Source organism: Indicator indicator, chromosome 4 (assembly GCF_027791375.1).
Source record: "Indicator indicator isolate 239-I01 chromosome 4, UM_Iind_1.1, whole genome shotgun sequence".
NCBI lineage: Eukaryota > Metazoa > Chordata > Aves > Piciformes > Indicatoridae > Indicator > Indicator indicator.
In genome coordinates, this window is record NC_072013.1 from 68,094 (window position 1) to 356,451 (window position 288,358).

The 288,358-nt window shown below is 38.0% G+C and overlaps 5 protein-coding genes across 11 annotated transcripts; 2 read left to right on the forward strand and 3 right to left on the reverse strand.

The window, feature by feature from the left end:
- Positions 1-16,754: 16,754 nt before the first annotated feature.
- Positions 16,755-54,475, reverse strand: TTC8 (tetratricopeptide repeat domain 8). Of its 5 annotated transcripts, XM_054400153.1 has the most exons (15): positions 54,368-54,475; positions 48,013-48,042; positions 43,953-44,073; positions 41,749-41,812; positions 41,435-41,594; positions 40,664-40,753; positions 37,353-37,397; positions 31,049-31,134; positions 28,742-28,829; positions 24,162-24,272; positions 22,144-22,283; positions 20,742-20,916; positions 19,322-19,444; positions 18,542-18,625; positions 16,755-16,951 (listed from the first exon to the last, which is right to left on the reverse strand). In XM_054400153.1, the coding sequence occupies exons 1-15, from the start codon at positions 54,473-54,475 to the stop codon at positions 16,835-16,837; spliced, it is 1,542 nt and encodes a 513-aa protein (XP_054256128.1). In that variant the 3' UTR covers positions 16,755-16,834. The 5 variants fall into 5 exon arrangements, with proteins under 5 accessions (XP_054256128.1, XP_054256130.1, XP_054256131.1 ...); XM_054400155.1 differs by lacking the exon at positions 48,013-48,042; XM_054400156.1 differs by lacking the exons at positions 40,664-40,753; positions 48,013-48,042.
- A 9,682-nt stretch (positions 54,476-64,157) lies between these two features.
- Positions 64,158-158,941, forward strand: EML5 (EMAP like 5). 3 transcript variants are annotated; one of them, XM_054400010.1, is made up of 44 exons: positions 64,158-64,354; positions 83,327-83,486; positions 86,072-86,170; positions 86,740-86,808; positions 89,303-89,488; positions 97,210-97,345; positions 97,719-97,920; positions 98,978-99,115; positions 99,636-99,892; positions 102,429-102,641; positions 104,155-104,322; positions 105,497-105,603; positions 105,959-106,077; positions 112,773-112,959; positions 114,597-114,702; positions 115,369-115,462; positions 116,449-116,549; positions 118,946-119,148; positions 120,215-120,326; positions 121,378-121,505; positions 121,938-122,079; positions 123,920-124,072; positions 125,883-126,014; positions 126,460-126,548; positions 127,357-127,533; positions 128,470-128,671; positions 129,641-129,767; positions 131,143-131,157; positions 132,861-132,869; positions 138,961-139,039; positions 140,139-140,268; positions 140,662-140,760; positions 142,809-142,829; positions 145,637-145,810; positions 147,196-147,404; positions 149,496-149,653; positions 151,447-151,561; positions 152,029-152,217; positions 153,115-153,287; positions 154,506-154,668; positions 155,880-155,983; positions 157,540-157,693; positions 158,500-158,600; positions 158,905-158,941. In XM_054400010.1, exons 1-44 carry the CDS (start codon positions 64,158-64,160, stop codon positions 158,939-158,941), a joined length of 5,934 nt encoding a protein of 1,977 aa, XP_054255985.1. The 3 variants fall into 3 exon arrangements, with proteins under 3 accessions (XP_054255985.1, XP_054255984.1, XP_054255983.1); XM_054400009.1 differs by lacking the exon at positions 132,861-132,869; XM_054400008.1 differs by lacking the exons at positions 131,143-131,157; positions 132,861-132,869.
- A 10,640-nt stretch (positions 158,942-169,581) lies between these two features.
- On the reverse strand, positions 169,582-192,672 carry ZC3H14 (zinc finger CCCH-type containing 14). The gene is made up of 17 exons (XM_054380688.1): positions 192,637-192,672; positions 191,738-191,780; positions 188,831-188,945; positions 185,780-185,820; positions 185,235-185,424; positions 184,462-184,882; positions 182,521-182,687; positions 181,367-181,467; positions 178,828-178,983; positions 177,496-177,570; positions 176,281-176,437; positions 174,513-174,736; positions 173,097-173,217; positions 172,095-172,231; positions 171,190-171,284; positions 170,276-170,382; positions 169,582-169,657 (listed from the first exon to the last, which is right to left on the reverse strand). Exons 1-17 carry the CDS (start codon positions 192,670-192,672, stop codon positions 169,651-169,653), a joined length of 2,193 nt encoding a protein of 730 aa, XP_054236663.1. The 3' UTR covers positions 169,582-169,650.
- An 8,071-nt stretch (positions 192,673-200,743) lies between these two features.
- Positions 200,744-235,465, forward strand: PTPN21 (protein tyrosine phosphatase non-receptor type 21). The gene is made up of 18 exons (XM_054400292.1): positions 200,744-200,923; positions 209,696-209,865; positions 212,153-212,250; positions 214,761-214,828; positions 215,265-215,335; positions 216,751-216,838; positions 217,036-217,124; positions 218,688-218,775; positions 219,349-219,428; positions 221,296-221,356; positions 222,970-223,054; positions 225,803-227,268; positions 229,504-229,641; positions 232,145-232,366; positions 232,919-233,047; positions 233,365-233,599; positions 234,626-234,786; positions 235,337-235,465. Exons 1-18 carry the CDS (start codon positions 200,744-200,746, stop codon positions 235,463-235,465), a joined length of 3,558 nt encoding a protein of 1,185 aa, XP_054256267.1.
- A 16,288-nt stretch (positions 235,466-251,753) lies between these two features.
- Positions 251,754-285,773, reverse strand: SPATA7 (spermatogenesis associated 7). Its single transcript, XM_054400753.1, has 12 exons — positions 285,734-285,773; positions 279,518-279,598; positions 278,870-278,962; positions 277,327-277,374; positions 266,062-266,195; positions 258,907-259,379; positions 257,768-257,834; positions 255,450-255,520; positions 254,536-254,589; positions 253,093-253,170; positions 252,581-252,638; positions 251,754-252,248 (listed from the first exon to the last, which is right to left on the reverse strand). Exons 1-12 carry the CDS (start codon positions 285,771-285,773, stop codon positions 251,754-251,756), a joined length of 1,692 nt encoding a protein of 563 aa, XP_054256728.1.
- Positions 285,774-288,358: the final 2,585 nt, after the last annotated feature.

Consider the following 288,358-nt stretch of genomic DNA (forward strand, 5'->3'; position numbering starts at 1 on the left):
ACTTCCATGTATCTGGTGGAGATGCAGCATTTAAGCATTAATTTGTTCTGCTTGAATTTGCACAGGAGGCAAACACAGAGGTCAACAGATTCTGCCACATTGAATCATGGGGGCCTCTTAGTTCTGCCTGCCTGCCTGCCCTCTGGTCAAGTTTAATAAGAGCTGGCAAGCTCCAGAGGCCCAGTTACACTGGTTGCTTTAAAATCTTCTAAAGGCCACATTGACTATCATGAGTAGAATCAACTGTGCTGGTCTCACTGGAGTTACATTTGCTTGCTCCAGCTGTCAGTTTATCTGTTAAATACATGAACCTGCTGCTGAAATAAACCATCTTTCTTTAAGCTGAAACTGCATTGAAATGGTGATTGGAAGCATTTGAATAAACGGACCAATAGGACATCTGCTTATGTTGCTATTTCTGTGATGCACCTTCAACATCTGCAGTGGAAAGAAAGTTTTACAATGGGATGAAATCTCATTCTGGTGTGGCTGACACCAGACACCCATCACATGAGGACCGAAGAGATTAGGCTTCCATTCTCACTAGGGTTGTTGCAAGAACATTTATCATTAAACAGAATTCTTCCTCCATCAAGAGCGCACTCAATTTGGCTCAGAGAGGCAGCCCTGCACTTCACACCCCAGCTGAACATCTCGACTCTGCATTATGGAACTACAGCCTGAGGACCATATTCTCACAAGAACGAAGGCAGCTTTCAAGAACACGGCTCCACAAAGATTGCCTATGCCCTACATACTCAAAAGCCACAATTCCCTAAGCTCTTGCTTCTAAATTTCTGCTACTGGATGTTTATCTAGCAACTGCACTTTGATTGGAAATCACATTCAGTGGATGGGGAAGACAGTAGCAAAAAAACCCATGGGAATGCTCAACAGAGTGCCTAAGGCCCAGCTGTCCCCATCCTCATACCAAGGCAGGGCAGGAGGATAAAATCCTGTGGTCTGCATGAGGCTACAAGGTGCATTTTCACCAGCTGGGCAGAAGTAGCAGCACCCAGTGATGCCAGAGCAGCAATACTCTGGAGGAGACGGTCATGCCTCAGGGTTAGCTGCTCATCATTAATCTGGCCTCTCAGACTGGACGCTAGACTGCCTTTTAGCTATCAGATACTGATCTAAAATAAGACAGGTGTAACCCAAACTATTTCATAGCCAAGCATTCACAGATGCTGCCATAAGAGCAGAGGCTCTGTGGTGATGTTACGCTAACAAGAATCCCTGTGGGAAGGACCAGGGTAGCACTCTGCACTCAGTGCTAATGGCTTTGCTTAAACATAATCCAGCTGAAGGTCTTTTCAGTACAGCAGAGTTCAGTGGAGGACTAGTTGAGTGTGCTGGTTCAGAGGGCACTAATGCAATTGTGTGATTAATTTACGTCTGTGCTTTTGTTTGCTTTGAAGGCTGCATGCGGTGGAGATCAGCAGTGTGATATGGTCAATCACTCCTCCAGTGCTCTCTGTCCCCTGACAAAGATGACTGCTGGCCTCTGAGAGCTGTCTCCTTCAGAGAACAGATGAGTCACTGCCCTTGGGTAAATAGTGAAAGCTATGATGACATGATTGAAAGACAGTGAGGTGGAACAAACAAGGTAATTTCTTAATAAATATTTATTTCAAGGAAATGTATTAGGCTTAATCCTTTTTCCACTGATGTTAATGGAAGTTACGCATTGACAAAAGGCACCACAACATTTGTGATGTATTTTGACATCCGTGGATGAAAGGTTCTAAATAATATCTGAAGATTATGTATTTAACAGTGGGAATATGAGCTAGCCACTGGATAAATTAATAAACACATTGTTATGATACTATTGTAAAATGCTTCTGATGCTTCATGCTTAAACTTCACATGTTGACAAAAGGAAGCTCAGGATTTGGTTTATTTTATTTATTATTTTGGTATTTGGAGACTTTAATGTTGTGGGATCTGTGAACTAAAAAGTGTACCCCTGGTCATTACAAAGATACAGGAAGAGATTTTTAATCATTCTCTTAATGCAAAAATCTCAACATGCTTTCACGAAAAGAAAGGCACCTTCCTGGTGTAAAATCATCAGAAAGCAGACATTCTTTAATATCTTAAATTTTTCCTTTCATTCATTGTGATTTATATTCTACTCTAAGTCATGAACACCACAAGCATGGAGGACCCCAGACGGCTTGTCTCTGAGGGTTTCACCACTGATTTCTCAAAGCTTTTTAAAAGTTTTCTTCATCTCTCCATGCAGCTGAATTTGCCACTGGAAGCACTGCACAGCATTGCTGGTGGGTGCTAAAGCTTGTCCTTGCACTCCAGCCACAATACTGCAGGTCTTCCAAATGGCACTGTAATTAAGCCAAAGGCCTTGCTTTCTTTCTTGTTTCATTGAGATCACTGAACTGATTTTAAGTTCAGTTATCCTCACTGTGCAACTGGAGCATCATTTAAATACCAAACTTGATCTCAAAGCTGAGGTCTAGCATGTAGAAGTGACATTCAGCAATGACACAAACTTAAAATCTCTTTTCAAGCCTTAGTCTTGTGATGTTTCCTGCCATTCTGTTTTCTGTTCTACTTGAAATCTGGTACAGTTTTCCTGTGGCAATAAGGTTTGGCAAGAATGTGCTGTCTTGCTGTATGTCTCTCGATATGCCTTCCAGTTTCAGTGACATTTGGCAGAGAGGTAATGGGCTGAAGGAGATGATGTTTTCACATAAACACAGGTGGTTCTGTGCAGAAGGCCAACTCTAAGTGCATTGACTGGGAAGGAGACAGAGTGGAAATCTCATGCACCATTAGGTGCACTTGCATTAGATGCAAGTGATAAAGTCTTTTTATGCCAGTCATAGATAAAATTCCAGAATTTATATCTGCTATATAAAAACAGTTGCGTCAGAAAAAATGTCCTTGGGAAACCAGCTCTACCTAGTCCTGGTGCTCATGGATCTGCTTGTTCCCTGCCTTCTGGAAATGTTTTATCCACTTAGATGACTCATGGGGACAAGGACTGGCTCTTAACAGATGTCCATACCTAGCACACTGAGTACCAGTCTCAGCTGAGTCAAGGGATCTTCAATGGCGAAGGTAATTATCCACTGATGGAGCCTGCTTGCTGTGAAACAATAATACTCAGATCAGACAGGTTGATCACTAATCTTCCTTTTCTGCTCTTAGATACAGATAATGGAGATTTTGCCTTCCATTACTCCTCTGATATTAGTAAGAAGCACTGTTTATTATTGCAGGAAATTACAAAGCCAAAGACTAGACTGAGATTCATTCCATCATAGTAGAGACTTTGATTCTTCTGTAAGTCTCTAATATCAGAGACTTCAATGCACAAAGGAAGGGTGAAGTCAGTGTGATGGGCTGGCAGTTTTACTTGGAGGTAAGTGATTGTAAAGACATAGGTGGAAGAAAATCAGGCATTTCTCTCTGTTTTATTTACATAACTGGGGCATGCATTCCCAAATCCATCTTGTCTTCATCCCACCATCACAGTCATTGGTGTCAAAAGATTTTGTTGTCAAGTTTTTACATGCAAAGAGAATGCCTGGCTGCTGGAGAGGCATCGGCAGCCCCTGTTGCAGGCAGCACAACTGGGGATGCCCCCTGGAGGTCACAGCCTGTGGGTTGCTGCAGACAGGCTAAACCCAGCTGCTGGGTGTTTTCTTAGCTATTAAAGAGATAGTCTGGTTGATGTGGAATGCTTCTCTCTGGAGACGTATACAGCAGAGAGCAGAGCTTCCCTCCTCCAGGCACAGCAGCTAGCATACAGCTTGCTTTGCTTCATTACATCTCATTCGTCCTTTCCAAAATAATTGCAGACAGAAAATGATTGCTTAATCAATATCGTTGGTAGGATGACCTTTTCCCAGTCCCAGGAGACCAAACAGACCTTTTGTCTCCTGTTCAACCCTGCCAAACACATCTGCCTTTGTGAGTACAGCCTTTTGTCCCTCCAGCCTGTGATGCCCCTCTGTCAGTATTGCTTCCCTTTCCACTTCCACCTCCACATCTACGCCTCTCTCACCAGCTCCCTTCCCCACACAGGTCCTGGCCAGTGTCTCCACATGCCAAGCTCCAGCTCTTCCCTTCTCAGAGCAGCTCCCACTTAGGCTCTCTTTCATCCAGGCTGTTCCCAGCCTGCCAGCTGTGGTGACCTTTCAAGCGCATGCAGTGCCATGCTTGCCATTGAAAGCATGCTCCTCTCCACGTGTCAGCACAACCATAGCCTCTCATAAACTTTTGACCCTTGCTTAGTCTGCTACCATTTCCTAGCAGAAACAATGGCAGGGTTACACGCCTGAGTTCAGTTACGGAGGGCTGGAGACTGCCAGGCAACACAGTGTTGCAGCTCTGATTACAATTACAGGAGAGAAAAGAGCTCTTAAGGCAGCAGCTGCAATTTTTCTTTGTGTTTGCACTTGTTTTCTAGGTTGTTTCTCCTCTTCTTCGATGTGTGTTTTCTTTTTTCTTTCCTATTGTTTGTCTTTAGGTTGCTGGTCAGGAGCCAGCTGTGAAAGGCTACATGCCTTGTAGTAATAGAGCATAATGCCCCCCAAGCTGCATGAGAAGTCCCTGCTATGGGTGGAGGCAAGGAAGAGCATAGAAACAGAGAGGAGTGGCTGTACCTCTCCCTTTTGAGTGAGCAGGCATGTGGCAGAACCAGCCTGGGCACTTAATGAAAGAAACAGTGCATTCCCTAATTCCAGGCAGCAGAAGGAAAATCCCTTCCCAGTGGAAAGCAGCACAGGATGCAGTCCATTACTTTTTTTCTACTACTAAATGAATAAATAAATGAGTAGCTTTCCAGTGAGCTCTAGTACAACCTTCAGTGCTCTAATCAGTGCTTTGTATTTCCTATTCTCACCACATCATTTTCCGACCGAAGTTGTGCTCTAAACAATTTATAAACTTCAAAACCTTGCTTAGAAGACATTTTCAAAAGCATTGTCCTTTCACATAATCCATTCATAATACAACAATTTTCTTTCCAGTTCCTGCCATCTTGTTTTATAAGCCCCAACTTTCCTTCTTGATTCCAGTTTTTAACTGTATGGTCTTCCACTTTTTTACTGTATGGTCTTCCACTTTTTTACAAGGTCTATGTTATTTAAGTGAAAAATAGTTAAGGAATGGATGGTGTGCTCTAAAAGATATTGCACTGAGCATAGCCATACTGCAGAAAGGTTGGTTAAATAGCAAAAAGGCAATAGCATTGGGTTGGAAGGGACTTCTACAGATCATCTAGTCCAACCCTGCTGCAGTAAGCACGGACATCCCCAACTGGATCAGATTTCTTAGAGCCCACTCTCTAACAGAAAGTATTCTGCTGGTTACTTGTACCATACTGCTCAACGACATGGTCCCCGTTAACAAGACTGGGGACATATCCTAGGAGTCATGGGAACCTGGAAAGAGTATACAGTTCATATGTGCGTGTATGCACGTTGTGTATGCAGTATGTGTGTGTAGTCATGGAGAGACAAATAGCTCCCTTGCATATTGCCTCCTTCTTGTTACCCTTGCAGTGTTACCCACTACCTGCCACCCCTGGGGCTGCACCAGGTGGCAGCCAGGGCCAGATGCCCCCCCGCTTCAGGTCATGTCAAGAGTGGATGCCTCAATAGCCCTTTTTTCTTTTTTTTTTTTTTTAATCTATACCTATAGCATTCATGAGGAAGAAGAATTGGCCCCATGGCTCCATGGAAATCAAAGTGAACAGACTCCTTGACTCCTGAGGTTGTCTAAGTTGCCTCAGTCTGAGTGGTCTGGATGGAGAAAGTAATATGAACAAGCATTCTGCAACATTTGTTCCAGGAATGCCCATAGTGAGTGCAACTCTGTGAGGAAATCTAAAACCAAGGAAGGACACACATGCTTTTCCTTGCCTGGGTCTAAAGCCCAGGTGGCCTTCAGTGTCTCCCATTCTTGTGCCAGGCACAGCAAGCCATAAGTGCCCACAGGACCAGTGGCATTCCCTTGGGGCTGTTGTTTGCCCTCAATGAGAGACGCAGCTCAGATTTCCTTTAAAATCAAATCCACAGAATGTTTCTTGCTGTTACAGAAGACAGAAAGCTTCAGAATATCTAGAATAACATAGATCCAAACTGCTTTATATTTACAGTTGCTTGATTTTGGAGGTGAGACTGACTCAGGATATTCTGTGCTTCATTTGGCAAAGTTCAACAGCTTTTACCAGATGGGTTGTGCTTCATGCCTCAGCCTCTGAATAGTAGTCTGCTTCACTGCAGATATGAATCCCTGCAATGGAGAGTGTCAAAAGGACACTTTATTTATTTCTTTTCTACATGGAAAAATATCTTTCAATGTCACCTAAACAAACAGTAACTGTCTTTTTGTGTCATTCTGAAACACAAGTTGATTCTGCAGACCATGCAGCATTCAATGTTTAAACTGCCTGTCTAGCTCCATCCAGACACTATGGCCTTGAAATGAACATGTTACACCACAGCATAAAATCACTGAGGAGAAATAACATTAATTCTAGTTACTGGATTTAACAGATTATGTTCACAAAGTAGCTGTTTGACTCTTTTCATTTCTTGTCACATCCTATTCCATTTAAACTTGATATCCTATTTTTTAACAAAACAGGTGCCGCAACTTTAATGACTTAAGACACAGTATCTTGTTATGCAAAATAACAACCAACCAACAAACTACTCAACAAAAAAACATTGCAGCTTATTGTCAATTTCCATGAGAAAACTTGCTAACTGAGCTGGAAAATGCAGACAGGTTCAGGAACCCAATGAAGAATAAGGAGAAATGTTAAATAAATTATTGCTTATGCATTATTAAAAATAACAGTCACACTTCCATAGCTCCTCTCAGATAATGAACTCAAAGCCATTTATAATTACACAACTCCATGTAGGTGAAAGAACTGTGCCACGTTGTTTTTATGAGCAAAGAGCTGAGACATTGAGAAGTGTTTAGAGTCATGCAGTCTCCACCTTGAACACCAGCAGGGAGTTTTTCCCAGAGGGCACTCCACCCAGTAAGAAAGGTAGGCATCCCAGTTGATTTTCTAGGTTTTAAGCCCCTGGAGCTGGGAGCATCTCTCTGTCCTAGATTTGGTTGGAGTCTGCCCAATGGGGTCTTCAGATTTGCCCACTGAGGCACTAACCCAGAATTTATAACTCAGTGGGATACAGGTTCTTCAACTCATCATCCTGAAACCTGGACTTGCCAAAAAAGACATTCTGCAGAGCAATGCTGTGACAGGGTGCTGAGGGCTCCTGTCACTGTTGTTGAAGCCTCAAAAAGTGTAGTGTTGCACAGAAGAGAAAAAAGTCCCAACGTGCACAAAAGGCAAAATTGCTGATTTCACTCACGTACGGGGGAGTGGCAACTGTCAAGACTGGAAGCTGTTTTGCCTCATGCTGACAGGGGCCAGCAGGGCAGTACTTGTCCGATCTGCTGGCTCGCACCAAGGCAAACATTCATCTGCTGCTGAGTCCAATGAGCAAACTAGAATCTTACCCCAAATGATTTTCTAACATGGTATATTCAAAAAAAACCCTACTGACCTTTACTGGCATACTGACAATAACATGAACATCACACATAACACAACCAAATATTTTATCAGAGCTGAAGTCGTGTGCAGCCCAGATTACTTCCACCCTTGCAGACTGCATTGCAGAGAGTGCTGTAGTATGTGAAGCAGTATTTCATGAAAAGGCATGGCTAGAGAATCTAAGCCCCATGAACCCAGGAGAACATGACTTGCCCTCCTTTCCCTTGTGCTGCTTGGATTTGCAAATGGCAGATCTTTCTTTTCCCCAGCTTTCAGCCTTATTTTGTTTCTTATTGGCAACTGAGTCAAATTGCACTGCATTTGTGGTACCCTCTGACTATTCCTATGACTGCTCAACAGAGCAATGGCAATCCTGCTGTGAAACAACACATCTACCTATTTCTTTACATTATTGTCCTTGCTGTAGTCAGCACCTTCTGCTCCTGCTCAATGTGTCGTGCACAGAGCAGCAGTAAGGTCCTGAAGGCAGAAAATCCTCAGTTTGTTTCATACTTCAAATGTATATCTTTTTTTCCTTCCTTTAAAACTCTTCATTATATAGTCATTTCAGAGAGGCACTGAATTTCTGCATTTAAAACACTTCCCAGAGAGTGGTGGGCTTTCTTCATAAAAAGGCAGGCAGGAAGGACCCATTTAATTTAAAATCTCTTAAAATAAAGATCCTGGAAAATTATTATTGCTTCCTTCTCATTTTGCTTTTAATTAAGATATTCCAGAATCTTGTTGTGACTGTATCAGGCAAGAGATGCATGGGACTTGTCTTCAGTGTTGGGCAGTGAATGGTCCAGGGAGTATCAGGGAAGCAGATCATCATGATCTCCCAACTTTGTCCTGGGCTTCCTCCAGGAGGTGAGATCCAGCCAGTGAAAACAGGTGATTTGCTATTTAGATAGTGGTAGAAAGGCTGTCAGGACTCCAGGTGATGATGGATGAACTCTGTTTCTCATGACAGATTGTGTATTTCATGGCCATGGGTTTTAGCTGTGCTACATATATGATTTCCTTCTACAATGCACCATCCTTTTCATAGGATATATTTTGTTAGCTCTTGTCCTGCAGCCTTGTACTGACTTAGGGGTTAAATATGCTACAAAAACTGCCCAGAAAGTGGACTAGGTGAAGATTTAATGAATATCATGATGTTCCCAATAATCCAGTGAACAGCTAACTCTTATCTGTGTGTACATGGAAGAGTATGAAGTCAAAATCTGTGACGAGTAATGGACACATGAATAATTTATTTGACACAAAACTATTTTGTATCTTGACAAAAACCTTGTATTCTTATGAAAGCAGAAGTTCCTGAGGCAGTGCAGTTTGCCTCTAGGGCCAGATGCTTTTTTTCTTATCTTCTTTCCTCATTTTCTAGCAACAATTTTATTTACTCTATCAGACTTCATTATTAATAATCACTTGTCAGGAGTTTTCTGACTCTACCAGCAGTTATTTTGCCATTCTGCATTGCATATTTCTAGAGTGAACAATAGACTATATATTCCATATCTCATAATAAGATATGGCAATGGAATATTTATGTTGTGTGAATAAATAGAATAGATGGGAGATTTGAACAATAGAACGATGTACAGGTTTAGGGTTTGATTGTATTTTTACTAAGGGAAAAATGGCATTAGGATTGGAAGGGAAATATCTGCTGGAAATAAGAAAGGTTACCTCAACTTTTTTTGTAGTTACAAGATGGTATTCAAAAGAGGTATTTTTGTACCCATCAGGGAGCCATCCAGGGTTTATGCAGATTTGACATTTTCCTTCCCTATTTGTATCTGGAGCCCAGGGTGAACAGCCTCCTTTTTTATTTGCTCTCTTTCTCTAAATATCTTTGTCTGGGCAGCTGTTGATTCAGGCCCTGTGAATAAATAAAATGAAGAGGTTCTCCTTCGTGATTTAAAAAGAAATGCTCTTGTCTGGATCCTGACTTGCCATTTGTGATGTTAGCATTATCTTACTTAAACAAATGGCCTCGTCTCCCTCCTCATGAACATATTAGCTTTTCATTTGTAAAAGCTGCAGCAAGTGAACTTTCCTGACATTAATGGGAGGTGACGGCTGGTGAGGGAAGATGTTGCTTTTGTCCAAGAGGAGGGGAAATGCTGTGAGCCCAGCAGACCTGAAGTGCTCTGGCTTCCTGCAGTTTTTATTCTCCCAGTACTTGTGAGTGTTACTGAGAGAAATCAAGTTTAAAGTTCATTTGTGACACCCACTGCACACTGACTCTCCTCATCAGTTAAGGCGGACTATTAACAGAAAACCCTCAGTGCTCACCAGGTGCAAGCATTGGAAAAGGGAATCAGCTCATAGAAAATGCATTAATCTGTAATAATAATGACAGCAGCATCAATCCCATCAGCCTTATGCTACACATACGGAAATGGAGGCATTGGAAAAGCACAGAGTGCTGAAGGTAGAAGCACCAGCTAGGGCTGGTACCTGGGTGCTCCCCTTTCCAGGTCTCTCCTCTAATCACTAGGAGATATTGTGTCACCACAACATGCTATTACTACCTGGTATTCTTTATTAAGTGTGGCTAGAACTTATCAGGAGAGCTTCACACAGCCTTTTGAGGTTCAGCTGAGCTCACTGACCCTCAGTCATATTTGCACTGCCTCTTGAAGAGCACTGGGTATTTTTGGCGAACATTCCTCAGCTGGCAGCTCCATGGCTGTTTGTATGATCTGGCTCACTTGAGCCTCTCTTTACACTCCATTAAGACGTTTGAAGGCTACCATGCCAACTGCACCCTGTACCCATGTTTTGGTTCCCATTCTTTTCAGACAGTCCAAGCATAAGAAGGACGGAGGGGAAGAGGCCAATATGCCATGCCACTGTGCAGTAAAAGGAAATGTTTGGTACAGAAAGCTGCTAATCATTTTAAGGTTAAAAAGGGCTAGGGGTACCAGAGAAAGTGCTGAGCAGCTTCAGCATCTACTGCTCTCAGAGACATTTAGTTTCTCTCAGCAGAATCTAAGCACTCACCAGGATCACCTTGATAATGAGCTCAGACAAATCCATCTTCTTGGTTGGCAGAACGTAAGGAGACATGAAAGCTTCTTCAGGGCTTCCTATTTCCCTTTGCTTCTTGCCAGCTAAGAGAGATGTGCAGGTGATGGGAAGGTGAGGGTGCTGATTTTTAGGTAGATCTGGAAGGACTCTTATGCTCACTGTCCTCATTATTGACCATAAGGGGCACACTGCTCGCAGATCAAATTACTTAAGCAAGTACCACTTCAGGGCTGTTTAGGACATATTCTTCAATACATGAAATTAGAAAGAAAATTCTAGGTCCGATCTCTGATCAAGGAGACGTTTTGTGGAGTAATGCTGTTATCAGCTGACTTCTGTTCAGATCTACCTGCTATTTTACCTTCCTCTAGCATTATCCAGGAGTTTGGTCACCACAATTTCTTCTCACCTGCCCTGCGCTGACCCTATGCTGAGAACAGGGCCCATGTGTTCAAAGCATACCCCATCCCTTTCACCCTCCATCCCTTTCAAGTTCCATCCCATTCTCTGCAGACCATGTGGCAAAGCTTGTGCAGATGGAGCTGTAGTTTGTCTTTGGATATAGCCAGGCTTACACAGTCAGCAGCTGGAGAAGGAAAGGAATACTTTTGGGGTCATATAAACCAAACTGCCTGGAAACAGAACACGAAGTCACGGAGAATGCAAGTGCAGCATGGCAGGATGAACACATGCTGAGAGAAAAGATGAAACTAGGTCATAAAGCTGCGAAAAGAAGAGAAACCACACTTATTATTTGTTAGTGATTGCTAGCCTGCCTGGTAGCCAAGATGAAGTGTCTGATCAAGAGACGGATTTCACAGTGATCAGAATGATTGCTGCTTTCAGCTTTTAGGAAAAAAATAAATAAATTTTCAAGTCTTATGCTAGAGACTAAATAGCTCTGACATGCTAGCCTACTGCAGCCACACAGCTGGGCTGTAACTCCCTCCCAGGGAAGGTTTGTATCTCCCTTACCTCGCTAGTAGCATCATGCCAGCAAAGAGCAGTTGTGACTGGCCTCTGGGGCATCTAGGAGATACACAAAGCCCTTGGGCACCCATGTCTTCCCAACACATTCCTTTAAAGGTAAGACAAACCTTAAAACAAAGTCATGGACTGTCTGCTGAGGTTTTTATCAAGTGCATCTTTAGCTGCTTAAAGCTTAATTGAAATGTTAGTGGAGATGCTATATCATAGTGAAGCTTATCCATGTAAAAGAGCGGCTCTGACTGGCTGGGAGCACCACAGGATAGTTGGTTTCTTCTTGCCAGGTGAGGTGTACTCAGCCTGAGAGTGCCCTCATTTCTCAGCAGCCATGAAGGGCTGTCATATCTACTGTTTCTCTGCTGTAAGCAGTTACATCACCTAAGTAGAAATGAAAACATTGGTACAAAATCCTGAAATCAGGATTGATGAAAAAAAAATTGCTTCTACTACAGGTATAATAAAATCTCAAAGAGACCTAGAGGTACCTCTTAGTATGAGAATATAGTTGCAATCCAAAAAAACACTTTGCAGGTTTTCTATTCCTCTTCTCCATTCGAGATTTATGCCTGAATCACCTTATATGCCCAGAAATCACAGGGATTTAGCTAGAAAGGAACTTTCTTAAAATGTACATTACATTGTGTCATTGGCTTATGTTACAGCACAGTAGGGTCCACTCCTACATATGCATCGTAGAATTACAGAATGGTAGGGATTGGAAGGGACCTCTGGAGATCATCTAGTCCAGCCCCCTAATAACACAGGAACACCTAGATCAGGTTGCACAGAAATGCATTCAGGGGGATTTTGAAAGTCTCCAGAGAAGGAGACTCCACAACCCCTCTGGGCAGCCTGTGCCAGTGCTCCAGCACTCCCAAACTAAAGTTTCTCCTTAATCACAGAAGGAGTTCAAGAGAAACCCCGTGTTCTAGTTTGCACCCAGTGCCCCTTGTCCTATCACTGGCTACCACTGAGAAAAGCCCAGCCCCCTCCTCATGACCTCCACCTTTAGGTATTTATATGCATTTGTAAGATCCCTTCTTGGTCTTGTCTTTTCCGGGCTAAAGAGCCTCAGGTCCTTCAGCCTTTCCTTGTAAGCACAATGGTCCAGTCCCTAATCATCCTTGTGGCCTTCCATTGGACTATCTGATGAAAGCTCACCCTTTCCTTGAGTCTGATCCCATAGTGCCTTTGTGTCCCACCTTTCATATTGCTGCTTGCAATGTGAAATGTTTATCTGGACACATGATAATGTGGCAACTCTGAGACGACTTCTGGAGTAGGTGAGGAACAGGATGGGATCTCAAGCTTATTTTTACTCAGCTTATTTAGTTTCCTGGTAGGCAGCTGTCTTTCCTCTGCATTTATCTTGAACTGATTTTTTGACTTGCATTTCAGACTGCCCAGTTCTGTCCTTGCTGAAGTGGCGTAGCTGATACCTGCCAGTAACTTGCCACAGCAACTGCTTCTTGCTGTTTGGAGTAAAATGGAATGTCCCAGTTTAGACAAGTGGGTTGGTGCAAAGGCTTTTTCTAAGCTATTTTATACTCTCTATGGTAGGGAAGCAGTGTATTTGGTCAAAAATAACCACCACGTTAGTGACAGCTTTTATGACAGAGGCAATATAGGTGTTGCCTAAAGGAGACAAAATGACCATGGTCCTACTCAGCAGACCCTAAGGCAAGGGGAGGGGGGCAGAGAGAGAGCAGGTGAATGAGAGGGGGCATGAATCAGCTTGAAATCATCATAAAGAAGACACAGATAGGAGTCACCAAATACAGAATCTTTCAAGGATGATGCTTTAGCTTTTTTGTATCAAAATTCTCTGCTGCTCTGGCAGGTAATAGCTAGTTGAGTACAAACTGGGTTCATTCAGAGGAGCTCCTGGCTTAAAATGTTTGGCCTGTATCATAACAGAGATCAGACAGAATGACCTCAAAATCTCTTCCCCTAGCGTACAAGGACAGGAAACAATGAAAGAAAAGCCAAAACTGCCATCACCAGCAACAACAGTCTAACAGCAACTGAACTGGCACTTAACTGCAAACTGTTCCTGTCCTGCTCAATAACCTCTGTAAACGCTTTTTGTGCTTAACTGTGAAAACTTTCAGCCAGTTTTGTGACTGGTGCTGTGGCTATAACATTTGGTAAAACAATGAAAATCTGCTAATGACTTAACTCTTCATTATCAGCTTTAAAATGGATTAATCCATCGGAAACATCCCAGCAAGAGAGCTAGTCAAAAGATTGACTGGAAGTAGTGGTAGCAGCTGTAAACCATACAGACCCTTCCTGCAGGGGCACAGAAACTTCAAGACCTCCCAGCAATCTGCTTTCAACTTCCTTCCAGGCACCACTGTTGTGAACACCATCTCCCCTATAGATTAAAAAGAATTGCTTATGGGGTTTCTTTCATTGTATTTTATTTTCTGCTTCCAAGGGACCTTCCAAATGTTGGCTGAACATAGCTAGAGCTGTGCTACAGGTTGAAGGAAAAATAATTTGTTACAGAAATGTTGCTTGCAGTATTAAGGTCACACACTCCTACATGATCCTGCCGCAGAGATGAACACAGATTCTGATGCATCATGTTGTGTTGTGCTCTGTCATCCTCAATTAACTGAAGGCAGTTTGTCCCAGGGCCTGCCAATTCATCTGTTCGTTGGAGCTCACACCCAATTAACATACAACAAAATCAAAAGATTCTTCCACCACAAACAGCCTGCTCATTCCATGTTGTTCCATTGTGGTGCTGTTTTCATTACATTTGATTTAATTTGCGCTAGTTCCGCACAAAAAAATGTTACTGTACCCTTGCTTTGGGGCATAAAAGAACAACAAAAAAAAGTTGCTTTCTTTTTGGGCAATCGAAATACACAATATGAGGTAAATTTGGAATGGCTTGCAGATGCTGCACATAAAAGTTTTAATCCTTATCTACAATTTCGTGTTTGTGTGCAGTGGATTTTTTTTTTTTTATAATTAACTTGAACAGGCACCTTCAGTAAAGGATTCCTTACCATACAGGAGGTTTCTTCCTTTCAGTCTCTACACATTCCCAATATTAAAATAATCATCGTGTCTAATCTATTTTCTAAGGAGTACTGTTAGCTAAAAAGAACAGTTATTCAGATTCCTAACTTCAGCAGTGATCACAGTAAATGAATTCTTGTAAACACCTATGAGGAACTATTGAGCTGTCACACTGGTTTAAGAACTGAAGGTGCATTAATAGTTCATCTGAGAAAAAAAAAATTCTATTTACTATGCAATTTTATAAATATTTAATAGTACGCCATTAAAAATTCTCAAGTGCTGTGAGTGTTTAAACTGCTAAGAGAAATCTTTTTTATTTGCTTCCTAAGTTCAGTACTATCAACTGGAAAGACACAAGTAGAACAGATTGAAGGACAGAACTCCCCTAATAAATTACTCTTTTTCAGCAGAAAGTAAAATAATAAGATAATGAAAATTACTGATAACTAAGGTTCTCTTTTAATCAGTTTGCGACAATATAAAGATTAAAGTGGAAAAAAAAATCCCTTAAAAATGTTGCATCTATTCAGCCAATAATGCATTTCACAATATGATATGACACCAGTTAATGACAGTGTTTCTCTCACCTACAGACTGCCTGTGGAGACACCTCTCTAAGCTCTCAAGCAACTGCCTTCACCAGATACAAGTCATAAAGATGAGGATGCGGAAGTAACAAATAGTAAAAAGGAAGACATAATATTCATAAAGCATGTTTAGGTGAAGGAATTGATTTAGGGATGAGCTCCCCAGATCCGGACACCAGAGATATAGTATCTCTCTTGAGCAGTAAACCCTGGGAGCAAAGTGCAGCTGTGTGAAAGAAAACACAGACAAATTGGCTCCCTAGAAGACCACTGTGACCTGTAGGGTTACATGGTGACCTGATAACAAGAACAAAGCAAAGCTCGGGACAGAATTATGGAGTCCCCTTATCTCTTGCTTGACGGTTGCCTTAAGCCTTGGAAAAAAATATATGCATTTGTGTGATACTTTCTCTCTGTAGCCAATCATGAATGTACAACTGTAGTATGGACATACCAACGACCAATTACAAGCTGCCTTCTGATGTTATGTTAACCTATATAAAGAAAAAGCTTTGTACAATAAATCGACACTTGACTTGCATCAGGCCTCATCCCGTCTCTCACATCGCAGCATTTAGGGTTGCTCCCTAAAATAAGATAATCCCTTAATGTATTAGAGAACGTGAAAAGATTTTAAAGGCTGTTTCAGGATGTGCCATTCCAGAGTGCCTTAACGGCCCACATCTCTTAACGGTATTTTAAAAAGGTCAGGTGGGAACATCATACATATTTATCCCTTTTGGTTAGAACACAAAGATACATGACAAAGTCTTTGTTCACTGCTATTAATAGCATTCTTGTAGTTAGGATGAGCCAAATATTTATTTGGCAAGAGTAGCACAGGTAACCATCCAATCAATGCCTTGTTCTCAATTATTAGTACTTAACTCTGCAAGTTTCTAAATTGCCTTTTCCCTTACTGAGACCAGGAATAAACTCCTGGAAGTAAAGGAACACATAGAGTTACGCTATTTTGACCAGTTCTGTGGAGTCCTTCAAAATACATTAAGTTCACTGATTCTAATTTTCATGGTAATAAGGATTCAATCTTTACTTACATAAACAGACAAGAGAAAATATACAAACTGGAATTTATTTAATTCACAGAGTACAACAAGGAATACAAGAACTTCTGCTTTACATATGTATTTTAAATTCTTTTTAGGTATTTTATTTATAAAACTTAACATTCAGTAAGAAAGTATACTACAAAAAGCCAAATTTCAAGACCAGTTAGGAAGTATGATTATTCTGTGTTACTTGACAGATTACACTTCTTTTTCCCCAGCAGAAAAGTCAGGAAAAATGTTTTAAACTGTTCATTAATATTAAATGAAGACTTACTTCCATATATAACAGACAACTATTTCACAGCTGTCATACTGGCAGTATCCTGCCATTTCTCTCACCTCTCGTGTACATAGCTACAACATCTGCTTGTTGTATATTAGTAAGTGATATGTTTTAAGATGACAGAAACTAATTAGGACCTCTAAACCTAACCCGCTACTCAAAGTACCACAGGCTTTGCCATAGGAATGCATTAAGTATGCTTGGAGCTAGTACTTTCAAAAAGATGTATGGGACATTTGCTTTGGCTACTGTTTTTACATCATAAATAATATGCTCATCAGAGCATAGCAAAATGCTGTTTTAGCTGTTTGATGAGCTGTTGTGTATCAACATGGCCTGGAAATGCTTCTTCTGACTTCCGAGCAGCACTGTAACTCCTCTGAAGATCTCCAACCTGTTAGGAACATACAAATTCGTTTTGTAAATCCAAGCACAGCAGCATTTGTATCATGTGTTCTGTGCAGTACATTTCTGATGCTCACAAATGTTTAAACACAGCTGGTCCTGAGAGTAAACAAATAAATCAGATCAGTAATGGGGTTTCTGAACTCAAGATTATGTCCCTCTTACATCAAGACATGAGAAGACAGAAATGTAATTTTAATAGGAGAGACACTAGAAGACAGTAACCTTACATCCCATTCCACTTGATTTCTTGAAGAACAGATAACAAGGTACAATATGCTCAGTGCTTGAAGAGAGGAGAAATAAAAAAGAAGATTTGTTTTCAAACTCCATTGAAGTGTTGTTGTATACACAGGCCAAATACAATCAAGTCAGGCCTCTGTAAAAGCTGCAACTCTGTGTGATTACCTGCTTCCTTCTGAGAGAGACACAACAGTGTTGGAGAGCTGATATTGCTCCTCTACTATTAGAGGTATGTTTCTACACCTTTTTCTATGTACCAAACTTCACTTTTTCCCAAATAGCCATATTTTTTAGGAGGAGGAAGTGTAATTAAGAAAAGCATCTCAGAAAAAAAAGAACACAAATGTTTGGGAACAACACATCTACTAAAAGTGATAAATCCCAGGTTGAAAGTGTAATCAGGAGGCCTCTGTTGCCTATGTGTCAGTAAACAAAGAGCTTTGTGCCAGAAGAATTCTCTGAAGAGGAAGAAACTTATGTTTTGTAAATGCTGGCCTTACACCAAATCCAAGGATTGCATCACCACACTGCATCAACAGCTACCTGATCTGGTCACCTGTTTTCTCCAAGAACCCAAGCACAGTCTTTGGGCAAAAGCTACGTAACAAGACACTTGCAGACTAGGATTTACTCCTTAACAGGTAAGTATAAAATGCAATTATTCAAAACCATTTTATGTTTCACAATGGATAGGATATGCTTGCAAATTAATGGGTTGTTCTTTCCTTGACACATGTACTTTGGTATCTGTAGGAGCTTGGCTGCCCACACAACACAGGTGGAGGCACAAGAAAAGGAGCATTTTTTTCTGGTGAAAAACGTAAGGACTTGTACAAGTTTCTCCTTGTTAAGAGCAAAGCCGGACACTTTTAATTCGGTGTCTGAGATGCTCTTTATGAAAGAAATTATAAAACTCAGAGGTTGTAAAGCTGAAGAACGGACTTTTCACTGGAGATCATGGGACAAATGAGTGATATTATTTCTGTAATTACTGATAAATCACATGATACTATTTCACTTCACATTCTGAAAAAGCCAAGGTGTGTAAAGACTCTGCATGGAATTGTTAAGATAGTTCATCTTCTGGACATTTGAAAACTTACAAGGTTACGCTGTAGCTAATGACCTCGTTTATTCTGAAAGCAAACATCTGAATGACTACTTCCACACCCAAAGCCTCTGGGTACTAAAATCAGTACGTAACTTCAGTTTTCTTGAGTTTACGCACTCTCTCTTCTTTTCTCTTACCTATTTGAAATTCTCAGTAATAATAAATCCCCAACTTCCCCACCAAGGCTTACTTTTCAGGTTAGAATAGGATAGTGAATTGCATTACCTTCTCTGAGAGTATCGCAAAATTGAAATGGGGTTCATACATATGAGGTGCTAAAGATGAAGCAGTCTGCAGCAAAGCTCTTGCCTACACAGAGAAAAAAAAAAAACAACAACCAAACAAAATCTGTGAGGGAACAAAAGTTACAAGAATCTACATGCAGTTTTCACCATTCTTAAAAGTAATCATCCTGTGTTTACTTTACTAGGCCTTTACTAATAAGCCATCTTCAACTATGTGAGTTACACCAGTAGAACATTTAGGAACAATACAATTTAATAGCATTGGAATGAGTAAGACTCTTGGTTGAGTCAGAAAAATCATGTTGGGACTTATTCAATTAAGCAATTAAATTCTAAAGACTGAACAGGATATACTAATTAAAAGAAAAAAAAAATTAAAGTCCCACCCCATTGTATTTATCTGTTATCACAGACAGCACTGTCTTCAGCATCCCTGAAGACATAAAAATGCAAGCTTTGATGCTCAAAAAATTTAATGAAATTAGCTTTTTTTCTGACTTGCAAAACAGTAGCATAAAAAACCCTAATAATTAATTATCAGAGTACGCATTTTCATACTGTAAATCCAATACAAAATTAATGTCAACTTGTGAATACTTGTATTAAAAATAGAGAACTTTGCAGGAAAAAAACCCACATCTTTTAAAAACAAAAAAGTACCCATGTTCATATGCTACCTCCACCTCTGGCAAATGACATGGTTTGTAAGCACAAAGGGGCAAAAGAAAGCATTCTGCTTAGGCTGAGGTTGAACACCTACCTGTTCAATGCGACCTTTTTGCATTTCCAGCACAGCCAAGTTGTTGTAAGCTTCTGCGTAGTCATTATTGTTGACTAATGTTAGCTTAAAACACTGGTAAGCCAGATTCAGGTCTCCTATTCCCTAGAAGCATGATGATATTTTAATTTGTGACACAATTTGAAACAACATGCATCTGTTTTGTTGTCCAGAATATCTTTTCATCCATATGTACTAGCATGAAATAGAAATTAGAATAAAAACACACTGGTAAGAACCATATGTGTCTTCTTTCCAGACCCTTTTATTTGCTTCCAACTCTCCCTTCAAACAGAATCATTTTTGTCTAGCACAAACTTCCATGCTCCAAGAGATTCACTTCATCTAATTTAGCATTTAGATGACTATTATAATCTAAAGACTACAGTATCCGCTACTGTCTATAGTAAGGCAAAGAAAAAAGCTGTCTCCAGAAAGTCATACTGTCACTCTCTCTCTACACCAATTATAAAAAAATACACATGTAAGTCTCTCTCTACACCAATTATAAAAAAATCCACACATAGTTTTTAGAAGATAAAAAAATAAGGGGTATTAATTTCTTTGTATGGAGCACCTGACAACTCTAGTGTTATGACCAGCACCAACACAGCAGCAGTTTAAACATTAAAATTGAAAATGATGAAAAATACAGGCATATCAGTTCAAAAGTATTTTATGCAGTATAAATTAATATGTTTATCCTAGCTGCAGTGAAATCAAGATGGACAGTTCAGTTTCTCTTTGATTTAAGTTACATCATAGTTAGCATTTGAAGATAATTCATGTTAGAAAGCTGCCAAAAACTTCATTCAGTAACCTTCTTCTGGCCACACAGCCAAACAAAAATCTAACATAACCTCTAGAAAAACATCTGCAAAAATGTGTAATGAATGAAAGTTAGTGTAGAAATTGAACAAACTTTATCACACAATTATACAGTATTTCCGTATCTGCCTGTCAGACAGAGGAACTTGCCTTCTCAACTATGACATACATGTGCTATAGTGTCTGCTGCATGCTGCTGAATGTATATTTTTATGACCACAGAGAGTCTACTGCTGTATGTAACACAAATAACAATCAGAGAAAAACATCTTGAATTTGTTCAGATTACCCTGCATTGCAGCAAAGGGCTTCAAGGGCTGGTACATATTGCAACATTTTAGAAAGAAGGGAAGGTTAAAGATGGTGGGAAGGGAGTATCTTTTAGCAGTTAAGTCATACTCTGTGAATATGTACAGAACTTTATTCTTTTACCTCTTCCTTTCTAGTGAAGTGCAAATAAGTCTTTAACCTACAGTGTACTTTATCCTATACGCTATTTCAAAGTAGGGCAATGACTTCTGCCTATCCTTTTTTAATTGTACTTATTTGGAAAAGTTGTTAATATTTTTCATACCACAGCCACATGTCCCAAGTTATACCACACATCTGCTGTTTCCTCTTCATTTTCAGCCAAAAACAGTGCACGTTCAAATGAAGATAGTGTCATATCATATTGCTGGGCATAGAAGCAACAGAGACCCAGATTGTTAAAAAGTTGGCAGTTATGAACACCCATCTGCAGGAGCCGTCTAGATTAAAACAAAATAAGTAATTAATTTTTTAAATATTATTTTAAAATCAGAATTTTATTTTAAAATTAATTTTAAATGACAAAGTTTTCTCCTTTCTCCCTATTCTGAAAGCGTGCAATAGGTTTCATGAAGGGTGGTGCAGAGCACTTTTGACAGTAGAATCCAAGCTATGCAAAACAGTCTTTGTGTAAATTAGGTAACTTTTGTCTTCTTGACTGTGTCACATAAGACAGAGCTGTATGTAGACGTTTTCCATTTACTTCTTCCACTCCTTCAACCTCAATCAAGCTGTAATTTGCTGCGGTTACTTTTTGCGACTCTTCAGGCCTTTTTTTTTGCCTGCTTCCTTTCCTTCAGCACTGCTGTGATCAGCACTGTTACATATAGCATGTGAATATACATTAATCTTACAGCTGAAGCTTAACTCAGATTTTGATTCAAACTGATACTGTTTAATGTGTCTTTTAGAATGCAGATGTCTTATAAAAATCCTGTCTGTTAATATTTATAGGAAAAAACAGATATGCCACAAGAGAGCTAGGGGAAAAGAGAGCTGCTGTCTGTGGCATGACTGTGAGCTTCTGAACTAAATGTACAAAACATAAAAGTACTCAGGTCCAACAGAAATGAGATAGTAAGGTAGTGCTTATACTGACTTAATCTGCTCTTAAACTTAAGAACCGGAGTCAGATCCTCTGCACTCCAGCTCCATTGAAATAAAAAACAAGGATTGTTGTTTAACACTATCTTTTTACTAGTTCGAGTAAAATCTGTGGGAACCCACATTTAAACAAGGGATTTTGTGGTCACAAGTGCTCACATCTTCAGGTGAAGTCTTTTTCAAAGGGCTAAATAGGAAGTCCATGTGCCTTCTGAATACAACTGAAGTTGAGAGTATGGTTCAGTGTTCTTAAACTGCCTCATGTTGTGAAAGATAATTGTTTATTAATCAAATAATAACTACTTTACTAATCTTTGTTGATACTTCTACATACTCCACTTGTAATGATGACAAGTTGTTGAGAGAGAGATGTAGTTATTACTGGCTGAGAAGATACATAAGTTGGTATGCTGATTTTATGGTGGTATTTGTCCAAATGCTTAATCATTCTCTCATGCCAATTTCCTAATGCCCTTTTTCTGCTACGAGCATCACAGAATTCAGCCCTTCATATTACTCTCCCACATCTTCAGTTCCCTCTCCTGTCCCACAAGTGTAGATACCTATAAAACCGCAGAGCTATCTCAGGTTGGTCTGAATAAAAATGGTTACTGCCAATGCAAGCAATGGCTTCCACGTGAGTATTGTCTTGTTTTAAGACCTCTTTATAGTACTCTGCAGCCGAGGAGATATTGTTCATTTCCTAAACAACAAGATTAAAAAACAAAACAAAACAAAACAGATTAATTCTACTTTTTATCACTGATTTTTATCATAAAACTTATTAAAATATCAATCTGCTGGGTGCTTTATCCATGCTCTATACACAACTGAGATTAACTGCATATGCTCTTACAGTTGTCTGATAGTACAATGCAACATCACTGACTGGCATCTTCACAAGCAACACACAAATTCATGCATAATTACCAGTGCTAGTTGTACTTGTCACTAAGTCTATGCCAGAGCTACCAAAAAAAAATTATTTTTATTTCTTAGAAAAAGAGATTACTCAGAAGCTTGCATGTGCAATGGTTATTTGCTACTTTTAGCACAATGCCTTTTGATACACAGTGCTGTGCAGTCGGTTTCCCAGTATGGAAGTTATCTCATGAATTGCTCTCAACACAAATGTGAATATAATTGTATATGAAGAATTACTATGTGCCTTTGAAATCTGCATTTATTACCTAAGCTTGTGCTAGCTAGAATATGCCACTTAAGAGAACGATATTGTATAAAAATATAGGCTTGGATGTAAGCTACTTGGAAGATGGATTAAGGTGAATTCATTACTGTAAACAATGTCACACTGTATCTGAGGCCTGAAAGTCATGAGAAGACTCTAACCCGTATCAGAAGAAAATAAATTAAAAGACCAAAGTACACTTCTGTTTTAAGAGAAGAATAAATTCTGCAGTGTGCTTTTATTTAACCTCAGCAGCATGTTTAGCTATGGAAAAATTTATTTCCTGTGATTAAAGGAAATAGCGTTTTTTTTTTTTTAAACCCAAAAAAAGGTCTACAACTCTTCCTACAAGTCAAAAGGTAGTGGCAGAGAAGAAAAGCTCTGACTAAGCTGCTTGATGCATATACTCCACTGTGTAATGAGAACAGCCCTGTGCTGCAATACAAATCTTTGCTAATGAAGATATAATCCTGCACTCAGGTGTCAGTGCAAAACTAGATCTTGTGAACTATATGCTGGTCTTTAATAATTCCTTAAAGGATTATGCAATGTTATGTATGATTCTGCAAAATAATATCCATATTAAAAACTGTTTAACAATTCAGAAAGAAAAGCCTCCAAAAATTATGCAGCTCTTTTATTCTTGCTGAAGGACAAAAAGGATTTAATATGAAAATGGATTAATGCTTAGGGGTTAGATGGGAATGATGAGAACAGGAAAGAATGCCAAGTATGAATGCAGACAAAATAAATAAAAAATTCATGACTTTAAAACATTTGTTCTGGAATAGCATCATTACCAACTGTCAGTGAAAAACAGTATTAAGTTCACTGTTTCACTTGAAGATACATACTGTTAAAATACAAAACACACAATTACCAAGCTAAATTGAAACTAAAATTAAACCTACTTGAAATAACATCTACTTCCTAAACTAAGAAATATTCACATTCCAGTGTTCTCAAGAACTGTTCTCTGGTTTAAAAAAAACTAACACTAACACATAGTGCTAATAAAGACAGCATCATCAAGTAGACTGTTTTGCTTTTAATCCTGATGGCAGGGTGACTTAAGCAGTCTTAATATAATGAAACATATAAACTAGACCTAGCTACATGGACAACATCTGGACCTCTTGACTTAAAATGGACTTGCTTCCGAGTGTCACCAGGGTGGGTAGGATTTCACAGGGTGATAAACCATTGAAGTAAGTAAGACTGCAAGACACCCCAACATCCCTTTGCTGTCTTTGTGTACTGTTACTTTTTTGCATTAGCAATACCAAAAATCAGCATAGCTGACTTTATGACCTCACATTCAGCTATTAGCTCTTTTTCCTTGCTCAGGCAGCTAACCTTGATCACAATAGGGACTGCATAGTGGGTGCATACCTCATGGATTCTGGCAATTCCACAAATAAGAGTTACTTCTCCAGGAAATCGATCTAACCCTTGCTTGAAAAGGTTCATAGCTGTTACAGGCTGATCCAAGCGCAAATACACCTACACAAATGGAGAGCAAATATAAATGTCAAACATCTGACTTTTATACTTGTACTGCTGTTCAACAAGGGATGACACCTCCCTTTATGCAGTAAACCATTTGCCGAGATGGTGAATAATACTGGGGAAATAAAGGACTAAATACTGAGTAAACCTCTGTAATGAAGATAACTGAAATTACATGCATATCATCTAGACATTATTAATTCATCTGGATGTTACTTATAAATCAAAAAAGGAAATTGCTATTTATCATCACATCAACATAATATACTGTGACACTGGCATCACTGGTACCTTGAATATTTCCCTGTCTTATTATATTATTAAAAATTTATGTTTAGGCTTGAAAGAACTGTACCTTCAGGTTTACAGTGCTAGAATACCAAAGTACTTTACTTAGTCAAATAAGACTGAACTGCACTGACACTTTCAAATTTCCTTACTGCTCTGCCAACCTCCTCTGTCACAAACAATAAAATCCTGCAACAGAACGAGGGCATTTTGGTCTCTGTGATTTGGCTTCTGCGTTGATTGTGACAATGAGTGCTGTCGATACTCTTGTGTGAGAATTGGATAGAGGACATCAACATGCTCACAGAGACCACATCTGCAGCCGTCAGAGCAGACTTGTAAAGCCCTCCTCTCGTGGGGTATGGTAAATACAGCTACAGCATAAGAAAAAGGCCTTCACACTACTTTTGGGAAACTAGATGGCTAAAGTGATAAATCTGTCTCCCACTGGGTAGAAAAACGGGAGTGTTCTGAGTGCTCCTGTTGGAGAAATATTACATTAAATAGTGCTAATACTTGATATGACTAAGAGTGCCAATAGTCAAAACAGTAATTAAAGCCATAAAGTATTCATTTTCATCCCTATAGATATATAATACTGTAGACATTTGCAAAGAATTATTTCCTATGATCATTCAAGTGACATTCTTAATTGTCAAAGAGTTGTGGACTGTGAGCGTCTTTCTAATAAAGGGACCACCATTTTGAGTTGATTGCTGGCAAACAGAAAAGCAAACAAAGAAACAAAACCACAGGCACTTTTATCCAGTCATTTTGCTAATGCCAGCTGTATTTCTTGTATCAAGATAGAAAACAAATGCCTTCTTGGGAGAAGCAATAAAAGAGTGAGGGGTTGGGTTTTTTTTCAGGGACGTGGTTCTTGGTAGACTAGGACTGCACTAATAATACCATCAATGAACATGCTTTAGATTAATTTATTCCTAATGTACTCTATCTGGGCTTGCTGCTCTGTCTTAAAACAGACTTCAAGTAATTTGCTGTAGTTTTTAATTTATTTTCTGATTAATTTTATGTCTGCATTAAATTTTAAACAAAATTCAGAGAATCATAGAATCATCAGATAGTTTTGGTTGGAAAAGACCTTTAAGATCATTGAGTCCAACCATTATCTAACTCAACCATCTCTGGTGCTAAACTATGTCCCTTAGCACCACATCTAATTATCTCAGTTGTGACTGTCAAGGTTCTTATGTTTTCTAGCAAGTTTTCTACAAATAAATTATATATAGAGATATATATATATAGAGAGAAAGCGAGCGAGTTTCAGTGGAAAGTACACAGATGAAAGAAAACATAACAGCTGGTTATAGTTTAATTAAGAAGAACTTTGACTTTTGTTTCACTCCTAAGTATCAATTTATGCTAAATATGTGTAGTAAGACAGTGCACACTGCCATACCTACAAATAATCTTGTATTTTCTTTAAACTGAGAGAAAATTTTAATTAGCTGGGTTTGGTTTACTTGCATGCTTGTTTTTTGACTGATCTAGCTAAGAAGCACAGCTATCTTCACATTCTTAAGGTAACAAATACATCAAATGGAGGATAGGAAGCTCTGCTACATCTGCTCTTTTGAAAAGTTTTTTGTGCTTGTTTATGAAGTATATTTTCTGAATATTATGAATCAGGTCTACTCTATTGCTTCATCTGGATGTTCACGCCAAAGATGCACTCATTACAGATACTCTGTGCAAATAGTACACTAAGGCAACAGAGCCAAGACCATTCTGCTATCCAATTTCTGTATCAAGTGGTATATCACACTGGCCAGAATCTCTACAGATTGTAGAGCTACTGTCCAGATGAGTATCAAAAGATCTTAAAAGACATGTGGGGCAACTTCTACCTTACTCACACCTGCTTTGGGTGAGATCTGCTCTTTAAGGATACTAAAGCTGTGGTCATTAAGTTTTAGATGCTAGACACAGAATAGCTCCATTTTCATAGCTCCATTTTCATTTTGTATGTCTCTTCTCTCTGGTAAAATCCCATTTCCAGCTCTTCTTCTGGGTCACAAAGTACTTTATAACTTCTCAGCCACCTTGAATTCTTTAGAGACTTTTTTTTTTTTTAATCTATTTATAAATAAACACTTCAAGAGAGAGTTAGTTTTCTGGAAAATATTTTTTAAAAACTAGATATCTGTTTAAAAAATGAATATAAACGAATTCTAATTAGTATTGTAGTATTGGTCTGTTTGTACAGAACTTGGCACAGTTCTTTTTCTCAATGGTTGTTTAACTCAAGTCTTTTCACTACTGTCAGATTGAGCTTTATCTCAGTGCCCTACTCTATTGCCTGTCTACCGACAGTCACTAAATCATGTTGTGAGATGCTTTACAATTGAGTGAGCTGGTCTGTGGAGTAGGAGGTAGAAGTTCAAAGGCAGCTCCTACTTGAGTTAATAATGTACATCTCCCATAAAGAAACATTGTTTATTAATCCAATTACTCTGCCAATTTAATCAGTCTGTACAGCTCATGTGTCTCGCAGAATGACATCAGCTAGTGACAGAAATCTAAAATTATTAAGCTCAGTTGAGTAAACTAACTCCAACTGTTGTATTGAAGATGAGTCTCCAGACACCTATGGTAATAGTTTAAATACAAAGTGTAAGTTGATCAAGAAATGTAAAAGTAAAGCAAGTATCATGAGTATCTCCATCTGTCTACTAGTAGTGATGACTTTTGGATAGGCCTGTGACAGCTATTAATGAGCAACTGATTTAATCTTTCTAGCACAAGAAGAAGAAACATAGTTCTAATTTCTCACAAGCCACCTTGTTAGGAATATCTTCGAAAAAATATTTAGAAACTGATGTGTACTCTGGTAAACAAGTCAACCTGAGGCTTAGCTGTGCTGCTTGGTTTTTTTAAAGCTTTTAATGCCGTTATTTTGACAGAACATTCTCTGTTTCAAGGTCTCTGCTTCCTTTAAGCTCACTTTGTTTTGATTTTGCTTGTGCAACTAGGAATTTGAGCTTCACTTTTCACTGATTTATTACATAGTTTTCCTAGGAGACCATATATAGCTACACTGTTCTTCATAGTGCAACTCCAGTAACTCTTTAGCCATCCAGTCCTCATTGGAGTTTGGAGCACAGAATATAGTAACAGAGGGAGAGATTTTTTTGGTGAAGCACGGAACTTTTTTTTGTAAACTATAGACTTCAACTTCAACTGTTAGCATTCATTGGCTCAGGTCTATATGGAAATCACACACTATTAAACTTAATGGTGTACCTGTTATGGTAGTACAAATCCAGATAGGCCTTAAGATGTCTAGACAGGGTCCCTTTCTCTCCCCTCCTTTGGGCAGAAAAACAGGGCAATGCAGGAAAAGGAACAAAGGGGACAGGACTCCTGCATGTCTGGTAAACAAGATGTTGGATCTGTCTCGTAGAAGCTGCCTCGAGTGTCTGGTCCAGAGCCTGGGATAAAGCCATGAGCCATACACATGCAAGTCGAAGAAGCCACAAGCCTAGAAGCCAAATCAAAGTCACCTAGCCTGCTTCCCCTTGCCACCAGAACCATGCCATGCCTCAGATTACCCAGGAACCAAGCAAGCGCCTGTCGTGAAGAGTGTCGTTAACTGCCTGCCGTCTGCTGAAGCCAGATCAGCCTGGCACCATGTGGTAAACCTTTCCTGGCAGCAATCCGCCATGCCGCTCCTTACGAGAGCGCCCCAAAGCTAACACAGCAGCAGCAGCATCCCCCCATGTGGGTGAAACTAGCTGTGAGTAACTAATTCACTGCCCTTTGGGTTTAATGGTTCTTATCGAGCCTCCCCCCCGCTGTAATCGAGCGCCATCTGCTCTCGGAGACTTTCTCTTTCCAGGATGTTGCCTCCTAATTTGCATAGAATAGTTTATATTTGCCCTAAGACTGCATAATTCCATTGTAAACATATCTTCCAACCGTACAACGATCCTTTTAATGAGTTTTGTCATATTTCATTAATAAAGGGTTACTATTTTTATTAATACCCGTTTGCCATATCATTTATTAATTATTATTGTGAGGGTAATTAACAAATATTCCTCCCCTCTACCACAACAGTACCAAGCTTGATACTCAGCTGTTCTGGTGTATGAGCTTCTCAGGGATAGTACGGAATTCCATTTCATTCTTAAACAAGCAAATCTATGACTTACTTTTGCCAAATACAAGATTGTATCAACCATGTCTTGTTGCTTGAGAGCTGACTTAAATTGTTTTTCGGCTTCACGAAATAATCCTAACCTAAAGGGACAATAGACAAGTATAGAAGGTATTCATTTCTTGGTTTGTTTTTAGAAAAGCTTATTAAATAATGAAGCAGTGCACAGTAAATCGAACATGAACTAACCAAAAGCATACTTCAAAGTCAGATACTTGTGAGCATGTTAACAAAACCCATACTGCTAAATATATTGAAGTCAACCATTCAGAACTATGAAAAAGGCATATTAATGACATCTGAGGCTACTGGGTGGCTTCTGTAAGAAGCTTTTAGAAGTTTCCCCTGTGTCAAATAGAGACAATGCCATATAACATGGACAGGCTGCTGCAAAGGCCAAGTCCATCAAGTGATGGTGATAGTGCCTCTGTGATTGCATATTTAAGAAGGGGGGGAACTTCATCTGGAGAGAGGAGTGAGAACATGTGAGAGAAACAACTATGAAGACAAAGACAGTGAACAAAAAGTGAACAAGTGAAGGAGCAGAGATTCCCCGGCAGCCTGTGATGATGACGATGGTGCGGCAGGCTGCGCACCCCTGTAGCACATTGGTCCATAGTGGAGCAGATATCCACTTGCAGCCTGTGGATAACCCCACAACGGAGCAGGTGGGTGCACCTGAAGAAGGCTGTGACTTTGTGGGAAGCCCACACTGGAGCAGGCTTCTGGCAGGACCTGTGGACCCTTGGAGAGAGAAGCCCACACTGGAGTAGTTTTGCTGACTTGTGACTCTGCAGGAGACTCATGCTGGAGCAGTCTGTTCCTGAAGCTCTACACCCTATGGAAAGGGCCCATGCTGGAGCAGTTCATGAAGAACGGTAGCACATAAGAATGACTCACATTGGAGAGGTTTATGGAGAATTGTCTCCCATGAGAGGGACCCCATATTGGAACAGGGGCAGAACGTGAGAAGTCCTTCCACTAAGAAGGAAGGAGTGGCAGAAATAACGTGGAACAAACTAACAAGTTCCATTTGCCATCCATGTATGCCATTGTAGGGAGAGAAGGCAGTGAATTCAGGAGTGAAGGTGAGCCCACGAAGAAGGGAAAGCTGGAGGGAAGGTGCTAATTTCTCATTACCCTACTCTGTTTTGATTGGCAATAAATTAAGTTAATTTTTCCCCAAGTTGAGTCTGTTCTGCCATTGATGGTAATTGGCAAGCAATCTCTATGTCCTTATCTTGACCCAAGAGCCTTTCATTATATTTTTTCTCCCTTGTCCAGCTGAGGAGATGAGTGATAGAGTGGCTTTGGTGGGTACCTGGCATCCAAACAGGGTCAATACAATACAGCTTAAATTAAAATAAAATAAAATCCAATTTAATCTTTTAATAAATGCCAAATAAAGGTTAAGGAGAATGAAGAATTTCATTCGTTTGGGCATCTAAAAAGAAGAAATGGTTTCAAGCCAGGATGCAACATGGAATTTTAAAGAGCTAACTGCTCTTCATCATTGGCCTTTTCATTAAAAAAATTGCTTATAGAATTGTAAAGACTGCAGATTTTGCTTCATTTTTTAAGAACCAACATGACATCTGTATGTTTTACATTCATGGCACAAACACATTGAATCAATGAGAGGGGAGCTGCCTCAGTACATGTTTGAATTATGTGAAGCTGAGTTGCATGAGGAGGAGTTTCACCTGATTTGATAGGACTGGCTGTTAGAATCATAGGTAAATCCTCAGCAACCACTCTGAACTGCTTGCAATACGCTCTCATTCCCACTTTTCCCTCAGACAGGCAAATTGCTCCACAGTGTCAGGATACTCCTCTACGTCATTTGTATCAAATGCCCAGATTACAAGGTGCCAGCCCTGAGGTTTTCTCATATTTGGAACTGACACTTCTTGGGAACATAATTCTGTCAGAAAGTATCTAATGTGAATATCTAACTTTTCATTACTTCATCAATCTGAAGACCTTATTGATTATTGACTTAATTTCTCAAGCTAATACAGCAATATTAATTTTTATGCGGTCGCGTTTAATAACAGTTTTAAAACAATTACTTTGAAACATTAACAAAAGTGAATACGCAACTTTCAGTTACTTCAAGGTAGTCAGTGTTGATGCCTTTACCTCAAACAGTTTAACATCATCTCTGTATATTTAAGGAGAATTAACTGCAAGCACAGTGCTCTCCACTAAATACTGAATCATATCTGCATTGCACAGCAGAGCCAGCAGTTCAGGTGCCACTCTCACACTCTGATTACAAAAGAAATGAACAATGGCTTACCTATAGTAGCACTTCCCAATTTGGACTTTCCACCACCAGTCCTTGAATTGTGCGTGTTCAGTGGCAAGGGCTGCCAAATCCAGAGCCTTCAAAAACAAACCCATGATGTCAGCATTAATACTGTCAATATTTACAAGAAAGAACATGAAGTGAACAACGTGAAGGTTTTTGTAAAGGGAAAATGTTGAACAAAATGTCCTGGTAAACTTGAGGTGTGGGGACTGCTTTTATATTTACTATTTTTACACCTTAATGCATAAAGTAGCTGAAAGGATAATTTGTCCCTGTAAGAACATGTAATCCAAACAACTTGTACCAATTTCAAGAAAAAATATAAAGTTAATTTGGTCAGACTCCTGAAGTGCTGCTTCAGAATATACAGAATATTTGTGTAAGCCAAGACATTTTCTCCAAGCTTCCTATCCTTTTGCACTAAAAGTTGTTAAAAACAAGTAAAAATATACTAAAATAATCAGTTTGCTCAGTTTGAAATACTGTAGAAACTGTCACCTCATTGTTAGTAAGACTTCCTCCACTTATGAGAACTCTCAGATGTGTACAGTAAGAAATACTTCTTCCTTTGAAAAGTCTATTTTTTTGATACATTTTATGATACATAGGAAAGACAGACATTTTAAGAAATAGAAAGCTATTGAAGAAGGTGGAGGTCTAAAATCTCTTTTAGCTGGTATATTGATAAAGTAGGTATGCTAATCAATGTGCTACCATCAGCCACCATAGACAGAATCTGTGGCTTTTCATGTTTTAGCCATAATTTCAACATTTCTGTTAAAACAAATTGATGTGTTTTCCATACCAACACCTATCAAAGAAGCAACTGTTAGTGTCCCTTATTTTTAATTCCATTTTGTCCCAGGCATGTCCAAGCCATACCACGTTTGTTTCCCATATTTTAATGATATCATCAGAAACAGTCTAAAAAGTTTTCAAGCACTATTTTTATAACAAAGAACTGACTTGTTTTGTTTGTTTTCATAAACATTTTGCAGGCCACAGAAATCAGAAACCAGCTATCTATTATGAACAGTTCTGTGCACTAGCCACTAAGCAGCTGAGAAACCAATAATTTCAGGAAAAAAACCCCAACAAACTAGAAAATGCTAGAAATGCTAGAAAAAGCCCAATTTCATGACACCTGCCTCTGGGTTTAATTCCTATTGTTCTTGTTAGTAAAATAGGGCTGCAAGTAATCAATGGGTGGAGATTTGACCTAGCACAGCAAAACCAGAGCGCTATGACAACTTACACAGACACAAGTTTCTCTTTTGGCTCTGAGAAAGAATTATTTCTTTTCTGTAGCAATTCAGGAGTTGTATTGATACTGTTCTCAAAGAGAAAAAGACAATTGTCACCTCCCGCCTCTGTGACAGGAGAGAGAAAACTGAGGACAGCTTACAACTTTGAAGTCACTATTTCTTCCAGTTAGGTGGAATCCTTGAGGGCCTCATATGGCAGCTCTTAGTTGCCCTTTGTTTCTTAGCAGCTTTGTAAATTGCACAATAGGTCCCCTGGAGCTAGATACAATGAGGCAGATGTTTGCTTAGAGACAGAAATTATTGGTTTCTCTTCCAGACAAATAATTTCTTTTGTTTTTAAGGTATACAAGCAATTTTATCCCAGTACTGTGAAAATAGTAAATAGTTAAAAAGTAGTAGAAAGTAGTTAATGTTAAAACACTGATTACTTTTGTTGCATTTACAAATACATAAATTATTTGTGTCTGTCAAGTACCGCACCTCATTCTAATGCTGCATGAGCTAACACTTATGAGCACGGATCATGCTGCAAATAACATACTTCAAACAGCTTTCCTTAGAATGCTCTGATGACAAGTATTAAAGGAGAACGATTGTTTTCTGTAATTCAATCTCTTCTATAGCTACACATTCAGCTTTTTTTCCCTGGTACGCTAATTACTTCTCATAGCTGTTTTATGCAAGGCGAAGAATTCTGGCTGCTATTGTAAAGTGGCTTAGTAGACACTAACATGAGCATTTTATCTGTCAGTGAAGATTCTAAACTCTCACTGGGATGTTATTGCTAACATCTGGAAAAAAGGGAAAAAAAAAATCATGATTTCATGTTGAAGTCAGTTTCTGAAATTAGGTCCTATTTTTATATTTTCCTATTAAGAAAGTAGGAAAGGACTAGAAAAAGCCTGTTTTGGATACTACACAAGTGATCACAAACTTGAATCCCAAAATACTACCAGCTTTTTCTATGCTAGTAGTAAGACTTTCTGCTAGTATTACAACAAATCTTCTGAAAATGTGGCTTTGAAATGTTAGCAAATTGATGAAATTAGACTTTTAAAAAGTCAAAGCCTTCATCTTGCCACATCCATACCAATTACTAGCATACTTCAATTTACATTTGCTGCAAACTAATTGCACAAATCAATGTTAATCTGAAGAGCATGTTAATATAAACCAGTCTATAAGAGCAGTAGCAAGTATTATGCCTGTCCTGCGTTTCTGTGCATTGCTGAATGTTGGGGCAGTTTTACCAATAATGACAAGAGAAAAACAGCACAGACTGTGGATTGGCAGGTAAATGTAATTTTGTTCAAACGTAACAATTTCATATATAGTACTGCATGCACCAAGAAATTAGATAGATGGAAATGATAGCAAGTGTCTGCTCCTGCTTTCATATGCTGTTGAATGGCAGTTATTGACTAAAATCTTATTCAGAGATAAATCAGCACAGGACAGTCTATAATGTAACTGAGGAAATTAAATTAGCTATAGTCAATTTGGTGAATGTCTTACATATTTCTATAGTTTGCAAATCTAACAATTCCATTATAAATAAATTTCTATCAGAGTATTTACTTAAGGGTATCAGAAAGAACTAAGGAAATATCAGAGGTCATGACTTCTGGCCTCAAGGATATATAGTACACTCACTGTTCTTCCTCATGACAAAGTGTCTTGTCATCATTACCCACCTGTGAACAATGGCAGAACACAATGTCACAGTCAATTGCTGAAAAAAAGTAGACTGGGCAAGTCTTTTAAACTGCTCTTGTCTTACACCATTTAGCACATGAAACAACATTTAGAAATAGCTCAAAGGGTACAGAAAGCCACTTACTAATTATGAATGTTTTCAAAGGGAAACAAATCGAGAACAATACTGGATAGGGTAATAGTGTTTTTTTCAGATAAGAGTTTTATTTTAATTAAATAAGATGAAAGAATTATGAAAGCATTTTAAAGTGCTGAAAAAAAAAGTTCTGGGGTCCTCAATTTAGGAAGGATATTGAGACACTTGAACATGTCCAGAGAAGGGCAACGAGGCTGCTGAGAGGTCTCGAGCACAAGCCCTATGAAGAGAGGCTGAGGGAGCTGGGGTTGTTTAGTATGGAGAAGACGAGGCTCAGGGGTGACCTTATTGCTGTCTACAACTACCTGAAAGGAGGTTGTAGACAAGTGGGGGTTGGTCTCTTCTCCCAGGCAACCAGCACCAGAACACGAGGACAGTTTCAAGCTGCGCCAGGCAAAGTTTAGGCTTGAGGCGAGGAGAAAGTTCTTCACAGAAAGAATGATCTGCCATTGGAATGTGCTGCCCAGAGAGGTGGTGCAGTCACCATCCCTGGAGGTGTTCAAACAAGGATTTGAAGTGGCACTTGAAGCCATGGTTTAGTTAGTCATGAGTTGCAGGGTGATAGGTTGGACTTGATGCTCTCTGAAGTCTTTTCCAACCTCGTTGATTCCATGATTCTATGAAAAGCTCAATGTTTCTCTCTTCTTGCATTCCCACATTTCTGATAATTGATAGATTAACAGAGGTTTTTTTTCTTTTAATCTGAACAGAGTTCCTAGCATTATCTGGCCAGCTGAATGATACACACTGAGTAGTATTTCTCAGCTGAAACTTCTGAGGCTTTACACACACACACATATATAGATATACATGCTGAATACTAAACAGAACATAGATGATAAAACTGCCTTTGTTTCAGACTGTTCCAGCTCAGCACAATGACAAAGGAAGAATACCATCACTACTACTTTTGTGTTTATTTACAAAACTGCAGGAACCAGCCTTCCAATCCCACCCATGCAGGAAGTCAACAGGTAGAGGCTTTTCAGTCGATATAGTCACAAACTTAAGCCAACTTCCCAGGCTTCCAAGCCTTCCAAGCCCTTTCATGTCATTTAATCTCATGCAGAAAAATGTTGGTTTTGTTTTTAAGAACATTGAACATCACACAGTAGCACATAATGCAAGATGCAAGAGATGTCAGTGAATGTCCTAATGGGTCACCCAGGCAAGATCCAAATCAACTTTCAAACAGTTAACATACGTGCTGTTTCTCTATTGAATACTAAGCAACCAAATTCTCCTCAGGAAGAAACAAGATAATAGATTGGTGAAATGCTATTTGTAAGAGAGGTGAAGAATAATAAATGCAGACAAATTTAAGCAGATGTTAAAGTATTTTTTTTTTAAAAGAAGAATTAATGTACATGAGATTCAAAAAGCAAGGTAGGACAGTTTGGAGAATAGAATTATATTGAAAATGGTGCAGAAAGTGCAGAAAATGAATGGAAGTAAACAAGAGAAAGCAAATTGAACAGTTAAAAAAAATTCTTCTGAGATATACATTACATTTAAAAGGCACCTTGTACTGTTAAATGTGACACTATTTTTTCTCCTGCAAGATGTTATCATTAGCCAAATATGTTGATCTTCTCGTCACTACACAATAAACAGTGGTGACTAAGCTGACACTTCTTTGTTTACAGATATTTATTCAAGTGGCTAGGGTACCTAAAACCAAAACCAAACCAAACCAACAACAAAACCCAAACAAAAAAAACCCAGAAAACCAAAACCTGTGATGTGGGATTTTCTGCAAGGATTGCAACATATATGCAATATAGTGTAAATACATCTCCTCACAGGGTTTTTTTTTCTGGAGTGTTTGGAAAATTCCTTGCATTTTTTGAAATTATCTGTCTAGTCTAGAGATTTTGCATATCTTCAAAGTGTAGATGACAGGCATGTGTGGTATCTTATCAAGTAATCCTTTCATTCTCAGCGAACCGAGTTCTTAGTAACAAAGAGCATAAATTTTAATTAGTGGCATAAAACCCAGGCACTTTTTTCATCCTCAATAACAGAATAAATGTTAACTGTAATTTCTCTCTGACATTTCTGACACTTGTACTTAAGAGTTCTAACCATATTTTGGATTAATAGCTCATTGCAATTCAATCCTCGTAAAAGAATTCCACTCAATAAATTGACAGTGTACAACTATAATCATTTGATACTAGATTAAAAAGCTGCATATTTGGAAATAGTTCTGATCTATGCCAATAACAACAAATTTTTTTGGTTATTAACTGGAGAGTTTAACTTCAGACCTAATCACACACCAATCAGTAGTACTGCAGAAAATTCAGTTACTGTTTAGTCACATATGTATTATTAACACAAATAGCTCTTTCAAACAAACGAGCAGAAAGTTTTATTCCATTTGTACTAGGTAAATATATATAACAGTAGTTAAATATTTGACACTTTATTCATAGAATAATTATTTCCCTCAGAAAACTGCCAAAAAGGTTGCAAAACCATTATCTATTTCTGAAAATGTAAACAATAATCAGCCCCAAGTGGATCTTACCCATTCAGTACAGTAACACAAGAAGAAGTAAAGAAGTAGTATTGTGGACAGACTAGGAGAGAAACTGAATAATTAGAAAACTTTTGGAGAATAGATGTTATAAAAAAAAAAATCATATAGATGACATAACTTTTCTTTTGAGACCACAAAACACCCCAGCATATGGGATTAAATTTCTTGAAAATGTGTCAAATTACATTCAATTCAATAACTAACTATTTTTTAAGATATTTTCACCTTCTGTTAATGGACAGTCTTCTGTAACTCACTGCTTTCTCTCAAGCCTCAGGAACTTTATAGATAGTTCAGCTACCTGATATGGTTGAAGCTAATGCTCAAGGTCCAGTAAATTCTGTTAACATGGAATCATTATATACAGGGATCTTTTCACATTCATAGATGAGTGACCTAGTTTTAAGCATTACAATGTTTTGCTTCTCAAAATATAGAGAAGTGCACGTCTTGGTATTTGTAGATTATAATCCCCAGTTACCATTCTTATAAGAAAGGATTTCTCTCAAACAGCTTCTAATGCTTCACTTTTGTACTCAGATATGATGTACTAGCTGGATCTTTAGTTTAGAGGAATACTGACAGAAATAACGATAGTTAATAAAAACTGAAAGTGTATGAATTACTCACATTTTTTACGTCATTTTCATGGTAAAAAATATATTCAAACAATGCCTGTTGGAAGAATATTTAAAACATTGTCATATTTTACGATAAAAATTGATAATATTATTGATTACCTTAGGCAGAAATTAATTCTTTATGAAAACAATCACACCACAATTGCTGACATGAACTTTAAATTAAGACTTGAATAGACAAAAAATACTGACATGCTATATTGCCATTACAGGACAGCATTTTAATTCTTAATTTGTTGCAAGAGATTAGTGGAATTGGGGGGTTTTTTTTTTGGCCCTTGAAGTCACTTCAAAAAAACCCACCCCAAACAATGGCAGCTACAGTTAGAAAGTTAATATAGATTAGAAAATCTGGTACCATTTTAATGACTTTAACTGTAAAAATCAGGAAATGATCTAACACAGGCTTTTTGCAATGCACAGTTAGATGTTTATGTAGTGCAAGATCTACTCAAATTAACACAAGATTCAGTTGAACAGAATCTTGATCTTTTTCTGCATCCAAATTCCAGGCCTCAATTACTTCAAAAGACGACAATATTTTCTAAATTTTTATTATTCACTATAAAAACCTAAAAGAAAGTATTGCCCTCTGAGGAAAGAAATAAGAACAAGACAGCTGTTTTCTAAGGATTTCCATGACTCTTCTGCCAGCTTTTCTTAGACAAAATTCTTGAAAGAGTTATGTTAATGGAACTGAAGAATTACTAAAGAATTGTCATGCCTGGTGAGGAAAGTGAACCCCAACCTACTTTTCTTCTACTTTTGCTCAGAAAAGAATCTGAACAGGTGATTAAAAGACACTAAATAATTATATAAATATTATGTATGTGGATAACAAGAACAAAAAAAGTAGTAGTGATCACTTCTTCCTCTAGTTCAGTAACAGAGAAGCATCCAGTAAAAATGAGCAAAGGTAAAGCACTAAAAAATACTTTTTTTTTTTTTTTTTGCATGGCTGAGATGAGTTCACTGTTATCTATATGCCCTGACTTTCAAAAAGATTTAAATAACTGAACATTCACTTGGATAAAAATATCTAGAGTTATTAAGATAACTATATTAAAAATCCAAAAGCTAAAAAGAATAAAAATTACTGTTTCATGCCATAACCCAGCTGCTAACAGATTTACCAGAGACCCTCTCTGGTGACAGGTGTATGATACCTCACATATCTACTACAGGGTTTCCTGCAACAGTCTTTAATGTAGTTGATGGTAGTCAGAAAGAAAATGAAGACCTAGTCACACAATGGAAAGATGGATAATCTAATTAAAAAAAAAGGGATCAGATTACTTCACAAACACATAAAGAAGAAGTATGCAAAAGTTTATACCAACATGAATACACAGGCTAGTTATGTTAATTCAACAGTTGCCAGATTTATCATCTTTTTGCACCTGGGAGAGGTGACAGCTCAGAGTTTTAAAACTTCAAGCAATGATTCTTAACAGAGTGCAGTCTTGAATCTCATCTCCTGCTTTGACTTTAGCCTTAATTCTGTCTTGTTTAAAAAAAAAAAAAAAGTTATAAATGCATGTAGTTCCAAGTTTAAATTTAGATCTTACATTCTGTGTGAAATGTTACTGTCATAATGTATTAGCTTCATAATACTGACAAGTACACTTGCTGCCTATGGATGTTTCTATGACTTGCTTTACAATTTTTGCTTAAGCCTCTTTTCATACGAAACTGGAAGAAGTCAGTGATACACCATTGTCCCAGAAAATTGTAATTAAATCCCAAAATGTTTAAAATTATATAAGTTTAACATTCCTGAGAGCTACTGTTGCAACTAAGTATTTCATCTGATAGCTAACCTACCTTCTTAAATAGCATATAGTTACCAAAAACAATCAAAAGCTATCTGTCTTCAAGCAGAAGAACTAAGCCTAGATTGTTATGGACATGTCATGTGTTTCTCAATCCTTCCTAGGCTTCTTACATTCTCCTTGCTTTATAGATGGATTTAAAATAACATGCGTGCTGGGTGATTCTTGTGAAAAAAGGCCTGCAGTACTATCAGAACTGATAAAGAATTGAGTCCTAACTGCCCTCAGATGGTATTTTGGAATACCATCTTTTATTATCTTGCTAGACTGGGACTTCCTATACTTGATATCTATTCTTTAGCCTAGTTTTGGTTAAAAGGCCAGGGGACCTTGGCTCCTTGTGAGAAGCAGGTGAAGAACACCATACAATCACACAAAATTTGTTTCCCTTGCAAACCACACTGAAAAGCAATGCCCCTACATCACCCTAGATCATGTTTTTAAAAGCAAAGGAATTTGCTAACCATTTTTGAAAAATTATTAACTGAAGTCTTAGGCTGGAGGAGCTAATTTCCATTAGCAGATTATTAGGTACTACTGCTTTTTAAAAGTGTTCACTACTGTTTCCCAAAGTAGTCTAAATATATGGGTTCTTGCAACTCTAGGTTGCTAGCCAAATACTCCTGAGAGTACACCTGATGGTTGTTTGACACCTTGTACAATGTGAGTTGTTGGTCTCAGCACAAGAGTTGGTTTGTTTTGTGAACAAAGTATGTACAGAAAATATCCTCATTTATACAATTAACTGGTTGTGTTGGGGAAAGACACAACCAAGAGGCCACAGAGTGATAATTCATTACACAGCTTTTAGTTCTTTTCCCCAATGATCTGAAACTTGTCAGTTGGGCAGATAACCTGCATAAACCTACTGTATGGGCAGATAGTCTGTTTCACTAGCTGTCAATCATAAGACGAACATGAAGAATTATGAACAAAAAAAAAAGAAATCTTTTTACATAAAAGTGTTACCACACCATCAAAATCAAAGGGAAAAATACAAACCCTTTGAACATATTTAGGCCAGGATTGCCATCTATTTGTATACAGAGCCACATTTTCAGACGCTAAAGAGGGTTCTGCTGATTTTTTTTTCTTCCTCTTGGCTTTTATTGGGTTTAGTTGCCCTTTGCCACTCCTATATGCACAGCTCAAAGTTATTTACCAATGGAATATTTTACACTATACAGATGCTTTACCTAGGTTATACTTTCAACATAGCCTTTTTAGACATATTTTCAAGTCCGGTAATCACTATCAAAGGAGAAGTAACTATTCTTTGAGATAGATATAGATAGATAGATAGATAGAGATATATATTTATACACACACACACACACACACTATTTTTTGAGCTTTGTATTTACAACACAGTTCACCATTGTATCCCCAATCCCACATACAGTTGCAATAGAATGATGCTAGAAAACAAGGTACAGATATCACAACACTAACCAAAATACTTGCATACCTTTGCCAGTTTTGGTTTTTGAGCATATTTTGCTAAATTCAGTCGAGACAGATTTATGAAGGGGCCATCTGGGTTTGTTATCATTGAAGCCTGGAGGGAAGAAAGAAGTTTTTTAATAGAAAAACACTCTATTCTTCTCCTGAAAACTTTGAAAATATTAGTAGCATACAAAAAAAGAACACCCCAATATTCAAAGCTTTGCTAGATGCATTGCTCTGCAGTACAGCCTCTTCTTAATGAATTTTATCTTTTCTGAAAGCTATGAATTTGTCTTACTTTCATACAGACCCTGAAAGAGGCTGCATGAATTACCTTCTGGAACTATTTTCTTCTCTGTCTCCACTATTACCATAATGAGCCTAAGCATGTAGTTTGGACTAACTTGTTAGGTGCACTGAAGGCAGTTGGAATACATAACAAAAACTTATGCAAGAGCAATTTAGGAAGATCAGTTCATGCATGTGATAGTGAGAAGATAACACACCTTGCTAGTAATGTGACATTAATCTGTATTACATATTTGTGCCAGTTAAAGCTTATTAATTTTGACAACAGACAAGTGAATTTATGTACATTTTTAGCATAAATAGACTAGCAAATGAACAAGAAGTAATATTTTCAAACTCTACTTTGAAAACAATTTAAACAAAAAATTAAAAGTGTTTACCTTCTTTAAATCCGAGTTTAGACGCAGCTTTTAAGTCAACTACAATGTCGCTGGACCATATGCCATGACTAAGAAAACCATCATTCATAAGAAAAATACTGTACCGTTCCTAGCCTGCCGTATCTCCCAGAAGCACTAGTAATTGGATGAGCTGTGAGAGCTGTTCGAGGCGTTCTTATAGCCTGTTCCATAGTGCTTGGACGTCCGCTTTGCGTGCTGGGTCTCACAAATCCTGTAATAGGTCTTCCTGATTGAGTTACCGGCCTGAAGGTGTTAAGCATGTTATCCTTAAGTTGAGTGGTATTAATTGACAGAGAATTTAAACATCTTTAAGTGAAGCATTTCATTTTCAGAAGTTAAATTTAGGATTTGCTCATCTGTAACTAGTCACATTTCTAAAAAGTAAACAATCACATACCTAACAGCTGGGCTGGGGCCTCCACCTTGGCTAGTTACCGGGAGCTTCAAAGATGTTCCTGGTCCTACAAAATATAAGCATTTCTCACTTCATATCGAGTTACTACACCCTGGTCCAAGGGACTTAAAATGTTCTCTTACAAGAAACTTGGCATTTCTTTGTTCAAACTGAGACGACATAGCACTATAAAAAGAAGATAAAAAATAAATACCGCATTGTAATACTTATAAATTGTCAGACTATTGCAAGGAACCTGCCACAAGGAGCATGGTTTTCTCACTCTTACCCTTCCCATTCTCTCCCCTGTTCCACTTCGGGAGAGTAAACAAGTAGCTGTGTGGGGCTTAGCTCTCTACTGAGGTTAAACCACAACAATTTTCAAGAATGTCTTGGGAGCAGCAGATAGCACTGGAGTAGAAAAGGCTACTGGAAGAATGAGATCATGCTAATTTGAAATGGTGTGTTTTCTGTCTGGGACTAACACAGCAACTAAACATTAATAAGTAAATCGAAACTTTCAGTTGTAGGTCAGATGGAGAATGATACCTCATGTTGTTAGATCTATGTGGGACACCCTTCACAATTTAGGGCCCTGTAAAGTTCAGATTCACCCATATCCAAAGGTCATCAATAAAAACACTGAACTGCCTTGAGCCCATGAAGGGTGCCTGTTTTCATGTATTTATCTTTTGACAGTGGATCACTAAGAATGGAAGTTCCTGCATGTAGATTTTCCATCATCCTCTCTGGTATTTGATCATAGTCAGTTTTTCTCACCTCCTAAGTGAATGTCTAAGAGATGTTTATAAAACCATCTAAAAATGGTTAAAATCAAGATATGACATTTAAACCTTCTGGTCTGTCCACTACTAATTACCATTTACAGGAAAAAATGAGATTGCAGTTGACCTAGCCAGTTTTTGACAAATCACTGTTACTCATCAACTTACTTTCTAGATACTTAGGAACTGCTTTCATTCCTATTTTTTTCCAAGAACTGAAGTTAAATTGGTAGGTAGATCATTTCTTTCCTTCTTTTTTTTCCCCCCCGAGACAAAGCCCAAGTTTGCCTGTTTTCAATCTTCTCTCTTGCCCTCAAGATGTAAATACATCTGAGATACTACTGGTCTACAGTTTAAGAAGGTTAATAGACTTGTTCAAATCAGTAACTTCCAACACCTACCTTCTAGCTTTTTAAATCCATGCTGATACCAAGCACCTCTGACTCTAATATTATAGTGGCAACAACTGTATTTAAAGTTAAATAATAATTTTTAAAAGTATTAACCATGATCCCCTGGGTAAAGTCAAATAAATATGTAAATAATATTAATACAAGGACCAAAGCTCAGGATTATCCTTATTCTGGCTGGTTTTGTTTCTTACTTGCTCTTTATAGTCCTGTGAATCTTGAATTTTTTACTTCACAACAGAGTGAACAGTTCACTCAGCAGAGTTTCTAATAAGATAACTAGGGCACTCTTCTGAGAAAGAGACAAAGCAGCTTTCAACCTTTCATGCTATCATCTAAAGACCTGATCTTTCACTGTCTGAGCCTTTACAGTAATATAAAAAAGAGGACTAAAGTCCCTTGTCCAGACATGTTTTGATAACTATGATTGTTTTGTGCTTTTGGTGTATGGGGAGAATGCCTACAGGATTTAGTTCCATTGACCTCACCACAGGCAACTTAGTCTTTACATTGTTTAAGCTGAAAGGGGTGCATATAAGAATCAGTGATAGGCATGAAGAACTGCTCTGCAAAGGGAGAGAAAAAACTAGAGAAAAGCGGAAGAGAGAAAATCAGTTCAGAAAATGTTTGCAGGAAATAACACAAAGAGGTGATGTCAGATTTGGCCAGACTATTGCCTACAGCACAGGCATATGGATGAGCATCACAATACACTGAAGACATAGGTATCTCTCTAGTTTCCCACACTTCCTAGAGAAGCCAGAAATGAGTGTGTTGGAAGAGAGCTAGTGAGTACAGATACATATGGAAAACTGAGAAAACACTGCCTGACCTCCTGTCTGACATGACCAAGCACTACATCAAGATCATGTGGTGTATCTTCACATTGCCATACAACCATAAAAACTATTAGGTCACCTCAGCATGCTAGGTGACAATTTTATGCTAGATGACAATCCTGACCAAAAGAGCTCTTGTTGCTTCAATGCATTTCAGTGGAAGTTGTTCTTACGTGCGACCTGAGCAATGGAATTTTCATCTAGCATCATCTCTGCGATTCCTTCTTGATCCATCTCAATTTCATCCACGTACACCATTTCTGTCAAAGCTCGTGTTTTCAGGCTCCAGGCAGCCTGAACAGGATAAAATAAAAAAGTAAAACATCTTCAGGACATCAAGTAAATAACCTAATCAGCAATTCTGCCAATTTTTATCAGTATTCCTTTCACAGTTCTAATAGGCCTGAATAAAGTATTGATTTAAACATGTAGGCATATCCATCCATTGCCTGACGGAAGTGGAAAGGGGGACTAAGACAACTCTTTTGGAGTGGAACAGCTACAGTCAGTTTGGAGGACAGAATTTCATGCCTCATGAAAAATTATGACTAATTTAGTTCACAGGCAACTCTCTTGAGATGATGTGCTTTTGAAGAAATCCCCAACTACCAGTGCCCTTCAAAACCCTCTGCTGGCAGATATCTTATTTAAATTGAGATGGTAAGGGAAGGTAAGTAAACCACTATAATGCAAAGTAATGTCCTTGCCAAACATCTGTAGAGAAAGAAGGAAAATCTTTTAAATGGCAATTAAAGATACACTACAGTACTACCCACAAGTGACAGTCTATAGAAATATAATCTAAAACTCTTTTGTTCACAGCATCAGATGTAAAAAAAATGTAAAAATGCATAGATTGAGCATCTCTCAATTGTGAGATTATTGGAGTATTTGTTAGTGAATCGAACTGACTATACTGAATGTCTTGGAGGATTATGTGAGCAGCATGGAAAGGCAAGCATAATTCTAGCCTACGTGACAGGCTTTGTGTAGACTGTAGAGACAGTAAATCAATGGGAAAAAGAAAACCCAGTGGCAACCATAGAGAAGTAGCAACAAAATGCAGATCCAACCACTTTAGTAACTTAATATGCCTGTAATGTCCTTATGGAGCTGGTATAATAAAGGGAGCCACAAGTCCAATCCCTGGTCTTCCTTCAGATGTTTGAACAGATCATCATAAATTTTCCAGAGTAAAAATCACTGTCAATGCAATCAGATTTATTTCTTTCTGACACAAGATACAGCAGTCTGGTGGAAAACCATGTTTAATATTTGCTAAGGAGACATTTCGAAATAGAAACAGACTGATGCTATCTTAATAGAACTAAAGGTCAAACACGTGGAAGCATTTGTTCCTACCTCTTTAAGTAAGAGGTAGCAAAAGATCCGGACCTCGGAATTATTTAAAAATTTAAGTAATCATTTAATGGGACAATTCTCATTCATCATGTCTCAGATAATCCCTTCCTCTACAATTTCCTTGTATTTCTATGTAACTGCTTATCAAAAAGAAAGTTATCTAAAAATGCTGGAAGATTTAACTCTCCTTTTTTAAAACTGCTTTCTTGCAAGTGATTTAACCAGCCAGTTTAACCACAAATAGAAACCATTTTCCAAGTATTAAGAGAAAGGAACAGGTCAGGACGATTTGAATCTAGGACAGACAGATATAATCCACATCTGCCTTATTATCTTTTAGTTTCTTCTTATGTAGTAGGTACCCTTTAATTAGCATTGAGATTTGCAGCTGGGTATTAAATGCCCTTAGCTTGTTTTCATTATTTTACAGAAATATTTAGTTAGTGGCATTTTTAAGATCTTGATGGTAACTCTTTTTTTTTTTTCCAAAGATATCTGCCTGAAGTTAACATAACAATGTCTATATTGGGAACATAATGAAATTAGAGCTCTCAGTATAGCCATACACAGGCTAATTTCCTAGTAGAGATAAGAAAAGCTGAACATAGCAATGATCTTTCCATGGGAATTGAAAGCAGCAACTTCTCTACACTACTTGCTAAAACTGGGGCCAGCTCTTAACATTGTGATTTTTCCAGTAACATGAAATAATATGTTTTTTAAAGCAACATGTCCCTGTCACTATTGCAAAAATGTTTGTCATAAAAATAGATTCCCAAGACTGCTCCTTCAGTCTCAAGCCCCTAGTCTGAGACTTCACAGCCAACGAAAAACTCAAGTATCGGATATTATTCCTGAATTAGACATCAGTCTGTACATTAGAGTATTGCCTGCAGCAATATTTCTTACAGAACTTCTGATCAAAACAGCAAGATAAAGAAAAGTGTTACATTCATGACTTAAACTATAGAAAGTTTACTGTGGGAGACAAGAAGTTAATTCAAAATTCCTATTAATTACAAGACAAATACGAAACAGAAATATTTCTATGCTGCACACAGTTATGCTGAACATCTGAAAAATCAAGACATGGGAAATGGAATTATAAATGTACACTGATACACAAATACAAAGGGAGATGTAAATCTTCTTTTCCTAAATAATTAAATGGAATTTCTCACCCCCTCTTAATTCATAAAAAAGTCACATAGGACTTTATTAAAACTATGGTACATGGCTATTGTCTTGCTTTTAAAAAGAAAATCTGAGAAAGCAGATTTTGAAACAGATCATCCCAAACAAATATATACTTGCTTTTTGGTTCATAAAGATGTCTTTTCTCAAATGATGTTTAAAGATTTTCATAACAGCTCAGTAATTTCAGCTTTTGCTGACTTTATATACAGAATTTCTACCAGTAGTCCTGGCATTTCCTATAGGTACTTTATCCTTGCATGAAGCCTACTTTCTGTGTTGCAGTTTTTAAGTTATCCAGAAAAATTTTCCTAATTCTGTTGAAGGTAACCACAGCACAATACACAGTGAAAACCAGTTAGGGTTTAACCTGAAACTAGTACAGAAGAACTTAAATTTGAAAAATTACAGTTAAAATTAATAAGAGCAGCACAAAACCAGAAGAACCACACAGCAATAGGGAGACTCACTTCTCATCACCAAAAGCCATAAAAATAAATGCACGCATTTCTGAGTAACCACATGACAATATTATTTACACCTTGACTTAGTACAAGTTTGTCCACTCAGATTGTTACCTCAGAATCCATTTATATTAGCTGCTCTCTTTTTCCATGATCAATAACTTTTATTCGTGACAAGCAACATGTCTGGCATTTATGAAGAAGTTTTGCCTTTTTATGAAGTAGGCTCTTAAATGGTAAGAGCAAGAATGGGTTGGTTCATTTCAGAAAACCCCCATATGCACAGCATAGTAACAGATTTAGCTTACTTAAATCAATCAGTAATTAAAGAAAGAAGCAATATATTAAGTACTATAAGTACAGAAATGTGGTAAGAGTATTTCTGAAGCAGTATAAACTCAAACCTTGAATTCTAAATCTATTTTCTGGATCTGGTAGTTCTGAATCTACACATTTCTGAGAAATTTCATTCTCCAATAATATTTTCCATTACCATAAATTTTTTTCCACACACAATGAAAATCCCAGAAGACAAGTACCTTGTGAAGTCTAATCTTTGAAGTCAACAAGATATCCAGCCATGTTTCACTGAAACCATTTTGTATGCAAACATCTTTCATAACTTCATTGGAATGTAATTGGAGACTTGTAAAATATGTTCTTGATCTGTATTTAAAAATGCCATTTCACGTTGCATTTAATCTCTTCTGACTGTGGGCTGCAGCCAAAAGATGCCGCCACCTGCACATTACTATTCTCCCCATTACAGTAACCTAGTGCTAATATAGACAGAGCAAAAACTGAGCAATTATTTGGTCTTCCATGAATTATGCAAAACATCATCATTTAGTTTCAAGACTACCAGACTCTGCAGAAGGTAGGCAGAGAGAATGAGCTGTAGGAGCCAGAAGGGCATGGGCAACAGCCCCCCATTATGCCGCATTTAATGAAACATGAAAGTGATTCCTAAGAGCATAAATACTGTTCTGTCTGTGAAATAAATACACATCAACTTTTTCCTAATCTCGTCAACAGATGAAGGTCATTCAGTTCAAGACAGATTCAATTTCGCTTTTAGAAGGCACTGTGCTACTGAACTGCTTATACATAGGAAATACATAAAAGCTAAACAACTAAATAAATATTATTCAGTGTATCAGCAATTCTTCCTAAGGACTGTATCTAATAATTGTATTTATGAAAAGCATTTTACCTGAAACACTGTGTATTCAGCATCAGGCTCCTGCAAAAAGAGGATAGACAAATTGAGGAATGGAAATGCCAAAGAATAAAAATTAACAACAAAAAAGGAGGAATTGCACTCTGTGAACACCTTGTATATATGCACACATTATGAAGATAATCAGCATTTTACACAAAGAAAGCAGATTTACAGTAAATACATTTTTAAGATACTTTTTGATTTCTTGCTTCTGCTGAATCTTGTTGGCCAAATCTTACATTAACATTACAGAATTATTAAACTGAAAGATGGTACATTAAAAAAAAAAAAAAAAAAAAAAAAATAAACCCTGCAAGCTGTAAGCAAATCTCTCAAAACTTAACCAGTTTGTCAGGCCATGGCTTTAGAATGCCTATGCACTAAAAGACATCTTTGTGCATTTTTGTTAGCTGCTGACGGTGATCACACAAAGAAAACTTATGCACATACTTAATTTTTCTTGGGTACTTTTGTGATGGAAATTGTGTGTTTATTGTATTCTGGTCAGTAATGCTGTAAGTAGAATAAACATCAAACTCATGGCTTACTGCACCATACAATAAATAAAAGGAAAACTACCAGGTAATGTTTACTGCAACCTGAAAAAGCAGGTACTTGCATCTGCCTGAGAAGCTGAGGTAAAAGCAAGTAAATACTAACAACAGAAAATGCAGGCTTAACATAATTTACTGTATAATTATCATGTTCATATAATAAACTATACATCAGGGCTTTTGCTGCTCACTTCCAGGGACTGGAGAGGAATTTTTCCTCTTTAACTTATTACTTCACTTTAGGAGAAAAGATGAGGAAGGTGGTAGATAGATGTTACTTTCTCTAAATAACTGTTAGTCTTTTGTAGAGCCAGATCATTTCTGCTCCTAGAGGTAGTGGAAAATTTCTTACATATCTGGCCTTGTGTAAATCTATCAACAGTTAAGCCACCTGTATTAGAGCAAATATAGAACCTTAGAGTAATTCAGACTAGAAAGGGACTTCAGGAGGTCTCTAGTCCAAAGCCCTGCTCAAAGCAAGGTCAGCTCTGAGGTCAACTGCGGTTGCTCAGACCTTTGACTAGCTGGCTCTTGAAAAATTCCAAGGATGAAGACTGAACAGCAAACCTGGGCAACCTGTTTCACAGCCTGACTGTCCTTATGGAGAAATGTTTTCCTTATTGTCAAGCCATAGTTTCCTTCATTTCAATTTATGTCTGCTGTCTCTCACTCCAGGCACCACTATGAGAAGCCTAGCTTCATCTTCTTGGCAATCTCCTTGTATGTATTAGAAAGCTGCTATTAGATCACACCAACGTCACCTCCAAGCCAAAGTGCTGCCCAGCATCCTGTCAGCTCCCTTTGCAGCCAGGGCACACTGCTGGCTCATGCTTCACCAAGAGAATGGCAAGGTCTAGCTTGCTCTGTTTCTTTGCAGTGTAAGATATGGTCTACTTCTTCCAATTTGAATATCACCCATGACAGCAGGGACCTGGAAGATTGATGATGCTTTCTCATCCTCCTGTACTGGAATTTCTGTGGCCTTTTAAGGATCCTACTTGGAATCACAGCCTTGTTAACCAGTGTTAGAATGAATAACATGGCTTATAAAGTGAGTGTTCTATGGAGCTATACATTCATTGAGCAATTAATTGCAGTTGTCTGTGATGTACCTGGGCTTGACTGGACTGGAACTGTCTTCATATTTTAGATATATGACTAAAAGAACTTCAAAGTCTTTTAGTATGTTGCTTTATTCATAATATTTGTCTTCTAAAAAATAAAACTGTTCTAGCTTTCTAAATAATAAATAAAAGGACATTGACATATTTCAATTTATATTTTATTCATCCCATTGTGTCTCAGCATTACAGCACATTTTAACATGGTCGGATCCAGCAGTTGCTACTCATGCAAGTAATCCACTGGAACCAGATTCCAAATAAAGATTTCTTTGAGAGGATTAACAAATAGTGTTGCCCTGTAAGCTTGTATCTCAAAACAAAAAGTAAAATTTATTCTTCATTTACACATATAAAGCTCCTTTAAAATTCATAAGATTGTAAAGCAATGAAGGAAGGATTTAACCCACATCTCTAAATCAACTGAGGACATTTTAAAATTAATGTGCAAAGTCAGTTTGAAGACCAAAAATGCTTAGAAAAAAATAAAGTTTTCTTATGCTTATAGCCTAGAAGAGGGAATGAAACAAAATGACACATCTGATTCTATTAAAGCTTTGTTCTACAATTAATTTCAGATGAGTAGGATTTAACACATGTAGTACATTAAAACTAGTATATTCTGAAAATGATTTGCAAATTAAGAGCAGGAACACAGAAAAAATTTCCCAGGAACAGTTACTTGACTGTATGTATCACTAATTTTTATGCATAAACTGAATAATTAATCTTTTCAACCAATAACTGATTCCACTTGAATATACTTCTTCAAGATCCACATACAGAAACACATCTGGGATAACCATTATGACCTTACAAAACCAGTACACAAGTAACAGTAGCTGAAAGTTCACCACTGGAGAAGAAAAGGCAAATGAACAAAAGCAAATCTTCATAGTAGACCACTAATGAAGTTAAAGGTAGGACATCTACTGTATGCCTACTAACTTCAATACGCACTTTGTTGTGCTTATTGTTTAACTACAGGAGATCTCAAACATTGGTGCTGGTTATTGCCTTGAATCTGACATATGGAACACAAAGAAGAGTAATCAGATTAGGTAACTAATCAGGATGATCAAAAGAGACAGCTTTGGATTGTAGTTCCTCTAGGTCATACTGTTTCTAGAAACATAGAAGACAACACCTGTTTGCTTACAACAGGGAATAATTAAACTGAACATCATATGTGTTTGCACATTCAAATGCTAGTCATAGCAAATGTAGTTTTTATCTATCCTAAGATTGCCAGCATAGAAGGAAATTCCATCATGAAAATTTCTATTCCTAATTATTCAATGAAGAAATGCACAGGACATTTTCTAGGAAAAATTATTCAGCCTTCCATAAAATTGAGTTCAGTATCAGCTAATTAATCTTCTACTAAAACACTAATTAAAAGATATACCAAGATGCACTGGTCAAGAAAATGTCTTACTAAATGTGTAAGTGTGACTGGCAATAATGTCTTCTAAAGATTATTGGAGAAAGCTGATTTCAGCTGCCCTTAGTTTTGCAAATGTTGCAGATGCAATTGAGCAGAAGTGGTGCTATCATTTAACAGACCAGTTGACAGCTGGGAAAAACCAGAAAGGATTTCACACAACAAGGTTGTCTCTTCAGGAATGAAAACACTCTCAGATTATGCATTGTTATTCTCTTCGTTGACTTTTTGTTACATTATGTATCTTAAAAGGCTAGTTGCCTGAGCATGAAAAAGTTCTACCATTTAACACTCACAGATTAACTCAACCATTCCTGAGCATCTCTTTAAAGGACACCACCACCTGTGGCTTGGTTTATATCACACCCTTTGAATGCATGCTGTTCAAAGAAGTGAATCCCAAACAGTGGTCAAGGCTACTGTTACAAGATCCTTCTTTTCCTGGTTGCAGAGGTTGGGAGGCACACCTTTAACAGAATGTGGGACCAGAGCATGGGAACACATGGCACAATGATTACAGCAGTTAGGTATTCCCTTATGCTGAACAGCAGCTTATCTAAACTTTCTGTAAGCATTGTCATTTGTCTGTTTGCTCTCCTGGTGCCCATTATGACATATCTGGGGCTCGATTTGCAGAAGTGCTCCAATGAAGGGTTTGAGCAGTAAATGTTTTAGAATTCCAATGTGTTTTTAAAGCATAATAAACCACACATATTTGGTTAATACCAAGTTCTCCAGGTTATGCTAAAATACTATTAATGTAATTAACACAGATGGAAGACAACACCATTTTCTGGTAGGTGGCTGAAGAACACAGAAATAAAGTTCTATCAAAATATTTAGGAATTACTGATTTCATTAACATGCCACCTTCAAACGTAACAGTCTTTGGGAGTCAACAGTCTGCCTGATAATGGTCTTGGATTCTTAATTTAAAAAAAAAACCAAACTGTAATCTTAGATCATGTTTCTAGTATTGACAACTGAAGCAACTAAACTGATGATATACTACCTTTAGAGTAAATACAGTATAATATAAATAGTGTAAGACAAGGCAAGCCAGAAGAACTAAATTTTTTGGAATCTTAATTATCTGTGCACAGCCTTGGAGTTTAGTATCTTTGAAAGGCTTTATAAAGATAACAGTATAAATGCTGCAATACATAAACATTATTTGCTTTTTCATTCTGTTGCATTAAGTAGGTTCAAAATAGTTTGTAAGATTTCATCTACATATAAAACACATTCTTAAGGCACATCACTGTTTCCTTTATCTATGCCTGAAGTCTAGTAGGGCTAACCTTACAAACAGGTACCTGAAAGCAGAAGTGTTAATGAGCTGAAAGTGCAACAAAATAGCTAGGGAAAAGACCTGCAAGGCTTTAGAAATTAAAAGAACAATAAAATACAGTTTTATTGCACAGATAATATTAAGACTGTGCTGATTATAATAAAAAGTGTAAAATCTAAAATATCATTAGCACAATTGACTGGAAAAGATCAATACTATTCCATGTTAAGTCTGCCATGAATATTAAAGCTGTATTTTTATGTTTTGCTTTACAGGATTTCAAGTATTGTTTGTTGAGTTGGCTTGAGTTTGGTTCAAGTTACACTCTTGAAAGTTATTTAACTGATAATTTGTTTTCTCCAGCCTGCTGTACCAAAATAAAAAGGAAGTATAAATAATGGCACATCTTCTACCATCAGGAGCTGTTCTCTTTCTGGACTAGCAGAGATGAATGATGGAAGAAAGCTGTGTAGTCATTACATTATACACCACGAAGTACAGTATACTCCATGATCCTTCTGAAGAAACATGCTAAATTGGCATTTAATAACCACTTCTCCATTTATTTTATGTTTTAAAAAGCCTCTCAATTGTTACTCCACTTAAAGTACTTATATAGAGTAAAATACACTTGCTGGTGTTTCTGAGCTTGAGATGTGCTTTATTCAAACACTGCTCCATGAAATCTTTTTCCAAACACAAACATTTTAAAAGTGCATGGAATGATATTTCAAAGAGGAAGATTGATATTTTCCAAGCTAAAGTAAATACATTTTTTAGAAGTCATTAATTCTGGCTTAAAAATAGCCCTTAAAAAGGATCCCATATTTCAAGGTTGCCTCTACAAAAAGCAAAGACATTTCCTCTCCATCTAAATTTTCAGGAAGGTTTGAAATACACTGCTGCTGAAGAGTAACTTTTTCACTGAACAGTGATACAGTTCTGAAATAAACATACTGCAGCTATAAAGCCCAGTCTTTTGCACATAACCATGACCTAGAAGTCACACTGATGAAAACTAGATCTTAAAATTCAGAGACTTCACACAGGGCCTCTTCTAAGAGCTTGTGATCTGATGTAGTATAGGCATCATTCATATCCCCATTTTACACCATTTCTCAAAGAATAATTATCTTGAATGTTTTTGCTGTTTCATCCTTACAGAAGATTAAACTTACAGGCTGATGTGATCATTTCAAAGGTTTAATTAAACGATCAACTGTTTGTCCCAGTTTTATATAGTATTTGTAAAAGCTCTCATACTGCTGCTGTGTAAGATCCTGGGTCTTTAAGGAGAACGTACAGCTTTACTAAGAAAACTATTTAGGTTTACTTAAAAGTTTGCAGCATGTGTGATCAAAACCCAAACGGGATCTACACTGTCTCACTAATGCTTTGTTGTTTTCCTCTTAAACGTTTTTCTCAGCCTCGTACACTCGCTATTCCTTACCTAACTTCTGTCAGTTGCGGATGTCCTCAACAAGTTCCCCAGTGCTACTAGGAACAGCCCAGCAAAAATCTGGTTACCAAGTGCAACAAAACAATTTTATACTCGAGTTTCAGCACACAGCAGAAATTCAATTGCCTTTGTATTTCCACGTTGAGGCCATAGATAGGAGCAGGAGGGGTACTACCGGGACCAGTGTAAAGAGCTAGCAGCCCACACGCACCGCCTCCGTTATCACAAGAGCTGGAGGGGGCATTGTGAGAAGGCACTGCCTGGCCTGGCCCGACCCCACCCACCTCCTCTTCGTGGAGCACGATGCGGCCTAGCCCTCCCCGGCCCGCTAACAGGGGCTGCAACAGGTAGAAAAAGTCCTACTGTGCCTACGCCGGCGGGCGGCGTAGGGAGCGGGGACACGGCCCGTTACCAACCGACACCACCTCCCGCCCCAGCCCGCCAGCCGGCCTCTCGGACCGCCCCGCCTCCCGGTACCTGCTCGCCGGGTGGCCTCTCCAGCAGCTCCGAGCAAAGCTCCGAACACTGCCGGAACTTCCTCCGCCTGAAGTAGCTCCAGGCCTGGAACAGTGGGTCCAGCCCCATCCTACCCGCACGACAGCTACAGCGGCTACACCTCCAGCTCCTCCCGGCTCGCTGCGTGCCGAGCTGGGCCCGGGGCGGAGCACGAGAGGCCGATATGCTGCCGCGGAAACAAGAGGCCCCGCCTCGGTCTGGCGGGGCCTGCGCGCCGAGCCGTGAGGCCCGGGGGCAGCGGGTGGCACGCATCTGTGGGTGGCATCTGCTGGCTCGCGGACAGACACAGCAAACTGCGGTGCGCCACAAGGCCAAGCTTTTCCCTGCAAGAGCCTTTCGTAGGCTGTTACATTAGACTGATATTGATGACTAAAAGAAGTTTGATCTGTAATACTGAGAACGGCAGATTTCGAATCACTGTTTGTAGCTGTGTCCTATTATTTGCTATTGTGTACTATTATCAAGAGCCATTTCGAATTGGAACACGTGCCTAAACAAAAATAACACAGTACTTAGATCCTTATTTGGGTAAGATGTCTGTTAGAACCGTGGGAGGCCAGGTTGAGTACAGTACATTGCTGTGAAAAGCATTGCTTTCAGTTTTGCAGACTACATTAGTTCGTTTAGTTCATTAGTTCTTGCAGTGAAAAGATTGAGATATTTAGAGATGAAAAAGACTGGAATACAATTACTTTCTATAGATTGTTAGATGCTGATAGCAACCATGTAACCAAGTAAAAATGGGAAAAAATGTCTCTAGGGCTGCTTGGGGAAGTGAGTTTGTGATGTGAAAATCTCTTGATGGTTGAACACAAAATAGTGATAGCTAAAATCAAGTCTTTGGTATTTTAACAAATTATTCTGGTTTTATTGCTTCTGTCTGACCAAAACAGTTTGTCCAAGATCCATGAAATGGATGTCCAAGTTAGCAAGATTAATATGAGGTTGAAAGATGCTGAAACAGAAGCGGAAGTGCAGTCTCAGACTATGGCTTATTCTAATATGGGAGTAAGTGGTTTGAACTGAAGTAACAACTGTAGACAGCTGGGGTTTGGCTGTCCTGTGGAGAGTGCACAGGGAAACAATGATCTGAGTGAAATGTTTTCTGGGACCCATGGCCACCCCTACTTGAGAGTGGAAAGGAAATTGTGCTATAGTTTCTGTTCCTTTTCTGTTTTTAAATCATTGTGGAAGTTAGTGTATACTGCATACTCACAAAACACATAGGAGACTTGCACAAGGAGACTCACTGTATACCTCAGGTTTTTCAGACCATCTACTTTGGTACTGCTATGCAGTTGTATTAATGTGCCTGCTCTGGGTAACTATGGAGCTATAAGATGTTATCTTATTTTGTTTACGAATTCTTTTAAATGGCAAATCCTTCAACATGTTTTATAGTTAGGCTTAGCAAGATGAACAGGATATGCTGTTCAGAGAGATTGTGAACATCAGTTATTATCAGCTATTACCATGCTAAGTAATTCAGCATGACTAGGCTGCTGGGTTTTTTTATAGAACACAATGTGAATGACACTTTCATTTTGTAGAGACACATTTTGAGGTCAGTACTTTAGTTCCAAAGTTGTTAGCTGAAGCTAAGTGAAATAAAATTGGGAGAAGTTTCATACCTGCTCCATCAAACGACTGACTCCTATCCATTTCCCTGTAATACATGCCAAATAAAATCTAGGTCTGAATACTTACTTCTCGCATATGTAGAGGCACTCTTGCACACTTCTGTGACTCTCAAACATAGCATAGAAGCCAGATGGGTAGTCCAGCAAGTATTTGTAATGCTTGTTACCCACTTTATGGGACAGTGAAAACAGAATTTTGGAAGCCAGTATGTGGCGAGTAGTACATCAAATAAGACTACATGGGGAAAACTTTACCTGCAGGAATGCAGAAGTCCTTGAAGGCGTGTGTAAACTCTCTGGCTGACTTAGGATATAAACAAATCTTTATCATGGTTTAGGACTAACTGTAGTGCTGCTTGGTAGTACTGGATGGAGGAGGTAAAACAGAAGGTGATGATTAAGTACTCTACAGCCCTGGCTGTTCTTTCCTGGACTGAGTTGCAGTCCTCTCAGACTAATATTGAGATGAGTAGTAGGAAGAGACTATAGAGGAATTTTCATATCCTTTTATCCTATGTTCATCACACTAGCAGGAATCACCGCAGCTATGTAAAAAAAAGAGTGGCCTATGAAAAAGGCTTGTATGTTATTTCCATTTGAAGATAGGTTGCAAAATATTGCAAAGCATTCACTGAAGACTGGATGCTCAGCTTAAAAATATGAGGCTTGACTGTTTTTCTTTCTCCTCAAGTTTAGAATGCCTAGACTAGTATGCTTATTTGCATGGATTCTGAGTATCAAAGGAGGAAGCCTGGTAATAATAATATGTTAACAGTCATATCTGAACAGCTTGATGTAAATGGGTTTGCTTGTATATACATATATATGTGAGCACTAAAGAGAAAACACAGATCTCCTGGTACTTAGTCTACTGTATTAATTACAAAGTCATCCCAGTATCATCATTTGTTATATACGTTAGCTCCCACCAAAAAAACCAAACCAAACCAAACCAAAAAAACCAAACCAAAACATGCTCTGCAAAATCACTCTCTTCCTTTTAGGAGTGGTAGCCTGTTTTGTTATTAATTCATAATTTTTAGAGTGAAAATGTGGGGAGAAAATCTATTTTTGTTACTGTGAGGAGTGGCCACTTTATGGAAGCTTATGCACAGTAAGGTATGCTAAAAAGTTATGTCGTGAAGCAGTCTCTTACCTTTTTTTGGTTGTTGTTTGCTTGTTTGTGGGTTTTGTTGTTGTGTTTTGTTGTTTTTTTTTACATTTGGAATCACAATGAAGTACTTGCTAGCCTGGAAGTTAGCTCACTATGCTTCAATCAGTAGACTGACTGAAGTGCAGTATGACTGTAGAAAAACAGCATACATAACTGAGTAACTGAATCGGAAAATTATTTCAGCTGAAAAGGATCTTTGGAGGGTGTCTAATTCAACCTCCCACTTAAAACAGGGTTACCTTCAAAGTTGGATGAGGTTGCTCAGGGCCTTGTCCAGCTGAGATTAGAGAATCTCTGAGGACAGGAAATCCACAGCCTCTTTGGGTCACCTATTCCAGCCCTTAACCAATCCATTCCAGTGCTTGGTCACCAGATCAGGTTGCTCAGAGCCTCATCCAGCCTGGCCTTACAAACTTCCAGGCATGGGGCTTCCACCACCTCCCTGATCAACCTGTTCCAGTGTCTCACCACCCTCATGGTGAAGAACTTCTTCTTGACATCCAATCTGAATCTACCCACTTCTAGTTTTGCTCCATTCCCCCTAGTCCTATCACTACCCAACATCCTAAAAAGCCCCTCAACGGTTTTCATATAGGCTCCCTTAAGATACTTGTGGCCCCCTTAAGAAGGCCACAATAAGGACTCCTTGGAGCCTTCTCTTCTCCAGACTGCATAGCCCCACCTCTCTCAATCTGTCTCCAATAGCAAATTGCATTTGCTATTTAGTTTAGTTAGCTGTTGGAATAAATTTGAGAGTTCAGAATCAGATTTTCATCAAAAGTGTATTGATAGAAAATGTATTGGGATTTAATTAGTCTCTCTTTATGAGCCTCACTTAAGCCTCTGTAGGTGTATGTTATATCAAGTGCTGGTGCTTAATACAAATTCTTCAAACCACCTAGGTGAGTGACTCTAGTATGTGTATAATTGTGCATGAAATGCAAGCTGAAAAAAAGCTCTTTAGATCCAAGTGTGTGTAAGGTGACTGCGTTCATGTCATGTAAACACAGAGCTGAAGGAAATGAAACACTCCAGTGAGTGGCTTCAAAATGCATTCTGGTGTCAGACTTTTAGTAGAAACCCTTCTCTCAGTTTCAGTAGAGAGAGGATTTGAATTTTGGATTACAGGACAGACTCTAAAACAACATCTTTAGGTAAAAGTGTCACAACTAAGGAAGGCAGTATACGTTTTTCAGTAATTGAGTGCCCTTTGCAATTTCAGCTGGTATTGTTCACTGATGTACTTGCATAATTTCCTGTCCTAAACAGATTTATTTCTGCTTTAGAATGTCCAGAAGTTGTTGCTTTCTGTACTAATGATGAATTAATTTAATTTCAGTGTTTGTATCTTGCCCATCCCTTTACCAGCTGTATGTTAGGAAACCATTATGTGAGGAGATTTCTAAATCAAATTTATGTGAATAAATGTATGGCAGCCCTGTTTGCTGTCTGTATTGTGAAAATTACATGTTCATTGTCTTTTTTATATGGTGCCTATTTCTTCTTGTGCCCAGAATGAATGTTTACCAAATGAATTCAATTCCTATAGTTATCAAAGTGTAATTTATCTTGCAGAAGCAGGACAAAATAGTGTCCTTAATATTTAATTATTTTATTTATCAGTCAGTAGTAAAAGAAACTGTATAGATTTGTCATTGTTAAATTTAGAGTATTGGACGATGCTTCAACATAGGACATGATTTTAAAGAGCAATTGCCTTTTTATCTTCAGAGCATGTCAGCTACAACATTTTGAATCTGTTACTATTTTTGGACATACAGTATAATGTACTTGTGGCTTGTTAGTCTTTAGCTCATGATTTTCCAGCACCTTGTTGTGAAGATATCTCCATTCGTGACCATACCCTTGATGTTCTCCCGTCCTGTATTTCCCAGACTCTTCTGTGTTGCAGAGAGATGTGAGGAAATCACTAAATATTTTTCTGTGACATTTTCTTAACCATAATTGATTCTTTTTCTTCTGGATGATGCAGCAGTATCACATCCTGCTTGACCTGAAGGGGAGGGAGTGACTCAGATTCACTGATTCCCTTGAGTGCAATAAAGTGCACACAATACCAAAGGTCCTCTAGTCTACACTCATTTTATTTTTCCACAAAAGCTTCTCAGTACCGAATAAAAGAATATACTTACAGTTCATAAGAAGCTGTGGTTTGCCTTTCCTCTTACCAGAGAGTGCAAGAAAAATGGAGATAGAGAGGCATCACTAGTCCAGGTTCCAGTGTTGATTCTGCCAACAGGGATCTTCAGTCTATGGGAGTGTTTGTCTTGAAGTCCTCTAGTGCTCTTTGCCATTCCTTTTTATCCTCATCCCTCAATACAGACTGCCCCCTTTGAAAGTTTCATTTCTGGGCAGATCTTAGAATTTTTTTTTTCTGGGGATTTGGCATCTGTTGTGAGTGTTTGAGGCATTCCTCAGAGACGCTTAGGGGAATCTTCACACCACACAGACTTCTACCAAGTTTCTTCTTTGTTGTTCCACATTTTCTGATGAGCAAACAATCCTTTGCTCAGAGAGATTTATGGGTTGGGAAAAGATACCAGGACCGTTGTTTGGGTTTGTTTAGCTTTCCACTTGGTCTCCTACAAGTAGACCTACTGATTATTTTCAAGGCTTTCTACTTCTAATGTCATTTTTTAAAAACCCAAGCATCTTTATTTTTAATATCTTAGTCCTTTTTAAAATAACTTGAATCTTATATGTTGTCTGATATGCTGTAAAATCTCTCATTAAATTTTCCTTTTTCTAAAGGAGAATTAACTCCAAAATAGTAGTTGAGTTTGCACCACTGCCTCTTTTCCATGACTTCTTATATGTTTATCCAGTAGTAAACAGGCCTTTGTGATCCTTAGTGTTTGCTTCTGTGCTATTAAATGGTAGCAAGTAATTCTTAATACTTTCTCTCTTAAATAGGTTCCTTAGTTTTCCAAGCTATTATTTTCAGACATTGTGTTCCCATAATAGACTGAGACCTTTTTATCCCCAAGGATGTTGAGATTAATGTTGCACTGTTGCTCATCTCTTTCATAATTACTACTTGAACCACCTACTCTGTATTACTTAGGACTTAACAGAGAATAATCTCTCATCTTGTGTGCTCTGGAATTAGCTGTACAAGAGCATTTGTTTAAGAAATTACTTCTTTAAGCCATGTTCTATTTAGCAGAACATGAGATACATTGTAAATATATTTACAATATGAAAGGAAGTATGTCTTCTTATGAGAATGTATTGTGAGACATTAAAATGCCATTTGATTTCATTTAGAGAACTGATGTACCTGTGTCACTGTGTGTTAACGGAACATCATTTGCAGTGATGTATCTGGCATCTTCGGACAGATATAAACCCCATCATTGTGAGCTGAGGCAAAACAGCTAAACACCATATTTCCCTTGCGAATCACCTTACTGGAAGAACATAAAATGTCATACTTGGCTAAAAACTCGTTTCTTTACCTCTACAGCTCTAGTAAGACCTTTTCGTGCCCCTGCGAGAGCCGCCTCGCCGCAGGGCTGTCCCTGCCTGCCCAGATCAGCACTGCGGACAGCGCCAGCGCCGCCTCCGCTCTGGGGCCTTGGGGACGGGACACGAGAAAGGGGACGGAGATGGGCTGTCATCAGAATCCCCGGGTACATCAGTGTGGTCCAACGCTGACGGAGGATGTTATAGGTCCTGAAGCCATGACCACCCGGTACCAGTGATACTGGCTGGAGACGTCCAGTCTGGTAGAGGCCAGAATTATGTGTGCCAGAGCTGAGTGGAAATGCTAGACAGCACAAGGGTAAAGGAAGAGGTTGTGATACCAAACTGTGTCCTATTCCTGGCAAAAATAGATGCTGAGTCTATAAAATTTCACTTGCACCCCTTATGTATAGGCATAATTTCAGCCAACTACAACAATGAATAGTTCTTCTATTGGAACTTTATCTCAGGCATTCCCTCATCTTAGAGATGGCAATCAATTCTGGAACAATCAGAAGGAAATACTGGCTGATGGTGTGGTGTGTGACACGCAGCTGTTCCCATCCTCCCTGCATTGCATATACGTAGCTTTTCTGAGTAGTTTTCTTTTCTCCTGATCATTATAGGAAATACAATCTGCAGCTTCCAGTTAGAGCCAATAGCATTACATGTCAAAATTTCTTCTCGATTGCTGTTTTCTCTTTTCAATTTTAGTAATGGTGGGTTTGGAACGTGTAGCTGAAAACAGCCTATCCACTTTTATTAACCAAATACTCTTCTGTTCTAATTTCTGAGTTGTGAAAAAAACGCACAAGATTAAAATTTTACCTCTGTTGAAGTTAATATCACACATTAGTATTCACCTCAAGAGGTCCAGAATTTCACTTTGAGTAATAACAAAATGAAAGTATATAGAGAGTAGAAGAAATTAGACACTATAATTATGTGTTTTTGTACATTTGTGTTTAAATATGAAATAAAGGTGCATTAAAGAGAAAATATTTTAATTTATACCACAAAAATACTCTCACTTTCAAACAAACTTTTACAACTAAATTCAAATATGTATCAAATGCCTGAGTCTGCTTATAATGCAACTAACATTTTAAAGTTTGAAACAAGTTATTTCAGTCATCACATACATTCAGTATTTTTTGAACCTCCTTTTCATAAGCTTCAGTTTATGAACAGTCTTGCAGTTGTAATCCTATTTTTAGCATCAATATATTTGTAATTTATAGAACTGCACAAACTCTTACTAGCAGTTGAATTAAATGTATACCAACATTCAAAACATTCTGTGGAATTCAAGGGGAAGCGATGCAGAAATGCAAATTCTGGGGAGTTTTATTCTTCTAAAAGCAGCTAGTGTTAGTTCTTTTCCATATATTTCCAGAATTAGACTAAGCATCATTGTTACAGACTTTTCCTATAGCCAGAAAAGAGGTTACATGAAAAGAGCTGAGATAACAACATAGAACAGCCATGCAGAGTTAACATCAGAAAGAATAACACATTTCGTACCTCTAAGCTGAGCTAGTTGGGAATTTTCCAGCTTGTTTCTCTGGCTTGTCTTCCATCTTAGGGACTCCTGAGAAACTGCAGCTAACCAAGTTCCAAGGTACTCTGGCTGTTTAGGAAGCAAACAGAAGGAGAAAAGACTGCTTACAGTTTTTGGTGGAAATAACATTTACTTTGTTTACTGGCAAATATATACAACTTCTTGTCCTGGTTAGGATTAAAGTCCTTTTCTTTAATCAAAAAAAGAAAAATATTTTTTTGCAGAAGGGGAAGTTTCCTTGGCTGTATATTTGCATCATGTTTCAGGCTGCATGAATCTCTCCACAGAGGTCTGTTATATGCCTTGTGTTATTTTTAATGTGTGGGACTGAAAGCTGCATCTGATCCTGGTGTCATGAGTTTATTGTCAGAGCTTGAGAAGAATACTATGTCTGTGTTCTAAACTGTGAAAATACGCTAATATGAAGCTAACTGACTAGAATACTTAAATGCATGCTTTTACAAAAGATTTATTTTTCCAAAACAATGAAAGAAATAACATCAAGTTTACTCAAGAAGATTTAAGGGGAAAAATCTCCCACTAATTAAAACCTAAGTAGAGTAGCATGAAAATATGTCTCCAACATAAAGTGACTTGTTAGTTCTTTGGAAAAATGTCAGTATGACTAATAAAATAGTAGAAGAGAAATAGAAACAAAAGAAATGGAGATTTAAAAATACGTTCTGATAAAATTCATAAGTTTGTAAAGACAAATTTGTGCAAGAAGTAATAGGAAAATTATTTGGTTTATTTTGAATTGTAAACCCAGCCTAGATATCCATGGGCTTTTAGAACAAGTATTAAAGCTTATAGTGTGAAACTGGTCACATGATCATGTAATGTACATTTATTTAGTCAGCTAGGTACCTCATAGTGTGACAAAGCTGGGAAGGACTACGTTCCCCCGAGCAAAATTTTTGATGTGGAGGCAGGCTTCCCTTGCACTACTGGCTCAAGCACTACAGAGATGTCACTTTCCCATCTGTGGGATTAGAAAATGGTGATTTTCCCGTGTAAAAACCACTTTGAGAGCTAAGGATGAAAAGTTGTGTCATGGAGAAAATACAGCACAGATGTGGAAGTGACTTTTGTATGGCATATGAGGCAGGCGGTAGGGTTAAAGGATTAAATATTAGTGATTAAAAAACTACAGTTGACATCTGGAATGAAATGGCGCTGCCCACAAAGAGAGCAGCGTTGGGAGCAGTTTAAACACATGGCTGAGGGCCTCATTCAGCCCCAGCGGTTGCTGGGGCAGTGGGTCGACAGAAAGGCAAGCAACTGGTATACACATCAAAGGGAGAGTAAAAACCTACAACTAAATTTGGGGAATGGGGAAAAGTCACAGCCTCGCTTAAAAAACGGGAGAGAAAAAAAAAAGGAAAAAATGTAAATAAAAAAACCTCCCAAAGCCCAGGAAGATGCGACAGTGAAGCTCATCACCTGCTGACCGCGACTTCTCGACGGTCAGTCCGCCTTTTTCCCACACCGCCATCTCTGCATGCCGACGCCTCGGCCCGCGGCTCCCGCCGCGGAGCGTCCTCACAGTCCCGCCCAGCCGCCTGACGGTGCTGCCCTCAGCGCAGGCGCAGGCTGGGGTGCTGGCGGGAGGAGGGGGGGGTTGGAGCGGCGCCGCGCCCTCGCTCCTCGTCCCGGGCGGTGTCTCTGTGCAGCCATGTCTGGCGGCGCGAGGCGGCGGGGCGGGTATGGTCGGCGGCGCCCTCTGTGAGGCGGCGGCGGACGCGCGGCGGCGGACGGCATTCATGTCGGCGGGCAGGGATTAGCGCGGCGGACACCCAGCCGAGCAAAGGGGGCGGCCGACCCGTCGCCCCATTCCCGCGGGGTCTCTGGCGGGAGAGAGCCGTACCCGGCTGGCGGGGGCGGAGGGACATGGCTGACCGAAGCGCGCCGAGCTGCCACCTGCGGCTAGAGTGGGTCTACGGTTACCGGGGTCACCAGTGCCGCAACAACCTCTACTACACGGCGGCCAAGGAGATCGTCTACTTCGTGGCGGGGGTCGGCGTTGTCTACAGCCCCCGTGAGCACCGGCAGAAATTCTACCTGGGGCACCAGGACGACATCATCAGGTACCACCGCCGCCGCGGGCACTCGGGCCGCATACCGCCGCGGGCCCTGGGCCCCTCTGGGAGCCCTTGCCCCGCATCCCGGCTCGCCCCCAGCCCTATCCTTCCCACCCACCTGGAGCGATGCGCGAGTATCTCCCCGCCGCTGCTTGTCCCAGGTGCCGTCCCGGGCTGCTCCGGCAATCCAGCTCCCGCGTCCAGTCAGTGCTGTGGGGATCCGTGGCGCGGATCGAGATACATCAAGGGCAGTCAGCGCTTTCTCATCCTCTCTGCGTCGCCGCCCGGGCTTTACCGTGGGAGAATCAGGCTTGAAACGGCTTTCGGTTGTCAGGTTTAACGGGCCATGACTTGTCCTCCGGCCACCGGTGAGCGGTGCCGAAACTTGCACGGGCGGCTAGTGCGCCGGGGGTACCCTGCCTTGCCCGGCAGCTTAAGGGTCGCTGCTTGGTCCCCGGCCGCCCCGGAATGTCAGAGGGCCGGCGGGAGGAGAAGGAGTAATCTCTTGTGTGCCCTGAAGTATTTGGGCTGCGGAGGAGGTTAATCTGCAGCAGGTAGACCTTTGGCTCACATTTAAAAGGCGACGATTACATGGGGAATTACTGGCCTGCCTGTAACTCATACAACTTTTAGGGTAATCTTAAAAGACCAGCCTTTCTTGCAAAATTGAGTTTTCTCCTGTAGCTCAATAGTTTATTTTGCAGTGAATGTTACCAGGTGCTGAAGTTCATGAAAAAATAATTAGAAACTCGTGGTACAGAAGACGAGTGCTGGTGTTACTTCTAAGTATTCTTCACTCCAAGGATATTTTTATAAGCCTAATGGTGTGAGACCAGGGAAAGAATTTGAGGAGTGTGAAGGGCAGATGTGAGCCTGACTCATCAATCCTTTCCCTTCCAGTAGGTGTCATTGCGGATGAATTTTAAAATCTGATTTCCTTTGCTCTTCCTGTTGGGGCAAGAGCTTACAGGAGACAATTTTATAGGTAACGTCCAGCACAAAATTTGTTTTTTATGATGCTTAGTGCTCCACACCTTCTGTATGCGTTACTCTCATACTCTCATACTTCTCATGTATTGCCTTTGGAGAGCAGAACCAATGCCTTTCATTTAGGCTCTGAAACACACTAGAAAACTTGGTCATAATGGCCACTTTTTTTTCTTTGTTTAAATCTTCTTATATGGCTGTGAATGTCCCTTAGGATGTCATGTCTGTAGTATATCTCTTGTTGGTACTAAAAATGTGAAGGAAAAAATAGGCAGATAATGCACTGTTGTAGACTGTTGTACTATAGATGTTGAATCAGAAGTTTGAATCACTGTTATTTGCATCATTTAGTGCTTTAACATTCTCATTGTAATCCAGGAAAGTGTTTCTTAAGAACAGCTATCTGCCTCTGTTGTTAGGTGTTGCAGGAAATCCAGATCCGCAACTTCCCATTGTATTTTGAAGTGTTGGCTTATAACTTGTTCTGATCTGAGGTCCAAGGTTGCCGTGTAATTTTACACGTTTAAACCATGTGTTTACAAGTTCTTCCAAATGACACTGTTTGTTTCAGTAGGACTTCTATAGTAGGAGTGTACTGTAAGAATTGCATGTTGTGAGATACAACTGGAGAAGTTGTTTGTGTTTTCCTGTGGTGGCAGTTTTTTGCTCACTCTCTCTCAGTTTTGATACAATGTGCTACATTTGGCCAAAATGTGACAGAACTCATTATTCAGAATGTACTCAAACAAACAAACAATTTGTCAAAAGTTGGCAAACCAGAGAGAAAGAGTATGGCTTTATCTGGTTTGTATAGACATGTATTTCAGTTTGCATGGTACTTTAACCTGGTGTACTGGAGTTTCTCCTGCTTTGAGTTGTACTGATGTTGAAAGAATATAATTCAAAGTATGTTAAAGCATTGCAATTCTATGCAGTTAGAATTTTGCATGCTTCTTAAATGTAAAACCTATCAAAAATATTAGTATGCTTATAGAAGAATGCTCCATATAAAAGCAGCATGGCTATGTCTAATAATAAGATTAGAGTTGCAGTGATCAGTGTTCACTTGCTGCTTTTTTCCAAAAGCAGTGTGGTACCATTTAAATGTCATCAACCTGTACTTTTCCTCATTAAATTTGAGTAGCTAGATGTATCAGTTCTTGATACTTAAAGCAGTCATAGTAAGAAGGTTAAGCAGCAAAACCCCTGGATTTTTAAAATACAAGAAACAGTGCAAAAATGGAATTATGTAATACAGAATCAATGTTACTGAATTTTTTCTGAAGATAGCAAACTCAACTGTTGTATTGCAGAACCCCCAGCATTTGTGTTTTAGTAGGCTCAGCAAGTACTGTCCAAATGCTGAGGCATTTGTGTATCTTTTTACTAGTATGGGATCTTACTTGTGGCAGCAGATCTGGTGCTTCAAAGTCTTACATATTTAAAGAATCAAGCTTCCATGAGCACAGCTCCATAGCTACAAAGACTAAGCAGGATATGTTGCATGCTACATGGTGATATTATTAGTACTCTTCATTGTGAGAACTTTTATATCATTATCATACTTTGGATGATATTCTATTTTAAGCATCAGTCAGGAAGAGAGAAATTTAAATTCTTAAGTCACAGATCAATTCTCAGAATCGCAGAATGTTCGGGGTTGGAAGGGACCTCCAGAGATTGAGTCCAACCCCCCTGCGAAAATAGGATCACCTATGGCAGGCTGCACAGGAACACATTCATGTAGATTTTGAAAGTCTCCAGAGGAGGAGACTCCACAACCTCTCTGGGCAGCCTGTTCCAGTGCCCCATCACCCTCACTGTAAAGAAGTGTCTCTTTGTGTAAAGGTGGAACCTCCTATGTTCTAGCTTGTACCCATTGTTCGTTGTCCTGTTACTGGGCACCACCAAAAAGATACTGGCACCTTCATCTTGATACCCACCCCTCAGATATTTATTAACATTGACAAGATGCACTCTCAGCCTTGGTTAAGAATTAGTGTGCCTTTTGCTGTGAAGTTTTATCTCCTTTTATTAAACAAAAATGTATAAAACCTACAGTAAGATTTTTTTTTTTATATGATTAGGTGTGTTAGCATAGCTTATTTCTAATAAAAATGTCTCATCTCAATTTTAATTAGCGGCCACACTTTCTGGATTCTGAAAATATGAGAACTTTCTCTCAGTGTGTTGTCCCTCAGTTCCACTCATAACTCTTTTGGAATAGACAAGGGGATAGTAAGATCACTTGGGCCCTCTTTTATTAGTCTGATTTTTTAATTGAACAATCTAAGTCTTGTATCTTCAATTTGTCTCTAAAAAAGACTTCTCTTGCTTTCTGATGAGCTTTTAGTTTTTATCTTTTGTTTTTTATCTCTTCTGAGAATTTCTACCCAGAAATCAACCCACCTGCCTGGAGGATAGAGGATATCATCTTTTCCATCTTGTTTATCTCCCATTTCTGTGGCATCTGTACATTTTTATTGTTGCAGTCCTGGGTGTGTGTGGACACCTGTGGAACATGTCACTTAGATGCAGAAGTGCTTTGAAAATCTGCATCTTTTGGTAGTGCTGATAACTGATTTTCTTTTTCCCTTGGATTTTTAGGAGTAAAGAGGGAGGAAAATACTGTACCTGAAACCTGAGGTGACTTGCTTTGGTAGTGCTATCCATTGCCAGCAGCATAACTTGGACATTTGCTGTGCTTGCAGAAGTTAAGATCCCCTGTCCAGCTTAGGCTGTGTGTATGTAGGAGATTCTCATGGTTCATTCAAAATCAGTATTATTCCTGCAAAGTTACTGATTTAAACTGGATATTCTGTAGGATTTCATAAATCACCAGAATAAGTTGTGAGGTATAGATTGGTTTCCTTTATGGTAAAGGAGAAGGAAACAGTGTCTTAGCAGGTTACAGGTTTTCTCTGTTCTTTCTTCATAATTTCAGTGGTTTATAGGGCATGGGTTATTTAATGTAGGCCGTCCTTCTCTGAGAGACCTTAGGGGGATCATAATTAATCCTGATCTGTATAAAGATTCAGAAGATGCCCCCTCAGAGTTTTAATTTGTCATAATGGAAACTGATGCTCATGTTGAGGCTTCTTATTTTTCTGGACTTCCTAAAGTATCTTTATGTATTTTATCTGATGGAAGGTGGGAAAGTTGGAAACCCTGAACTCATCAGCCTTTTAAAATGTCTGTCTGGTGGCAAAAGCCTTTGATGTTGCCAGGACTATTCTCTTTGCTGACATGCTCCAAGGAGACTTTTAGAGTAATTGTTCCTTTTAATGTTAGAATCATAGAATCAACCAGGTTGGAAGAGACCTCCAAGATCATCTAGTCCAACCTATCACCCAGCCCTAAGCAATCAACTAGACCATGGCACTAAGTGCCTCATCCAGTCTCCTCTTGAACGTCTCCAGCGATGGGACTCCACCACCTCCCTGGGCAGCCCATTCCAATGGGCAATCACCCTCTCTGTGAAGTACTTCCTCCTAATATCCAGCCTATACCTCCCCTGGCACAACTTGAGACTGTCCCCTCTTGTTCTGCTGCTGGTTGCCTGGGAGAAGAGACCAACCCCCACCTGGCTACAACCTCCCTTCAGGTAGTTGTAGACAGCAATGAGGTCACCCCTGAGCCTCCTCTTCACCAGGCTAAACAACCCTAGCTCCCCCAGCCTCTCCTCATAGGGTTTGTGTTCCAGACCCCTCACCAGCTTCATTGCCCTTCTCTGGACACGTTCCAGTACCTCAACATCTCTCTTAAATTGAGGAGCCCGGAACTGGACACAGTACTCAAGGTGTGGCCTGACCAGGGCTGAGTACAGGGGAAGAATAACCTCCCTTGTCCTGCTGGCTACACTATTCCTGATACAGGCCAGGATGCTATTGGCCCTTGTTAGCCCTGTGTCTTTTTTTTTGTGAGCTTCAGAGTACTGGGATTTTACTGGTACTTAACTTTTGACTTGGTGTTGATGATGCTGTTGAAAACCAAAAGCAAAACCTCATATCAAACCAGTGCATCTTTTTGAGTTCTTTAGTAGACTTGGCAAAAATGCATATTTTGCCTTCCATGGCTTCTGTTCTTCAGTTCAGCTGCAGCACTCATTCATAAGTCTGTCCTTGTGCACCATTATCTTCATGGTAGTGCAAAGCTACCGTATAATGATATGGGTCAGAGAAAGAACATCTACGTTTCTCTGTCAAAAGGAGACAAATTCAAAAGAGTTGTTGCTGCTTTCCTACGTTTTAAATCTCCATCATGTAAATTAGCTGGAAAATAATAGCCCTGTCGAATATACTTCCTACAACTGTATCACGAGTAAACTGTGACTATTTGAGTAAGATGCCTGTGGTACATTTGGGTTTTGTTGCTAAAGGTAGTAGCTGGCACATCTTGTTCTAGAAAACACACTTGAATTTCTGCTGGTAATATCATCTCTAGCTTTGATGTACGGCAACCATAGGTTGTGTCTAATAAGCTCATTTCCCTCTTGTCAAAAATTTGAGTATTTTTCCTTGGCTTGGTCTGAGTTAGGGGAAAGAAATTATGCATTATTTGCCCTAGGACTCATGCAGAGTTCTGTTTTTAGGACAGGAATGACTTAAATGATTATTTGGAAAACATTTAAATTCTCTATTATTAAGAATTTTAATACCAGAAACTAGCAGATCCCCTGCTACAAAGATAGAGAAAGAAATTATTACTGTCTTCAGTTTGGTTAAAAACATCTGGTTCTTTCCCCCTTTCTGCCCCTCTATATCCAAGATTGTAGAGAGGAAAATAGCCTTCTTATGGAAAGCAGAGGTATATGTGAGAGTGGTAGAAAGAAGGACAAAACATTTCTCTGTATTCTGAAAGAGGTAAAGTTTGACTGTTTTCAGCAAAATAGTTTACTTGTCTAAATGACAGCTTTTGTTAAGTCAGTTTATTTTACATGTTGCTGCAAACTCTGTAGGAATCACCTTGGACTTTTTTTTTTCCTCAAGGAACAAAAAGAAGTCTAATCTGTGGTCTTACTGGGCACTTTGAGACTGTCGTCTTTCTCTATTTAAGAATTTTGCTCAATCTACAAGAGATTGTCCTGCCTGAGATTCTGTGATCTTGCTTCTTTATTCCAAGGTGAAATAAACCATTTCTTTCTAGGGCCAACATTTCTGAGATTCTAGTGAGAATTTAAATCGCTAAAATCATGTCTGCTCCTTGGTGTTAGTGCTGTTTGAAGGAGATTTTCTGCCTGTTTATGCACCCTCATCATGACTCTGTCAGCATCTAAAAAATTGTTGGATTCCTATCAGTTGCTTTCTAAGACTGCTACTAGATAATGTTCTCCAGGAGGCAGGTTCAGGCTTCCTCCATGTGTCTGTTAGCTGTGGTTTGTAAACAGAAATTCTAGCAGTGCAGTGATTAGTCAAATCCCTGTTTTGAATGACTACTCTGTTCTTTTCCTCATCCTCTCTTCTGTTAACTATGCTTGTTATGACTTCGAGTGACTAGCTATTGGCATCTATAAGATGCCATGTATTTCTGCCACCCCACTGGATTGCCTCTCTTTGTTGCCCCTTTTCATTAGGTCCATGGAATGAAAACCTTACGAAAGAGGTTTTCCTCTTATGAAAGAGAATGTATTTCCTCAGAAAAAGATATAAAGGGTTTCAAAATAATGTAGAGGGAAGCTGTTTTATTTCCATCTTTTCTATTCCTCCAGTGCACTAACACCCGAAGATTCATCCTAGTTCTCAAAAACTTCAACAAATAAGTAATTGAAAGTTAAGATATCTGCTGTCAGGTTTGTTGTCTCGTTTTTGTCTGGAACAAGTGGTGTATTTCTCTGGCCTAACTTCTGATGACAGTCAAGCATGAGTGTTAAACAATAGATATTATGTATAGCTACAAAAATGTATCAAATGGAATTCTGTCGCTTGGTTTGTCAGCAGATCTATGAATTTTCACCAGGAATTTCATGATTACTTGTGTATTTCAAATTCCAGGGAATGTAACTGAACTGACACTACTGACACTATAGTTGCCACATGAGGAAAATTTTCTTAATTATCCATTTTCCATCTCTTGAGTTACTAATTTGATAGTGGGGAAAAGAATCTCCAGCATACTCTGGTGAGGAATTCTTTGCATGCCCTTGAATTCTGTGCAGTCCAGATCTTTCTTTCTAGAAGAGAACTCTTGTTGTTTGTTTGTTTGCACAAATATAATCTCCCAAATTATTTCAACAATCATAGCCTTTGAGTAAAGACAGTTATCCTCCCTTGAATTCTCTTAATAAATTTACTAGAGGAAAACAGGAGTATAATATGTCTTACAGTTGTCTGAAATGTGAAATGGGTCATAGAAACACCTCAAAATGTTGCTTGTGTAATATTTAGGAAATGTACAAGGGCCATACATTATGGGTTATTGAGGACAGTCCTGGGAAACCAGTCGTTGTTCTTAAGTCCCAGAGAAAGCCTTTGGTAGGAATCCTTCCCCTCTACTCAGTGCTGGTGAGGCCACACCTTGAGTACTCTGTCCAGTTTTGGGCTTCCCAGTAAAAGAGTGATATGGTGCTGCTAGAGGGAGTTCAGTGATGGGCCACAAAGAAGACGAAGGAACTGGATAGCTGAGAAAGCTGGAGCCATTTAGCCTAGAAAAGAGGAGGCTCAACAGGGATATTGTCAATGTATATAAATACCTGAAAAGAAAGCATAAAAATGATGGAGCCAGGATGTCCAGTGACAGGTCAAGTGGCTTTCTAACCAAAAATCAAAATTGGAGCCCCAGTCTGATCAATGGGGGCTTTCAGAATTGGAAGTTCAGTTCCAGAGCTTCAAGATTTTGATGACAAACATCCACTTTTGATCTTCTTCCCACATGCAAAGTCAAATAATTTCATGTCTAAGGATATTATTTTTGACATTATTTTGTCTTCAAGAAAATTAGACATTGAGAATAGATAGTGTGGTTTTTTTTTTTTTTTTATATGCAGCAGAATGTTTGCTGTGAAACCTAACAGCTTTAATAGTCTTACTTTCTGCAAAGAGCAGTAGGTTTTGGAGTATTTGCGGGTGCACTCCTGTTCAAATGTGACAACTGTGGTTTGTTCTCTCTGCACGTTTGATGGGAGTACCACGCTCTTGCTTCCAAGAATGAGAGCAATGTAAGGCTGAAATCGTGTAATGTGTACCATTCCAAGAGCTATGTTACAGCAACTCAAATCACTTGAATAGAATTACATTAGCTTGGTGAATTAATCTTTGTGGATAAGGCATTTTCCTGTTCTGGATACAGTATTTTGAGGGATTTATTGTGTTTTCCCCTGAAAGTTGGGATTAGCAACTTAAAAATGAAGTCTTCTCCTTAGCTTATTCTTAGAATTATGTGGTGTCATGTTTGTTGTGTTCATAGTAAATATAAATCCATCTACTCTCAGTTATCTCCAGATGATATTTAAGGGCATAATCAGTTTATTTCCCTCCACTAAAGAACTCACAATTTAGGTCTCATTAAGTCATGTCATAACTAAAGTAATCAGTCCTCCTATGAGCCTTAAGCAAATATCTTTTCACTATCAGTCAAAATGGCATTTCTTACAGCAGAAGTAATTGCTAGGACAAGAAGTGAGATAATTACTCTGCTGACAGCTTCATTTTATGCCATGGTTCACAAGGACAAATCCCAGTTAAGCTCTGTCCAGCTTTTCATGTTAAGCAATCTCAAATTGTCAAATGTGTGAAAGTCTGGAGAGATTTATTTTCATTCCTCAAACAGATCATAAGGAGAGAGAATGATCTGTTTTTTTTTTCTTGAGGAAAATCAAGTTTTCTGGGTAGTTCTTGAGCTGCCCTGAAACACATATTCTATCAGACTGGAAGGTGTACTTTGAGAGATTTATTGTCAAATACTCATTACAAGTTTTAATTTTTTTTAACAGAAAAATTTATGTTTGTATTTATTAATATATATTTAAATAGATAATATTTAATATATATATTTAATATATAATATATAAAATATATATATTTAATGTATAATAATTTAAATATATATTAAATATATTTAAAGTATACTTGGATTTGGTTTGATAAAACAAAACTATTTTAGGAATACAGAATAAAATGTATCCTGGATTCAGTTTTGTAATGGGACTAGAGTGTCCCTGTTGTTTAATATACCTGCATACCATTGAAAACTTTATTTTCCCTAATTAAAACCACATGACTAGAAGTACAAAAAATAACCAACCAGATCTGAACATGTAAAGCATACTTGAAAGTTGATTAAAGTAGATTGACACAGCAAGGAGCTACAGGCTTAAGAGGTTGCCATCATGCATTATGCTTTGCATAGCCAGCAGTCACATCAACCTTCTGATCTGATTCTGTCAGCACTCAGAGGCATGGTTGGGTCAGGTCATTACTCAAATGAGGAAACATCTTGGTGCTGTAGAAAATGTTTTTCTTGATATGATAGTTGGCTCTTTTTCTCAGAACTAATGCAACAACATGACTCTAGGACAATGTCAGAGAAGAACAGGAAATACAATCCAGGGCTTAATAATGCTTGAGCATTAAAAATTTTAAAGGTTTTTCTGCAGAAATTTTGAGGTCTACCCTAATCTTTTAGCTTTTTTAAATCACAGCCAAATAAATAATGTTTTTGCTGTTTTTGCTTACTTATGTTTTGTTAGTCATCCTCTTGATGTAGGTAGGAAAATAGATGATGTTCCTGAATGATTTTTTTTTTTAAGTATTATAAAGTTAACTTACTGTTTGTGTTTACAATGTTGTGATAGTGATAGGCAGTATCAACTTAGCATGTTTCAATAAAAGAAAGTCATAGTATTCCTTGAACTTATGTGGCAGAATGTGAAAGTTCCCTATATCACCTTAATAATTGAGTAAAATGTTTAAGCTAGAGGCAAATGAATGTTCTCTACAAAGTACATCTAGTCAGGATTTGGAATGCTGTTGTAAATTCCATCTGGTGTAGTATGAATTCCCTTACTTTTAACTCCCATCCTAACAGTGATGTCCAACTTCTTATTATTTAAATATTCATGGGTTTATCATTGACAAACATACTTAGGGGCCTCACTTTTTTTGAGGTATCTTGGTATTGTTTGTCTGTGGATTAGCATTGCTCTGCATCAGAATGATGTTCCTGTGCTGAAAAGTATTGGATTCAGAAAAACTCCTCTTAAGCCACTAACTGAAGGGCTGCTTTTCCTTTTTCTTCAGAAAAATTCCACTTTATTCACAGGGATTTGTTTACTTTAGACTATACAAACCAATAGGTATGTGGAAATAAAAGAATCTTAAACATATGCTTTAGATTAATTCTAAGAGATTTCTCTGTGGTCAGTTCACCTAACAAACTGCTGGGATGCAGATCCAGTGCCAGAAGCAGGACCCCATCTCCAGAAAATCCTCACCTGTGCATCTTTTAAAAAACCTGTGCATAATCAGTGGATAGTGGATAGGTTTTGTGGTGGCACAGGGGAACACCTGAGTAGACTCAGGCATCCTGTTGATATCTGAATGTTCCTTTTCATGAGGAGTGCTCTGATGGAGTGAATGTTGCTTGGGTTTGAATTCAAGAGTCAAGAGATATATGTCCAAAGAGTTAGTGGCATAACCTTGGAGAGGGTAATGTTATTTTTTGAGCAAAATGGTCAGGTTTATAGGTACCACAAGTGGCACTTCCACTGATGGTTTAACTGGATCTGTGACAGATGCTTCTTACTTGTTTTGACAATAGGATGTGTTACTTTTCAAACTTCAGCTTCATACAATGTATATTGATTGGGTATTTGACATAAAATTATATGTATATAAAATAAAATGCTCAGTTCAGTTAAGAACTCAACTGAAGAGAAACATAACTTGAGGCAAAGCACCAGACCTGATTGTAAAGCAAATGTGTCCAAGTGGAAAAATAATTTTTGTGAGGTGTCATTGTCTCACCTCCAGCTCAGACTTCTCACTGTTACTTATCTATTGTGCTTTTTTCTTTACAAGAATTGGAGAATGGAATTTGTAGTTATGGGTTTATAACAATGTTCTGAAAGACTAGATGGAAAATAAATGTTTTACTGCTTTGCATCTTTACGTGGTGCTTTTCTTGTGACTAAATCTAGTTGGATGTAAGGTTAAAATTTTGAATTTTCTGAATTATAGGGTAATTTATTTTTATAATACAGCTCCTGAAAGTACCAGACTATAATATCATACATATACACAATTGGGGGAAAAACCCGCCAAAACATACATAAAGGTAGAAGTCACTTAAAAACATTTATGCATTGTAGTCATTTGAGCTGAGTAGTTGTCTCCATTTTGTCAAGACAGCATGTCCTCGGAATGAGTGGAATAGTTCTATGTTTTGGTTAGCTGACAACTGTATAAACCTTCTCCTGACTTTTAGAACTGTGTTAATCCTTGTTTCCTGTTTATAATCCCTCTACAAGAGCAAGCAAGGTGAGTGATGCTTTATCTTAGATCAAGACAAGGCAGTTGAAAATTGCCTGAAGATTCATTGTGGTGAGTGTGACATTTCAAACCAAACAGTCTTCCTGAAAGCTTAGGGAAATAACAGGGAAATTTGAAGAACTGGTAAATGTTTGGTTTGGTGTTTTTTAAATTGAAGTTGCACTTTAGATGATGTTTACATTTTTAGTTACAGGTTCCTTCACTTCCTGCTTTATCAATTGCTGTTTCTTCCATCATAGAAATTAATACCATGAAAGTGAATAACCTGTGGAACATTACACAAAAATAAATGAATTTATAAGTAATGATGATTTTATCTTTTGCAAGTTACAGCATGTGCTTGTGCACATTAAGGTGTTCTGTGGTCTCATCTCATCACATTTTTGTAGTTGTTCTAAACAATGATTATGTTTTTGTAAGCAATGTTTAGATGTTATCCCAGCTTCAAGTGGTATCCTATCTCATTTTGGCCTTTCTGGGCATGAAGCTAGATGCGGGGATCGTAAATTTGAGATTATTTGAGATAATACAGATGTATTTGGCTTTCCTTTTCTGTAGGAAAACTTTTGACTTAACACATGGAGAACACCTATAGGCCTGATGTTCTCAAGAAGAAATCTGGTGTATCTGTAGTCTTCAGGCTTGGCAAGTTAAAGATTGTCTTAGTGCTCTCCTCTGCTCTACACCTTCTTTGATTGGTAATGAAATCCAGTTCATTGAAGCACAAAATGTTGTGCTTATCTTGCCTTATTTTACTAGCAGCTCTGCCACTGCCTCCTTCCCACCATTCCTTATTTTAAACCAACTGCTAATTTTATCAAGGTGACCTTTTTGTATAAAAGAAAACCCTTTCAAAAGTTGTCATTAACTATTCTGACTCCGCTCTTGAATGTTCAGATGATAACTTCTCACATATTCAGATAAGTTTTTCATAATCTATTCCATAGATGAGAAGACTGAATTTCTGGTTAATATCCTTCTTCAGAAATATGAAAGAAAATGGTACAATCTGTGATTCTTGTTTTTCTATGTCATACTAAATGTAGAAGATCTAGTATAAATTTCAAAATTAATAGAAGGAAGATTAATCTAGTAGTTAAAAACTACCGGTTTAAAATCTTTTATGGAGAAAGCAGCGAACAGGAATGACTGATTTTTATAGCCATACTTGTCTCAGTGTCCACATAATTAAGTGGCTACAGCACAATAATGCTTACTTAATTTGATGAAGTAGTTTCTTAGCTTGTAAACTGGTTAGAATGGAGCATCAGTAGTTCCACTTTAATTTTAGGCTCGCTCAGTTTTTCAATCTGTGATAATTTTGTAGGTGTGTGTACTTTTTCACTGCTTGCACTCCGGCATGAAGAACTGGTTTTTTACTTTTTTGACTGACATGTCCTAACCCAGTCATTTCTTAGTGCTTGTGATTTAAGGGATCTCTTTAAGGGATCTCAAATGGAGCGACCCAAGGGAGCTGAATAGCTGGACTGCCTCCCTCTTGACTTGTTGGTTGACAGATGACTCTAGTACCTCTTTCTGGGGATCCTGCTCTTCTATGATATTATTTTCCCCACTGTTTTTGTCTCCTTTCTTTTCTGTTGCTGGTACTGGAGAGGTTGTGTTTGACAGAATTTAGAGTGTAGGCTTAAAGAATGGGACTTACATTGTCTCATGAGAAAAGAAGGAAGTTGAATGTTTTAGTATGTGGAATTCCGTTCCTTGCTTTAGCATGTTATTGTACCATCAGTTATTATAATCAGAATTGCTTCTTTTATATGAATAGTTAGTAAAAAGTAATATAACACTGTTTTAGGAAATTTATCTCCAAATAATTTTGGAGTATATATTTCTGACTGTGAGAAGAGATTGTTGACTTGGACAATGCAAATAATTTTGCTGCTTTCTTTTTCAAGGGACATGTTAGAAAAGAAACATTCCTTGGATACTTAAAACCTGATTATGAAAGTGAGGATCATGTAGAGTTTGGAAAAAAGGCAGCACTCTCTACTCGAAACATGAGTTCTCCTATTGGCACTGGCAAAATCATTTATATTTGAAGAGAGGGAGAATGTATTTCTTTTAAATCTGTTTTCTAGAGATGGTAGCTCTTTTACTAGGAAGTTTATGCCAATCCCTTCCTCATCAGTAGAGGATATAACTATGCATCAGTGTTACTGTGCTCACTCTCTGTTTCCTTCTCTTTGAAGATCATCTGGTATTTCGTTTTTTAATTATTCCCCTCCAGCTCCCTCCTGTTTGCTGAATTTTGGAACTAACAGGAGCCCAAGGCAATTGTTAGGATTCTCTAGGTTGCTTGTAAACATTTCTTATTAATCTAAAAGTATTTGAATGTGAGACGGGAGAATATGGAATGGTAATGAGATAAGCTGCAGCTGGGAATAATCAGCATACAGTTTTAGTCCACTCTCCCTGTCTCCAGTTCAGACTCTCTTACTTTGAAATTGGATTCTTATACAGTGTAAGAATCTTGAGAAAGATATATTACTGAGCGTTACTGGTGCTATGACAATAGCTATATGGGGGACCCAGCAGTGGTGCTTTGTGATGCTTCATTTTGTCTATGGGAAGTAAGTGTGCTCTGACTCAATCTGTTTAAACTCCGTTGAGAGATGTTTGCTGATTACAGCTCTTTCTGCTTTTAACGCTTCAATGGGATGCCAGAAATGGTTTTTAGTTTCTCCTGTCATTCTTTCTGGGGAAAAATGGATAAGTGGCAACAAATAAAATTTCTACAACTATAAGCAAAATGTATGTAAACATACAATGAAAATGTTTTCCTGTGTTTACTCATAGCAAGAAATTCACATTTGGAATTAACTGTTAGTTAATAAAATCTGAGATGCTGTTATTTTACTGCAGTATTCTTTTGTGCATTTTTACTGGTGCCCTAGATTTATGAAGCTCAGGAATAGTCACATGATGAATATATTCTTGGATTTTTATCCAATAGTGTTGCTAAGGAAACATCATCTTTAATACTGTATCTTTGTATGCAGCTTCTCTGTATTAATCAATGCCACGTAAAGATGAAAAAAAAATTCTTGCATGATGAAGTAGTTTATTATAGGCTACTCTCCTTCAAGATCCCCTGCCACTACAAAGCTCACACAAATTGGAAGTTCATGTCCATGTCTCTGGTCTCATCCCAAACACATGTGGTATGGACACTTTTAATGTTTTTTTTTCCATAGGTTGCCATTAATATTTAATATCATTAATCTAACATAGGTATTGTACAGTGTGTGGATCTAGTCAACATGGTGGGAATGCTTACATGCTGCTCTAAAAGGGAGAATGAACCTTTTCTGTATTAATTATAAAAGAGGATCTTGAATGTAGTAAATTAAGAATACTCCTTTGCAGTATACTGTTCAAATTGTAATACTGCTAATATTGTATTTCAGCCTGCTTTGAACATTTCTCTAGGAAAAGACCCATCAATCAGAGATATGAGTGTATATCTCAGTTTTCTCTACAGGTCCAGTTATTTGATTTTGTTGCAGCAGTGACAGGCAGAATTTTTGGATTTTCTACTTCTGAACTCTTCTGAGAAGTATCAAATTTTATAGCCAGTTTCAAAATTAATTTTACTTAGCAGTTTGTTAGCCTAGATCTTACTGTGTTTGACGGTCATATTTGCCTTTTGGACATTTTCCTTTGTATCTGTCTCTGCAGAGACACTGTGTTAGATATAACATCTGTTCTGAAAAGCCTGGGTCAGAAAGGCCGGAGGAAAGCATAAAGGGCCTGAAAAACTACTCTTGTTAGGACTTTTTTGTTTCCTTTTATGAACAAGCAGTGATATTTCATCAGCTTGGTCATCCTTAAAGGATGACTGAAGGGAAATCAAGTGCAAGTTTACAGCCTAGATGTGTGGGCTAGGTGCAAGTACGCTTTCAGCATTTGAACCTGGACAGGTCATTCTGGCCTTTGTTACCAGGGCCATAGAAGGAACAAAAGTTCTCTCCTGAGTGCAGAGCTTCTCATTCCAGTAAGCAATCTTCTTCTTCCTCTGTGAGGGGGAAAGTGTACTTGAGTCCACAGAGCCCACCCCAACAGATTTGGAAGCTATCTTAAGAGCTGAGCCACACTCATGCTTTTCTGCCTGTCCTCAGAGAGTGACTGGATGGATAGTAAACAACTACTTCAAATACCATCTCAATAGTTCTATATTATTAATGCCTCTGTCAAGATGTCTTGGACATCTTACCCAGGTTATCCAGAGACAATTTGCACTCAGTGTTTGATCCTGTTAACTGCATTATGCTATGAGTCAATATAGTCCCTACAGAGCAAACATTTATGGTTATTTTTTCTGGGCATCTAGTGTAGTGGTTTTGTTTGTTTGATTTTTGTTTTTCTTTCTACACTGAGAAAGGTGCATTGCTCAGGACTGTTAGGTTAATGGAAGTTCTTGAATATGTGAGTTATATCAATGCTTTTACTCTACAGGTTAGATCAAGATACTATATTTTTTGATTAATTGCTATGCCTGTAAGTCCAATGAAGGAACTGAAAAGGGTCTCCATATTGCATAACACTGGAGTCTAATCTTTGGAGTTTCATCAGCAACTCAAATTTTCAGATCTGAAATTCTGTGTGATGTCTCATGGGTATAATAATAGCCAAGACTTGAGTATTGAGGAAAAGCATCTTGTCATTCACATTTCATGTGAAAATCATGTAAATAAATGTGACAATTCCTTTCCTTAGTGTTGGTTTTAGAAACAGCAGTCTCCTGACTCTTTCTGTGCTTTCCTTTTCCATCTATCCTGATAATGTGTCACATAAAATAATTGTAAATAGTACTTTAACCTATCCTTCTCAATTTGGTCTGGAGGAAATGGTGAGGGAAGGTGTTTTCAGGTATTTTCAGACACCGCCAGCAGCTTTGTTGTTGTTTCCATGAAATTACTGCCTGTTGGTATTAAAAAAAAAAGGCTTTTTGTTTTAAAATATTTATCATATGTTTATTTTTCTTCTGCTTTCAATGACTGTTTAGAAAGTTTGTTAGCAATGTACTAAAGAGACTAAAGTGATGGGGAAGGACGTTGGCAATTTTACAGTGTTTTGTGATTAAAATACAGGCTTTGGATCTTAATTTCTGCTACATTATCCTGTATCAAGACAGATTTTTTTCTCAGTATATTTAAGCTATATTATGATGTAGAAACAATTAATACAATTATATTGCTATGACTTACTATCTGGCATTTATTCATTAGAAAGAGGAAACATTCTCTGTTTTCACCTGATATGCTTTGAGTGGAATTAGTTGGGAGACTTGGGCTGGGGAAGTGGCACCTTGATAGTGCCTTTACTGTTGTCCCTTCCATCTCTGGTGTGTTAGATTTGTCACTTTGGTCTTTACTTAAAAACATGCTAAGCTCATTCTTGCTTGCTGGAAGGCATTTTGTAACAGTGCTTTGGCATGTTTGTGTCCAGGGTGATACCTGGGCATTTTTCAAAGTTGCAGTTGTGGGGTCGTTTTCACTTGCCTGAAATCGCACAATGCACTACCAGCAGAGCTAAGTACAGGACTGAAGAGATCAGAAGTTGTGGGACAGCTGGTTTTTAACTTTTTTCTCTTAGTTTCACTCTCTGTCCTTTTTTTTTTTTAATTATTATTTTTCTCTTTTTTCCATTGTATATTCTTTTCACTTCCTTCTTTTCTTGCATTTCTTTATTGTCCGTATGGTCTTATCTTTCCCTCTCTGTGGTATCATTGTAAAAATGAGATCATTTCAAATGCATCATTTTCTCCACCTCCAGATGCTTTTCCTTTTTCTCCATGCGTATACCATCTGTCTGCATGTGCTCTGGGAGATGTGCAGGTGTTGGTCAGGATTAGGTGGCAGAACTGAAGTGAAATGTGATAGGTTTTGAATGCCAGCTCCTTTCTGCATCTTTTTTTAATTATTAAATTTCTCTGTCAAATAAAGAAGGGAAAACAAGAGAAATAAATCTGGAATTAAAGAGAAGTGAAATGGGGAAATGTTGATTGCTTGATGCTGGTGCTGACAATAGTGCATAGTAGCAAAAGGAATTCCCATTGAAATGTTAAAAGGTCCAGAGGCTTTTTACCTTTTGTACAAACTTTGAAGTTAAATGTTCCTCTCAGTTGTGCATGTGGAATTTGCCAAGTAATATCAAACAACTGAAATGCTGTTTGGAAATAGGGGGGAAGAGTGTATTGCATAGTGTTAGTATGACTCGATGAAAATAGTAAGCAACTTCTAACATATTTTCTCTTGCTCTTTCTGTATATAGAAAATGTTGTACGTATTTTGAGGTAGATCTTTTCTTGATTAGCTTTATCCTGGCTGTTTCTTCTATGTTTGTAGACCTCCCCCTCGTCTCCACTCTTCAAACTTAATTTATCAAAATCTGTGTTCAGGTGTAAGATCATTTTACCATTGCAGTTTTCAATCTCCCTCCTTTCCACATGATGCTGAGAAGATAAATATGTGTAGTATATGTTGTTAGTGGTTCTCTCTACCAGTCTCCCAAAGATCATTACTCTGTGATTAGTCAGAGGAGATATTTTTAGCCAAATAGCCAACTTTTGAAGTTTTACCTTCCTGACTTATGTGTCATATTTCTCACATAATTTTTGGCTGCTGTTCTTAGTTTGTGTAGAATGTCAGCAAGTAGCTTATTTGGGTTTCTATTAGAAGGTATTCTCACTGATGTTTGTGTATTGTGAAATGTGAATCTTCAGACCTTTATGTGCTTCCTTGCCGCTTTCTTGAAAAACAAAAAACTATCTTACTGCCTAGCATGCTTTCTAGCTTAATCCCAGGTATGACAAAACAGTTGTGGTGATTCTCTGGACTTTGAAAGACTCTGCAGTGTGAACTATAAGAAAGTTTTCTGCAATGTTTGAAAAGTGAGAAGTTAATAATTATCGGAAATAAACTATTCCCAATTCTTCTGTATTAAAATTAAGACATGTAATACATTCTTCATCTTCAGTTTAGTCATCTAATATCTAGTCATAAATCTAAGCTTTGGCTCAGCAGAGAGATAGCTTCAGAAGGCTCTTCTGCCCTCTCCTAAAAAGGACATCAAATAGTATGCTGAATGAAGTACTTCTGGGGATGGATCTCCTCCTGCATTGATGATAGGTGTGTAAATAGCCAAACACCAATTTTTGTTATCCAACCTTTGTATTTTTAAGTGTTATGAAAAAGGAAGGAAAAAGGTTTTTTTAGGGCATAGAAATCTGATCTCATTTAGTAAGCTCTGTGTTTTGGAACAGAAGATTAATCCGGTTAGTTTAATTTGGGAAGGCTTGAGGCTTCAAATTCAAGAAAGATAGTATACTGTATGAAAGGAATTTTGCAGCTTTTGTGGAATCTGTGATACAAAATGACATTAATAGCTACTATCAATGGGAAAATTAGTAAAATAATTTTTAAAGGAAAAATGTTAATACAGCCAGCTAGGCAAATGTAAAAATATTTTGTATCTTTTTCTTTGGCAGCCTTGCTTTGCATCCTGAACGTGTATTGGTGGCAACGGGTCAAGTTGGAAAAGAACCTTACATCTGCGTTTGGGACTCATACACTGTGCAAACCGTATCTGTTCTGAAAGATGTTCACACACATGGTATTGCGTGCCTGGCTTTTGATTTAGATGGTCAGGTATGTAATTAATAATTTTTTTCAAACACCTGAATTGTTTATTTGCCAGAAATATTATGTAGTTTTCCTTTTTTTAAGGAAGTGCATTACCTCAAATTTTATCTGCTTATTGCTCAAGTTGAGGGAAAAGAAGTTGGCATTAATAGTGACTGACAAATACATTTGGCAAGAAAAGTGTAACTTCAAAAGAGTTCTGGATGAAGATGAAATGTTAGGGAGATTCTTGTGGTCTCTGGGCTGTAGTTCAGGGTTACACCAAATGGTTTGTGACAGTGGACCACTGCTCTGTCGGAGTGTGCCTTGTACACAGGGTGGTGGCAGTTTCATTGTATTAACTCTCTTGAACTCTGAATGTCTTCAGACAACATCCCCTTCTCTGTTATGTGTTTGGCATGCATCTGTGGCTCTCCACATTTTGTGATTGTTTGTCCAGACTCATGTATTCTGCATATAAGAGTCAAGAAAAAAGGTTTTACTTTAAAACATTCTGAGTGGTAAATTGGTTCTCAGAGCTGCTGCTTACAAGGGAGGTGATTTTTACATGACACTTGCTCCTGTGAGTAAAGAAACTTGATCGATGCATTTGAAAGGGGAAATACACATTAGGTGGCAGCTGGAGATGTATTTGCCAAGAAACTCCTTTCTCCAGTGGTGTTCTCCTGATCTTATGCAGTATTTCTTGCCCTGTGGCTTAGCCCTGCAATACAGTAATTCAGATTTATCTATATTCTCAGTTGATTACTAGAAAGGTTAGTATCTGTTACTTAGTTGTGCTTTCTCAAGTGAGGATGCATAGTAGCGACCAGTTGCAGTCCTTACTAAGGCAGTGTTGAATGGAGTTGAACACAAATAGTTACAACAATAGTTGTAATTTGTTTCTGTTAAAACATTTTGTAATTGTTATAGGGAGGTTTTGCATTTGTTGGAATCATCTACATATTTTATCACTTAGGTTTATTGGTTTAGGGAGTCAACTTCAAGAGTCAGCATCTTTCTCAAACACCATTTCTCCTTGTCAGTTATTATCTTTTCTGTTTCCTTGTCTGTGTAGACTTGTGTGACTCCTCTCTTGAACAGCCTTAATAATTTAAGGTCAAAATGTATTTAATTGTGATTGAGATCTCTCCCTCTTTCTCTCTTTTTCTTTAGAATGCCGATATGCACCCCCTGTGCATATTGGAGAGATCTGTATGTAGATCTGTGATGTATTCTAGGGGTACCCAGTGCTGATTGTTGTGTTTAAAGCCATAAATGGTCAGAATTTGGGCTGTCTACTTTTTTCAACATTTCCATATGATTACCTTTTTTTGGTTGCTTTTAGTTAGAATTTTGTAGTCACAAAGGAAAGCTGGATACAGGTTTTTCAAGATCAGCATCTCCAGAGTTGTCTCTATATGGAAATACAAATCCTGTTCAGGAAGATGTGCAAGTATATGTGTTTACATCTTGCCTATCCTTTTAAAACTACATTTGTCAGAGTCCCTGATCCTTCCGTTAGAGGGTTTCATGTTTGATATTAAGCATACTTATTTGATATATTTGGTGTTATATGCAATTTTGACTTAGTAAAGTGTTAGAGCAATATACTGAAATCACAACACAAGCAATTGCCATATACAGATGCAGCACAAGAAAAAATGTGATTTGTATTACTGGTATCTATATGATCAGTGTCACAATGCTAGGCATCTCCAGTCACTGGGAAGAATTATGTGGATTGAAGTGAGCTCAAACCCATGACCCAGTTCAAAGTTTGTTTTATTAGTTGATTGGGATTTATACTTTATGGGGGGCTGTGCCATATAGACGTTCTCCTCCCCACCCTCAACTGCACTGGCTAGCTCAGGAAGACACTGTTTATTCTTTATGTGTTACCCTGTGCAGAAGTGCTTAACAGTTGAAGATAAGTTGGGCTGCAAAGCATGGGAAGATCTCTGACATATTTTGCTATATTTTCTTGGAACAATCTTTTTGTCCTTCTGGTTTTACAGAGTAACTGGCTTCAGAATCTTTCTGAATTTTAGGCTTGGTGAAATAGTGCTCTTGGAATTGAGTTGGATTCTAGTTTGAGAAAGGGTTTAGAAAGGAACAGTTTTGAAGAATCAGGCAAAAGGCTCTTAAAGCTATTAATTGTTTTTAATGTTTTGTTTATTTCAAAGAATCTTGAAGAAAATACTTTCTTTGTATTTCCTGAACTTGTAAAATAAATATTTAAATTCTGCAAGTTATATATATATAGGTAAAGGTATGTGTGGTTTTATTAACTTGGGTGAGATTGCTCCTTTTTGCAGATTGCAGACTGCTGCTCAGGGTGTGTGCTGTATACAATTATATACATTAAACATTATAAATCAGAAATGTTGTTATCTGAGAAGATCTTAAGGTTCTTTATGATTATTATTTCATAACTGAAGAGATGCATCTATGGAAGCTTTGGCATAAGATGGTATATCTTTAATTTTTTTCTATATCGAAATGTAGCTACTGCTTCTAACTGAAGTATGTTATGAATTTGTTACCATTAAAAATGATGACTCAGGATTTCTTTAATATGCTTCTAATTCATTCAATTTGGACATTTTTAGCGTTTGGTCTCAGTTGGTTTGGATTCAAAAAACACAGTTTGTGTATGGGACTGGAGAAAAGGAAAATTGTTATCAGTGGCTCCTGGTCATACAGACAGAGTAAGTATAGCTAAAATATTTGAGTGTCAGTGTAATTTTAGTTTGTTAAGCCATGTCTGTGTGTAGATACTAGAGCTAAGTCTGAACAAAAAACATTTTATGTTTTAGAAATTGAATTTACGTAAAGCTTGAATAAATATTAAGATATGTGAATGTACTTAAGAGATACACATTTGTTTTTAAAATAAAATACCTAACACCATTAATCTGTGTATGTTTTGTTGAAACTGTAAGCATGTAGGGAAAGTGCAAAATTAATGTGCTTTCTAGACCCTAATTCCCAGATGGGAAATCAAAATGCAAATAATCATTTAAATTTTTCTAGTCTGTAAATGACCCTTAAGGTTGTTTCAGCATGCGTTGTAATTCTTGTAAAAGAAAAACCCAAACAGAAATAAGAGCTATGTGTTACAATTTCTAAGTTGAATGAGAGGGTACAATTTCTCCCATGGTTCCATTTAAAGCATTTCTGACTGTCTGTTAATTCATTACAAGGTTTTTACTTTTGTTATCTGTCCCATGCTAGAAAGGCTGTCTCTGCTGATATGCTTGATTTTTTTTCTATGCAGATATTTGATATTTCTTGGGATTTGTACCAGCCAAACAAGCTTGTCAGCTGTGGTGTAAAACACATCAAGGTAATGAAATATACATTAATTCTTAAAATATTTAAACTGCAGTAGTTTATAAAATATGCAAAAATAGAATCTAAAAGGAATATGTAATCATAATGTCTTTTGTAAGAATAGTACTACTGCTTAGAAACTGCAAAGGATGGATCACACCTGGCTATACTAGACACAATAGACATTTACAAGATTCTGTATAGTGGAAAGCAGACATCTGTGCTCAAGAGTTTATGCTGTCAGGGAAGGAATACAGTTGTCATGAGCAGTGTATGTAATTGATTGCAATATAGTCTAAGGTTATCTAAAGTTTGCTGTTACACTGCAAAGGTGAAATGAGTTTAAAAAACATTTTTTACAATTTGATAGTGTATGGGGTTATAGTGGAAAGAGAAAGGAAATCTTTCTTTCAGTCTTTTTCCTCTTCTTCTTCCCATTATTCCTAACATTGTCATTTTGAGCACTGGTTACAGGATTCATAATTTGTACATTTCATGTTTTTTTTTCAAGCAGAGCAGAAGCACTCTGAAATATTGTGCTTTGTGCACCTGTCAACTTCTGTGCAGAAACAGCTTCTTTTTCAGATTTAACTCTGTCAGCAGGTTTATCAATGCTTGAGTACCATCAGATATGTTTCCTGAAGTCACTGCTTTCTCTTATGCACTACCTTCTGTGTTACCTTATAACAGCAGCAGATGGCAGCTTGAAAGTTCTGTATTGCTCTTATGTGTAGATTCCTATGGTGGGAAAAATGTGTTGATTTTTATATAATTAACTTTTAGATTAATATGTATTAATGGTTTATTAGAAAAAAAAGTGTTCAGTGTTGGCTAGATTGCATATCTTTGATTTAGAATAGTGCCATTTATGTCTTTGATTTAGAATAGTGTCATTTATGGCTTTCCATGAGCTTGATTAATGGTCTTGTTTTTTTCTAGTTCAAGATCTAAAAGGACTGTTAGTAGGGAGCTAATATTTGCCAGTAATGATTTAGTATATTTCAGGTGGCTTTATGATGTCAAAACATAGCTATTTAGATAAGCAAAAACTTATTTGAACAGCTTTTAAGACTCTGCAAAGCCTTTTAAAATAACAGTAATATTTTAAAAATAATTGGTGCTTCCTTTGAGAAACCATAAACTAAAATTCTGACTCTTGGAGATTTGTAGGCATTTGAATCATGCAAGAGCATTTTGTTGATGTGTATTTTTCTTAAACAATCCCTTCTTGTTCATTCAAATATCAATAATTACTTTCATGTTTGTGATACTATTGTATTTTTTCCTCATGTGAATTTTATGTGACTTGTAATAACACTTAATCAAGTTATATACATAGTTCCAAGTGGAATATATATATTGTGGAATTATGGTTTTAAAATATGTTACCTACTTCCGTATTGGAGCTAAGTGATCAATTTATGTGATCAAGCAATGCCATAATCTATGACCAGTGCATACTTTGGTTAAAGATACACTAGTTAAGATACAGGGATTTGTCCAATTAGTATATGGTTATGTCTTTATTACAGTATTACTGGCACACAGATCTGTGCATTGTAATTGCTTGCTTTATCCTGTATGAATTGAAGTCCCTACTAGGAGTTTTGAGTAGATTACTGGTAAGAGAGTAACTTGCTGTTAAATACAGTTCCAGAAACACGTATGCATACAAGGAGTGTGCTGAGGGAATATAAGAGTAAGCTGTCAGCAGTGGTGAAGTACATTTTTTCACATTTTGCACTGTTGACTTTACAGTGCATGTTTATGTATTTGGATAGGAGGGTTTTAAGGGAGTGGTGCAGACAAGCAGCACTTGTCTGCAGAGATCTTAGAAACTAGTGGCAAGTATTGCTCTGTAACAAGAGACTTTGAATATCTTTAGTTTACAAGTCATTAGTAAAGGTGGATCACCTAGGAGAAAATTCATTCTTACCATGTGATTACAGCAATCACACAATGGTTTATTAGAAAGGTCTCAATAATGTCTGCCTTAGATGACTGCTTTGCATGATCAGTGGTTCTGATGAGAAGTGGTAAGTCTATAATCAAGTCAGCTGCTTTCAAACAGAGAAATGTCAACCTTATTGGAAACTTGCATGCTTAGATCACATCTTTAAATGCCTAAAGTAACAGGAAGTACAAATGCAGCATGGGCCAAGTGGAAGTCCTACATCAAAGAAAGGTCAGATAATTCTACAATTAAACACTTTTCAAAAATATGTGAAAGTATAACTGAATCACAAATTATAATATGAAAGAATTTCGATTTGATTTAATCCTGATAGCCTGAAACTCCTTCCCAACAAGGCTGCTGTGCTGATTTTGTGGAAAGATAAAATTGTTTAATAACATAAAAAGTTGTAAACCAGATGGAGAACTAAAGCAGGGGAAAGGGTGTGAATGATGATACCTTTTGGAGGTAAGGTGCTTCCTTTTCAGATGTAAATATTAAATTATAGGATATTAGTGGAACATCCATCTATCTAAATCACTTTATGTTGCAGTTCTGGAGCTTGTGTGGCAATTCATTGACACCAAAACGTGGTGTTTTTGGCAAGACTGGTGATCTCCAAACTATATTGTGCCTAGCCTGTGCAAGGGATGAAGTGACATACTCTGGTGCACTGAATGGAGATATATATGTATGGAAAGGAATCAACCTTGTACGGACAATACAGGGGGCACATGCTGTGAGTATCTCTCTTATAATTAATATAAAATGCTAAAGAGATTTCTGGAGAGGTGGAAAGGACACTGCAAGATCACCTGGTCTGTGTTTCTAAGCAATTCCGATGATAGAGAATTGGTATGTCTAACCTGACTTTACTTCTTTCTCCCTCTCCTTTCTTTCTGTTGCTTAAAATCACTGTTATGGTAGAAAGTGGAAACTTTATTCAGAAATATACTTAAGTGTCTGTGTATGTACTATCTCCCATTATCAGTGATGGGGCACTTAGTAATCAATAGAGCCTGAAATGCATTTAAGCTTGCTATTAAGTAGACGTATATTACTCTTTTCAGTTACCCATAGGTGGGTACACATAGTGACATATTATATAATGCAGTTGAATATATAGCTGCCTCCTCCAAAGAATATGGGTCAACTTTATTTGACTTTCTTTTGTGGATGTCTGATTAATCCCAAAGCTTCTTGGAAGGCCTGGACTCCTTTATTTAGGCAGCTGGTGTTGAAACAAAGAAATGGGTTCCCAGAGAGTTTGTGGAGTCTCCTTCCACATCTCTTGTCATTTGGATGTGCTCACAACATGATGGGACACAGCCCTGAGCAACCTCTGATCTCACTTTGAGCAGGAGTTTGGATTAGGAGCTCCCCATAGTTTTCCCCCAGCACCCTCTATTCTGTCATTCTGTGATTTGAGCCCTAGTGCCTGATTGTGTTATAGGTCTCTGGAGTCCATTCATTCTATGAACTGTAACATAAACCCAAACAGCTTACCCATTTGTAAACACATCTTGAGTCACTTTTAGCTTGACTCCATCATTCTTCCTGGTCCTGTGTTGCTGCCTTTTACTGTATTGATTTGGCTTTTTGGAACAGTACACAGCTTTGAAAAGTGAAACCATGACAGTGAAAGTTTAATAAAAATTTTCAAAAGTGCTTGGCAAGATTTTTTTTTAATAAAATGTATAATGTGAGTATGAAATGATTTTATTTTTGCCATGTCAGTTTTCATTTTTTTTTCCATATTCTTTCAAAGCTTATGGGTTTGCAATTAAAGTAGGCAGCAAAGAAACACTTAGTGCTTTGCAATCCAACTGGTGCCTGCCAGCCTATGAGGGTACTCATTTCCCCTCATGGTAGTAAATCACATATAGTAATACAATGCAAGTTTAAACTTCTAACTTACCAAAGGATCACTTTAAAAACAAGCAAATCAGTTTCCTTTTGGTTTGACCTATGATGCATGCAACTGCTAAGATAGCTTTATGAGACTATAGTATTTGCTGGTTGAAGGTTGATTTTTGTTTTGGAAACATTGTACTTTCTAGATAACACTTGAAGTTCCTTTATTAACAGTTTTCAATAGCATGAAAATACGAACATCTGAGTTCCTATATTGCAACTTTGAAATTCTAGGTGAAAATCAGTAACAATTAATTATTCTTTCTTGTAAGGATGTATTTATTTTAACTGGCAGTAGTGGACTGGATGGAATGATGTATGTATGTAGCTGGAGTACTAAAATCACTTTCTGATTTGACCAGTTAGAATGGAGAGGACAAAATTGATGAATGATATGTTGCAGTCAGTCTGTAGTAAAGAAGGCTCTTGGTTTAACAGTGATTTAGAAATTCACATTCAAGATGGTTGCAGCCTGTTGAATTAACTAATAATTTAAAAGGAATTGGACTGCATATTCAGACACCTGTATAATGACAGTGTATCTGATTATGAATAAAAATAAAGTTCTGAAGAAAATAAGTGTGGGAAACGTACTGCATTGAGATTTGTTTATATACATAGAAGTGTTTGTGTATATATATATATATATGTAGAGAGAGAGATAAAAATCAAATATACACACAGCGCCATACCCTTCTGTATGCATTTGCAGAGATATTAAATCTATTCAAGAATGCCCAAATTATAAATCAAAAGTATGAGGATGTATTTCAGCTTTGAAATATTCCCTGATTCTTACTCTGTACCTTCAGATCTTAGTGTTCAATTGTATTCTGTTCTATTCTATTCTGTGATTTCCTAAGCTGATGTGGACGTTTGCTTTTTATGTCGAAGTCAGTGAACTTAATTTTTTTAAATGCTTATATGGTATATGCAGGCCTGGATTCCCAGGGAAAAGATTGTCTCATATCCAGTACTAAGCAGGCGAATAACCTGTTTGGTGCTGCAGGAAACACCTGTCCTGTATGTTCACCTATTTTAGAGTTGCAACAGTTTTATTTCTCAGAATAATGCAGTACTTTCCAGCTGTTTCAGTGTGAAATGACCCAGCTGATAAATGTAGTATGATGAGAGCTCGTTGCTCCACTGTACTGTGTCAGTTCTTTGTTGACCACAAGATCAAATTTGAAGTGCTTTGCTCCTTATCTTAAGCAGCGTCAGTGGATGAAGCTCAGGTGACCTTGGAGTGTAGGTCTCATCTAGCCTTCTATTTTTGATTCTGTGCTTTAGGCTCAATGCAATTGTACTTTGCAGTACTAAAAATTAAGTAGGGGCAGATAGTCCATGGCTTTGGAATTCGTTTTCAGAAGAGATTAGAGTCACTGCAAAATCTCACCAACTGCAGGGGGGGGGGGAAAACATGAGTAAAATCTCTTCTGAAAGCTTACTTTCCAGCAAAACGAAACCTTAGTTTTCAGTAAAATGTTTACATTTAAGGATAATATCATCAGACTATTGTAAGCACAGAATATAGCAGCTTGGAGTAAGTGTGTCTCTTCAGCCATACTAAAACATTGCTGTAATACTTGGCAGTTATTTTGTACTTAGTTTTATTAATCATGTCCTTCTTGTCCATGAAAACACAAGTGGGAAATGATAACGTTTGTGATGTGTCTGTCTTGTTAAAAGCATAGTGTGTGCTCAGTAAGGAATTGGTATAAATTTCAGTTCGGTATGTTAGTGTTGGGATTGTCATTCTTGTGTGCCTGTTTATCATCCCACATCATTACTCCTCAACAGGCTGGAATTAAAGTGAGAATTTATTCAAAGAAAACATATCTCATTATCTGTGTAAAGTACCATGTGTTCCTTTCTTGCAGAATGAACAGTAGGTATGTGAGATGCAGGAAAACATCTTCTAAAGGACATTAGTGATGTGGGAATATTGTCCATCTAGCTGACAGTCATGTGCATTAATACAGAAAATGGGTTCTTTGTTGGATATCTTTGTTACAGTTGCACTAGGTGAAAAGACATTTTTAAGAGTAATTCACTGTGAAAAATAAACCATCCTGTCCCAGTATAAACAACCGAGGAAACAGATAGTGACTTTAACGTTAGCAAGCAAAATAAGAATTCCCAGCTAAGGCAAATTGTCTTCTGTCACAGCAGCACTAAGAACTGTAGACAGAGAAGAGTTTGTCAGATTCCTATCTGAATAGGAAAAAAAAGTTGAAAGAAAGAAAGTTGGAATGATGGGAGAAGTAGTTGGAAAAGAACTGGAGAGTTCACTTTATGTAGAAGCAGAAATGAAAAGTAGGAAAAGGTGGAAATGAGCAGGGGTTAAGAGTAAAAGTGAAAAAGAGTTATGTGCAGGGATCCCTGGGTAGCAATGGGAAACTCAAATTATAGTTTTACTGATCTCTCCTAATTAATAATGCTAACAAAGAAAGTTTTAGAAGGGAGAAAGAGAACAGAGCAGCTTGAAAGCATGCATAAGTTCATTGGCATTGACAATACTTTAGGATGTTGTTTGTAGGAATTGCATCTGGTTCTGGAAAGTAAATGTGTATCTTGACTGAAAAAAAAATTAAGTAATCTTTTATTAGACATAGCATTCTTGTACCAGTGCAAGGAACAGATTGATCTATTTATCACCTTTCATGTTCCAAAGTTGAGGTAGTCCATGACAATTAAGATATATGTATATGTGTGTATATATATATATATATATATATATATATTTATATATATATGCACAACATGTTACTCAGGTATTACAGCAAAATAACATGCTTATTTAAAACCACTGTATGTTTTAAAGGTTCTTGTGTGCTATGCCTTTGCCTTGCATAGTAAACGTACATAAGATGCTTTCTTGGCAGCTGAATAATTTATTTTGAGATAGGCTTTCAGAGGTACATATTAAAGTTGTGTGTATTGATGTCAGAAACTGAGGTTAAATAACAGGCTCGAGGTTAAGTAACATGCACTCTGTTAAAACTATTGCATGCCTATGTCAGCTGGCTGAATACTAATTAAATATAGATGGAAACAATATAATGAACTTAAATGAATGGTTTTAAGCTGGTATCATGTACCAACACATTAAGTCATGCAGTACTTTTCTCCTATTGCCTAGACTAGTTATGAATTTGAATGGTAACTGTCTGTTTATTTCAGCCAATTAGAGGTGTATAGGCAACTGTGTTAAATTTTTCTAGTAATACGCCAATTTTTTGCCTATTTTATGAGTGTTTTGTTAGACAGGACAATTCAGTTTCACAGTAATGACTCTCCACTGTAAAGTTACTTACACTAACCTTAAAAATGTTTGCAACCCATTTCCTTGGTACGCAGCATATATTGGGAGAGGCAATGTCTTCGAGTAAGTGCTCAACACGTGTTGCTTTACACATTAGGGTATCTCGAATTGTATGTAGGAAGAAAAAGAGGTCACTGGACTTCTTACTGAACTGGTATAATATCTCTGCTCTCCATATGCTCAGTAGTAGTTAGTTGCTTCTGAAGTTTCCATATGGTCTTTCAAGCTTGGTCCTAATTATAGCTAACTGCAGTCATGTGTTTAAGGAGTTGCATAGTCAGTTAGTGTGATGGAGTTTATAGAAAGAACTGCATTTAGAGGAATTAGCACTTGATTTTTGTCCATGGAAGGCAAGATAGGTCCAGCAGCAACAGAAGACATGAAACTGCTTCATTATTGGAAGCTTCTTAGATACAAACAGTGGCAAAATGTTAATGCAGTAGAGACCATGTTTGTCAAGTCGTTCTTGTACTTCTCCAGCTTTCAACTATAATTTCTGGTACATCTCGGCATTTATTTTTTCTTTTTTTCTTTTGCTCTCATACAACTCTTTTTTTGAATTTGAAGACAGACAGATGTGGTACCAGCTGCATTCTGAGAATACTGCTGCTGATTGAGGCATTATTTCTATAATTTTCCCATTCATTAGGAAGTGTAATGAAAAATTAGTAACAGAAGAATGCAGTTCATCTGTCAAACTCTTGACTTATTTTAGAATGAAGGACTTTGATCTACACCTTTTTATTTTTGCTTCAGGAGCACAATCAATATTTGTTGCTCACATTGTGCAATGGGATCAAAGTCAATTGTTTGCCTCCCATTACTGCTAGAAGCCTATTGACCATCAAGAATCAAACTATGTTAATCCTTCAGCCTGAAATTGTCATTCAGAAGCACGAAGACTCCAAAGTTGACTTGCATGAACAACCTTGACAGTTTCTAAAAGGAAAAAATTTAGTGGAGGAATTATGACCAGCCAAGCCACCAGAGAAACAGATCTTTTTCCCATTAAGTCTGAGCCTGACAATTAAATTAAGAATAGCTAAGCTCAGCTTCTTCCATTAGCCACTTAAGAGTCCCAAATATAATAAGAGATCCTTTTTCTAGTTTTCAACTAAATCTTCTATTCCGGTGGCACATAGACTGAAATGAGAATGTCCTATTGCATTTCAAGTGATTGGACAAATACAACATCTGCCAAATCTCCTTGACAACCAGTGTGTCCTTTTCAAGATAACAATATTCTGTGGAATGGAAAACAGATTAATCCTGGATCCACTTGATTTTATCTTCAGAGAGTTCAGCCAGCTTCTCACATAGCTAAACGTCTGATTCATTTTTTAATACTAATTAAATCATGGATTTCAGGATATGTTGATTAGAGAAAAAAGAATAATTCTATTATCAAGGTTACATTCCAGAAAGAGCTTTAAAAGATTTAAGGATGCCAGAACTTGGGCAAAATTCACTGTATGGTATGAAAAGAGCCAAAATTCCTCTAGCTTTTTATTTGCTCAACGACACTAAAAGATTAATGCAGTAAAACAGACACACACATGGAGAAACAAATACATTTGGGGTTGTATTTAAAAAAAACCCTATGGGCTCATAAAGAATAGAAAGAGGATTTTTCAGGATGTTAGAAATAATGGGAGTTAGCCTTCTAATCTGCTTATGACTTAAAAATTCCACTACATGCACTGCTCTTGAAAATATGGCTTGCCGTAAGTCTTTATCCTGAGGATGGACATGTCCAAAAAACCCGAGTTCTGTCACCCTAGTTTTTCAGTTTTGATTGTCATTTGACATGCTAGTAATATGCTTCCTTTTGCTGAAAACTAAGAACTTTCTTTTTTTCTCAACTTGAAAAATGATTACCTGATGTTACAGAAGCAAACATTTCAAATTTTAGTCATATAAGTCTGTTATGATATTTTTCTTATAATTTAAGAAGAAAAACCAGCTTAATAAGAGACAGTAGTCATGAGTATTTGGGAATTCTCACAAGCCACAACATTGATGCTAACTTGTGCTTTAAGTGTGCAGTTTTATTTTCTCTCAAAAGCCAAACTCGCCTTTTACAGAAGGCTTTCGCTTTTTGGGTTAATGTGCTTCATCACTGTAAAATCCAGACCTCCAACTAAATGGAACTTTGCATTTACTTCTTTACAAAAATGAAATTTCAGAGCACTCTTTTAGAATGAATATGTGTGTGTATATATATATATATATATATATAAAAAACTGGCTTTTCTACCTTTTATTCTGGACATGAGTTAGTGCTAGATTTTCACTTCAGTCATTTTTAATGCACTGCTGTTTTTCTTCTGTCATAGGTGAATATTAAATATTTTTGATATAGAATGATTTTTTTAAAACTTGCCATACACTTTCTAGCCAAAGTAGCTCTTTCAGTAGCTTTGTGTACAGAAATGTGTGAACTACTTCTGAAAAGGATAATAGTGAATGTGTAGAGTGTAGATGTTTGCAGGCAAAAGAAAGTGTATATACCATTTAGAAAATGCATCATCTTTACATCAAATATAGTGGCTATGTGGATACAGTATCTTTATTTTGATAATGGATATGCGATCCTTGCCTCTTTTGTTTTCTTAAAGAAAACATACATAAAGTGAGTTACAGAAAATGTGTTTTGTGTCCTGATGTCCACCTTTAAAATAAGAGCTTATATTATGTATTTTTAAATGGTGTAAAGTGATTGCTGCTTTTCTTGCATTTTGCTTGTAAACTTCAATTTTCCATCAATCTTCCTTGACTTTAAAAGGTAAAAAAAAATCCAAGCTTTTGTTACGCTTGGTTGTGTAGGAGCCAAGTAATATCCGCAAAAGCTTTAAACCAAGCCTAATGGAGATCAGTGGAAGTCTTCTGACATTTGTGAGAGCTGGATCAGGCCCTAAGGCAAGAGGATATGAAACTAAACTCTTTCTAGGGATAAGAAGCAGCATCAAATAATCATCCTCAGGATGAAAGCATTATTGCCAACAGTTCTTTTATCTTACTGTTTGTCAGTAAATGTGAATTCTGCTCATTTTGGCTTGGTTTCTGACTCTTTCATATTTAACACTTGTATTAGCTGCATATGTGTATGCTATTTCCACAGTGTCCTGGGTAGGAAGACAAGGAGTCAATAATGGCTTGGAGAAGAGTTCCACATACCATGTTGGTATCTAATCTGTGCATAACTTTTCTGCTCTTTTTAGGCAGGAATTTTCAGCATGAATGCATGTGAAGAGGGATTTGCCACTGGTGGCAGGGATGGCTGTGTTCGCTTGTGGGACTTAAATTTTAAGCCAATTACTGTGATTGATCTCAGGGAAACAGACCAAGGATATAAAGGTAAAATGATTTGAACAAAACCATGTTTCATGTATGCTACTGTGAACTGTTTGGCAAAATAGTTTTTGAATATGCCCACTAGTATGATGGTCATATTGTCCTCCAAAGTTACTGTAAAACATCCTATGAAGTTGTAGGCACACATTTTTTTTTTTTCTTTTAAACCAATAAAATGCACATCTTTTCTGTAGCACATCAGTTTTTAACAGAAAGGTAATGCTTTAAGAGAATTCAGAAAACACTGAGATGTACAGTGTGAAAGAGCAGAGAGTCCAGAAGCTGTACATTTTCTTGCTTTTACGTTTTGTCATGTGCTACGTTACCTTTTGTTTAACGTATTCTCAAAATCTATCAGTAACAATCTCTTCTACAGGTCTGTCTGTAAGAAGTGTTTGCTGGAGAGGAGACCATATACTCGTCGGGACACAAGACAGTGAAATTTTTGAAATAGTGGTGCATGAGCGTAATAAGCCTTTCCTGATAATGCAGGGACATTGTGAAGGAGAGCTGTGGGCATTGGCTGTCCATCCTACAAAGCCACTAGCAATGACAGGAAGTGATGACCGATCAGTCAGGTTAAGTCTCATTTGTTTAACTTGGTACAGTTTTATACAAGCAGTTTATTTTGTAGATAACCTACTTGAAATTTATATCTGTTATGATGTATTAAAAAGTGGCGTTGAAGTGCTTTTGAATCAGTTAAGTGATGCGTGAAGTTAGTGCTCTCTAATGTATATTTCACAAAAATGAAATGTAAAAATTTGAACAAATTTCATTTAGCTTCACATTAAGCAGTCACAAAAATCCTGTGTTTCCTTTTTAGAGGTTCTTTAGTTCACAGGTTACAATGGAAATAATAGTAATAAAAAATTAAAATTTTTACTCTTACTGTATTCAGTTTTTCACATATGGAGCAAATTAACTTCTAGCTTGGGAGTTTTGTCAGACTTAATGCATGTATAGTAAATAGAATCTATATTCTGAGAAAACCTAGTAAATTGCTCTCTTTTACAAGTTCATCTTTATTTATCAAAAACACCTGTTCTCTTCTTAGAAATTAAATGTGTTGTCATTTTTGTTGAACATCTTAAGCATTAGCAAACAGGAGTTGAATTATGAATATTGAAATAATGCTTTAGAATTCCAGATATATTTTGTAAATAATAGATGTTGTAAAAACTTGTTTTCATGTAGGAAAAACGTAATGTGTTACGTATAACTAAATAATTGTAAGGAGTTATAGATAGTGACTTGTTAATAGGATAAATTTACTGAGCATAGTCTTTAATGTTCTTCCTGGATAAAATGTTTAGCAAAATAGTGAAATTGTCACAGAGTGGCCTAAAAGTACATATTGTCATATGTTGCCATTCTTTTTAATATTCAGAAGGTAAAATAAGGTTAATTTGCCGCTGTAATTTCCCATTAGATATTTTCTTGCTATTTTGAATACAAGAATATTTTGCTATATGCAAAATCCAGACTTCTGTCTCAGATTTTTTTTCCTTGTGGGACATTATTTTAAAATAGGAAACTGCCACGTCCAATTGTCTGCTGAAATTGCAGGCTTCATGCTATGTATGACACAGCTACTAACCACTCCTTATCTTTGTAATTATTACTTTATTTTAGAATTTGGAGTTTAATAGACCATGCTTTGATTGCCCGTTGCAATATGGAGGAGCCTATTCGCTGTGCTGCAGTTAGTACTGATGGAATCCATCTGGCTCTCGGGATGAAGGATGGCTCCTTCACTGTGCTTCGGGTCCGGTACGTCACAAAAGTTACAAATAGAGAAGTTGTTAAGAATTGTTAAGAAATAAATTTTCACTATTTCCTAAATTGTTTCTATGTGGTAGAGCGCTGGTGTCAGCACATCACACATTAAAAACCGGTGCTGCCTTCTTGCTGTAATCCCACAGTTTTAAAGGGAAAATGAGATTTGTCTCATGTCAGTAGTGTTTTCTTCCCTGAGTGAATAAAGATCTATTAATCCATCTGATTTTATTTTTTTAATTTTTAATTTTTGTTGTTGTGGACCCATCTTGAACAGTTGCTTTTGTTCACCCTCTCTCAGCCCAGTGCAGCACCTTTTGTCACTGTTTGCCTGTTTGCTTGTCCTTTTGGCCATAAACCCCTACCCAACTCTAATATAGCAGTGTTGTGTTTACAGATATGGTAGTAAAGTTCACTTCATCATTTCACAGTTTTGTCCATTTTTTAAAACTGGTAACATGACAGTATGATAAGGCTCCTCCATACTTATGACATACTTTCTTTCATACTACAGAGATATGACTGAGGTTGTTCATATCAAAGACAGGAAAGAAGCTATTCATGAACTGAAATATTCACCAGATGGGAATTTCCTAGCTGTTGGTTCCAATGACAGCTCTGTGGACATATATGGTGTTGTTCAGAGATACAAGAAAGTCGGAGAATGTATTGGATCTTTAAGTTTCATCACCCATATGGATTGGTCTTCAGACAGTAAATACTTACAGACCAATGATGGCAATGGGAGGAGACTTTTTTACAGAATGCCAAGTAAGATTCTTAGTTGCTTTTTTTACAGAAATAATGTTTAGTAGTTTTGTAAATATAGCCAGATGTAGGTCTTGGTTCAGACCATTGGGTTATAGAGAATTTTCTTCTAAGTTTGCTTAACTATTTGCTATATTTGAATAAGTACAGCATTATCTAGCAAAGTTACTTCAATATATATCCTTATGTATTTACTGTTCTTTGTAATGTATCTTTTCATGATAGAGATGTTGACTTAAAATTTATTTCTCAAAACTAAATCTTTACTCCCATGTCTTTAGAAATGATGGCATTCACATCCAATGTTTTGGTAGCTTACTGGCTTTGTACTTACTGATCTTGGATATGAAATGGATTATCATTTGATTGCACTGTATTTTTAATGTGTGGAAAAATGAATATACTGCATCTAGTTTTCTAGAACTATGTTTGCAGCAGAACTGACGAATTTAACTTGAAAGAACTTTTTCAGTGAGAAATCTGTAATAGAAACAATCAGAATGTAAAATAATTTGGAAGTATAAGATGATTAGATAACTCAGGAGAAAATAAAGAGTAGCTGATAAAAGGATGCCAGAATATTAGAAATTACTTGATACAAGAGAAATATTGAAGCTGTGATACATACATGATTCAATCATGTAACTTTCAAGGTGAAAAAAAAAATTAAATTTAGCCGGGCAGTGTACTGGTAATGCAAATTCAGATGTGTTATTACTCTTTTATGTCAGGGGACTATTAAAGAAAATTAGTGTAATACATAATATTAAAATACAGTTTTCAGATTCAAAGTTTGTAACAATTCCATTATTGTAAATATTTTCAAGACAACAGTGCCTTGAAGACTTGACTGACCTGTCCTGTCCTATACTCTTGAAACAGCTTTCATCAAGTCAATTTCCTCTGCAGAGGACATACGCACATAGATTGTGTATCTTAAAGCTTCAAATTTAAATAGTCCTGATTAGGGTGTGTCAAAGGCAGTGTATGTCACAAGGGTTGACTTGTTTCTTCTGTGTGTATACACTCTTTACATAGTATCATTCAGGTTTTTTTTTCCACTTATCCTGTGTTTGTGTCATTACCATTTACTAGACTGTCCCTTAGTTTGTTATACAATATTTACACTTCACACTGTACATTATTCATAGTTCTGTGGAATCCTTTGTGACTGTGCTGAAGCATCTAGTTCATTGTATTCACAAGTTTGATTTTGCACTGAATGAGACAGAATGTAGGCAAGAAAAGATAGTGAGAATTTAATTAGACTGTAACAAATAGACACAGGAGAAGAAATTTGAGCTTATGTAGGCATCTTTCAGCTGGAATATTGCAATGTGGGATTCTGAAAACTTGTTTATGAAAAAAGTTTAGCAAAGTCAGTGAAGTTAGAGGAATCTCCTAAATATTTCAAAATACTGATTAGAGTCATATCACTTGAAATTTCACTATAAATGAATAGGGAACATAAAATTGCCTAACATAATATCTGTAGGAATCAGTCATGGGTATTGCAAGTATTAGTAGTCATTAGTGAATGAAAGGGATTGTAAGGTAAACCTTGTCAAAAGGTGCAGTTACTCAGTTACTTTGCCAGAGCTGAGGGATCTTCCAACAAGGCAGCTGAGTTCCTCTCCAGGTTTTGGAGTTTTAAAACTTTTACTGAAGTGATGGTTTTATAATTTTTTTAAAATTATTCTTCAATAAATCTTCCTTTCTGTTTTATTGACCATTTTGGTTTACCTTTTCTCTGTGCCCGTTCTTTACTCTGTTTATTCCAGTCCACTTAAGTTCTTCTTTGCCCTATCCCTGAGGCTTGTCTCCCTGCTACATCCCATCCAATCCCCTCCTACTAATCAGAATCCTATTAACAATAAAGAAAAAGGAAAACCATAGCCCAATTTGCTGAAATTTTGTTACTGCTGAAGATGGAGAGGTGAACTGTTGTCAAGTGTCCTGCTCAGGTTCAGCAGTTACCTGGTCTGATGCACAACTACTTTGCTTGTTCTTCTTTTGCTCCTGCATCCTGCTTCTGTCCATTCTTGAAGATGTAGTGTTTATTAAATGGGCCTTTGGTCTGACTCAGTACTTAAGCTCTTACATGAAACTTAGTGAGTTTGGAACAATTTTATTACAGATAGAGCTGATATGAAGTAATATAACAAAAAGCAAAGCGTAAAATTGGTATTTTCAGTAATTTGCAGTGGCCAAATATGAGTTTGTCGTTTTTTGCTCTGAATAATCCAGGTTTCTACAACAGTTCAGCAACAGACTTTTTGAAAACTCTTAAAATGGCTGCACACAGCTTCAACAAGCTATCAGAAACAGTAAAAACGGAAGTATCAAACCAGTCTTCTGCTAGTCTTTAGAAGCTTCCCTACTGATACTGTTGGTCGTATTAGATAAGGACAGTTTTAGATGCCAGGTGTTAATTCTCTCTCACTTGGATTTCATTTCTGGAGAATTTTTCTCCTTAAAATGCATTCTTTACAATTGCATGAGTGAATGTTGAAAAATAGGTCTTTGTTTTTGTTCTTAGGTGGAAAAGAAGTAACAAACAAGGAAGAAGTGAAAGTTGTTCAGTGGGCATCATGGACCTGTGTTTCTGGCCTTGAAGTTAATGGAATCTGGCCCAAATACTCAGATATAAATGATATAAATTCTGTGGACGCAAATTTTATTGGGCAAGTAATGGTTACAGCTGATGATTATGGAATAGTAAAGCTCTTCCGATACCCATGTCTAAGAAAAGGTAGTACCTTTAAGATCAATTATAAATGTGTTTTTTAAAATTTTGGTTATTCAAGAAAAAGCTTTTGAAAATTATATAAATGGCTAATATTTATTCTTAGAGTTTAGTTTGAGCTCAAAGATGGAAAACAAAGATAGTCTGGTGTATAGGCAACTGTAATAATAATAGTTTTTCATTTGCATTTTGGTTTGGGGGGGTGTATGTATGATAGAATTTCATGAGATGATGCAGTATCTGGATCCTTTTATGATATATACGTGTATCTATTTCGCCTTGATCTTCAAGTAGTTTTCTTCCTTCCTCTGGGTCTGTGATGGAGATTTGGGCTAGGGACTAGAAAAAATAACATTTCTAAATGATTGGAGGCAATAAATAAATGAACAGCAAATTGGTCTTTGATCAGAGGATTCCACTTTGTTTTTTGAGGTTTACAAACTTTTCCAACACATTTGTCTTCAAGACTTTGCTACTAGCAGTAAGGACAAATCTCATGTGAAACTTTTTAAAACCGGAGCCTAAAGCAAGGTATATAATTTTCAAGTTTACTGTGCAGGGCTGACTGAACATGAAAAGCTTCGTTTTTTTGGTGTTCTTTGAATAACTTCATTCTAGAACATTATTCAAGTTGAACTGCAACAAATGCATTTAAAGAATTTATTCTTTTGTAATAACTGATTAAAATGCCTCCTTCCCCTGTAGTGTTTTTTTAAATCTTTTTGTAAAAGATAGTATATAAAAACCAACAAAATCATTTTAGTATTTTTTTAAAGTGATAAGGTTCTGCTGGTGCCTGAGGTCATAAAAAATATGTTGCTGAAAACAGTCTTCAGTCCATTTAAGGGAAACTGAATTTGATTTTATCGCCTATTTTGCACTAGAAATTGAAGAAAAGGCACAAGAATATATATAGAGTGCTTCTATATATAGAGAGGAACTTCTTTTTAGTAACTGATCCAATGATTGTTGTAATTATCTAGCAGTCAGTGAAGAAAATTTTAACTTAATGTAATTATACTACTGCTGCTACTTCTACTAAAGGCATGGGGATATGAATTGCTAGGAGTGCTTAGCACTCAAATTGCACAAACAGTGGGAACCAGTGCAATGATCATACATACAGGGGTGTTTTCTCAGAGCTAAATGTATGGAATTTGCCATTTCAATAACTGCCTTTGCAATGTAAAAGCAATAATTGTCAAAATCTTGGTATATAAAAACGAAACTACAATAAAATTAAGAAAAGTATATATCTTCCTTTCAGTGCAGCTCATGCAACACTATCATATGACTTGTCTCTTTGTGTTTCACTTGTTAAAGATATTGTATCCTGGAATCCAAATTTTAAAATGTATCTTAAAGACAAAAAAAAACGCAAAAAGTTACTGCTGTTAAATAAAACATCATTAGTAATTAGAATATTTTCACCAAACTATTACCCTTGATGTGTTTTCCTAAGATGGTTCTGAGACATTTATTACACATACGTTGAAAGCAATTTTTATTCTTGTTCTAGGAGCAAAGTTTAAAAAATATCTTGGTCATTCTGCTCATGTGACAAATGTCAGATGGTCTCATGATCACCAGTGGGTTGTTTCCATTGGGGGAGCAGATCATTCTGTCTTTCAGTGGAAATTTGTCCCTGACCGGAAGTTGAAGGATTCTCTTCATATAGCACCCCAAGGTAAGTAGTTTATTAAACAAAACAAACAAACAAAAAAAAAGTGGGAGGAGAGTAGGCTAAAGGAGAAGTAAAATTCATTGGTACAAGTATAGAAATAAAGATTCAGAATTTTCAGGCTGCACAAAATTATTGTCCTGTACTTTGCAGCTGCCTGAAGCACCTGATAGCATTCCCTGATACTTCTCTATAACCTGTGTGCTTCACCCAGTCTGTGAACAAAGTCACCACCACGTTCCCTGTGCAAAGGGAAATATTAAAAATTTGGATCATAGATGTGAATTTATGACTTCTGTACATACCATCCTTTAATAAACTGAAAGCTGGATGCCCAGATTTCGGTGGGGGAAAAAAAGATTTATCTGCTCATTTAATTAAACATTTTGAAATATTTAGATGATAATTTAAGCATTGTAATTGATTCTTTTTTTTTTTTTTCCTTAATGTGGACTATAGGTGTTTAATACTTGGAAAAAGATGTAGATCATGTTTCCACCAGTGACTAATCAGCAATTATTCTCATGAGTTTCCTATAATCAAACTACTAACTGAATGTCTCACTTGGAAATTCCTAAAGGAACTTAGAGACCTCTTTGGGGAAATAAGTATATAGAGTTACAACGAAATAGACTGTTTCACCCTTTAATTGCTAATATCATATGAAGCTGTATCAGTGTTACCTAGCTAATAGGTAAACGAATGTAGAAATGTTAAGTAGTTGGGTTTTTTCCTCCAGACTCGATGAAAAATTTTCCACTTCCCTCCCATATATGATTTTTTTTCCCCCACTAGTCTATTTGTAGGTTTGCTGCTTACATCAATGGCTCACCTAACCATAAATTTAGCTTTGGAGCCCTTCTTTCGTTAGTTTTCTGCAAGTCTTAATTTATACTCAGTACTTTATTTGCTTCTAACTTTCCTCTTAACACTAAGGTTGATTAAATAATGAATGAAAACTAATTTGATCCCAGAAACACAGCAAATTTTCATACTTAGAGTAGAAATAAACCAACCTTTATCAGCAGAACTGATCCTGTCAGCCTGTCAGTTATTAGAAGTTTCTGATGGAGTTAATATGAGCATTGATTATCAAATCAGAGACATTAAGCAGTTACTTAAACATTTTCTGGTTTGTAATTTCAGTTGCTTCATTTTCTGTTTGTTTTCTTGATGGTAGAGAGTCTGATTGATTCTAATAGTGATGAATCGGATTCAGATCAGTCTGATGTTCCAGAGCTGGACTCTGAAATTGAACAAGAGACACAGATCACCTACCGTCGACAGGTAGGGATTTTAGTTTCAATGGCAAGTGGAAAGCTTCCCAGTGTTTGTCTTATATGAAGACCTGTTGAAATATGAAAATTGAGAAGACAGCTGAGAAGGAATTCACCAAACCTTTGGAATTGTTACCTGATGCATTCAAAATGCAAGAAAGAAAGAAAGAACAAAAAAAATAGCGACTGCCTATATGCTAAAGCATGTTCTACTAGAGTTTTGATTGTAATCTCAAAACAAGTTACGCTAAACAATAACCAGCTACAGTTATTGGAGATTTTTTTCAATTATGTCAGTAGCTGAATTCTCAGAAACATGTTTTTCTTATGTGTCTCTTAATTCATAAGTGTGTTCTGTATTAAAGGTTTACAAAGAAGATCTACCTCAACTTAAAGAGCAATGCAAAGAAAAAAGAAAAAGTGCAGCTTCTAAGAGACGAGAGCGAGCTCCAGGGAACAGTATAAGATTACATTTTGTTCATGGGTATGAAAACTAGGATTCTTAAAATATACACGTAGATTGTTTGTGTTTTATAGATTGCTGTTTATAATTTAATAATTTGATGGAAGACTTTTAGGTCAGTTGCTTTGTGATTTACTGTTTTTTTTTATTTCTGTAAAAATAAATGTACACTAAATTATTGAAAAGATTTGATGGCAAGCTAAACTAATTCTGAAAGTGAATTCTGAAGCGAATTTACACTGCAACTTTTAATTGACAATTTAGTCACCTCTATGCAAATAATATATTTTGCTATCATGTATATTTTTCAGTGTCTGGAAAGTAATAGATCTCTTTGTGTTATTTTAGAATCTACAAAAGAAACTTTGTGTAGTTGAAGATGTCTGGGTTGTACTAAGTGTTTCTCTCAGTGTTTTCATAAAAAAAAAAAAGGTATAAACTGTTTGTACCTCATCATGTTCCTCAGTTACGGAACTAAATTTAATTGTTAATAGGTCCTGTAAGTGTGTTAAAATACAGTTTCATTCTCTTTTGGTGTTAATTTGAGTAACAAAATGCCTTTCAGATGCATCCTTGAATCTCATGATTTCATCTTTAGGATTGGTAGTCTCCTATAACTCTACATAAGAGAAGATTTTTTTTTTTAATTAGAACAAAAATGTGGTGTTTTAAAGCAAAATGGCAGGCTATGCTACTACATTAGAATAATGATCAGAAATATAAATTCTTGCTAGAGCAGACTGTGTTAAACCAGGACACCTTCATACAAAGAAAACCCAAAGCCTTTATTAAATGTGGGCCTTGGAAATCAGGTAATACCATGTTTTCCTTTCAAGAGATACCTCATTTCAGGAATGCAGCTTCTTAGAGATAACTAAATGCGCAGATAAGTTACTGATACCGTCTGCCTTTATAATGACACTTAAAACAACTTTAGAAGGGCTTTACATGGAATGCTTAAAAAATGAGTTGGATAAGAATAGTTAATCATTCAAGTCAGCAATTTTGTCTGTAGAAGGCATGGAGTCTGAGCAATAGCTTTGGAGATGACAACTGAGAAGCTTGGTACAGGGTTGAATTTTTTACTACCCTATTTTTTTATTATTGTTGCTTTTTCCCCCCCATTTTTGATACTCCAGAATTCTCACTTGAAGGTTTTCTTACGTGTAGAAAATGCATTAAGGTGGGTAGCTATATATAGTTTTTAGAATTTTGTCTAAGAATCAAACCAAATGATCCTGAAGAAGATGTAGCACAAGCAAGGGCCCTGGATCTTTGGGATTATTGTTATTTCCTTCACAACAGAAGTGAAGCTTGACCAGAATATCAAGGAATGACCAGAAGTAGAATATCCAGTTGAGTTCTGTCTGGTTATCCAGTGGGCATCAAGGAAACTAATGAAGAATCCAGGCTGACCAACAGATTTTTCTCAATGTCCAGGCTGTTAACTTTAAAGTGACCCACATCCAAGTGAGTAATAGGTGTATTCTCTGATTGAGGAAGTCTTCTTTGCTTCACCTTTCCTTAGCTGATGAAAATGTCTTGGATGTTCCTTAAAATTGTAAAACTGGTACGTTTTTGAACGAGGTGAATAGGAAACTCTTTTTCCTTTCTTTGTTTTTGAGCACGTTGGTTTTGTGTTTTGAATTTGTCAGCTGCCTTATAAGATGAACTTTAAAAGAGTTCTTCATATCCTGTTAGAAATTTTTAAATCTCTATAGTTACTTCATGTTTCTGAAAGGGGAGAAAAAGAATTACGCTGCGTATGTGAGCCAGCCACTGACTAATACAGATGAGAAAGCAGCTTCTGTTAACAGCTTGATCTTTAAGTGCACCTTTCTCTAAGAGAGCTGATGGAATCATGATGATCAGAAACATGTCATTGAAGTGGTGTGCTAGTGTGGTCTCTTTTTGACTCTTCCTGCATTTTCTTTCTACCATGTCTTTGACAGAGGTGGTGATTCAGAAACATAAAAAAGGACATTCAGAGGAACCTCTTTCTCAGACTCAGTGCTTGTAATACTTTCTTGTTGCTGGCAGAGAATAAGGATGCAAATACAATACATGTCTCCAGTATTCTCTCAAAGCTACACTACTGCTCTCACAAGAATGATCTATTTTTATTTTCATCATAAGATGAAATTTGATTACAGGTTCAAGATGACATGGGATTTCTCATAGATTTAAATGAGTCTTGTGACACCTTGCATGGATTCCTACCAGAAGCTACAAATAGCATCTAAAGGGACTAGGTCTTAAGTGGGTCCTATTGAGAGAACACTATTGCCATGTGGAAGTATTTAGAAAAAACACAATCTCTACCTTTGTGCTAAAGATGCTGACCTTGGCCATGTTTATTTTGACACTTGGTTCTTCTGGAGATTCTTGGGAGAGGGTTGCACTGTGTTTGAAGATTTCCTATATATACATTGAATAGTAACATACAAATTTCTAAACTCTTGTAGCATCAGACAGACTGTGGACATTGACACTTTCTGGAGAGGACAGTACAGATGAAATTCTTCTTTGTTTGCTATTGATGTGTAACTTGCAACTGTAGGTAGGATCCAGCTACAAGTTAAAGAATTTACAGTTGTGTGCCTAAAGGTAGATGGGTTTATATATGTATCTAAACTTCTGTCACAGTCAGTGGAGATACTGTCAGTGGAGCACAAGGAGTTATTTAGCTCATGTAAAAAATTAAACGGTGAGTAGTTGGTCAGATGAGTAGCCATGGAGATTCCATTGACTGTATTGACTAGAATATTGCTGATTAAAATGTAGGTGTTTAATATATCTAAAAAGACGTGAACACGTATGTTTACATGTCTTAATCTCAAACTCCAGTCCCTACTCTTTGTGACTTTGGTCACAGCAAAAAAAATGTTTCTACGTATCGTTGAGGTAGCCTACTTTTCTTCTGAAAGTTACTGTCATATTAACTTGAGTCAGTCCTGGATTGATGGTGTGTTTAGCTGTTGCTGAGGACCACTTGAAAATTCATCAACTACAGCAGAATGCAACGTTATGTTTATTGTGCCTTGTTATATACTATCCCATAACTACGATTCAGAGCTTGCTTTCATTATTACTTAGTTTCTAGTTGTTAATCAAGATGCCCTGTAAATTATTTCTGTGGTTTGTTTTCTGCATAGAAAGAAACCGTTTCTCTTCGTGGTTTCTCTAATAAGATCAGTTCTAAAATAATTTAAGAATGTCCAGATGTAAGTGTTTTGGAACTGTGTAGCATATTCTCAGGGATTGATCTTCTACACTGAAACATGCTTCTTTTCACCTCACAGAATGCCAGGTTGGAAGGGACTTCAAGGATCATCTGGCCCAACCTTTCTAGGTGATAGTGTAGTTTCAATGAGGTGGCCCAGTACCCTGTCTAGCTGAGTCTTAAAACGGACCAGTGTAGTGGAATCCACTACTTCTCTTGTGAGATTATTCCAATGTCTAACCGTTCTCATTGTGAAAACTTTTCTTCGGGATTCCAATTGGAATCTTCCCAGGAATAACGTGTACCCATTGCCTCTCTTCTGCTCTTGTAATCTTCAATAGGTAGTGGTCCACTTTTCCATTGCTGGTACATTTCCATTTTGATGCTGAGCAGACCCAGAAGCTCGGAGTTAAGCCAGGGGGATCTCTTTATTCTGCAGGCTTCCCTTGCCTTCAGAGGGGATGATCTAGTGTCTAGGAGAGTGTTATTTTAAAAACTCCCAGCACTTGCTAGCTCATTTATTCTCCATGGAAGCTTCCCACAAGATCCCTTCCAACGGAGCCTTGAACGTGCTGAAGTTGCTTTTCTAAAATCTAAACCCAAAAAGTACCTATCTGGTCATGCAGTTAGTAAACTGGCACCTGGGAAAGACCAGATGTGTGTAACTGGGTTACCAAAAGTCTTTGTTTACACTGTTTGATACTTTGGCAAAATGTATTTTATTTTAATTCTAAAAACTGATTGTACGCTTTTATTCTTTTAATATCTGAAGTGAACTAAAATCCAGACTTCCAATGATACAAAGATGTAGATATGAGTAACAACTATTTTCCTGAATCCTAGACACATTTTGGTTATATGTATCTGAGATATATCTATATACCTGAGATATTTCTGAGTTAGAAGGATCTGAGACCATTTACATTTATAGATGCCTTCTAAACTTGTAAGAAATTAGTATTTCTGGAGCATTATTTCTTTCTGCATACATATTCTTGTAGTTGCTTCGTAAATAATCTCATGTAGGGTACGTGCTCAACATTTTTTTAAATTGTGCTGTACTTGCAGAGGAATTCAGTATTTTTACAGAGGACAAGTGCAGAGTGAAGGACAGGAAGATGGTAGCCCAGCAGTGATAGGTCCAGAGATGATCTTTGGCATTGTGCCTGCTTTTGTAATCCCTGCCCCTGAATGAACATTGCTGTGTCCTTAAACTGTTGATGTTGGATACTGAGAGAGGTTATTTTTGTTTTCTTTCTTCATATTTTCTGTAGATTATTATATATTATGTCCATTTAAAAGCTAGTGGCTGGACATCAAAAAAGGATGCAGCTGGGCAGGACAAGCAGGCAGCAGTTTGAGTCAGGCAGAAATCAGCTTTAACAGCTCCATGTTTTGCTGCTGGTTGAAGTTGTTAGTGAAGAATATGAATGGAAGGAAAGTGAAGGATACCTGAAGGGTCTACATCTTTATTTTGGGTCTAAATTGTTGGTCATTTTGAGAAGAGCAGGGAGCAGACATATAGGTCAATCTCAGACCTGGGGGGGAGAGAGATTTTTCTAGAGACCTTGAGATGCCATGTAACTCGGGAGACACGGAAAAGCTGCTGGAGTGCAACCAAACCTGAAGTTGAGAACCTATAAAACCTAGGTTCGAGGGAGACTTATTTAAAAGCTTGTATTTCTGTGATATCCCAGTTTTTGCTGCTTTAAGAACTTCACTTGTTTGTGATCCAATGAGGCACAGCTTTGGATGTCATACAGTATCACAGACAAAAAACTGGGAGGAGTGGCTGGTGCACCAGGTGGCTGAACAGGCTAGAGAACTGGGCAAGGAGGAATGTCAACTTCAGAAAGGGGGAATGCAAGGAATGGTCCTGGACCATCAGTTGATCTGTTAAAAAGCTTTGTGAATGAATTTAGCACTTTTTCCTAATCACATTTGATATGACATAAGGCTGTTGCATGTAGTCTAGGTGAGCTGACAGAAATACAGTGTTCAGACTTGTTCCAGATGGTGTTTTCCAGTAATGCATAGGTCAAGTATTTGTGAACTTGGATTCATGGCTGGAGTTTTCAGAACAGTATTCATTAAACTAAAGTTGATCAACTGCTGTAAAGATAGTTTACTTGACCAGTGCATATGGTTGCCCCATGTGTGCAAGAAAAGCTATATATAATTTTATGAAATACTTATTTTCTACTTGGATTGAATAATTTCTGTGTCATTTAAACTTTCTAAATGTCTTACATGTTGTAATTGTCTTAATGCTATCCCATTAATTTTGTGTGTGACACTTACTGGTATGTGTACAGATGCATCTTTGTCTTATGTACTAATTGAAACACCTCCACTGTTGTAAAGACACTGCATTTGTTTTCTTCTTTAAAAGAATGGAATTTTTAGATGACAGATGCTTTTAATTAAGCAAAGAAATTAATATCAGGAGCAGTGTAACATAGACATTGGAGATTTCTGTTAGTTTGCAGCTGCTGATAGTGAAATTTGAGTTGTTTTGTTTGTGACAAATGACTTGCTGATCATTTTCAAGGCTTTTTTTCAGCTAGTTCAGTTACAAGTTGGGTGCAAAATTACCAAAGTAGAGCCTTATGATCCCTGAAAAAAGATAATTGATGGCAAATTAAAACACATTTAAGAGCGATTTCCTCCCTGTAAGTTTAACTATATACTTAGAAATATAACCAGATTTTGCCTGCATCCTTGTAAAGTAATTAAAAGGTTGATTTTCTGAAGATCTCTAAGAACAGAAGGACCAGAGAGAGTTTAACTGGGAAATTAATAGCACAGAAACAGGATGTATCAGGAGTGTGTGTATATATATACTTCAGGAATATTGTTTGTATAAGAACAAAGGAAGGGGTGAATTTAAGTTACGCATTTTTAAGTGTTACCTCCATTGACTGTCAAGGATAGCATTGCTAAAACCAATAATTTAAAACTTGGTGGTTGTTTAATATGTTTTATGTTTCTGAGCCTTTAGAGTCATTTCTGAAGTAATAAGAAACTGATCTGGAAGAAAATTTAAGCATTTGTTTTCTCTTAGCATGTTTTCAGAAACTTTCAGCTTTGTGATATCTCTGTTGCCCACATTCTTGTGGAAACTTTGGGTGATTTTTGAGCAGATAGAAAATACCCCAGAGTGTTAGTTTTGGCTAATTAATTTACTTACATGTTGCATGCCCGCATTTTCCATGTGGTCTGCAAAAAATTACTAGCTCTTACTTCCTCTTTTAAGTTAGTTGTGGAGAGTAACTATTAAATAGCAGCCACCTTAATGCTTATCTGATGTCTGAATAGTAAATGAAAATGATACATTGGAAAAATATATTAATAACCTTAAAATACCGAAACTGTATTTGGTAAGTAATCTGAATTTTTACATGTGCAAAATGTATCTTGCCTAGTTTTGTCTCAAAGCCTTAGTATATATGTGGTTATGGCCTTGATGAACAAACTTTTTTTCTTTAATTAGTTACAGAGGTTACGACTGTCGAAGCAATTTATTTTACACTCAGACGGGTGAAATTGTATACCATGTTGCGGCAGTGGGAGTGGTGTACAATCGGCAGCAGAATACACAGCACTTTTATCTAGGTCATGATGATGACATTCTTTGCCTTGCTATTCATCCCTTAAAGGACTATGTGGCAACAGGCCAGGTAGGATGCATACTTGTCTGCAATAAGAATCTGAAGTTGTTACTACTGAATTTAGAAAAGCCTTTTTTTGAGGAACGAAGTCCAGCCTACATTTATTAATGTGAAAGATTGCATTTCTGTTGCAGATGGACTCATGTTAAAAATCTGCAACATAAGTGTTTTTTCTAATTCTTCATATTGGTTCTGATAAAAGTGTTTTGTTAATAGGGCTTTTTTTAATCTCTTTTTTATTTAAGAATAAAATTAACTTTTTTTATTCAGTGTTACTTGGCTGCTTCATGATGACAGGTGGAGAAAATAAATGTGCAGTTAAGATACATAATTTTTTAAATATATTAGCTGTGAATTAAGCTGTGGTATTATTAAATAGCATGAAGTTAGCAGTTGTTATTGCATTCTGGCATTTCAACTTCATATACTGTTTTTGGTTATTACCTATAGCTGAACTATTTACTGTTTGTACATGTAACACAGATACGTATATTGCTGAAGTATTTGTCATAGTTTCATCTTTTGCCAGACAGGAACAGGTACCTCTTTTTCACATATGTTTTTGCACAAACATCACTTCCTGTACATTTTTATACATCAGGACTTGATGATTTGGTTTGATGTTTCATAGGTATATTACTATTATTATCATTTGTATTGCTGTTATATAGGAAATTGGAGCACATGTGAACTGAAGTTTTTAATAGAAATAAACTTTCCCTGAGTTTAGAGATTAAATGCAAGAATTGATTCTGTTTAATTTTGGAGTAGTATAGCATAAAAGCACATATGGATAAAATGTACCTGGATTTACTGTATTTTAAAATAGCTTGTGCTGTCAACAGAAAGATACACTCCATTATATACTGTTTCATGTATGCACACTACATACTGTGCATATATGCAGTAATCAGATTCCCCATGCAAGACTGACTGACATTTTCCTGATAGTGGATGTTAGGAAAAGCTTTGCTGACATCATGTATTCAGTTTGTGGCAAAACCAGAAATACAGTCTCATTTTCCTGAGTCCTACCCCAGGTTTTAAACACAGGAGAGCATTCTTATGGGTTTACAGCCCTTTTTTGTCTCTTGGAGTGCAAAACTTCTGACCAAGTTACATTTCCTACCAAGTTCTGTTACCTGCATTTGTGCCATTCTAATGGAGATGACTCTATGAGTATCAATGCATTAGAATCCGACTTGGAGATGCTTGTAATGCCATCAGAAAGCAACAGAAGTCACCTTGATTTCTCAAACATAGATTAGCTTATGTACTGGCAAAAAAAAACCCAACTTTTTATTTTTAGATAGGGAATGATTAATAGAGATTTGATGGAATAAATATGCATTAGTATAATCAATGAAGGGCTCTTTCCCTCCCGACCCCCCACAAGAGGACTCTAGTTAATTGTAATTAATGTACCTGAGTTTTTGGAGGGAAGAGTGAGCCAGATGGGGAGTGGTATTTGTAAAACGAAAGTAGTAACATACTACTAGCCAGGCAGAAGTGATACTAGGGAAATTATGTCACTATAAATTGCTTTCAAATACTTTTAAAAGACTTTTTCAATATTATACTTTTAAACAACTGTGTGAAGTAACTGAGAAATCATGAGAAATGGTTATAAATGTGTATACTTACAGGTTGGTCGAGATTCCTCAATACACATTTGGGATACAGAAACAATAAAACCACTCTCGGTATTAAAGGGCTATCACCAGTATGGTGTTTGTGCTGTTGATTTTTCAGGTAATAAGTATTTAGTTATTTATTTACAATTTTCTTTTTCTGCATCAAAATACAAGCTAATGAGCTCTAATGAGCAATCGTGAATTCCATCACACTGACAATTTTGCATTAAAAATATTCTCCATTGATCAGTGACCAAGAAGTTGTAGATGCTTCATCCCTGGAAGTGTTTTAAGACCAAGCTGGATGAGGCTTTGAGCAACCTGGTCTAGTGGGAGGTGTTCTTGCCCATGACAGTATGGTTGGAAATAGATGACCTTTAAGATCCCTTCCAACTCCTGCCATTCTATGATTCTGTGAAAAGAGAGAGACTGTCTTCAAGTAATTTAAAAAGAGCTCCTGTGTACTCTTGCACATCAGGAGATGCAAGAATAAGTTCTGTGCTGTTTAATAGCTGAGCTGGTCACTTAGGGATTTCTTTTGGTTGTATGAGGCAGGCACACAGACCTTGAGTTATTCTTTCTGCATTACAGGGTAACTTAAAGTCCTAAACTCTGTCCAACTGACCACTCAAGTTTAAAAGCAAACATGCCTCTAATCACAAGACATAAAATTGTTTACCAGTTTGGACATTCTTCTTATAGTATTTGTTCTTTAATATGGTTTCTTATTATTGTGACAGAATATTATCAATCTACTGTCGTAATCATAAATTTATTTTTCTAGCGGATGGGAAACGATTGGCTTCTGTTGGAATAGATGATAATCACACTATTGTACTCTGGGATTGGAAGAAAGGAGAAAAGCTTTCAGCAGTAAGGTAGGAATTTAACTTTGTTTTAAAATTTGCACCTAGTTTTGGTCATCAATAACAGAAAGCAGAATAGATTCATTAAGGAATAATACATTAGTAGTTTCCATCACTTAAGTGATACAGGCAATAACATTTAGCACAGCCTTAAAACTTTCTTTAGAAGAAAAAAAATGAAGTCCTGATAGTCAAGAAGAATTACTACAATGACAGCTCAATTGGTGAAGAAAGAAGACACTGATGACAAAATTTGTTTGCATTTATTTGATGTGCTCTCAGATACTCTCTTTAAAACCTCCTCCATGCACTTGTGTTGGCCTTCCCAGAGCTAGCAGTGTGCGCTCTGTTTTTCAGACCTTTTTCATCTTTTCCTGGGACAGTACTTTGCAGTTGTTTGCTCAGTGCTCTTTTCTTTGAGGTTCTTTGTTTTTCCTTTCTGAGCCCTGAGCAGCCTGATCTAACTTTGAAGTTAGCTCTACTTTGAAGAGGAAGTTGGACTAAATAATCTCCAAAAATTAAATAATGTGCAAGTTTCTGCACATAGATTATTTCATATATATTTATTAAGTAGAGTTTTAATCTGCAAGATAGAATCTTATTTCTAGTGTTGAGTAATGTTTTTTGAAACTGTATATTTTGTTTTTTGTAAGAATACGTTCCTTTAAATAGAGCAGTGATGTGAATGGGTTTTTCCCTGCTCTGTCTTGATTCAGTATGTATACTCTAAATATTATTCTAGGTAGATATGAAAGGGTTGTATTATTCTCTGCAGATACAACTTTAAAAGTATCAACTTCCTTTTTATGCATTAAATTCATTATTGCTCTTCAATGACATTGTCTCTCTCCTTTTTTTAAACGTGCTTTGTGTTCTCAGTAAATGTTAGTAAGGTAGAGGAGGAATACATTAGGGAAAAAATGTCCTAACTAAAAAAAAAACTATTAAAAATATAAATAGCTATATTGTTGCTTAAAATATTTTGCTTTTCATTTCAGGGGAAGCAAAGATAAGATTTTTGTTGTTAAGATTAATCCTTATATGCCTGATAAATTGATTACAGTTGGAATTAAACACATGAAATTCTGGCGTAGAGCAGGTAAGGAAACTTCAGAATTACAGCTTTTTTAAAAAAGTGTAAATATTGCATCTGTTATGGTATGTTTCATACATTAATGGCAAATATTTTCTCTGTATGTCTAAGTTACCTTTGCTTTAATAGAAATAACATGATTGGCATTATGGCAGTACTTGGAATTCTTTCAAGATGAATGATACAAAACTTGGCGGAGGGAGTGGCTGACACCCTGTTAGGCTGTACTGCCATCCAATGAGATCTGGACAGGCTGGAAATCTGTGTGAAAGCAAACCTCAAGAAGTTCAATAAGGACAAATGTGGGGTTCTGCACCTGCAGAGGAATAACAGCAGGCACCAGTACAGTTTAGGGCTTGCCCTGCTGGAGAGCAGCTCCACAGAGGGAGATCTTGGAGTCCTAGTGAACAGCAAGTTCTCCATGGGACAGCAATGTGCAAGAGGGCCAATGGTTTCTTGGGGTGCATCAAGAAAAGTGTCCAGCAGGTCTAGAGAGGTTCTTCTCCCCCTCTGCTCTGCCCTGGTGAGACCACACCTGGAGTATTGTGTCCAGTTTTGGGCTCGCCAGTTCAAGAGAGATAGGGACATGCTGCAAAGAATACAACAGAGAGCCATGAGGATGATTAGGGGACTTGAGCATCTCCTATGATGATCCCCTATGAAGAGAGACTGAGAGACCTGGGGCTCTTGAGAAGAGAAGACTAAGAGGATCTGATCAATGTCTGTAAATATCTGAGGGGTGGTTGTCAACTGGAGGGGGCCAAGCTTTTGTCAGTGGTGTACAGTAATAACACAAGGAACAGCAGGTACAAACTCGAACATAGAAGGTTTCACCTCAATATGAGGAGAAACTTCTTTACGGTGAGGGTGGCAGCACTGGAACAGGCTGCCCAGGGGGTTGTGGAGTCTCCTTCTCTGGAGACTTTCAAAACCTACCTGCATGCACTCCTGTGTGGACTACCCTAAGTGATCCTGCTTTGGAAGGGCGGTTAGATTCAATGATCTCTGGAGGTCCCTTCCATCCTCTAACATTCTGTGGATTTGTTGTGTAGCTAGAGACAGACAAGTAGAAAGGACCTTGTATTTCCTACAGTCTGTTTTTTATATCTGATAATACAGCATATCTGAAAATGTTACGGACTGCTCTAAAATCATGGAACAGTTTTTGGAAGAGAGGAGCTTTAGAACATGTATGTTATAATGAGGCACAAATATAAATAAATTTATAAAAAATCCAACAGAAGTTAATCAAGATTACCTGAGAGGAAGCTATTGAAATCTCTACGAATTATTAATTTAAAAAACTGTTCTTGCTATCTATAGAAAGAACAAAGTATCCCAAAATACTTACTAAATTCATTACTACAATTTCTTTAGAAAGGAATCTTTTCCTTTCTAAAAACCTGGAGATAATGATTTTAAATAAAGAAATGAAATAGTTTAAAATGCCTCTTTTCTCTCTGGCACTTCTCTAATTTTGTAGCCCATCTGTGTGAAACTGCAGCAGTACACTGGCAGGGTGGTCACTGTGAAACATGCTTAGCAGTGTTATGTGAGGAGTAGAGTATCAGTGCACCTTAAATGCCAAATCTTTGAAATCTGCATTAGAGTAGGTGCTCTTGATATAAGAAGTGGCACCAAAGTATATAGTTTGGAATAAATTTTCATGAGTGCAAAGTCATGGCAGAGAGGTTCAGAGACCCTGCCTCTTTAGAAGTACAAGGACGGTTTGAAGTGTCAAATGCTGAGAGACTTCTGTATTATACCAAATGAAGTTTCTCTGAGGACTGTGAAAATATAAATCTGACTTTCTTGTCAGAAGTTACTCTGTTATACCTGTCAAATAATTTTAGGTGTGGTATTTTAAAGAATTATGAAATTTATATAGCTGATACCTTTGTGTTATCCAGGGGACAATATCGCAAACTTCTAAAATAAAACCAGAAATCTTCTCACTGAGAACATGTAATGAAAAGAATGGGATGTCAAGATTTAAACTTTTTTTTTTCCTTTTTTTTTTTCTTTCAAGTTAATTTCATTGGGAATTTTTAATAACTGTGTGATAGATGTTAAGTTTTTGTTTAAGTGTGAGTTTACAATTGCACCTTCTCTTTGTATGTCTGTGTGAGTATATGTACCTATTCAAATCCAGATTCAAGTGCTAAGTTAAAAGTAAGTTGGGTTTTATTCTTGAGAGATGCTGAATAGCACAAAAAACTTATTTTCTGAGGATGCTTCTGACATGTGGAGGTCCCTTCCAACCCAAACCATTCTATGATTCAATTTTTTGGGGCACGTGAGTGAATCAGGAGAAAAAGGATTTGTTGATCTGGGTAAGTTTGTACAGTTTTTGGAAAACAGGTGTAAGTAAACATCTGATGACTTCTTTTTGATTTGAACAGGCGGAGGACTAATTGGGAGAAAGGGCTGCATAGGTGCATTGGGAAGAACTGATACAATGATGTGTGCGGTGTATGGCTGGACTGAAGAGATGGCATTCTCTGGAACATCCACGGGGGATGTGTGTATCTGGAGAGATGTGTTTCTCATGAAAACTGTCAAAGCACATGATGGTCCTGTGTTCAGCATGCACGCATTGGAAAAAGTAAATAAGCTGCTTGTTGTTTTTTGATGTCTGAAGTAAAAAGTCTATGAAGTTAGGCTTTTCCCAAACGCAGGAGTACATGACTTTATTTGCACTTCAGATTCAAAGTAGTGTTTTATCCATGTCTCTAATCCTTCTCATGCAGCATGTTGTTTCTCAAACCCTTGTGACCCAGTGACAACTCACTCAATTTTCATGGGCTCTTATTAAAGAAATAGTAGTAATTTCTGATAAGTGAAAATACTTTTTTATATAAGCACCCATAAGTTTAATGGAATATGTGAGCTTCTGAGAGTTAGAAAATCATACTCTTACTTTTTTGTGCTGTAATTACCATCTACTAGTAGAAGCATTAATCTGTAGATCACTAAGAACTTTCCTTATTCTTTTGACTCAGGAAACCTTTAAGCATGTTCTTAAATGTGAATGGGTATTTCAGCAGGACTGCTTGTATGTATGAAGTTTGTATTTTGTTTGTATTTTGCTATCTTAGATCAAGTTACTCCACCTTCTAATATTTGAGTTTTGGTATAGTTTTGGATAAAGCAGGTTTATTCATATTGCAAAAACTAAGTGCTCTGAAGGAAAGTGCTAATGATTTCAGTATTAAATATACCACTTGCTTCTTTCAGTAACCTGCAAATAATTTCTGAAGATAGAATTGCACAAATATGCATGTATTTGAGCAAATTAAGCACTAATCCAACTTTCGTGATTTGGAGTAAGGAGGTGAAATGCCAAAGGGCTACTGAGGCTAAATATCAAGAAAAACATTTCAGTGTGTCAGCTAAATTATTTCTCTAGTATGGTAGAAGCTTATTGCTTAGAACTTTTAAATCCAGCCTGTGTACATGTATTGTATGGAAGTTCTGTGCTGCCTTTGTCAAGAGGAGAATACAATCATTTTGTTGCTCCTGATCTTTTAGTCTCTCACATGTGTAGTTCTGTGCATTACAATGTTGTATATAATCCGTTTTCAGTATTGACAAAAATCACTGAAAATTTGAGGAAATATAATGATTGTAACTTGTGATTTTTGTTTGTTTCTTGGGAATTTTTTTGCCAGGGATTTGTCACAGGAGGTAAAGATGGGGTAGTAGCTCTCTGGGATGATACCTTTGAACGTTGTCTCAAAACCTATGCCATCAAAAGGGCTGCCTTGGCTCCTGGGTCTAAAGGTAACAGATTTCAACCTATTTTTTCAATCTATTTAAAATAATTTCTTTAGAAAACTCTGTGGAATTACTTTCCCAGTAGGAAGAAATCTACATTTGACCTAAATACTAAAAATTATTTTCTTAAAACTTTATTGATTCTCAGTAATTTTTCTGCTGGGAGGGGAATGGTATGTTGTAGTGTCTGCACATTTCATGGGTGCAGATCATAATATATACCTTGTTATCTGTCATAATTAATTAATTTAAACTTGAGTCTCTTACTAATGTGATTTCTTGGGTGTTGTTTTTAAAGTGGCAGCCAAAAAGTCTATACATTTTCTTATACTAGTAGATAGTAGAAGTGTTTTCTCTGATCTTTTTTTGTTTTGGAGGAAGAATGAAATTCAGAATTCTGGTTAGTTTTGTAAAGTGTTAGTGCCTTTTGTGATTTAATTTTCTACAAATACATGTATTTTAATTTTTTTTAGGAACGTTTTCAGTCCTATATTCCTGTTTCTTCCATTTATTCTTGATCATAGTGTTGATTTACAGTTCTGTTTTTCCTATTGACATCTGGATAGCCTTTCCTTTTCTGCCCCACCCCCAGCCCCTCCTCCACCCCTTAAAATTACATTTGCTGTGCTCTAGTTTACATGATTTGATTTTCAAAAATCATGAATGGAAACATCCATTAACTAAAACGTTTTACTACAATATATCTCATTCTCACATCTGTTTAATAAAAAGCTAGATCTAAAGGTACCACAAATTTTAGCAGTATAGTAGTATAGCTTATACTTCACGTGAGTGTTTTTACACCAAGATTGACAGTGAGCCAGGCTGGTTAAGTTTTAGATACTTAGTTGAGAAGAAGGATTAGCGTCAGATGGGTAATTGCTAAATATTCCTAAAGGAATCCAAACATGTAAGTTCTTCCATGCAGGAATATATTTTCAATTGTTTACAACTGTGTATATTTTCCTACAGTGAGAGTGGAGCGTCTATATGTGTGAAAAATCCTCTTTAAGACATACTTGAGAATCCTCTGTCTTCTAACATTTTAACATTCTAGGTCTCCTTTTAGAAGATAATCCTTCTATACGTGCCATATCTTTAGGACATGGTCATATTTTAGTGGGCACAAAGAATGGTGAAATATTGGAGGTGGATAAAAGTGGACCAATAACTCTGCTGGTTCAGGTACATGTTAATTTATCAGTCAAATATTCCATACCACAAGCACTATGTAAATTTTCACGTAAAGACTGATACAAAAATTATTCTAATTGCTAGTGAAATTAGCAAGTTACTACCACTTCATAGAATTTTAATGCTAGGCTAGATCTTTAGTCAGCAAAACAGATCACTGTATTTCATACACGAATTTGTTGAACAAGTTCATCTTTTCAAACAGACCAAGATAAGCAGCAGGGTGAGGTTTTTTCTGGTTTTCTATATTTCTATTCAGATATTTCTTTTTATCCAGTAAAGATATGCATGTTCTCTCTCTGGGGTTTTTTGGGGTTTTTTGTTTGTTTGTTTGTTGGGTTGGTTTGGGTTGGTTTAACTTCCTTAAATGTCTAATTTCAGTTTACAATATGAAGTCATCTGATTCATTATGTTGTTTTTCAGGGTCACATGGAGGGGGAAGTTTGGGGTCTAGCTACTCATCCTCATTTACCTATTTGTGCCACTGTAAGTGATGACAAAACATTAAGAATATGGGATTTATCTCCTAGCCATTGTATGTTAGCTGTTCGCAAATTGAAGAAGGGTAAGATGCTTAGTATGAAAAAATATTTAACTGAATTCAGTTGTCGTTTACTAACATGAATCTTTCAAAAGCGAGACGAAGAAGTTTTTTCTTTGCTCAAATTATTTTTTAAGTGCTATGTTTGTGAGTTATGTAGCCCTTAAGCTACTGTTTGAAAGATTTCTTTGTATTCCTGTTAGTAAGACTACTTGCAATTACAACATATTTAAGTTAGTGAATTTACAAGAAAATTTGATCCAATTACTTGAAGCTATCGTGTTACTTATAGTATTGCAGGCTTTGCTGAATGGTGGAGAACTTCAAATGTAGAAATTTTTGAAAGAAGTCTTAGAAGTAATGTTGAATCTCTTTGTCAATATTAGAATAATCTGGAATGTCAAGGAAAGGCAACAGTCATAAAATTCTTACTTGTTGTATAAGTAAATTCTGTTTTGACAGATGGAAAATCAGTTGTAGGTCTCATCATATCAGGAGAGTTACTTTGTGATTTGACCAGAGTGGCTTTAACAATGCTACATGTGTATGCATATATATATATATATATATGTATATGTATATATATGTATGTGTATATATATATATATACACACACACACACATATATATGCTTTGCTAGATGAAGGCATTATCTGTTTGGTGGTCAGTAAAGTATTTTGATCCAAAACTTATTGGCAGCTTAGTTGAAGGTGATTTTGATTAGTAAAGTAAATATGAGGAGTTATGAGCTGACACAGGTAGCGATTAAACAATAAGGTTTCAAATTGGTGAAGACTGCTCAGGTTTTAAAGTCAGTATTTCATAATGTTTTAGTGAGTAGTTTTGGCAGGAAAATAATGCAATGACTTCATTTTTTCATGAGGCACATTTTGAGATGCTTTAATCTTACAAATCAAATCACCTGTGTAGCATACATAAAGAGATGGATACTCTGGAAATGAGATAATATTTGATAACTAAAAATGGCAGGACTCAGTTACTATAAAAAAAATGTGTAGCTGAGGAGTACCTGAGCAGCAGAAGTCTCAGGGTGTTCTAGTTGATTGCAGGATGACAATTTTGTGTGATAGTGTTTTTTTTTCCCAGAACATATTGAAGTATTGGTGTAATTTACAAGACACTAATCAGAATATTTTTGGTGTACAATTTCCATCTGTGTTCAGCTGAAAGAAATGAAACTGAAAGTTGAGTATGGAGAAGGAAGCACTACAGGATCATTAATGAGAGGGTTTGTGGTGAAATCAGCTGAATAAAGAAATACTGCCTGCAAGTTAATCACAAGAACAAATAATGGGGAAAAATATTTATGCTAATGGAAAATTCTGGCATGGAAACAAATCTATATAAGCTGACCACAAATAAATTTAGATTGGAAATTATTTTTTTCCAAATGAAACTTGACATTTTTATTGGAAGTATTATAGGACATAGTGATGATGATAGCAAACAACTGGATTCTGTGGGTCTAGAAGGTCTTTTCCAGCTGCTTTCTCCTTACCAGTGCAAATGGTAACAAATAACTGGCACCAGCTACTAAGAAGCTACTAAGGAGAGAAAATGAAAAATATAAGGACAATAGTGATTAATCTGTATTACTAATGTAGAATGTATGTCAATTAATATTCAAGTAAATAATTAAGATTCTGGGGCTGTGTGCCTGTCAATTTGCCAATAGCTTCTGTGTGCTGTGACAGATGTAGAGCTTGGAAATTATCTTGGTAGCATCTAAGAAAATTAATTAGACTATTCTATGAGAATAGCTTTCCTTTACTACTGGAAAAATAAATGTAAGAGGGATTATACACTGTAAATGACCTGAATGCCATTTCTATATCCTTCATAGGAGGTAGATGTTGCTGCTTTTCTCCTGATGGAAAAGCATTAGCTGTTGGTCTCAACGATGGAAGTTTTTTGATAGTTAATGCAGATACCCTGGAGGATCTAGTCTCTTTCCAGCACAGGAAAGATGTTATTTCAGAGATCCGTTTTTCTCCTGGTAAGTGATTTTAAAATTAAGATTTTTATATCAAGCTTGTTCAAGCAAACTTTGTAACTGTTAAAAGATGAAAGAGGTAGAGATCTGTGGTACTCTTTGGCATGTAACAATTCATGGATTCATAGAATATCTCAAGTTGGAAGGGACCCATAAGGATCATGAGTCCACCTCCCTGCTCCCCACAAGACTACCTAAAACTAAACCATATGATCGAACGTCATCCAGGCATTCCTTGAACTCTGACAGGCTGTGGCCATTTCGCTGGGGAGTCTGTTCCAATGACACAGATTTTATCAGATGCACCCCTGGACCAGCATGGTCTGGGTTTGAGGTGCCTGTGGAGTAGAGGAACAGTGTGAGACTCCATGCAACTTGCAGACACATGGTTCACTGGCAGGGGCACAGACGCAACATTGCAGAAGCCTGGTGCCAGCACTGCTGGGACCTGGTGACTACATGCCCAGCTTGAACCAGGGCCTTGTTGCAGCAAAGCAACAGAGGAAGAGACCTGTGTCTGCTGGAGGAACTGAAGGACAAACCTGAAATTCCAAATAAGCTACACCATCCATAGCAGTCACCTAGCACAGCCATCTTGCATGAGTCCCAGAGGAATCTGTCATGTGGCGTTTTTAAGCAAAAGCCAAATAAAATCTGGCCAGAGCCAGGAGCACATCTTGTTGTTTGCCTGAGAACAGACACATGTCAATGGAGCAGGGTGACTGGTGTTGCCAGATCATGTCTATTGCTGCCAGATACTCCTGAAGAGGGTTCCTTTGTTTCTTTTAACTTCAATGCTGGAGATAGTCTCTTCATCTCTTCAGGCTTGACAAGACACACCGTTGGTAGCCGGAAGTCATTCGTGGCCCTGCGTACAAGTTAGCCATTCACTGTTGCTCTCCCCAGCCTATCTGCAGGGCAGTTCCTGCTGTTTCCTTTCTTTCTGAAGTCATTCACAGGTCTGGCATGACCATTACAGTTTCATGGTGCTCTGCCAACATCTGAATTAGTTTTAAAATCTGAGGTTCTGGATATGGCATGCACCATATAAAAATCATTTTAACAAAGACCCTACATCCTTTCCTGATTCATATATTTAGAGCAGAAGGGGAGAAGAAATAAGAATAGTTTTATGTGTAGTCTGTTACACACAAGCTGAAGAAATCGTAACAGAACATTCAAGGCGGAATGGAGAAAAATCTCTCCTGAACAGCTTTCACTTCTGAAAATAGACTTGCATGGAACTGTAAGACTTTCTTCCCTTCGGCTCTATCTTTCTGGACACAAACAGAAGGAATGCTTCCGTCTCATTTCTTGACTTACATTTCCAAGAGTAATTTCTTTCACGGTGACGGAAGGAACTGACTGTGCAGTCAGATCCTCTGTCCCAGCCCCTCTATGGGCAATACCTTGAAACCAAGCAGCTCACCCCATTAGCAACACTTTAATGCCATTTGCAGTTTGCACAAGGCAAAACTTGAAAGATTCTCTCCACATACTGACACTGATTTCCATGTCCTGATGTGGACTCGCAACCAGCAAACATGCCTGTAAAATTTTGGCACTCTGGAGTGTTTCCAGTGTCTTCCTGGGACTGTCCATACAAAAGAAAATTCACCTCAGTGTCTACAAGTTCAAGACAGGCAATGCAACAGGTACATCCATGCATGTCAGTAAAGACGATCTTTCTGTCTGCTTTGGATTTCACCAAGCATGAAGACTATATGCTGGGAAAGAGGTTCTGCATAGCTTTTTGGCAAATTTCAATACTCATTTTTTTAAGATGATTTATGTTTCTACTAATATGTTTCAGGAGCTGGGAAGTACTTAGCTGTGGCATCCTGTGATAACTTTGTAGATATTTACAATGTAATGAGCAGTAAACGAGTAGGAATCTGCAAGGGAGCCTCCAGCTATATCACACACATGGACTGGGACGTAAGAGGTAAGTAGCATTCACTCTAAAAATCTGCTGTTAAGATTGATTGCATTAGGGACTAAATTGCATTATACACTACAGAATGAATTTGTGATACCTCTGACAGTTTTATTTCTTCAGTTTATGAATATGCTCACAGCATCTGAAAAAATATAAACCCATGAATTTTCTGCTATTTTCTGTTTAGAAGTTGTGCAATTTGAAATAAAACAGGCGTCTCTGTAGATTTGATTTGTTTGGGTTAGTGTTTGTTTTGTGTTTTTGGTTGGTTTTTTTTTTTTACATTGTGTTAGTTTAACTTCTTGGATAATTTACTGTGTAATACAGTTGCATGTGTAGCTCAGGAATTTGTATCCTTGTCAAAAATAGCCTTTTGCTTTTTCTTTTTTAGTTTTTGTGAAGTGGAATATTCAGTATAATGTTAATATCCAATATGTAATATATTTTATAGGGAAGCTCTTGCAAGTCAACACTGGTGCTAAAGAGCAATTGTTTTTTGAAGCTCCTCGTGGGAAAAAACAGACAATTCCTAGTTTGGAGGTGAGGAAATAGACTTCCTTCTTAATTTGCTACAAATTAGAGTTATGATACAACTATCTATACCATATAAGAGAGAATGATGTGTAAAACTGTAATTTTAACTGATCTGTCAGAAAAACTTTGGTTTAGGCATTTGCTGTCCTTTATCCTATTTTGCAGCCTATTCAATTAGGCAATATAGTCAGAATGATAAAATACATGGGGGATATCACATTTGTCTCTTCTGTTAAGAAATGGACATTTGGCTGACTTGCACACTCACGAAGATCTCACTGGACTTCCATATGCCACTTTTGGTACCTAAACAGGTTTGAAAACCTGTTGCAGATTACTTAGCCTTAACCTTGCTGTGGAAGACCTCATGTCTGTCTTCACGTAACAATACAGTATAGTATACATAATATACATAGGCAAATGTATTATGTTATAGCTGTAATTTTGATTTATTTTCCCAGTCATAGAACATTGTCATAGGACAGAGAGTGAAAGGGAATATTTTTTAAATAATATTTTTAATGAGATTTGAAGACAGCACTGAAAAATTTAATTTGTTTTCTCTAGCCTTGAAAGGGCAGGGAAGGCCATAATTTGTTAAATACTTGTAGAGGTTTTGGAACTGGAAGCAAATAGAGGTGAAACGAAAGGTCTCAAGTGAAATCCTGAAGAGTTAGAAAACAAGTGGTTATTATGTTAAAGTATTTTCTTTTAGATGTGACATGTTTTTAGTGCAAGGAATTTGTCTTGAAATCAGGTATGGTAGAAAACTGCCTTAGAAGCATGCTCTCTCTCAAACAACTTGTTTTTGTAGGTAGAAAAGATTGGCTGGGCTTCATGGACAAGTGTTCTGGGCTCTTGCTGTGAAGGAATCTGGCCAATAATTGGTGAAGTCACAGATGTAACTGCTTCATGCCTCACTAGTGATAGTAAAGTGTTAGCCACAGGAGATGATTTTGGATTTGTGAAACTCTTTCGATACCCTGCTAAAGTAAGTGATTTTCAAGTGTTCATGGAGAAGATTTATTGATAAAGCTGCCTTTTAAGAACTGTAAAAAAATATCACTCAGAAATAAATAGTGCTTTTATACTTTTTGCCCTAATGGTCAAAGAAGGCATTTGGTACTACACTGCAATTTGCAATGCATTGAACTTTCAGTTAGTAAGAATGACCATTCCGGGTGAAGCTAAAGAGTCATCTCATGTAGTGTCCTATCACTGACAGTGCCAAACGTGTAGGAAAAGCTGGAAGAATGAGAATGGGCAGGCACTGTCTGGTAGTATCTTAGACATTTATACCTTCAGTGTGTTTTTTATCAATGTTGTTTTTAGCCCCTTAAGCTCTTGTTTTGGAAGGCAATGAATGTTTCTTCCTTACCTTCATTTCGCTCATCATTTTATAGACCTTCATTCTGTTCAACCTCAGACATTTTTCTCTAAGATGAAGAGCTTTAGTATTACTGAGCCATCATAGAATAATCCAGTCCAGAAGCACATAATGTTTTTACTATGCTTCTGGAAACTTTCCAGTTCTCCCCTGCCAGTATCCAGTTTTACTGTATCATGAAATATGTCTTAAATTTTGAATATTTTGCCATGCTAGGGATAGTGACAATGCACTCAGAGTATTTTATGTGCATTTTGTTCTTAATCTGTTAGGTTATTTCTCTTAGGAAAACTGATCCAGTGTTTATTGGTGGAGTCTGTTTATAAACAAATTCTTGCTTGCTTAGTATGGAAATATGGTTAGCAATTCATGAAGTTGGTATAGGAGAAGAATTTGGCAAATCATATAATACATACAAAGAGAAACCAGCTGAAGCATAAATGTAAAGAATTTAAGAATGTGTTGTGAGCTGACAACTCATTCAGTTTTATCTAGTATAGTGGTTAGGTTCAATCTGTGCTTTTTCTTCTATCTTCTTAGGGAAAGTTTGGAAAATTTAAGAGGTATGTTGCTCACAGCACCCATGTAACTAATGTCCGTTGGACCTATGACGACAGTTTGTTGGTCACTGTTGGAGGAGCAGACACCTCTTTAATGCTGTGGACTTATGAAATGGAAGGACATCGGGATAGCAGGCAGTGTGACAGTGAAGAGTCTGATCTAGATTCCGAAGAAGATGGTGGTCAGTAATCATTGATAAAGCTAGCTGGATTATGCTATCTCAAGGAGACTTTATTAATGGAAAACTGCTAATTTAGAAAATAGTTAAGTTTTATGTATGACTGGTTTAATCTTAAAGTAAACACTTCCAAAAAAAATAAGTAAAATTTTCTTTTGGGGAAAGGACTGATAAACTGTTGTGAAGAAAACTGGAGTGTGACATACTGCTTTTGAGTCAGAGTATGCAAAAAGACTCTTGACATCCTTTAAATGAAAAATGTGCCAATTATAGGTAAGTTCCAAAAATCTATCTAGAAAGTACATTAATCACAGTTTAGATTTGGGCACTGATTCTAATGGAATTATGTTGAAATACATGCAAAGTGAGATCAGTTATCCTGATGTTACAGCTAACATGAAAGCATAGTAGACCAAGGTAAACTGATGCTCATATATGGAACAATTTATTGCAAGTATATAGTATCAATAGTTACAAAGTGCTAATTACATTTTGTAGAATTAAATTATGCTGGATTTGCCTTACTTAATGTTTTTCTTTTGATGTTACAATTCTAATGGTTAATGAGCCCCCAGACTTGTTCTTTCTATGCCAAGTGCAATCTTTCCTTGTCAATTCCTCAGTTTTCAAGCATTTTTTAATTATCATTGCTGCTTTTTAAACAGTTCTGTGTAATAAATTAACTTCAGTTTTCACTAAAATCTGCTAAATGACCAAAGAGGCACTCTATAAATATTAGAGGAATATTCCAACATTCGTTGGAAAAGAATTTTCATGTCTTTCTGCTTTTCTTGGATTGCCTTTTATTAAGAATGTTTGTGATTCCCAGCTGCTTTCTTCTTCTTTTGTATTTATGTTACTAGTGATACAAGGAATAATTGTTCTTTTAGTCCAGAACATCTCTGAAACCTCCACAAATTATGATTTAATTTTTTATCTGGTGTCTGATACTGTTCATTCTCATTTTGTTAGGTTATGACAGTGATGTGACAAGGGAAAATGAAATTAATTACACCATCAAAGCCTTATCAACGAACATTAGACCAATGTTTGGAATTAAGCCTCATTTACAACAAAAAGAGCCAACCTTAGATGAAAGGTAATCGCTAAATTGCAATTCTAGCCTAGAAAACTAGAAGAGATGAGTAATGGTAAAATGTTTGGATGGTATATGCCTGAGGACTAGGCTGTATCTCTTTTTCAGAGAGTGCAAAAGAGGACAAATTATATGTGTTATTACTTCGTTTGAGGACTTTCTTGAGATAATTATTTTCTGGTGTTTGATCCTGTGTTCTTTTTTAAATTTAAATACTGAGTGGTATCTAGTGACTAATCCATCTGTTACTGCTCCTTGCATTGTTCCTGTCTCCAGATAATTACCACCTTATTTGAAAAATCTGTCCACAGTGGTTCTGTGGTTTCCACTAATGAGTCTTAGAAAATAAGATTCATTGCTCTGCAGTGTTAGTTGTATTGCTTGGTTCACTACTGTATGCTTTAGAAGAAAAGGGGGCGGGGGGAGAGTAGAAGACCAGCAGGTAAAGCAGATGTGAATTGAGAAACAATTTACAACCAGTACAACATAATTTTTTGTTGCATCTGCGATAGAGCACAGGACCCAGAAAGCTGATGGCTGTTGTCAGCAAAATAGGTGTGGACAGTGTTTGTGAGGGAAAAGGAAAGCGGGATTCCTAACATGACGCAGTGGCAATTGAGGAATGCTAGTATTAAAGAGGGAAGTGAGGAAAACACAACATAGTATCCTTAGGTGTAAGGAGAAGGAGAAATACCAGACTGGAAACTTCTCCCAGGAAAGTGATGAGTTCTGTTATGATGCACTTGCCTCTTTTCTGCACTGACAGATCTGTGATACCTTTGCTGAGAAAGGCAGCCTGACGTTTGTGGAAGCATTGGTGTTGTCTTTTGGTTTTAAGTCGTGTTGCTGTAGGAGAGAGTGAATGCCTGTGTATAACACCATGGCTCCCTGTCTTGCATTTAAAATGAGATATGGTCTTTCTGCTTATTAATTAGAGATAGCCAATGTGGAAATCAGAAATAATCTGCGTTGTATCAGCCTTTTAGATTTATGTTTAGTCTTGTTAATGAAAGCTGTAATACAAGATTTTACTTTTTTAAAAAATGAAATTGTAAACCTCTTGTTTTCAATAGTTGCTTCTGGAAGTAGAGTGAGGTGTTTCAGTTTCAAATAAAATATTAATAAAATGTAGTAAGGCAGCTAAGCTCTGATTCAGAATTTATCAATGTTCATGAATGAATCCTGATGCCTGCATTGTTTAAAAGCTTGGGGCCATCAAACTTAAGATAAGTTTTTGTGGAGAATAAAACCAGGATGTGGTTGCTATATGCAGTTTAACTTCTGTTCTGCTGAAGTAATACTGTGTAAGATTGGTAAATATTTTAGTACATTCATAGATACTCATTTTATCTTTATTTCCCTTTTGCTTCCTATGAAGGCAGGGAGTAGTGAGGTAAGTTCATTTACACAAAATACAGAATTAAATGCATTCTAATAACGTAAGCTGCTCCAGAGAGTGGTTATACTTTGAAATAGAAGTGAAAGGGTTAATTCTTTACTATGAAGTGGTAGCTTGCTAATAGATGGAAAAGGAACAAGGGACAAAGAATAAGCCTAGTTCTCAGTTTGAATAAACATGAGTGATTGCTAAATGGAGGAAGTGAAGAAATCTCATCATCTTTTCCTCAGCACTTTGGTATGGCTGAGAAATGGCTTGACTGAAGTAGCTATAATCAGAGAGCTTTCATAACTTCTTGTTAATTTCTGTAAGACTGTATCACAGTGTTTGTGACTCTGTCCAACATTGAATTAAAAGTGCAGGGAGTGTGTTGCAGAGATGCCTGAAGTTGCCATATGAGCAGTATCACCACATCTGCACCATTTTGGTGCTAATAAAGCTCCAGGGACAAGAGGAACATCATTGGCTTGGTTGCAGCATTTTACCAATGCACCTATAGCACTTAAAGGTCTGAGCTGCTAGGTCCACACAGCTTTCGTATGGCATGCAGAGTCACTAGCTCAGGTGCTTGTATTAGGTAATGAGTCTCTGCACGTATTCTGTTTAGAATATGTGCATACTCAAACTCTTGCTCTTGCATTTGTAGCACAACAAATCCTTACACTGTAGGCCATCCTTCAGACTTTGTCTTAGCTGCCAGGACACTTGGAGCTACACTGATCAAGGACTACCCCAGTCCCTGTTTCAATGGATGAAGTCACATCTCTCTGGTGACACATGATAGAATTGTGCGATCTTGGTGTATCATTCTGCAGACACCTTGATGATCAAGAAAGTCACTGTCTTCATCTAAATTTTAGATCATACCTCTGTGTTGGTTCATTCACAGAGTATTTGGGTATACTGCTGTGGTGGGTTGACCCTGTCTGGATACCAGATGCCCACCAAAGCTGCTCTAGCACTCTCACTCCTCAACTGGACATGGGTCTAAGTTCTTTTTACACACACACCAAAAAAACCCTCTTGTCAACTCGTGTGATTTGGGAAAGCAGAGAAATCAGGAATCAAAATGAAAAATCATAGCAAGAGGCTTTCTGTTAACAGCTTCTTCCCGCTCTCAGTTCACAGAATAAATTAGCTTACAGGAAAGTTTAAATTGTAGTCAACTTTTTGTTCGTTTGTTTTTACTATTTTAAAAAGAAAGCAGGGCTTTTTTTGAAACCAACCTTTCTGTAAATCACTTTCTGCACATGGAAATGTACATTAGTGCAGATTATTGAAAACCCTAAAATTTCTGGAGATTTCATTCTTCACAGGCAGGAATTTTATGTTCACTAGTTACCTCTGTTACTGCGTCTGAGCACTAGCCATGGACTAGAACAGTGTTATGGAAAGGAGTAGTGTCTCTTTACCAGTTTAAGGTAATTTTATATTTTCTGCTTCTGTTTTCTTTCTCTATTTACAGTAGCAATAATTCCTAAGAATTATATTGTCATTCCAGCACATGTTTATAGTTCCCATTTAACTGAATGGGATTTTTCTGTACAGGTCATAGATCTAAGTAACCTATGAAGTTATGAATAATCCCCTTGTTGTAAAAAGAAGTAAACAAACCAGAAAGTCAATAATAATTGTGACACCTAGCTTTCAAACTTGTATAAGTAATCCTTCTCTCTTTCCCACCTGCTGCTGAAAAGAGGTTCCAGGTAATGCTTTTATTTTGCTATCTAGTTTGTATTTTACCGGTGTTTCCTGTTTTTCTGTAAAAGCCATCTATCATGCTGGGTGCTATGCCATGTACTTACCACTCTTCAGAATATTGCTGTATCATAAATTTTAGATGTATGAGTATTCATAGAACCATAGAATGGTCCGGGCCAGAAGGGACCTCCTATGGTCATCTAGTCCAACCTCCCCGCAGTCAGCAGGGACATCCCCAACTGGACCAGGCTGTCTAGGGCCTCGTCGACCCTTACCTTGAATATCTCCAGAAAAGGGGCCTCAACCGCCTCCCTGAGCAACCTGTTCTAGTGTCCACCACCCTCATGGTAAATAACTTTCTGTCTGATATCCAATCTAAATCTGCTCTTCTCTACTTTGAAGCCATTGCCCCTTGTCCTGTCACTGCAGGCTCTTGTCAACAGTCTCTCCCCATCCTTCCTGTAGGCCCCCTTCAGATACTGGAAGGCTGCTGTCATGTCTCCCTGGAGCCTTCTCTTTTCTGGGCTGAATAACCTCAGCTCCCTCAGCCCTCATTGCACTATTCCATACAACAAGCTAGATACTTATTTGCCTACCAATGTAAAATTAACTTCTTGGACCATTAAACTTGCCTATGTTTTACAAATAGCACTTTTCAATAATATTTATTAAAATACAGAAATGAGCCCTTTCTCTGGTCCCCACCTGTGTATTGTTTTACATTTGATGGGACAGTCTTGCCTGACATGTCAAAGTACATATGTTGATAAATTACTTAAGTATTAGATTACCTATATCTACATTAATGTGTACAGCATGGCATGGCTCTTAGGACAAATGAAAATGATTATGACTAATCATTCTCAAGAAGCAGTATTTAAGAACTACCAAATTTCATTGTCTTCTCATGCAAATCAGACTGTAAAATTTGACAACTGACTTACCCAGAGTAAATGGAAAGAACTCCTAATTTTAGAATTCCAGAACTTCGTGCTTGTTCAATGCATTTTAGGAAGGACAATAAAGTCACTACATGCTGAAGGCTAGTACAAAATCGATTACCAAGTTCTTTGCAGGTCCCCCAAAGGATGAGGTGCCACTATGGTAACCCTCACAGAAAGGGACCTTTTCTTTTGTACCAACACCTGTAATTTGCTCCATAAAATCATGCCCAAAGTAACACTTGGATTTTTAAAATAGAAATAAATGTTGTAATTGTCATAATTTGCCATAGAACTCAAAAGGGTTCATGGCAGTTTGCACTAACCACATAAGACCATCTCTTGTTCTGTTAATAACTTTAGAAATTCAGTTTCAATATTAAAAACAGGGAGTGAAATACAATGTCATACAGGACATGAGTAGCACTAACAACACTATTGAAATGATGTCTAAAACCATGACAGAGATTTGTTTCACAAACTACTCCAAAATGTTTGTATTCCTTTTTTATGGTTTTATAAAAAGAAATATTAAAATTTATACACTGATTCTAAAATAGCGTTGAAAATAAAGTGCCAGTTTTCCCTAGTATAGATGGCTGGAACTCCTTCTGCATGTTCATACTGACCCCATCCATACATGCATTCACCCCAAAATGTTATTCATTTCTCCTTGCCATCTTTTGCACACAGTTTTAAAGCATGCAGGCCAGTTATACATGCAGGCCAGTTATACATGCAGGTATATTGGCCAGTGTGTGTTGTATATGCCATTAGCCAATGTCCTACACATTAAATAGCAAATGAAAAATATCTTCAGCTTTTGTACCTTTAAAAAAAAACAAAACACCACTTGGAAAATGTATTCTAGTGTCCTTCAACATTCCTGCTTTTAAATGTAGAAGTTGTAATCTTCAAAGTTAATTGGGGAAAGAATACATAGATGCTTGTAATTTACATTCTACTTCCATGGCTCTGAATCTGTATAGAATTAGCCTTTCATAGATGGGTAGATACTTGTGTAAATTGTTTAGATGACCTGTGAGGTAGTATAGCTGAGTATAAATTGTCAAGTTTTACTCGTTTTACATTCCCTTTACTCATTTGTATGGTAATGTACAAATGTACATGTACTCCAATGGTTGGCAAAGGATAGGTATCAACCTATATTTTTGTTTATCTGTACAACCTTTAAATATAGATGATATTTTCAAGTAGTTGTAAACTGCGAGGTTATTTTACCTCTTCTCCTGTTCTATCGCAAGAGATTAGCAGACATCAGCTCTTATAAAAATGCCACATTCTAGATCCAAGCAGCAGAGGAATCTTTACTTTTAATCAGCTCAGTTACATAAACCTGTGCCAGAACCATATCCTTTCAGGTTTTACTGCTTTAATGAAACTTCAGATATGTTTTCCTGCTTTCAGTTTTTCTGGGTTTTTTCCCTTCCAACTCTCTTTTTTTTTTTTTTTTCCTCTATCTTTCAGGGACACAAATGAAATAAGGGGTGAGGGAAGAGTGGAAAGGATAAAAATGAAGCTTAAGTCTGTGTCAGATATCAGGGTGAGAAGTGGAAAAGGGCTCTTTATGCTGTATTTTATCAGTTTCTAGAGGAACAGTAATAAGACTGACTGCTGAATTGTCCATGATAAATCAGAAATTAAAAATACAAAATATTTGGAAGTGAGCAGGAGGTGGAACAGTCAGTTTTGTTCAATCTTGCCCTACATTCATCTGTAAAGCAGGACTGACCTCCAGTGATAGAACCTACACTTTGCATGCTGCCAGCCTGCTCAACAGCAACATTGTCAGTCACTTCCACTCCAGAGTTGTCTGGATAACCTATGGTCCTCAAGTTTCCTGCTGCTATTAAGACTGATTTTTGGTGGTTTGGGTTTGGTTTTATCGTTGGTTTTTTTCTGTTTGGTTGGTTTGATTTTTGATTTTGGAGGTGATTGTGGTTGGTTGGTTGGTTTCTGGTTTTTGGTTGGTTTTCTTTGTTTTTGTTTTGTTTGTTTGTTTGTGGGGTTTTGTGGTATTTTTGTTGAGGGATGAGGGAGGTTGGTTGTTTTCTCTTCCAACAGTAAAATTGTTGAACCTACTTTTCGTTTTCTTGCAGTGCATAATTACGGAGATGTTGTCTCCTGTTTAGATGTATCTATTTTATTTTATTAAATCTCCCCTGACCTATGCGGTCATCCCTTGGTCTCTTATTTATATGTGTCTTCGCAACAGCAGTCAAATAGGTCTAGCCTCTGGCAAGTGATAAATGTACACTGTTCCTCCTAAATTATGGCATTTCCGAGAAAGCCTTCTTTCTTCTTAGAAGCTCTAAATCAAGATGGGCATAAAATTTTTTTATGTATAGATTATTAGGAATTGTCCTAACAAAACTGGATTCAATGTGTTCTTTTTGAGAGAGGAGGGAATCTTCACAGAATCACAGAATCAACCAGGTTGAAAGAGACCTCAGAGATCATCAAGTCCAACCTATTACCTAACACCTCCTGACAACTAAACCATGGCTCCAAGTGCCACATTCAGTCTTCTTTTGAACACTTCCCTGGGCTCCCTGCCACCTCCCTGGCCAGCCCATTCCACTGTTACTCTTTATGTAAAGAACTTTCTCGTCATCTTGAGCCTAAACTTCCCCTGGCGCAGCTTGAGACTGTGTCCTCTTGTTCTGTCACTGGTTGCCTGGGAGAAGAGACCAACCTCCACCTGTCTATAACCTCCTTTCAGGTAGTTGTAGAGATCAATAAGGTCTGCCCTGAGTCTCCTCCAGACTAAACACCCCCAGCTCCCTCAGCCTCTTCTCATAGGGCTTGTGCTTGAGACCTCTTGCCAGCCTTGCTGCTCTTCTCTGGACACATTCAAGTATCTCAATGTCCTTAAACTGAGGAACCCAGAACTGGACACAGTACTCAAGCTGTGGTCTAACCAGTGCTGAGTATAGGAGAAGAATGACTTCCTTGCTTCCTGTTCCCATGCTGTTTCTGATGCACGCCAGGATGCCATTTGCCTTCTTGGCCACCTGGGCACGCTGCTGGCTCATGTTCAGGCGGCTGTCAACCAGTACCTCCAGGTCCCTTTCTGCCTGGCTGCTCTCCAGCCACTCTGTCCCCAGCCTGTAGCACTGCATGGGGTTGTTGTGGCCAAAGTGCAGAACCTGGCACTTGGACTTGTTAAATGCCATCCTGTTGGACCCTGCTTTTCTATCCAGCCTGTCAAGGACCCTCTGCAGAGTCCTCCTACCCTCCAACAGATCGACACCTGCTCCCAACTTGGTGTCATCTGCAAACTTACTAATGGTGGACTCTATTTCCTCATCCAGATCATCAATAAAGATACTGAACAGGATTGGGTCCAACACTGATCCCTGGGGGACACCACTAGTGACAGGCTGCCAGCTGGAAGTGGCACCATTCACCACCACTTAAAGTGGATTTCTTCTAATGGGAGACCTCAGACAGGAAAAAAAAGATGCTGTAACTGAAGACTTTTGAGAATGAAGTCTGGGTTTACATTCACAGCAGATATTTTTCAAGCAGGACTGAAACAGTGTATTTAAATGCTGCTGTCTTTCGATATTTGCCTCTGAGCAAGGAGGCCTTTTGTACCCATCCACACTGGACTCCTTTCCTGACCTACACTGCTGTATCTGATAGATGTCCCTAGATTTTGCCTTTGCTGACAGTTTATTAGAAGTTGGTTTTCCAAGAGTTAGAATTTTGGAGTAGCAAAAAACAAGTGTTAGACTCGTTTTTTTCATGAAGTTGCAGATGTCTTTCTCCATACTTCAGTTGACCTTCTCTGTTTTAATTTGCACTTAATTATGAATGAATTTTAAATACGAGCCTAAGTTATTTTCCTTCATGCCTTGAATTTTCCTTGTAAATTTTTCCTCATCAGTTTTACTTTTGCAATTCATTTTTGTTCTGTAGGTATTTTACAGGCTTCTAAGCATAGAGGAAGTAATGGGAGTATCTCAGAACACAGTTTATGCTTGCTGTGCAATTTGCATTATAATCTGTACAAATCTTTTGGTGCTATGACATCAATTTATAGAAAATTTAGGCAGGAAAAATGTTCAGAAAATAATATTACATTTGACTATCTGAAAAGATATGTTTTGAATGTAGTTGATTCAATGTAGTTGAAAATACACTATTCAAAAAATTGTAGTCTGTTCTTAGAAAAGCCATGGTGATTATTTTGCATCAAAGTCATCATTCAAGAGCAGGTACGGAAATAAAAGTATCTCATACTGGAAAAGGCATATGAAAGAGAGCTGACCTGTTACATTATGTGTGGTATTAGTTTGTCATGGTTTGTCATGGGTTAAACCATGTGGGTTTCATGGAATCTGTATGTAGCATTTATTTTTAAATCAGTAGTTCCTCTAGGACCTAACTTTCCCTTCATGGCCACATACACTATATAAATAGAATCAATAACGTAAATTTTGATAAAATTTTGATAAAACTTAGATGCATGTTTCTCTCTATATGAGCGGTTTAACATAATCTAAAAAATGTTACTGATATTTGTCAAACATATCTAGTTGAATTTCTTAATTGGGGTATTCAGAGCAGTGGAACTGATGGCTGCTGTGATGATAGTTTACTTCAAAATAGATGTTGTTGATCAATAACTTGTTTCTGTTGATATGAGTGGATGTGCAGGTGTACCTGGAGTTCCTCATGAACTATTAGAAAAATAGGAAAAGTTAGGACCTTCGGAAGGCATGTGGGAACAGGAATGGCTATCTCAGGTATTTAAATTAATTAGGTAGGCCTTCAAAGTTCATCCAATAAAAACTGCTATAGAGAAGATGGGAGTACCTTAAGAATATAGCATGAAAAAGCTGAATATTGTGTTAGTGATCATTCAGTGTAAACCAAAGTTTTAAGTTAACCTCATGAGTTGTTGAGGAATTGTCAGGAAACCTAGCATGTTAAGCAAAGGTGTTTTGTTGGGTTTTTTTCCCCCTTTGACAGAGTGTTTTGGTTTTGTTTTTAAAGTTGAATACAAATATCAGTTAGGCAAAGTAGGGCTGTAAGTTTTCCATATGCAGTAGCAGGTTGGAAGTTACTGTGTTAGTATGGAATGGGTGACGGACAGCCTTCTCTTATTCACAGTTCTTTATTTCAGACCACCAGTTAGTAGGGCACTGCCACAGCCGGAGAAACTTCAGACAAATAATGTTGGGAAAAAAAAGAGGCCTGTAGAGGTAAGGAAAACATTGATCTGCTCTTCTTTACTTAGGCTTGTTTTTTTTATTTTTTTGGCCAGAAATTGGCACATATATGGACATAATAAATGATTGTTTCAATTAAAATGTATTAAAGGTGGAAATGAGTCGTGAATAAATAACAAAAAAAGTGGGAGAGACGGGTTTTTTTGCAAACCCAAAAAAGCCTGATAAGACTTTTTATTTCACACAAAATGGAGCACAACTTAATTCTTAGTAACAACAAAGCATTTAAATGGAGTATGTAGAAAGCAATATGCACTGTTGAGATAACTGGAATGTTACTAGGTATATTATCATAACAAAACTAAGCATCTTTTACTGCAAAACTTTTTAAAATTTAGTTTAAAACTTTGTTTAAAATTCATCATTGTTAACAGTTTAAAAAAATAAAACTTTTAAAAAATCTATTAGTGATGTCTTTATCTCAGGCACTGCTTTTTGTGATTGGTGGGGTTTTCTTTTGTTTGGTTTTGTTTTTTCATTACATAGCCAATGCAATTAAATATGTTTGCTTTTGGTTAATATGAAGTGTAAACTTCTTCTAACCTTGAAAAATGCAGTTGTTCATATCAACTGGAATATCTTCTATGATACGAAACAAAATTTTGGTGAGGCATGACAAATGGCCTTTTGACATCAATGTTTTAGAAGTTTTAGAACTTCTAAATGTAATTCAGCTTGCTTTATTGCCAAATGGGTTAAATTGTGGATCAGTGTTTCTCATTCTTTGGTTTTTAGTGTGTTTTGCATCACAAGAGCTGTGCTCTGCTTGGCTCACTATAATTAATTTATGTACCTCTTTCTGTGTATGCACACATGTGTATTCTGCATTCCTACAGTATCCAATAAATAGATGACATAACTGTATGACAAGAATGAGCAGTGATGTAATCTGACAGAGAAGGCAACTATTACCAGTTTCTGTTAGTTTAGAATATTGTTAAATTGCTTTTTCTTCACTGTATACGAATGTATTTGAAAAATAAAATGATGGGAAAGATAGTAGATTTCATAATTTCTTTAAATTTCTTTAAGGTTTTGAATAGCTAATATTATGTTAACAATTTTTTTTAAGGACCTCATTTTGGAACTGGTATTTGGGTACCGAGGCAAGGACTGCAGAAATAATGTGCACTATTTGAATGATGGTGCTGATGTAATATATCATACTGCATCTGTTGGGATCTTGTATAATGTGGCAACAGGTAGGAGAAAATCCCTTTGAGGAAAAGTGTTTCTTTCACATACTTGGAGTTAAAGTTTTTTAAGTGACTAGTGTGTGCTTTATGGGAAAATTACTATTTATTCCTCAGAATTCAATCTGTAGAGATTATTCATGATAATTTCATAAGCAAACTAAATAAATGTTTCTGGTGACTGAATTTTGGAAGCAAGTAGATTTGATTATTTTGATATTAGCTTCTGAAATTTGCAATTGAGGAGTTTTTGTTTCCTGGTTTTAAGTTCCAAACTGCAACATCATCGTAGTGCTTTGTTCTAACAAACAAATACTGTACAGTTTTCAAACATTAGCCATGTCTATGCTTGTGCAAATATTTTAATTAAAGTTGGACTCTTTTATTTTCTTTTTTATTTAGGCTCTCAATCTTTTTACCAGGAACACAATGATGATATTTTGTGCCTCACTGTAAATCAGCACCCCAAGTTTACCAACATAGTGGCAACTGGCCAAGTAGGTATGTTTGTATATTTGTAAAGAGAAATTAACATAAGAGCATGCACTTAGGGTCTTGTGAGTTCATGATAAATCACAAAAATAGTTAATTACACTACCTCTGTTTGTATGAGTGTTACTCAGTTACCTGTCCTCTATATATGTTTCTTTGAGTGTAATTTAATAACACTGAACAAAAAACATTGAGTCATGAAAGATTGAATTTATCTTTTGTTTGGAACATTATCAAATATATTTCTTTAGAAATCTTAAGCCCCAGGAAATGAGTCCAGTTTTATTTAACTACCAGCTTGTCTTAGGCCTTCCACAGAGTCATAGCCCTTCCAAAGAAGCTTAATTGAGCTAGTCTTTGTTTATATATGGACCAAACCAAGAATAGATGTTACTTCATGTGGATTTTATCTCATCAGGCAGGTTACTAGTGACTGCTTGGTGTTGTGACAATACAGAGTTGTACCATTCTAGGCAGAACCAAACCCATAGTGGTGTTACTGATGTAGATTCCAAAGGGAAACGTCTATGTTCCATAGTAATATTAAAATTGATCTATAAATTAACCAGGTTAAAAACAAACAAACATAAAATCCCACTGTGCATTTGCATAGCTGAGCTAATACTGCTCTTTCTAAGTTTTCTAAGCATAATTTTTGTACTCCTGCAATCCACTTGCAGTTTTCATACCTCCAGATATCTGAATCTTAGTGGATCTGAATCTTTGTGGATTCAAACCCACACTGTTTTTTCTTAGTGCAGAGCATAAAAAACCCTCTTAGTTTATTTTAGCCAGAATAGTCATTCGGTCTTTTACCCTGTAGGTTTGTTTTGTTTTTCATCTAGTAATGTTGAGTTTGTCAGAGTTTATTACTTGCATCCCTCTGTCTTTTGGATTTTTAGGTGCATGTCTTAATAAAATTTACTCATTGATAGCAGTAACTGCTTAGCTAAAATTGCTTCATTTCTTCATGAGTTTGGCCTCATATCAATTTAAAGAAATCACTAATGCAGATTACTTAAATGGAAAAAAGTCATCAGTGGCTTTTTGTTTATAGTACGATTACAAAGAAAATTTGCAGGAATTACAGACCTTTTATTGTCTTTAGGAATTTGCTTTTTTGCGGTGTATTTCTTAGCCTGGCCCTGTTTACCTTTCCATATGACAGAATATATGGAAAGAATGTAGACATAATATGAAAATCTATTCTTTGTGTGGATTTTCTTTAGTGCTCATCTTTCTCAAGAAGAGGCACAGGACCCTTAATGCCTTTTTATTTGATAAGCATTTCTACATCGACTAGCAGTAGAAAAATTTTAACTGTTTGGTAATGTGGAATAAGGCATACAAATCTGGAGAAGATGACACTTAAGGGTTAAACTACAAAACATGTTTTTAAGGAGAGAATTAAATATGAAAAATGAACTGGAAGCAAAATACCTCCAAACAACAGTTATTTTTAGATTCTGAACAGATGTTAAGGAGTACATACTCTATAAAGGCCATACTTAAGTGCAGCTACTTTTTCTACTGATATGACTGGCACAAACATAGCTTCATCATTATAATTTAAAACTTAAAAAGGTTTACAGAAATACTATTTCAAGTATTTTTAAACTGTAATGCTGCTATGTGGAGTCTCAGTAATACTTCCCAGTAGCTGAGCCTTTATGATCCTGTCAAGATCAGACTCAAACATTACTTAGCAGAATAGCAATCATTTTTCTTTTAAACTTCATTCAGTAACATGTAAAATACCGATTAAAAAAAAATAATTTGGAAGAGAGAGACCCAGCGTATACCAAAACTAGATTTTTGTGTTGTAACTCAAAATGGAAATGAAAATATATTTATTCTGCAAATTTTTATTTCTGATGTGACTTCCTTTTATCAGTAGTTGTTCATCTTTAACACTAAAAGCGGTGTTGGTGCTCCTGCAATGCAAAGACATGACATCAAATTTTGTGTTAAGAAATTACACTAAATGAGGCATATATTTTCTTTAGCGATTATCTTATTTCTGATCTAATTATTTTTCTGCTGCTTTTCCATTACAGGAGACTCAGCAGATATGTCAGGTAAGGGAAATAAAATTTTAACATCTTCAGGTGTAGTTAGTGTTTCATTAGCTGTGTACAGCTTTATGGAGCACTAAGTGACGTGAATCCATTTTTAATTTATTAAAACCCTGTATCAGTCATATTGCTGTTAGCACTGAATAGAAACCACAACAGTTCAGCAAACTGTAAATACAGAAACAGTAAAAATGTTAGAACTTACTTAAACCCAGCTTTTGTTCCCTTCTTGCTGCCCAGTGATTAGTGAGTTCTAGTGCTACTACTGCCTTTATGGACATGTTGGGGCTGACAATTAACATTTTGTTTAGATACTCAATTGAGTATAATTTAAATAATGCATTTCTAAAGTATAATTTCATTGAGGAGGCCTAGGTGACTGAGTGAAAAAAATTATCACCTTTCACATTTATTTATGGTTGTCATGCAGTTATTTCCACTGATCTAAAATGCTTGTTATGATGTAATTTTAATTTTTTTTCTGTATCATTTTGGGTCTTTGACAGTCTTGACAGAGCTATTTTTTAATTAATATGTTGTTTTTTCAACTGTAATCTTAAAAATTCATCACCATCATGTGTGAGTGAGTTCATTGTTGAGAAGCCATAACTGTCTTGCAACACATCTTTAGAGATGCATAAATGTGTGTTCACGTGTACCTAGAAAGTATAATAATCTTCATGTGGATATAAAGTTTGTTCTGCAAAGAACAAATGTACAATGGTGTTTTTAATGTGTGTTGACTTCTTTTAAATATGCCAAATTGTGCTTACTCTAAGGATGGGAGGAAGAATATAGGTACCTTTTCCCACACTTCTTAACTGTGCAAAAGAAGCAGTGATGATATGGTTGTTTCATATAAAAGAACATCTCTAGTCCTGCATATAATGCCTGGACTTTCCCTCTCTCACTTGCCTTTTTCCTACTACAACTTCAGTTTGAGCTTACGCATATTACTAAATTCTGTTGTCACTGCCTGAAATCAGCACTCTTACTTTTTTTCTTCTATAAGGAACCATTAGTCTGGAATCCAAGCTGCTGCCTGCTTTTGTTAGAAAGTTGCTCAGTTTTTCTTAAAATTTATTGATGGCTATTTGGCATCTTTCTTACTGACAACTTACACTTCTCTAGTTTCAATTTTCTGTTGTCTGCAGTGATGCAGGGGTTCTTGAAAGAGTAACGTTTGTAATAGGCTGGAATGGCAAATTAAGTTTCATAATGAGTTGGTACAGATTTGTTTCATCTTACTGAAGATATTTTTTGTCCTACCAGCCCATGGTAGCTTTAACTTCTCCCAGAAGGAGATGACACCTTAGAAAGTCTCTTTTGTGAGAGCAGATGTTAAGCAGCTGGAGTACTCCACAAGCAGGACACAATGTCTGGACAGACTTTCAGAAGAACACCGTCAAGTAGGAGGACTCAAGAGTCCATGTTCTCTGCCCTGAAAATCTTACTCTGAAAGATTTTTTTTCAATTATTATCCATGAAGTCTAGATGAAAGTTTCTACCTGCCACCTGAAAGGAAAATCTGGGACAAGGTTATAGGGGAAGTGCACAGGTCAAGGGCAGTACAGAGTTTTAGCAAGGGGAACGCTGAAGAGAAAAATAAAATTCAGGTTCATAGTAAAGCTTTTGCCTTCCCTCAGCTTTCCGTAAGGACAGCAAGGAGACATGCCAACTGTTGCCAGCCTTGCCTTTTCTGTTTAATGGCATGTCTATACTATGCTGTAACACCTCTCAGAAAGTGATGGCAACAGCGTGCTGGTACCATGAGAGGAAATTTCAGTGAGAAAGAATTATCTTCCTAATTACTTTTCTAAAGATTGTTTTGGAACAGTTATGGAATTGTGCTCAAAAACTTAGTTTCAAGTGGCTAAAATTTTACCTATGTCCCTGTGCCTACAGTTTCCCATGGTTTATGTTCTTTTGAGGGTCTAGATTTAACTGTTTGGAAATACAGGGAATGGAGCTGAAATAACATAGTGTATGTGAATCTGAGTCTACAACAATAACCAGAAACCTCCAGGTTCTGCCATCAGATTTACTAGAGATTAGAAATACGGAGGCTTGAGAGAGAACCTTCCTGTCCTGGAAGTGTCCTAGATGCTGTTCAGAGACTGCAAACTATATATAGCTTGCAAGATCTTTGGAGAAGGCATTGGTATTTGGAAAAACACCTTGATTGTCATCACAATAGAAACAGTCACATGCAATAGTAGCACAGAATGACACTTCTTACTGCAAAGAGCTTGCAGTCTAAACAATGCAAACTAAATTAAATACCCTAGTTCTTCTACATCAGTAAGCAAGCTGATTATTCAGCTGTCATTCTCCCAAGAGAGCATGCATTTCAGACAGATGGCCATTTTGTAGACAAGGAGATTTTGGCCTTGCACTGTAAACTAATTTCTCTACAGCTATCAGTTATCCAAAAGGTACATGCAGAAATTACATTCTTGATGACGTATTCAATATTTATGAAGCGTTTTGAGTTAGCATGCTTAGTTTTACTTAGGAGGAAAACAGAAGACAGCTTGCTTTCCAGCTCCTCCTGTGCTTCAGAAGTCTAGGAACAAGTTAAGACAAGTTTTCATCCCCATCCCTGTAGTGAGGCCAACTTCTTAGTTCTACTTGATGTTGTTTGCCATAAATTGATTTCCAAAGGGAGGCCAAAATCTCCTCTATTTATTTTTTTTATATCTGACCAGAACAATTTTCTTTGTCTTATTAAAAATACTAACTGCTTCAGTAAGTAAATCATTATACATTTTCACAATGTATGCTAATTGCATGTTTTTATGTTTGTGTAGCTACAGCTCCTTCTATTCATGTGTGGGATGCAATGAACAAGCAGACACTGTCAGTACTGCGGTGCTACCACTCAAAGGGCGTTTGCTCAGTCAGTTTCAGTGCCACTGGCAAACTGCTGCTGTCTGTAGGGCTGGATCCTGAACATACCATTACCATTTGGAAGTGGCAAGAAGGTAGGAATGTGTTTTTGTAGAAGGTGTTTATGCTGTTAGAGGTATGTTGTCTTGAGTCAAGAGCAACTGTAACATGAAAATGTCAGTGAATTGAAAATTGCTACAAATAAATGCTGTGCACTATGTGCTGTACAAGAAGTAGTAAAATAAATGTACTTGCCCATTCTGTTAACTGCTAAATATATCTCCTCTGTTGTGTAAACATCAAGATAGTTCATGAATTCCAGGTTAGAATAATTAAAGAAAATTGTAGTCTTTGCTGGTTTTGTTTGTTTGTTTGTTTCAGTTCAGTAATTTCTTTGCTGCTTGGTAAAAACTCTATAAAATCTTTTTTTTGCTCCCAGAGAAATCTTCCATTCTCCTCTTTTTTACTTTTCTCTGAAGTGTGATTACTGGCTAGGTTTTTGTACTCATGAAGTTATCCCCCCAAAATTACAAATTGCAGAAACATGAGGCTAGTACAATTCCTTTGTGGGGCAGTGCAATTGGTGTCTTAAGCTATACTACATGTTTTCAGGTTGCCTTTGATCTGAGCTGAGGATTTAGACTAAAGTAATTTGGTCAACTCCTTTCTTCAGTTCCTTTCTGTCTGTCAAAGCCATGCCCAGATTATGAAACAGATTTTCTAGTCTTAATGATTTATTTCCTCTCTCTTTGGAGATTTCTATTGATCAACTAGTATCTCTCAGAAGTATGAAGATCAGCTATAAAGTTAATAAAAAGTGAGCCTTCACAGCTTGTCTGCTAGCTCCTGTGGAGCCAGATGCAATGTTAAACATGTGATTATACAGTCTTAGGCAGTATGAAGTATGTGTGGTAAAAGTCCACTGCCATTGCAGTCAGAGTGTGCCCACGCAGGATTTACATCAAGGAATCTTCATATGATTTTAACACATCTGAAGAGACTGGAAAAGCATTGCCTTTCTAAGACTGCATGTGGCAGAGTCAGTTTCTGCATTTTCTGCAGAAAGAAGAAAATTTTATAACTAGAAAAAATTTGCAGACAAGTAATTCATTAGCCTTTTGTAATTGGATTTGCAAAGCTTGGAATTTTCAGAGGAGTTATAGGAATTTCAGAGATGGAAACTTAATTGGATCTGAGCTGCTAACTCTTTTATACTCCTGAGGAAATTGAAAATTATAAGTAGATGGTACCTTCATTAGATGCTACACTTTGCTACTGGGTCTTATTAAAAGATTTGGTTTGTTTTTTTTTTTTTTAATCTACACGTTAATTTAGTTTTATCTTAGGAGCAGTTTGTGCTTTTCTTCCTGGCCATTGTGGTCTTGGATGACTCGTTGTTCTCCATAGTTTTTATACTTTTAAAAAGCATAAATACCTATTTTTCTCAGTGAATTAGAAGTGTTCATTTTCCTTCTGCCAGGTGCCAAAATTGCCAGCCGAGCTGGTCATAACCAGCGTATATTTGTAGCAGAATTCCGACCAGATTCAGACACCCAGTTTGTTTCTGTGGGAGTAAAACACGTGAGGTTCTGGACACTGGCTGGGAGAGCTCTTCTGAGTAAGAAAGGGCTGCTGAGCTCCATAGAAGATGCCAGAATGCAAACGATGCTATCTGTAGCTTTTGGAGCGGTATGTACCTTACAAACTATTTTAAAATGCATACAATCAAGAATATTTTATCTTTTCTGAATGTGTCAGTTGTTTCATTAAACTCAGTTGAGTGTTTCTAATACTTACCTGCTAGCTAGAAGTAATACTGGCTTTCTTTAGAAGAGAAAAGTAGATTATGAATTGGTAGGTTTTCACACTAAACAAACACAGGTGCTTTGGATGCTGCTTGGTATCTAAACCAGGTAAAAGAGAGCTGACTCCTAGACTGCAGGAACCATACCGTAGAGAGGAGGCTAACTTTATGCCCAGCTGGGCGTGATTGTATTATGATCCATATGCATTACTTCACATGAGTAATCTGAGGTTTTGTTTTGCTGTGGATTTGATTTTTTTGTTTATTTGTTTGGGTTTTTTTGGTTTTTGGGTTTGTTTTTGTTTTTTGACAGATGCAGGTCTTGTAGCTCAGTACCATTACTCTGCTGTTTCAGGAGTTGCTCTGTATGAGCAGCACTCATCTCTTCAGCTGGGCAGATAGCCATAAATTTCTTTTGTGGAGTGGTGCTTCTATTGTGTGCATTACTGTCCTGCTTGCCGATATTCCTGTTGGGTCCAGACTGAATTCATGCTACTAATTTTGATTTTTGAAACTGGAACTGTCCTGTGGTTTCATTTTGGATGAGACTGTCTCTTTTCCAGAGTGATGTGTCTCTCTCTCAGCTACCTCTGATTTAAGAGAGTCCTACAAAACAGCAAGATACTGTCCACATGATAACTGTTAGAGGTGTTAGAGAAATCTCTGTGAACTTTCTTATGAAGCAGCAGATATTTGGCATAATAGATAAGGCTGTATGCTTAATATTGGGGAGCATAGTGTGAGGTTGTTGGGGATGCAAAGCTTGCAAGGGTTTTGTAAATAGATGTGCAAACTGAATAAAGCCAAACAAGGTGTGTTTTCCTGTAGGAAGCAGTTCTGGGAATGCTTTCCTTCCTTGATTCTGTCTCGGAAGGAGCTAATTCAGGTGCTCCTAAAGAGGAGTTGGAAACAGCCTAAGAGTTATGGTGTCAGGATGGTCAGAGGATCTGCTCCCACATTAATTTCCAGTTCTCTTATTTTGTCATTTATTAGGGCACACACACACACACAACCCTTAAAATAAGAGCGTAGAACATCAACCCACCTCAAGTCAAGAAAAGTGTTCCTGCCAAATCTATACACGCACACTGGTGCTCTGAAATAGTACACATAATACTGAATTTGAGCATCGTTTATGTAAGTGAATAAAACAGTTCTGAACAATAACCAGTTCCTGATGGTTTTCACAGAATCACAGAGTGTTATGGGTTAGAAGGGACCTTGAAATATCATCTAGTCCAACCCCCCTGCCAGAACAGGATCAACTAGAGTAGGTCACATAGGAACATATCCAGGCAGGTTTTGAATGTCTCCAGAAAAGGAGACTCCACAGCCTCACTGGGCAGCCTGTTACAGTGCTCTGTCAAAGTTTTCCCTTGTGTTTACATGAAACCTCTTATATTTCAGCTTGCACCCATTGCCCCTTTCGTTAAGGGCAACTGTTTTAGGTGTAGGCTAATAAATTAACCTTAAATTTCAAGGAAAATGACATTTTTTGGTATTACTTTCCAAAAACTGGAAGCAGAAGTAAAGAAGAACAGGCAGCTTTTAGTTCTGTGTTAAGTCAAACTGCTTTCTCCATAAACTAGTGGTTACAATAAGCTAGTGAGTACCTTCACACCATGTGTGAAATGTCTAAACTATTCTTGGTTTTCTACTTTTTTACCACATTTGGCACATCTGGTAGGCTAGAAACAGATATCCCTATGGTTGAAGTTTATCATTGCATTTCTTCTTGCAATGCAGAGCCTTTTAGCTACAAGAAAGCATTCTGTGTTTCAGACTTCAAGAATGAATATTGTAGCTCATTGTCTTGCCATTTGCAGGTGCTTATTACCCGTTCCACAATTTACTCTTCTACAGCAGCAAGTAAGAGCAATCTAGCCTAAATGCAAATGGTGATACCTTTATTTCTGAATGTTTTTCTTCCTGCCCTACTGAGAATCAGATGATGAGTGTATTTTTCCCCTTTTCAGAATAACTTGACATTTACAGGTACTATCAGTGGAGATGTTTGTGTTTGGAAAGACCATGTGTTGATACGAATTGTGGCCAAGGCTCACAATGGACCTGTTTTCACAATGTATACCACATTAAGAGATGGTTTGATCGTTACAGGAGGCAAAGAAAGGCCGTGAGTCTTCTTTTTTTTTTTTTTTTTCATTTTTCTGCATGCACATGTATTCTTTAAAAATGGTTTGGATTCATCCCATCTAACACTAGCAGTTGAGACATCAGTGCTAGAAGAGTACTCACTTTTGGATCCCTGAATAGGTGGTAGGAAAAAAAGTAGCCACCACCTCCAGTGTGCAGGTAAGCCCATGTGAGCTTCAAGTACCTGGGTTTCGTCCATCCATTATAATAGAAAGCTTAGAATTGCTAGGGTCCTTATGTGTAGTTTGCTTAAGTACCTAAAGTCAAGGGGGATGAATCAGAATCTAAATGCTGTACAAGTAGTTCTTTGTAATTTTAGCTTCTAAATGACAGTCATCTTACTAAAGCACATGTGCAAGCTTCTTGAGACATTTTATCATTACTTTACATTATTTTGGTTTAAACTAATAGGCAAATATAAAACAAATTATATTGCATTGTCAATTATACTACTTTATGTCAATCAGGTAATGATTCTTCAAGGACAAATACACCATTAGCAAAGAGATGATACAGTTCTCCCTTCTTAAGCTGAAAAGAGCTGAGTTATTGTATCAAAAACAGCCTTGAAATCCCTTTTTCATGTTACATGGTTCAGTGATACTTATCACAACACTGTAATTTTTGAGAGAAGGCAAAAGCACTTAGTTTGAAATATGGCTTTAAGCAATAAAAAGTTACTGATTCCCTGGTGGATTATTACTTCTGAAGTTCAGCTGAGGTTGTTAATCTGGGTGATTTTCAAAACTGTGATTAAATAGGAGAATGATAAACTGCATAATGCACAGTTTCTTTTAAAGGACGGATCTGTTTAGTTACAATGGCAGAAGCAAACTATCTTCTCTTGAATCTAAGGGAGAGCAACATCTTTTGTGGGGTTGTAAGCAAAATGTCTCTTAAAGCATTTAATTTTTTTTCTTAGTGCCTTCCTAATGATTTATATATATAAATATGTAAAAGCTTCAGCTGTAATACAGGCCAGCTGATGGAATTTTGCGGGACACAGGCCACTGACTACTTTTTCTCTAAATAGTTCTTAGAGATCCTGCTTGATATTCAGTCCCAGATGAAAACTTCTGCCTGTGCTTTTGAACTATTTTCTTCTAATATTTCTAAAATATCATCATGAATTTATTTGGAGAATGATCTCTCTACCACTTCACTTCAGAGCCTCTTAGAAACTCTTTTTATTTTAATGTGTTCTTTACTGAAAAAAAAAAAATTCTCTTGAAGTGGGTGGGAAGTACCTAGTGCTTTCATGATTAATACTTATTAACTGGATGTCTTGTGCAATTAACATGGTGTGATTTTTCTCCTGTAGCTGCCATTTATATCACAGCAGTGATAGTAGAGAAATTTAAAAAAAAAAGCTAAAATCTTTTGTCATTTGTTTCATGTTTCTAGTTTCCCTTAACTATATTTTCATAATCTCAGCCTTTCTTAGTAATAAGATGGGAGTTTGTTCATACACCTACCCATTCCTTTGACTAGACAAATTCCCTAAGAGCTACTAAACCAACAGTGACCATCTTTCAATTCGTTCTGCAAAGAGTATGAGGACTTTTTATCAGTATTTCTTACTTAGCTAGGAGGTTCAGCATGTTAACATCACCTGTTCAGTAAAAACAAATAGAAATTATTAATGATTTAAAGCATAGTAAAATGTCTTGTCTACAATTCGTTGTATTAAATAGTAGAGTTCTTTCATACATTAACTGCCTGTTTGTGCCTTGTGACATTATACTAATGATTGTTCCTGATTTTTCTTCACAGTTCAAAGGAAGGAGGAGCAGTTAAGCTGTGGGATCAAGAGCTGAAACGATGTCGTGCCTTCAGACTAGAGACAGGACAGATGACAGACTGTGTTCGCTCTGTTTGTAGAGGCAAGGTAGAGAAAGAATCACATCTTCAAAGCTTATTTGTGAATTTATCTGAAGCATTAAATAAGTGATAAATTGCCTCCTCTCAGTGCTTGAAATTAAAGGGTGAGCTAGAAGGTGTCTGCAACTGATTTCACAGCAGGGAAAGAACTACTTTGAGACATCTTTTACTTAGGCTATTATTCAGTGTATATTTATATTAAAGACTAATTAAGGATTGATACTCTGTTTCCTTTTCACACTTCAGATATCTGCCTTACAAACAATAATTCCAGTAGCATCATGATTTACAGATGACTTTGAACTTCAATGAGTCACTGAAGAGTTTAAAAAATTAATTATCTTTGATTTTTTGATTACTTGATTTTAGCAAGTGTTCCTGACAGAACTGTTGCTTTGGATTGTATCTTCATTAGTGTTCATCACAAGTAATTAGTGTATTATATCAGGGATAATTCTTTCATTGTTGTTCAAGGGGAAAATCCTCGTTGGGACAAGAAATGCTGAGATAATTGAAGTTGGAGAGAAAAATGCTGCATGTAACATTCTAATTAATGGTCATATGGATGGGCCAATCTGGGGTCTGGCAACTCATCCTTCCAGAGATTTTTTCCTTTCTGCTGCAGAAGATGGCACAGTAAGACTCTGGGATATTGCTGAAAAGGTAGGTGGTGTGGTTTAGGAAATAAAACCAAATAAAAATCCTAGACCTGTGGTGGTGTTGAGGACTTGAAACTTGTTTTTTTGCTATATTCCATAATTAATCCGTATGGTAGTGGCAAACTGTTAGCACAAGAAATGTAATTGCATTCAACAAGGGCAAGGGTAGAGTCTTGCAGCTGTGAAAGAAAACCCCATGTATCAGTACTGGTTGGGGTCTGACCTGTTGCAGAGCAGTGAAGGGGAAAAGGACCTGGGAGTCCTAGTGGATGGAAGGTTGACCGTGAGCCAGCAATGTGTTCTTGTGGCCAAGGAGGCCAATGCTATCTTGGGGTATATTAGAAGGGGTGTGGTTCAAGAAGGACCTCAGGGAACTGCTTGAAAGAGCCCAGCGCAGAGCCACAAAAATGGTTAAGGGAGTTGAACATCTTTCTTATGAGGAGAGACTGAGGGAACTGGGGCTCTTTAGCTTGGAGAAGAGGAGACTGAGGGGTGACCTCATTAATGTTTATAAATACGTAAAGGGTGAGTGCCAAGAGGATGGAGCCAAGCTCTTATTGGTGATGCCCAATGACAAGACAAGGGGCTGTGGGTGGAAGCTGAGGCATAGGAAGTTCCATGGAAACATGAGGAAAATTTTTTTCCCTGTGAGGGTGACAGGACACTGGAACAGGCTGCCCAGGGAAGTTGTGGAGTCTCCATCTCTGGAGATATTCAGAACCCACCTGGGTGAGTTCCTGTGTGATCTGCTCTAGGTAATCCTGCTCCAGCAGGGAGGTTGGACTGGATGATCTTTCGAGGTCCCTTCCAACCCCTAACATTCTGTGATTCTGTGATAAGCTGCTTTTGAAACATGAGCAAATGGAAGCACTTACTCTTCTGGGTTTTTATTTCTTCACAGAAGATGCTGAACAAAGTCAGCTTAGGGCATGCAGCTCGTACTGTTTGCTACAGCCCAGAAGGCGATATGGTAGCTATTGGCATGAAAAATGGAGAATTTATTATCTTGCTTGTGACCTCTCTAAAAATTTGGGGAAAAAAAAGGGACAGAAGATCGGCTATTCAAGATATCAGGTCAGAAAATACAACGCCATGATCTGTTGTCGTATTCTAGAAACCTGTATTATTATGATGTTTAAAAATAAAATTTAAATTTCTGAGGAGCATTGCAATGGTGTTTCAGAGAGCTGAAACTGATGAGTGAATTGTGGAGTTCCTGTGATTATTCTGATACCAGGAATAAAAAGGAAGGAGGAGGTACATGAAGATAAGAGATAGCAATCAGTCAAAAAACAGGCAGTACAGTAGGGGCAGTGTCAGATGATATTGCCATGGGTTGGTTAAAATGAAGGGTGAATGGGGAAGTAAATGGACAATAGGAAGAGACCATACCAACCAAGGGGCAGATGTCAGCATGTCAAAAGGAGCAGGATGAGCTGATGTGTAGGAGGTAAAATGACATCAGAAGTTTACAGATGAAGACTGACTTGTGAGAGACAATGGTGTTGCCTCTCTGTCAGTTTGCTCTTTGTTGTGTTTTGTTAGACGTGATTTGGCAGAAGCAAAATTTTGTTTCTGTTTCCTGAGTGGAGGACAAGACTGTTCCTCTGAGATAAATTGATCATGATCAGCTAAGAAAAACTTTGGAGAGCAAAGTGGGATGAATAGGAGAAACAGAGCCAACAGGGACTTTACTGCAGGAAGGCAGGAGAGCCCTGCTCAATTTTTAGGGAGTTGCTGAAATCGGAAAGCTGTCCCAAAGTATGTCTTGGATATAATAAAAATCAAGAAACTTCCCTATTAATGCAAAAAGGGATGTGGGGAATGTGTTCAGCTCAGGAAGCTACTTAATTTCAAGACTAGAAGGGAAAACTGGAGGGAATAAACCACTCTACAGAGATACACTGAGCAGATAAAAGCTTTTCATTTCACATCTTTTTATTCAGGACTTTTCATCTAGAAGGTCATTTCTTCGTTTACAGCATTTCACTTTTCTAGTTTGGAGCCTTGCAAGAATAGCATTAAAGAGTCATTCATCAGATAATGAGCAGTTACTCCAGAGATGTTCCCAGTTCACTTATGTGGGACAACTGTACCAAAATTATTGACACCTTCTACTGCATATACTTTCCCTGAAAATTTTGCTTCAAAAGTTATTTTCCTGAGAAAAAATACTCCCCTCCCTCTTTAGTTCTGAATAGCAAATACTTGAAATGCAAGTTTGTCCATGCTTCTCGAATATTAGAATCTGTTGTGCCAACTATGTTAAAGTAAACCCTTTTATCTCTTCAGGTTTAGCCCAGATTCTCGTTACCTGGCAGTTGGTTCCAGTGAAAATGCAGTGGACTTTTATGACTTGACACTTGGTCCCACACTAAATCGAGTCAGCTATTGCAAAGATATCCCAAGTTTTGTGATCCAGATGGACTTCTCTGCAGATAGCTCTTATCTTCAGGTATCAGTTAATTGTTTGTTTTTCAGTGGAAAGCATACTCATGACAGATACTTTGCAAGTATTCTCCCTTCACAACTGCTCAGTTTTGTGATTCAATGTTGGAGTAGTAGGTTACTGTTGTTACTTTGTTGTAGTGATAACTGGATGACAGAAACAGTTATCTTGGATACTAAATATAGAAGAAATATGCATAGAAATGAGAAACATTCCAAAATCTCTGTAATATGTCTCCCTGCCCTTTTACGTCTTTGAAGCTGATGGGCTGTCTTAAAAGAGAAAAGGAGTACAGCCTGTCATTCTCTAAGCTCCAGAGACCTGTGAATTATTTGTATCATTGCCCAGAATAGTAGCACTGCACATTGCTTCAGTGCTGGCCATGGTGGAGCAGCACCAAAATCATGGTGTTACAACTCCCAGCAACAGGGATCAAGACATTTGTTAAAATCACAACAAAGGCACACTTTGCTTTCTATATTTTGCTCACATCTCAGAGGAGGAGTAAACTTCTCTCATCTCTTGATTTGCATTTTGTACAGCAACATCTAACATCTAACAGAATTGGCAAGGCATAAATGTTAGAAAAAATGTCTCCTTTTATTTAGATTCTGTAAAGCAGGTCCTTTCCAAGCAGATAAATGAAACATAGGTAATGAAAAGAATTAAGCAGTAAATACAAAGGATTACCTTAGAAATACCTTACAGTACCTGCTCTTCAGTATGAGCCCCTCAGAAAGATATCCTCTTCAATTGAGGCCTTGAGCAGCTGAGTCTAGTTGTGAGGCATCCCTGCCCATATTGGGGAGGTTGGAGTAGATGATCTCTAAGGTCCCTTCCAACCTAAGCCATGATATGATTATCAAATCAACTTCTACAGTCTGAGAGGTAGTACCTTTGTGTCAGTTCTAAAGATGACTTTATTTTGCCTTATTTGTACACACACATACATACAAACACACAGTAGAGAGAATTAATGTGTGCAGAATACGAGGTGTTTCAATTACTTTTTTTATTAAATATTTTAAAATTTAAGATTTCTTATGCTTCTTACTGTTGCTTTATGCTTGTATAGATTTTTGAGAATTTTCAATTTGTTGGGCAAGTTTTATTAATAGCTGTTACTTAGAGGCTGAAAGATACCTATCAAGAAAATGCTTTTCAAAGCCCTTCAGAATTAAAGTTGATGTATTCTGAATTCTCTGGTAATCTCAAAGGTCTCTACTGGGTCTTACAAAAGGCAAGTCTATGAAGTGCCTTCAGGAAAGCAGCTTGTGGACCAGGCTTTGATTGACAGAATAACATGGGCAACTTGGACAAGGTAAACGATCCACATATTGACACCTGGTAAAAAACTTGTAACTTCCAGGAGAAACACCAACTGTTTAAAAGCATAATTCATCCCTTCAGTCAGGTATTTTCATTTAGTGCACCCATCTGCTCCAGCAACAGATCAGGTAAGTACAGTACAGAAGAAGACAGTACAGAACATGAGCTGTTTGACCAATGAGGACATCTGATGATAAAAACTCACTTCTCTGATGTGTGCCTTTCTACTCACTGTGTAACTCTGGCTTCCTTTGGTACATCTCTACCAGCCTCAGTAGTTTCTCGTTGCACTATGGAAACATCCTGGAATACCGTGCTGTTTGCTTCAATATAGTGATTTGGGCATAAGAATACAGAGAAAATGAACAGATATCAAAGAGTGAAAAGATAATGTAAGACTGATAATTCAAGTTTTATTTACAGTAGTATACTAATGGTATCTAATGATATTAAAGTTGTTACTAACATTTGCATATTCAAAGGTATACAACAGTACTTTAAAAATATGTTAGTATATGTCATTCAAAATAGACATGAAGAATTACACAGTTTTTTATCTCACATTTAAATAATTTATGTTGTATCTAGATCTGATTTTCTGGGCCTTTTTCAGGCTCCTTTGCCTGTCTTCAGTAGTTAGCCTGATTAGCACCTTCAGACAAAAAGCGAGAATAAATACTTGAAAAATTTCCACATATGAGCTGCTTTGAGCAATCCTGACTATTTACTGCAAGACAGGACTAAGAGGGGCCTGAAAAAACTCATTTTGCTAGCTTTCTGGGTTTTGTTTACATAATCTGTTTTTGTTTCCACTTTGATACAAAAAAAAAAAAAAACAACCCAAACTGGTGCTTTCCAAGCCAATGGAGGATGTCTGAAGTAAAGCATTGGCTTTTTAATGTAGTGTACTGTGCTCTGATTTGAATGGAAAAAGTCACAGAAAAATTCCCAAATCACTCAGTTCTTAACAAATTATACTATAAAGGGCTTGTTTCTGTGCATTCTTAAAAGTATGTGTGTACATCATGAGCAGAGCTGAATGAAAAGCAGCTCTTCTAGAGGCTTTGCAAAGGAAATTTCATGTAAATGTCTGTTTTGGAATCTTAAGATGTTTCTTGTTAAATAGACAATCTTCTCTCTTTCTGATTGTAGTGAGGAAGCTTCACCATACTCAAGGAACCTTTTAATCTGATTGGTATGAAAATGTTACAGAGTCAACAAAGCGTAGTTACAATGAAAACATACCAGTTTTAATTTTCCTTATGCCATACTGGACAGTATTAGTACTATTGATTTTGCTTCTGCTTCTTAGTGTTGTCACAGGCTGTATTATTTTGGGAACTTATATCACTGCATCAGTTTCATAAGCAGCTATGGGATAATGCAAAAAATTAATTGCAGAGTAAAACCTACAACAGATGTGTATGTGTGAAGAGAAAATATGAAAATTACCTTTTTGTAAACCCAGTTACAATATGAGAGTTGCTTACTGTTTCCTTACTCTGTTATTGCTGTTGTTCAAAAGAATCTCTTGCTTTTCTGTTTCAGTGTCCTAGGGGATGAAGTAATTGGAATCTGGTCCAGGCATGCTGAAAAAGCTGATGTCAACTGTGCCTGTGTCTCTCACTCGGGAATCAATCTTGTAACAGGCGATGACTTTGGCATGGTCAAACTGTTTGACTTTCCATGTCCTGAAAAATTTGTAAGAACTTGTTTTTTGCATTGTTATAACAATAACTACTGTTGATATTATGGTCTTGTATTGCTTTTTTTCTAGCAGGTATACAGTGGAAATACTGCCTTTTATAAATGTGTAGCTTTTAAATGCATCTGTGTATGCACTTCAGCTCTATCGTCTGGTAAGCTTGCTTCACCTCAAAATTTTCTGACTGTTTTCTGGAATAGCTCTTGCTGGTGTCTGCCAGTCTGCATCTTCATACTGAAAACCTCAAAGTCCTTAGTTTTATTTTCCACATCTCTGTTGTCAGTTTGACAGATGAGATGTACAGCTGGTAATTCTAGTCCCATCTCTGTATTTCCATGGATGAAGAGTTTATAGATTTTTCACAGATACTAGCATTGTTAATTTTCAGGATTTGAGACTGCACAGTGTAAACTGTTTACACACTTAAAATGGAATATTTGTTATTCAGTGTTAGGATTATACACAAAATCTAGAGGTTGAGAATGTGACAAGATACATTTCATTTTATTGAGCTAGCTTGAGCATTGTTCCCAGTTTGCAGGTGCTGTCTCATTTGCTGACAATGTGCATTGCAACTCAATAGTAGTTCTCCTCCAGGAGATCTTTCACGTTTGAAAAGCTATAGAGCATTCTGAACGATATAGTAAGAAGGTAGATACAAATATGCATGCCTTATTTGATTTAGAATAGTAAAAAGTATTCAGACTTCCTCATTTTGTTCTTGGTCTTTGGTTTGTTGTTTTGGTTTTGGTTTGGTTTGGTTTTGGTTTTGGTTTGGTTTGTTTTGTTTTGTTTTTCTCCAGGCAAAACACAAACGATTTTTAGGCCACTCTGCCCACTTAACTAATATTCGATTTACAAGTGGAGATAGATATGTGGTCAGTGCTGGAGGGGATGACTGCAGGTATGTATCCTCTTCATTAGTTAAAAAGTACACAGCAGTGGGCTTGGACAGTCTAAAGCTGAAGTTCAGACAGGTTTTTTTATCTGTGTTCTTGCTATTCTGTGTTTTATATAAATGTATATTTGAAACCAAATGAATAGCCCAGATCTTAATATAAACAGTTAAGATTTAATAAATCTAAATATGCTGAGATTTGTTTTCAAGCATTATACTTTTAATGGAAATTTTGATTTTGTTAGCCATTTCTTTTAACAGTATTGTAGTGTTTTATATTTACTGTTTCATCTCTTTCTGAAAATAACAGCTTATTTGTTTGGAAATGTGTGCATATGCCCCATTGAGAGAGACATGGAGACTTGCAAAGAGGACACTGCATGAATTACCAGGCATGAAATACCCAGGATTGCAATGCGACGTTCTACTGTGCCCTGCATGCGTAAGAAATGGTGCTGATCCCAGACACAGAGCAACCTGTCTCTGGAAGACAAGTATCTAGAGCCTGTCAGAAGGATGGACTGTAAGAGATACACTGAGGCTCTTTGGTTTGCTTCAGTGTTGGATAATGCGGGTTTGTATTTCACTCACTGCCAGATGTTGAAAATTAAGTGTGTGGATAAAAGGAAAAAGTGAATGGTTAATCAATGTACAGTTTCACAGTAAGATCCTGGAGTTTTAATCAAGATATGTTATTTCTGACCTAATGCTGTACATTGATCTCTTTTCAGCATGAATGTTTCTTCTTTGTTTTAGGGTCTGGATATCATGAAAAAAAAAAAAAGTGTTCCATATTTTATTACTGAAAGAAACCATATATTAACTCTTAAATATATAGTATTTTAATAAATGTTTAGTTATTATAATGGAAATGATATTTCTATGGCTGGTCAAAAGGAGCATCATCTGGTGAAGCAGAAAATAATAGAGATAATTTCTTAGGACTTAAATATTTCTGTGTTTAGAGGCCTGGGTCACAGTCATGTCTGGTGAAGGCCATTAGATACGCATGATCTTCATGGCTAATTTAGTGTTTTTGTTGCACTTAAACATTAAATTAGTTCTGTGAGCAAAAATACATTTGCTCACTTTGCGAGTGCCTTGCCCACAACCTAAAATTCTAACTCAAAATCTTGCCTTGTGAATAAACATATTCTCAGTGGAAGAGAGATTATTGCTGTGTTACTTGATTGGGCTCCTAGCCTCTGTGCTGGAAATGTAGACTAGAAGATTTTATAGTCTTCGTAATGGATAAAGCTTGGGATGTCACCAGTTGCAAAAATAGAATTTCATAGCAATATGAATTTATTTTATTTTCTCAGCATCATAGGGGGGTTTCAGAGAGAATATAAAATTTCCAAGCATTATATTTTGTACAATTGAATTTTTAACAGAGTTAGGACTAGCTGGGGGAGGTCTCCACTTGGATTTCTCTCCCAAATGTAAAAAATGTCCAGTCATATGCTTCTTTAAATGGACCTTCTGTCACCTCTAGCATTAAGTGCATTTATTCTGTCCTGCAATGTAACTGAAGCTCTAGGTTTAAAAAAAGATTGCAGTGATCATGAAAAACTGAACAAAGCTGTGTTTTGGGTATAAGTGAGGAAAAGTTCATCAACTTTGTCTAAGACATGTTGAAGATATGCATTACACACTGAATCTGTTCTTTAATCAGTGCAGTGAATTGTTCATGAAACACAGAAGGGAACAGAAGTCACTGGCTAGGAGCACTGCTCTCATAATGCCATTCTGCTGTGAGGGCAAAGCTCTTTTTCTCTGTGCAAGCCAGCACTGCTTTAACAGTGGTGTTTGTTACTCAGCTTTGATGTTATTTACCTCTTGCATTCTCTTATGCCAGATAAAAGTACACAAGAAATAAGCCTCATCTCTTCTTGTAAGCATCTTGTGTGCGTGGTAGTTCTAGAGGGAATGGGAGGGCTTGCCTATGGAAGAGAAGGGGGAGAAAATTTAACGAGCCAGACTTCTGTGGTCTGCTAGGTCTAAAAATGCCTGTTACGTGTTGTACAACGGTAGTTACCCAATGCTCTTAGATAATATGTTTTATATACCATGCCATAATGAATAGTTATTGTAAAGAAGTCAATGAACTAAACAATTACCAGGTTTTTTGGTGTGAAGGTTCTCAGGAGAGTCTTGCCAGTCATACAACTGCTATTCTACAGGAGAAAAAAGCTGTGAATTTGATTGTTGAGTGTACAGGGAGGTCGTACTGGTAACATTTCTCACTTTAGGGAAGTTGCAGATGAGAATTGAGATTAGACCTGATCTATCTTACAACCTTTCTGCCTGCCTGTTTTACGTGTCTTACCTAAGCCAGAGAAATCAGCTGTGGTGTACGCTATTCCATAGCTGTGATTCTAGCCCTTGTTAAAAACATCTGTGTAGGGCTTCCCAACTTGAAGTAAGGTTTGTCCTGCCTCTGTTCTAAAGTTGACTTTCATTGGTTTGAGTTGGATGACTGTTAAGAGCTCCCTCATAGTCTGTCTTAGCAGACTGCCAGATGGAAGTCTAAGTTTTCTGTTTCTCTGCGTTTCCCCTCAATCCTAGGCTCAGTGTCTCCCCACCCTATGATCTTCTGTAGGCCTTCACCCAATGAAAGAGGTTTGTTCCTTGGATCCCTGTCATTGTTCATGTCCTTTCCTCCCTGTCATCCCTTCAGTAATGCTGTGCCTCTCCACTAGTAATTTGTCGTTGGTGCTTTTGCCCTTGAAATGTCATACCAGCAATGAAGTACCAGTCAGAAGCTGATGAGTGAATTGCCACAGGGTGCACTTCCTCAGCAGTGCAAGGCTGATAGCTGCAGTGCAGAAGTCTGAGCCTCTCTGCTTCTTCCCTCTCTTCCAAACCTTGCTGCTACTGTAAAGGGCTGAGATGGGAGCTGGAAGCTGAGGAGCTCTTTAAAAAAGCACATCTACCGGCCTTGTTTGTTACATTGCAGCCAGTATTGGTAGCTTGAGTTTTCCCTGGCACACTGCTCAGGCCAGCCTGCTGGGAAGGGTTGAGGAGTGAAGTAGAGCCTCAGTTGCAGCTTTCTTCTGGAGGACAATTTGAAGCATATTTTCTAGGGCAAGGTGCAGTTCTCTGCTGAAGAGAACAGTTGGCTGTAAGCATGCTTAATAATGGCAGCTTTGTGTTATTTTTGGTCTTTCTGTGATGGTGCTTGTTATTGTGCCTCATTTGCTGTTTACATTAAATGCTACTGAAGTAACTTGCTAATTGTTGCCACACAAGCTTCAGTTTCTGTAGGCAGTGGGAGCTCATGACTGGTTACTCAGCAAAAAAGTCAGAGCATGACATAGCCCTGTAAGATATGCCAGGGAAGAAGCTGGAAGAAAGCTTTTTCTGTGATTATGAAGCACCAAGGAAGGGGAGGAAAAGGTTCTTTGTATAATTTATTCACTCGTAATTGATTTTGTTCTCTAGATTAATTGTCTAGCTAGTGGCAAACATACATCTTTGGGACCTTTAAAGTCAGTGATATTTTTTGTAGTAAATAGAGAACTGATTCAATAAAAGCAAAGTGACATTTCACTTAATATAAATGTGCCCTTGAAAGCTATTTAAGTATGCTTAGAAAAATGAGAGAAGGAAAATCCAGCTTCTAGGAGCAAACAAAAATTGAAAATAAACACATTTAGAACTGAAAATTGCCATAGTGCAGAAACTGTACAACACAGTTGAGTTTAGGCTAGGAAGAACAGATGAGCCAAATGTACTGAATCGTTTAGACTTTAAGTCTTATCTTTTCTTATTCTCAAGAAGGTAATTGTTGTATATGGCTTTCTGATTTTGATAGGGAAGGGAAGATGATGTAAAACTAAAGATAAGGAAAGCATTTCAGGAAATTAAGTCTCCTTTATTACTTGTTGAGAGCTGAAGGAAGGCAGATGTTCAGAGTAACTTCTGACTTTGCTCAGTATCAGGGTTTCACTATTAGCAAGATTAATTTCAGAATAACTCTGAACTTCACACAAGTCTGGTTAATGCTGTCCTGGAATTGTACCATCAGAAAGCAGACACATTGCAGGCAAGTTACCTCCTGGATCTGGAAAGCAGATCAAAATGAAGGCCTTCAGTACTAGGAGCAGGACTTTGACAGCATTCATAGCATAGTTTAAAACTGTGATCCATTTTTCTTAGCTGCTGCCTAAACCCCACTGTTAGATTTGCAGGTTTGCCAAGGCAAACAGTGCCCTTCTTTCAGCATGCCCTGAGCATTTCCCTGTGCAGCACCTCACCTGCTTTCTGGCTTGCACCCAGCAGTGCTTAAGTCTCCACAAGTCTCCACTTGAACGTGGACTTCACTCCAGTGGAGTCCCTTATGGGACTTGCCGTGCATGGTGTAGTAGTGTGACAAGGGAAGGATCTTGGTTTCAAATACATTTCTTAGAGGAGCAAGGTGGCATTTTTCCCTATTTCACTATCAGTGTCACAGTTGTGATAAGCCTTAATCTTTACTTTTTTTTTTTTTAATTCTGTTAGCATAAGATGTAGACAAAGGTCTTGTCAGTGCTTTGGTCAAAGTGAATCATCCTGTAGACTCTGCAGCAAGGGAAAGAACAAAGTTACAAAACTTGCCACATCAGTGATTTTTAACACCACTTAGGTGTACTGCATTTGCAAACTCTTTTGTTCTCATGGTTGGTTTTTTATGCTTCCTTGTCATCTACTCTGCTGTCCTATACAGAACCATTGGATTTTTTGCTCATGTGGGTAAGCACAGGAGCTTGCCAAAGCCCGCCGTGCATTCTCTATACCAGTCACTGTGATGTGGTTACACCAAGACCGTTTCTTTGGGTGTCTGCAGCCAAAGTCAGTTAACTTTGACTTCAGACTTAAACTGTGCATATCTCATTTCAGAAAAAAATTAATAGTTTAGGTGCAAATTATGCATAAAAGCCACAATAGATTTCCTTGCCAAAGTCCTTCAAAAGTAACTAAAAATTATTAGATGATTTTGATGGGGAGGTTTTTCCAGGCTACTACTTGATGCTAGGACAGGTAACCACTCACCATCCCTTTCTCAGATTACCAACAGTGTGCCAGTCATGCTTGTTAAACCAGCAATCTAACCAATTCACTTTTTGTTTGGAGAGAAAAAAGGAAAAAAAAAAGAAAACAGAAAAAATTCTTTACACAGGTGTGGAATATGTTCTCTTCCCTGCCAGTGTAAAACAAACCAAGAAGAAGTGTAAGGTCTGAGCACGGTGACAATAGGCAGTTTAATTTTGGAATCATGGAACACAGGATGAAACAGTAACAGTTAACCCATAAATGTAAACCTGGAGAAAAGGAAGAAGAAAGGAAAAAAGAGGAAGGAACCCTCCTAATAAGGCAGGACGAAAGAAGCAGCAGGGGGAGTGGTAGGTGGGGAGTCATGCGACTTTCTGGCAAACATCTTGTTTCAGTTAGGAAGCATTCAGTGGCTGGTCATGAGCAGTGGAGTGCTTGAGGAAAGGCTGTACAGAACCTTGTTCACTGCTTTGGAGAAGATGCAGCTGCTTCCATTCACTGCTCTTTCCACCCCCATGTCTATAGGACAGCTATTTAGTGCTGAAGTACAGCAGCCAGCACAGATTAACCACTGTTGCAGTGTGGCTACACAGAAAACACTATAAATATAAAATTGCCATTACAGTGCTGAGAGCTCAGGTTTCCCACATAAAAAACCCATAGGTTGTTTTAATAGGCCTCTTCTAATTTATCCATCTGGGCTTAAATTAATTCTTTAAACAAAAACTAAAACAAATAAACAACAAAAAACAAACCAAAGAAATACTGTACTTTAGAAAACTCTTCCTAACCAAGCTGTATCAATTACTGCCTCTTTCATTTCTTTCCTATTGAAATATTATTCACCAGTTCTTGGTTCTGTGCCCAGATGTGCACTACATGTAAGATGCCACATGATAATGCTGTGGCTTTTGTTTGTTCTCTTTAATTAGAGGAGATAGGTGTCTGCAGAGGGCAATTCAAGTCATATGTGAGCTCAGCTTTACTTTGGTGCTTCCTTGCCTTAGGTCCCAAAATATAGGTATAGTAAGTCAGAGGAGGTGAGTGTTATTTAGGCCGATGAATACATAACAGTAGAAATAAATTAGTGAAGTTCTTGATGTTATCCTGTAATAACCTATTACAAAATAAGGGAATATTTGACTGAAGGTGCCACTTAGACAACTGAACCGGACTTCTACCATAAAATCTGTGCACAAATAGCTGGGCTGATGGTTCACAGAATCACAGAATGTTAGGGGCTGGAAGGGACCTCGAAAGATCATCCAGTCCAACCCCCCCTACCAGATCAGGATCTCCTATGCCAGGTCACACAGGAACACATCCAGGAGGGTCTTGACTGTTTCCAGAGAGGGAGGTATGTTTCACCTGCTAGAGGATGGTTGGGTTTGGGACATGAGAGGCAGTGTGTTCGTGTTGCTCAGTGTGTTTGGATTTCTCTTCCAAAAGCCAAGTAGGAGTTTCCTGATTTTCTATTGCTGCCTGTGAGATAACATGAAGGCCTGACAAAACGATTTTGTCCTTAGTGGTACCGTGTCTTGCTTAGTCATGTGAGAGCTTATTTAAAAACAAAACCCCCACCCGAGCCAAACCAACCTGCAGCTTTTCTTGCTTTTTAAAAGATACCATGTTACATTCATTCCAGTGCTGTAAGATGTGTCTGATTCACCTTGTTCTACATTCTTACAAGAAAGCTAGTTGTACCCACTTAACTATTAACATAATGGGTACTTTATACTAGAGGATTAAGGTCATTCGTGCTTTACTGGTCTTTTGTAAGATGAATTCTTTTGCAGGGAACAAAAGCTACTGTGCCATCGGTGTGGGTAACTGCAGCTTTCATAAAGGTAGTGCCATCTTCATCTGGTCTTGGTGAGGCTGGGGCAGGAGATGAGTGCTTAAGGAAAAAATAGATTATTGGAATGAGTTTTGCTTTGGTGGGTTCTGAAAAAGGGAGGCAGCAGGGGGATTTTTGTTTTGGTCCTCTGCACATTATAATATTGGGGAGGGGGGAAAGAAGGTTTATCATGTAATGTGCTCCAATTAGTCATTCATTAACTTTTGCCATTACTACAGTTTTTTTCCCCTCTTTCCAAAGAAGCACTTAACCCAAGTCTTCCCTTCCTAACCCCCAAATAAGTATTTTTTCAGATGTAGTGGCTGCGAGAGGCCAGCTGACTTTAGCCACAGCTTTACTGCTACTGTGACAATTTGCAATACTACTACATTGCTGAAAATTAATTTTCTGTTGACTTAGTTGCAAATTCCTGAGACTGAGGAGAAGGGGGTGGATCTTTTCATGTCCAGCAGGTGAAAAAGAAATAGAAGCAAAGCAGTTAAATACCTTTTTCCATCATATTACTTAAAAATCTGAATGTGTGATGTTCAGCTGTGGAGCTGCAAGTGTTACTTTCCATAACTCCATAATTTTTTTAAATTCCAGCCACACAGTGACGCCCAGGACATGCTCTGTACTGTATTCTTTGGGAATTTAATACACACATGTTCTAAAGAAACTCCAAGTATGAACACAGGCACAATCTGCATAAGGAAAAAAACCAAAACCCAAAACAAACAAACAAAAAACCACAAAGGAAAACCAGGTGGTTTTCTGTACTGTTGCAAAATGTTGGTGCTGTTGGATACTACTTTGCATGTTTCTGGTCTGGTTTTCCTTTACTTGCTACAACTTACCACTGTGTTGTGGTTTTAGATGCAAAATAGCTCTTCTCTTTTCTTCTTTGTGTGTTTGTTTTGTGTTTTTTTTAACAAAGAAAAGAAGTATCTGGTAATTATAAGCTTTGTTTATGCTTTTTAGTTCCTCTAGGGGCATACAGCATATTATATTAGTTAATGGAAAAGCTGCATTAGTTAATGCATTTTTTAATGTGAAGTTTCACATAAGAATACACTGAAGACCACAGCGATCACTTAAAATAATGTAATAATCTAAGTAAATGAATTAGAACCATTCTTTAGAATACAAACATTTTTAACTTTGCTTTTATTCACTTTTTTTTTTAGCAGAGAAAAAACAGCAGCTTGCCTTACAGTAAACATTGTACAGTAGGCTAAAAACCATCAAAGCTGTTGAAATTCAGCAATGGAGGTAATCCTAGTTTTCTGCTGCCCTTACAAATTATTATCTCATTTCACATTGTGAAGGAAAATAGCTTCATGGTGGCAGCTATTTCTGCAAGGGACAGCTAATGAAGGCATGGGAAAATTCTGCAGGCAAGTAATGTAGTTTCAGTCTTTTATCTGGAAATCCATTTCAGCATTGCTCTGTATAGCACAATAGCTTATCCTTTCTTCCTCCACTCCCCTGTCAGGTCAGCTTAGGAAAATATTTTACTGTAGGTCTTTAAGCTTAAAATCCAGTTGTCTGTTCAGATTTGTTGTGTTTCATTATGGAGTGTGTCAGATAATCCCTCTTGCTTTAATAGAAAAAGAAAAAAAAAAAGGTATTTTAAACCAGTCCAAAGGTATGGTCATGTACTGCTGTAATAAGGATCATGGGTTTAAGTGTATTCCATTTTGATTTCACCCTGGACACCTAATCCCTGTAACAATGTTGTACGTTTACTTGAAGTATATACCTATATATATATATATATATACACACACATATAAAAATTAAATGTCAGATTTTTGCATTAAGATTTTTTTTTTTAATTTGAATATGAACTTTGAGTACTTTATTTCACAAAAAAAATGGAAAAAAAATTAAAAATACTTTCCTGGAGTGTTATGTTTCAGAATTCAAGACTCTATTTGTCAGATTTAAATTTAAAATATGTAGCTAATGCTGTTTTCTGGTATAGAATGTAAATATTTGTATAAAGAAATTATTTTGTATATTTTTGTGAAGATGTAGTTCCCCAAAAGATACAAGAGATTTAATAAAAAAGTGCATTTACCTGACTGCTCAGCACCTCTCATCATTGTAATGCCACTTAAACATAGTGGCACCACCTGGTATCCAGAGCCAGCCTTGGGCAATGGGAGAAGTCATTCTAAAAGTCCCTTGGAGTCAGTTAAAGCAAATGAACACAACAGCTGATGAGTTGGGTGAAAACTCCCAGTAAGGGGCCAGAGCAGAGAGCAAATGGCAAGAAAAAAGAGGGGAGTTAAGAAGTAAGAGAAAAAGGTATCATCCCGCTTGGTTCCCAGGACATCTTCTGGGCATAGTCCAAGTTGTTGTTGGAGGGTGTGTATTACAGTAGGGACTTCTGTGATCCCACACATGGACCCCAGAAGTTGCATTCCTTTTATACCCTTTTGGCAGGTGTGAGGGGAGGACACAGTCTCTCCCAATCACAGAGAGATGTGCAGGCTGAGGTGTGCACAGCAGTGAATGCTCCAGTGCAATGTCTGCCATTGGCCTTTCTGTGGCGCTGTTGCAGTGGTTTTAAAGAAGGAATTCCCACCTCCACAGTAACTGTCTCTTGTCATTGCTAAGCCATCTGCCAGGCCAGCAGCTCTCTGGCAGAGTTATTAAGGTCCATCAAAGCCATCACCCTGTGTATTCAGGTCAAGTATGTCACACGTTGTTATGAAACTAGAGAGTCATTTGGCTCTCAAACATATTTATGGTCACTTCCCACGACTGCTTTTTACAGTGTAAATCACATGAACTTTCTGAAGTAAGATAATGAGAAAGTATGCCCAGAAGTCATAGGTACTGGAAGAAAGGCAGGAGATTCAGAGAGCTACATTGTTCTCCAGGTGTAAATGGTGACAACTGCAACCATTTATTTTCAAGTGAAGTGGTATATAATTTCGTGAGATTTTCTAATGAAGCACTATGCTAGTAATTGGCTTTGCTTATTGCTGTGTGAAGTGGAGGTAATTTTAGTAAGAGATGAACCCTGTGGTTCTCTAGCCAAGTCCTCAGAGATCTAGTTAAGACTTGCAACTTCTATACACATTCTCTATCAATGCCAGTGATGGACACTTCACTGTAATTAGTCACTTCCTTCCCTGGGACACTACACTCAGTAGCCCTGAGCACAGAGCTTACCACAAGGGCATCCCTTCTGGGGAGGTCAAGGAAGACAAAGCTGTCGAAGTGTACCCAGGGTTTTGTTCATTGAATTCTTGTCCACACGTTGGGTTTCAAAAAGGCTAACAATGATACCTTGGTTTTCTGTTGTGTAAAGTATGGGGGTGGGACTGCAGCCTTATCACTGAGTGGGCTTTTAGTTGCACAAACATTCCTTCATGGCCTTTCAAACTTGATGAAAAAGGTCAGCTTCTGCCAGGAATAGCTAACTGCTGTGATGAGTGAGACAAAGGCATTCCACACCTGGCCTCAGCCAACATCTCTGGTTTTGACCTCATCACCAAATACAGAGAGCTGGGCCTTCACCCAGTAGCAGTGTCAGCTTCAGACCTAGATGCTTATCAGTAAGCCATGCTTTCCTATTTCCAGTATTTGTTTCCAACACTTTTGAAGCATTTTTGTTCCTGTCTTTGTTTTCTCCCTCTTTGAGAAAGTGTCAGACATATGATGACTGTTACATTGGAAAAACACCCAAAAGACAAATCCTTTACCCTTTGTGAGCAGGTGAAACGTTCAGTCACCATTTGCCAGGACATCAGTTGTGTTCACTGTACCAAACATCTACTGAACAAAAACCACTTCTAGTATGACTCAAATACAGGAATAAGCCTTCTATGACCTCCTGGTGACACTTCTTCAACACACCTAATCATAAGCAAGAAACAGCACCCAAGCATAACACAAAATGTGCTTTGAAAGTTTTAATGGAATCCAAAGTAAAACTTTTTTTACACAGGCATTTTTTTCTTACAGTGTAAAAAAAATGTAAAATTGCTTAAACTTACAAACTTGGAAAATTAGAGACATTTCAAGTACGCAATCAGCATCATTTATGAAAACAATGTGTATTAAAAGTTCAAAATGCATGAGTTTTTCTAATATCCTGTGCTCCTGGTGGTTATCGTCCTTTCCACTACTGTCCAAAGGAGGCAAAGTTCAGTCCCAAAGTTGTATCAATCATTCACTAAGGGGAAGGAGAAAAACAATTCACATAAGTAACAGCCCTAGCAGTCTGTAAAGAGAACTTGAGAACTGATTTGCATCCTGCTTCTGTAATGATTAAGACCTTTGCAGATGAGGCTGGCCTTTGACTGTCTTTAAGACAGGCCAATGACTGCAACTTTGGCAAGTTTGCTACCAGTTTATGAAGTCATGAATAGGTGACAGAAAGGAGCTGTTCTGCCAGAAACACTCTGACAAACATCTTGTGGACATTTTGTGGAAAATACAGTTTGGATACAAGATGAAATGACAGTAAAGAAGAGCTGAGGTTGGATGTTCAGCTTTGTTCAAATACAACTCAGTAAATACACCATTTCCAGGTCAGGAATCCAGAGAGTGCTGTATCCTATCTGCAGGGTACTTGCTTTTCAGGGTTGCATCACATTAGTTAATGTTTGTACTGCAGAAAACCAAACAGTACGGAGTCCTCTTTAAAAGAAAGATGCTTATAACAAACAGGTATCTTTCTTCATACAGTCTTTGTTGTTCATCACACACATTACTCCTGTGAGTAAAATTACATTGGTGGTGTAAATTACAACATACACTCTAAACATAATCAAGAAACATAGTGTCTCACCTGGTTTGAGTCCGAGTCCATTTCAAGGCATGGCGTGGAGGTACAGCAATAGTTGGATGGTAGAAAGTGCAGTCTGGTCGTGTACACTGGGTATTAAATCTACAATGCTAAAATAAAATGAAAGCATCTCAGAAGAGGCCACTCAACATCAGCTGGCTGAACTCTTAACAGGCTAACCCACCATGCAAGGGTGTGCTACTGTATGACACATCTGATAGGTAATGGAATCAACAGCTACATAGACCAGTGCAATCAGTTCAGCCCAATGAGAGAGGGAAATCCTTTTTCAAAAGCACTTACTAGGAGTAAGTGCCACTGCACTGGCAGGTGGAATTTTCCTTTGTCAGTTTCCATTCAGCTGTGTGTACAAGTTAGGAGCACGACACACCAGTATCTGAAAGGGGGAAAATCCAGAGTGCCTGGCTAACAGTATCTAGGCACAGAGACCTGGGGACCCAGAGCACTTCTGCATTGTTAGGGCTTGAAAAAAGCACTAAACTTCCTGGTGCAAGAACAGGCAGGGACACAGTTCTAAAGAAGGACCCTGGTTATAAATGACATTAATAGACTCCAGGGTAAGTGGGCAATCTTTAAAGTTGCAGCACATCTGAATGAAAAGTTTGAAACATGCTCCTTCCATATAGGCTACCAGATGTCCCCCTCCTCTGCCCCCAGCATCCTGGCTGGACAGGTATTTCACAACTGCTATGGCTGCCACCCTATAGAAAGATTATTTAAAATGCACTTTTCCAAATTCTTTAAGACCTTCCTTTTGCATATTCTGTTTCTGAGCTAAAGTTAAAATATGAAAAGCAAAAGCAAAAATTGTGACATGCCAGTGGCATTTCCCAACTCCAAGTAATATCTCAAGTTCTTCCTAGAAACCAGTGTAATAGATAGGAGAGAATTCTTACTTTTGGGTGGTAAAATGGGCACTCCATTTTCTTACAAGCAGGAAAAAACTTGCACAGTGGACTACTAGAGGGTATAGATGGTGTGGGTAGTGGTGCTATAGTAGAAAAGAAAAGAACAGGAAGTGAGCCCAGATCAGAATAAATTGCTTTTTAAATACAGCTCCACACAAACATAAATTTATCAATTCTTCTGCAAGAAATTACGTTTTATATGACAAATTAAGCAGAGATTCTGGTCAGGAGAAATTCAAACGTTAATCTAATAGGCTTGCTGCTGTCTCAGAGTTTAAGCTGAGAAGTGCAGGCAGTGCACTTTCCAGGAACAGAGAGGAGCTGCTGGACGTGGTACAAGAGATAAGCACAGGGTACTCTGCCTTCTGGCAAAGCAACAAAACTGCATCATACTATGACTAATGGCTAAACTGCTTCCAAGAAATCATGCCTTCAGTGGAATAAAGGCCCTCCACCTTGGCACTGCTCAAAGGCTCAGGAATACCAACCCAGAATCCAAATACAACGACAGCCTTCACTGGGTAACCCCATCGTTCAAAGTAATCTCATTTTTGCATAAAGTTAACTCCTACAGTCATTAAAGAAAAATGTTTTACACCAAGAGAAGGATTTCTGGTTTACTATTTGTGTCACAATCTCTTGGTAGAACATGTATCCAATTTAAGAAACACATTTGCATAAAGCTGCAATGCTGGTTAATCTACCAGAAGGCGGAACTACCTACTCCTGCTCTGACACTGGGTTATCATTCTTCATTTAGTATTAAGAGTTGCAAAAACTTAAATCAAGCAAAAACTGTTTTTTTCAACACTGTCAGTTTCTGCTTCCAAAAATGCTGCTTTCCCTTCAGCACTTTTATTTGAAGCTCAGAAAAAAACATCAAGAGTTCTCACCTGGTTTAGGACACGGATGGGGAGTTCGTCGACTGGCATGAGTGTAAGGGCAGTCTGGCTTAGTGCACTTTGCATCGTATTTACAGTTTGGATGGATGAACAAGCATTTATCAGCAAATTTGCAGTTAGGAAAAACTCTGAGGGAGAAGAAATTGAGAATATCACAGAGAGCGGGAACTATGACAGGGCTGGTGCACCTGTGTCAGTTACTTCCAGAGAGAGCAGGCAGATGCAGTGTGCCAGCTGCACACAATCAAATTTGCATCTGGACGTTCTACATGCAGTAAAAGCTCAACCACCTCACACTCAGTGGGGTTTAGTAGTAAGCTACTTGTTGCAAGCGAAGACATGTTACTCCTGGCATGCAGTGAAGAGCAGTGAAGGCACTGTCAATTCGGATCATCACAGAGAGAGGCACAATCTCCCTAGCTAACATGGTTCATACACTGAGAAGAAAGTGTTGTTCTGAATCTGTTAGATTTTAAAAGAACATTCAAATGTCTGAGTAAAAGATGCTACTCATTCTGGTAACATTTACCTCAGACAGAATTTTTTTAGACTGTTGCTGCTTGTGAAAGAGAAGTCAAAGGCACAACACACATCCAAGAGTTAGCCTTTGCTTTCAAATAAAAAAAACCCAACAAACCAATCACCGCATTATTATGTAATGGTACTCTAACGTTCAAAAGCACTTTCACAGTTAGCAGAGGAATGCCTCTTGTTTTCAGAAGATGCCAATTTCCGCATCTCTAAGCAAGACAAAAACACCAGCCTGCATGCCAGACTAAGCTGTCTTCTTCAGGAGCACAGCTGTGACTCTACTCATGAAAAACATCACCGTATTCTGACACATGGCAGATGGAAGGAAAACGGAAGAAACTACAATGTAATAATTTAGCTCCGCTGCTACCTTAACACTCACACTGCTTGGAGTATTTACACAGAGGGAAATTTGTAGCACTGAAATAAAAATGTCAGGTGGATGAGCTTTGCACTACTCACTTGCAAGGTAGCGTGGGGTGATGGTACACACACTCGTCTCCATTTTTACAGGCAGGCCAGTACTTGCAGCGCTCAAGCACCTTCTCCTGCTTTTGCAGGACATTTAACTGGTCCATATCCACTACGAAAGAAAAAAGAAAAAAAAAAAAAAAAAAGCCCAAGCTGGGACATTTATGATTCTATGCACAATTCAGCACAAACAATATAGCATCATTAAAATTCACAGTATTTCCTGCTCTCTCTCTCCTTTTAATCCAATTTTTGGGATTGTTTAATCTGGAGGATTGGAGGCTGAACAGAGACCTTATTGCTCTCTACAACCACCTGAAAGAAGGTTGTAGTGAGGTGGGTGTTGGTCATTTCTCTCTAGTATCACAGTATCACAGTATATCAGACGTTGGAAGGGACCTCAAGAGATCATCAGGTCCAACTGCCCTGTCAGAGGAGGATCACTTAGGGTAGTCCGCACAGGAACGCATCCAGGTGGGTTTTGAAAGTCTCCAGAAAAGGAGACTCCACAACCCCCCTGGGGAGTCTGTTCCAGTGCTCTGTCAGCCTCACTGTAAAGAAGTTTCTCCTCATGTTGAGGTGAAATCTTCTATGCTCAAGTTTGAACCCATTGTTCCTTGTCTTATCACTGTGAACCACTGAGAAGAGCCTGGCCCCCTCCACAATACACCCACCCCTCAGATATTTATACACATTTATGAGATCTCCTCTCAGTCTTCTCTTCTCCAGACTAAATAGCCCCAGGGATCTCAGTCTCTCTTCCTAGGGGAGATGCTCAAGTCCCCTAATCATCCTCATGGCTCTCCATTGGATTCTCTCCAGCAGTTCAGTATCAAGTAATACAATGAGAGGAAGCAGACTCAAGTTGTGCCTTGGGAAATTTAGATTGGATATTGAGAAATATTTCTTTACTGAAAGTGGTCAGGCATTGGAATAGGCTGCCCAGGGAGGTGGTGGAGTCACCATCCCTGAAGGTGTTAAAAAAACGTGTGGACGTGGCACTTCAGGACATGGTTTAATGACCATGGTGGTGTGAGGTCAGTGGTTGGACTTGATGATCTTAGAGGTCTTTTCCGACCAAAATGGTTCATCATAAAACCTCCTGTCCATCAACATGGAGACAAACGCTAACAGATCAAACAGTAATGCACATTTCTAGCACTGAAGATAAAATGTATTTTCAAAACAAAACCCTCAAACTTTACCAATACTGTGATGTGTGGAGAATTACCTATGTGCTGTATTGCAAAGGCTTCCAAAGACGTGGCCCCACGGAACTACCACATTTCATTTGCCCAAAAAATAACTCTAATTTGAAGCATAAACACCATGACTGATTTCTTGGGAATGATATATTCAACAAGAGTTTTAGTGACAATCAAGCCCCCTGTTGGTAAGCATAATTACCATCACAGCTCTCTAGCTGCCTGGTTACAATTTGCATCTGCTGTACTCGAAGGCCTTTTAATCCTTTGCTGGGACACATATTTTGGGTAACTGGCTTTAGTCCTTCAGTCATACACGTATCTTCCTCTTCTTGATCAGAAAGGTATCCTGGTGGACTAGGCACACCATCCAGTGTCACGATGAATTTGGGACTGGATGGTTTCTCCGGTTGTGCAATCTGGTCTCTATCAAACAAAGAAAAAATAGATTTTCTGACTCAAGAGGTTTGAGTAAACTAGAAGTAGTACAAGTTCATCTATGGAGAGTCATACTGTAGTAAACTTTCTAATAATACTAATAATGTACTCCAATTAGTAGTTTGCCTTCTAGTCTCCCTGAAGTACTAATAAGAAACTTGCTAGCTTTCAATGGCCTACAGTAGAGAATTTGGCACATACATTTCAGTTTATTGCATTCTCCTCAACAGATAGATCTAAAAGCTCATTTACAGACACAATCAAATAAAGTGATTTTAAGTGAGGCAGAACTGAAATACTGACACTAAGAACTTCTATGCTGAGCCTGATTAAAAGATCAGTCTACTCCTAGTATCCTGTATATGACAGTATTCATCATGGATAAAAGAGGCAGCATATAAAAAAGGGGTGCAGACATTTTCTCCAGTCTTCCACTCTCCCACTCCTTCCATCTGAGGGATTTCCTGAGTGGCACGTTATTTGAAAAATTTAGAAATGCACTGTGGAGTTCTAATCTTTGACAAACAGTGATGGTATAAACTTAGCTTCTCTATGAAACTGGGCTAAGAGCAACTACAGTGTAGAAGGCTTTTAAGAAGAGAAGTAAACAACATATTAAAAATGTCACTGGCCAGAACTTTCAGGTTCAAGCAGTCAGAAACCGACCTGTTCGTATGGAAAGAAATACCACTCTCCTGTGGCCCAGTCACAATTTTCAACTGTGATATTGCAAGGTTAACTTTTTGAGTTTGTTTGTTCATTGTTGGTTTTATTATTAATTAACACAGGCTGTTTAAAGCTACTCATGGAAGGGAAAAAAATGTTTTTGAAACACTGCAGCCCACAATGATGAAGTACATCAACCTGTTCTGAGAGGTATCTAACAGGTAAGATATAAAAACAGGTAAGATACAAAAAATTACTTGGTAGCAGGAACTATCAAGGCCTTTAACAAGTTAAGAGAATGACATTTGAAGCTGACATGAACTTTAAGTTTCTCTTGGCCAAACTCACCAGTAAGAAGCCTTAAATCTCTTGTCCCATGTGACACATTGGCTGCCCAGGGAGGTGGTGGAGTCACCATCCCTGGAGGTGTTCAAGAGGGGACTGGACGTGGCACTTGGTGCCATGGTTTAGATAGTCATGAGGTTTAGGGTGACAGGTTGGACTTGATGATCTTTGAGGTCTCTTCCAGCCTTCTTGATTCTATGATTCTACATTACTGTTTGTCTATGGGTACTGGGCTACCTGCATACAGAATGCGCTGTTTGCCCTCCAGCACCAAGAGCTCAGGATCCACCATACTCAATATTGTGCTAAAATAAATTTTTAAAGAATTACTTCCAGGTAGATGGATTTCTGGACGTTTTTCTGCCCTGTTTTTTTGACTGCACTACTCAGTGTCAGTTCATTTTCCATGTCACAGATCCTGACTGGACTGACAAAGCACAAGTGTGACTGAATGATTCCATCTAAACCACAAACAAGCAATTTGACTAGTAACAGTCCTAAAAGTAGTAACATTTTTTTACCGTGTCTGTATTAGACGTCCTGAGAGGACTCGTATTGCCTCTGTAGCCCTCCTTCCCAATTGCTGATTCTGCGACACTGTCTCCTCAGATAACTTGGGCTTCTTCAGGATGAACGACCTAGTGTCTGCATGGACCACAGATTCTGCATCACAGTAATCTGAATTGAGAGAAAAATTACATAGAAAAGACAAAAATAAAACTGTAGTTGTACTCTCATAGTGTATTTTTCAACATGAATTTACATTGCTGATGAGCTAATTTTATTTTAATTTCTTACTAGTAGCTTCCAGAAAGCTTTTTTTTTTTTACTTCCTTGCTTATTCCACAGAAGTGGATCACTGGGAGCCACAGGCCATTTTAGGCTGTGATGGTTTGAAACTGTCTTTTTAATTTTTTTCCTTGCAAACTTCAGAACAGAGAAAGTGAAAGAGTGTAAATAAGTCACTATTGGGTGTAAGAAAGCAAAATAACGATTGTTCTAAACACTTCCATTGGATAGATAGAAATGTTTAAGAACTATTACCCAAAACAAAGTGGGCACTCTGCACATTCTGCGTTCTGCAGTGGGGGCAGTTGCTGGGCTGTCTGGCTGCTGTTTCTTCTTCTCTTCTGGCTGAAGATAACATGTACTGACCTTGGCAGCTAAGTTAACAACTTTCTGCTTAACTAACTCTGCTTCTCTGTCCAGGGGGGTCTGAGGGGAAGCTCCTGGGAGAGAGAGAGAGGTCCCTTTGGGAGGGTCCCCTTGGGGGGAAGCAAAGGGAGATGGGTTGTGCTTTTCTGTTGATTGTATACATTTGTAAATGTTGTGAATTTTGTATATTTGTACATATTCATTGCATTTCATTGTAGATTTTAGACTCTGCTTGTAAATACAGCCTTTGCTTCCAGACTGGGCTAGCCTGGTTACTTGTTGGTAGGGGGGGAAATTTCAGCTCACACCGACACATAGGCCACACCAGAAAACTTGTTACTGGAATGGCTGTGCTGAAACAGCACTGAAGAGGGTCCAAGCACCCCCAAAATCTCTTAGGCTTTGAACACCTACTGATGTCAATGCTTTTATTCCTTAGAGATGTAGAAACTAGAAAATGCTAGAAAGCAATACAGTTAATTGAAGTTATATTTTAACATTCACTGATCAGTAGAGGTAAATTTGAAAACTAGGGACTCTCTATTAAGGAGTTAAAGAAAAAAAACCGCAAGACTTAACACCTTGAGTCACTTGCAAAGTATCTTCCATCACAGGATCAATCTGGAGCCGAGAAGAGAGCTCCTTTTGTTCAGCTCCTAAAAAACCCACAAAACCAGAAAAACCCTAATTAGAAGCACAATTTACTGCTTGTCAAAATGGAACTATAATGACCTGAAGCACAGTATTTGAATTCCTTTGATAAAAACAAAACCCTCCACACTTCTAACAAAAATAAGCCATTCTGATTGTTATTAACTCCTTTTTCATTGTTTCACAAACGGTACTAAGTTTTCTCCATCCAGATGGCATGACAAAAATCTAAGTATTGAGAGACTCTGGTCTTCCCCATAATCACTGCTTAGTACAAATTAGACCTGTGGGTATGGCAAATTATAAAGACCAAATTCTTCCTCCTCATTTGTAGAGGTATTGAGAACACACATGGAGAAAAGCAGCAAACTATAAGGGACTACTTTAAGGTCTTCCTAAAAAAGCTGACACAAGTCAGAGCAGTATTGCTCTACATTTGGTTATGGTTGAAAAAAACCTCTATCGCTTTCTGCAGGTTTCCTAAGCAAGCTGTCATTTCAATGGCAGAAGACCATATTTAGCATAACTTTCCTGTACATTAGTTCAAGAGATGATTAAGCTTCTTCTTATGTACTTTATGATACAATTTCAACTATTTTGTCAGAAAGATCCCAAATACATATACTTGAGAAATAAGAGACTGAAAAAAATATTCTTTTTAATAACAAACATTTATCATTCCAGCACCGACTGTGAGCTGATGTCACAAAGATATTACTCAAACGAAAAATTTCACTCAACAATCTAAATATATAAACATTTAGCAGGATTAACTACTTTTTATAGCAGAGTTTTCCCACTGTCTTATTTCCATGATTCCTGGTAACTAACACACACACAAATATTCTTTTTAGCAAAATCATGCTGAAAAGGTACTTTGATTGCCTTTAAAGGTTATGCCGTTTTCATTCAGGAGTTTTGTAATAGAAGTAAGAACAAAGCTTACTGTTGACAGTGATCCTGGTATCAGCTGTCCTGTAATAGCAAATACAGCACTCCAATATTTACCCTAAAAAAAACCTCACTAGAACTATTTGTGTGGTAACAACATGTTGGAGTCTTTTAATACTTCAATATACTGAAAAATTATTCCAAATGTAGATAATCTTCATTCTCTATTTAGAGTGTTTGTGGTTTTCAGGGTATTTCCATATGCAATTTTTGATGCTGACTTAAAAATTAAAAGCATTTCTTTTCTCTACTCAGCTTGCTGTAAAATGACATTCCCTAGTATAAACTTTTAAAGAACATTATCAGATGACCTTGAATTCCTTCAACTGTCTGCTCCTTTGGCTCTTCTGCTTGAAACTGAGAACTCAGTGCAGGCAATCTGTTTTGCACATGGATTACTTCTAATGGAGATTTTTCTGGGCTAATTCGAGTTCTTGGTGCAACTGGAACAGTTTGTTTCTGTGGAACTTTAAATACAGAGACAATGGTAAATCATTTACATACAACCTAAATCACACAACAGCATTATTTTTCCATATAGTGCTAAAATAAGTAATAAATTCACACACAAAAACGTCCCAAGCATCTGTCTCCACAAAAATCTTTAGCCATCTATAGAATTCTTTGTGTGAAAGCACATTCATGCACAGTGCACAGAGTACTCTACAAATGGCACCTCAGAACATCTACTTGTAAGACAAAACTGTGTGAGAAGGATTAGAGTGACACCAACAAAGTAGTCATTCATCCACTTCCACATATAATTAATTTGGTACTTTCTTATGGCAATTACTTTTCATTCTACCTTTCATATAAACAATCAGGAATTATCAATGTGTACTTTTCATTCAGTGCCAGCTACCCTATACTAAGGTGCTTGCAAATAGACTATAAAAATTGAAAACAGTAGAATCATGGAATCACTTACATTGGAAAAGACCATTAAGATCAAGTTCAAAACCTAACACTGCCAATTCTAAACTATGTCCCTAAGTTTCACATCCACATGTCTTTTCAGTATATCCACGAATGGTGACTCAACCATTTCCCTGGGCAGCTTGTTCCAATGCTTGACAACCCTTCCAGTGAAGAAATTTTTCCTAATAGCCAATCTAAACTTCCCCTGCCACAACCCAAGAGCATTTTCTCTTGTATTATCACTTGTTACTTGAGAGAAGAGACTGACACCCACCTCGCTACAGCCTCCTTTCAGGTAGTTGTAGCATGGAATTTAGGGCGGCAGCAGGGCAACAGGTTGACTCCTTTACTACTGGTCTTCACACGTGGTGAATAGCCAAGCATATTCTTCCCTTGGCTGAGTATCACACAGAACTCAGCTTCTGACACTTACAACTAGAAGGTGCCTCTCAGTACTGGATTTGTCATTTACAATCTTACAGAGGCAAGATTACCTGTGGTTCACAGTGGTAAGACAAGGAACAATGGGTTCAAACTTGAACATAGAATATTTCACCTCAACACAAAGAGAAACTTCTTTACAGTGAGGGTGATGGAGCACTGGAACAGGCTGCCCAGGGGGGTTGTGAAGTCTCCTTCTCTGGAGACTTTCAAAAGCCACCTGGATGCATTCCTGTGTGGACTATCCTAAGTGTTCCTGCTCTGGCAGGGGGGTTGGACCTGATGATCTCTTGAGGTCCCTTCCAACCCCTGATATACTGTGATAACCTATCTACTTACCAGCACCAGAAGTAATGACGGGACGAGGGGCAATGGCTTCAAACTGAAGAAGGGCAGATTTATATTGGATCTCAGGAAGAAGTTCTTTACTGTGGGGTTGGTAGAACATTGGAATAGGTTGCCCAGGGAGGTGGTTGAGGCCCCTTCCCTGGAGATATTCAAGGTAAGGCTCAACGAGGCCCTGGGCAACCTGGTCTAGTTGAGAATGTCCCTGCTGACTGCAGGGAGGTCAGACTAGGTGACCTTTGGTGGTCCCTTCCGGCCTGGACCATTCCACGACAAGAAAACAGGGAGGAAGCTCCCAATGACCTTCTGTGTAGAACGAAGCTATGGGTTTCTTACAGTTACTTTGCAGGTTTTGAGAGACCTTAGGAAGAGATTTTGCAGAGCTTTCAGTCTTGCTCTAGATGGTATAAAAGTCATGGTTTAGACAGCAAGTGCTCCTTCCCTGGCAATGTGCAATGCTTACTGCTGACAGCACTAGATTTATTACCACCCAATTAAATGAAAGCACATGAGATAATAGCTGGATTTGTCCTTCTTCAGCAGAAGCCTCTTCTAAGCTAGGAGACCTGAATGCCTACACATAGGCAGCTGCTCAGTTGCTGTATCAGCTGCAACTCGGTATCTACAACTACTGAACTAAAATTGCAGCCTCACCATTTGAAGACAATACACACTGATATGTCATTTGCTATGTTGCTTGTTATTTTACACTTCTATTACTTATATCCAGTACATTTTGATATTTTGCTGTTTCCCATTTTTTCCCTCCTCTCTCAGAGGGAAGGGAGTGCAGAAAGGGAAAAAAGAGCCACCAGTTAGATCAACCAACCTACCTAATACTGAACACCTTCTGTCTGGCAACTAGTAACTGCAGAAAGCTTCTGGCACTTCCAATTTGTCTCATATAAGCTGTATGGACTTACTGTCTTGATTAATTTAAACAACTCTTTCCTTTCTTGTTGATGTTTTCATAATTCATCACTGAAGATTAATGCAATATTCACAGGGCATGGAAAATCCCCTACGTGTATCACTGATAAAAGCTATTTCACATTCTGGTTTATCTCTAAGTGTTATCTGTAGCTTGGATTTATAAAACAGGGATTGGAAGTACAGTTTAGCACAAACAAAAATAATGTTAATTACCAATGGAATAATTGGTAGTTTTTGTGACTGATTCCTGTGCTTCAGAGATTGCTTTCAATATTAAATTCTTATTGGCCTGTTTTGAAGGTGGCAGTGATGGTCTAAGAGAGATAAAAAAATATAATTAATTGTACATGAATTGCAAAAGCAACTATATCCATGTTAGACACAAGTGTTTTAAAAGGCTAAGTTATGCATAATACTGAGAGAAATCATCACTTAAAATCACTCTATCCTGTTTGTTTTCATCTTGTTAATCCATTCTCTCAGTGAACAGGGATCCCAAAAATGCTCTCCAAAATGTTAAGTCCAGAGGCATGATTTCACTTCTCAGCTTAAGCTGCTGTAAAACCAAGCTGCATCTGAAAGGCACAGACTCTGCCATTCATTTCCTCACATGCCTATTGCTACTTTTGTGCACCAGTAATTATGCAGCTACCCTAGGGAGCAAGATCCAGCTCAAAATCAGCTCTATTAAAAACATATTTGTAACTAAAAAAAAAGCTTTGCTTTTCTTTGAACACAAAAGAATAAGGAAATTAAATTAGATAAATGTACTGTGGTGCTAAAGATAATTTAAATACAGTACATTTGCTTAAAACACATCTTACACAAGCTAGCACTGTAGATCAGTAGAACCATCTCTTCCATAGTTTAAACATTCCACCTCTCATTGTTGAAAATCAAACACTGATGCACTCTGATGCCCGACATTCAGACAGTGAGCAGAATAAAAACCTTTTGAAAAGTTAAAATCACCTTAAAGAACAAGTGATAAATAAAAACAAGACGATTCTGGAAATAAAAATAAAGCAATTAAAACTCCTAGAAAAGTATTTTACCTCATTAAATACCTCATTTGAAATATGCCAACATTAATGTTCTTTTGCCAGTACTTTTCCCAAATAGTGTAAAATTACACATTCCATTGTGGCTTGTGAACTATTTAATGCAAAACAGTACTAAAACAGAGATAAAAAGGTGGTATTAACAGACATCTCACCCACAGAATTGTAAGATAGTACAACTATGAAAACTCCTTACTCAATTTTGTCTGTCAGTTTTCAAAATTGAAAACGGTTTTAATCAACTTTCCCAAGTTTTGTTCATTAAATTCCTTCTGGAAACCACAGAATCAACGAGGTCTTAAGTACCTCCTTTCTGGCTTTGCAGGCACAGACACACTGCTGGAGATGCTTCCTGTTCGCAGTCCATAGTCTTCCTCCTCCTCCTCCTCCTCATCTTCCCCGTCATTACAGAACTTTTTCACTTTGACTACTGAGCTTACAACAGGCAATCGTCTCTTTCTGGAGCTTTCTTCCTACAACAAACAAAGCAGCCAAAACAAATAATTTAGCATAAAATATGTATTAATAAGCCAGCAAAAACAATACTGCAATTCTTCCTATAACCAGAAGGTGGAGACCTTCCATTCGAGTTGCATTAGGACTACCTTAATTGCAGAAACAACTGAAAACACCAGAGAAAAATTTAACTGTAAATAATGGTTAGAAAAGGGGAAGTAAAGTCTAAAGTACAGACAAGTTATCCAACATCTCCAGAAATTTCCAAAGAAATTCATAGCACCTTTCAAGATGCACCTGTGAGTTTGATAAAATGAAATCAGTATGGCTGACTTTTTCCTATCAACTCTAATTTCAGATTACTGTAAGGATTAATTTCCAGCAAGCTGATACTTTCCAAAGACACTCAATAGCCAGGCAGAGACAGGGTGGTCCAGTTTAGGTAGTGCAAGATCCCTGTTCTGACACCAGCCACTCACCACCACCACAGTGCATGTGGTAGTGACAAATTTAAATGCTGGCTTGAGTGAAAGCACACATCAACAATTCCTGAAGAACCATTACTCAGCACTTTAACTACACAGGAGCACAATGAGGCATCTGCCAGGTTTGTACACAGCACCCTTTAAATGATCCTGTATCCTCCAAGAAGCACCCTAAGGGATGGACTTGGACTACACTGATAGAGAAGATTCATACAGTACAAACCCAATACCTAGAGAAATTACCTTTTTAAAGGTAAAACCTTCCAAAGCATAAGACCTGACCTAAGAGCAGGTAGTATACCGCAGGGTCCACTGTTCTAAGAAATGCTTCTGCAACAGCTCTCTTCTGGATATTATTCAGGAAATCGTAATAGAAGAAAATTATCATAAACCCTTTTCCTAACATTTCCAAGGAGGCTGTGACTGTCAGTCATGAATGACTTACACACAGTCCAAACAAATCACTTATATTCTCATTTTCACTTTCCCATCTTGACAAACAAAGACACTGGCACATATCTTTGCAAAGCATTCCAGATTTCAGAATAAAATTTTGTTGCTCTTTACACATAACTAAGAAGTAGCAAGGACAGAGAACTATACAAGTAGTAACACAGATGCACTTGGATATGTGTTTACATACTACAAGGTATGTAAAACTCCTGCTTTGTTACATTTTCTGCCATAACAATCTTCATTCCTCATTCAAAGGGCTCTTAGCTGATTCATATGGATAGTCTTAAAACTATCAGGTAGGCCTATCGCCCTGTCTGGCTTAGTCTGGCCTCCAAAGTATGCAAGACAGCAATCACCTTTGAGATTGTCCTTGTACAACACCCATCTCAAGGGTTTCTTAAATGCCATGGTTCTAAATAATGTAATAATCATCCTAATATGCAGTAAATCTGGGCCTTAGGGAATAATGCATATCCAGCTATAGGTATGAATACACAGCATACCAAAAATACTGTGTAAAGCTGGCGATGTACTCAGCACTTAAGGATCTTGTTCCAGTCTTTGATTCATCACACACATCACAACAATGTGCTAACCCATTAGACTGACTCAATATGGCATGAAGATGTCCAAGCTAATTAACTCTGAGATGCAGCAATCCGTCAGGTGATGATATTAAACTGTGCAATCTCTTTTTATCAAGTGGGCCCCAAGAATGAAATCCCAAACCTACTATCAGTGACAGAAGTCGACTTCAATTCCTCTGGTATCCAGATTTTACTGGAAGCGTACCTAGTAATTTAGGTTCCTATCAAGTGTAAAATATTGCAATAGTTCAGACCCTACTAACCTCACTGCCTACTTTATCGGCACTAAGTTTGGAGGTGGGTCTGTAACTTTCTGCTAAGCTGCTAAATGCTTCTGGACCGCAGAGCTGGCCTGCTTCCAATGACTTGCAGCTTTGAATGTCTAACTGCAGACTCCCCTGTAAGTTGCCCTGTTGTGACAATCTGTGCACATGTGTATTTCCATCTGCACTTCTGCTAGCTGGTGGTCGGTAGATTTCAGCGGAAGGACGAGAAGAACCATAAGTTACAGTTACAATAGGTTTCTTCCGTGACAAAGGATTCTCCTGCATGAAGTTCAGGTCTTCATCAATGAGGTCATCTGGTTCAGGTTTAATGTCAATTACAGCTTCGGAAGGTGACAATTCCCTCAAAGGCTTGACTGTAGATGTTAAGCGAGATGCCGAACCATCTTCAGAAGACTGCCTGATAAAATAAGAAACTGTCAATTATTAACTCAACTGCAAAAATTTTTAGAAGATGAAAACTGTTTTTTAAACAAAGCCAGCAGGGAAGAATCATTAAAGTATTACTATTTCTACAAATCTTACATACTGATTGCATTTTTAGTTTAGTGAATTAATATAAGCTCATTTGTTTCTTGAAAAATGGAACTAAATTCCTGGTTTAATGGCTTTTTTATGCAACAAGTTGCAGCAAAACTCACTCTTCAAAACAACTTCGATCTTTCCAAATGTCTGTGCTCTTCCAAATGGCTACCACAGTCACACAACTACTAATGTCTGAATGTGCATTAGTAAGTAATCAGAAGCTTTACCGTGCAGCAGTGTTCCTTTGCTCCTGTGAGCTAGTTGAAACTCTTGAGTCATTTCTTTCAGTTCGAGTGCTGGAAACTGCAAGGGGTGGTATGATCTCTTCACGCCTCCTTTCATCACTTGAGCTGCTTTTGCTGGAAGGAAGGTTACCCTCAAAGATACTAGGTTCTGAAGATTTCACACTAGCTGGTTCTGTGGAGACAGGTACCTTTCATTTTTACATGAATGCACAGCATACAGATTTTGCAGTAAATGTAGCTAGGAAAGTGCAAAGAAGACATTGCACAGATCTGAAAACACAACAAGCTGAAAACTCCTTCAGCTGAAAGCATCATCAGGAAACATCCAGAAATTAATTCTGGACTCAGAAAAAATTTCTTTATCTCAAAATATAAAGCAATTTTCTAAAGAGTCAGGACCCAAAAGACCATATAAAATTAAAATTAATGAAACAATCAGCAAAGACCTTTTTTGAAACTCATAAGACACACAACACTATACATGAAAGATAAACCTGCTTTCACTCAAAATTGTTTTTCTTACTCACCAGTAGTCACAGATCGCAGTTTATCCAAAACACCATGGAGCCTGAAATAGGTGGGCAACGGGGAAGGCAGCAAAAGGAAAAACAAGAAAGAAAAGAATTTTAACTCAGATTCAAAATAATCACTTTTCACAAAACAGCTGCTTTCTCCCCCCATAAACAAGCATCTCATTTATCTAAGAGTTCACGTTCCATCAGCTGTTGTGTATTTAACTCCAAAATGGAGTCTTTTAAGTATGTTGCCTTTACAGAGTCTTCACACATGCAGGCAGGGTATTCATCAGATCATCTACTTTTGGCATTTAATTGGTTTACATAAATAAAGCCAGTACTTTCCATTCTTTCACTACTATCAATGGTACGAGTTAAGCATCTTTGAAAGGAATGATTCAAAAAAACTTAAGTAGAACTTAAAAGTAGAGCTGAAAATTTTACTTTGCACATGAAACGTTAACTACACAGTGGTTAAACATCATTCTAAATACAAACCTAAGCAAGATATGATTCACAGCATTTAACATCACAGAATCACGGATTGCATAGGGTTGGAAGGGAACCTAAAAGGTCATTGTGTCCAACTCCCCTGCAGTTAAGCAGAAGCATCTCCAACTAGATCAGGCTGTTCATGGCCCCACCAAGACTGACCTTGAATGTCTCTAGGGATGGGGCCTCCACCACATCTCCGGGCAATCTCTTCCAGTATTTCACCACTCTCATTGTAAAGAACTTCCTCCATATGTCTAAACTCCAGTTTAAAACCATTGCCCCTCACCCTGTTGCTACAAGCCCTTCTGAACAGTCCTTCCTACAGGGCCCTTTCAGAGACTGAAATGCTGTATATGGTCTCTCTGGAACCTTCTCTTCTCCAGGTTGAACAGCCCCAACTCTCTCAGCCTGTTCTCATAGGACAGATGCTCCAGCGCTCTAATCATCCTCACGGCCTTCCTCTGGACACACTATGGCAGGTCCGCATCCTTCCTGTGTTGGGGGCCTGAGAAGGACACAGTACTCCAAGTGAGGTCTGACCAGACCAGAAAGGCAGAATCACCTCTTGATCTGCTGGTCACACTTCTTTTGATGCAGCCCTGAACATGATTTGCCTTCTGGGCTGCAAGTGCCCATTGTTGACTCATGGCTAGCTTCTCACCCACCAGTACCCCCAAGTCCTTTTCTGCAAGGCTGCTCTCAATTTCATCAACCCCCCCCAGCCTGTATTGACATCAAGGATTGGCCCAACCTAGGTGCAGGACCTTACAGTTTGCCTTATTGAACCTCATAGGATTCTCCTCAGCCTACCTCTCAGCCTGTCTAGGCTCCTCTGGAGGGCATTCCATCCTTCAGTCTTATCAACTGCACAGCTTGGTATCATCTGCAGACTTGCTGAGGGTGCACTCAATCTCACTGTCTACATCACTGATGAAGATATCGAACAGCACTGGTCCCAGTACAGACCTCTGAGGGACACCATGTCACCTGTGTCCATCTGGACATCAAGCTATTGACCACTGCCCTTTGTATGCCATCATCCAACCAATTCCTTATTCACTGAATAGTCCACCCATCAAATCCATCTCTCTCCAGTTTAGACAGAGGATGTTGTGGGGGACTGTGTCGAAGGCTCTACAGGTGTCCAGACAGATGACATTTGTTGGTCTTCCCTTGTTCACTGATATAGTTCCACCACTGTAGAAAGCCACTAAATTGGTGAAGCAGGACTTGACCTTGGTGAAGCCATGCTGGTTGTCTCAAATCACCTCCCTGTGCTTTAGCATAGTTGCTAGGAGGATCTGTTCCAAGATCTTCCTGGGCACAGAGGTGAGGCTGACAGACTGGTAATTTCCAGGGTCCTACTTTCTATCCTTTTTAAAAATGGGTACAATATTTAATTTCTTCCAGTCACCAGGGACTTCACCTGAGTGCCATGACTTTTCAGATATTCATTTTCATATTCAAGATTCTTCCAGCATGCTTTGTATACACCAACAATAATTTTTAAGACATTGGTGAGCAAAATCATTTCTATGAGGTTCCAAATTTGCCATTTGCCAAGATGAAGCAACATAGAAAATCAAAATGCTATAAAATAATACGGCTATTTTAAAATAAACACATTACAGTGAAAATCTGAAAGTATCCCAACACTTAAATGCATGTCCTGCTTGGAATTCAAACCTTATCATGCACATCTCCATCATTTAGACTTGTTAAGGAACAAAAACATACTGAAAACTGGGAAAAGTTTCCAGACTCAGAAGATTAACTCAAAAAAATACACAACTCTGAAAGTAAGAAAAATCTCTGGATTGAGATATCTGCTTGGATATTCTGAAACATGGAATTAATTAAAGATTTATACTGTAAGCCAAATCCAGTATTAGAAAACACATGAGAAATATAATGCCTAAGGTTGTCATGCAGCATAAAATAATCTGCAGTCAGGAGTTTAGAAAAGAGTTTATCTGTTGCTGGTTTGTCCTTCTCACAATAATTCTGTGGTTCTAGTTTTGTTTTGTAGAGCTGCATGGTGGCAATAAATAAACAGCCCGAGAGGTGGGAATATGTAAGCATTTTGGTGCTAAGCCTTGTCAAAGATGGCACACGGAATTAGGTCTGCTGCTCATCTGTCCTGATATAGCAATTCCCATGTACAACAGCAATATGAAGTACTACCAGCATAAAAGCAAAGAATTATTCAGTGAATAACCCTTTCATACTCACAGTGGGCTTTGCAGGAATAATTTTATTAAAAATAAAATCAACTTACAGCCTCCACTTACCTGAGCATTTCACATTTCATTCAAACATTTGACTAGACATAGGAATAAACAAAGAATATAAGCCCTCCAGTCCTCTGCCACTGAATTATCACTGCAGGAGCCTAACTGCTGATGGACTACAAATAATTTACTTAACAGACTTGTGGAGTAAAAGCTTTGATTAATGTAAATTACAAAATGGGAAGATAAGTAAACTCTTACTAAATTCTCAGGTTCCACTTATAGAAATCAGTCCTGACTACTGGTAAGAAGTATAACAAGTAGTTGACAAACGTACCAGACTGTAAATCTGACAGTGTTGTTTCCAAGGAAAAGAGAAAGGTCTTCTGTCATCTGTTCCTGACTCTTCTTATTTGCCACCATGACCATAATATAATCAGGGAGCTCTTCATCTAAAAAAAAGAGAAATATTGTTATTTTAAAGCATAAAAAAATCATAGAAGACATAACAAACATCTTTAAAATGCAACAATGATTTTTCTTTTCCAGTTTTAGTATATAGACTCTGCAGGCAGCGGATTAGGTAAGCAAATTGTGTCAGTGTGAGCTGAAATTTCCCCCCCCACCGACAATAACCAGGCTAGCTCAGTCTGGAAGCAAATGAAAAGCTGTATTTACAAGCAGAGTCTAAAATCTACAATGAAATGCAATGAATATGTACAAATATACAAAATTCACAACATTTACAAATATATACAATCAACAGAAAAGCACAACAGATCTCCCTTTGCTTCCCCCTAAGGGGACCCTCCCAAAGGGACCTCTCTCTCTCCCAGGAGCTTCCCCCTGGACAGAGAAGCAGAGTTAGTTAAGCAGAAAGTTGTTAACTTAGCTGCCAAGGTCAGTACGTGTTATCTTCAGCCAGAAGAGAAGAAGAAACAGCAGCCAGACAGCCCAGCAACTGCCCCCACTGCAGAACGCAGAACGTGCAGAGTGTCCACTTTGTTTTGGGTAATAGTTCTTAAACATTGCTATCTATCCAATGGAAGTGTTTAGAACAATCGTTACTTTGCTTTCTTACACCCAATAGTGACTTATTTACATTCTTTCACTTTCTCTGTTCTGAACTTTGCAAGGAAAAATTAAAAAGACAGTTTCAAACCACCACACAAATCAACAAGACTTCAATTTCCTTTGAGATTTAATACAAGCTGTAAGAGAGGAAGATCATCACCTTCACAGAAGCTGAAGGTAAGATTAAAGTACTTTATAAGTGAGCAAATACAAAAACAAGACAAAAGAAAGCTACTCACTGTATATACACTTTTACTTCAACACTAGCAATCATGTACAATTTTGATGACTTCGACTATTGCCAAATACAGCACCTTATCCTTGTCAAATTTTCTTTAGTTATAAAACTGAAACAGGTAAATACCCTTTCTGATTTGTGCATTAAAACAAATAAAATATTAACTTCCAGATTTTTCATCTGCCAAAAAAACCAACAACGACAACAACAAACCCTAATCAAACTGAGAGTCTGATTCTCTAACTCCCTAATGTATGCAATCTCATATAGAGCAAGAAATCCATTCCCTTGCTGGACTGCTCACACAGGATATGCTTACTTATCAGAATGGATTAGGAAAGTGCTCAGAATCTGACATTAATACAATTAGGAACTGTATTAGAGGATTTGAGTATTTGGCTTTTTATTTTGGCCTAGCTCTGATACACTCTCAAGGACTGCATGGTACATTTGTTGAGGGCATTACGTATGCTTTTTGAGCACATATTTCAATTTAATCAAACACCTCATGCTCTTCAACACCACCCCATGACATGCACATAGCAACAAAAAATGAACGCAGCTAGGAAATCCATTTGAAATTATGAATCAAGACACTAATATAGCTGTACTCATTTCATCAGGTTAATCCTTCTCTCAGCGACTGTGCTGGCTTATGCCAATTTCAATTGTATGCAAAACTACAGCCTGTTGAAAATTTTGATAGTTGATTAGTATTTAACTATCTTTATTTTGCTTCAAAAACATGCATTTTTCCTTTGTAACTTGTATGCAACAAGTAAGTTTCAACATGTCTTGTTCTAGACAACTTTTCAAAATACAAGAACAAGCAGTTACAGAAAGATACAAAAGCATGGTTTTTGCTCACAGTGGCTAGAACGAGGGTTACCTAAAAGAATAGAGAGTCAAGGTATTTTGATTCCATAAAAACAATGGTCCCCTTTAAATAGGAAGTAAGATGAATTTGAGATCAAACTACAAACTTTGAACCTGGCCCCAACACTTACAATTTCTCATGGACTATACTCTCAATTCCTTTCCTTCATGTAAAATCCAATTAGTACTATAGACAAGGCAATTGCAAGACTGAGGTATTCCACTTCCGACAGTACACTGTGTTAAGTTACCAACTTTTGCTGCTGTGAAAACCTAACTGCTCCTAAGTGCAATATCCATTTAATCCTGAATTCAGGGAAAAGAAAAACACAAACACACCATAGACAGCCATTCACACTGCTTCTCTCTTCACAATCCAAAATAAAATCTCACCCAGACTCTAAGGTTCAGTTATGTTAAGATTCAGGTATGTTTCACCAACAGTAGGTTAATGTAGAGCTTTCACGTTTTGCAGGTTTGTCCTACATAATGTTTTTGACATGGCCTTTCCATCTCTGAGAACAGTCAGACTATTATCTCTGTCTTATCCTCCCTCTTAGTTTTGACAAATGTCTCACCCTGAATTCAAAAGACTGTTGAAAGAATGCCTAAGACAGACTGACTGATTCTATCTCAAAATTGTCACAGGTAACTGCTGCTGTATTTGGAAGGATGTTGCTTTCTATGTTTCTCCTTGCATTTCAAAGAAATTTCCTTAAATACTCGCACACATACTGTTGCTTGGTTTTCCTTCAAATCTCTTGACACTCATTTCTCCTGGAAAGGGGAGATTGTTAGCCTTCTTAATTATTTACTTTTAGTTCATCATATACATCAATGTCCACATATTGCCTCCTTTTATATCCAGACTATACCTATTTGCTGAAGTCTTTTTCTTTCATAGTAGTCCAATATTTCAGATAACTCATGTCATGCTTAAGGCTTCTGTACACAGTAATACAATGAGTAAGTCTGTCTTTCCATTAACTAGCTGATTGTCTCCTATCTAACAATGACAAACCTAAGTAACATTGCTAAATACATGATAAAACTTACCAACATAAGCCCCCAGCTCCTGCAACTTTCCTTTTATAGCACCCTAAAAAATAATGAAATTGTATTTAAGGCATGGAGCAACAAAGTATTGCTAACTGCAAAACAGTGGGCAGCTTATCAAAGTTTTTCTCATTAACTGTTTGAGCAGCTTGATTTAACATGTCAGTTTTCCTGTTCTCCACTGCTTATGATGTAAACGTTGTAAAAGTGAGGGACTGGCAGCAGAACAGCAAGAACTGTCAGGAATCTCACACTCTCTACCGTATTTCCTATCTACCAGTTCCCGGTGCTACCAGGCAACCCCCATATCCCAGGTGCCGTTTTTCAAGCGGAGACCATCCGGGCTCACAGGGTGCAAAGAAAATGCATCCCGGATGGCTTGACAAAAGGTCATTCCCAGCTCAGCAAGAAAAGCAACCTGACAGGATTTTCAAAGTGTGGTTGCTAAAAGGGAGCAGCTGACATCCGGCTACAGGGGCTCCCTCTCCCGGGAAGCCCTCGGTTTTGGGCCTACGTCCCAGGCAGGCCGCTGCAGGGCAAGAACTCCAGCTTTGGGGAAGAGATGGCGGCTGTCCTTCGGGGTACGGTAGGGATATGACTTCGCTTCTCAAAAAAACGACTCTCCAGCCTGTACCCTCCCCGGGGAGCCCCCAGGCCGAAGACCGCCCGCTGCCGGGAACTCCCGATAATCCCGGCCCGGCCAGGAGTTCACCTCGCCGCTTCCTTCCGCCGAGGGAGGGCTCGAGTGTGCAGCGGCCTCAGCGCGCCCGCCACCTCCGCGTCTGAGGGGAAGCCGGGGAGAGCCCGGCGCCTTAACCATCGGCCAGGCTTCCCCCAACACGGAGGGTCAGGCTCTGGCCACGAGTGGAGAGGGAGAGACCTGGGTGCTTCTGTCTCACCCGGATCTTGCGGCTGATCTCGGTGCCGATCTCCATGGTCACACCGTCCCGGTCCCGTCCCTTCCCGTCGTGCCGTGACCCCTCCGCTCCCGCCACAGGCCCCGCCAGCTCGAGCGTCGCGCCGCCGAGTGCGCGGCCTCCGCCTGCGGCGCCCCCTGCCGGGCACCAGAGCCGCCGTCGTGCCGCCGCCTCCCCCTGCCTGCTCCGCGGTAGAGGTCTGCACGATGGGGCGGGGAGGGCGAGCCAGGCTTGCAGTGAGGTACGCCCAGGCACTAGCGGTGGTGGGGTGAAAGGTTCTGAGCTCGCTCTGACGCCCCTCAGCAGTGCCCGCCTTCTCGTCGAGCTGCCCCAGCGGCTCCCTGGCGCTGGAGGCTCATACCAAATTCCGCCGCTTTACCTGTGAGAGCTCGGGCAGCGCTGCCTGCACAGGTCCGAGGGCGGCCGGGTGGGTCGGGGCACCCCTGAAGCGGTGCCGCGGAGCGAGGGGGATCCTGTGGCCCCAGCTGGGAGGCTGGCGGGCTGGAACGCTGGGCCGCCGTGGGCTGTCACTGCAGACCGCTTCTGAGCTTGTGGCGGCGGCCTGCGTCAGGCAGCCACCACACGTTCGGGAGCCTGGCTCTAAAGAAATTAATCTTTTCGTTTATTTCTAAATAGTTGCGTTGCCGCCTTCTTCATTCCTGTTTTTTTATAAAACTGGTTTATGAAGTCCCGCCACATTGCTTAGGATAAGTGTGCTTTCTTAAATGTTACAAAATTTGAAATATGTTTGAGTTTTAAAATGTTTATGGTATAGCACACAAAGTATCAAAGTAACTTGTAATGCTATACTACAGGTGTAGTGTAAAACTGGTTTACTATTGAATTTTAGTTCTGTGGTCCCATGTTACACTGATACAACATGCCTTTGGGTTTGGGTTTTTTTTTTTTTTGTACGAGGTTGCAGCGTCTGTTAGTCTTTATTGCTACAAGGGATCATCTGCAGAACTATGTGGAAGTCATGTTTGAGCCACACCATTTATCTTTTATACCACTGTCCCAGCTTCACTATTGCTGATTTAGTGATTGGTAATATTATGGGAAGCCCAGACTACAGATAAACAGCCTTTTACAAGTAGTGCCACTGGGTAAAATAAACTCCAGGCATTGTAGTTAACAGCTGTATTAATCTCTTTCTGCATCATTGCTCTTAATATAAACCAAACATCATACAGAGATAGCCTAGACTAATTATTGCTAATGATCTGAGCTCTTTGCATGACTGCACTTACACTGGTATAACTGTGAGATACAACTAGTAACAGATTAGTTTAATTACAACATTCCGTTTTAACCTTCCAAGAGATGTGTTTTGCTCCCTCAAGATTTCAAATAAGTTGTATTCCTTTGTAATTGGAACAAGAAAATAATTGTTGAAGGACAGACATGAGAATTCATAACTAATAGATTTACTTTAGGAAGAAATAGTGTGTTTAAAAAAAAAACAAACTATCCTCTGTGAATCACAACAGGAGCTCATTGCTTCAAGTTCATCACTGTTATGTTCAGGCAAACTGCCTGTTTTCTTCTAATAAAATTCTATGACTTCAGTTTCTTAGTAGGACATGGTTCAACATTGTACAGTGCCTTGTAACTCAAAATCTTGCAGGTATGAAATTTCAGGCTTCAAGCATGTAATAGATATCTTTCATGCTCATTTTTCTAGCCCATTCTATTCTTTCCACTACCATCTAGAATTATGTAATGATTCAATAAACCCCCAGCTATCTTTTGCTTTTTAACAGATAAGAAATGGATTAATGATAAACCAGGGAGGCTTCAGACCCAGAGTGAAAACATAGAAGTGATGAATAAAGTTAATTTGTTCAGAGAATAGTTTTGAGTCACATGTAGAATCAGAGGTATTATGACATTTCAGTTCATGAAATCCTTATTTTGCATAGCTAGTGAGTAAATCAAGATATTTTTCCACATGATTTCTTCATTGTTTCAGCATCCTGGGAATGCCCCTGTAACTAGCAGTTTCTGGATTATCCAGTCTGTGTTTCTATCACAAATGGATAAGTCTCTGCTGGGAGGGTGACTGGTTCTGCTTCCTGTTTGGCTCATTTTCAACTTTCTGTCATACCATTATTCAATGCAAAGACCTGATGCTGGACAGAGTTGCCAGCATCAGAAGAAGGTGAATACTTAGCTCAGTCTTCACCCTGTTGGCTGATACACTAAAATGCAATCACCTATTTGCACCGGCATGTAAGAAAAATCAAAGCTGTTCCAGAAGGCAAGATGTCAATAAGAACAAAATGGGTTTAGCCCTGTTCCACTCTGGGCAGGCAGTATTCAACCAACTGGGCAGAAACTTTTTAAATTACAGAACAAAGCCTGCAACATTTAGCTGTAGGAAATTAGTCTCTTCTTCCCATAGTCTTCAACAAGAAAGTAAAGAGTACAGCAGAAGATGCGAGTGTTTCTACCCACACATGTCGTGAGGGTTAAAGGGGAGAAGCAGAAGCACAGTATAGTGCCCTGAGGCAATAATTCTCTCTTATTGATGTGTCTTTATCAGAGTTCATCACATGTTCATGGATGCCTTTGTCTCTTTGTCCTATTTATTAGAGTTAATAGTTGGAGCAAAGCTTGTAATGGAGAGTTGATAAGGCAAAAAATTATATAGAGCAAAACAAAGAAATGCAGAAAAACACAGAGTTAGAATTCAAACTGGGATTATAGGAAGCAGAAGAAAACTTTCATTCAGGAATGAGTTTGATGAGATTCAAAAAGAGAAAAAATGTAAGCTGCAGAGGAGCATATTGATAGTGTCCTACTTGCCTCTTTTAAGAGGATATGCTGTCTTTAATGTAAATGCAGGGAAATGGGCAGGAAATCGATGTAATCAAGATTTAGAATGTGACAGAGAACTGAGACCTTGTTTCCAGTATGAATTGTTTAGAAATATGAAGGGTTGCTTTTGCTAGCCTGACTTTTCATGGCTTGGATTTGTCATGCATTGTATTGGTTAGTTTCCTCCAGCAAGTAACCATAGCTCTGGCCTGTAGCAGATACTAGAGAGGGCTATCTGCTTGGTTAAGTTCCAAATTAATTTATTTTACTCAATATAAAATTCCTCTGAACAAGTTCTTTCCATGTCTTAGGGACTGTTTATCACAACTATGGCAGGGGCCTGTTGTGTCTAAGAAATAGCTCAGAATTCATCATAGTACAAAATTACCTACATATTTCATCTGAGATTAGTGTCTTGAGTAACATGCTATTTGCATAGCAGGTCTGCAGGTTAGACCTGCTCAGACAGCGGCATGTTTTATGTGCTTTACATTACTGAAACATTTTCTAAGTTTTACAGTCATGAGTCAGTGTTCACGTACTCACTTTACCTTTCTCCTCATCCCTGACCTGTTTCAAAGTTTGCATATGCTTTTGCCTGGCTCACACAATGTGAAAAGGCATACAATTCCAAATTGCATACAGTCGCTGATGTAGCACATGTACAGAAGTCTCCATATATTTTTAGGACTGGAGTGCAGCCCCTTATATGATATTTGCATTGGTTAAATGCTATTGATATTACTTAATTAGTATGCATTTAATGCTTGTGGAAACAGTTGTTATTAAGGGCATAATTTCTACTGTCACCTTTGGGTGTTTTAAGTCTAAACAAAGTCTTTAATCTGCATTTTCTTGATGTGTGTATTACCAAGAGCTGAAACTTTTCAAGGACTTGGGTTTAGCTGCAGAGATAAATGTATGTGCATAGATCATTTGGTATGGCACATATAGATTAAACCTTGAAAGTATTTCCAAGCTGCGTGAAAATAAAACCAACAGATTTTTTGGTAAGAGATTTGTCTTAATTGGAAAGGCTTAAAATAAATGATCATACGATTTTAAAAAGCAAGGATTGCCTGCTATTTGTTGTAACCCCTATTTCTGTAATGCCCCTGTAGCCAGAGAAGCAGCTGTTCATTGCTGACATTCTCCCTGCCAGGCATTCCAACTCTCTGAGGTAATGGGCTACAAGCATACGGGCCTTCGCTTTAATTCTTTCAGCGTATCCTTCCGCATGGATAGAGCGAGGGGAACGCCTCCAGGAAAAGAAATTAAATGCACACAGACAGAGGCACACAGAGACGGGCGATTTGAAAATATTCCTGAGAACGCAGTTTGCACTCATGCAGCACAGTGTCACATGAAAGAGGCTGCCTATAGAGCTGGCTGGCACAGGTTTATTTTGTTGTAATATTTTCTTCCACCCCCAGCTCTTTATCCAGTGGAATGATATCCAGACCAAGTTTTTTGAGACAGGAAGTGAGGAATGTTTTCACTATGAGTGATCTGAGAAGAAGGTGGGTTAGCAGAGATAGCAGCTGTTTCAGACAAGAGAAACACAGTAAGTCAGTTCCTGAGGAATACAGATGAGATGGCTCCAGGAGAAAAAGCCTTGGAGTGCTTCAGAGTATTTTTGGTTGCACGTATGTGAAAAGGAGACTCGGTGTCTTTGGATTGCTGCACAAGGTAAGGGAAAACAGTGGATAGTTAAAAAATTAGTGGGTGATCTTCTCTGCTGTGTGCTGTATGTGTGAAGAGTTTGAAGCATTTGGTTTTTGAAAAGTAAAGGCTGTAGAACTGTGCTTCTGAAGGCAGGGGAGGTTTGAGATGTGCAGTTATTGCTGCTTTTTCAGTCTAAGAGTCATGTCAAAGATTAACTGGTAAAACAAGGGAAGGGCGGAGTAATGATTTTTTTGGCTCCCCAGGTATTTCTCAAATATATGTGTTTTAAACAGTTGAAATAATAGGAGCCTGTTATCATCATATATTTTAGTTTTATTTCACATGCTGTCATTTTTGCAGGCTGTTTAAACAGACTTTTTAAAGCAAAATGCCAATTAGTGAGGGGGAGTGGGAGGTGTAGGTAAAGGGGAAAGATACCACAGTGCTCAGTAATGTTGTGTCAGTGATGGCCATGCTGCTGTAATTCTACCATTTTTGAAACTATGTATTTTTGTTGAGATATAAATATACAAAGTTTGGCCACTGAAGACAGTTTTAGTTTTTGTGTGAAAATTCCAGGCTTGCTAAATAAATGCTTGTTATTGTAGAGGTAACTCCTGGCATTATGTAGTTGCTTTCTGCTAAAGTAACTTCATAACAATGTAGATGCATCCGATTTAAAGTAATGCAGAAGGCAAATATGAAAGCACTTAGCATTGCAGAATGAACAGCTGTTGAATAAAAACAGGACAGCTGTGTTTGCTGAAAGTACACATGGCTCAGTGTTATTCATCAAATGACATTATTCTAACATTTATTATGTCAGGAATTTTTTTTTCAGTTGGTCTTCTGTGACATGAATGGAAAGTTTGTTAATTAAGTTTTTCTTGATATAAATGTGTTCCAGAAGTAATGAATTATATCAGACATGTACTGAGTAGAGCAAACAACAGATCATAATGTGAAGATCACTTCTGGCATGTTCTGAAAATTCTGCTCTAAACTTCCTTCCTGTGCTTATATTGCTACCTGTGTTGCATAGAGAAGTAACGGAAAGTCTGAGATTCCCGAACCATCAATGCTGATACGAGGCAATTTCACCTGTCAGGTCAGCTTCTGGTTGGTGAATTTAAATTAGAATACTTCTCTAAAGGTCTGATGGGGACATGAAAGGTTAAAAGTCTTTTATAGTCAGTGGTACCACATAAAAGCTGAGATTGAAACAGCACTGAACTTCTGCTTGCAGCTTTGAAAAAGACTAGTAAATTGTTTTCTCTCAGTGATCAAGCACCAGAGTGTGTAACTATGCACAGAATGTGTTGGAAAATGGGCTCTGGGGATGTGAGCTGAGGTCAGTCAGCCAGAAGTTAGTCTGCCAGGAATAAACCCACTGAGAGATTCTGAAGGCAGTGTGCAGTAAAAGAAAAGCTCCTATCTGTACAGCATTCCCTGCATGGTGCTCCAGGGGGGCAGGATTTGGAGGATCAAAGTGCAGAGCGAGTAATAAAGTGAGAAGTCCCTGTGTATCACTAAAGTTTTCAGAGAAACCTGTTGCTATCAGTTATTTATTCTGCAGCTGCACCCAAAGTTAAATTGCATCAGTTTGGGTTTTGTTTTGTTTAAATATATATATTTATTTAGATTTAAGGTGATATCTCTTGAGGATGGCGATTGTGTTGGATGGTATAACTGCTTCCAGATTATTAGAAACATAGTCATGAAATATGCTTATGCTCATCCTTTACAGTTACAAAGATGTCACTGGGGAAAAATGCTGTACTGTCTCCTCTTCCTCCCCATTTTTGGACTTGATCTTTTGCCTCCTTTGCCATGCTGCTGCTTACAAGGGAGTACAGTCTGATGTGAGGTTTTCAACCTAAAGTCTTTAGTTGTGTTGACTAACATTGAATATCTAGGTATAAATAGATATGTGTATGTGGCAGTTGAGTTTCAAAACAGGTGTGCTATGAAGACTACTTCTGGTTCCCCCACGCTAAATAAATGGGTATCCTGATGGTATTCCTGACTGATTCTAAGAGTCTTCAGAAACCAAATGACCCTTTCTAAATGTGCTACTAATACATACCAGGCTGGGAGGAAAGGTGGTTGGTTTGGTTTGGTTTGGTTTGGTTTTTCCCAGGCGGTGCGATGCTGCCACTAGAGGTCCTTGGGCAGGGCTCCCCACGCCAACAACGGCTAACAATGAGAGGAAGAAGCTTAGCTGTTCCCAGGGCGGCTCGGTTCGCCCTGAGGCGAGGCCCGCGGCAGTGCAGGCCGGGGGCGCGGCTGCCGACTCGGCGCGGGCCGCGCACGGCCGCCACGCGCAGGGTACTTGCTCCGACCGCCGGGCGCGGGGAGGCCCTACCCTGCCCAGCTCCGCTCCGCAGCGCCGTGCCAGGCAAACAGCGCTGCAGGCGCGCCGGTGCCGGGAGTGCTTAGGCGGACTGAGGGCGCGGGCGGTTCAGGAAGCTACTGCCCTCAAAACACGTTTTCTAATGCTGAAGAAAAGCCCTGTCTTTATAGAATGCGTTTATTTCGCGTGTCTTTTTGCAAATCAACACTAGCAAGAGTGACACGTTTCTTAGGCTAAAGTGCATGCGGTAAGCAAACGCTTGACAGAAGGGCGAAGCTTTTTATGTTACGGAGTTGATAGGAGAGGGGATGAGAAGGTGTTTGCAAAAGGTGGGGAAATAGGTGGGTAACTTTGGGAATAAGTATGCTTTTCAAAGAAAAAAAAAACGTAAATGATTCTCGGAATTCACATGCTCTTTTGAGGAGGCGAAACATAACCTGGAACGTTGTACAGCTCGCTGCAGTTCAGGAAAAAATTGGAGGAATTAGATTTTAATTTTCTGAGAGGAAATGGCTAACGCGTGAACTTCAGTGCCGCTCTTCCTGCCTTTATGTTTTTCCATAATTGTTATGGGGCTTTGGGTTTGTGTTTAATCTGACAGTGGCTGAGGCTACACGCTACTGCTCTGAAAAACAAGACGGATGGCTGGATTTGCTCTTAAAAAGGTGGGTTTGTTCAGTATTAGTAATTTGGACAACTTGGAGTTTGTAGATGTTTTTTATTTAAATACTGATTTAGTTTAGAAATATTTTAAGACATAGCAGCCACTTTTGATTCAGACTCATTACTCACTTGTGAGAGGTTTATGGTTTATTTGGTTTTTTTTAAGAAAAAAGATCAACTTGCCAAAGACCGGTAGTGTCTGTTGAAAAACCAGAAACTCTGGTACTTACTTCATTATTTGAATACATGACAGCTCTGCATTTTGGAAAAGTAGACTGATTATTCCGATTGTTTAGATTTTGAAAAAATATACATGCTATTTTTCCCATGTTGCCATTCCCCTTTCAGTCAAATTATTTTTGATTGTTGTGTTTATTCTCTTTCTCTTTTTGCTCTGTACTAGGATTCCAGTGGATGCCGCTTCTGCTTGTCTCTTGGTGGAAAACTTGATTAATGGATACTGCTGGTGGTTGATCTGTGGAGACTTCACAGCTCCTTACTTTTTGAAAGGAGATAGCTACCTCTCTCCTCTCAAGGTCCTGTTGGTAGCAGCATTTTATCAGTAACCATCGGTGGGCAAAAAAGAAAATGCCTCTGCCTTTTGGGTTGAAATTGAAAAGAACTCGACGTTACACAGTATCCAGCAAGAGTTGCTTGGTGGCTCGTATCCAGCTCCTCAACAACGAATTTGTGGAATTCACGCTGTCGGTGGAAAGCACAGGACAAGAAAGTCTGGAAGCTGTCGCTCAGAGGCTTGAATTGCGTGAGGTAAGCTTAGTGTCGAGGATTTGTTGTTGTTTTTTTACCTCTAGATGACTTACGTGGTGAATCCATACCATTTGGGGTAATCATTTTATTTACTGGAGGAGCTTTCCTGTATTCCCATTGTTTCTTCACCTTTTGGTCCTGATGGGGACTTGGATTGTTCCAAAAGAGTTGTACAGCTTGCATTACAAAGATAGAGAATGGCCAAGGAGAGAACATGTGAAAAGGAACAGTGAGTGGAAGCTTAGAGCAATAAAGAAACCACTGTTCTTTAACTGATAGTGCTGTTACTTCTATTTTAAAAGAAAACAAAAAGCAACCACAAAAAAGATTTCTACCTAAGCAGAGTGGTTAAGAATTACTGCAAGACTTGAGACAACTTTTAGCTAACAATCTGAAAGAATGTTATTTTGGTGCATGCGGTTTTTTTAGTGATGTATTTGTGCTGTGGAAAGAACCTAAAGCACAAAACGTGATAAATGTACCAGTGGCCGACTGTTTGTATTGCTTGTTCAAATACCACAAACATATTTGCAGACCCTGTCTTGGTGTAAGGATGTAGTCATTTAGATCAAGTGCTGCCCTCATGAGGAAACATAGTTTGCACTAGTATATGTCTGTGTAACCTGTCACTGTTCCCCCAGAATTCATTATTTGCTGGAGCATTTTCCTGGTATTTTGAAGGATCCTTTTGGAACTGAAATTTACTCTTCTCCCATGCATTTAGGGATTATTAATACATCTCCTGTATTAATTTAACTAATTCTGAAATGCTGAGATGCAAAATGTTGTTTATAGAAATCAACATGGATTACCAACAGATGAAACAAAGTCAATTTGATAATTTTGTTGAACACAGCTGGATTTGATTGCAGTATTTAAATGCTCTTGGTCCTGTGTGAAGTGATATTTCCCACTAGAGTCTCAAAAGGCTTAGTTCATTTGTAGTCATTAAACTGTGACAGCATGTGCATTTTTGGGGGGCAGGACAGAAAAAACTTGTAATAAAAGTTTAGTTTTTCTAATGTTTTTCTGAGACAGATGCTTTTGCTCTGTTATGTGATCTGTCACATAATGGCATTTTGAATGTGGGATTCAAATATAGGAATGAAAACCCACACTTATTTTAGTGATTACTCTTATCTTGGTTATCTAATAACTTTGATTTTTTTTAATGTTATATTTTCATTATTAAGCAATGGAAACTGCTTATAACTTTGATCAAAAATTGAGCAAATACACTTAGGACTCAATCCTGCAAACATTTATTACTGTATGCAGCATTCATTATTGTAGGGTTTCTTAGTGGGAAATGATATATATATAGCTGTTTACAGAAATATTATTTTTTTGTCATTGGAGAATAATTAATAAATTAAATGGACGTGAATCCATTTATTGCTAAGTGATTGCTTACTGTGGTTGGTTTCAATCCCAGTAAGTATTCCTATAGATTCTCGAAATACTGTTTTTAGTGTACAGTTATTTTGGAAAAATGCTATTCTATGCAACAATGTGACTTCCTTTTTTTTTATATTGGTCCTTATAGCAAAGGGAGAATCTAACTACTCTTGTAGCCTTGGTGTTTAGAACACATCAGATATCATATATTTAGAATTCAGTTATGTGACTGGAGTTTCTCAGTTTTTATCTATCCACTTTCAGATGTCTCTGCTAAGTCAACAGAAGGTAAAGAATTTTAACTATATTTGGTTTGCAAAACACAAAGACACTGTCTTCCTGAATGATGACTGCTAGCTTTTATTGAACTAGTCACAGAGTGTTGGAGGTGCAGTTTTTTCCAGTGATTCTTCATTATCTCTTTCTTTGGAGCTACTCCTAAAAACCTGCTTGGAAAAGAAAAAAAAAAAAAAGTGGCAATTCCCTCAATTAAGAGTCATATATCAGGCTAAGGGTGTTGACAGTATACTATTGAACTCTGAGCAGATTCCTTCAGTCATGCATTCTTGCATGGATTATTTTGGCAGGAAAATGTGTTCCAATAAAAGGGAATGGAAAATAGGGATATAAATTACTTTCCAGAGCTTGCATTCAAAAAATGTTGTTCTGCCTTTAAATAGTCAGATTTGTCAAGCAGATATTGGATCGTTCCTGACTGCTTCCTTAGTAGAACGTTTTCAGACAGAAAAATTTGCTCAGCACTTTGTCTAAATGTGCAAATACAGTACTAGTCCTTGATACTGGAAAATGCTAACTACTTTCTACAAGACGTTGCATATTGTTAATGTGCTAAGCAGCCTTAAAGCATGAGTGTGAATTCAAAGTGTTAAAGTAGGACTGTTCATTTAATACTGAGACTTAAAACAGTTACAAAAGCTAAGGCATCAGTTTGGGATTACTGTGTATGGGCTGTGCAGTTATGATACGTGGAACCATGCACCTTTAAAACAGTTTTTTGCAGGAGGTATGAAGGAAATCTTGACCTTTTTTTACACGTGGAATGGTAAATTTTGCAAATTTTACTCCCCAGTGTAGTTTGCAACTACCTGAATTTGGACAGTGAACTAAAAAGCTCAGTTTTAATGCTGTGCCATCTTTTAAGATGTTTAACAGATCTTTATGTAAATGTCTTCAACTTATGCTTTGTATGGCAAAACACCGTTTTTCTTTTGATTTTCTAAAGAGTACTTTCAGTTTCCAAATTGCATACAAGTATGGACACAGGGTTTAGGAAGTCTTAAATATGTTGACAATTTTACTTTTTTTACTGAATGGTAGACTTTACAGAAAAGTGAAATGAATGCTCTAAACTAAGAACATCTTCTAGTATTCGCAGAATGTGACTCATCAGCAGCGGGTATGTAATCCAGTTCTGTTAATGTGAGGAACTGGGGAAAGCAGCCAAAGGGAACAGGGAACATAAGTAAGTTACCTTTCGTAGCACAGCCTGCCTTTTATCATGTGAGAGAACTATAACCAAACTTGATTTATGCAAAAACTCTGTATTTGGTGCGGACAACCATTCTGGAATTACAAGTTCTGAGAAACTACTGAGAGTTGGGATTGTTAACTGCCTTAAAAAGCATGTGCAATACCTTCATCTTGCAGGTAGGGCATGAAAATACAGAAATTTATAGAAATTCTAGAAAATATAGTGGTTTTTTGTTGATGGTGTTTTTTTTTAAATATTAATACACCTAGATACCTAAAAAACATTTGGTAGGAAGCGTCACAAGTAATTTACTTTCTCATGCTGGATCTTCTTTTATTTCTGTTTTCTAATAACACTTCTAAACGAGAATGATGGGGCAAATGGAACTACTGTGTACAAGCAGAGTCTGACTCCACTGGACATTCATGGTAGAGAGTTGGGCCCAGGTACAAGAATTAATAATAGGGAACTTATGTGGAGAGTGTGTTGTGCGTATACAAGTTCCTGTGTTTGTTTTGGACACGAATAGAAAAGAAGGAATCAAGATTGTCCAGAATAACTTTGAGGTTCTGAAACAGTGCTTCAGAAACACTTAAAATATGCTATAAAACTTTGCTCTGAATTTTAAAGTATCTGTTTTCTTTGGGTTTTTTTTGAGAAAACACACATTAAAAAAAAACCTTTAATTCAGTGTGGTGGTTTCTTAAATGCGTGTTTTGCATACGTAAAGAGTGTTTTTAAGGTAAGACCAAGTGCAAACATAATCATTCCTACTGTGTATGTTAGTAAATATTTTAACTGGCAAATAAAAGTTGAGCTGAGTCATGACAAGAGGGGTCATCAACATAACTGTGTATCAAAGTCTGCCAAAATTTTAGCTAATGCTTGAAGAAATAAGAGAAGAAGCAGTGCTTGTAGCTGAACTTCTATGGTTTCCTGTCTGAACCAAATCTTTAAAATTAGAAAAGGAGAAATTGTCTTGGAAGAGCATTTATTGAAAACCAAACTTGACTCCATCTAGAAGAATATCTTAAGTGTAATTGTTGTTTAGGATCCAAGATAAACGGAAGGACAGAGCAGCCTTGTTGCAATTATTGTAGTCCTTCCTTTTTATGAAGGAAAAGTATAGGAATAGCGTTTAGTCTCATTACACTGAGCAGCACAAAATTAAGGTTTTCCTATGAAAGCAGTAGTGGCAATTAGAAGCCTTGGGCCTGATTTCTTTAGCTTTTTATAAAATGAGGTCAGAATTTGAATATACTACTTAATTGTATTTTTTTTCACTGTCACAGTGTCTTATGCATTACTATACAGGTTTAGACTAATTTTGACAGAAGATATTTTCTTGACTTCAGAAGGAGAGACATTAGCTTTTTACTATTAGGCTACTTTGACGTTTTGCTTTTCCTTGTAAAGCAATCAGAATAAGCCTCTGATGAATGGGAGCACAATGTGTTTAATGTCAGTGCTCTGTAAGGTGAGACTGAAAAGCAGGTAGGTGAGTCCATCCTCCTTGGAGCGTTGGACAGTGGCAGAAAAAAAGTAACATTAAAAAAGAGAAAAGAAAAAGAAAAATACATGGTTGTACATGTCATAGTCATGTTGATAGGTGACCTGTTTCTGTAAGAGGTTAAATATGGTTTGGATATAACATTTGCTCTGCGCTATGAAGGTATTGCTCTTTAGCTTGTAAATGAGCCAGTTTACTTTTGTCAAATGTACTGATGAGTATAATCTGCCTTGCCTGTCAGAAAACTATTTATTCAAGATACATGAAGGGTGTAAAACAGTGTATTGTGATTTGGGGCATATTTTAATTTGAGTAAATTAGAATGTCAGGCTACCTTGCAAAGTATTGGTTCAGTTTCTTTATCCCTGCTGTCATGTTTTAAACTATAGTTGGCAATTGCTTTATTGAAATAACATTTGTGAAGCCCATTTTGGAGTAGTTAGTAAATAGTTGAGTAGATGTGGGGAAAAAAGATTTCTATTATTAAAAAAACTAAGACTTCAGACTTCTCCCTATATTTGTATAGCTACCCTGCTAAATACTCCCTCCTGCAGTTACAGTTGAAGATCTTGTCAGTACTGGAACAATAACAACAACAAAAGTTAAAGCAAAAATACCCTAAAGTGAGGAGCTTCAAGGTGGGGAAAAGAGAGGGATTTTTGTGAGGCTAGCCAGTGGTCTTCCTTTTTCTGCAAGAATTGGTTGTGGTACTACGTAGAGTTGTGCAGCTTTCCACTCTGTGGCTGGTACCTGGCAAGACTTTTTTTTTTTTTCCTTCACCACTTCCAGGCAGTCTGGAATCTAGTCAGTCCAGGCTGCTCCAAATCTTTTTTCCCCTAGAAATCGAGAAGATTTGTGGAGGAGGTTGTCTACGATGATAAGAGTGGAGAATTTTCAGGGCCTCTTGTCTCCTTCCATAGCTCTTACATCAGGTATCAGGTAAAGCTTTCTCTTGGTACCTGTTGTGCACAATACTGGATTATTGACTCAGTTCTTCTGCATGCAGTTTATTTAAATCGTGATACCCTGAAAGGAGGAGCTGTTTTGTATCCAAGCATATAATAAAGCTAAACACAATGGAGCCTGGGGCTAACTGGGTTTTTGTAACTTCAGATGCAGTGCTTATCCTTCAATAGCAAGGTGATGTTTTCAACACTCTTCAGGAAAGTCTGATAGCTTGTTTTATTTATTTGCACCAATGTAAAAGAGGAACAGCTGAAATTAGATTTTGTTTGCATTCTTCTGTAAATCTTGGTATTGTTTCCTTTTTTTAAAATTTCTTTCCCTCACCTTAGGATGGTGATTCCTCAGGTCACTGTAGCAGTGTAGCAGACTGCATTAATTAGAAGGCACTGTATTAACAATTAGAAAATAAGTATCTTTTCAATTCTATTTATTACTGGTGAGATATTCAGTAATACAGGATATGGAGGTTAGCTGGGAAATGTATAATTAAATACATAAAGTCTGAATACTGCTGTGCTTCAGAGAAATGTGTGGTAAAGTCTAGTTGTCTTCCCTGCTTTGTTCCGCAGAAAGTGGTTGGGCTTTTTTCCTTTAGTCCAAAGTTTTTATAGAAGATGTACTTACTTTTTTTCTTATTTTCTTGGGTTGTTTTTTTTTCTTTTTTTGGGGTTTTGGGTTTTTTTTTGTTTGTTTCTTGGGGTTTTGTTTTTTGTTTTTTAAATAGGGCAGTAACAATAGTGTTGTCTCAAGAGTCTAGGGAGTATCATTTTTTGTTTATATTATATTGCTGAAAAATGAAAGGCACAGCCCAGTTTGGGGATCGTAACAGGTACTGTTAAGCTGAAGTGAAATGATTTACATACGTTTGATACATGTCATACATAATTGTAATTTTTATTCCTTTCTGGGTAGTGTAAACTGTGACCAAAATAGACCCCTATGAGATTCTATATGAAAACATACTTCTTGCACCGCTAATCAGAATGGGATATACAAATAATATTAAGATGAGAGCCAGAGTGGAATTAGATTAGGGACGAGGCTGATTTATATTAAGGAAAATAAAATGAAATGCAGCACATAGTCATTCTTCTGGGTGCCAACTGGCTGATAGTAGTTAGCTACAACTATCTAGCTCACTGATGCCATTTCAAAGTGTAAAACTGATGAGGAGTGGCAAAGCATGCTCAACAGATACAGAAGTTGGTGAGAATTTTCAGACGTAAAGGTCAGTTTTTAGAATTATTTTTAAAAAGAGATGTTATTTATTTTACATACAAGAATTTCTCACTAAGCTGTTTCACTTTGTCAGCTCCAATTCTATAATGATACTGAATTCCATAATATTTTTGAGTTGTAAGTGACCTCTGAGGGATGCATGCTCCTACCCTCTACTCAGGAAGCCAGCTTGGATCAGATAGCTCAGGACTTGACTGACTGTGTGAGTTTGAATGCTTCCAAGGGTAAGGATTTGGGTGACTTTTTGGGTTACCTGTTCGATGTTTGGCTAGTCTTGCGAAATTTTTGTCCTGATCTGATTGGAATTTCCGATGTTGCAGTGCTTCTTCCAAGAAGCAGCCTTTCTTTGTCTTCTCTATACCCCACTCTTAGGCAATTGTAGTCCACGGTAACATTTCACACTGATTTCTTTTTAAGACTGATCAGCTCCACTTCTCTGACACTCATCGTATTTCTTGCCAGAATATATAATATAGTTACAGTACTGTAGTTTTGTGGCACTCATACCTGACAAAGCTTCTCTGCTTAGCTTACAAAGTCTGCTTGGCTTCATGGCTGAAGACACTCTACTTTCACCAATTCATGTTCTTGATAACTCTTGAAATTTTATGCAAAAATGCTTACTATTCCTGTCTGTAATGGCAGAAAGCACCTAGATAGATAGTAACTGTGTTGAAATTGTGTGCTATTTTTATTTCTATTATATTCTCTTTAAAGGGGTCAGGTCACAAATAATTCACTGAAATGAATCTCAAAGTAGTATTAATCTTAACAGCTTAACATATTTTGAGAATTGTGTCATGACATTTTTTTAGCATTGGTTGTTGTCCTGAGCTGCTAATAATAAAATGTTTTAGCAATGAATAGAAATGGATTCTATTTTAATCAGTGCGAATATTTTAGGGTGCATAAGCTCCTCTGAAAAATGACAGGATCAAATTCTGTCCTTGAAGTTAAGTGAAAGGTTTGCATACAAGTCAGAAGACAGGCTTTGGTGCTTAGTTTGCTTGGGTTTAATTTAATCTCGGTAGCCCAGATTGCCACAGTTTACAAGGGAAAATATCATGTCAGAAAAGTCTTGTTTAAAGATATGCTGGATTCTAGAGAATATTTTTAAATGCAGATATGTTTTTCCTAGTCTATTGCCAGTAACCACTCCATTCTATATGTAGGCAAGTGGTCAGTGTTTTAAAGAAACAGACCAATGCAAGTGATCATTGTGCTTTAAAAATGGGTTATATGTTCAGTTTAGACTTCAGAGTGTATAACCAGGAGTTTCTTACGTCAGGGAGTTTGAAACTGTTATGGTCTTAACAGAATTTTGTGCTCTTTCTTAACTTCCTCTTGCACATCTGTCTTCTTTGGGGCTTAAATACACCAAGGCTGCAGATGCAAGTTATTCAGACTGTTGGCAAGGATTTTTGCCATGGCTTTGCTATGTGGATTTATAACTGGACTGTGGAGAGAGAGAAAAATACTCTGGTCCAAACTGCTCCTCAGAGGAGATTTAATCAAAGTTAGATTGCACGTTGTCCAGTGTGACTTGACATTCCAGGGATGGACATTGCTCAGCTTCTCAGGGCAATCTGTTCCCGTGCGTACTGTATTTTGTGTTTTCTTCTGTTCAAGAGTTGCCTGCCCATGCAAGGTAGCTTGCTGCTGTACCTGGTAATTTTCTTGCTCATTGGATGAGCCATACATGTGCTGTAATGAGCTTGTCTTTGACCAGCTGTCCTGTGCTCTTTTGTCCTCCAGCATCCTTCATGTGAACCTGCCTGCTAGTTCCCTAGAGAAGCTGTACTTTCTCTCCTGCTGTCCAGTGTCATTTTTTATTTTTCTCCTCACTTCCACTATTTTTCCTGTCACGTATAAAAGCTTACCACTGATATCTGTGAGTTGCCACAACAGGGTCAGAGACTATTAGCAAATAAATAATAGTTCTGATAACGTTTTAAGTGGGGGGGCCTTATGTACATGGATTGCTTATGTGAAAGTAGCGTCCAGTTTTGATATTAATGTCTCTCCGGATCTCCAAGTTTTCAATAAACCCATAGTTGTAGGCAATATTTTAAAAGCTTTATTTCTAAGTAGCAAGATTTTAATGAAATGTATTTTATTTAATATCAGAATATTAACATTTTTCATAATTAACATGCCTGTTTTGCAGATTACATATTTCAGTCTGTGGTATTATAATAAGCAGAATCAGCGCAGATGGGTAGATTTGGACAAGCCTCTGAAAAAGCAGCTGGACAAATATGCCTTGGAGCCAACTGTGTATTTTGGAGTAGTGTTCTATGTGCCTACTGTTTCTCAGCTTCAGCAGGAGATTACCAGGTAGTCTTCATACATATATCAACAGTTTTGCTTTCAGCATTCTCAAATGTATAGTTTATTTAAAAATTGTCTGCTTTCCCTGCTTCCACCCCTATAGAAATGGAAATTAGTATGTTAGGCATAATTTATTTTCAAACTGTTTATTTGTTTCCTTTTCAAATATTTAAAATATGTGACAGGCTAAGCAGACTTTTTTTTGGTGATCGTAGGTATCTATTCAAACCTGTTTTCAGTAATAGGCATGCTCAAGTGGTCAGACTTTTAATTGTTTTAGTCTCTTTGCGTTGGTTTCTCTCTCTTTTTTTCTGTTTTTGAAAAGCCACATCTTCCATCAGGGGACATCCATCCTCACAAAGCAGATGCAAATTTTATTGAGCTGTGCTTTCCTTTATTTTGCTTTCAGTATAATACGTTGGCAAACTACAGGATATGCTTCAGCTTGTTTTGTTTATGAATCACTGGGTAATGAAGATGGATGTTATCTTGATATCATATGTACATTTCTACTGTGAATTTGTGGAACATCACATAAGTGGTGCTGACTGCAGGGAAAAAATAAAGTTGAGCATATATACTGGCCAGTTATTCCTATGGGCTTCTACATTGTCTTCTGGTATTTAAATGTGCGTAGTTGCTCTGGTTTATTTTTAACAGGGAAATGAGTACAAAACCAATAAATGCATCAAAAACTTAGAATTGTTATTTCAGAAATAAGTGCTTATGTTAATCAACCCATTTAAGCTCGTTACTTGATGTTGGCCCTGCTTTGAGTGGGAAATTAAACCACATGATCACTCAGAAGTGCTTTTCAGCTTAATTTATTCTGTGGCTACATGCAACTGCCTCTATCTAGTAGTTGGTGCTAAAATACCTTGCCAGAGGCCTTTCCTACTAATTGTGGTGTGAAAGCTTTTCATGGAGATCACCTTCTCCGTGGAGATACTGCTGGTGTGATGTATTGTTCAATGCCTGGCAGCTTTAGTTTTTGGTTTACGTGTAATTTCTGTAAGATTATTCCCTTTATGACATAGTGTTGCATTAAATAACTCAAAAAAACAGAAAAACCTTGACTGTGCTTCTCTGGCACTTATTTAAAGAATATGATGCCTGTGCTGGAGCTTTAACAGCACTTTACAGCGTTCTACCACATAGAAAGCAGGAATTTATGTGCCAACCTTATACTCAAGTTCTAGAAGATGGTAGTTACTGTAATGTACAACAGTGAGAGTCTGGAATAGTTTCAGATATCTGTGGATTTTTTTCATGCCTTTTCAATATAAATGAGATCAAGTGTGTTTAAGCAAATTATGTGTATGCCAGGAAATAGAAACATCATAGACAAAAGATACGGTATTTCTACTGTCATAAAGTAGTATCAAGATTTTTTTTGTCTGTATGTTTACTTTTCGTAGCAGTTCTATGGAATGAGCTTATGTTCTGCTGCTTGACTGGCAAGACTTATTTCACCAAATGTCTTGATATGTCATGGCTCTTTCCTGTCCTCTTTTTTAAGGCCTGGGTTTAGTCTCAACTGTTCTTGTATGCCTTGTATAAGGATGATGTCTATTGTTATATGGCATACTGGCTTTGTAGTAGGAGGGTTTAAAAAATACTTATAAAACTTCACTGTATTTTAACAGGCTGTGTTAAATAGTAAGGGAAGAGAACCATCTTTTAGCCTCAGGAAAATTTCTGTGGAGTTTACGAGACCTTTCTAATCATTGAATTAATTGCAGCATGCTCTTCCGTGTGTTCTTCAGTATTAAAGCCTTACTTCGCAAGAGTTACTATACCATATGAAGAAGTTAAAGAAGGTTTTCAAACTACTCTTCTAGAAGAAAAATACCATTGGCAAAGTCTCTGGCATTTTTGAGTTTCGAGGTGTTTTGGGCACTGGATAGGGTGTTCCATGAATGGCTGAAAGGGACAGAAATCAACTAAATAGTGGTTCAGACTGTGGACAAATGATGCAGCTGGTAGTGGTTGCATGTACAAGAGGTGACCCAGGAAAAGGTCAGATGAAAGTGAAAGGAAGAGGGAAAAGCAAAATATTTGTTAGGGTATGGAAGTAGATAGAAATTGTGGAGATGCTTTGTTTTAAGAGGTATCAATATTTGATTTTACAGTGACATGTGGAAGGTAAGGGAGGAGTTAACAAAGACCTCCACACAAACTGGGAAGTGCAGAGAGGCATGGGAAATGAAAGAAGAGGAAATGCAGGTGTATTCATTCATAGTCTCTTCAAATTAAGAAGCCCATGTTAGCTTTTTCTTTTTTTCTCATATAGGTATCAGTATTATTTGCAATTAAAAAAAGATATCTTGGAGGGCAACATTCCTTGCACACTGGAACAAGCTATACATCTGGCTGGTTTAGCTGTTCAAGGTAAGTAATACAATTGTGCTAATTAGCTAATGCAGCATGAGAAACTTTGCTGATACATTTTCTATTGCTTGTTTTCTAGTTGTGACTGAAAGACCCAATTTATCAAGTTATGAAAGGCTTACTCCTGCAAGCTATGTCATATGGGCTGAGGAGGGGGAGCAGTGGGATCAGTGGCCCTGAACTTGCTGAGGAGGGGGAGCAGTGGGATCAGTGGCCTTGGACTTGGCAGTGCTCCTGCGCATGCCTCAGAAGTGTGCCTGACTATCTAACGTGCATTTTCAGGAGCTGGGTTTGAATTAGGCATTATAGTTGCTTTTGGGGCAAAGGCTTTAGTCATCTGCTTATGTCAACAGACCTTTCATCTGTTTCTGTTAAAAACGACTCATTCTGTCATGGTAACAAGAGGAAGAAGCATGTTTTAATAAATAAGCAAATTTCAATATAAAGTAGTACTCGTGTCTCCACTTTTTCTCAAAAATGCCTGAACACCTGAGATTGTTTTAACCAAGCATGCCAGACTGTTAATAATTCTTATGTTCAAATCACTCCTTAAGACCCATTTCTGTGATACTTACGTGAAAATGGTTTCTCTATTTTTCCTAGCTGGGGTCAGATGGAATCACCAGATAACCACTAGTTCTAAGTCTGTCTGCACTGATCATGTCTGGTGTTCCCTTTTAACATGCTTTTCCAATCTTAAATCTCTCAGAATAGACATTTTTAATGACAGCAGCTTTGTTTAGTGTTTTGGTTTTTTTTTATATTGCTTCACAGTGAATGCCACTCCAGTGTATCTAACAGCAATTGTAAATATGCCAAAACCAAAAGGCACTTAAAATCATTGACAATACATGCAACTTAAGGGGGTTTTGTCTTTGATTGTATGTGTTGGTAATCACATTAAAGACGACAATTATGTTTTTTGAAAATGTAGTTACCAGTGGGGCTGGATTAATGTATTAGTGCTTTGTTTTAATAATAGTGAGTCTGTTTAGTCCTGGCCCAGATTGACTGGTCTTCATGTGACAAAATCTTGTTTTGTTATTTTCATATATTTGGACAGTATAAATGTCTTTCTGTTCAGCGAGTTGTTTATAGAAATCTTTTCATGTAGTTGCCTATCCAGATAGAAAATATTTATCCTTTCAGCTTTCATATTCCATCTCCAGTCATAAGAAGGAGATTATATGTGTTGATAACATCGTGAAAAAAATCAGAAAACAATGCAGGTTCTAAATCAATGTTCTCCAATGGCTGGTACTTCAGCCATGTACCAGGTACAATCAGCTTATACCAGATAGGTTACTTAATTTTAGCTGGTGAATGAACAGAAGCAGTTGTTTGCTGTTTCAAGTGAACTGGTTTCAAGAATATCTGTATTTGAAGTAATTACCGTAGGCTAATTGTAAACCCTGCTCCGTCTCAATTGCTATGTTGCTGTAGCATGTCACAACTTCTCCCCATAACTTCTGTATTAATTGTTATTGCTTAATAAAAATCTGGTTCCTAAGTATCTCTACATTTATATTATTATAAACGAGAAACTGTGGTAATGTAAATAGGATCTGTGTACTTGGGGATTGTGTTCATACTTTTGCGAGCAGCTGTTCCATACAGGCTGCTGTTCCAGTTTCTCTTATGAGACTGGTACATAACTTTTCCATTTTAGCCTGGTTTACTTCTGTTTGAAAAGTTGGCTCTTTTTCTCTTGGAAACAGAGAAAGAGACAAATTCCTTGTAATGCCTTTTGGCATGATGTAAAATTAAAACTATTAAGTGCCTTTTGAGCATGCTTCTGAATCTGGGAAGGCTTCTGGGTGCTACTTTTCTGCATCTCTTGGAGCAGGGAGCTGCATTAGAATTGAGAGTGGAGGAGTGTTCCATCAGCTCTGTAGAGTGTTTGAGTCCAGCTGCAGGGTAGAGAAGTCTGATGTACTGCAAGTAATTCAGTATCTGACAGAAGGGAGTAAAGAAGATAGAGCCTGACTCTTCTCAGGCGATGGGCACAAACAGGAGATTTTTTTTCTAAACGAGTCATTTGTCGTGAGAGTGGTGAGATGCTGAAACAAGTCGTCCAGAGGAGCTGTAAAGTCTTCAGCTTCTGTATTCATAACTTGATGAGAGAAGACTCTGAGACAATGTGCTATGGCTGACCCTGCTTATGGCTAGATCTCCAGGGGCCCCTTCCAGTCTCAACCATTATGTGACGAAAAAGCCAAACAAATAAAAATCCAGGCGCTTGGAGCAACACTTTGATTGTTTTACCATTTCTTCTTACTTTCCTGTCCACAAGGAGTGCTACCATTTTTTCTGAACAATGTAGAAGGATGAGAAATGTTTTACTTGGCCCCTTCGTAAACATTACTGGTTGGTTTGCTCTGTTGTTTTGCTGTCGGATTGTGATTCAATAGGATGGAGATTTGCTGCTTGGGGATCCTGCTGCAATTAATCAAATATTGAATAATTTTGTAAAAATGTTTTAATACAATTTTTAAAAATTATTTTTTTAGCTGATTTTGGAGACTATGATCAGTATGAATCTCAGGAGTTTCTACAAAGATTTGCTTTGTTTCCAGTGGTAAGTACTTACGGTAAATTGATTAAATTTAAACTCTTAAACTGATAAATTTAAATCTGTCTTTGGATTTCTAAATGCAAATCATTATTAAAGACTCCATGAGCCGTCTAACTTACTGCTCCCTAAACTGTCCAACTCAGTAAAGGTTTTCTTTGAGACTAGAGTGAGATATGAAACCTTATATTACACAGAAGCAAAGATATTTGAAGATGTTTTCAATTTTATTGTATATTACACAGAAAAGAATTGGGGTAGAAATGGGAAAGTGAGTAAAACCACTTCAAAACAGTGTTTGTGCATTTTATTTGTGCGTATTACAGCATCTTAAGTTCCAAGGCTAAAGTGGAATGTTGGTTCACCTGTGTAAAGAAACAATAACCATTAAAATTTGTAGAATTTTTGGTATTTCATTCTATAAATGCCTTTTTACCTTAAGGGTTGGCTACAAGAAGAAAAAATACTGGAAGAAGCAACACAGAAAGTTGCCTTGCTACATCAGAAGTACAGGTAAAATTTCTGAAATATTACTTGATTTTGATGTGATTCCTTCAGTAGCTCAGTAAGTTGGGAATCTCAAAAGACAGCTGCAGTAATTTCACCTCCCATTTAAATGACTTTTTCACTGATATATCTCCATTAAAATTACCAAAAAACTTTTGTTGAATTAATGTGGAAAGATAGCAGAATGACTGCTAAAATAAATGCGAGGATTCTGCTTGAAAACTAAGAATACAGGACACAAGTAAATAGTGTAACTTCACCTGTATAATGCTTCTGAAACTCGTTTATATGAAGTTGTGACCTCAGTAGGGATGTCTCTTGATAAACAATGTCAGCAGATATGGAGGGTAGTAGAAATGTAGAGACCATCGCTGTGCCAGAATGCTTATGATTTTAATTAAAAGGTAGCTAAACGCAGTAGTCCAAGGCAAAGGAAAATTGTCTGTTGTCAGTGAAAAGTGCAACTGTGTGAGTAATACTGATTATTTTTTCCAGTATTGTTATAAAACAGCAGTTTGAATAATTCAAATCTATTTATCTTTCAAATGCTTTTGTTATAAGATAGTATGGTTAAGATTCAGCAAAAAAACCAATATGACCAGTGTGAAGAAAAGTGAAGAAACAGAGACTAACGATTCAAAAAGTATTGAGAGACATAAGAATGAGCATGACAGGATTTTGCAGGTAGAGGCAATGTCTTTTATGAGATCAACTGAAACGCAAGCTTCTAATCCCTGTGACACTACTGCAAGTCTGTAAGAAAACTATCTTTGCCAGTTGGTCGAATTAAAAAAAAAAACAACAAACAAACAAAACACAAACAAAAAACCACAAAACAAAACAAACAAAAAAAACCTACAAAAACAACAACAACAACAACAACAACAAAAAACACCCAAAAACCACCAAAACCCCAAAAAACCCAAAACCACACAACACCAAAGTGTTATCTTTCCATACAGGTCTTATCCTTTGTATGTTTTCAAACCATTACTGTTAAAATTGTCAGCAGTTAGAAAATGAGACTCCTGAAATATGGCAAATCATACTGATCCTAAACATGTGTAGTGCAATAGGAGGAATCCAGTTCTTAGACACCAGTTCCAGAGCAGTCATTCTGATAAAGGGTGACAATGATGGACTTGAAGAAGAATGTGGTAATTGTCTGCCATTAGCAGAGGTGATAATTTTAATCGGTCTTTGTTGCTGTTTACCTCTAGAGATGCCTGAGGGAAAGTTACTAGAATCAAATTGTAAAGGCTGAGACAGATACCTTAGCCAGATGAAAACAGAATGATTTTCTGATTGCCTGGATGTCTTGGGGATGCTTTTCCAGTTTTGATAGTCTGAGTTTAAAAAAAAAAAAAAAAAGATTATTTTTCTTATTGAGAGTACTAGGTGGTTGTTGTTTTCATTTGTAGAGGCCTTACTCCTCCTGATGCAGAAATGTTATATATGCAAGAAGTGGAGAGAATGGAGGGCTACGGTGAAGAGACCTATCCTGCAAAGGTAAACAGGGCTTTGATCTTTGTCTTGGTTGCTGGTTTTCTCCATATGTAAAAAGGATTGCTTCCTGACATAAATAACAAAACTCCACACCACCTCTCTTCTCCACCAGATTTGTAAAAGTAGCTTCTCATGCAACTTTGCTTTTAAAAAAAAAAAAAAATTCCTAATATTTGCATAATCCTTCCAACTTCTTACAGGACAGCCAAGGAAGTGATATATTCATTGGAGCATGTCTCGATGGTATCTTTGTGAAACACAAAAATGGTCGTCCTCCTGTTGTATTTAGGTTAGTATCATTCTTTCTTAAAGTATCTTTGTGCACTTCACATTTTATGTCTGTTCCTCACTAGTGTGAATGGCTCTTGCATATTATGTGCATATATTAATTTCATAAACCCAAACATAGTCTTGTAGTCATCACACGATGGTCAATACTGAAGCCCATGGAAATTTGTCAACATATTGACTGAAGAATGAATCATTTAAAGCCAGAGGATTCTAAGAGATTAATATTTAATATCCGTTCCATTGTAAAAGATTCATTGAGTCAAAAAAGGTGCAATTCTCTGCACATCCTGAGATGTCCACATTGATTTATTTAGAAATATTCAATTGTAAAATTATTCAGGAGTTTTTTTCATATATATCATATATAAAAGAAATAGAGAAAGTCACATAATAGCATTTTTTTTATTATTTTGTTTTCCTACATTGTTTAGTTTATTGGTTATGTTATGATAGTTACATTGTAGACACAGGCATATCTGCAGTTTACCTGTTTCATGTGAAATGGCCCGGCTCTTGTTGACTTCAAGAGGGATTGCTTGGGCATCTTTGGAAAAATTTGAATAAATTTTTAATACATATTGAGATTATTTTTCAATGAATCTTAGTAATCTATTAAAAGAGCAGGAAAAGCTTTATTCTTAGAGAACTGTAATCTTCTAGAATATTCTTTCTGGTTGAATGTGAGCAGATTCTTGAAATTCTGTGGTTACTAGAACTTGTGATGAATTTTAGTAACACTAACTGTCCATCACAAAAATATCTTTGTTGTTTATAGAGGAGCTGATGCCAAGTTCTTTTTAGTGGTGTAGAGTGGTAGAAGTGCCTTGCTCTGCTTTCTTGTGGAATGAGGCAACAACAGCTCTGCTGTCTGACTTTATAAAGAAGCACTTAGGGTAGAGGAATAAAGCTTTATCCATGCATTTCATATAAGATGACAAAGAATTCTGGATGCAGTGTCTGTGTAAACATAAGGAAAAAATTGCACATTGGGGAGCATCAGAAAGTATTCATATCCAATTCCAGTTGCTTTTTTGCTGTATGACTATGGGCAGTTGTACTGGGGATAGACACATTGTGGTGCTTGAGTGGCAAAAAAGCATAGATAAATGGCCCACTAATAAAAGTTACAAAGCCTGGGTTTTACTTCAAATTGGTTTAAGTAATTTCATAATTGTTTCCATAAATGCCTATGAAACAAGGCCTTAAATGTGTTCTACATTAAAGTGTGGGCATTTGTGTTTTTCTACCTCATGCATAGGTACAGAAAATGTTATCAACCACATCTGTATAATGAAAATGGAAGCCATACAAATGCCTTTAGAGAGAGTCCTGAATGTACATCATGTTTTTTTCCCTTAGTGTCAGTTACAAGTTTCCTTTTAGCAATTTTTGAGTGGATATGGAAGTGATGGTCAGCAGCTTGTTTAGACAGATTTATTAACTTTCTATTTGTCTGCAATTCTTTATCCAAGTTCTTGGTAATGGTTCTCTTTTTTAGTTGCATTTTCTGTGGTTTGAAAATCAGAGCTTTCCAGTCATGTTACGTATCTTTTGTCTCCAGGTGGCATGATATTGCCAACATGTCCCACAATAAATCCTTTTTTGCATTAGAGCTGGCAAACAAAGAAGAGACAATCCAGTTCCAAACTGTGAGTACTTTTTTACGCTTTTTTTTTTCATTAAGGCATCAATAAACAGAAGGAGAAACTAAGACTTCTAGTTTAACTCAAAGGATAAAACCTACTTTTTACATATTTAGCAACTTTGAACTGTATGAGTCAAAACTCGTAATACTGTCTCTGGTTAGCTTTCTATGGGAAGGCATTAAAAATCTGACCCTTTATGTTGCGTATGTAGGCAAGTTTGGTTCCAGGTGGTCATAAATATTTTCATCCATTCCAATAGAACTTCTAGTATGTTACTCTTACTTATAAATCTGTGCCGTTTAATGATAAACATAGTCTTAACGCTTTGCTGGAATGGGCCACAGTGTTCTTTGCAGAGCTAATTTTATGTGGCATCTATCAGTTGCCTTTGTCAATAATAATATTATTAGGCTAGAGTGCATGTTCAGGCCCACAAAGTACAGTTTTAGGGACAAACTGGTGACAGCAATGAAGTTACATTAAAATAAATTGGTCAGTGCTGATTTAATCTTAAAAAAAATTAGTAACTTGTCTGATTTGGCCTAATACACTTTTTTTTTTTAATGTTTTCTTCAGGAAGATATGGAAACAGCAAAGTATGTGTGGAGGATGTGTGTGGCTAGACACAAATTTTACAGACTAAATAAATGCAGCCTGTAAGTAGAATACATTAACAGAGCTCTTGGTGCCCTTGAAGCTTCCATTGGGAAGAGAAATCTTTTAGAACTGTAATGTCTTTATTGTCCTTTTTAAATGGTAGTGATTAATGACTTTTTTTTTTTTAAATAATCTTTTGTGAGAAAATACTTACTATGAGTTCCTCAAATACATTCTACTTAATAACAGAGGACAATATTAAACACTGAAAGCTTACCAAAAGAAATAGTGTTTGGCTCCTATTTGTGGATCTCAGTGCTGTGACAGACTTTGGGGCCTACTATTGCTAGAATGTTTGTGAGCTACTAGAATGATTGGGATTTTGCCCTGGGCTTGCATGAACTGTTCTGAAAGGACACTCTAGAAGCCTTTAAAAGAGCAGGAAGTGTATGTGAAGCACTCCTGAAATGTGCTGGACTGACAAGTGAGAGGTATGTGGTCCTTTGGATATCCACGGAATCCATGTAGCTCAAGTAGCACCAGCGCAAATTAAATTTAATACAATTCTTCAAATTAAATTTAAATGGGCTGAACTCCAACTTGTAAATCGAGGACTAGATAGTCCACTTCTACAGCTTTCTTCAGTTGAGTTATTTCAGTGAAAGAATAGAAAAGTAAACCCAATAGATAGTCTGTCGTAAAAAAAGCATGATTCCTAAATGTTCCATTCCTCTTCTTTGTACATGGAATGTAGCTATAGAAAGATAGCTGTGGTTCACAATGTGCTGAGACCAGTGGAAAGGTAATGGAATATTTTGTACCACAGAGGAGTTGCTAGTGTGTTTAATGTTAATTTACTTTATAAGAATAATGTTAATTTGGAATAGATTAGACATTATAAAAGCTTGTAAACCTGGCAGCCTTTTGAGGGGGATAAGAAATACTGGTAAAAGTAGTGCATTTGTGGGACTTGTGCACTGCTATCTGAATAATGTCAGTTCTATAGTACTAAGAATATCAGTCTCTAGGGTTACTTATTTCAACCCTTTTACCACAACATGATTTTATGAATCAATAAAGTCTCTAAGGTTCCCTGTCATCTGGTCCTGCTGCTGAAAACTGTCTTATGCATGCCTGTATTACATTCAGGTTTTTTTTCTTAATCTGCATGTACCTTGTCTTTAGAGACTCCCTGGACTCTCCACCTGAGGAGGGCTCTCAGAAATCTTCCTTAATTCTTTCCCTTCCACGCTTTCCAATCCTTTCTCGTCCTTCACTTCCCAAAGGGTGAGCTGAAAAATCATCTTCCTGAAATCTGGCAGTTTCTGCATTTATATTATTCTGCTGTCTTGGCCTCTGTCTTGCTGCAAGATGCAGAGTATGTGTGCAGTGTAGGGTGGGGAAAAAAGAGCTTAAGTTTTCTGAGACACCCTAAGAAGTGATGAAAATTTATGACTGTTTGCTTGAATTCTGGAACATATAAATACACATGCAGTATAGTCACACTTTACAGTTCCTGTAACATCTGGAATACTACATTTTGCATTTTTGTCTAGTCGTGTGGAACAGGTAACTTAGTGTATGAGAATTTATATAGGGTTCCAATTTTGAACCAATCCCCAGTAACTCCATTGCTTTGTTTGCCCTGCTGCAGTGCTTTGGGGATGTCTCCTTTTTATGCTTCATAGAAAAGAAGCAAAGAAATGAATGAGATTTTTTTTGATCCTGGTTATGTGATTCTGCTTATACTGTCTGTGATGGTGGCTTATCCACAGAACTCTTTCCTTTGAATAAGACTAATTTACACAGGGCATGGCTCCAAGAAAGGTAAAGTAATTTTAAACTGAACTTGGAGTGTGAGCCAAGGTTTGAAATAGGTCTTGGTGGTGTTAAGAATAATTTCTCACTGTAAAATTTCTTCTGTAGGCAAACGCAGCCTGTTACAGTGAACCCTGTCAGAAGGCGGTCTTCATCCAGGATGTCTATGGTAAGGAGAGCAAATAGTTTAATGGTTGCATTTTTATGGATTTAAGTTGACGTTAGTTTCAGACATTAATTTCTTTCAGTGAAATGAGCTGTGGAGAAGATGAGTCTAGTATGTGAGGAACTGTTTCTGACTTGTAGAGAAAGCTGCTATGTAATATCTGAATAATGGAACTAAAATAGAATCACAGAATCAATAAGGTTGGAAAAGACCTCAAGTATCATCAAAGTCCAACCTGTCACCCAGGACCTCATGACTACTAAACCATGTCACCAAGTGTCACGTCCAATCCCCTCTTGAACACCTCCAGGGATGGTGACTCCTCCACCTCCCTGGCAGCCCATTCCAATGTCTAACAACTCTCTCTGTGAAGAACTTTCTCCTCACCTCGAGCCTAAACTTCCCCTGGTGCAGCTTGAGACTGTGTCCTCTTGTTCTGGTGCTGGTTGCCTGGAAGAGGCCAAACCCCTCCTGGCTACAACCTCCCTTCAGGTAGTTGTAGACAGCAATGAGGTCACCCCTGAGCCTCCTCTTCTCCAGGCTAAACAATCCCAGCTCCTTCAGCCTCTCCTCATATGGTTTGTGTTCAAGACCTCTCACCAGCCTCATTGCCCTTCTCTGGACACCTTCAAGTATCTCAATGTCCTTCTTAAATTGAGGAGCCCAGAACTGGACAACAGTACTCGAGGTGAGGCCTAACCAGTGCTGTGTACAGGGGCACAATGACTACCCTGTGTCCTGCTGGCCACACTATTCTTGATGCAGGCCAGGATGCCATTGGCTCTCTTGGCCACCTGGGCACACTGCTGGCTCATGTTCAGGCGGCTGTCAATCGGTACCCCCAGGTCCCTTTCTGCCTGGCTGCTCTCCAGCCACTCTGACCCCAGCCTGTAGCTCTGCATGAGGTTGTTGTGGCCAAAGTGCAGCACCCGGCACTTGGATTTGTTGAATGCCATCATGTTGGACTCTGCCCATCTGTCCAGCCTGTCAAGGTCCCTCTACAGAGCCCTTCTACCTTCTAACAGATCAACATCTGCTCCCAACTTGGTGTCATCTGCAAATTTACTGATGACTGACTCAATCCCCTCATCCATATCATCAATAAAGATATTGAACAGGATGGGGCCCAGAACTGATCCACTGGGGACACCACTAGTGAGTGGCCTCCAGCTGGAAGTGTCACCATTCACTACCACTTTCTGGGCTCGGCCCTGCAGCCAGTTCCTAACCCAGCACAGAGTGCTCCTGTCCAAGCCACAGGCTGACAGCTTGGCAATGAAAGATACTTTGAGTGCTTCTGCTTCTAGTTTTATTGCTCTGTCTGTAGGAAACTTATCTAGGAGACTGTCCTAGATGTCAGATGGCAAGACAGAGTCTTGGATTGATGGTGTGTGTTTTTGTTTCCTTTTTTAAAATTATTTTATTAATTCTTATATATCCTCACAGGAAAAGCTTACATTGCAGATTTGGAGATGGTTTAAGAGTAAAGCTTTGTGTGTGTACTATATTATATATATAAAATAAATGATGTGTTATATATTTTTAAAAAATTGTTGATGTATTTCTACATTCAATCTTGAATCTTTAACTAACAGTAAGATGCTTGCTTTTTTTAGCCCAAGCCTCAGCCTTATATGATGCCTCCACCACCTCAGCTGCATTACAATGGTCATTATACTGAACCCTATGCATCCTCCCAAGGTAAGTTCATTAAATCCAAGGCCACACTACACAGCTTTAGAAGGTAAAATCTAGGATTCACATTTATATCTACATTATCAAGAGCTGAGTACATTCATAGGGTGAACATGTGATAGGTTTGTACTAGAACACTCCCTGAAGTGTTTGCTGCTTCTCTAGGCATACATGCTATTGTGAAGTAGAATCATAGAATGATTTCAGTTGGAAGGGACCTTCAAGATCATCTAGTTCCAATCTCCCTGCCATGGGCAGGGACACCTTCTATTAGATCAGCTGTTCAAAGCCCCATCCAACCTGGCCTTGAATGCCAGGAAGGGAGCATCCATAACTTCTCTAGACAACCTGTTCCAATGTCTCAGCATCCTCACAATAAGGAACGTCTTCCTAACATCTAATCTAAATATCGTCTCTTTCAATTTCAAACCATTATACCCTGTCCTATCACTACACTCTGATAAAGAGTCCCTTCCCATCTTTCCTGTAGGCCCCTTTAGTATTGAAAGGCCACTTGAAGGTCTCCCTGGAACTTTCTCTTCTCCAGCTTGAACAACCCCAACTCTCTCAGCATGTCCTCACAGGGGAAGTGCTCCCAGATCATCTTTGTGGCCCTCCTCTGGACCTGCTTGAGCAGCTTCATGTTGGTGAGGATCCCAGAGCTGAACACTGTGCTCCAGGTGGAGTCTCACAAGAACAGAGTAGAGGAAAAGAATCAATCCCCTCAACCTGTCAGCCATACTTCTCTTGATGCAGCCCAGGATGTGATTGGCTTTCTGGGCTGCAAGCGTGCATTGGTGGTTCATACTTGGTTTTTCCATCCACACCTCCAAGTCCTTTCTCCATAGGGTTGCTCTCAATCCACTCATTCCCCAGCCTGTATTTGAGTTTGGGATTGCACAGACCCAGGTGCAGGACTGTGCACTTGGCCTTGTTGAACTTCATGAGATTTGCACAAGCCCTTCTCTCAAGCCTGTCGAGGTCCTTCTGAATGGCATCACTTCCCTCCAGCGTGCTGATCACATTGCATGGGTTTTCGGTGTTGGCAGTTGTGACAGTTTAGCAGTCTTGCTGAGGGTGCACACAACTGCACTGTCTGTGTCACCAACAAAAAATGCTAAAGAGTACCAATCCCAGTACTGACCCCTATGGAATAACACTCATCACTGGTCTCCACTCAAACATGGAGCCATTGACCACAGCTCTGAGTGTGACCATGGAGTCAATTCCTTATCTGGTGAGTGGATCCATCAAATTGAAGTATTACCAATTTAGGCACAAGGATGTTGTTCTGAACAACATTCTGAATGCTTCCCACAAGTCCAGGTTGGTGATGTCAGAATAATTTATGTTGATAAAGAGATGTAAGATCACCAAGTCCAACCATTAACCTAGCACTGCCAAGTCCACCACTAAATTATGTGCCTTAGCACCACATCTACAGGAGTTTTAAATACCTTCAAGGATGGTGACTTCACTACCTCCCTGGGTAGCCTGTTCTAATGCTTGACAACCCTTTTGTTGAAGAAATTAATACCCAATCGAAATCTCCCCTGGTGCAACTTGAGGCCATTTCCCGGTTGTTACTTGGAAGAAGAGATCAACCTGTATCTTGCTACAAGCACCTGAAAAGAGATTGTTGACAGCAGTAAGGTCTCTTCTCAGCCATCTTTTTCTCCAGACTGAACAGCCTCAATTCCCCCAGCTGCTTTTCTTTCATATCCACTCCTATGGGATATGAACAAAGTTAATGATAGCATATACAGCAACTGTGGACTGTGGTCCGTTGTGTGGATTTAAACTGACCATTGGTTTTCTGGTTCGTGTACCAAACCTGGTATGTTACGACATTGTGAGATGCTTCTCAATATTGATTTTAATAGTTGTAAAGAGTGACTGAGCCTTCAAACAATTCAGAGGACTAAAAAATAAATTCATTAACATAAGTGTGGCAATTATTTTAGTGAATGTGCAAATTTTAAATCGTGAAAGACGTCTAAAGCAGTGACTGAATTGTTCTCTTCTTGAGTTTAGCAAATTGTACATTAATGGTTAAGTTATTAAATGTGTATTGGATATATAACTGTTAGATCATTTTCTGTACCTGTCAGAATGGGTATATGTTAATGGTCAAACAGTATATGGTGGTTTAAACTCCAAAATTTCTGGAGGAAAGTTAATTTGGTTTTATGTTTGTTGTGGCTTTTTTTTTAAGGTCTTCTGGTACTAGGGGCAGAAGAGTGAGGGTTTTTTTTTTTTGGTTGGTTGGTTCGTTGTTGTGGGAGTCTAAGGTTTTGATGCTTTTGTTTATTCTTTGTATTTTTTTTCCTTCTAGCTGTTTAAACTGATTTAATTAGATTAGTGCAAACCCTGGTGTAGATGTTCTTTCTTTCAGTTAGTGTGATTAAGACTGATAGGTATTTTTAACTTGGGCTGAAATTTACCAAACCTATCTTAAACAGTAGAAAACCTTTCTTAAACTGAGACAATGTTTTCCAATAGGAATCTGCATCATCTAAGGGAACATAATAGGTTATTCTGCTGTGCATACCTTAGGTATCAACTACAACAAAGCTGGGGTGTTGTTATATATATTATGTTTAGTTTTACTTTAATTTTTATTTCCCTCCTATTTCAATACATAGCTAAGAATTACTGAGATTTTCAAGATCTCAAACATTTAGTTAGCTATGTCTCAATAGGGGATATTTTTCTTTCTTGGACATAAAGATTGTTCTTAAACTTTACTTTCAGATAACCTCTTTGTGAGCAATCAGAATGGATACTACTGTCACTCTCAGACTAGCTTGGATAGAGCCCCTCATGACTACAGTGGTCGGATCCGCAACGGTAGTGTCTATAGCGCACACAGCACAAACTCCCTGAACAACCCACAACATTACTTGCAGCCGTCCCCCATGTCCTCTAACCCAAGCATTACTGGAAGTGATGTCCTCAGAACTGATTATGTCCCATCACATAGACATAGTGCGCTAATACCACCTTCATATCGTCCTACACCAGACTATGAAACTGTGATGAGACAACTCAACAGGGGAATGGTGAACACAGATAGGCAGAGTCATTCAATGAGAAATCTTAACATCAGCAATTCATATGCTTACAGCAGGCCTGATGCCTTAGTTTACAGTCAGCCTGAAATACGTGAACATGCTCACTTTGCTTCCCCACAATCTAACCATTACCCATTTAATCTGAACTACAGTTTTCATAGCCAATCCCCCTATCCATATCCTGCTGAAAAGCGCCCCGTTGTTGGGGCGGTCAGTGTGCCTGAGTTGACAAATGTGCAGCTCCAGGCTCAGGAGTATCCAGCACCTAATATAATGAAGACCCAAGTCTATCGACCACCTCCCCCATATCCATACCCAAGACCTGCAAATAGTACTCCAGACCTTTCCCAACACATCTACATTAGCAGCAGCAATCCAGATCTTATCACAAGGCGAGTGCACCATTCTGTCCAGACATTTCAGGAAGACAGTCTGCCTGTGGCACATTCTCTTCAGGAAGTCAGTGAACCTCTAACATCAGCACGCCATGCTCAGCTGCAGAAAAGGAACAGTATTGAAATAGCAGGCTTAACTCCCAGTTTTGAAGGAATAAGAATTAAAGAGAGGACCATGTCAGCTTCTGCAGCAGATGTGGCTCTTCCAAGAGTTTTCTCGGAAGGGTCACAACCGAACATTCTGATGGAGAGAACAAAGCAAAAAGAAAGTGGCCAAGAAGAAAGCGTGAACTGTGATCATAAAAAAACCCTTTCGGATGCCACTATGCTGATTCATAGTAGTGAGGAAGAAGAAGAATTTGAAGAAGAAAGCAAGGCTAGTACAAGTCTTTCTCCTCTCCCTGAAGATCAAACCCAGCTTTCATCGGTTATGGGTGGTTATTCTCATGATTCCGTACTGAACTACCCTTACAGCTCTGTTGCTTCATCTGCTGGCCCTTTGCATATTCTTGAGCCTAAATTACATATTACAGAGACAGAAAAAAGAATGAAAGATGTGAGCCCTGTTCATTTACTAATAGACAGCCAGGTACAGAGAAGAGGAGAAGGACTGCTTACTCCATCGATGTCAGAATCTGATCTTACAACATCAGGGAGATACAGAGTAAGGAAAGATTCAGTAAAGAAGAGACCTGTGTCTGATCTTTTGTCTGGGAAGAAGAATATTGTGGAAGGCCTTCCCCCACTAGGTGTAAGTGGCTACTATTCCTCTTGGTTTGGGTTGTCTTGTGTGGGTTTTTTGTTTAAAGTTTGGAGTACTTTAATCAGCTTGAAATGCTTTTAAAACATTTAATTTAAAAGCTACTGTAAACTTGACCTTTATTTGTCTGTTTTTCCCTGATTAGCTTTGTTTAGCTTTTATCTCCTTCTCTGCAATGTGTGAGTTCTGTTTGTTTTGTCCTCCCTCACAAATCCAGCTGTGCCACCTCCACCTGGTAACCTGGCTAGCAACTGTACAATGAGCTAATGTAGTCAATTCTAGATCCCAAATTCTGCCCTAGCTATCCTTATCTGGAACAGACACAACTCGTTCCGTTCCAGGAAAGGAGCTTTCTTATCTTCCTTTCACTGAAAAATCAGGTGTAGCTGAATGTTTAATTTTTACAATCTGTTTGCTTTGTTTTTCTGATGTAAGAGGGAGACCTGATGACATTAGGCAGTAAATTCTTTCCTTGCATTCACTTCTTTCCTCCACCCCTTCTCCTTTTCATATCCTTTCCCTTTTGCTTTCTCTTCAAGCTGTTTTTATCCCAATAAGGTATTTCTTACTGGCTGTGTTTCTTTCTCCTATTCCAATCTTACAAAGCCATAAATAGTGAACAACTGCAAGTTTCACCTTCCTTGTAATTCTCACCTCATAAAAATACAGTCTGTGTGGGACTGTGCAATTTTACCACTCATTTTGCTTTAAACTTTTGGTCAGATTTCTGTAGTCTGTGCCATATTTCAGATGCATATTTTGCATTTAAAAATTGATTGTTGTTAATTTTACCTGCCAGAGTTAGCATCAAATAGTTTTCTGGACAAACTGGACTGCAGTGGAATTACCATGGTGTAGTAAATGTTACAGATGATACTTCAAAAGCTAACCTGCGCAAAATCTGCATCTAAGTAATTACTGCTCTCACAGTTTTTTGACTGTCAGACTTGGTATAGGTGGGGTTGATCACAATGAAATGAACCCTCATCAGCTTCAGTTCATATTTTAATAGTGTATGTTTTTCTAAATCTCCTCCCTCCTGTTACGTAGATACAGGCAAAAAGATGGTAACTTTCTCCTTGTGTTCACATTTAGAGGTCACTCAGTATTTTGTTCTCTGAAAGAAACATTTTCAGCCACTACTGTGTCTACAAAAATAGAAAATCATACTTTGCCTTTTTCTTTTATACTGAATTCCATTCACATTCCTATGTAAATGTTCAAGTCAGCTGCTGAAATTAAATTGTTTAAAACTAAGTGTTCAGTAAATAATTTTCTAGTTTTGTATTATTTAAGAGTTTCATAATACAGATTATTACCTTTATGTATTTGATATTGAGGTGAATATTCTGGTTAAAAAATTGGCTCTAGCTACTATTTGTACATTTTGCTCTTCAATGATCTCTTACTATTGTGTTTCTGTTCACTTTTAAATGTGGTCTCATTCTCTTAGATTTGTGTTCCTTGTTCTTTACTATCGTTTAACTTTTGAAAGCAGTGGTTATCATTCAAGCAGCATATACACTCACATTTTCAGTGTAATTTTGTTAACAAGCAAACTTAGCAACTGCAAGAAAGATGAATTTTTCTCTTACAATTTAAAAAAGAATAATTTGAATGTATACTTTCCTAAAAAGTGCCCTTTGGCATTTCTTTCAAGTAATGAATGGTAACTTTAATAATTTAGATTCATGGCCTGGTTCAGGGCTCAGATCTGTCTTCAGTTCCGTGTTCATGTTTTGTATGTGCAGTTTGTTGGAAACTTAGTTAAACATTTAACTGTGTTCAAATGTCTTAAAGGTATGTGCTCATTGTTGTGCCTGCTTGTGGTGAAGAGAAATGCCTGCAAACTGAGTAGTCTAGTAAGGAATAATCTTTATGTATTTTGTGTTTGGAAAGTGATTTCAAATCTGTCCAAGAATGTTAATTATCCAGAGTTGTCACCTCAGTTTTGAGCTTTGTAGAGAACAATATTTGTCATTCTTATGCAGTTTCATTAACCTGTCTGGAATGAAGACAGACTTGTGTTGTGTCCTTGGAGGAATGTAGTCCCACCACCCTAATCTCTCACTGCAGTGCTTATCAAAAGAAAAAAAAAAAAAAGCAGAGCTGTTTGCAGAAGGGGTCAGAAAAGTATCCTTTGCATAAGTGAACTAATCTGGTTTCTGCTTTGTAACTTCATCGGCTGTTTAAGAGTATTTCCAAGTTTTGGGTTTTCTTTTCTAGGGTATGAAAAAGAATAAAAATGATGCAAAAAAAATAGGGCCTCTGAAGCTAGCTGCCCTAAATGGACTTGCTTTGACCAGAATGCCTCTGCCAGATGAAGGGAAGGAAGAATCCACAAGAGCAACTAATGATGAACGGGTATGTTGGAGTTTTTTTATGCATGATTTCTGTGTTACACTGGTGAGTTTTCAAAATAAAATGTGTATGAACAGTGCTTTGTGTTGACATTAAAATGCTTCAGTTTCAAAGCAATTCAAATATCGGAAATAGAAACAAAATTAAGAATGAGGCTTCTAATTGATGTCATTGCTACAAATACTGGGTGTAATTCAGATTTTTCTTTAAGATTGAAGATGACAGTGGTTCAGATTATAGACCATGCTGTGAACATAGAGGAAGCAAATTAACTAGTGTCTACTGATACATTTTTGTGCCAAGTCTTTCTGATATTTCTTTTGATTTTTGAGTTTTCCAGGCTGAAAATCTATGAAAACTAAAACCATGTGAGATTGAAATTAGTTGTAATTATTTGTAACTTTTGTGTTTTTTTACAATAAATTTTGTGGTTAAATTGCATCTCCAGGGCGCAGGTTGTGTTTCTGTGTTTTTCTCAGGCAGGTCACTGAAAAGATAGATAGATGGAACTGGTGTGATTTGCACAAGTGTTAAATTTGGTAGAAGATCTGAGATCACTGAGAGGACATCAGATTCTAGAATTTGAGGACCCTTCCTTGGGAAATAGAAGACTGCTTGCGTCAGAGTAAACAGCATCAGTAAACATACTTCAGCCTGCCTCATGTATCATTAAATAGGTGCAGGAAAATGAAACACAGTGTCCATACACAGCCTGTGATGGGCTGTGTGGAGCAGTGTTGTCATCACACAACTGACCAGGGAGTAGCTAGATACACCAAGGTCTGTGGTGATTACTGTACATTCTGCAACTAGTAATCCCCTTAGAATGGATTTCTGAGCATGGTTGGGCTCCTCACCTTCAGACCCCCTCTAGCTCAATTTGTTGACAGTCACTAGGCAGCGATTAGAACCTGAACGAACAGTGCTGCTCGCACCAGCTGCAGTTTTAAGGAACAGGCCATGACAGAAATTCAGTCACATGGTGGAAAATTCAGTCTTGGAGTTTGAAGGCTTGGAGTGTGATCTATAGGAGGGATTGACTGTTCCCGTTTCAACACAGTTGAAGTTCTTTTTGAACTCTCTCTGTATATACTCCTTAAAGAAGCTAAAGAACAAAGATTAACATTGTGTTACTGAGATACAGTTCTGCATTTAGTACCTGTGTTGGTTATTTCCTTTTATGTCCATAATCCCTTCCTGGATTGATATTTGTTGAATTCAGCCATACTATTATTCAGCTAGCTTTGCCTAGAATGTTGAGGTAAAAGAAGGGTCTATGAAGTCAACTGATGAAAGAGATGTCACTATGCTTTGTCTTCAGGCAGTTGTACAGGTGAGGGATAGATACCATGAAATGGGGTAATTCCTAAAACAGTTGAGAAGAGGCAGTGCAAAGTACAAAAGGAAATCCAGCCTGCAGATATTTTAGAGGACAACTTTCAGGTTGATTCAGTGCTTGCTTCATTGCTCAGTTTCATGTTATTGTCAGTTTAAATGAGGGAATTTAGGCTAAAGGTAATAAAGGGGTCTGTACAGTTGATGTATTTATGTGCAAATTGCCTGCGATTGAGGTTTAACACTTTCCTCTGCAACATTTGGCAGGGGTTACTTGATACAAGACACTTTTCTGACTTGATAGCACAGAGCAGTTGGTGTGAGAGGCTGGGGACATGTGACATAGATGAAATTTTCTGGCTGAAATCTTACATATTATTCCTCTAATTATTGTTGGCAAAGAGATGCTGAAATTCCAGAAGTGTCTTATGATTTAGAAAGAACTTGATTTCGCAAGAATAAATTGGCAGGGCAGGGAGAGAGGGAGCAGCTTATTAAATAAACCATATTGAATTATACCAGTAAACAAAAATTCTAAGTTTATACCTCAGCTCTAGCTAGAGGTTCTACAAAGGCTTTGCTGTTGTATGCAAAGTTGAGTATCTTTCGCCTAAGAAAACATAGAATATTGGCAGTGAATTACTAGCTTGACTGAGGCAAATGTATTGACACTTTTAGAGTCGTTTTTTTTCCCATCCAAATCAGAAAGTTGACTTAATATTTTTAATGTTTTTGCTGCAAGATTTAAGGAGACCTTTTCAAATGACATAATCTAACATGCTATATCAAGCAGAAGGACTAATAAGTATTTCTTGTGCAAACATGGTTTGTAGTATAGTATAGCTATATAGTTTGGCCAAACATTTATTTGCCCAAATAAGTTGTTTTTATAAAAACTATGAAGTAATTTTCCTTTCACCAGTGGTATCCACATTTTTTTGTGACTTGATGAAGTATCACAGGCTTCTTAGTTTTCACTTGAACAAAATTCCTGCTGGCTTGGGTTGCTTCTAATTTATTCTGGTATGTTTGAGGAAACATTAATAGCTGGAAAAGCATCAAAAAATTATGTGGGAGAGGAAAACACGTTTTATCCTTCATGAACGCCCATGTTAAAATAGGCTTGCCTTAGAATGTGACTTTGTATGGTTATCTGTGTGCTGTCTTGCAGTGTAAAGTTCTGGAACAGAGGCTGGAGCAGGGGATGGTGTTCACTGAATATGAGCGCATTCAGAAAAAAAGACTTAGGAATGGCGAGTGCTCAATAGCCCGGCTGCCGGAAAATGCTGAAAGAAACCGCTTCCAGGATGTCCTTCCTTATGATGATACCAGAGTAGAGCTAGTCCCCACCAAAGAAAATAACACCGGTTACATCAATGCATCTCATATCAAGGTGAGAGAAACACTATTGGAGAAATATTTTTCAGTTCATTTTGTAACTTAAAAATGGGGTTTTGGTTTAAAAATGGGGTTTTGGTTTTGATTTGCTCAGGTGAGAGAGAATCCCTCCATCTCTCTTTTTTTCTGCAGAGGTTTCTCTGGGGAAAGAAGGAACCTATTTTTCCTCATTATGTGGAATAATGAAGGGGTAATTGTTGAAGACGTCTGCATTTCAATTCTGTATTGATCTACTGTCTCCTTTCTCTGTCTTGCCTTTCTGTGGCTTGGTACTAACAAAGGACATGTCTATTCTTCCCATAGTTAAGAAGACAAATACCTTTGTAACAAATTGGGATCCTTTGCATTGATTATGATATTATTGAACTTCAGTGATAATAATTATTGTTTCTTCCTCTTCTGTACTTTCAGAATAGACTTCTGCAGGGTTCCTGGTTTTTGTTGCTGTTTTTTTTTTTTTTCAGTTTGTGCATCTTCAAATAGCTGACCTAAGAAAAGAGGAAAGGGAGTTTTCAATATTACTAATCTAATGTCTTTCTTTTTACAGATCTCTGTTGGTGGCATTGAGTGGGATTATATTGCTACCCAGGGCCCTTTGCAGAATACATGTCAGGATTTCTGGCAGATGATCTGGGAACAAGGCATTGCCATTATAGCTATGGTGACGGCAGAGGAAGTGAGTATAAACTGAGTCAGGTTTCTCCCTGAAATTCCACAATGATTTTGTTATGATCTGTGAGAGGAAGGGGATCTTTGCTCCAGCAATCAAAGGTAAATTTCTAGTGTCTGCTTTGCCATTCTGTCTTGCTTTCCTTGGCAGAAAGATGTAAATTTGAAAATTCTTCTTGCTGGAAGGTTGTTTTAGTTGGTGTACTCAGTGAGGAACCATAAGAATGTAATAGTACTTACTAGAGGAGAGGTACAGTTGCTACAGGAGAATTAGTTATATGAGTGTCCTTATGTTTCTTGCTAAGCAAATGTTTTACTTTTCAGGAAAGTGGACGAGAAAAAAGTTTCAGATACTGGCCACGCCTTGGTTCAAGACACAACACTGTAACATATGGAAGGTTTAAGATTACCACACGATTCCGTACAGACTCAGGCTGCTATGCAACTACAGGTTTGAAGATTAAACATCTTCTCACAGGGCAGGAAAGAACAGTTTGGCATCTGCAGTATACTGACTGGCCAGAACATGGCTGTCCAGAGGATTTAAAGGGATTTCTCTGTAAGTAGGTTTTAATAGCTTTGGTTTGAGGGTATGGTTTTTTTGTTTTAATACCGCTTAAAATAGCTACTATACATGAAATAGCTTTTGATAAGTTCACCACGCATTCTGTGTAAAAGGTTTCTATACAGCAACAAGAGATACTGGATTTTATTTTTGGTGGGAATATACCTGCCTGGATGCATTCTTGTATGGCCTGCCCTAGGTGATCCTGCTTTGGAGGGGGGATTGCACTAGATTATATCTACAGATCCTTTCCAACCCCTGACATGCTATGATTGATGCTGTTGAAAACATAATTGCATCACATACTACACATTTGAGCATGTTCCAGCAATAGCAAGGTGGCCATGAGTTGCCTTTGGTGGGGAATAGGGGAACATATAATTGTAGCTGTAGTGTTCTCTTCGTAGACTGCGTGTTATGGCATTTCCAGGTGACACCAATATGAAGAGACTTTTAATGTGAAAGGCAAAAGCATTTATTGCCTAAGCAACTAAGCAAAGCACTACGCAAAGCAAGAGCTTAAGGATAAGCCAAAGCCTAAAGCCTACTACTCAGCCTACTACACAGTCAACTTACATACTTTTCTAATACAGAGCTGTCACATCCCAACTGGCTATCCTTTCACTGACATGGGTCCAAGCAAAGCATACAATAGGTTAATACCGACAAACGAGCTTCTCAGTATATCCAGTCAACTTCTGCCTAGTCTTTCTCTTCAGTTACAAGGTGTTTGCATTCTTTCCAACTCAAAGGCAAAACACAGCCTTCTCAAAAATTGTTCAAAGGTTTGCTCTCTTCCTCCAGGAACAAGGCAAGAAAAGCCTTACAGAAGTTAGACGACCTTTATAGATCTGTATTGCTTTGGTTGGGATATGACTTGTGGTTTATTCAGTGTGTCATTTTTCCTGTGGGATGTCTTTTGTTAAATTACTGCTTTCGTGGTGGTCACACAGGCTAATAGCATGGTTTATGGGGCTTCATCTCCTAAATTTGTTGTTTTTATCTTGTTGAACTTAATAGCGTACTTGGAAGAGATACAGTCAGTGCGGCGCCATACAAACAGCAGTGTGGATCCTAAAAACTCAAATCCTCCTGTCCTGGTACATTGCAGTGCAGGTGTAGGACGAACAGGAGTGGTCATTCTGTCAGAGATCATGATCGCTTGCTTGGAGCACAACGAGGTGATCCCTTTCTTTCTTGTGCTTTAAATTATATTAGATGTCTATATTCAAGAACACGCTTTGTAGCTAGTCTTTGAGTTTGTTATTAAATGCTTTGTTGTTCAGTGTAGTGTATTTGCAGTATCAGTCTCAGCAGAGGACAAAAGGAGTAGTTTAATACAATAAAACCTGGTCCTATTAGCTTTTAGCCAGAATTGACAGCCACAGAATGTTTATTAATAACAGTATGCCAGCTGAGACTCAACAAACTGATTGCTTCATTTTGCACCCCTGTGCACTACAACAGACTTTTGCATCCATTAGATTTGTGAAGACCCCACACCCCGTGAGTTAGGCAAGTTACATATTTCACAGATGAGGCAGTAGATATAGCCAGTAGTGTAGTGCAGTCCATACTGCACAGACATGAGCAGTGAATTGTCAGAGCTGAAATCAGAGCAGCTGATTCTGCCCTGAGATAACTAGCACTGCTCTGAACCTCCTGCTGAAAATGTGCAAGCCATTCTTCCTGTTCATCAGTCACTTGTAATGTTTTGTTCTCTTCCTCCAGATGCTGGACATCCCACGAGTGCTTGACATGTTGAGACAACAGAGAATGATGATGGTGCAGACGCTTTCACAGTACACTTTCGTCTATGGAGTTCTCATTCAGTTTCTCAAAAGTTCTAGACTTATATAATTCCTTCCACTTCCTAAGGAATACTGCAAGAGGTTACAGAAATAAAACTACAGTTGTACAGGCAGACCTGCTCTCACTGGTGTTTGCTTCATGTGATGAACCACACAGTAACCTTTTGGGGCTGGCATGTGACTGTTCAATTTGAGTCAGTGTTAACAGAGCAGGATCTTTGCTGGACTAAATTTTTCCCATGTTCAGCTACAGTCATATTAAGGAATGATTTTACTTGTACTGGTCTGTGGTACTTGCATATGCTCTTTAGAGTGGTGTTAACTGTGAGCAAAGTATCTTATGGAATGGAAGCATATGGCACAGTTTTACTGACATGATGTTTTATAACGTAATGGTTAACTGTGTGAAAGCTAAAATCTGTAAGTGCACATGAGGGGAGAAGCCTGCTCCTTGGGAATGTTAAGGTCTTACGCAGTTTCATTCTGCTTTCAATTTTATATTTAGAACAATACATTTGTATTTTTTTAAAAATAGCTTTTGGTTTCCTCTGGTTTACTCAGCAAAATTTGCAGCTCTTAAATATTTTAAGCTGCTGCTTTAAGGACAGGTACTTTTATATTCAGCATTTTTTAATTTAAAAACAAAACAAAACCCCACAATGGAACACAGAGCCAAAAACTTTTATAAACATGATAATATTTTCAGGGGAGAAGTAACAATGTTTGAACTAACTTTTCAAAAATAATGCTAGGGGAAGTTATTGATAGTTATAGAGCTGTGTAATAAAACTGACAAGTGAAGGGTGGTGTTAACTGTCGATAGCTTCCGTCTGAGTGGAGGATGTTAATCTGTAACAATATTCTAATTATCTACAAGGTTATTGGAAACAAATGGATGAGCAAAATTACAGATTCAGTATTATTCATGCTTAGCAGTTTGATTTTACTGGCTGAAATCAAAGCAGATGCAAATGTTTAAGCACTTTTCTTGCTGTTATTTATGTAGTTAAACATAGAAACTATATTCATGCATTTTTTTCATAGGCTAATGTACCATTATTAACCTGTTATTTTAGGAAGAGCCTTTTAAGTTGATGAAGTGGGAGAACCAAAATAGGAATAAGAAGGTGCATGGTGGCAAAGAGGAAGAGATTGTATGAAACAGAAAGGAGGAGGCGTGGCAGCTATGATTGCTGGTTTACACAGTGGAAAGGTGGCTGTTAAAAATGTTTGTTGTTCCCAGTTGTGAAAGCCTTTAATGCACGGGAAGTTTCTATAGAATCCTCTAGACTGTTTTGTCAGTACTAGAAGAGATTTTGCTAATGCTGTGCAATGTGGCAGTGAAGAATATTCACAGAAGTTGGTTGAGAAGACCTGCAGAACCTAAGTACTTTTAGAGGTGACATTGGAGATAGGTGTATTTTAGTAGCTGTGTATGTGGCTGAGCCAATGGACCTGAAGATGAGTCGTGTCTTTGGTAAATTCCATTTTGTCCCATGGGTCTGGTCTAATGACAGTATCCCTAAGTAATCCTCAATCTTGTGGTTTTCAAATGGAGACAGTGTGGATTTACCTGTCTTTCCAAGTGTTTTGAGATGCTGAGTTGAGAATGCCTATTCAAAAGTGAGCTATTAGTTTGTAGGTATCTGGTCTAATTTAAAAATGTGCCTGTGGCAGACCAGTGGGTAGGCATGTTGAAGTGGCCATTTCCCTTGATACCTGCTTAGCAAAATGAAATGAGACTGAAAGGAATTTTTTGTTATCACTGGTGAAATTATTTTTCTGAGCTGCAACAAGGGTTTGGAAGCTATTATGAATAATTAAACCCCCTTCAAAACAATAATTGTTTCCCAAACAATTAATTAAATATAATGAATAGACTGCCTCAGTTTCCTCCATAATAAGCTACTTGCACAATGAAGAATACACAGTCCAAATTACATTGTATTAATCTGGTGCATATTTTCTGCTTTCAGGCAGTCTGAATTGTTCTACTTGTAACTGCCAAATGTGAAACTGGAAGTCTAGAGTAAACCAGTTACTGAAGACTGAGTCTGTATACATAAATCTTGCAAACAAACCAATTTGACATTACCTGTGTTAACTAGAGTATTGAAACAAGCATACTTAGCTATCTGTATCATGCTGTGGTTTCAAAACATTGTTACTTTTTTTTGCCACAGTTCACTTCTGTCTTCAGAAATATATTTTGATCAGAAGGTATGCTCTAAAATGTAGCTTAGACCATTTCCATTGCTAAACTTTGGACTGTGATCTTCATAACCCAATACAAGCAGCTCTCAATGAGATTGCATACAAGCACAAGTTCAAGCAGCAACTATTAGCTGTTCAGCAGTAACTGGGATAGAACATCAGCTGTGAGGAATTAAAAGGAGTAATTTAATTTAAAACTTGAAGGCTTATCTGAGGAAATGTGTATCTTTTGGTGTTCTTTTTTGGTTTGCTGAGAGAAGTTGTATGTGTGCTTTAGAAGCAGTTGCCCTCTAATCTGGTAGTCACAGTCTCGATTTATTAATTTTGTTAAGCGTAACACTGCTACCTCCTCTACTTCAGCTTTCAGTTTTGTCCACCAGTGTCCATTTTTACATTAATGCGTTGGAACTCAATAGATTTGACTTCATGTGAGTTTTCCTACTGATGATAGCAGGATTGCTTTGTATGTAAGCATGTGGCTCCTAGTGAGCGCTGAAAATGAGTGGTTTCTGTTCTAAAGATACCAAATGGAAATAAACGTCGTAACCTCCTGTAAAAACAAAATCAATTTTGCAACCATTGTTCAGATTTTTCTGTTAAGTTTTAAAAGAAAATTCAGTTTTTAGCTTTGTTCTGAGCCTCGAAAAGGGATGCTTTTTTACAGGTAGCTGCACTGAGTGGTTCATGAAGTGTTGGACATTTTAAGAATATCCACTGTCCAAATCCAGTAATAGTGCTAGTTGGAGGTGGATTTATTTGTCCAAAGCTTAAAATTCCACAGTAGGCCTGTCTGTCTATTTTGCCAAATATGCTTCTGTTTTTATGGGGATGAAACCAGATAATTATGCAAGATTTGAGCTGTCTTTTTTTAATAAGAAAAGTTGTATGAAGACATTCTTGTAGTGAATGGCAAAGATGATACTAATGTCTAGGCATGTCAGAGCTCTCAGGGATAAATAAAGGTGCTATATACTGTCAAGAGACAGAGTTGCCTATCTTTGGTGGGTTAGGTGGAAAAATGCTTGTAGGGATTGAATTCTATAAAGAATTGGGAGAAGAATTCACAAATTGTAGTAAGGGCTTCTGCACATTTGTTTTCTTTCTTGGTTGCTCTAATGAGAGATTTTTGGCCAGTGAATCTTTGCAGACTTGGGCTAGCAGCTCTTCTCTAAGAAAGTAAGTCAAAGCCCTACTGATTGCAAAGATGTCACTGACTTAGCAGGCTTAGCTGTAGGCTTCAAATCAGTCCTCACCCTGTTCTGTAAGGAAGATGCTACAGTTTTATGTAGCACTTCTGCAGCCTGCACAGCAGTGCTCTCCTTTTTTTACTGTCCCCCACGAAGAGCAGAAAAAGTTTTATACCTTAATATCATTCTCATTTTGATACCTTTTGCACAAGCGAACAGTGAAAACTACAAGTGTAGGGTGCTGTGGTTTATGTCTAGAATACATTTAATTTGAAGCAGATGAGCAAAGAAGAGTTCCTGTAACTTCTGGAGATTAAAAACTGTTCTAAGTTACTATCAACATTTAGGAAAAAAGTAAACTAAAATAATAACAACCAAAAGTAAAATAAATGTGTACTAAAATGGAAAAAATCTTGTCATTTTGAGAAATTTCTTTTTGGCTGCTCTTGTAATTTTGTGTATCTTTTTTTGAAGCGGATGACATTTGAGACAATTTTCTCAAAAAATAGCTTCTTGAATTTAATAAGTAGGACTTTGTGAGATAGCTGCTATTTTTCTTGTTGGAGCAGCTGTAAAATTTGAGCGGCTCATAGATTTCAGCAGCCTCTGGACCAAACTTGGGAAGTGCAGGGTTGTTCATCATACAAGCTAGCTATGTAAGGAGACCTCAGTTTTTATATCAGTAACTAAACCCCTGGACTTAAAAATAGTGAACTCATTACTGTATTTCAACACTTAGTTCAAATGCATAATTTAAAAGAAGCAACAATTGCTAATAACACTGTCCTTTAGAGTCTAGGGAGTTTTGGGTTTGGCATTGTTGGTTTTTTCAATGCTGTGAAGTCATACAAAGCCATAGTCCAGTCCTGCGAGGTGCAAAATTCCTGCAGTTCACCCTGATACTGTAGGAATTAAAGAATGGACTTATTGTCAATGAAAGCCTGAGCCTTTAAAGCACAAATACTCATATGTCTGCTTTAAATTTAAATACAGATTACAAGAATTAACCAAAAGAATGCAGCAGGAATGCGCAAACATGGAGCTACAGCAATCAAAGGAAGAGTAGCTAAGATAGCTTGGAAGAAATTCTCCTGTGAAAGTATGAGATGTTGGAAGTAGAGAGTGAGGATTTGAGGAATGGCTGGAGGCATTTGGACGAGGTTTGGGAATCTCTTGTATCCACAGTAGAGCTTCTAGGAGGGTTTGATTCATACGATGTGTTTTTCATGGCATGGTAGGGTAAGTGAATATGTAGTCATATGAATTGTTTTTACTGGCTTTTTAGAATGTGATTTTTGAAACTCCAAATATTTTTCTGAGAGGCTCTGTTATTTTCTGTATCTTCATTTCCAAATATATTCAGTGTAATCTGTCAGCTCAGCTTCTGTTTACTTACTAAAGGTCAGATTTTTCAAGCCGTGGTCTCTGGTTTTCCACATGTAAAATGCAGAGGGAAATAGGCATGCATGCAGTTTTGCAGTGATAATTTCTGATGGATGCAAGTTAGATGATTTAGAAGTCTAAACACTTTATGAATGCAGCCAGGTGTTTACAGTAGGTGTGAATTGCACCATGTTAAGGCTGGGCTGAAAATCAGGCCATTGTAACGTGGAATTTAACATGTGCTTAGCAATCACGTCCCACTGCAGCATTTACAATACAGTGACATTAAAATTATATAATACCGCGCTAAGGCAAGGGAAAAACATCATGCTCTTTTAACAGTTGTTGCAAATATGTCTGTAAAAAAAAAAAAAACAACCCAAACAAAATATTTGTAGTAAGCTATTGGGGACCCGCTGACTTGGTGCATTCTGTTGGCATTGCTTGTTATTTGAAGGTCTACAGGGGCTTTAAAAAAAAACAAGTTTTAACTTCAACAAGCAGTTCAAAAAACACTTGCTAAGTGGCTTTTGGTTCTATTCTTTGCTACTTTCCACATGATGCTGTGTTAAGTGGTGAAGAATAACCTCCAGTATATTTGTTCTTTAGAAGTCTGGTTTTCAGCTATAAAAAGGAATGAAGATAGAATGAAATGCAAAGATCTAGTGAATAGAGTTCAAAACAGATCCAACAAGTTAGAGAGCAAGTCTGTAGATACCATGACACTATTTTGGTTCAGATGTGTGGCAATTGAAACTACCAAATCATTAATTTTATGACCACAGTTTCAGAAGGTGCCTAACTTTTATAAAGGGAATTTAAAGGCTGTTTTTCCATTTGGAAATACTTAGGTAAAAATTAGGAGACTGTAAATACTTTGCAAATGCCATCAATTTTTAGAATGATAGGAAACATGATGGGGAGAAACTATGCAGAATCCTCTAGTTTGTCACTTTGCCAATTCTGGATAATTCTGCCAGAGGTGGTGTGTGCTTTCCTTTGGAATGCCCACCATACCTGTTGTCTTTATGGCTGATCTGGGAGGGGTGGGATGGAAATTTTAGAGGCTAGACCTTGCAAATCAGTAAGTATGTACACTCCTGCACAATGCTGAAATCTCTTCATTCACTTAAAGAAATGGGGTGTTTGAAAGTCCTTTCAGCAGTTTTGTAGGATTGAGTCCTTAATGTCAGAGGAATGCAGTATCTGGCTTAATTTCTTTTTTCCATTTTCCTTTGATTCAATATGCAAGGATTTAAATGAGACTTTGTTTAAAGTGTAGCAAACATGGAGTATTATTTTCTAGTACTAAGCTAGTGGTTAACATGTCTATTTTTTTTTGTCTTGCAACCAATACTGTAAAAATGTATCATCAAAACAGCTTTAATTCTTGTAAAACTGAAATTGGTTTGTAAAACAATGTACAAATTGTGTTTCATAGACAGAAAAGCTTGTATTACTGAATGTAATATATGTGAAATGAATATATCATAGTCTATTTTTGCCATGGAAATAAATATTTGAAGCAATTGTGAGGTTTTATGGTTCCATTATTAAAAGGAATAAAACCCAGAGAACTTAGTTTTCACATGTGGTCCTAGGTTCAGACTTTCCCTTCTGTGCACAAAGATGCTGTCCCTTTTCTAAAGCACCGCAAGTGCGGTTCTGCATCTCAGTACAAATATTAAACTTATGCTGTCAAATATTAATAGCTGTCATCTTTGAGGCAGGAAAATCTTGTGCCTGCTGCCCTGTCGTTACTGTTTAGAATGTTTTGCATTTTCTAAAGCTATTTATAGTATTGAACGTTTCAATTTCCCTGTAACCTTTAAGTCGAGGAGAGAGAAAAGATTTTGGAAGTTGAAAAACCCTTTCCAAATGCGTGTGAGAGAGGAAACATTTGATTGTATGCTTACTGTCATTTGGGGCTGTGCCCATAACTAACACTGAAGTTTTTCTTCATTTTATAATTGATACATGTAGTTATAAAGGGAGGTGGTATAGAAGGCTTGCTGTGTAACACCTGGTGTGGCACAAGACCTCAAACATTGTAATAAATCAGTTTTGTGCTGGACATTGCAATTTCCCAGGGACAGTTCCATTTCCCTTGTAAAGACAAGGGAATGCTTACGTAACGTGCTGCCTACTTAACTGAATCTGAAAAGATGAGGCTTGTAACGAAAATTTGTCTTCTAGGTATGCTCAATTTGATAGCACTGATCAGCTTAAGGTAAGACATAGCAGCTATCCATGTACTTGGATCAGTTCTCAAATCCTGGGGAATGTGTATTCAGTGTGGGCAAAGCTCTCTTACTTGGCATGGAGTCAAAATGAGAAGAGGGAATGTGACTTCTTGGAGTCCTAAGCATATGATAAAAACATCCAGATGTTCTGATCAGATATTATTTCCACTACGTTTAGATTTGAGGCAAAGATTTCTTCAGAAACTAAGTTTCCTCTAAACCCAGGTTGCCCTAAACTGTTATTTTCCAGCCTCTGTAAAATCCCCACTGGAGCTTTTTTGTCACCTGAGCTAGCTGACAGGGAAGCAGATTGATTGCTGGATTTGCCACAGCTTCCTCAGCAGGACCTCCAGGACTTTGGTACAAGAGAAATTTGGGGTAGATGAGAGAGGTTCCTAGCCTAGGGCCTTGACTAGGGGAACTGAACTGGCTCTTACTCAGCTCTTGGGGGTGTTTTAATCTGGAATGGCTGTGAATAGATGAAGGTTACATGAAACTCAGGAATGCTAGGTACCTAGCTGAAAGCTTCACATTGGTAGTTGCTCTGCTTAGGATCTGATGGGTTTACTTATTTTTTTCCCCCCTTTCCTTTGTTGTTGTTTTACCCCTATTCCTTTTCTCTGAGGGGCCAATGACAGCATATAAATGTGTGTTCTCTCTCCCCTCTGTTTATGAGCATCGCTTGCAAGGCTGGACCCTCATGAAGACACAAGCTTCCCAGTACCACACACATGTTGCCAGTTTACCTCCTGCAGCCTGAGAACTATTTGTGGATGATCACAATTTGTGAGTATGATGAGAATGTCACTTAGGTACTGACAGGACAGTGGTGTTGCAGGAGAGCTGCAGATGTGAGGACTGGGTGATACATGAATGCTCACCATCTCTGAACTAAACAAATTGTTTTGCATTGCTCTATATCCCATTGGCTCAGTCTGGCTGTTGGGCAAGTTGAACCTTTTGCCATCAGCACTTGCATTTGAGTGGTGGCATTTCTGAGGCTCCAGCAGAACATAATGCTTAGGAAAATGGTGTTTCTGAAACTTAAAAGCTAGTCCTGTTGTTACAAATACTTTAAAATAGACTCATTAAGTCAAAGAAAAACTAAGCATAAGTAGGATATGGATGAGCCTGTATTTTACCAAAAACACCTTTGTCTTTCAGGAGTGCACAGGGTAGAAGACACATTGTAAAATTTGACTTCATGGCATTTGTTGGGAGCTGCTCTGAAACAGGGAATTCTGGACACGTGGGTATTTTGGGGCCCTCTGTTTGCAAAATGGTACAATACAGATGTAGGAGCTGTAAGGGATAGACCTTAGAAAAATTCTGTGCAATTTCTGGTCAATCCCATGTCCCAAACTGATCTGCATGGCAGTCTTTCAGACAGATGCCTGAGTTGAAACCAACATCTGCCACCCCAAACATAGCAGACCAGTATTATTTGCTGCCCTTCTTATTTTATGGATTTAAAATATCTGCTGTAATAAAACAACCAGAAAAGACTTGGAGGACTTGCAGATGAGGTTCAGATTATTATTATTATTAGTAGTAGTAATTTCTAAAATGACAATCATGTGCCTTTTATAAATTTAGAAGGACATCAAATCCTTCCATGAACAGACTCTGAATTATCGTACCCAGAGGCGAATGAAGAATTTTCGCTGGTGTTAAATACCTGTGAGGAAAGCCCCTGTCAAGCCCAGCTAATACTGACAATCAGTGATTTGAAGGAGCTGCATACTTTGCTCATGCATGTGTGTATCTGATTTCTTGCGTCTGCATGCTGTGTTATTCATGACTCACTGAAGCTGAAAATGTCTTTCCTTTGACAAAATCTTTAGCAAAAGGCTTCAGGGAATTATCAAACTAAACCAAATCTTCTAATGCCGAAGGTACTATTTTAGCATATTAATCAGGATTTATTGATTTTCCTACACCATACCATTATAGAAATAACTTAATTTGTTCTGAAGTAACTGTCTCTGAGCTCCAGAAATAGCAAGGGTTTACTGTTGTTCACTTGTTCCTTGAAGACTTGGAGCTGTAGGTCTCCATCACTTTAAATTCAGTCAATTGCCAGATGTTTACTTCTCTCCCTGAAGCAATTTAATCTTAAACTATAGATCTTAGGAATTTTACTGCCTCAATTTTCCTGTTTAAGCCATCCTTTCATCCTAAAAATATGATGTATTTTTATTTCCTGACTCTGGGGTCCTAAAAGCTATCTTGCAGAGGTAGGCCATCCATGACAGTCAGTAAATTTGATTAGATTTTCTTCGAGGGTGACTTCTGCCTTGAAAAAGAAAGGCATACAGTCAAGAATCAAGTCTATTAAAACTTGGGGTTTGATTCAGTTCCTCATGACAGCTCCAGAAGGATTAAGAAAAAAAAAATCACATGCAGTGCAATGGCTCTGCCAGTCTGAGACAGCTGGCCTGCTGATCCCACTTGTTATGGTGAAATATTCCCTTGGGACATTGGGCCCAAGGGCTCAATTCCTTCCAGGGTGCTGGTAGATGATTCTTTCTTCCTTTGGATGACTCTTTTTCAGCCTTACCTGAAAATGATCCCTACCACCTTCCATAAATGCACTCTTCCTAGGCTTCATGGGTTTCTGTAGCACTGCTGTGTTCAAATGATGACATCTGTTTTCTCCTTCATAAAGAGAAGGGAAACACTGCATTGCATAAGTAGTCAGGACCAAAATGTTCTTAGGAAGGAGGAGGAAAGTGCAATTGTTCACCAAAAATAGAAATGTAGAATGTTGATGAAGGATTTGTCTTCTTCCCAAGTTTCTCTTGGGTTTTAAAGGGCAGAAGGAGCTGTTTCACATCCACCTCAAATAGTAGAGCAATAGGAATCTACATGACAGGTATTAGACATAGTAGCTTTGATGCACTGCAAACAAACCTCAATAATCCACCTAGAATAAGCATTGCTGAACGTATGCACTCCCTGTAGTCAGGGCAAAACTTGTTCTTAGTGCCATGGTGTTAGTTAGGAGGGCTGCCAAAGTGCGTTTAGCACTTGCAGTGCATTAATGCTATCAAGCTGGAAATAAAATGCTCCATTTGAGTCTGTTTTCAAGACACAAGGTCAGCCATATTCCTCTGTATAATGCTAGCGTTTAAGTAATGATAAATTAGTAGAATTCAGGCTAATTTACATTCTCTGTTGAAAGAAACTGGAAATACTAAACTAATACTACAGGCAGAATTGTCCTGGTAATTTTGACCATGAGCTAGCATGTCCCTTTGCTTACCCACCCCATAGCTTTGCTACTGGAGCATGCCTGGGACTGCATCATCGGTGCTTTATGACAGAGGCATGCTCTCAGCTGTTTCTTGCTTCTTTGGGTGAATGGATGGACAACAAGGAGCTGGTTGATCAGATGTTACCAAGAACAAGTTCCCATGTTGAGAAATAACCATAGAGAAAATCTGTGCTATGGAAAGGTACAGAGAGAAAGCCTTTGAAAGACCAATGTTTAAGCTGAAAGCCCCTGTGTAAGGCTTTCAAAGGTGGGAGTGGATGACCTATCATGCAAGCTTGTTTCTGGGGAAAGGGAAACTGAGGGCTCGAGGAGCTCTTCTCTCTCTTACAATCTGCTGTTACCTGAGATGGTTGTGCTCAGTATTTGAGAAGCCTCATAGCCAACTCCCAAACCTGTGCTATCTACCATCTCTGGTCTTGATTGTGTCAAACACCAGGAAAAAGGAGAGCATGAAATGCCTCTGAGTTGAATTTCTGTTTAGGGAGGCTATACCTCTAAGGTCATGCAAGGAATTCTCACGCTGAGAGGAGAGCTGATGGCCTTTGACATGTTGCTTCACATCTTATTTGGCATGTGAGCGTGCATAAGAGTGAGAGGAACAGATATCTGGGAAGAGCTGGAGTCACCACATAGTTCTGTTACTCATCTTCTGGGATCAGGCTCTGGCAGCCATGAGATGTGAGGTATGCTGCAGCCCTCGCACCAGTACTGTACAGGGAGTCTGACTGGCTTGCTGAATTCCTGAGATAGCTGCAGAGAGCCCTGCACCTCGTGCTACAGATCACGCTGCCTGTCCTCTGTAAGAATGGAACAGCATAACTCTGTGGCCTGCCAGGCTAAGGCTGCGTTTCTCTCTCAAGTTTCATATGCCTCCCTACTCCATTTATGTAGCCTTTACTTGCCCTTCTCAAGGTCTAATTTCATTCCCCCAGTACAGGAGAGCTGGGAGGACTGGACTGTGTGCTGAAGCCTGGGATCTAGAGGAGCCGTGAGGGCAGCCTGTGCCTGTGTCTGGTGAGGATGAGTGTTTGGCACCTCTGGCATTCCTCCACCCTGAATTATGGTGCTGGGTTAAAGCCCACACCTTTTGCAGGCCAGTCTTACAGTTTAAAAGATGAATGAAAATGTAACTTTTGTGTATTGACACTTGGGTGTTGGGCACACATCCTACCTTCTGCTGTCTGCTTGGAACTGGCCTTAGTGGGTGAGCTAAAAGGATCGGCCCCTTTTAGGAGGTCTGAAGTGGGAGCCCAGCTGCTCTGGGTGCTTTCTGTAGAGAACAGAAAGTTTGGTGCATGGTAGACACAGAATTCTTAATTTTGTTTCCATTCACTTGAACTAGCTCTTCTTCCTGCTACTTGTGCACTGCCTGACATTCTGAAGTCCTCCTAGGTTTTCTTTAAGGCGATTGGGATGGAGATGAGCTATGGGTAGTCCACAGCTCAACAGATGATTTATCATGCCAGTGATAACTGCTGATTCTTCTTTCCCTTCCCAGCAATGCTTTATTCCTGTGACATGCTCAGCTTCCGCTGGCCCACGACCTGCTACAGGCTTTGAAACTGGATCCCTTGACTGGTTGTGACCCGTGCTGGTGCAGGGGCTGGTGTGGCAGATTAATTTACCACTCACCTGTTTGTGTATCGCTTGCTTTGCTACTCAGAATAGAAACTGGAGATGGGTGTTTCTGAATGAAGCGGATTTCACTGCTGATAAAGGAAACACTAAGGCTAGATTACTTATATCTGGTTTGGTTGTTTTGGGGAGTAAGAAATAGTTTTTATTAAAATCACTGCTTGCTGTTTTGTTCCTTGTAGTCTGTGTACAGACCAGGCGTTGGCTCCTGAGAGCAGCAGGCTAAGTGCCTGGGAAGTGCCAGAGAGAAAGGTTGGTGGCTGTAGAGACATCATGCAGCTGTAGTGCTTTGCACTTGATCAGTGTATGCTCCAGGTGTTCAAAAACAAAAGTGGGATTCTTGTGTTTCTCATAGCTTCATGAAACGCACTCTGAGTTACAATTCTGTGGGTTTTTCCCTTTTTATTTATTTTTAGTCATTTTGCAACTAAGCCTAAATGAAAAAATTGTTGGCATCTCAGATTGGTATTGATCAGGGATAAAATGATAGCTTGGATTTTGCTTGCAGGTTTTTGTTTTCTGGTCAACCCTAAGACATCTAAGCACATTTTCCTTTCATCATCATCATCTTTACTTCAAGTGACCAGAAGTCTCACTTTGCTTTCTAAATAAACAGAATCTTACTTTTGAAAACAAGAGCAATGATGACCAAACTGTAAGCCTTAAAGATAAGAGGTCAGTTTGTTACAGAGCGAAGTTACAAATAGAGGGCTCTAGTCCCTCTGAAGTAAAGGATGTTAATACGCCTCTGCTCACAGAAATCTGGCCAGAAAGAAGTTTTTGCATTGAAGGTCATAGCTGCTGACTGCTCCCAAGGTTTTTATTTCTGAAGCATTCACATGTATAATGGTGTTGTGAGTATCCGTTCTGCTATTGCTTGTGCCAAGACCTGAGTATATCAAGTAAAAAGTGATGAGGAAAAAAAACCCAACCTGTCCCCCTCTGAAAAAAACCCCAAAAACCAAACGAAAAAACCTAAAGCTTGCATTGTTGATTAATCTTATCAGTGATGTGGGTTTGGCTTGCATATCGGGCTGTTTAAACAACTTATGTTTCAAGCACCACCTTAAAGTAAATATGAATAAAAGGGAGAAAGTTTTATGCTATGGGTAGCCAGAATTTGCTTTTGGGTCTGTAGATAAACTAATTGATTTTATATAGAAAATCTTTATCTGGAGTGGGTTTTCCCGATTTTCTGGTAGGAGCAGCTGTACAACGAGAAACTATTTCCTTGGCCTGGGCTAAGTGCACCAGTGGCTGGGATACTGGAGTGTGTGGTCTGGTTCTTCATTGGAGATTTCACTCTGGATCCCAGAAATGTTCACAATTATGGTGTAGGCAGACAGATGCTTTCTTTGTAAAAGGTCTGTTTTAATGAATTTGCTTACTCTTTTAAGTTCCATCTAACCAGAAAAAAATGCCACTGGTATTCAGGTGGCTCATCAACAGGAAATAGGTCAAGGAACTGTTTTTGTTTATATTCATGTTACTCATGGTACAGGAAATGAGTGTATCATTATTTGCACCTTTCTGTAAGGTGATGTCATGACCACATTCACTGCTGTAGTGTTTAGGTGGGTTTTTGTTTGGTTGGTTTTTTGTGTGTTTTTTTTTTTTTAACTTGTGGAATTTAAATGTGAAATGCTTCATCTGTAATCAGACTGACGTTGACCACTAGCCAAATTTGCTGAGTGATCTTTTTTTTAATACATGCAAGTTATACAGTGTAGTGATGAACTGGGGGAAAAAAAACCCCTTGAATTCCATTATTGAGACCAAGACTGGAGATGTCACACAGAAGCACAGAACACTAGGGGTTGGAAGGGGCCTTGAAAGGTCATCTAGCTCAACCCTGCTGGCAGAGCAGGATCATCTAGAGTAGGTCACAAAGGAACACATTCAGGCAAGTTTTGAATGTCTCTGTTAAAGGAGGCTCCACAAGCTCTCTGGGCAGCCTGTTCCATTGTTTTGTAACCCCCAGAGTGAATAAGTTTTTCAGTGAGAAAGTTTTTCCTTGTTTAGGTGCAACCTCCTATGCTCCACCTTGCACCCACTGGCCCTTGTCCTATCATTGGGCATCACTGAGAAAAGCATGACTCCATCCTCCTGACACTTGCCCCTCATATCTTTGTAAACTTGAATGAGGTCACCCCTCAGTCTCCTCCAAGCTAGACAGACCCAGATCAGCCTTTCCTTCCACTCCCTTCACCATCTTTGTGGCTCTGCACTGGACTCTTTCAAGCACTTCCCCGAGAGCCTTCTTGAACTGAGGGGCTTAGACCTGGACACAATATTCCAGATGCAGCTGCAGCAGGGCAGAGTAGATGGAAGGGTACCAAGAGTGGGTGAAGTCCTGCCTAAGGGGCAAAGAGGCTTATACTTGTATACACCTAACCACACTTCAGTTTTGTAACCAGGCTGCCCTGACACTCTGCCCTCTCCAGCTGTGTGGAGTGAAGAAGGGAGAGGGAGTTTCCTTGGGAATGGGAGAGGGGCTTTGAACAACAGTGAACAAGGACAAACCATCCCTGCACTGTATTGAATCAGCCCTGTGGGTGTGCATTTCCAACAAGGCAAGCTCTAACGGAGGGATGCAAAATCCTCATGTTATCTGAACTCTTTTCAGTGAGCCAGAGCACTCAAGCTGGAGGCCAGATTTACAAGCCAGCCAGCTGAGTGCGGCAGATGAAAGGCTGGTGCCCATCTGCACAGCCACATGTACATGGCTAAAATAAACCCTGGTCTGCTGTCACTGTCAACAAGGACGATTTATTATTGTAGCCAAGGCAGCCAGGAAAGTGCCTTTTGCTCTTTGTGTGTGTGTGTGTCAATCATGTTCTGCACTGAAATGCTGACAACTGTGCCAGAAATGTTGCTTTTGATTGGCTTTCTCTAGAGTTTTTTAGAGATTTTTTCTTTCTCCCCCCAAAACACTTTCATGCTTCACAGATAAAGCAGTGGTATATGTCTGGTGGGGATACAGCTGCAATCAGTCATCTTGCTTACAGAGGCAGGTGGTAGAAGTTGTATGTATGAACTGCAACCAACTGGCTTTGGCACCGGAGGAAGCAAATTAAGACCAACCCTAAGAGGTATTTGGGGACAGCCTTTATCCAGTTCCTACGGCTTTTTATAGTTCCTCACCTACAGCAAGACAGCCTGGTGTTTCCTTGGAACAATAAGCTTATTCGGTAGTACTGTGAATGCCAGGTAAAAGCTGTACTCTGATTAGACAAAGAAATTTGGGCTGATTTTGTGCAATGCATGCACTAATTTAAACTTTAATCAGAAAGCAGACCACTTGTGCTTCATTTGCTGTACAAGCTATCTTATGTGTCTCCTGCTAGATAGTCCTCGTCAACAATCAGTATCCAATTCAAGCTTGTTTCAAACCAAAATCTTGATGCAGAATTCTATGGCAAAGTTGCCATTAATGCATAGAATTGAACGGTGTAGTTTAGTGTTGTGCAGTCTGAAAAGTGTTGCAGTATTCACTTTCCAGAAATAGCAGCTGAATCATTGACAACTAGGATTAAACAGCTTAAGAGCTGCATATAAAACAAACAAAAGAGCTGTGTATTAAACAGCTCAAGAGCTGCCATACGCAGTAGCTCGAGATAAATGTATTTTTCAGGCCAGAAAGCTGACAGGAGGTTAGGCAAAGACTAAGAGCAGCTAATACTGCAAAAGAGCTCTTCATAGCTGTTGGTAGAAAGAATAAGACAAATGAGCTCATTCATTGAGGGCTGAAGAAGGAATGACTAGTTCCCAGCACCAAATTATCTTCAGAAAGTTGCCTGTCCACACTCGTTCCTAACTTCACCCTAGGTAGTGGAAGGAAAAGGTACATTCTTATGCTCTACAGTAAGAGGAAAAAAGTTGATGATAAGAACTCATGCCTCAGTAGGATTTTCAACAAAAAAAGCCCTCTCACAGGATGGACAAATAGCTCTATGTTTGCCCTAAAGGTATGTTGTATACAGGGTTCTGATGTTGTTAAGTTGAATTCTTGCAGATTACAAAACCTTCTCTCTTTACAGTAGGATCACAACTGCACTAGCAATGAATTTATTTATTACAAATAACCCCCCAATAAATATTTCACAACTTACTATTACAGATTTCTAAAAATATAAATCTAATTTTAATATTCTCAAAAGTTCTGAGTTATACAATTATAGACAAAATATACATGTTTTTTTTAATAACTAACATGATATCCTTTAGACTCTACATTAGTACAGAGGTTAATTAATGCCCAATTAACAATACCCTCCTAGAGATTTTGTCATTATTTAAACAGAAATAAAGTGAAAATAAATAATTTACTGCTGTTTAAGAAACAGTTCTCCACAGAACTAGCTCTATCATTACTTAATAGCTGAGTTTTGGCTACTGTTATGAATAGTCCTGTGAGATATGAAGACCCTCTGCAAAGCTTTCCTCAAGATCATCTATTTCCTTGGTGGCTTCCAAATCACTGTCACAAGTGACCAAGTTTAAAGTTGCCTCACATGAGGGTGAAGTTTTTGGGTCCTCTTCAGCTTTCACGCAAGAATCAGACTCTGTCCCACCATCCGTCATTTCAGTGACATCTTGTGAAAAGTCATCATTGCTCTGTGTCTCCTTTGTCCTTTCCCTGATTACTGGTGATTCACACTGGTTTGGTTCCTTCAGTGGTAAATCCATGGTCCCAAAGAATTCTTTACTTTTTGTAGGTTTTCTTTGCATCTGACTTATTTCTTTGGTAAGCTGAAGCTCATCCATCATATCAAACTCCTGCAGATCCAGCGAGTCAAAGGCTTCCCAGCCTGTGTGAGTCTGCTCTGCACTCCTGCCTGGGCTGCAGCCAAGGTCTGCTTTCAGTACATCCAACAAGTGGCGCATTTTGCTCTAGGGGGTGAAGGAAGAAAGAGGTAAGAGTACTCCAGCCCCACAGCACCTATGTGCCCAGAACTCAGGGCTTAATTCTGACATAAGGAAAGGGAGGCTGCTTGCAATCAAGTGTCTAAATGATACAGAGAGTGTCAAACTGAGCTGACTAGAGTCCTTTTTTTTGTGACTGTGCCTCCTATTCTACTGTGATCTATGAGTCTCCAAATCTCATTTATGGAGAGAGATGGTTACATCTGCCTGCAAATATAGCAGTGCATTTACACTGGGCTTTGGAAACACTGCTGAAGTCACATGCAGAGAGGGAGAATATTACAGGGGCAAGTACCTACCTCATCCAAATGGTTCTTATTTTCTTGTATATGACACTCAAACAGTTGTTCCAGAACTCTAAAAATGAACAATTAAATGGTTTCACAGGAAGAAAAACAAATTTTAACAGACCTATCTAAATTAATTACTGTAGTTTTAAATTTTTATTTCATAGCTGAATGGGAGCCCTAAGATTTCTGCCCGGAGGAAAAGGACTTGCGGGCATTGGTCAACAGCTATACGAATATGAGTCATCACTCCACCTAGCTGGCTAAAAGGCCAACAGCAATCCTGGCTTGTAACAGAGGCTGTATCTCATGGTACATAGTAGCAGATCAGAGCAGATGACCCACAGGTTTTTTCTAGTTCCCCTTTCTTACATAAAGCAAAATAGAAAACAAAAGCAAGATCTAACTGTTTATCTATATATTCTTAAAAGTAAATAAATTATCACTAAACACTACTTCCCTTTGCTACAGAGTCCACATGTTTCTGATGCAGAATTACAAATTTGAACACAACTGTAACCTACCTGTTAGAAAACAGCCCAAGGCTAAGAACTTCATTTGTTACATCTTCAATGAAAGGTAAATATAAAAGCTCTTCCTCTCTGCAGGGAGAATATGTGAAATGTTTTAAAACAGAGATACATACTAGATTGCACAATGCAGTAGCTCCCATCACCATTATAGGAAATGCTATTAAGATTATATAATTCTTGGCACCAGATGCTACTTTTCAAAAATGTAATTCTATCAAGACAAACTAAGGCCTTTTCAATTTGAGTAATCATCATAAACACCATGCAAAATATCAGACCGTCAGAGAAAGGCCACTCTGGTGCTCTGTGTTTATGTTTTCTGTTGTGGTATAAATTAGCACAGAGAACCTGAGTGAGCAAATCAGCACATCTTAGAAGCATTCAGAACCTGCTCTGCACTTGAAAAGAAAGGGTTATTAACTGGGAAGACAGTGCACAACTACAGTTTGATGCTCTGAGTAAAGGCTTCCAAAGTTGCTTCTAAAGAATCTGACTGCAGCTGAAAATTGCTGGTCCTCAATGGAAGCTCAGAAAAATCTTAAGTGCTTGTTTGACAGCCTCCACTCCTTTCAAACAACAATTCTTTGATGTTCAAAATCGTTGTTAGTGTGAGATGTAGCTTTTACCTCTTTGATCAAATTTCTCTCTATTTTAAAGCCATATTGATGCCAATTGCTCTAAATTGGAGACTCTTCAAATGTTTGGAGTTCTGTTTGGAAAACAAGAAAGAAAACCCCAAAAGAAAATATTTCAGTGTTGTTTCTCCTTCATACCATCTTTCTAAATATCCCAAAGTATCCAATCAAACTCTACCAGCATCCTCCAGTCTAAACAGAAAATAAAAAATGGGATACATCTTGCATGACTTCCATTATGTAAAATTTGTCCCGAAGATTGTCACTTTGGTTCCCTCTGGAGTCAGGAAAGATACCTACAGCTGATCTGATACCTATACTGCACCCTTCAAGTTAGCAAGAACAAGGTGGTCCTACAGCACAAAGAATTAAATAGCTTTCCCAAGTTCCGATAAAGCATTTGTAGTGTTTCTGAATGTAACTCAAGCCTCTTCTAATTCTCATCAAATTTCAGAGCAGAAATGTGGCAAGTATGCCTTTGTGCTTGATGTTTTATTTTGCCAACGCTTGCATCACAGATAACAGACCAAAAAAGAACTGGAAATGTTTATAAGTATAACCATGGCATAAAAGAAGAAGTCTATCTTTCTTCTGAAGTTAAAATGAATTTTCTTAATTTTTAGATGCACATGGAGATTTTTAAGCATTGTGTAACAATTCATAGTCTTGTCAGTTCTCCTGTGGATGGTGAACAAATTTATTCTTAGCCTTCATGTGCTGTTTCAAGTTCATCAGTTTTGAGGAATAGTTTCTATTGTAATGTTGTGAACTAGCAGATAAATGGTTTAAGCATACTTACTCAGCCTCCACAGTCCTCCTTGCTGAAGACTGCTGAGAATACAATGATGTCTGTCTAAGAAGAAAATCAGAGGGTAAGAAAGAGAGCAACATTCTAAAAACCCTACCTTGCATCTTACTTTCTTCTGGAGCCAGGCTGTGCCATTACCCCAGTTCCTCTTGGAAAAAAACAGCGTGTTAGAACACCCCCAAGCTCTGCCCCAGTACGAAAATCCACTGCTTACAAGAAAGCCTGAAAGGTTCAAGAGCCTTATAACACCTCACTTGATGCAGTGCTCTGTTACCTCAAAAGATCTCTGTCACTTCAGATGCTGCACAGACCTCCCCTATCTGTAATAGTGCCTTTTTTTAAACTCAGATTACAACTCTTTCCTCAGGTAAAAATGTCTTTGCAAAAAAAGGTTAGAAAGCAAATCAGCAAGTCATGCATGACCCTTAGGTCAGCAACGAGTAAGATTCAGCTGGGACCTCAAAGGTTCCGGCCTGATTTTCAAAACTGTCCTTGTATTGTACTCAATATTCTAAATCACAGAGTTAAATTTTCAGTAAAAGATGTAGCATGTAGTTCTGTTCTAATTTGCTGCAGATCATAGATGGAAAAGGCCAGATGTCTGAAGAGTTTTTTTTTTTTTTCTGAAAGGAAATACTAACTGGAATACCAATCCATTATTTAGTTGTAGTATTGTGTAAGAAATACATAATCTGTAAGCTCAGATTTATGCTCAGATGTACACAAGAAAATAATGAATTTTGAAGTTGGGAAAGGCCACAGGTGTGAGAAACACAACAAATAAATTTCCTGTAAGAACAGACTTATAAAAAAAACAGGTAGTGAAGGCTTATAGCCTAAGAGGCAGCTGTGTAGAAATCAAGAAGGAATGCTTCAAATACTCCCTCTTGCTGTAAATCAGGCACCTTAGGAAGGAGTGTGGCAAAGCAGCTGTTCCCCTCTCAGGCTCATCCACAGTGTATCTTCTATCTTCAGCCTATAACACAGACATAAAATCTTTATTAACAGTGCAAATACACAGCAAATGTTACCATATAAAGGAATCTAATAATATCTGTGATTAAGCAGCCCTATATATTTTATGTCTTTTCAGAGAAACTTTGGGTAAACAGAGACATAAAATAGCAAAGGGTCAGCTTTGACATCCAAAACTTTGGTCAGGGGCAATGAGAGATGTGGAACACTTCTCACCTGACAAGTGTGTCAAAGATGAATTCTCTAAAGGCCAGAGTGTGTCAGTGTCACTAAAGTCATCTTTGCAAAATCAGAAAGCAGCAGTCTAAATTACATCTCTTGAGCTGCTTGCACAAAACTGATGGAAAATGGCTGACTGCCTGCTTTTTAAGTAATACTTTGAAAGGGCCACTGTAAAGCTACATGACTTACTGCTGTCATATTTACAATAGCCAAAAAACCAGTCAGATATAACATGTTTGGAATTAAATCAGAAGTTCTTCATGAAACTGGAGTGAAATTTTCTGAATAGTAATTTAACATTTTCTTAATGATAGCTGCTGATGCAGATCAATTCATGTGGTCTCTTTTCTATTTTAAGTAAAGCTATAAATACATATTCTCTATCACCCATCTCTCCTCCAATGAATAAAGCCAATCACATCCTGGGCTGCATCAGGAGAAGCATAGCCAGCAGGGCGCTGGAGGTGATTCTCCCCCTCCACTCTGCTCTGGTGAGACCCCACCTGGAGTACTGCTTCCAGTTCTGGAGCCCCTATTACAAGAAGGATCTGGAGGTGCTGGAACATGTCCAGAGAAGGGCCACGAGGATAATCAGAGGGCTGGAGCACCTCTCCTGTGAGGGCAGACTGAAAGAGCTGGGCCTGTTCAGTCTGGAGAAGAGAAGGCTCTGAGGAGACCTTATTATGGCCTTCCAGTATCTGAAGGGGGCCTACAAGAAAGCTGGGGAGGGACTTTTTAGGATGTCAGGTAGTGATAGGACTAGGGGGAATGGAGCAAAGCTAGAAGTGGGTAGATTCAGATTGGATGTTAGGAGGGTGTTGAGACACTGGAACAGGTTGCCCAGGGAGGTGGTAGAAGCCCCATCCCTGGAGGTGTTTAAGGCCAGGCTGGATGTGGCTCTGGGCAACCTGATCTAGTGTGAGGTGTCCCTGTCCATTGAAGGGGGGTTGGAACTAGGTGATCCTTGAGGTCTCTTCTAACCCTAAAAATTCTATGATTCTATGATAATTATTTGCCTTATTAGGCTAGAGACATGAAGACTCTTGACACTATAGCCTATATTCAGGAAGAAAGTCCAGTTATTCAAGTACTTTTTTGTTTGGTGGGGTTGTTCAATGACTTCTCTGTATAGTGTCTACAAGATAAAGCACAAAAAAGAACCTAACTTCTCATCAAACTCTTCCATCCAAGTATTAGTACAAATTAAGACAAAGTAACTTCAGATTTGAAGTCTTAAGAAGTATTTCAGGTGTTTTGCCTGCTTCCTTCTGCCTCCCAAAGATGCCAGTATTCCATTTAATCTATAAAATTTAATTATCTTAAACCACCACACACTAAGGCAATTCCTGCAAGATGAAATAACTGAGAAACTAAGATCAATTGTCACAAACAGGTAGCAATTAGTATCAAATACTGGATGCAAACATTTCTGACTAAAACAAAAAAATACTAGGAGATGGTAGAATTTCAAGTGGTGTAATTTTTCATTGAATCATTCCAGATACATTCATCAAGGCAGAAAGCAAACAGTATCAAGGAATTCTTCACTGCCCATAGGTTTGGATGCTTCCTCCGAGTAGAAGACTCCTTGGTTCCAGTTCTTCCTGTTGAGGGCTTTTTGGACTATGTTATCCAATGTGAAAATGAAGAACAAAATATCCTTGAAAAAGAGGTACCTTATTCTGATGAAAAAAAAAGTATTATTATAATCACTAAAATAATAATATTATGTCCAATTATCTTTGTCCTTAATAGGTTTTTAAGTGATAGTGCACTTGTAAAAACTGTTGAAAAAAATTTACAGTTTCGTAATATCCTAACATCTCTTCAAATGCCTCAGTATTTTTTCCTCATTGTTTACAGTTCATTTTTCTCAAACTCTCCTTTATAGAACTAATTCATCTCATGACAATAAAGAAAATTAAAGAAATCTGTTGTATACTGCTGTGCCAGAGACAAAGCACATACTCCAAAATGATAGTGAAGGGTATGATAAGAGTATCCAGATGACTGAGAGGTGAATTACCTTTAATGTGATCTTCTGCTGTTCAGTCTTAACTGTTTTCTCAGATGCTTTGTCTGAAGATGGAAAGCTACAACATGGAGAGATATATTAGGTTTCCAGGAATGCTGCTTTCAAAATATGTAGGATGAGAATACCAGTGCCACTGTGGAAATTTCCCAGCAATCTGAATGGTACCTAGTACAAAAATGTCTCAGACAGTTTAGAAAATTTCTGTCAGACTTCTATTCACATACTAAAACTGAGTTATAGTTCATTTTGAAGGATGACAACAATCATACATCGGTGATCCAAAGTCATTCTCTGATTGTGTGTTTACAAAGGATAGCTAAACTATCCAAAATTATTGTTCAAAATTGAGAATGGAAATGATCCTATACATAAAAAAATGCATCAGGAAAATAGAGCCCACAACTAGAAAATAAACAGTTGCAATATGGATCCAAAGCTATCATAATTTCAGTCTTGTGAAATTCTGACTTTGTTCTAGGACAAAACCAGAGTTAGATACATGGGCACAAAAGAGAAAATATTTCTCTTTATAAGGTAGTATCAGTAAAAACAAAGCTAAAATCCAAATTGTAATTTGCTAAGGAATTCAACACAAGACATTCATGTTGTATAAAATATTTTATACAGTATATATATGAAGGCATTAAAATGAAGACAATGAAAAACAGCAGTCAAAACTTGAAAAATGAAAAAAAAAGATTTTTGCATGCTTCGTTAATTAATTAATTGGAAAATGTGAGACTAGAGGAGCAACAGTGGGGAACTACTTGCATGCTTACAGTGGTTAATTCTTTAGAAGACAGAAAGCACAACTATATACCAGAGAGAGCAAAGGAAAGAGAGAGGGAATAACTATCCCCAGCATATGCAAGACCCTACAGTTTAGATTTAGTGCCAATCTGAATGTACAGATGAAAACAGTTGCTCCAGAGTGAAGACAACAAAATACACCAGTTAAAGGAAAAACCACATTCTGCTCAACTTTTGCTAAGGCATATCTAGAATAATTTCAAAATTATTATTCTGGGTTTATACAAGTATAAATGAGAGCCAAACATGTTGTTTTTATGAAGATACTGTTCTGATACCATCTAAACTCCACAGTTTCAAAATAGTTTTAATCTCTGTACCTGATCACATCAGTCTGTGTTTGTGCTTCAGCATACAGCTTGCAGTGATTTTTCCTTTTCCTCCGAGCAGGAGTGTAATACCTGTACTCTGACAGAAAAGATTTAGCACCTGATATTAAGGTACGTGGAGTAAAAGGTTTTCGGCTATCAGTAAAGAATTCAGAATGCCTCTCCAGAAGATCCCCGCTGTGTACTTTGCAGTTGCTTCCTTGACACTTCTGGGAATGACTAACGCTCACAAAACTATCAGTGGAGCAATTGCATGAAAGTCCAGAGCATTTTCTTGGTGTGCTTGAAGAACTGATACTTGAGTTTGATGCATTAGATGTATTCCGAGAACCTTTTCTGGCGTACCGTACTGGAGTGGAGTGAACTAAGCCATGCTCACTGTAAGGAGACAGTGCTCCAGATGGGTACTGTGCCTGCCGAGCACAGGGGAAGAGACTATCTTTGTCTTCTGCTTTCAAGAAACTCTGGAGAAAAAAAAGAATAAAACAAGACTTGATTGCTTTGCAAGTTACCAGCTTTGTTCAAGTAATTACCCTTACCAGCCTGGAGCAATTTTCTATGTAGAAACTATGTAAAACTTTTTGTAAAGTGAGCAGCCCGAGTGGTAACAAGTTTTACAACCTTATCCCTGGAAATAAGAGAATAGTAAGCAACACATTGGTGTTTTGTACAGAATATTGATAGCTACATCAGACCAGGAGTTTTCATCCAAAGGCTCAACAAATGCTTAAAAGTCAAGGAATCATTGCATTGAGGTAAGTTATTTTATCTCAGTATGCTTTGTTCATACCCCTCAGGCAAGGAAAGGTAGATATTATCCATAATTATCCTACTGAAGAGTTCATAGTACATACTCTCTTCAAGTGTGGAGTTGCTGCCTTTCTCTTCAAATCCTATTAGCTTCAAAGCCATCATACACTGGCTACCTTTATAAGATATGGATTCTCTAAGTTCCGCTGCAGGAGGCAATTCTTCTTGTTCCTGGAGAATAGCAAAGGCAGGAGCCAGGTGTATTAAGGGGTCACCTTCATGCTCTGGTACACAGCCTTCTGCTGTGGATTGCTGTGTGGCCCAGGCAGGTGTGTCACACCCTGTATCAAGCAGGCTGTGAGTGGTGGGGGATCATACCAACACATACACCCAAATTAATTCAGTTTTAACTAACTAGCCAGACATCAACGGCAACTAAGTGCTGCGGGATTTAAGAGAACGTATATATGTAAAGGTGTTTCCCAAGAAAAAAAAAAATCAGTTTCTAAGACCAGTTAAGGACTAGAAGTTTAGGTTTAGAGAGACCAACACAGAGATTAAGTTGCTGATGTACTTCCACCATCTGAACAAAGAACAAGAAGATAAGGAGGAACCTGGACAGGCTATAAAATTCTACAATGAATAAAGGGAAAAAAGGACATAGACTTCCATACATGTTCCATTCATCTCTATTATACTTCTACCAAACAAGTAAAACCTATTAAGTAGAAACATTGCATTGCTAAGTCACTGAAGGGATAACTTCCCAACAGAAAGCCTGAGAAACAGTGGATTCCGTAAGATGTAATTTCAACAGATGCTGTGATATGCATTTATTAATGATGCACAACCCTGACTGCCAGCTGAGAAGGCACATAGATTCACCCTGCAGCCCATTCTGATCCATGTGGAAATTAGTTTGAGAGACTAACACTAAAGCATGGATTCCAGGGAATTCCAGAGGTGCTTCACTGCCTGAGTACAATATAAACCTGGAGAAAATCCTCAGCAATGCCTCACTTTTTGAAAATAATCTGATCATTAAGATGTGGATTGAAGGTTGGATGTGTGATTTGCTCCAGCAGAAAGTGGCAGTGGAATGAATGCCAACAAAAGAGGCAAAATTAATTATAAAAGAAAGTACCTGTGGGAATTCTCCAAGACAATCAATACTTTTGAGTTTCCTACTGGGGGAGGTAGTAAGGGGAAAAAAAATAAAATCAAACACCATGCTTTGAAATCCTTATACATTAGTTGAAAATTCATGACATTAGTAACCTACTAATATATAGTGTAGGACAGTACTATAATTAACTAGTACTAATTAACTAGTATAGCATATTAAGCTAATTAGTAATATAGCTTGTAAATATACAGATTTTCTATCGTTCAAACCCTGTAAAGGGTGTTCTTAAATGTTATAAGCGATATTATTCTTACTGTATAAATACTGCATTTTCTCGAACACTGCTGCTCTTACTGCTTTGAATCTACACTTTTTTTTTTTGGCTCCCAGAACCACTTAAATATTTTAAATTAAAACTTGATATGATGAATATATCACTACATGCCAAAGTGTATTTAAAGGACTAATAAAAAATGCAGACAGTTTACCACCAAAACTAAGTCACAAATCACATGGCTGTCAAAACATGTCATATCCTCTCAACGATTCCACACTATTTTCTCTCACATCATTAAGACCTGTGGTATTCCAGTACCCCAAAATATCCATAGTTACTGACACCTAATGCAAAGAGGCTGTTTCCTTTTTTCCCCCCCCCCCAGTTAGCTGAGCCAAAATAACCCCTTTCTGATGATGTATACTTTTTACTCTCAGTAATTTTCTGTAAGGTTGGTGACAAACTGCAGGCTCCTTAAAAACTTTTTGAAGTTGCCAGCACAGTTCCTTGTGTCTGATACTGTTTCTTTGTGTATCTGAAGGCTGAACTGTCCTGCCTGTTTGGGCAGTAAAGCTTTACTCCAAGATAAAAGCTTCAAAAGACATTCTTCTCTCTCAGTATTTCAATGAGTACATCTCAAGACTAAGAAAAATACAGCTTGGGTTTGCAGTTCTATCTAGTCACTGTCTTAGCTATTTGGTCTGATCTAGTCATACTTTTGAGGAAGAGATGACAAGAGCTGCCCTAAGCTTCCTCATAAATCAGAATGCTTAAATTTAGGATATTGCCACATTTACCTTGTTCCTTTGCCGTTTTAAAATCAGCTCACCTAGTTCCAAGGAGTAGAATATGTAGCTTTTAGAAGTTGTAGTTGTGTAATTGGCTAATATCAATATATATTTTTTTTTAATATTTTTTTTGGTTACTCTTCAGTTATATTTTTTTGTTACTCTTCAGTATATTGCAGGGCACCAGTCGTTATATCCTCACAAATGCTTCTACAATCTGATTTATATTGCAGCTTCTCTAAGTTACTTTTACTTTCTAAAAGTACAGTTTCTCAACTCAAAAGCCACTGAGGTGTCAGATGCTTTATAAAAAACAAACTTTGAAAAGAAAGCTTGCTAAATCTATTTTCATCCAAAAAGTCCAAAGGCACCTCTCACTGGGGTCACTGAAGTTACATCAAGATGAATTAAAGTCTTGAAATGAAGTTATTCTTGTACAAAAAAGTCTTCCAATAGAATATTTCATCTACGGTCACAAAACGAGATCAGAGAGACACATTATGAACTGCACTATTAAGATACAGAAGCCTTAGTTTTGTAATAACTGAGCTGATTCTTCCAACTTAAGAGAGCTCCACTTTTAAGCCACTGTAATACTGCTCTGTGTAGGCTGAGCACCTGAGCTGCCTGTACAGAGCAAAGGTCTTCTGTAATAAGTGACAAGCTGCCTTTACAGTTGCTGTTCTTATAACCCCCTTGTATGTCATCTGTTCATTTCATTACACCCTGCCATAATCAGTTAAGAATTGAGAAAAGGAAGACAGAAAATACACACAAATATGGGACCAAATAAGACCCCTATGAATATAACCAGCTTGTATACTGGCATCAATGAGAACTATTGTTTTCATTCAAAATTATGTTCCTGTTTCATTCTTCAGTTCTGAGTGTGTGTGGTATTCAATTGTCTAATGTGGTAGTTCCTACTTCCATTAAATACTGTGATGTTAATACAAAGGAGTATTACTGAATGTACATATGGAAATATATTAATTCAAACAACCAACATGAGAGGTGATTGTCACTATGAAGTCTGAAAGGAAATCTGATTTGTAATTAATATTCCTGATCTAAACATCCTTCTTTGATGCTCAGAAGGTTCTTTTGCTTTCATTAGTCACTCACATCTCTAATTCTGACATAACTATTGCAGGCACAATACATCTTCAGGCATGTGTGCTGCATACAAAATTAACAAGAGAGATTAGAAATAGTTGATGTTTCCTAATTAGGTGTTTCCTAATCTGTATTTCATATATACAAGCAGATAGTCATAACTGTCATACTTAAGAAATCAAATCTCAAAAAAAAAGGGCTGAAAAGGGATCCTGTAATGTCAAGGTGATGGCAACAATACTTGAAATGGTTAAAAGAGAAAATTTATCCTCCTATGGAGGAGCCTTCCTCCAAATGACTTTTTGCATGGATTAATTTCTTTAAAAAATTTCATTAGCAGTCAGAAATGCCTATTAATAGGATTATCTAAACATGGGATACGAAATCTTGCTCAAATCAGCTTTGTACAGAAAAAGAAAAATTAAAAACCTGGAGATTTCACTAGGATATAGTTTTCCATCCCTGGCAGCTGTTGGAAGGACCACATGGTAGTGCCATTCTATGCGTGGATGTCAAACAGCCTTTGTTATTGTGAGAATAATTAAAGAATCAGCATATGTAAGTAATTTGCTGACAGATAAATGAGTAGATAGTCACAAATGTGCTGCTTATCGATCCTCAAGCTTTTCAATCTAAGTCTCTAAATGCTAACTTTAAAATTATACACTCACAAAGACACACAAAGTCTGCAGCTCTTTCAGCTGCTGCTATCACACACATTCTACTCTTGCCATAACCTCCTTGGAATCCCGGAGTGTTCTAAGAATCACTGCTTCAAGTAATTTTCAAAGTATCCCAACCCAGAAATACCCTAATTCAATAAAACAACTGGAGGATGTACAATCAGCTTTTTCCTAACGGGAATGGTGGCAGTAGTAATATGATTACTATGTGGCAAATAGCCTCTACACTATCATACGCTTTAATAGGCATCCTTAGAATTTGTTTTCCAGCTGTCACCTATTGATATTATCTTGATGGCTAGAGAATACAATTAGAATGGCTAACTCATCCCCACAATGCATTAGAGGACATCTAATCAGTGATGTAGGAGAATCCTCCCTTGGTGTATAAACAAACATAGGAAATCAATGCATATTTTGGCAAATGAAGTAAAATTTATATAAGGCTTCATCTGTAGCATAAAAATATGACACAGCCCAATTACTTCCACAGCCTACCCTTTTACCAGAAGGCTCACTTACAGATTTTCACTTTTTTTTCATTGTGCAGCAAGCAATGATTTGATTAACAAAGTGGCAAATAGTATTTTGGTGAGGATTATTCCTTGCATTTGTAGAGTTAAAAAAAAAAAAAAATCTAGAGGCAAAAAAAAGTATTATATCCAAAAATTACTTTTTATGTGTGTGGCTAAAGAATAATTTGGCAAGTCTCCCAACATCACTTTCTAAAATGTACTTTGCAGTTGGTAAGTTCAAATTCAGACTCAGCCAATTTCTTGAATTATATACCCTGAGGCCAGCAAGCAAACAAGGAAAGCTGCAGTTTCTCTTAGCATGTTACATTTTCAATACCTAGGACAGGTATTGTTTTAGAAAGACCTTGTTTTGCAAAATATTAAAACAAAGGAAAAAAGCAACAGTCTGTTTTAATGCTATATTAAAGACCACAAGTGCAATCTTTGATTTTAAAACTGAGAATTTATGCAGCACACTTTACATGCTTTTGTGATGAATTAATTTAAGGAAACTTCTCCTACTGCCAGTCTGCAGAAAGTAACATGGAAGACCAAACCCAGTATAAAATTAATAAATAAAAATAAATTTTAAAAATAAAATCTGGATTTTAAATATGGCATTTCTTCACTTTTCTTATGCATGCCTGTGCTTCCATCCATAACCAAGAGCAATATACTTAATTTCAACGCATTATTTCTCTGTACTGCAATAAGGTCACGCTCAGACTGCCTACTGCAAAAACACAGAGAGAAATTAATGGGAAGTTTTCTGTACTACTTGGAAATTTTCTCAGGGTCTACAGATATTTAAACAACATAAAAAGCATTTGCTGTTAAAATTATCAGAGGTGAAACATCATTCTGTTTTAAGTTGCAATTACTCAATTACGGTGACAAACAGGAGAATGCAATTTACTAGATAATTTATTATTTGGAAACATATGCTACATCTGGATGAAATGTCAGCCAAAATAAGTGAATTTATGTATACAGACAGAAAAGCACTTATTTTGATGGCTTAAGTACTATTTTATTTTCAGTAACTTTAATTTGAGCTTTAATTTAATATAGTATACTGTTAGATAAGAAATATATTTCCAACACAGGACTTTGGATACAGCAAGACAATCAGAATGACTGAAAGGATCCGGTTGGAAGAGACCTCAAAAACCATCCAGTCCAACCCTCGACCCAGCACTGAAGGGTCAACACTAAACCATGTCCTTAAGTGCCAGGTCCACATACTGCTTAAACTTACCTCCTGGTATGGTGACTCCACTATTGCCCTGGGCAGACCATTCTAATGATAATCCTTTCTCTGAAGAAATATTTCGTGATATCTGGCCTGAACCTTCTCTGGCACAGACTGAAACCATTTCCTCTAGTCCTGACACTTGACACCAAGGAGAGGAGGCTGCCTCCTCCTTGCTCCAACCTCCCTTTGGGTAGTTGTAGAGAGCAATGAGGTCTCCCCTCAGCCTCCTCTTCTCCAGACTCAACAACTCCAGCTCCCTCAGATGCTCCTTGTAGGGAAATAGAAGATTCTCAATTCTTCTGCTAAGGTTTGTGGTAACTGAAAGTTCTGCCTTGGGAAACAGAACATTCTGGAGTGACAGACAAGGGAATTTCAGCTGAGATGAAAGTGAGAGAATTCAAGTGTAACTAGAGTCTGAATTTACCACAAGCACTCTTCATCTAGATACCTGCAATCTTTGTCAGAAGGCTGACACATGCATTTGGTGTTGGGCATATGCCAGGAAGACCCTCATTTATTTTCTACTGCTTAAAATATACTGGCTCTCCCACACAAGCTGCAGCACAGCAGTGATCAGCTATTATTATGGAAGGCTAGTAGACCATGATATCTAGTGAACAAAATTAAAATATCTACCTTTCCAAAAGAGGATGGCAGCAGCCTTCCACTCTCTCTTGAGCTGGATCGGGAGGCAGTTTTACCCACACTCATTTTCTCTTCACACCTGGCTATCTTCTTTTTGAGTTTCTCTCTTCTTTGCTGGTCAGCAACTTAGGAAAGAGACAATGTTTGTCAGATGCAAAGTATTTTTTTTTCTGTTCTAGATGACTTGAAAACCTCACAGGGTTTCCAGTTGCTCAGTACAGTCACACTACTGAGACACATTCCACTTCCAATGCAGAACAATTATAAAAAATTACCTGTATCTTTAGAGGAAAAAATATTAAGGGTATGTTGGTAGCTGAAGCTGTACCTTAGCTTCCCTGAAGTACTCTCATCTCACAAGTAATACACTGGGGTCTGCAGGAATTCTAACATTAGTATTCCTGACAGAGCACTCTGCTCAAAAACTCACAAGTTTGCTCTCAATTTTGCACAGATCACAGTATCACAGTATATTGGAGATTGGAAGGGACCTCAAGAGATCATCAAGTCCAAACCCCGTCCCCCGTCCCTCCCCCCCCCCCGCCCCGCAAGCATGATCACTTAGTGTAGTCTGCACAGGAATGCATCCAGGTGGGTTTTGAAAGTCTCCAGAGAAGGAGACTCCACAACCTCCCTGGGCAGCCTGTTCCAGTGCTCCATCACCCTCACTGTAAAGTTTCTCCTCATGTTAAGGTAAAATCTTCTATGTTCAAGTTTGACCCATTGTTCCTTGTCTTATTACTGTGCATCACCGAACTCCTTTGACTGTAGTCTCATCCAGCCTTTCATTAAAAAAACACATTTACTGTTAGCAAATTTCATATGTAAAAAAATCCATGTTCACACCAAGGAAAAATAGCAAGTAGTCTCCCAAGTACAGAAATCCATAGCAAAACAAGCAAGTTCATGTCAAGAACATAAAAAAAAGAAGGCGAACACTGTTGTCATGGTTTAGATCCAGTTGGCAACTGACCCCTATGCAGCTACTCACATGGCTTCCCCACCCCAACGGTGAGATGAGAAGGAAAATCAGATGTAAAATCAAAAACCCTGTGGGCTGAGGTAAGGAAAGAAGAAAGAACAGTAGTAATACTAATGAAATAGTATAAAAAGCAAGTGATATAGAAGGTAACTATCACACCAAGTCCTACCCAGCATTAAAATCCACCTGCCCATCTCAGCCCTCCCCTTATATAGTAGACATGACAACCAGCAGTGGCTGGTTGGGGTGGCTATCCTGCGTTTGGTCCCTCCCAGCTTCTTGTGAGAAAATTAACCCTATCCAAGCTGAACCTAGGACAACTGTGAAAGGGCCACTGCCAGATAAGGAGGGGAAACTATCAGTCTACACTGATTTACAGTCCAAAGCCTTGTTCAATATCCATGCAGCACAGGAGTTAAGAATCTATGCCACCAGATAGAGAGGACCCAAAAGCGTACATTTTCTGGTTTTGAGTTTGTTATCAGTTACATACATTGGATACCTTGCATAATACAATCTAGGTTTTGTATATTGTGAGCACTCAGGTGCCACAGATGAAACTCACAAGGTTGAAAAATCCAGATGAAGTTGATGAAAAACATTAATAATTAATTTCCAGACAGGAAAGAAGGGGGTTTATGTAAGCACACACACTTTTGAAGTCTATATACACAATAAAATCTGCTTTAACTCTTGAGTATGTTTTTCATTCACTTAACACAGACCCAAGTATATGAATAATTTGTTTCATACAGACACACAGACAGAAAGACCTTCACAGATTTCTTCTTTGGTTCTATAATGTATTTATGTCATACTCTGGTAAACTCCAGCCTTCACACATATTTTACTTAAGGCATGGAAATAGAAGTAACTGTAGATTGGTGTGGTACGTTCTTCTAGACAGCTGAGAACTACAGCAATCTGAGGACATTTAATCAATCTTTCAACTACATTAACCCTACAGATATGTTCATCTGTAGGAATTATTCAAGTGTATGTATTCATTTTAATAAATTAGTCCCCTTTTTAACTGGAAAATATTCTTTCAGATGCAAAATACTTGCTCTCATTCCTCAGAGAAATTAATTTTTCTTTCAATTCTTAAATTTACATGCAAAAGAAAAAGTGATTCCTTTTATGTCTGTTGATTTATTCAGCATATTCCATTAGAATATTTACAATATAAAGTAGCTTTTATTACTGAAAAAACATTACCTGAAGTTAAGATATACTAAATTCCACAACTCTGAGTTAAAAATATGCCTTATAACAAGAAAAAATATACTGTATAATTTAATAATTACAATTATTTCTTTCCTACATTAAACTACTACTATGTGGCTATTCTAAATTACTATTATTTCTAATTGCCTATGTCTTAAAAGGTACAGACAAGCACTCAAAAATTAGCTACAGGTCAGAAGTTTTATATGTTTGAGATAAATAATTGCACTGGGCCAGCAGTGTGTCTGTGTGCACATGCATGAAAACTGTAAAAATTCAAATCTTGACTACTGCTCAAGTGAAATGGTGATGACTGAGTGTTGAATAAATATCTGGGGAAACAATGAATGAGAGCTCTACAAAGCAAAACCACAAAGCATAGAAAATATGGGTGTCTAATACTGTACATGTGAGCAGATGTCTGAAAGAAATTTCACATACCATGTCTGAACAGGAGTTTCTAGGCAAAGTGTAAAATGTGAACATTATTGAAATGAGTTCTCATGTTGTCCTTACTCTGCTCTTTACAGGATAACATCTGAGATTTAGAAGCACAAACTATGCGTTTACTACTGGCATTCGAAGCTATAAAAGCCAACCACTACACACCTCCTCCAGGATTGTGTGCTCCAGCTCTTCTCAGCCAAAGCACAGCTTGTGCCCATGAGTAAAGAAATAAAGAACACTAAGTATGCCAGCTAATGCTATCTTTGGATGTCAAGAATGATCCATTGGGACTACTGTCACCTGCTTGGGAAATGTAAAGTCTTTGCCTCACACCAGGCATCTAGTGAGCTTGGCTCAGCTAAATCATTTAGTGTGTTCCAAAAGCTATAAAGTCACTCATGCATACTGAAAGGCAGAACAGACATATGCAAGACAGAATGGCAGAAAATCTCAGCAGTGTACCCATCTAGTCGCCAAATTAGGGAATTTTCAGGCTAGATCAGTTGTAAAAGCTAGGAACTGTGAAACCAGCAAAGCAGGAGATACAGAAATCATTCTCAAAAGGGGTTAATATAGATGTAAACAGACAGCTAGATGTAATTTAGAATAGCCCTGAGACATTCATCAAGTAACACAGACAAGAGTATGGGTACAGACACAAAAACATGCATGGTGCCTACCTCCCTGTATTTCATACGTCCTTTTCCCTAGCAGGGACTGGAGAATCCAGTTTTTCCATTTGACTTTAGCCAGACAGAAAATGGTATCATACTAGTGACTTGAATCTTTGAGGCACTAATTACAATTACAACCGATGGGAGCTGAAGATACTTAAAGCTGCCATATGTAACCACTTGTCCTGCAGCTGTGAATATATTAAACTCAGAAAGAACGAAGCCAACATTCAGGAAGAAACATGCAGTTTTAAAAGGGATATTTATCTGTTAATTGGAAAGGTTGTTCACTGTTGAAGATATCTTCTGCTTCAAATAAATCCACAGATACAGCTTCTTTAGTTTTCCATGAAGTTAATGAACTAAATTTGGCATACTAACAGCTGTGTTATACATAAAACCTGCATTTGTTAACAGATACTTAACAGTTTCACTGCAGGTAGATTTTACTGTGCATTGGCTCCAGAAACATAACACTTTTGTAGAATTAAATATGGGAAAAGTTCAAGCCAATAATTATCATCTGACAAATGAAAAAAAAAAAAACCAAAACCACTGGTTCTTTTATATATCTAAAAATGGAAAATTAAAATGTTTTAGAATGAAAAAAATGCAGTCTATAGATACAACTTTTAAAGCCTTATCAGAGACTTTATTGCATCTCATTAATTGCTGTGATCAAAACCACCACAAAGACATATTAGAATATAAACAAAGTAGTGATTTTTGTATGTCAGATAAATTCAGATTGTGAAGCTAAATTTCCTAACTTAATGCATTCACCCCATGAATCTGTTCTCTTTATTGTCAGCGAGAGGAAGCACAAGAAAGATCATGAATTTTAGAAGTTAAACTGTGGCATTCTTCATAAAGAGCAATTTGTAAAACGTTGGTCAGTCTGTCACAGAAATAATACTTTTTCCTAGGTAAAAGCCCTGTTCAGAGCACCCCATGCTTCCAAAGCAAAGATCACGTCATCACGTTTCCCTGTTAAAATACTCCCTCTATAGGCTTGATTCTTTACTCCTTTAATCCTGCTGCTCAGGCTACAGCAGGATTTCTAGACACATGCTTAAAATTATAAAACAAATGTCATAAACCTGGAAGGAACAAAATAATCATACATACACTCCTAAGCAGCTTGAAAGCTCTGTGCTTACAAGGACAGCATGATTTGGAATGATAGTGCCTGTCCTTCGCTCTGAATTCCCAATCTCTATACTTATCATGTCACATCAGAGTACAATTGGTAATTAGCCTTCAAATGATTTAATTTTGTGTAAATATGAAATATTGTTAGATTTAAATTGAGTTCAGCTTGCAAAACTACATACCTCAAAAAGCTGTCCAACATTGAGCATTTCTCCACTGTTCTGGTATCAGCTATTTTTGCAGTAAAACACTTCTGGTTATTATTTCTCTTATCAATAAATAATGCACACATCAGTCTCATTTCTGCTGAGCTAGAAGTGCCTGCAGTGACCATAATTAAAGCATTCAGTGTATCAATTGGTGATATTCTTTCTGAAGCAAGTTCTTTCTTCTGTAAGAACTTTTGCTATCAGCTTCCCACCTCTACACAAATCCCCAATACACCATGATTTAAGCACACGAGGCAAGACCTCATCAAATACAAATTGGATTTTGGTGCTGAATGTGAAGTTTGGGTTTCTCATAAATCTGTATCTAAATTTCTTAACACGAAAATTCTAGTAACTCCTAAGTGACAATTCTGCACATTAGTTATCAGTAGCACAGTTTCATCCAATAAGGGATGAAAAAATGTGACAAAAATGTATTAAAGGCTTGATACCACAGCTTTGCTTATAATCAAACATAAAGCACTGTTTCCATCAGAGTATGCATTTCAGAAATGTGATACTGCTTGGTAAAACGACTATTGGTAGAATCTGGCCATTGCTAAAGCTTGTCAATAAAGCCTAACAGTGAGACATGAATGCTTCAGAGGAATTTCAGGAGAGGCTAGAAGCACAGGATTCATCCAAATCCATCCACCTCTGATCTTCATCTGACAGACATCTCATAGATACTTCTGTCACGCATATGAAGAATACAGCAGCCTGTGCACAGCCTACTATACAGAATCTGTGGAATGCTGCACTAATGATGAAGAAAACTGAGCCTGATCAGGTAACCTCCATTTGTATACCCTAGATAGAGTTCCATCTGGCTTCTAGGTGGTTTTGGATGGTGGCTTTTGTCTCAGAATACCAGTGGGACAGTCCTCAAGGACAAATTAAACACTTTGTACTGAATCAATGCTAAGAATAAGTGAAAAGCATAATTTCATTCCTGTTTTCTGGTATGCCACAGCTATTTTGTGATCTTCAGTAACAGCAGAAAATGGCATCAAAGCAACAACCTCCCCAGTGGACAGATGGTAAATCCAGGCAAACTGAATTAAAATTCGGGGATGCATTTTAAGTTATAATGATGATTAACTTCTGAAACAATTACAAAAGGAAATTATGTTTTGTCAATTTCTTGACTTTTATAAGCCAAGACTGCAGACCTTTCTTGTTTATGTGCTTTATTTACCGTATTCAGTATGGCTGGTAAGTTTCATGTGGACAGATGACATTTTTGGTCTGTTTAACTCGTGAAGTCAAACCAGATGATCTAATGTCTTTTTGCAACCACAAACTCAGGGAAAAATATATTTTTGATGTACTGAGTACATATCTAAAATGAACTACCTCTAATTAAAAAAAAAAAAGATTCTCATAAAAAAGTAAGTAACTTCTGCAAAAAGAAAGTAAAATTACTATAGTTAAAAAGTACAAGTTCATAAAGATTTTTTTACATAGTGAGTTTTCCTGCTCTCTAAAAATTCAGATGGGATGAATACACTAGAACAGCTTTCCAAAGAGAGAAACTCTGAAAACATACATGTTAGCATCAGCTGAGTGTTAGACTTAAAAGCACTTAGATTAGTTGCTTATAACTTTCATTTTCAGAAATACGTATGTAAAGGCAAGACTCACCAGAAAAGAATCAGGGAGATTTTCTGAATGCTTCTTGTAAACCAATAGGAACAACAAAATAAATAACACAGCTTTTCTGAGAGCTCTGCTTTTCATAGCATTAAGAGTAGACATACAATGTAAAAACATGCGATCACATGGAAAATTTAAATTTAAATACATAATTATACAAGAATATGTTTTTTAAAAATATTTCTACTTGAATCTAACCTCCTAAAAAGTAGAAAAACAACATTACTGACTGATATGAACTGGTCTCCCCATCTCACAACCCCCTCCCAAGTATTCAAGTTCCACCGGTCTAAAATAGATTTCTGGTGGTAACTTCTCAGAACACAGATTTTTCACTTGTTCTCCCCCCATCCCCTCGTATCAAAGAGACCTGCATTCCCAAACACACTGATCACTGAGCTCAGGCTGTACTATCAATATGCCCTGTGGAAAAACCTCTAAACATACTGTTTGAAAAGTTAGTACTGTTAGAAACCAAGCATGTATAGCAGCAGCTGTCTTACTTGGCATAGCTTTCGTCAAGTTTGCTGGCACCAATTCTACAACCACAGACTTCTAATGGCCACTGGCATCAATCAACATGCTTGGACTAATTCTGAACACAAAAGTTTCACATTTCAAGAAGTTTCACATTTTAACAACTATTTTAAGTCAATAAGGCTGATCTAATACACCAGAATACGCTCACTGCCAGCCCAATGGCATGGCAGCTTGCCTATTTTGCTGTCAGCTAAGGTACCAGGAAAAGAACAGTGGAAACTAAAGGACAGAACACATTCAGTTGGCCAGAGAGAATGCCAACTACAGTATCATGTTTAATTCTTAAACACTAATGACTGACTCATGGCAACAACCCCAAAGGGAAATACCTGCTATTTTAGCATTACGTGATGCACATTTTCAGGGTATGTTTTTAAACTCTGTCTGCCTGAATTCTGCTTTGTAACTCTATGCTATTAATAAATCAGCATTTCAATCTGAAAATTCACCCCCTTTCCAAGCCTCTTTTGAAATAGGGGGAATGGAAACCTTATCTAGGATGCAGATATGACAAGGAACACAAAAAGAGAAAAGTAGTAACATGCTTCAGTTGAGGCAATGACAGACAAAGAACTACTGAAGAATAAAGGTATAAATCCCTCAACTATTGAGATTCCCCTAGTTTTCAGTTAGACTGACATAGCAACTGCACCTGAACAAATTGTGCATCCCATTTCCAGCAAGAAAAAAAGACATGGGCTTGAAAAATTCTAAAAATTATTTTCCTTTAGTTTATTCCTCAGTATATGTTTGCTATTCTCACTACTTGAGCCATTTCAACATAATCTGTTTCATAAATGTCAGAGGAACACCGAACACTTGGTTGTGCTGCTCTTACAGTACAGAAATCTGTAGCTCTTGATGAGCAGTGGGAAAAAAAAATCCCAACCACGCAAATTTTAGGCATTAAATAAATTGAAATAATTTTCAATTTCCTTCTAAACATCTAAAGTTTATAAGAACAGTGCAGGCACTGGATAAGGGAGGCCTGAGTAGTTTTAACCTTAAATACATTGAAGGCAGTGAGACCAATAACAGAATTTGAAAGTTTGCCCCACGGAATTCTCCCTTTCCTAATTCTGCACAAATTTCATCCTGTGTCACAGATTCTCTTATCTGTTTAGAAACCGATCTCAGTCAGGTGACAAAATATATGAAGAAAGCATGTCAAAAATAATCAGTTATATGCATACATTGCACATAATTACTAATCCTCAAAGATTTTTATTAAGAAAGACTAATTTTAAGTATCTGGTATAAACACATGTATGAAAATCCTGGACCTATTGAGACACTTTTGCTGCTGATCATTTTGAAACAATTTCAGCTATGACATCTAAACCCCTTATATTCCACTATCCAAAATTTGCCTTTTGAAACTGAAGTTACCAGGATAAATACTTCAGTTCTAATCCTGACAATGTCTGAGTTGGGACATCTAGAAAAATTCTTTTAGCTATGTAGATACTGTGACACTGGAACAAGTTACTCAGGTTGCAGAATCTCCATTGCTGGAGGTTTCCAAGACTTGGCCAACTCTTCTAGTGTTGGCAGAAGTCCTATTTTGAGCAGGAAGCTCAAGAAGGACTAAATGATCTCTGAGGGTCCTTTAAAATCAACATTTCTGCGATTTTATGAAGGTGAATATGTGACAGCAATTGAGCTTCCAAAACAACCGGAGAAATGACAATGGACACAGACCAAGCTGCTGAAATCACTAGTCAGGAAGCGTATGAACCAGTGTCTCTCATCTCTATGAAGTGGAAAAACTCTATTCTGAAGTTGTAAACAGAACCAGTAAGCAAGCTATGTAACTTCTAGCATTGTGTTTGAGGCAAGTGCTGAACTCCAGTGAAAACAATGTTGAGACCTTTCTCTCACTCTTGCAGAAAAAGAAGGGAATGTTCTCGCTACAAAGTAAAAACACTATGTTGATGAATATTCTAATAAAATATTGTTTATGTATGTTTGCTTTATTACTTTGCTTTCTATATCTTTCACTCAGCACTCTCATTTTTATTAGGAAACACAAAACACCTCACAAAATAAAACCTGAAAGCTGGGGCAGAGATGTAATAGTGTCTTGTCTTGAGAAGACGCTTTTATGGAAAAAATATAGTGTTATTTATTGCTATGTTAAACAGATTTGGAAAAATAAAAAAAACAAATTCATTGTTACTTTATAATTGCACAACTCCCCTCAGTACAGAACATTAAGTAAGCAAACTGATTTTTGGAATTTTTAGAATTAGCTAAACCAAAAATCAAAAAGCTCTAACCACACTGGCTACTCAGTTCTGGGAGACTGAGAAGCAAGTTCAACATTTCTTCCAAATTAATCCTGTGCTACTAACTAGGATTCTAATCCTTAAGTGATTGTACTTAGTTTCACTTTATGAGCTAGCTCTATTTTGGGAATATTACACGTCAACTAAGTAACAATTATCACTCCCAAGTCCTAGGCTGGAATAACAGTAGGTAAATGGAAGACTTTATTTTTTATTATTTTTTTTAATCGAAGGCCTAGCTTCCAGTTGTTTGTTTTTTTTTTTCCTTTGTGAACAGGAAACATCTAGGGTGGTGGTAGCTGCATGCATCTTCTAGTAGGATCAAATACAGCAGCAGCTTTTTCCAGCCCAGTTTGAAAAGAGGTGAAAGAGTAATTCAGCTAGGATTTAGTGTGCCAGTTTAACCAAACAGATGGGTATAAACAAAAGCAGCAGTAAAGGTGAAGTGTTTCCATCACACCTTGTTTAGGAGATTAAGGTTTTGTCTGTGACCTGAACAGAGTTACACAGTCAGACATTGGCCTGAGTAAGATGAACTGAAAGAAACACATTACAGAAAGCCTTGCTATCTGAAATGGAAATTTCCTTGCTTATAGCACACCTGCTAGTGTCATGACAATCATCTGTTAAGCTTAAGGCATCCCAAAATTAATTCCTTATTCAGAGCAACTCATTCTGGTGTGAAACACACAAGCTATCAGCTCTGAAGAATTTTATCTGCTAAGACAGTAGATTTTAAAATACATGGGCATTTGCTGGTGTGGAGAAAAAAACAAAGACCTGAAAACATATGGAAGAATAATTATTAATTAGGGAACCTAAGAAAGATTTTAGCAGATGTAGAAATAAAAGCTATAAAAGGGTTTTATTACAAAAACGCATAGGTATAAATTTTTTTCTTGCACCAACTCTGTATTTTCATGCTTGTTTCAAAGCAAATCTTAGTAGAGCTGGAGCATGAGAAGGAAGACGTTTTTCAGATGACTGCAGAACAGGTAATCTGAAACTCCTGCTGCAGCCTGCAGACACAAGATATCCCTACAATGCTGCTGCTGCTTGTGCTGCACCTTTTTAAAAACAGGAAAAGAAAAGCCCAGATACAGCATCTTTGATTCTGGTGCAGGTTGTTGCCTATTTCAGTCTCAACACAGTATGCAGAAGTACTGAAAAAAATCCTAACGATATTGAGCCTTTCTCTCAAAACGATGACTGATTTCTTGTTCAGCTCCAGTTATTCTGATCATTTTACAAAGCAGTACCACTGTGGTTTGACGGGCTTTGAGACTAACCACGAAGTATTCTGTCCTCACAAGATTTATCGTTCCATCCTAAAAACTACTTCACTTTTTTCAGTACCTCAGCAATTGTCACTAAATATTGAATTGGAGAAAGAAGAACTTTCTCTAATTGCATTAGTGAAAAAGACAAGATAACAGAAATACGCCTTTGTTAATTTAACAAACAACTGCTATTTCCCCTCTCTGACTAATATGTTTCGTGCAGAATTCCATAAATCAATGATTTGAAAGCATTGTTCTTCAGCTAACACTATGCAGAAAGGCTACAGTACCAGTATCTTTAAACAGCGTTAAGAAATGAGACAACTCTTAGAAAAAGTAACTGCAGTTTAATCCAGGTTGTGGGGTTGAGTGCTTGTAACTGACTCCTATTCTGTGAAATGTTACAGTCCCCAGGTGCCCACATTCCCAACATTCTTTTTGACCTTTTACTCTCTTCTTGAAAGTTCAAGTTCACATCCTATCAGAAGAGAGACGAAACGCTGAAACTCTCCTTCACGTTCCATTAACTGTGTGGATAAAAAGAATCCTAAGCAAAATTAATTCTGATCCTTAACATAACTGATCACTAAACAGACTAGGTCCATCCCTAGCATTAGCATTATGTTCATTACAGATTTTTATAAACAGCTGCAGCAGTATAGGAAATGCTGAACAAACAGATACACAAATGCTTTGTTAAGGGTTATATTCTATTGCTACTCTCTGCTTCTCTGGCTCTTTCGTTTTGTTAAGTTAGTTTTACAGAAGCTTTTGCAGAATTAATGCATCAGAAATACTTACGTTTGATATTGGCCAGCCTACTTTTGGGCACTGAACAGTCTACAGCAGCTAAAAATAAGAAACAAATAAATGTAAGTGATTTAATCTTAGCATTTGTGGTGACTAGAAAACAAGTAGCAATAAAACAACACAGAAGACTAATTTAATGGCAATTTTGCTCTATTTTAAAATAGGCTAGTTACTGTGTATTTAAAGTATTAGATTGATATTAATACAGTCAGAGCATTTTTGAGATAAAGATATTAAAGTAAAATATATATTTGAAGGAAGTATCATCATTTAAATGAAGGTTCCTTAAGGATAAAAGGTTTCTGTACACTTTGTGCTGATGGCATTTAACTGCACACCTGAGACAGTGAGTATGTTATAAGGTAGAGGTGACAGCATACATGTGTGCATGGACTATGGCAGAATTCATAGTCCCAGTGTACCTCTCCTTAAACCAGACATAAGAAAAAGAGGGATGATGAAGAGAATCTGCAGAATCACCTCCAAAACCCTATTTAAGACAATACCTGTGAAAAGAGTATACAATGTTTTGGGAGGCATTTATAAAACATTTCCCTCATCACCCATATCCTGTAAACTTTTATGCACTCAATTTATATTGTCAGGACATCCTGACAAGCCCTAGCATTAGTATCTCCAGGACGGAGATCCTCAAGACAGGTTTACACCATAAGGAAAGAAAATAGACTGTGAACTGTAAACAAAATTGACAACTATGAACAGACTTTTCTGAGCACTGTGCACGAGACTTAAATATGGTACTTCATTCTCCTTATATGACCTTAAAAAACCACCTTTGTCTGTAATACAGTTTGTTTTCTATTGTAACACGCACAACAGGGTATTGTCAGTTCATAATAGAGTAACAGTTTTAAATCGAAACAATTTTTGATTAGGACAATTAAGAAACATACAATCTTTTACAAGTCCATTAAGCTTTTAAGTTCCAGATTTCATAACATTTGTCTTTTGATAAGTGTACTTTCTAACACTAACACATGAAAAAAATCATATACATTAGCACATTTAGTGGCAATAATACAGATTAGTAACACAGGGCAATTTTCAAAGTCCTTAAAACTACCTATTGCCATCGATTGAAATTGGAACAGAAGATAATGAATGTTTTGAAACTCAAAAAGATATTGGTCTGAGTTTAAATGAACACATTCTGGATTCATGCCTAAAATAAATTCCATATACTTGCTCTCTCTGTGATTTTCAGTTTAGCATATTATTTCATAATTCATTATTTCATCAAAATCAGAATGAAGAGAATACAGCTCAAAGTACCTTAAAATTAAAGTAGTATCTTTGGTAGCACTTCAGGAAATTTTTTTCATACAAAATTCCCCACTGCAATACTACAAAAGTATCATTATTAAGTAGGAGCTGTATCTCCATCCTGACATCATTCTGAGTATGGAACGGGAAGAAATCTACATTTCATATAGTCCAGTTCATTCCATAGCCTATTCTGAAAGAATGAGCTAAATCTGCAGGTAGAAAGTTCATTCATATATGCCATTTTTACCTTTGGCTGAAAGGATTTTGTTAAAATGAACCATCATGTGATCTCTGATTAGGTACTGGCTAGTTAGACTTTGGCAGGAGTCAATGCAGAAAGCTGTAAGATTAGAAAATATTTGAATGTTATGAAGGCAGGCACAAGAATACTAAAATTTTAACGGTTATTAACCACAATTCAAAGCCACAAATTTTAAATTACTGTGCCATTGGCAGTCATTTTTCTTTAGCAGCTTCTATCACATGAAAGCATCTTGTCTCTGTTGGTTTTTTTGGCTTCTTTTTTTTTTCCTACACTGAGCCATTAACTCAGGAAATAGCTACAGAAGGGCTGAAGCTGAACTATGAAAATGTCAGCTTCACTACTGACTGTAAGGAGTAAGCAGTAACCATATCTATATTTCATCTGATACAGATGTCACATATATCTATATTTGGATATCTTGTTAAGTGTTTCTATCAAACAGTATAGTCTAGTCAAAACTCATTCCTCAAAAGTATTTTCAGTAAAGCATACTAAACACACATACTGTTAAACCTCACCAACTGAGCTCAATGCAAAGGTTTTTATTGTAAAAACATTTTAGTAATAAAGTAAATGAATTCATAAAAGGAACCACGTCAATCTGCTGATGAAAGCACACATACTACTTACCATTACTCTTAGTACTCAAGTGTCCTTTAAATGGACTTGCTGGACCACATCTGGGAATGCCAACTGTTGGGTATTCATTTGCTTTAATAAAATGTCAAACAGAACAAATGTTAGGAAAAAGGGAAAATATGTATTTTGACAGGCAATATAAAGCAGAGAATCTTCCCCCAAAGAACTCATGAATCATTGTAGTGAACCTTCTTCACAGAGGAAAAAAAGTCCTATTTAAATGTTATATTATTACTGAAGTATGACAGTGTAATTAAGCAATTTGACCTAAACAGAAATACAGTGGTAGTGCTTTCACTGGTTTAGGGAGCTAAACAACAGAAGAAACAATTAGATCACTTCAGTCTGAATTGTAAATTGGTCATTAAACTTCACAGTATTGTACCTATGATAACCTCCCATTTGTTTTAAAGTTTTATTGATTGAATTTTATATCATTACATCAACTGACTAATGTGAAAAATATTCTGTACATAGACAATGATTGTGGTTAGTTCCTGCTGCAAATAAATATGCAAGTTTAATAGACTGAAGTTACAATGCTCATAGGTTTAAAGAAACCAAATCTTTGAATGTTAGATGAAGCTATCTTACTGGATAAAAGTTTGTCCTAATGATAAAAAATATTAAATATGTGTGCACTAGGAATCTAGATTATAGAAGACACCTGAGAATCAGAAGTGTTTCATTCGAAGATGCTCAAAATAACCTAAACATTACAGTATTACAGAGCTAAGTGATAATTCCATAAGCAAACACATGCTGCCAGATAAATGCTTACAAGACCAGCTCTGATAGAATCATAGAAGCATGGGCATCTCAAAAATTGAGACACTGTAATAACTGCAGGTGGTTCTCTTCAGATAAGAGGAATGTCTTGATTCGAGTTAAAAATGACGAGAAACCATCAGAAACCTGTTTCTTTCACGGTCTTCAGCTGGAGATGAATCTGTTCAGCACTCCGAGACAATTTTCAAATGCTCGCTTGCTTACCATCACCAGCAGATGGCACATGGATAAACTCTAACGAAAGAGCTACTGCGTCCTCTAAGATTAATCTGTATCAGGCTTTGAGGGGAAAGGGAAAAAGTAAAAAATCAGCCTCCCCTCTCCCCCCATTATTTCATAGATAGAGAAAAAAATGTCAGAAAGGGTCAGTTTCTTTTGACTGCTTTGATTATGGACGTGTGCATAGTGCAAAGATCGCCTCCAATCCATACAGAAATCCCCAACTGCAGAAGTTCCAAAAGCACTGGAAACACATCACAAAGTGAAGATGTCATAGTCCTAATGCAGGCACTCATGCTCCCTGTGCTATCTTCCCAGAACTAAGTTCCTCCTGCACACTGTACTCCTGTGCCACCAAGGTTTCAGGTCCTCAATCCAACCAAATGTATTTCCAACCAATCTCCTGCTAATTGCAGGAAAACAACAATGCTTAGTCCTTTCACAAGAATCTCTGAAACCCCTAGAAAGTATCTAGGCCATTACAATATTGAACCATTTTCCAGGAAGTGGAGCAACTTAAAAACAAATGTTTCTGACTGCTCAGATTTTAGAATGCTCTTGAACGGCCAGGGTCACAGCCCCCCTAGGACCTGTTCAAAGCTTTCATGTTATTAACAAATGACATCTTCTTCCAGTTTAGAACATTTACTTGCCAGGAAAAGGTTTATGTCAAACATTTTTTTTTTTAATATCTGCTTGGATTACCAAGGCTTTATCCTGGCAAATAGCATATTTTATTATAGCTTCAGTTAAAGAATAGAAGTTTTTTAACCTAAAAAGTGGAATGGGGAAAAGAAAGTACAACAAAAGGCTCAAGGACCAGGAGGACTCACCTGCCAGTTACAGTCATTAGCAAAAGACAGATTCCACTTGAAGAAACAAAACCAATTTAATTTAAACTATATCACCACCAATTACCAATTGAATCAGAGTAGGGCAGTGATAAATCCACTTGGATTTTAATTCACCTTCCCCCCACCCCTCCCTTATTCTTGGGTCCAGCTCTGCTACCTCTTCCCCCTCAACAGAGGCCAGGGAAGGGGGTCTGCAGTCAGCATCAGTCTGTTACATGTTTTTTCTGCCACTGCTTTCTCCTCAGAGGGCAACTCCTCACAGTCCTCCCTTGCTACAACATGTTGTCCTTCCCACGGGCAACAGTCCTCCACAAAATTCTCCTACAGCATAGATATTTTCCACAGGCTGCAATCCTCCCAGTGATGAACTGCTCCAGTGTGAGCTTTCCTCAAAATCGTAGCCTTCTTCATCCCTCTGGGATGGGGTCCTCCACAGGCTGGCTCTACTCAGCATGCCATCTCACTCTGAGTCAAAGGGGAATGGCTGGTCTGGCATGCTTCCCTCACTCCTTCCTCATTGACCTGGGTGTCTGTACGGTTGCCTCCTTCAAGTCCCACTCCTCCATTTTATTTGAAAGTTACAGTGAGGCAAAACTAAACACTTCATAATCACACCCATATTTTTTTCCCGTTCATGCAAGCAAAATAGAAGCAAGCCTCTTTGACTCATTTCTAGTTTCACTGATTAAACTCCCATCAATTCTGAGACTACAAAGCTGACTAAAAGTGAAGCTGACTTTAACAGAATCACATTTAAGATTTATTAAGAACTGTCAGAATCCACCAGGGGACAAAATATAGTTGTTTTCTGATGCAAAATTTTATTAATAAAGACCCAAGAAGCTAAAATAAAGTCCTAAATGTTCCATTTGAATCTTGCATGGGATCATTTGTGTCAGAAGCAAAATATGTTGAATGTGATTACATGCATCACTCCCTGATATATGCACCATACATAATGTTCTAAGCTGTTAATTAGATGGGTGCTATTTATACACTTACTATGCTGGATTATACAAAAGCTCTTCTTTACACCTTCTCCTAATACCTAAGAGTTAGGCCTCTCAGTCCTTTACAACTAATAATCTAACAGTCTTCTGCAGAAATGAAAAATGTTCAAACAAAATTCTATTTCCGTTTCAAGATTGAAAAACTCCTGTAATATATTTAAGAACTCTAATGAAACAGTTGTATACAGTAGCCTTAAAATATGCTGAGTCATATTTGATGAAGCAATTATTGAAAAACGCTTGTTACAATTTTCTTATCTACAAGCTTCACGTAATCAGAAAGGGAAGTTCTGGAAGCACGTTATTCCTCTATTCATACTTCAAAAGTGGAAACAAGCCACTGTGTCTGTCAGCATTTTGTTACTTAAACTGCAGACAGAAGCAAATGAATTTACATCTCTCCTGTCACCATTTGCTTGAGTTCAGCACCTCTATATAGCACCTCTATATAGCAGTGGCACCAACAGTTTCCAGTTTTCCTGAAAGGTGAGGGATAGTGTTCCTTATGCTACTTTTAAGTGATACGTGTACACAAGCAATACCCGTATCACACTTCAGAAACTTTTAGCTTAAATAGTAACCCGACTTCACTGGAGAGTTGCCTGTCCAAGTTGGCACAGAGTAAGCCAGGAGCATATGGTTGTCACAATGGGTATTCAAGGGTGCTAGAACCCTAGCTCATGAGCAGATGTTTGTGCACTACAGGGCAATGAACGTGCTGGCTTCTACTGCTATAAGCAGCTCAATCTTATGTCAATCCCCTGCATTTTGAAGGTGATTCAATATCTAGTGTGAAACTCACCAACTGTATACGTCTAAATGAATGGGCACACTACATATCTCTTTTGTGAGCAAAATCTGTGCCCATAAGGAAGCTCCCTCCATTAGCGTTCTCTGCAAATATGCAAAGCATTTCCATTTTATTTTAGCATCTTTGAAGCTTCTGCAAACCTAACAGTAACCTCCATGCATCAATGATGACAACTTGCCTGTTGCTGTAACGTAACAGTGACATAAATACGTGGCATTGGTTAACAATGAGCATCTGACTTCATTGCTGTTCAGGTGTCTGCCAATCACTGCCTGTGGCAATTATACAGCCTAGTGCAGATGTCTGGATTTAGATGACAAAGCTGGTTTAGAGTTACAGTTTTCAGATTATTTGAGGTCATACTGTGATTGTGTTAACCAACTCCCCAAACTACTATAATAAATAATTTGAGTTTTATACCTAGAATTCACAGAACCATAAATTATTAATTCTTCGGTATTTTTATAGTAGAAAAAACTCAGCCTTATTTGAGCTTTGAATAGATCTATATCCAAATACTATATAGTCCAAGATATATTAAAAAGGTAAATATTTTTTTTCTTTTTGCTCAGTACTCTCACTAGACAAGGAAAGAATCGTCATACAAAATAAGTATAAAATTTTGGTTCTCTCTTTACAATGACAAGGATAGGTCTGAACAAGAAACTTTGAATAGAATATACTAGGACATTAAACAGGGTATCCCACTCTTCTGTGTTAATGTTTTGGACAGACAGTGTGTGGATATATAATTCTTATATAGAGAAACCACAAATAAAATGTGTTCTGCCTCTTCCTAAACTGTCTGCAAGGAACTGAATGGCTGTTCTGTCAAGAGTGCTCAGACAGAGATTTCTAGGTTAGCTTGCCATAAGGAATTAGTATCTCTGCCTGTGCTAATCCCTGGTGTGTATAAAGATCCTTTTTTCTGTGTCTGTGAAACGAGACATTGGGCTGCCCATTTCACACACTACTGACTCTGATAACTTCCTATGCAGACAAGCAATAGCTTCCCATGTAAACAGACACACATTTAGTCTTTTCTACTTTTGAACTTTCCTTTTTTTTTTTTTTTTGTAAATCAGGAGTCATTCATGCAGACTGTGCTGCAACCTGAATTAAATTTCCATCTTGAACCCTTTTTATGTTCATTTTATGGCAAACAGGCAATCAGCATGCGGATTGACTAGAAAATATTTTGAAAATAAAAAATAAGCAGAAAAAGGATACATTTGCAGTGAAACTATCATGTTACATAAGAAAGCATAAAGATTGAATGCATGAGATACTAGATTTTGTTCTAAATTTCACATGCTTACGTAGGACTAGAATTCTGTTCAAACTCTAATATCAGACATCTGTAGTGACATTTGTCACTATCTCCCGTGACTGGAGGTGACACAGATATTACATGAAGGTATGACGGTATCCCAGAAGACCTGAACTTATGCAGCTATGTATGATTTTGACATTACAGCATAGCACTGAGTTAATTCCTACCACTGTTTTATATCATGCATGTCATCCAGTTCAGTTCTAAAAATATTTTAGGTATTTTTCAAGAGTCAGAGTTGGCTCATGCAAATATTTTTGAATGTTTACGCCTCTTTTTAACATTAATAACAAATGCCCACAAGATTATTCATAGGTACAGAGCACAAGAGCAGTGCACAGCTGGTTAAATCTGGGTAAGGAATCACTTTAGAAGAGCTTCAAAGCTTCTGTCTTTTATTGTGCTTGCATTAAAAACCCACCAAATACAAACACCAAGTAAGTGATGTTCTACACACAGGGTAAAATCCACTATAGTCCATGAATACCAGCTCTGGAAAAGAAAAAAGTTGACTCCAAACGGCACAGAAATTTAGGACTTGAAGCGGCTGATACTGGCGGCCTGAAACATTCACCACTGCAGCATTAAATGCCGTTATAATACATATGCACACTTGTCTGCAAACTGGAGAATTTAAGGTCAGGTTTCTGGGGATTATGACCTTTTACAACCTTTCAGGGGTTTTTTGTGTAACCTTTCACAGCCCCAGATCTCCAGCCTCGCTCGCAGAGAGCAAGTGGCTCCACTTTCAACGCCGCACGAGTCGCACAGCAGCTCTGCCTCATAGCCCAGTCCTGACCACAGCTCTCTACGCGTGACAGTGTGGCACAGCTAAAGGCAGTCGAGTATGCGATGAGTAAGCCCGAGCACCCTTCAGCGCCGGCTGCAAATGCCACGACTCCTCAAGTGGGCCCTGCAGCCCCAGGCCGGCTCCACGCCCGGCCCCCACCACGCTGCCGTGCCGCCATGCCCGCCGCCACACCGGCAGGGAAGCCCCCAGCCCCGGGCAGGAAGACGGGCCGCGCCGAGCACCTCCACACCCAGCAAGCACAGGGCGGGCAGGCAGGCAGACAGGCGGGCAGGCAGGAAGACAGGCAAACAGACAGACAGGCAGACTGGCAGCCCCAGCCCCGCCGCTTCCCGCACCCCCTGCTCGGCCGCGGAGCCGCCACCGATCCCCCCCCACCGCACCTTGGCTCCGTCTGCTGCCGCTCTCCATCCTCAGCCCCATGCTCCCGGCCGGGCCCGCTCCAGCTCATCCTCCGCCGCGAGCGGGCAGCCGGAGTGGGGCGGGGCGCTGGGCCTGGCCCGCCGAGGCCTGGGTCTGCCGCCTCCGGCGTTGCCACGGCCACGGGAACGCGCCGACGGGTGGGGAGGCCTGCTCCCTGCCGCCCACGTCCGCGGCCTCCCTGCCTCGCCGTAAGGGATGCTCCCATCTCGCATCCCCAGTCCAGTGTCGGCGAGGTGGAGGAGGCGCAGGGCACTGCGGGTGTCCCTTCACCCTTCGGGCTTGGCCCCGAGGTGGCTCTTCACGCGGTGCGTTGCAGCCAAGCGATAGTTCTTCCTCGACAGTGAAAGGTGCCTTTTTCTTTTAACTCGAGAGGAAGTCGAAGAATAATGGACGCCAGGGAGTGATTTGAGACAAATTGCTCATGTCACAGAGGAGCAAGTGGCAAAGTGAGAGCCTAGAGCATTCACAGTGCCTTACAGTGATGAAACTGGTAGAAGCACCATCCCTCTAAGTTTTTATGGCCTGGCTGGGTGTGGCTCTGAGCAACCTGATCTAGTGTGAGGTGTCCTAGCCCATGGCAGGGCGGTTGGAACTAGATGATCTTTGAGGTCTCTTCCAACCCTGACAGTTCTGTGATTCTGAGAAATTAATTCTCAGTATCTTTCAAAATAACGAACACTTTAGAAATGAACCACACAAGTAACCTTTTGAAAAGCATCATTTCATCCCATCACTGATGAATGCGTATTTACTTTTTGTCAGGCAGGTTGCTGTTTTTCTTAATGTGAAATCTCTGAAGTTTTTTGCCAGAAAACCCTTTCTTGTGTACATTTTGTGTGAAGCTTCTTCTCACCAGCCAGGGAGGGACACTTGAGTCACTTCCATGGCTGGACAGCTCAAAAAAGGCTACCTGTTGTCCCAGCTGGAGGGACATTCCCCTTCACCATCTAGAAAGTACTATTAATTACAGACTAAATACAGGGTGATTCTGTGTGATTTAATACCTTTATTTACATGCTAGGAAAAATAGTTTGACTGTAGTTCAGAGTGGGATAGTACTTTAAAACAAATTTTCTTCGTTACCTCTGCCTTGTTCAAGCTTCCTGGTTAAGTCACACAAACATTCATGCTGTATGAAATCTACCCCAGTACCTTATGTAGATTCTAAAAATGCTTAAGAAAAATTTGCAGTAATTGACTATTGAATGTTAGCTGAAATGTCTCACTAACTCTTAGCTGATGGTGGTCGGCTTGTGATTTCCCTTACAACTGTAGATATTCCCATTGGTTATGTGCAGTACTATTTGGATATGACCTTAGTTCTTAGTTTCAGAGGTGCCCAGTGGCAAGACAAAGGACACAAAGTGTAATACTGCAAATTCTATCTGAACATGAGGACAAACTTCTGTACTTTGAGGGTGATGGAGCACTGGAACAGGCTGCTCAGAGAGGTTGTGGAGTCTCCTTCTCTGTAGATATTCAAAAGGTGCCTGGATGCATTCCTATGCAGTCTGCTCAAAGTGAACTTGCTTCAGCAGGGAGGTTTGTCTGGATGATCTCCAGAGGCCCCTTCCAACCCAGGGGAGGTATAGGCTGGATATTAGGAGGAAGTTCTTCACAGAGAGGGTGATTGCCCATTGGAATGGGCTGCCTGGGGAGGTGGTGGAGTCGCTGTCCCAGGAGATGTTCAAAAGAAGACTGGATGAGGCACTTAGTGCCATGGTCTAGTTGATTGGAAAGGGCTGGGTGATAGGTTGGACTGGATGATCTTGGAGGTCTCTTACAGCCTGCTTGATTCTATGATCCTCTCACTCCTCCTCACAAAGCCTGCAAATCCACAAAGCCCCCAGTTGAGCATACTTTTTGTTTGACTGTTGTTTTTGGTTAGTTGGTTGGTTTGTTTTCTTCTCTGAAGCGGATTTTTGGTTGCATGTTGAAATCAGAGGTCTGAGAAAAGGGCTTCAGGATATTAGTTACCATAGTTCTTGTGTTTCAGCATCTCTGGTTTAGACTTTGGTATAATCCAAATGGTTACATTTGTAGATTGTAGAGGCAGAGATAAGTCTTAAAGCCATTTCCATTTCAAATATCTGTAGATACTGGAGAGAATATAAGTCTTTTTACATTGTTTCATTATCTGAATTCTGAATTTCACATTCTCAAACTCTCAGTGTGTAGTGCCCAACATGCAATTAAGTAGGTTGTTCTGTCTGACCCAAATGACAAATTTCTCATAGGCTTCTCCCTATTGTTCCTATGCTAATTTTTCATCATGTAGATATTAAAACACTCAAATGTAAGTGAGCAGGTTTAGAAACATATCCCAACTATTTCCCTGGTTTCTAGGCAACGGTGAAGAAATGTAGCAATTTTCACTAGTTACCTCTCAATCAGCAGCCCCAGCATTCTAGAAATGTCCTGGCTCTGAAATGTTTGATCTCCAATGGCAAAGCAGACTGAAGTTGTATGTATTTCTAATTGCTCTGACTTACGATCCTTTGGCCTGTGAAAGTGTGTGTGTGTATATATATATATATATATATACACATACATACAATGCCTACTTTCTTCTCCATGATTAGCTC

What these genes read in the sequence shown, in the direction of transcription:
- TTC8 (XM_054400153.1), bottom strand. Translation starts at nt 54,475, where the DNA reads ATGGGGCTGGACCCACTGTTCCAGGCCTGGAGCTACTTCAGGCGGAGG. An exon ending in TTCCATTGCTCAGGTCGCAC is followed by an intron (nt 41,813 to 43,952) that starts GTAAGAACAACT and finishes TATATTTTGTAG; the next exon opens with GACCAGGAACATCTTTGAAG. An exon ending in ACTTGGGACATGTGGCTGTG is followed by an intron (nt 19,445 to 20,741) that starts GTATGAAAAATA and finishes TCATGCTTCTAG; the next exon opens with GGAATAGGAGACCTGAATCT.
- EML5 (XM_054400010.1), top strand. Translation starts at nt 64,158, where the DNA reads ATGGCTGACCGAAGCGCGCCGAGCTGCCACCTGCGGCTAGAGTGGGTC. An exon ending in AACAGACCAAGGATATAAAG is followed by an intron (nt 97,346 to 97,718) that starts GTAAAATGATTT and finishes TCTCTTCTACAG; the next exon opens with GTCTGTCTGTAAGAAGTGTT. An exon ending in CTTGTATAATGTGGCAACAG is followed by an intron (nt 140,269 to 140,661) that starts GTAGGAGAAAAT and finishes TTTTTTATTTAG; the next exon opens with GCTCTCAATCTTTTTACCAG.
- ZC3H14 (XM_054380688.1), bottom strand. Translation starts at nt 192,672, where the DNA reads ATGGAGATCGGCACCGAGATCAGCCGCAAGATCCGG. An exon ending in GCAGCTAGAGAGCTGTGATG is followed by an intron (nt 173,218 to 174,512) that starts GTAATTATGCTT and finishes TTTCTTTCGTAG; the next exon opens with TGGATATGGACCAGTTAAAT. An exon ending in CCATCCGTGTCCTAAACCAG is followed by an intron (nt 171,285 to 172,094) that starts GTGAGAACTCTT and finishes TTTCTACTATAG; the next exon opens with CACCACTACCCACACCATCT.
- PTPN21 (XM_054400292.1), top strand. Translation starts at nt 200,744, where the DNA reads ATGCCTCTGCCTTTTGGGTTGAAATTGAAAAGAACTCGACGTTACACA. An exon ending in AGACTAAATAAATGCAGCCT is followed by an intron (nt 219,429 to 221,295) that starts GTAAGTAGAATA and finishes TTTCTTCTGTAG; the next exon opens with GCAAACGCAGCCTGTTACAG. An exon ending in ACCCTATGCATCCTCCCAAG is followed by an intron (nt 223,055 to 225,802) that starts GTAAGTTCATTA and finishes CTTTACTTTCAG; the next exon opens with ATAACCTCTTTGTGAGCAAT.
- SPATA7 (XM_054400753.1), bottom strand. Translation starts at nt 285,773, where the DNA reads ATGGGGCTGAGGATGGAGAGCGGCAGCAGACGGAGCCAAG. An exon ending in TTGCCACACTCCTTCCTAAG is followed by an intron (nt 254,590 to 255,449) that starts GTGCCTGATTTA and finishes TTTTCTTCTTAG; the next exon opens with ACAGACATCATTGTATTCTC. An exon ending in CTTGGGCTGTTTTCTAACAG is followed by an intron (nt 252,639 to 253,092) that starts GTAGGTTACAGT and finishes GTTCATTTTTAG; the next exon opens with AGTTCTGGAACAACTGTTTG.